The following is a 287,534-nucleotide window of genomic DNA, read 5'->3' as shown; positions in this document are numbered from 1 at the left end:
CCTAGAGCTATTCAACACAGCCAGTCCACGTGTTTCACTACTGCTGACTTCAAGAGCATTTTGGTTCTCAGACCAGACCGACTTTAAACATCCCTAGTGGTCAAGAAGTCAATCGTATGAGTGATTTCACCTGCATCTGGGTTTGGTAGACCTCTTCATTTGGACACAACTTGCTCCTCAAGCTGGGATGCCAAGCATGCACCAAGACGGGGAATTTACTAGTCACCAAAGGATCTACAATATTCTGACATTAACCCGCATATTGCTTGTCCTTTGCTGACACCGACTCCACTGTCGCATCAGCGCACATCTGTTTCTCCATGTCTGGCCATTCTCTTCCTATCGCCCTGTATTTAGAACCATCTCCCTGACACTTTCAGCCACTCCTCCACAGGAGTTTAAACATTTCAGACTGCAGTACTTGATAGATAGCAGCAGCAACCATCCACCTGCCAGAAATAAGTCTGCTGGAAAAAATAGAAGAATAATCAATTAACCAAAAATCTCAAAATATACTAGTTCACCAAGATCCAATCTTCTACATCTGCCAAGTCACACAGATGTTCACACTATGGGAGGCGCCATGGAGATTTACATCTACTAAGTACTACTTCCCCTGCTCCCTGGCACATTTGCAAGGTGGCACATTACTGATTGACACTAAGGGTCAAATGACCATCTTGCCACAGGTTGTGCTCAGATTTTATTTATTAAGTCTAAGACCACTTTCTTTTTCCATATTTAGTCTCATGGAAGATGAGAAACCTGAAAGCCCCAGCTAACAGCTAACTGCACCCCAGATTCATATCAGCATCTCGATTTCCCAAATGAAGACAATTACAGTCACATAACCATTTGACAACAGCAAAAACAGGCCACCAGAACCAAGACAGAGAAATACAGCTTGCTTTGCAAAAGCTATCGCAGCACTTCATTTTTACTCAAAATTGGGATTTATTGTGAACTTTGTGTTTTAAACCTGCAAGAAGAGTTCTTAAGCACCCCATAAATGGAAAAGGCACATTAACATATTCTGATGTCTGTTCCATGAAAAAAATATAAATAAAAATAGCTTTGTTCCTCACTGGCCTGTTTAGCATTTGTCAGGAAGGAAGGAAACAGTTTGCCTTAAAACTTGATTTGGAGAGGAAACACACTGAAAATGTCTGTATCAAGCTAATTGTTCATAAAGGTGTTTTCTAGGCATGTTAGTAACCTCAGCCCCATTCTTTACTCCACACACCAAGCACAGATTTCTATAAAAGAAGCTGTCAGAAAAGCGGTGTGATGCAAAAGAATAAGCAGCAGCCTAAAACTCAGAAGACCTAGATTTAAGGTCTAATTGGTGGTTGACTAATCCTGTTTGGTTATTTGTTTTGCTCAGTGTTCTTCAAGTGCAACATGAAGATCACAATACTTGCTTCCTTGGGAAATTGTTTTGAAGCCTACTGATAAAAAGTTCTAAATAATAATCAGGCACTACTAACAAGCATAATATTTAAGTCAGGTTAACAGTTCATCCATAGTTCTTCATAAGCATTAGGGCCTCCATTTTGCAAATACATTTTTTGACTTGTACTACTTCTGAGCTGTAGAGAAAAAAGGACCTTCTGATCGCTTCTCATTGCGATCAGGAGAACAAAGGAAGACAGCAGTGTCTTGCACTCCTTCAGGTCCTCCAGCTGCTACCACAGCCCCCATCTCTGAAATTGCAGACTTCTTTGGGCCTTTGAGAAGCTGACAGGATCACTGAAAAGCAGAAGCAAGCTTGGCCAGCAAGAACCAGAGCAAGATTTTCACATCCAGAAGTGTAACAGATTGGGCCCAAAGAGAACAGACATGCTGCAAATGCCATTTTCCAGCAGATGCACTAATCTGATTAGTCTGATGACCAATATATTAGAGATTTTCAGCCTCTCCTTTTGCCAGATGCTCATGAATTCAGCAAGATTTCAACATAGCACAGACAAAAAAGGTTACCACATAACATTCATTTTGGTGGCTTTCAGATCTGATATACATTTGGGTTTGGTTGTTTAGGGTTAGGGTCTGAGGGTTTCTTTACTTTTCTGCACAATACACCTCCAGATTCCTCATTAGGTTTCCGGAGCAATAAAGGAACTGACCCTCAGACAGCCTTTCTCAGTTTGTTTTACCAGATAGACTGGGACACAAGTTCAGTACTTAGCACTGTATAAACAGTCACGCTACCTGGCTGAGGAAGCCAGTTGGTTGATTTATTCATCATCTAGCTAGCACGACTAAACACCTGAGCTCAAGAGATACACCTGAGCACCCGAATACTACACTGATGAGCAGAAACACACAGAAGATACACTGAGCCTCAGTGTTTTGAATTAAGATGTTCCTGGTCCCCTCAGAAACAACATTAGTTAATGTTTGCACTCTCTGGATTTATTCTCTCTATTTTTCCACATTTTGGACAGTGGAAATTCTACCACTTTCATCTTCTATTACAGACCCCTTCTGACCAGTTTCAAGATCCTATGACTTCCTTGCATCATGATGTATTTCTGGGTAGCACTTCAAAAACAAATCAAGAAAAATTTAGCCAAGTTTGGGGGTTATTAAAAGTTCCTACTTAAAAATGTTAAGTTGGAGAGAAAACGTCCCCAACTGCATTTCCTCAGTCAGCACCTTCTTTTCCTATAACCAAGGCAATGAATACCCAAAATCTCACAACAGGAGGAGAATGGACACGTAGGACTGATAACTCTCATCAACTTACTGAAAGATACATCTGCTAAGTGCACCTTTATCAAACACAGAAACAGACCAAACCAAGACCTGCCACATTAAAAGCATAGAACCTTTCACACTGATAAATTCAACAAATATTTTGCTCTCAAAGAGTAATTATTTCATATTCAAACATCCTTATTAATCCTTCAAATGTACCTCCATTTTCCAAACAGATATCAGAATCATCTCTGTCAACTGAGTGGGTTAGTTAAATAAATATATATATTAAAATAAAAGCAGCATCAGGCAATAGAGCTGGAATAGAACATGTTGCCCAGGAAACTGGCTCCTAGCTTCAGCACCCACAGCACACATTTTCAGGTGGCAGCTGATATGCATTGACTTACCTGTTCCATGCAACACACTCTGCTTGATTTGGGTTGTTGTAGAGTTATCATGAAAGAGGGTAAAGCAAGTCTCTTTTTAGGCTTCCACAAGTATCTTTTCAGCACTCCACGGGTCTGTAACTGCATATAATTGCAGTAGTGTGATCAACACAAGGGGTTAGCACTATCCAATTCATTCTTGACAAAAGAAGGACAACGGAATGACTTGAGGTGATAAAACTCAGATCCAAGCTTCCAAAATAGTCTGATCAGTCATTTTTCATGCTGTCAGGCAACCCAGCAATTCATTTTTATCAGCCTAAGTACAACTTTTCAACACACTATAAAAGATATCTTTCCATTTTACTACTTTTATATGGAAGGCAAAATGTCAGTACAGACACCTAAAGACTGAAAGCAGAGTTTGGCTTAATATGCTCAAGATGCTTTTTGTCCTCCTAACTCTCCAAATCATTCACCTGTGCTGTGGCAGCAAGCAGTCAACATGTAGCATTCAGTATTATTGATTGGAGTGTAGAGTTCAGGTGTCAAGTTCCAACAACAAGGAATAACTCAAAAAATTCTTAGCGCCTGTACCTGTAGGAGACCGATTCTGGGATCTTCTGCCTTAATTTAAGACTGCAGAGCCTTTGGTCTTGGAGGCTGGAGATCTGGTTAGGAAAAAAGAGTTGTTGGAATGCTTTGCTTTCATGTTATCTCTATGGACTGCATAATCTTTACTGCAGTATCTTTAATGATGCTGCAAAAACCTAAAATTCAAAGTCTAACTTCAGGTTACAAAAATCTTAAAATAGATACAAGCAAGCAAGACAAACTACAATAACAGGCAAGCGATGTCTGTAAAAGTGCTGCAAGAGCAAGGATATCTTGCTCTTGTCTGGACACCCAGCTTGAGGGCAAGTCAGGTGCCCAAGGAGTGAAATGATCAAATACTTTAAAGGACTAAGACAATCTGCATGTTTAACCTTTAAGCATTCAGTTGAACACATTTGGTGTATTGTTTTATTAGCTGCCTTCAATGAAGTGTTCTTTTGCTCTTTCAGAAACAAAGAGTATTTTTCAGAGACCCATCTTCAGGCCATCAGTAATATTCTCAGACCACAAAAAAAACATAAGATGGATATTTAGCATTAAGATTCACCCACTGTAAAACTAAAACGGACTCACAAACCAACAGGGCATGTGGGTCACCCATCAATGCTTTTCCCCAGGTTTATCTGAGCTTAGCATGAATATGAGCAACGTAATGAATAAACCCTGCAACCTTTGGTAAAAGTATATATATTGTTTGAATCCAAGTTGCAAATATATATTCCAAAGCCTACAGCAAGTGCTGATCAAGCCAAATTTTTAAAATCCACAGGAATTTAAACAGATGCACTTAAAAGAAACAATCAGTTTTGAGGCCAAACATTTGAAAGAGATCTCACTATTTATCAAATAGAAGTTTGATATTGCAGGTTCTGTCTCATTAGAACCTTAAATTTAAACAATATCATAAAAGCTTCGGAATATTTAGGTAACTTTGATGAAGTACCAAAATAGAGAACTTCAAAAGATATTCAATACTGTCGTTTATCACAGGGCTCACTGATCATAGCTGAAAGATAATGCATCTCTTATTCCTGACAGTGTTTGAACAGTGCTGTGTTCGATTAGTCTAAACCACTTAAAATGATGATATGGATTTTTACAGGTCAGCATTGCAAATACTGTCATCTTTCTCCCCATGCTCTGTCACCTGACACAATACGTGTCATCATCTAGTGCAAAGTTCACACAAATCACGCACAGGAAAAATACAGGGTCAAAGATTTGCTTGCTGAAGTACACAGGTGCAAAAACCTGCTAGATCCCTCCCCTCCCCAAACAATGTATAGGGACCAGTGCAAACAAACCAGAAGTTTTATAGCAAAACTGACACATGTTGAACTAAGCTTACTTATTATTCACAATCAGGCTTCACAGATCTGTTTATCCTTCAAGATAGCCAGCTCAATATGGCACCTTTCCCATTTGCAATTAATACATCTGCAACTTTTTTCATGGTGTGGACCACATGCTCACGGACAGATCTCAAACTATGATCCTGTTTCTTTTCTATGGATTTTACAAGATTAAAAGCATTAAAAATTTCACAAAGATACTAAGTGTGCATAGACTAGTATCATTAGGGCTTTTTTAATGACTGATGCCTTTTTTTCCCCTCCCTCCCATGTTATAACTGTAGAATTAATTTCCTCTGAAACAAGTTACTGTTATTAATGGTATATTTCACTGTCTTGCAGTCCCACTGTCCAAGGCTCCTTCCAGGCTAATCCCTCCATTTCCTTATTTCATTTGATATCTTTGAGTTGTAAGACTGTCTGAAAATTTGATCACAAGTGATCAGGTTTCAAAAGAAGGACCTGAGACACAACAAGCTGGGCAGGGGGGGAGGTAAGAGAGAAAGGTAGGTTTTTCTTGCTTGTTTATTTAGATGTGCTTTTAGGTTTCTTGATTGTAAATGCCCCACACATTATGGAAGATTCTTAATTCATGTATATAAGCACCACTAAAACCCTTCACAGTACTTCAGGTTTGCCATGAAGGTAAAGACCATACTATTAAGCCCTTGAGGCATATTACAAACCACTGCTGGAGAACAAGGATACGGAAAAAAAGAAAAATGCATCCACATACAGAGGACTACAAAAGAACCACCTACAACAATTACAGCTTGCTATACTGGATCAGGCAACTGACCCAATCAGTCTTTTATTCCTTTTTCTATAGTGACCAGTACCAGCTGCTTTAGATGGAGGCACACAAAACCTCTTGCCATAAACAGAAATGGAATAACACGTCAGAGTGAAATTCATTCTTAGTTTCCATTAGGTAGATGGCAATTTATGCCTTAGACCAAAAGGATCACATCTCTCTCCCAAAGTGTCATGCATTCCCATGTTTTTACATTTCTTTGAATGCTACTGAATGAAAGATAATATGTATGATCCTTTTTAGGACCTCGACAGCTGTTGGGCTCAGTGTCATTTCACAGCAATGAGCATCTGGCTAAATGTGCTAATGGGGCTTAAGAGCTCAGTTACAATTGAGCATCCTATTAAAATACATTTCCAAATTCCACGGTCAAGTGTTCTAGCCCTTTTTCTTTACTATGGCTTAATACTCCAGGTTTCTTCAGACAGACAAGTGGATACAGTGGACTCTTCTGCAGCTTCAAGTATGCGGCTGTAGTAAAACCTGTAGTAGTAAAACAAGCACTGCATGATTCAGGTTTAACCTTTTTGCAAGAACAGATGTGGTATATTAAAGACTGACTTCTTCCTGCATGAAGCAGCAAAATTCAGAGCTCAGTGTTTCCATCCTAGCTACTTTGCTCAATGGAACCCACCCTTTAACTGTTCAAGAAGCACACACAGACAAGATTTATATCAAGATCGTTACTTGAACATAATTCTAAGTGTTCTCTCAGTTACTATAGATCTGTGTATTTGACAATAAGACCTAAGATAAGCTGTGCTTCAGTTCACTAATTGAGACATGACTTGCTAGCTCAGAAACCAATCAGTTTTCATTGCTAGAGTCATTCTAAGTACACAAAGCTTTATCACACCTCGTTAAATACCCTCTAATTTGGAATGCTTCACTGTCCTATAGCACCTGTCAACATCTAAAGAATGTACGTGGTGTGTGAACGGTAAGTACAATATTTTCAGCACCTCTCTACACTGACTGCTTTGTTCCTCACTGGGTATTATTAACCCATTCAACTCGCTGTACAATCTGCAGCCCCCCATTATTACTTTTCTAATAAAATAAAAAAAGTCACAAGAAAAAGAAAGGCTCCATTAATAGGTAGAGCTGGAAAGACAGGACACCCTTTGATTAACATGCACAGTACATCCTGCAAGGCTGAAGGGCTTAAACAAGCAGCACTTACCAAGAATTAGAATAATATTTCAACTCTGCATTAAAACTGCCAGAGTTCAGAGAATTTGACAATTTAATCACTGCAATAGTTCTAAAAACATTTTACTATAATAATACCATAACATAGTAACTCAGAAAGCTGTTTGAAGGGCTACGTTGCACAATGGCCCCTCCTGAAGTTAAAGGTGCTCTCCCCAAGCAACGATTCCAACTAGGCTTTAACGTAAGGACTTTTCATCCTGCTACAAAAGTAGTCTGCCTATATATTTCAGGCAGACAACACTAACTGCCCCTCCAAGCTCCCGATGACTCAGCAATCATCAGGAAGGCAAAGAGAAGGCAAATATCTTACAACTTGACCCAGTTATCATGAAAATAAATGAGCTTTTATGTTGGCTTCAGTACATGACGAAACAACCTCCTACTCACTACTTGAAAAATCTATTGTTTTCAAAACATACATTTAAATAAACCAAAAAACCCCGCAACGCATCAGACGCGTCCCACGTAGAACACCAGTAAAGTCAGGGGAGCCACACAAACGCTGGCTTGCAGAGTTGGTCAAGACTCTGACACCACCGGCACAGTGATGCACTACGTCAGCCTTCCGCCTCTGGAGGTCTGCGTTCAAATGCCAGTGAAGTTCTAATGGACGCTCAAAACAAGAGATAAGGCCATAAATCTCAAATAACCAGCCAGCTGGCATAGCCGCTAATCTCCATTTCGTATTGGTTAAATGCTTGGAAGATAAGGGCACTACTCAGGTCTGAAGCAAGGGTTACTGACGGCACTGTGTCAATGCTTCTGTGCAACTGCAATATGCCTGGCCCTGGCCACATACACTGGGGGAAGGGAGGAACTGAATCAGCAACATAAAAGACTAATTCACCCATAAATGAGTCACCCATAAAAGACTAATTAAAATTAAACATATTTTTAAATCTCTTCCAAATAACTTGCCTGAACTAGGGGTATCTCCCATTCCCTCTATAGGAGCCCCATTCACCAAAAAAAAAAAAAATTTTTTTTTTTTAAAACTCTTCTGGCCTTCACACTGAAAGGTATTTGTGTTTAAAAGAACAGGAACACATTGAGGTGCTATTCAAAATGGATAAAGTCTGCACTCCACTCTCTACCTTTTGAAAGTTATTTCCGATAGCCTTTGAAACATTACCTTTATTGGTGAGTCCCTCTTTGAGGGCCAATTAATCAGAAGGAAACTACTCTTTAAATAATTTGTCTTCAATAAACTGCCCATCTTGTCCAGCCTTGACCCTGTCTAGCTCTGCTGTGCTTACCTTTGCACAAACTGAAAATGGTACCTCAAGAGGGCAAAAGCTCTTGCTTGTTATTCTATTCACCATCACTTCCCTCCTGCCTTATTAATGCACACAGTCATCACAGGCTAGCTAACAGAGACTTTGCTCTTAAAGATATGTGGCATACTGCTGATGATTTAAAGATAACATATCACTTCCAGGAACCCCTTCCCTGCTCTGGCACTCATAGTGAAAGGGTCAGTGCCTGCATCAAGGAAAGACTGAATTAGCATCAAGTCCTGACAGCCGAAATAAAGACATCTGTGCAGCAGAATAAGCACTCTAAAGGGAAAAGTAAGGAAGCAGAGAAAAGAGATGAGAAGAAGGCTCTGTACAGGTAAACCCTAGGCAGGCTTATCCTCTTTTTTTCTTAAGTGCATAACAAGGTTCATGTTTTCAATCAGTGGTTCAAAATAACCTTGCTTTCGGACCTTCCCACAAAGTGGGTCATCTTGAATTTTACAAAGTATACACTCCATTCCTTTAGCAAGTTATGAAAGAAAACAGTGAAGAACGACAGACGCCTGTGAAAGCTCAATTCTGATACAGCCTTCCTGAAAGGGCAAGAAGTACAGACAGTTACTGAGAAGATGCATCTCTAGACACATTTTCCAAACTGCTGTGGACCTGCCTTATGGGAGTTTAATCAAGCCATGCTTCCCTAGCTTGCTAGGGGATATCAGGTGAGACAGGGCCAAAACCCTTCCTAGTTCAAGATAGTTACATTCCCTACCCCCCACTCTCCCCAGCGCCTGTTACTTTACAATACACAGGAGAGAGATTGTTTTGTATCATTCTTCTTAACAAGTTTACCTCAACTTATTTCCTCCTTACCACCTAGACATTTAAAAAGTTTAGTTACTTGTTCCAGTATTTTTCCAGATATTATTATTAAATTGACAATTCCACAGTTTTCTCATTTTTTTCCCCCCTCAAGACTGGAAAGTCAGCATAGTCTCTCTTCCAAAACTTCACTCATCTTCTTTCAAGATATCAAAGAAGAGATTGAGATTCTCCTTAGAGAATTTACTATGAACTTTATCAGGCCTAGTTTACTTGGAGGAAAAAAAACAAAAAAAACACTAATTATTTTTTTCCTCTTCCCTTTCCTTTTTTTAAGTTTGAGGTCTTACTAGAATGGTTTTAGCCATCCAATCACCGTTCACTAAATGGACTAAGACGGAATCAAAAAGTAAAAATCCATCAATGAAAAATCCAGCATCACTTGTAGATGGTATTAAGTAGAAGAGTAGCCGTCATCTTCCTTGTGATAGTAAAATACTTGCAGAATGCTTTTGTCCTTTAAGCCCTTGGTTAGCTGTACTTTCCAACAGCCTTTCTCATTACATCCTCATGGGCTTCTATAGTACACAAGTGCAGAAATAGTACCGTGCACACGTTTTCATGCATGTGGTTTCTTTTAAGTATGGTCTCAAAAACACCTCAGCTCACATTCTTCTTCTACCCTCAGAGGAACTGGATCTCACTCCCACTTTATGGGAACTTCGGTGTTGATTTCCTAATCACTGAGGAGCTCACAACCTAAATGCACTGGTCTTTAACTGTACCGCCTACCCTTCTTCCACACCGGGCCCTTAAATGGCAGGGGGACAGGCTGCTTGGTGAGTGATATTTTTGTTTGTTTTGAAGAACACCACAGTAGGTAAGAAAATCCCACCCAGGATGCTCTCAGCTGACAACAAGCCTTCAACCCAAGACAGGTGTTATTCATGTACTGCTTGTCCTGCCTGCCCTAAAAGCATTAACAAAACCAAGGGGGTAGGTAAGGCTTCAGCTAAGCATTCAACACTTCAGCATTCAGAAGCCTCCACCAGGCACTTCAGAAATACTAGCACAGAAGCTGGAAGTGGTGAGTTCACGCAAAGTGTTACATACCATGTGTGGCTGTGGTTTATTTGCAGTCCTGGAAGGGGGGGGACTGTTAAGCTGAATCCTTCCTATGCATTCCCACTTTAAAGTGTAGTGCAACCTCCCATCTCCCATCAAATAGCTACAGAGGGAAGCACATCTCTGCAGTCAGCACTGGCTGATTCCCACTCTGATCCTCAGCTGAACTTCTCAGTAACCAGAGTGCTGCAACATTCAGCCAGCTGGTTTAAACCAGACAAGCTTCTTTATGAACAGACAGTCTTCCCATTAAGATTCACATACTTTTACTGGAAAGATGATCCAGCATATACTCAAACTTTTAAAGCAGAACTATTTTTGCCAGTGAAGTTAAAGAAATGTAAATGTAAAGTTCTCCCATAAGCCCTCAGACATGAGTTTCTAGTAGTTTCATAGCTCTCATATTATAAGCCATGTTTTAGCTTGGCAAATTACCCCACAGAAAGGACTTTGTCAATAAATACAGCATGCTCTAATCACATACATACTCACATATCAGGCCTCAGTTCTCTTGCAGTCTGTAATGTCTGAACCCGATTTATGAGTCTGATGCAAATCCTATGGAATTCAACTGAAAGACTCCCATTGACATGGAAGTTTTAGACCCCTACACTTAAAATAATAAACCCCTGAAATAAATAGTAGATTAATTCACAGCGACAAGTAGAAATTCTATCAATCCTGTAGCCTTTGTTTATACAGCAGGTTACTCTTAAGAGTAAATAACACTGTATTAGGCTCTAAATGTCAGATGTGTATTGGGTGCCATCAGGAAAGCTCAATTTACACACAAAGTATTGTGCACTGCTACGAATGGCAAGCAAATTATTTTCATTTCAATTGTATGAGAAGTAACATGTAAGCAAGCCTACACAGACACGTGACATCATTTCACTATTTGAGCAGCAGGATAGGAGCTATTTCCACTGAAATTAACTCAGTAACATTATTACCGATTTTTGCTCTCTGAAGTCACATTGCAGTTTCCTCTTTTTACTCAAAGCAGTAGGCTCTTATTTTATTTTCCTTATAAGCAGCAACGCATTTATAGCGGAATTTTTCAAAATTTAAGCTGAGTCTCCATTTAAGACAACAAATACTTTTGCTCAAGAGACAGCATTGCATTTGTTCTGTACATGAGTCCTCGCACCTCCAGCAGCGCATACAGTGTTAGTCAGCACTTTTATTTCTAGTCATTAATAACCTCAGCAGGAAGCAAAAAGCACATCTGAAAGCCTTCTGATAGTTTCCTTTCACACAAAAGTCAAAGCCCAGAATCAAACAAAAGACTTCTAAAATAGAAAATTTACAATAAACTGCTTAGAATAAAAAAAACACTTAGATTGCAAATCCTGAACACACATTAATTTATATTTTTTGCACCCACATATTTGTGTCAGAGTTAAAGACTGTCATGTATTATTTGAGACTGCATAAGTGTTCACTGTAAAATGTTTTTACCACTGCTAGTTTCTACCTAATTTCAGCCATCTTCCTATCCCAAATAGCCCTGTGCTCATTAACCAGAACATTTTAAGAGGGATTCCAGCAAAAGATCATTAACTGCTACAACACACCTTGAATTTGGTTAGAGCCTTTAAAATGAAATATGTTTTCAACTAACAAGCACCAAGCCAAGCGGAGCTTTCAGACCCCACTTCTGGGACTCCACAGCTTGAGGGCGCCCGTTTCAGAAGAGACAACGGACCAAAGACAACTTCTCATGTCCCTCATGGGAGCTTAAAAGATGCACGAGGCCCAAACAACGAATGCATATACCATATCCTGTAATGCAGACTATAGCTACACACCGTATTTCTGAAACCATCACAACATTATATTGCTTAAGAGTTTGACTAAAGCCTGCAGAGATTCCTTCTCTGCTCCCTGTATATTTACATACAAAATTTTGGTATAGATAACTGCATATGACTGAATACATTGCTTCCCTGTGGTCATGCAAGTGCTAACAAGACCAGAACTCAGGGTAAATAGGAGCTATTAGTTATGGATGGAAGATTTTATTTCAACAGAAACAGCTGGGCTGTCTGCAAACATGCTTTCCAAGAAAGAAGAGCAATTTCAGGTGGACAGTATAGTACTTCTCAGAGCAAGGTCTGATACGCAGAGGAATACCTTCTCCTCTCAGACCTGATCTGGAGTCCACATAAGGCAGTGGAGGCCATTCCATCTCATCCAAAGGGAGATGGGCCAGGCCTCTACTGAGCCGGGTAAGTTCCAATTACATGATTAAAATATATTATTTCTACAGAAGAGTCAAAAGATGTTACTCTTCGCTATTTACCATTTATCAACACAAAAACTTCATTCTTGCTGGTCAAACAAATGACAGTCACAGAAGTACTGCTGTAACATTGGAAATGCCCTGCAAAATAATCAAATGGCCGCGCAATCAGCCTACTAGCTGAATATATTCTGAATTTTAAAGTAAACTAGGTTTTCACCAACATGACTTAGAACCCATCTATGGAACATAGACTTACTACTTGATTTGGGGATAAGATTCAAAAATAGCATCCTTTTACATTGCTCATCTGAGTTTAAGGCCAGGTTTCCACACCACTTTCTTACCTATGTTTGCACAATTTTAGCATTTCTTGCCGCAGATGCAAAATTGGCATTTTTGCTACAAGCTCAATGTACAGCTCCCAGTCTGTACTCAGTTGGCAGGTTCATGTATACAGGAACACACAAAACATGCCAATTAAGGTTTACAGATTACATTTGCAGTGATGGTAAATTATATTGGTCAGCGCTTCTAGCACTTTTGTGCAACTTCTTCCCTAAAAGGCCGGGGGGGGGGGGGGGAGGGAGGAGAGCAGCAGTTGAGCCTAGCTGCGAGGATGTGAAGACAAAGTCTTTTCCTCAAGTTTTTAAGGGTTATTCCTTACAGCAAAGCTCACAAGAGTTTAACACTTGACCAAAATGAGACAAAAAGTCAGACCAAAGCCAGAAGTCAACTCACAGCTAACATCTACCTCATGCTTATATCAAGTTACATAAACATGAGAGAGGCTTGACAACTTATCCGTGTGCAAATTCCTCTGCAAAAGTGATTAATACAAAGGGTGGGACAGGCGATGCTCTGATTCAAGTCAATAAACAGACTCCCAAATCACTGGCTCCCCTCTCCAGCTCCCTGTTATCTGAGTCACAACTGCAGCTATTTGAGATGCCCTGCACAAAGCGGGTCAGTCACCTCAGGTTTAAAGTAACAACTGCTGTCATCCCACTGTTAAAAACACAACAAAAAAGAACTATTTGGATTGAAAACACCAGAAAGCCCACCGTGCTGGGAGCAGAAAACCTGTATCCTTGTCTGTGAATGAGTTTGAAAAATGCATACTTAAGACCTTAAATCACCTTTCTACGTAACCAGTGAATACATTCGTGAACATCATGGGTAAAAGTAAGAAGTCTCTAGGAAGCGTGTTTCCATACTACATGCTACTTACAAGTCAGTGTTGTTCCCTTATTTTAACTGAACTGAAGGGAGAAAGAAATACAGCATTTAAAGGAAGTCTGGCAAGGTCAACTTTTAGAACTTACTTATTTGCATCTTCACATAGTTTTCATACATTCACCTTATTAATTACCTGTTTTAAAAATTAATTTGAAGTCTCCACACTTACCGCTTTGGGGTTTATCAGCCCTGTGGAATACGCACATGTCACTGAAAGTAATCTGGACTTGCACCTACAAAGCAGGTTATCTCAGCTGAAGGCATTCTGCAAGTTCTTCATCAAAGACAAATGGACTGATGCGAGACAGCAACATGATAAATGCTGAGGACAGCACCCGGCAGAGAGCTCACTGTCTCCATCTCACAAGCAGATCCAACAACAAGCAGTCAGTTCCAGCGATGGCAGAAAGACTTCTCGCAGCTGCTTATAAAATGGCAACACATGAACTCCATCCGAGACAAGTTACTATGGCAAAATCCTCACTTTCTACGTACAAAGAACTGAGAAATGAGTTTTCAGCTATAAATAAGATGCTGATTTCTTTTATGAAAAGATCTCAGAGCATGTAGAAGAAATGAGCAGACTACAGAAATTTTGCTAAGTCTACAAAAAGTTATTTCAACAACAGAAAGATGTTTATTCGAATTTTTTTTTTAATTATTTCATTTACTCTATTCCAATCCATATTCATTCCAATAATATTGGCATAACCACTTGTCTCCCAAAATACCAAGATACTTACATTGTGCCTTATCTTAGGAAAAAAAAAGTTAATTGCAATCAGTGGGGATATCAGCTCCTTAAAGCTAGGCATGTGTATTGGGTATCTTCCTAAAGGGCAGCAATAACAACAAATATCCCTTAGGATCTTCCTTAATTTTTAATTTGTTATAATTAAATACATGCAAAAATCAAGGCTTTGGAAAGCTTTAGGAGTATCAGATTCATTTATACTGAGCCTAGCTCTTCATCTGGCATCTTCTCCAGAGTTTATGGAAAAGCATATAAGAAGCTTTCCATCAAGAAAGAGGAAATGTTAAAATCTTCAAAGCTACAGACAGACTAGCTTAGAAAGGTGGAAATGAAATTGGAGACATTCACCTCCATTCTGCTGACTCAAATACAGACAGCATAAGAAACACACATAACTCCTCCCTATCTGATACCTGATGTAAACATAGGTCTACATAGGGACAGTTTATGTCTACCAACCACCGGGCAGAATCAAGTCCAAAAGTTGCTTCTTGATACCTTACACAAGCACTCAAGATGAACTTCTTCCTCCACTCTTTCATCAATCCCCCTAAAACCTGGCAGAAGGACAACTGGGTAAACCCCGATTATTTATCAAGTCAGTTAATACTAACATCAGACTTGTTACCTTTCATTTCACATAAAATACTATTCTTTTTCCAAAAGTGGTGATACAGAACTGAAACTACCTTAGGAATTTTGAAAAACGAGCTTTCACTAAATATATTGACCCACCATTCATTCCATTGTATATACTTCTGTGGTGAGGTGACAGGTCATCTGTTACTTGTCTCCTGAGGGGACCTTCTCTGCTGCCTCCACTGAGGTGTTTGAGATGCTCTGGGCTCCCTCCAAAATGTTGTTTGAGGTGCTCAGGGCTCGTACCCCTCACTTTGTGCAGATGTTCTGAGCTTCCGCTTGGTGTGCGCTTTTGAAGATGATCTGGGCTGCCACTGCTGTGCTTTTGATGCTCAGGGCTACTGCCAGGCCTGTGCTTTTGAAAGTGTTCAGGGCTACTACTCAAAACATGCTTTGGGAGAGTTTCTGGACTGCTGCTGCTGTGCTTTTGTTGCTCAGGTGCTTTGACAAGGGTTTTGTGATGTTCTGGACTTGGTCCTTTCAGGTGATGATCAGGACTGCCAGAACCCCTAGGCTTCTGGAGATGCTCAGGGCTGATGCTCCTGTGTTTCTGATGCTCAGGGCTTCCTTCACCCCTGGTTTTTTGAAGATGTTCTGGACTAGTACTCAGATGATGTTTATGATGGTCTGGACTGCCTGGACTTCCAGTGCTAGAAGTACTACTCCCATCACCAACATCTCTTATGGATGTGCTTGTTGCAGTTAACTGGCACAGGCTGATTTGGCTGTCAATAGAGCTCCGGCTGCCTGCTCCACCAGTCTTCTCCTCATCCAGCAACACACACAACTCTTTTAGCTCCAGCTTTTCTTTAACCACTTCTTCTTGCCTCACTTCCAATCCTTTCAGCTTCTGTAGGTAGGAGGCAACCTCTTTGTGCATAATGCTAGCACTGTGCCTGCCCAGTCTCTGCCACTCACGGGATGCTTTCTGGATGATGATAGGCAGAAAGGCAAGAAGGTAACAAAGGTCTCTCAGTTCCTGGTTATCTTCTTGCAGCTTCTGATTGATATCCTTTAAAAGGAAGATAAGCATGAGAGAAGAGTGTCCAAAAAACTTAACATTATGCTATTAGCATTGTACAAGTCAGTGAACAACATTGCTACAAACCATCAGCTAAGCACTCAAGTAAGGCATGAACAATTGTGTGTGTAGATCTGGCATATTATAACTGCATCATGTTTCATACTAGCAGAACACCTGTCCAGTACAAAACTGAATATGCAGAGCTAATTTGGAAAGGTTCAATGACTAACTTCCAATATGGTATGAAAATTTCAGGTGTTTAATTAATGCCCAAAGGAAAAACAAAAAAAACAAAAGCACAATGAGAAATCCAGATGATCATACTCTCTCATGATGTTCTCACTCCCTCAAAAACACTCACTTGTAAAGTTATTGCTGACTAAAACCAGAAAGTACATCAGAAATGGTAATCTCGCTCAGATAATTAACAACATTTATATTCTCTGTTCCCTAAAGCATATTCACATATAAAACAAACTTTTAGAGATTTAAAATATTTGGGGTTTGTTTGATTCTGCTTCAGATTTGCATAAAAGAATCTTGTCTGTTCTCACTTAATCAGAATTGGTTCAATCACTCTGAAATGAAATAATCTGCTTTAATAGATTTTTCACTTCTAACAAAACAAAGTAGTACATGTTCCCAGGGCCCTTCTCTAACTGAAGAACAGTAATGCTCTGAAGAAAAAACGTTCAGGCTCTTACTGTAGCAGAAGAATACAGCAAAGAAAACATTTTCAGTATTTCGTCATCCTACTTTTACTAAACTGGCTTGTAACCATATTTGTCTTCTCTGGTCTAAATGTTCTTCCCTTATGTCTGGTATTACAAGCTTAGCCTTATGGAAAGGCCATTTTAGCACAGTTTCCTAAAATAAAAAAGGAAGCTTTTGCAACTCTGCTGGGTGCGTGCCTGAGTGTGTGACCTTCCTCTCAAAATGACTTTGAACTTGACCAGTTTCAGCCCAGGTTTGACAAAGGAAAAGTCTCAATGAGGTCGCAAGGTAACCTGAAAAACCTATACAGGATAGGGATTCTTCAGATGACCCCATGGTGGAAAAAAGTTGAAGTGACAGCCCACAGTTTAGCAGTCAGAGTATCTAAGCAGGCAGCAGGCATCCACTCAAGCCAGGCACAGCTGTTCATCGTTACTCATGGACCTGTTCCTTCACATGGGACAAAGAAGCAAGTAGGTACCCACACACCACTGAAATCCATTGGAGCCCAGAGACCTTGTTCTCCCAAATCCCTTTTAAAAGAAGTTTCAGCCGAGACATCTGAACAAAAGGTGGAAGTTGAACATCACTTAGGAAGTTCAGAATTGAGAGAGGAAGTTGTCACTCCTTCCTACACATTTTGGTGTGCTTTGTTACTTACCTGGCAGATATATAAACCCATATAACATCACAACACCTTTGAACATAACCAGGAGAACGATATTGCTGCTGTAATTTAAATTGCATTTAAAATGTAAGCTCTGTTTTTACTAAGCTAATATCATTGATGGGTCTCTCTTACCCCCAGACACCTTCTATTGTCAAAGTGGAGGGAGGGAGGGAGGATTGCTGTACGCTGCAGAACAGGAAAGCTTGGATTATCAGAGACACTTGCTCAATAATTTAGTTGTCTAAAACCATTCTACAAGTCATGAACTCTCTTCTGTTGTACCCTCACATAACAATTCAAAAGGCCACACTGCACCTGGGTCTCTCCTCCTCTCCAACCTCACCTCAACTAAGGAATTTTACAAAAAGTGCCACGTGTCACAGCAACAAGACAGATAATGCTTTGTAGTCACGTCCACTTTAAAGTAGCTTTCAAGTTCTCCAGCACAGTCATACCTGGTACATCAGGGTAATTCTTTGGCAGTAGTTACGCTGTCTGCCCAATTCTCAGAAGCAGGGAAGGAAACATTAGGGACTACGCTTCCCACCTAGCAAGGGTTAAATTAAGAAGGCATCAATCATCACAGCCTTGGTCTGCCTCTCAGTGCAGTCTGTGGAAGTACACCATTGAAAGGGACTTCCTTAGAGATGCATCCTCAGATGTCCTTTCCAGACAAGGAAACTAGGGAATGATTCTCATCACTCCAAGGCAGAGCCTAGGAAGTCATCTTAAAAAACGTGACAGAAAACAGCATAGGCAAAACAAAGCCTTTTGAATCTCTACAGCTCCGCACATTGTATTCTTTCACATGTATTTCAGATAGAAACACTGAATCTTACCAGAAACCAACGAAGTCTACTGCAAAGGTGACAAGAATTAGATGTTCCCATCAGCCCAAAGCGCAGTGGGACACATTACAGAACAGCTGTGCTCCACAGACCGCGGAATAGTTTCTCACCGCTTTTAACCGGGCACTTCATTTCAAGCAGGCTCAAATCCTGTTCGCTTTTCACGCCATTCTCGGCGAGAACCGCCAGCACATTCACCTGACGAGGGCTCGGCAAAGCCACTCGCGGGAGATGCACTCGTGTGCCCGGCACCTACGTGCAGGGAAGTTTTCCGCGCAAGGACCCCGCACCGCGGGAAGGTCGCCAGCCCCCGCGCCCCCCACCTCGGCCCCGGGGCACCGTCGCAGCTCGGGGGCCGCCGGCCCACGCCCCACGCGTGCCGGCAGCTCCGCCGGGCGCAGCTTCGGCCCTGCTCCCCGGCACCGCTCCGTGCTCGCCGCTCCGGCACGGGCGGGCTCCCTTTCTCGCCGCCGCCATGCGCTGGGGACGCACCGGAGAAACTCGCCCCGCCGCCGCCCCGCCGCCCGCTACCTTCAAGCCGCGGATCTCGCCGAGGCGGAGCTGGAGGCGGCGGTTCACCTCGCGCATGAGGCTGCTGCGGTCCAGCATCGCGCTCCTCTGCTCGGCCCCGGCCCGGCGGAGGCTGCGGATCAGCTCCTCCTTGCTCCACGCGAGCAGCTCCTCGTCGGACACCTTGCACAAGTCCTCGGCCGCCGCCGCCGCCGCTTTCGACGTGGTGGCGGCCAAAGGGCCCGAGCCCGAGCCCGGCGGGCTCCTCCCGCCCCGGGCGCCCCGCGGAGGCAGCCCCGCAACACCGCCCCAGCCGAGGGCAAGGGGGCGAGCCCGGAGCGCCGCGGGCAGCTCTTCCCGGAGGGAGGGAGGGGGGGGGCCGCCCCGCTTCCAGCGAGGGCGGGCAGCGCTCCGCCCGCCTAGTTCGTGCCTCCTGTGCCGGTATAGGATTGGGGGGGGGGGGGGGATACGAAGGGAATCACCTCCGGCCCCAAGCAGCGGATCCTGGAAAAAGAGAGGAAGAGGAGAACAAAAGGGTGTGGAGGAAGCCGGGCTAGAGTCTGGGGAGCAAACTTCCCCCTTCCAAAGGGGAAAAAAAAACAAACAAAAAAAACAGGTCTTTCAACAAGTCAACGGTAGCAGCGCGCGTCTCGTCCTCCCTGCTCCTTAAGAGCTGCTCGTCCCTTGAAGCCGTGCTGTCTAACGAGGGCTGCTGTGGCAATCGATTTCTCTTCGGGTGGCAGATGAAGCCACGCAACAGATGAACGCAAAGTCCCGAGCCGAAGCCCCATCGTGCACGGACGGGCGGGCGGGCAGAAGCGGGAATCCGCGCAGGGAGACCGCAAGCGCTCCTCCGAAGCCGCCTCTTCCCGCCAGCTTCGTGCCCCCCGTGCGCGGGCAGCGGCCAGAGGAAGGGGCGCAGGCGGGGGCCGGCGCGGCCGCCCCGCGCCTTGGCATGTGCCCGCAGGGCGGCGGCGCGGCAGCAGCAGCCAGAGGCGCCGGCGGACGCTGCCGGCGCCGGGGAGCGGGCGCGGGGCGGCGCGCGGCTTTCGAGCGGGGCGCGCACCACGTGGGAGCCCGCGCGGCGCGGGGGGGGGGAGGGGGGGAGGGAGGGAGGGAGGCGGCGCCGGAGGGAGGGAGGCGGCGCCGGCGGCCGCGCGGCTCGCGAGCGCCCCCTGCCGCCCCCGCGCGGCACCTGCGGAGGCTGCTCGCCGCGGCGGCCCCGGGCGGGACACGCGGGCCGGGTACCCCGGAGCTGCCGCGCGAGGGGTGGGCACAGCCGTTTGCTTTCGCTTACCCTCTGCTGGTCCTCCCCCCCCCCCCCACCTCCCGAAGGGGCAGGGCAGCTCCATGGAAGCCCATAAAAAACGCCCACAGAAAGCCCAAAGGGAGAGATTTGCTTTTGTGCCCCCCCCCCAGCTCAAAGCACACCTAAACAGAGCATCAGCGCTCTCCTAAGGCCTACACAAGCCTCGCATTTCCCTCACGTGGTTTAAGTGACGCTTAAGTAAGCAATTTTATTTCTGGAAATAAATGTACAAACACATTCAACTTCACAGAACTTCTGGTACCTCTCACAGGGCGGCTTGCGAGTCGCATTTGATCGCCAAAAGCCAGCACCGCAGCAGCTTTCACCTCATCTTTCATTTACAATGGGAATATTTAAACTTTATAGACCTAATTCTTTCCAGACAAAACTAGATGCAGTCCCGTACTCCAACTCTTTACTCAAGCTGAAGGTAGCATACCATGAAAAAGTAATTAAGATTGGGATATTCATATTTCTTCTTTGAAAATATTTAGCAAGTGCGTTGTGGAAGGCTTACGTTTTCCAATTTGCGTAGAGATACAAAGGCTCTATATAAATCTGCCTTGCAGATGATTTGAGAATGAAATTAATCTATTCTTGTTGCTCATGAAAAAAGATGATACAATATATCTCAATGACAGAAGTCGATGAACAGAAATTATTAGGTAAATAATTGATTGAATGCCCATTTTTAAACCACCTAGTTCCCCCAAAACAATCCCCTGCAGACGGAGCAGGGTGCCATATTAACAGGCCCTTACCACCTTTAATTTTGCAATTTTATAATTACTTAGCATTAAGGAAGATTTCTGATTCTTAAGAGGAAAGTTTAAAGTTCTTAACATCTCCACTTTTCTCTTGTAAATCACATCGGTAAATCGTGAGGTTGTGGTGTGTCAGATCACAAGGAGGGCTGGCTCTGGGAGAAGGCAGCTGCACCTGGAGAACGTGCCCCTCATGCCCCACCATCATTGTCCCAGCAGACAACTTGGAAAAGTTTCCAAGAAATAGTATTTAACCTAAGTAGAGTGCAAGCCACTGCTTCAGAATTGCCAGCAAAACATTGCCATCCTCAGTCAATTCCCAGCAATTAGGAATGACACACATGATAACTTTTGGAATATATGGGGAGCAGAAAGGAAAGAGAACCAAACTGCTGTGCATTTTGTCACAACTGACGTAGGACAATTGCCAAGGGCAAGTGCTTCTGAAGATAAAAGGAAAGGCTGCAGTACAAACAATTACTTCTGACAAGGAAATATTAGAGGCCAAACAAAAATATGTTCTTCAGGGGACTAGTATTTTCCCTATTTGTAACATCACATAAATAATGCACACAAAGCAAGATCACTGCATAGGGAATTCTTGCAACTGCAGCATCATGTGATAGAGAAGTAGATCTAATCCAGAAATCTAATTTTCTAGGCTAACATAACAAACATTCATCAAAGATTTAAATATAAGATTTTAACCTCCTAATACCTGAAACCAGAGACAATTGGGTTCAATACTACAAAGCCTGAAGAACTGGAGATAAGATGCCTTTACATAAGACCCCAGAAGAGACTCTTGAAAAGCTATGATTAAAAAGAACGTACCTCAACTATTTTTTTTATCAGGTACTCAAACGCTACGGAAGTAGGCAGCTGTCAGATGTCTTAGGACTTTGTCCCAAAACTCACTGGCTTCAACAGGCAACTTTCCATTATTTGTGGGGAGCACTGGATCAAGTATTGCTCAATCACTTACCTGTCAGCTTTATTCCTGATCTCTTATTAGAAGCAGGCTACCATTTGTACACAGAAAATGACAGAAAAAAGTAGAAGATGGATATAGCTAATAAAAAAAAAAGCTCAAAAAACCCCCCTGAAATCACCTTTTTTTGCTCTTGTCAGCTGGCATCCCCTTACAGTTCCAGTACTCCAAATGGTAAGAACTTCCTTATATTACCAAAAATGCAAAATTGTTAAAGAGATTTTTGCAAGTCAGCCATGCACTAGAAAACCCCAACTGATTTAACTTTGATAAATGTCTTTTATAATAAGAGCAAATATACTCCCTTCGCCACTAGAATGCTTTTCTGTGGGAGTTTTAAGCAGGGAGTCTTATCAGCACTAAAAACAAAACGTTATAAAAATGCATGAAAGAGAGTCTCTAATGGCAAGCACACACGGGAAGATTTGCTGGCTCCCCAGTTATTGTTTTGGAAATAAAACAGATTCTGGAACCACACCATCCACAAATTTATACAAATTCAGAAAGTCCCGGGTCTTGGTTTGGGGGGGAAAGGGAGGTATTCTTGGACCAAATTGGAAAGCAAATTCCCCCAGACAATCTCCCAAGAGGATCAGATGTTGAAGCTCACCTCAGAAGCAGTTATTTCAGGGGGAAAAGAAAGAAGGAAAAGAAAGTCTGAATAGAAACGGTTATTCCTATATGTTCTTCTCAACCACAGGCAAGAATGAAGGACTAGTTGGGCAAGTTTCCTCACTCCTGAAGACATGAAAAGGCACAACCACAACCAGATACTATTAAAGAGATTATCGGTTTAAAGCCAGTACCCCTTCTTGAAACAGTGAGAGAAATGTGTCGGTCCCACACGGAAATTAGGAATCTCCCCATCTTTGTGCTACCATCTTCTTGCTTCTAGTCTTCCAGGGTCATAAATCACAGCTGAGCACCGTGACACATCTTTCTGTAGAAAAGCTGTCACGAGACCAGGCTGAATGTGTCCTATCCTGGTCTTAGACAAGATAATTTTGAGAGAGGAAAGCCATCATCTGCACCCATTCATGTAGGACACATAGGAAGATTTATCCATCAATCCACGTAGAGGACAAGCCAGTCTTATTTCTTTGTATGGACAGTGGCAGCTGTTCACTTCACTGGGATTCTGAGGATAGCAATTGCTCCCAAATCACTTTTCCTAAGTCTACATCTCAATAATCCAATTAAAATGTAAGAGAACTAATTAAAACTAGTGGATAATGATAGTAACAATAGCATTTTCTGTTTTCAAAGCACTTTTACAGGCATTAACTAATTAATGGATAAAGTGAGCTTAAAAAAAAAATCAGTGCAGGATCATAGCATACAATTAGAATTAACATTTTAATTACTCTCCTTTTATGACTACTTTATTTACAAAATTCTGCTTATTTCTTTGTATATGTGTGTAATAATTAAAAAGGATTCTGTATAACTTGTTACAAAGCAATTCTAGAGTTTTTGAACCTCCCTGTAAGTTCAATAAGAAATCATGCATCTGCTCTTTAATTCTCTCTTCATTTTTGCCTTTCGAGGTCAGTTCCAAAGACCCCTATTAATTTAATCTCTGCTTCATTTGCTTAGACTTTGCACATGCACAGGGGTCTCTATGCAGTAATTTCAATCCTAGAGCAACTAGGCTGTACCAGAAACAAAGCGAAGCTCCTCAGGAAAAGCCAGAGGAGCTCCTGTTAGACTGGGACTGAAGTGCTCACATGCAGACAAAACAACCAGATTTGGGAAATTCCAGGGGCCAAATCCCCATCGCTTCTTCCTGGGTGGCTATATCTCTCTGAACTCTTAGAGTGATTGCAGCTTTCATTGACTAACCTCAGAAATCACCATTTCTTGTACCACTGGTACTAAAACCCCAGCGGGGCAGAGCTCACCACAGGGTAACTGCTTCTGGACCTGCTTCTCAGGCAGTTTTTCATCCTGAGCCTTCTGTTGCTGCAGCTCCACAGCAACTTAAATGCAGCACGCATATATACCTGCACATGAGCCAAACACGGAAGTCTTCCATTAGAAGAAACTGAGGCTTCAAGAGGCAGCAAAACAAAGACATATTCTGGTAACTCATCTCTCCCTGATGCCACCCTTAATCTTACATTTTGAAATTACTTCCTTTCAACATCTATTATTTTGTGCCTAACAGACTGACCTTTTGGAGAAGGGAAAAGTTCCTTCTAGGTTTGCAGGCCACTGGTCTGCAGGAATGTTGGGCTGAATGCCTGGATACCTCAGTTTTGGGAGATTTTCCAACAGTTTTCAAAGATTTTCAGGTATTAAAAAAAGTAACCACAAAAGCCATAACAACCCCTACATGCTGCTTGTCATACACAGCTTACAATAAAAAGAAGTCTCCCCCAGCTGACAGGGTACATGCATTTGCTTTTTCTCCACAAAAATAATTTGAAGCAGAGTGCCTTGCTGCAATGAAACTTTGCCTGCTGATACTTTCCTACCACTCTCAATCTGCAGAGAGCCTGGGTTTGGCCTCCTGCTGTTTTGCACACCTGGTTAAGAAAAATTAGTTCATATTGCTGCATTTTTCCCACTACATGTGTGGGCTGGGACTCTCTGTGCTTTGCTGTTCTCTTTCTTTCTTTATGGATCAATGCAAATGGCCCGGGTAGAGTTTCTTGTAAGAATCTTTTTCTTCACACATCCCTACGTAATCGTCAAGCATTGCATTTCAATTTGTGAGTGTGCAGGAACACAAGCATTTATGCAGCCTGATACAGTTACCTCATTCAAATGACTTCCCTTTTCATGTCTTAATCCTTTATCTAACTGCAGAAGCCTCTGGGCAGCTGATATCCATTCCACAGTCTTTGTTGTATTAGTCACATTTTTCCAATCAATGAAATCAGTAGCACACTTACCATATTTTCCCTATTGCATAAATAAATATAAACCTAATACCTCGAGCACATAGGTTTACGTGACAGAGAAAGTGGAGTACACTAACGAAAACCAACAGAGATTTATGCAAGTCAGGCTGAATAAAGCTCTTACTAATAATTCAATCATCAGTCAGATTTGTCCACTTGAATTACTAAAATACCCACAAAGTTCTAGCTTGAATGTCTAGTGCTGATTTCAGCAGTGTCTTGGGACGATGTTTCGGCGCAGCTTTCGCCGGATTTCCCGTTACAGCAAGTACCTGCCGCGCGCAACAACCACTAGGGCGAGGCGGGGGGGGGAGGCGGAGGCGCGCGGCGACCGTTGGGGGGGGAGGGGGAGGCGCGCGGCGACCGTTAGGGCGACAACGAGGCAGAAGGGCCAGCGACTGTTGCGGCAGCCTGGGCGGGGAGCGCGCGGCGGCCGTTAGGGCGGGGCGCAGGGGCGGGGCGCGCGGCGGCGGCCGTTAAAGGGAGCGGGCTGCGGTGGGGGGTGGCTGTTGGGTGCTGTGATGGGGTGTGTGTGGTGGGGGTTGAGGGTTTTGGTGAGGTGTCCTGCCGAGAGACAGCGTCAGTCCTGGAGAAGGGCTGGTTCTCAGCCTTGTGGGGGGAGGCAGCTGTAGGCTGGTGCCCGGGTGCCAGAACCCAGACAGAGGCAAATTGCTGCTGCCCCGCAGTCGCCAGGGAGCGGGGAGGAGGCGGCGGTGGCACCAAAGCGGCCTTGCAGGGGCTGCAGCTGCTGGGGGTGAGTGGGGCTGTGTGGCAGCCAGCGGTGGGGCTGCCCGGCTGCCTGTGCCATGCGCTGGGGAAGCCTGTGGGGGTGAGAGTGGTGAGGTGACCCCTGAGCGTGCCTGGGTTTTAAAGCCATCTCGGGCTGTGTTGGTGTCCTCTTGGTAGCTTTGCCTCTGCACTTGTGGCTCTTCCCTCGGTTGAGAGGCATTTCTGCTGCAGCATAACGTCCACAGCCTGTTGCCCCCAGCAAAAAGGGAAGCAACCAAAGCCAAGGAGCCTTGATCAGGTGCTGCTGGTATCTACATAAGCAGCGGTGCCCTGGTGGAGTTGCTTGGCCTTTGAGGTGCATCCTTGCAGAGCTGCTTTTCCCTTTGGCTAGGTGTTAGGCTGCTTCTGGCTGTCTGGCCCTGGCTTGCTTAGAAGTGTGGCTGTGTGGCCTGTGTTGAGGAGGGAAAAGCCAAAGGAAGTGAGCTCCAAGGGCTCCATTGCCCCTGGGTGGTCATTGAGTGTGTCCCTTTGTGTTAAGCACCACAGGGTGGGACCTTCCTGCTGTGAATGGGCTGCAAAGGAGTTGCTGTAGGTGGGAGAGACAGCTGCTGAGCTTGTGCTAGCTGCAGGGGAATGGCAAGGTGGGTGTGGGCAGTGGGCTTAGGCAGGCAGGGTGCTGGTCTCCTGTGGTATGGAAATGTGCTTCTGGGGCAGGCTTTTTATGGTGCTTTCCTGGCAGCCTTGTGCTGCCTTGGAGAGCAGGTGGGAACTTGCCTGAATGTTCTCAGTGAGTAGTTAGCCCCGAGGCTGAAGGCAGCTGGTGTTGTGTGGCTGGCTGTTTGAGTGTGTGGCTTGTGTGGTATCAGTTGTGGCTGCTTTATGCTGGCCTGAATGTGCAGTTGTCCTTGAGGGCGGGCGGGCTCCTTCTCAGCAGTGCCTTGTGGTGGGAAGCTCTGCAGCCTCCTTGTGGGGTTTGTTTTATTCGAGATGCTTGTCTTCCTTGGGTGTGGATCACCTGCCTGGGAAGATGTGCAGGAGCTTTAGCTAAGACTGTTACCAGGACCGCATGCGTAATGATTCTGTCAATATGATAGTTAGTTCCAGGGAATAGAATGAATATGTATAATCCTTCTGGGAAATTCAGTGCATATGTATGTGAGAGAGCAATAGAAACTTTGGATGATGTGAGACATGGTGTGCACGTTGGGTGGAGCTATCCCCCGTGCATCCGGCACTGTAATAAAGAGAATGGCTGCTTCTTAATACTACATTGGTGTTAAGGAGCTTTTTCTCCCGATTTCAGTGGCAGCTTTGGCACCCCAGATGGGACCGTGCTTCTGAATCTCGACGCATCTGTGGGATTGCAGGACGTTCAGCCGGCACCGAGGGATTCTCGGGGAGAACCTCTGATCCCCGGACCAAAGAGCTCTGAGTAAGCCCCCTGGGAAGGTAAAGGCATTCCTTTCCTTAATAGGTCGGGTTGCCCGCTGGTCAGACGCAGGGAGCCTTGCAGAGTTGGGTTAAAAGGGTGGAAAAGGTGGGGTTGCCTGCCTGTAAGGTGTGGTGAAAGCCATGCAGGGAGGTCAGGTTGGGCTCTAGAGGTCCCTCAGGGGGAGGAAGGTCAAGTTATTTGTGCACAATTGTGTGTTTATGTGGTAATTTGACATTTGGAATGTTATTGGACTTTGTTTTGTGGATTTTGTGGTTATGGGTAACCAAGTGTTGAAAGAGGGGGGATTTTGAAGAATTCACCCCGGGAGGTATTTTAAAGCATTGGAAGGAGGCGGCAGGTCTGCTGGGAGGTACACTTTACAATATTCAATTAATTGTCCTTTGGTATCATCGGTGGCCAATGTGTACTTTAGACGATCAGGAAAAATGGCCTAAGAATGGAGGTGTGAACTACAATACCATATTACAATTAATGTTGTTTTGCTGGAGGGAGGGGAAATGGGATGAAGTAATGTATGTAGATTTGTTTTTCGCATTAAGAGACCACCCTGAATGGCAGAAAGATTGTGGGATAATTCCAAAGGATCCGATGATACTAGCACTAGAGAAGGAGGGAAAGGGTTGAAATTTGAAAAGCTGTTGTTCTGGAAAAAAGTGTTTAAAGTATAAACGGGAGGAGGAGGATTTGGAGCTGTTGGTCGCCCCCCGACAGAGGTGGGGGGGGGATGTCGAGGATGTTGTTGGGGAGGCTGAAGAGGCAGAAGGATTTAGCCTGATTGCAGGGAGAACAAGAGGATGCCAAGGGGAAGTGGGGGAGGTTTTACAGGCTGCCCTTCAGCAGGTGGTTGGAAATACCAGACCAGTAACAGTTCAAGTGCCTTTCTCTGTAATGGAGTTAAGGTCCTGGAAGGAAATAGCAGGGAACTATAGAGAAGATCCAGAGAGAGTGGCAGAAGTGTTTGAAACTCTAATTAGGACTCAGGATCCAGATTGGAATGATTTACAGGTAATATTAAACACCCTGCTAGATGATACTGAAAAGAAGATGGTATTAAACATATAGCTCGGCAACAGGCTGAAGGAGCACATGCTGGTGGGGATTTGCAGGGGATGCTAGATCAGAATTTTCCTGCTGCAGAGCCAGGGTGGGATCCTAACCAGCCAGGACCCTGGGGACTCTTAACAAGATATCAGAGATGGATAATGTTTGGCATAAGACATGCCATGCCAAAAGCAGTGAATTGGTCTAAGCTATATGAGGTCAAACAAGCACCAACTGAATCCCCATCTGCTTTTATGGAACGATTAGAAGTTACTGCCAGGAAATCTACCAACCTGGATCCTGAGAAACCAGAGGAAGCCCAGCAGTTAGCTTCAACTTTTATGGGACAATCAGCCCCAGACATAAGAAGAAAACTTCAAAAATTAGAGGGGGCAGATTTGAGAGATCTGGGGAAAATGTTAGAAGTGGCCTGGATAGCTTTTAATAATAGGGAAAAGGAAAAAGAAATGCGACATATTTGAAGGGAGTACCTAAGAGAAGGGAGATTGATTGCTGCTTTAAGCAGGGCTCCTGGAGGAGCCTATAGAGAAAGGGAAGGCCCAGGAGGGGGTTACCGAGGTGTGAAAGGGAGTAAGAGAAAGGGAACATGACCTCCTTTTGTGCAACCCCATCTAGCAGAAGATCAGTGTGCGCAATCTGCAAAGAAAGGGGGCATTGGCAAAGGGAGTGTCCTCAGGCTGGGAACTTAGCCCCAGCCCTGCAAGCCATTAAGCTAATGATATTAAAGGATGAATCGTGAAGGGGACCGGGGGAATCATCCACAGCCGAACCCCTGGTTACACTAAGGCTGGGAAATGAAGAAGTAGAATTTGTAGTTGCTCCAGGAGCCACTTACTCTGTACTTAATACTTGTAAAGGAAGCTTTAGCCATGAAAGTGTAAGCGTTGTTGGTGCTACAGGGAAAGGAGAGAATGGGCCCTTTTTGCAGCCCTTAAAATTTAAATTGGGAAACCAATGGGTGACTCATCAGTTTTTATATATGCCTGAATGTCGGATGCCCTTGATGGGTAGGGATTTATTGGATAAGTTGAACACACAGATAACCTTTAAGAATGGAGAGGTGCAGCCACTAATACCTGAATCAAAAGCTGTGGAAACAAGAATTTTTATGTTACAGAGCAGCACGCAGAAAGCGGAGGAGGAGATTGCTGCTGACGTAGAAGATGCAGTAGTACCCTTGGTATGGGCTAGTGGAATTCCAGGTCGGTCTAAAGTGGCGAAACCAGTGGAGGTGGTTCTAAAATCTGGGACTAAACCGGTAAGACAAAAGCAGTATCCTATTAAGTGGGAGGCTAGACAAGGGTTGGAAGAATTAATAACTAAATTTTTGAATTATGGGTTACTGATAGTGTGAATCGGAATATAACACCTCAGTATTATCAGTAAAGAAACAAAATGGCAAGGAATATAGGTTGGCTCAGGATTTAAGAGCCGTGAATCAGATTGTTCAAGATATTCACCCAGTAGCGGCTAAGCCATCTACCTTGCTGACCTCCCTGAAGGAGGACCATAAATGATTTACTGTACTTGATCTCAGGGATGCCTCTTTCTGCATACCTCTAGACAAAGGCAGTCGGCGATATTGGCCTTTGAATGGGAAAGCCCCACCACCAGATGCAAAACACAACTTACTTGGACGGTGTTACCTCAGGGGGTCTAACGGTTAAAGCGTCTAACCGATTTATTTTTCTTTTTTTTTTTTTAGTTTACAAAAGGAAGGGGTGCTAGGTGGTTTGGTAAGGGACAGAGCATGCCTGGGCCTGGTGCAGTGAGTGAAAGGAGCTGGATGCCAGGCCAGAAGTACCCCCACTGGCAATGGTTTTAGTTCTGGTTTGGGACTAGGACTCTAATGTGTTGCTGGGAGAAGAATGCCTCTGGGGCCACATTGCCCCCTGTGGGTAGGGAGCAGTTGACTTGGTCAGATCTGTGTTGGAGGTGGAAGCAGCTGGCAGGCAGAGGGTTCCCTTTTCCCAATGGTGGTTTCTTGGCCGAAGCCTTGTCTGCAGCAGCTTCTCTTTCCTTCCGTGGTCTGCTGTGCGCTTGCCTCCTCTTGAAGAGGATGTGCCTGTGCTCCTCAGCAAGTTCTGCCAGGGGCTTGGGACTGCTGTACATGTCTGATAATCTGTCTTTCAGCATTGTGGTGTTTGTGGTGGTGATCTGCAGGGATGAGCTGCTCTTGCTGGCTGGAGTATGGCTGCACTGACAAGGAGTTGGTGCCCACCTGAGGCTGGAGCAGGACTGCAGGTGTGCCAGGGTAATTCTGCTTCTATCTGGGTAACTTTTTTGAAGCTCAGCCTTGCTGCCCAGACTGACAAAGTAGATAGAGCTTAAAAGCTGCTCTTAAGATGCCTGGAAATAGGAGGTGAGCTCAGCTGAGAGTGAGCTGCTGGCTGCTCTGCAGGGACAGCTGGCCAGAAGGGAAGAGTTCTGGGAGGGCAGGTTATGTTTATGGTGGTGGCGGGATGAACGGAGCTGATGCTGTATGAAAGCAGGGAGAAGGCTGGGGGTTAGAGTGAGTAGAGGTGTGGCTTGTGTGTGCCCAAGCAAGCCTTGCTGCTGGTCAGGGGATCAGTGATGGCAGGAGTGGAGTGGAGGGCTGCTCCTTCTTGGGAGCTGAGGAAAGCCTTTGGAAGTGAAAGGGGGTGGCATGATGTTAAGAAGTTGGGCCGCTCTCCTTTTGCCAGGGGCAGATGGGGAGGGCTTTTGTCTGTGCTGTTGAGGTGGGGGCGGGTGTTGCCTGGTGGGGATTTGGGGGTAGTGCTGTCCATGCAAGGGAGTGTCCCAGCAAGGCCAGGGAGCCCAAGTAGTGCAGGTGGCTTGCCCAGAGGCAGATGCTTAAGGACAGGACGCGAGGCAATGGGCACAAACTGAAACACAGACACTTCCATCTGAACATGAGGAAAAACTTTTTCACTGTGAGGGTGACAGAGCACTGGAACGGGTTGCCCAGAGAGGTGGTGGAGTCTCCTTCTCTGGAGATATTCAAAACGCGCCTGGATGCGATCCTGTGCAATGTGCTCTAGGTGACCCTGCTTGAGCAGGGGGTTGGACTAGATGATCTCCAGAGGTCCCTTCCAACCTCAGTGATTCTGTGATACTGTGATTGTCAGCAGCTGATGAGCTGAGGCAGCTGCAGGTGTGACATGTGTTGCTGGGGTGCCTTGCCCCCAGGGCAGCCCTGGCATGTGGCATGCCCAGCTGAGAAGCCAAAGAGGTGGGGGAGAAGGAGTGCTGCTGGTGCTGCCCAGGATGCCAGGTGGCAGCTAGTGCCTGCAGGCAGGGCCCCTGGCCCCCAAGCAGATGTGCTTTGTGCCAGTAGGTTGCCTTTTACAAGAGGGGTTTCTCTAGAAAATGAGGAGCGCTCCTGTAACTTGGAGCTGCCAAATGGGTGGTAGAGGGGGGCGGAGGGGGAGGGAATGGACTAAAGTCCTTGAAGCCACCTCTTTGGCATATCTCCTCTGGGCAGAGTTGTGGAGACAAGGAGGGGTTTGGCAGCCTGTTGAGTGACACTGTTGTCAGAGCCTGGTGCTGCTGAGGGAGGAGGGTGTGTGTGTGTGTGTGGGGGGGGGGGGTGATAGCCCTGTTGTAAAGTACAGTTGCAGAGAGGGCTGCAAGGGTGGCTTGGTGGCTGGAGCAAAGGTGGGGGGTGGCAGGTGCTTTTGTGCCTGGAAAATGAAGGCTAGCAGGGCTGGTTGCTGTACTTGTACACAGGTCTTGGAGTTGAGGAAAGAAGAAGCCTTAAAAGGCTTCAGAAGCTTGGAGGCCTAGCCCCCTAGGTGGGAGGCAGGTGGTCCTTGGGGCATTAATGTGGAAGTGAAAAGCATGTGGAGCAGGTGGAGTGGCCTATGCCAGGGAGAAGTGGCAGTATGTATTGCCTGCTGGAGTCAAGTGAGTTGAGCATGTCCCAGTAAAGGGGATGGTTCCTTGGGGCCCCGCCTGTCAGGTGGAGGCAGGAGGAGAAAAGTGTTGGGAGCACCTTGAGCTTGAGAGCAGGGCTGCTGTGATTTTTGAGTGCTGGTGTTTGTTTGGGGAAAAGGTAGAAGAGCAGGCTAGAGGAGAGGGGAGAGCAGCCAGGGAGGGCAAGAAAGCAGCTTGGCAAGGAGCCCGTGCATGGAAGCCATTTAGTGCAAATGGGGCAGTGTGAGAGCAAGCTTGCTGCAGGCAGGCAGGCAGGCTAACATGTGCTGGGCTTGTTGTCCTGCTGTGTCAGCCTGTCTTGCCTGTTTGACCCCCCCAGCAGCTGAGGTGGGACAGCTGAAGGTAGTGTGCCCTAAAGGTGTGGGAGGGAGGGTGCTGAGGCCTGCCTGGGGCACTGGTGGAGAGTGGGGGTGTGGGGGCTGGTGGGGCAGGGCAGAGGAGTTGAGGACCCCCAGAGCATGTCAGGCTGAAGTTGCAGTGTGGCTTTGTGAGGGAGAGCCTGCCATGAGGTGGGAGCAGCCAGGGGAGCTGTAGGGGTGTGCCAAGGGGCTCGTGAAGGTCAGAGAGGACAGAGGGCTCCCAAGTGTGAGCCCAGTGTTTTGGGGAGCATGGCTTTTGTGTGCAGTTTTCCCAAGCTGCCTGGGCTGAATTGCTGTCAGGTGCCAAGTGCAGCAAGGGCTCTTTGGCTTCCCCCCTGCCCAGGTGTCAGTAGAGCTCAGCTCTAGTGGTCCAGTCTGTGCCCTTCTGCCCAAAGCTGCAGCTGCTTTGCCAAGTGGAGGGGCAGCGGATTCCTTGGAAGAGAAGAGGATGTTGTGGAGAGAAGTTTGGGGCTGGTTGTCTGGAACGATTCCGGCAGCTGGCTGTGTACTTGAGGCCTAGTGCAGGTTGCCAGTGCCCAGGGTTGTGGGTGTGGGAGCTGCCCACTTGAGCATGCTGTGCAGGGGAGCTGCTGTGTTTCCTGTGTGAGTGAGTGAGTGGTGTGTGTGCAGGTGTTGAGTGGAGAGCTGGAGGTGCCTTTTGTTTGGAGGAGCAAGTAGGGCTGGGTGTTTAGTGTCTGTAAAGCAGGAAAGAAGGAAGGAGGGTGGTAGGTGTGAGCATGGAGCAGTGGGATGGTCTGGCAGAGAGGTGTTGCCTGGGAGAGCAGAAATGAGTCCTTCTTTCGCAGGACTGCCTTTTGGTGCTTTGGGGGACGCGCCTGCCCCTGCGTGGGATGTGCTTCTCTCTTGGAAGGTTCCCTTTTGTGCTCTGCCTGGACCCTGACTCTTTGCCCCAGAGGGGGTTACCTGCTTTGGCCAAAGCCCTTGGGAGATGGTCCCGCACACTTCTTTGAGGGTGCTGCCCGGCAGCTTTTCCCTGGGGCTTGGCCACTTCTGGTCCGTGTTTGCCAAGAGAGGACTGCTCTGAAGAAGTTGGGGATATCTCAGAGGGTGGGGGCATGTGCCTCAGCTCTGCTTTTGAGGGCCAGGAGGGGCAGCACGCAGAGATGCAGTTTGTACTGATGGCAGGTGTTCCTTAGTAAAAGGCCTCAGCTTGCTGGGACCCAAAGCCTGAGAGTGCTGTGGCAGAGCGCGTGGGCCCTCAGTTGTGCCCTGCCTTCTCTTTGGTGGCAATGGCTTTGCTGTGTTGGTCGCTTCTGGGGGCGTTCTGTGCTTTGTCATACGCAGCGGTGGCCAAGCGGTGTCTGCAGGGCGCAGGATAATGGCAAGAGGGAAAGGTGCTCAGCAGAGCCAGGACTGCTGCAGCTTCCTGGTGTTGATGCAGTTTTGCAGAGTTGGAGCCCTTTGCAATCTCTGCAGTGAGAGGCAATTTATAATGCTGTGTGCCAAAGGTACCCTGAAAAGCCTCAGCTGTTTGAGCCCTGGGCAATCCTCTAGGCATGACAAGAGGCTTGCGGTTTCTCTTTTTTGGCAGTCCCCTCCTTGCTCTCGGGTCTTTGGAGGTGCAGCCTGGAGTCCTTGCAACCTCAGTGGTGTGCTGCAGGAATTGCCCAGGCTGGAGTGCAAGCTGTATTGCAGGCCCTTGACAAGGAGTGTTTTTGCTGCTGCTGCTGGACCAGCTCTGTGGAGGCAGTGTATTTCCCTTCAGTTTACCCCTTGGAATTGTTTCTCTTTGCTAGGAGGAAAGCCAAGGGCTGCACTAACTGTAGTGGGACCTCTGAGCCAGTAACTTGTGGGAACCCCCTGGCAGAGGTCAAAAATAGGATGTGGGTTTTTCCCTCTTGGGGGTGATAGCTGGAAGTGTTAGGGGAGTTGCTTCTGTGGAGAAGTAGGAGAGGAGTAGCTGCAAAAGCCCAGCTGAAGCAGGAGCAGGTGGGAAAATGTGTCTGGGCTTGTGGGGCCCTTCCACTCATCTACAAGGTGGTTGATCTGCAAGGCATGGTGGTAAGTGAGCTTTGCCAGGCCCTAGAGAGCGCAGCTGCAGGCAAGGCCAGCCTGAGGCACCTTTGCTGTGCCCCAGTGTGGTTTCCCACCAATGGCAGTAACAGGAGCTGGTGCCGTGCTGCTTTGCACTAGCCCTTTAGCCCTTCTGCGGTGGCTTGTCCCTGGGATTTTGGGAGCCGTGCAGGAAGTGGCCTAGGACGCTGGTGCTTCTGGAGGAGCTTAGAGTTGTTTGTGTGTGCTCATGAGGATGCTGCTAGCTTCTTTGCTCTCCTTCTCTAGGTTCCTGTGTGGCATCCCTCTGCGTGCTGTCCGAGAGCCTTCTGCATGCACTGTCATGTATCGGAGAGCAACAGCTTCCTGGGCTGGATTTCGATCAGAGCCATCAAGATGAAGCGTGCACATCGTCCTGCATGGTCAACTCTCCAGGTGAGTCCAACTGACCAAAGTCTATTCTCTTTATGGGTTGGTGTCCCTGCCAGGATCCTTGAATATGTACCTGCCTGGGATAAGGGCTCATTGGATGCACAAGCAATTTGCAGAGCACGTGGACATCTAATGTTGTCCCTACGAGGCCTCAGAAGAAGGCTGAGAACCACCTAGTCAGGGCTGCCTCCTGCCCCCAGGAGCAACGGATGCTGCAGCTTGCCCAGGAGCAGAGTGCAAGAACCTTGCAAGAGGAGCATGCTGCAGAGCTGGCCTTAACCCTAGATACCCCCCAGAGGTGGAGCAGCCCTGACCAGTCCTCGCTGGCCCTTGACTTGCCAGTGACTGAAAGAGAACTGCAGTTGCAGTGCAGTGGGGTGACATTTGGCAGCCTTGAGACTGCAGTGCCAGGGACTGTGGCTGCGATGGGCACGAGCGCTTGCAGAGTGGCCTGAAGAAGGCAGAGAGCAAGGGGAGGCCCCTCTGGGTGAGCATGTGCCTCTGTAGGACCTTAGCAGCCCCCGATGAGGTGTCCCAGCATGCATTGCAAGCAGCGGCGCCATGCCTCCCTTGGGCAGAGGTCAAGGACACAGGCAGCAGTGGGGAAAAGCAGGAGAGGACAAGGCAGTAAATTGGGGCCAGACGCTAAACCCGCAAAGGAGCAGGCAGATGCCACCACTGCCAATAATCACACAGCCTCTGAGCAGGCCAAATACCATAACCCGCGGTCACCTCAGGCCCTCTTTAAAGTGCCCCTCAGGTGGGTGAAGAATTCAGACCTTTGGTGGCACCCGTGCAAAGGGAACATATCCTCCCCCTCCACTGCCGCAAAGGCTGCCTGAGGACAGGATGCAAGCTCTCCGCAGACAGGTTTATGAGGCAGCTGCTGGAGAGCCAAATATGACCGTGAAGAAGGCAAGGTCACAGAGCATTTGAGTTGCCTGCTGGAGAGCAGGCTCTTCTCTGTGCTCCTGAAACTCCTTCAGGGAACGTTGGGGCTACGTTGCTTCGAATGAAGAGCTTCTCCTTTGAGCTGCTCCCCAGCTCAGCTACAAAAGGCTGCTGAGGCACCATGAGCAATTCCTCTCCCTTGCTGAGACAATGGTCCCCAAAAGCCCAGCTGAGTTGCCTTCCAATTCAGCAGGTACCTTTCCACTCCCCTTGATGGTTAAACTAGTCAAGCCCTACCCATCAGCTGCGCAGCCTGAGCCCAGGGGAGGAAGAAACCCCAGGACACTGGGACTTAGTCTCACTTCCTAACAGGCCCCTTCCCAGCAGCTCCGAGGGGTGAGAAGCTTGGCAAGGGAGCATGATGTCTGTGCAGTGGGGCAAAGGGAGCTGCATGCAGTTGTGAGAATGAGCCTCGGAGCAGTGACCTGGTCATTTGCTTAGGTAGATCTCTTGGTCCTCTGTATCCAGAAAGACGGCACAGCATCGGCGGCTGGCTTTTGCATCGGCGGCTGGCTTTTGCATCGGCGGCTGGCTTTTGCATCGGCGGCTGGCTTTTGCATCGGCGGCTGGCTTTTGCATCGGCGGCTGGCTTTTGCATCGGCGGCTGGCTTTTGCATCGGCGGCTGGCTTTTGCATCGGCGGCTGGCTTTTGCATCGGCGGCTGGCTTTTGCATCGGCGGCTGGCTTTTGCATCGGCGGCTGGCTTTTGCATCGGCGGCTGGCTTTTGCATCGGCGGCTGGCTTTTGCATCGGCGGCTGGCTTTTGCATCGGCGGCTGGCTTTTGCATCGGCGGCTGGCTTTTGCATCGGCGGCTGGCTTTTGCATCGGCGGCTGGCTTTTGCATCGGCGGCTGGCTTTTGCATCGGCGGCTGGCTTTTGCATCGGCGGCTGGCTTTTGCATCGGCGGCTGGCTTTTGCATCGGCGGCTGGCTTTTGCATCGGCGGCTGGCTTTTGCATCGGCGGCTGGCTTTTGCATCGGCGGCTGGCTTTTGCATCGGCGGCTGGCTTTTGCATCGGCGGCTGGCTTTTGCATCGGCGGCTGGCTTTTGCATCGGCGGCTGGCTTTTGCATCGGCGGCTGGCTTTTGCATCGGCGGCTGGCTTTTGCATCGGCGGCTGGCTTTTGCATCGGCGGCTGGCTTTTGCATCGGCGGCTGGCTTTTGCATCGGCGGCTGGCTTTTGCATCGGCGGCTGGCTTTTGCATCGGCGGCTGGCTTTTGCATCGGCGGCTGGCTTTTGCATCGGCGGCTGGCTTTTGCATCGGCGGCTGGCTTTTGCATCGGCGGCTGGCTTTTGCATCGGCGGCTGGCTTTTGCATCGGCGGCTGGCTTTTGCATCGGCGGCTGGCTTTTGCATCGGCGGCTGGCTTTTGCATCGGCGGCTGGCTTTTGCATCGGCGGCTGGCTTTTGCATCGGCGGCTGGCTTTTGCATCGGCGGCTGGCTTTTGCATCGGCGGCTGGCTTTTGCATCGGCGGCTGGCTTTTGCATCGGCGGCTGGCTTTTGCATCGGCGGCTGGCTTTTGCATCGGCGGCTGGCTTTTGCATCGGCGGCTGGCTTTTGCATCGGCGGCTGGCTTTTGCATCGGCGGCTGGCTTTTGCATCGGCGGCTGGCTTTTGCATCGGCGGCTGGCTTTTGCATCGGCGGCTGGCTTTTGCATCGGCGGCTGGCTTTTGCATCGGCGGCTGGCTTTTGCATCGGCGGCTGGCTTTTGCATCGGCGGCTGGCTTTTGCATCGGCGGCTGGCTTTTGCATCGGCGGCTGGCTTTTGCATCGGCGGCTGGCTTTTGCATCGGCGGCTGGCTTTTGCATCGGCGGCTGGCTTTTGCATCGGCGGCTGGCTTTTGCATCGGCGGCTGGCTTTTGCATCGGCGGCTGGCTTTTGCATCGGCGGCTGGCTTTTGCATCGGCGGCTGGCTTTTGCATCGGCGGCTGGCTTTTGCATCGGCGGCTGGCTTTTGCATCGGCGGCTGGCTTTTGCATCGGCGGCTGGCTTTTGCATCGGCGGCTGGCTTTTGCATCGGCGGCTGGCTTTTGCATCGGCGGCTGGCTTTTGCATCGGCGGCTGGCTTTTGCATCGGCGGCTGGCTTTTGCATCGGCGGCTGGCTTTTGCATCGGCGGCTGGCTTTTGCATCGGCGGCTGGCTTTTGCATCGGCGGCTGGCTTTTGCATCGGCGGCTGGCTTTTGCATCGGCGGCTGGCTTTTGCATCGGCGGCTGGCTTTTGCATCGGCGGCTGGCTTTTGCATCGGCGGCTGGCTTTTGCATCGGCGGCTGGCTTTTGCATCGGCGGCTGGCTTTTGCATCGGCGGCTGGCTTTTGCATCGGCGGCTGGCTTTTGCATCGGCGGCTGGCTTTTGCATCGGCGGCTGGCTTTTGCATCGGCGGCTGGCTTTTGCATCGGCGGCTGGCTTTTGCATCGGCGGCTGGCTTTTGCATCGGCGGCTGGCTTTTGCATCGGCGGCTGGCTTTTGCATCGGCGGCTGGCTTTTGCATCGGCGGCTGGCTTTTGCATCGGCGGCTGGCTTTTGCATCGGCGGCTGGCTTTTGCATCGGCGGCTGGCTTTTGCATCGGCGGCTGGCTTTTGCATCGGCGGCTGGCTTTTGCATCGGCGGCTGGCTTTTGCATCGGCGGCTGGCTTTTGCATCGGCGGCTGGCTTTTGCATCGGCGGCTGGCTTTTGCATCGGCGGCTGGCTTTTGCATCGGCGGCTGGCTTTTGCATCGGCGGCTGGCTTTTGCATCGGCGGCTGGCTTTTGCATCGGCGGCTGGCTTTTGCATCGGCGGCTGGCTTTTGCATCGGCGGCTGGCTTTTGCATCGGCGGCTGGCTTTTGCATCGGCGGCTGGCTTTTGCATCGGCGGCTGGCTTTTGCATCGGCGGCTGGCTTTTGCATCGGCGGCTGGCTTTTGCATCGGCGGCTGGCTTTTGCATCGGCGGCTGGCTTTTGCATCGGCGGCTGGCTTTTGCATCGGCGGCTGGCTTTTGCATCGGCGGCTGGCTTTTGCATCGGCGGCTGGCTTTTGCATCGGCGGCTGGCTTTTGCATCGGCGGCTGGCTTTTGCATCGGCGGCTGGCTTTTGCATCGGCGGCTGGCTTTTGCATCGGCGGCTGGCTTTTGCATCGGCGGCTGGCTTTTGCATCGGCGGCTGGCTTTTGCATCGGCGGCTGGCTTTTGCATCGGCGGCTGGCTTTTGCATCGGCGGCTGGCTTTTGCATCGGCGGCTGGCTTTTGCATCGGCGGCTGGCTTTTGCATCGGCGGCTGGCTTTTGCATCGGCGGCTGGCTTTTGCATCGGCGGCTGGCTTTTGCATCGGCGGCTGGCTTTTGCATCGGCGGCTGGCTTTTGCATCGGCGGCTGGCTTTTGCATCGGCGGCTGGCTTTTGCATCGGCGGCTGGCTTTTGCATCGGCGGCTGGCTTTTGCATCGGCGGCTGGCTTTTGCATCGGCGGCTGGCTTTTGCATCGGCGGCTGGCTTTTGCATCGGCGGCTGGCTTTTGCATCGGCGGCTGGCTTTTGCATCGGCGGCTGGCTTTTGCATCGGCGGCTGGCTTTTGCATCGGCGGCTGGCTTTTGCATCGGCGGCTGGCTTTTGCATCGGCGGCTGGCTTTTGCATCGGCGGCTGGCTTTTGCATCGGCGGCTGGCTTTTGCATCGGCGGCTGGCTTTTGCATCGGCGGCTGGCTTTTGCATCGGCGGCTGGCTTTTGCATCGGCGGCTGGCTTTTGCATCGGCGGCTGGCTTTTGCATCGGCGGCTGGCTTTTGCATCGGCGGCTGGCTTTTGCATCGGCGGCTGGCTTTTGCATCGGCGGCTGGCTTTTGCATCGGCGGCTGGCTTTTGCATCGGCGGCTGGCTTTTGCATCGGCGGCTGGCTTTTGCATCGGCGGCTGGCTTTTGCATCGGCGGCTGGCTTTTGCATCGGCGGCTGGCTTTTGCATCGGCGGCTGGCTTTTGCATCGGCGGCTGGCTTTTGCATCGGCGGCTGGCTTTTGCATCGGCGGCTGGCTTTTGCATCGGCGGCTGGCTTTTGCATCGGCGGCTGGCTTTTGCATCGGCGGCTGGCTTTTGCATCGGCGGCTGGCTTTTGCATCGGCGGCTGGCTTTTGCATCGGCGGCTGGCTTTTGCATCGGCGGCTGGCTTTTGCATCGGCGGCTGGCTTTTGCATCGGCGGCTGGCTTTTGCATCGGCGGCTGGCTTTTGCATCGGCGGCTGGCTTTTGCATCGGCGGCTGGCTTTTGCATCGGCGGCTGGCTTTTGCATCGGCGGCTGGCTTTTGCATCGGCGGCTGGCTTTTGCATCGGCGGCTGGCTTTTGCATCGGCGGCTGGCTTTTGCATCGGCGGCTGGCTTTTGCATCGGCGGCTGGCTTTTGCATCGGCGGCTGGCTTTTGCATCGGCGGCTGGCTTTTGCATCGGCGGCTGGCTTTTGCATCGGCGGCTGGCTTTTGCATCGGCGGCTGGCTTTTGCATCGGCGGCTGGCTTTTGCATCGGCGGCTGGCTTTTGCATCGGCGGCTGGCTTTTGCATCGGCGGCTGGCTTTTGCATCGGCGGCTGGCTTTTGCATCGGCGGCTGGCTTTTGCATCGGCGGCTGGCTTTTGCATCGGCGGCTGGCTTTTGCATCGGCGGCTGGCTTTTGCATCGGCGGCTGGCTTTTGCATCGGCGGCTGGCTTTTGCATCGGCGGCTGGCTTTTGCATCGGCGGCTGGCTTTTGCATCGGCGGCTGGCTTTTGCATCGGCGGCTGGCTTTTGCATCGGCGGCTGGCTTTTGCATCGGCGGCTGGCTTTTGCATCGGCGGCTGGCTTTTGCATCGGCGGCTGGCTTTTGCATCGGCGGCTGGCTTTTGCATCGGCGGCTGGCTTTTGCATCGGCGGCTGGCTTTTGCATCGGCGGCTGGCTTTTGCATCGGCGGCTGGCTTTTGCATCGGCGGCTGGCTTTTGCATCGGCGGCTGGCTTTTGCATCGGCGGCTGGCTTTTGCATCGGCGGCTGGCTTTTGCATCGGCGGCTGGCTTTTGCATCGGCGGCTGGCTTTTGCATCGGCGGCTGGCTTTTGCATCGGCGGCTGGCTTTTGCATCGGCGGCTGGCTTTTGCATCGGCGGCTGGCTTTTGCATCGGCGGCTGGCTTTTGCATCGGCGGCTGGCTTTTGCATCGGCGGCTGGCTTTTGCATCGGCGGCTGGCTTTTGCATCGGCGGCTGGCTTTTGCATCGGCGGCTGGCTTTTGCATCGGCGGCTGGCTTTTGCATCGGCGGCTGGCTTTTGCATCGGCGGCTGGCTTTTGCATCGGCGGCTGGCTTTTGCATCGGCGGCTGGCTTTTGCATCGGCGGCTGGCTTTTGCATCGGCGGCTGGCTTTTGCATCGGCGGCTGGCTTTTGCATCGGCGGCTGGCTTTTGCATCGGCGGCTGGCTTTTGCATCGGCGGCTGGCTTTTGCATCGGCGGCTGGCTTTTGCATCGGCGGCTGGCTTTTGCATCGGCGGCTGGCTTTTGCATCGGCGGCTGGCTTTTGCATCGGCGGCTGGCTTTTGCATCGGCGGCTGGCTTTTGCATCGGCGGCTGGCTTTTGCATCGGCGGCTGGCTTTTGCATCGGCGGCTGGCTTTTGCATCGGCGGCTGGCTTTTGCATCGGCGGCTGGCTTTTGCATCGGCGGCTGGCTTTTGCATCGGCGGCTGGCTTTTGCATCGGCGGCTGGCTTTTGCATCGGCGGCTGGCTTTTGCATCGGCGGCTGGCTTTTGCATCGGCGGCTGGCTTTTGCATCGGCGGCTGGCTTTTGCATCGGCGGCTGGCTTTTGCATCGGCGGCTGGCTTTTGCATCGGCGGCTGGCTTTTGCATCGGCGGCTGGCTTTTGCATCGGCGGCTGGCTTTTGCATCGGCGGCTGGCTTTTGCATCGGCGGCTGGCTTTTGCATCGGCGGCTGGCTTTTGCATCGGCGGCTGGCTTTTGCATCGGCGGCTGGCTTTTGCATCGGCGGCTGGCTTTTGCATCGGCGGCTGGCTTTTGCATCGGCGGCTGGCTTTTGCATCGGCGGCTGGCTTTTGCATCGGCGGCTGGCTTTTGCATCGGCGGCTGGCTTTTGCATCGGCGGCTGGCTTTTGCATCGGCGGCTGGCTTTTGCATCGGCGGCTGGCTTTTGCATCGGCGGCTGGCTTTTGCATCGGCGGCTGGCTTTTGCATCGGCGGCTGGCTTTTGCATCGGCGGCTGGCTTTTGCATCGGCGGCTGGCTTTTGCATCGGCGGCTGGCTTTTGCATCGGCGGCTGGCTTTTGCATCGGCGGCTGGCTTTTGCATCGGCGGCTGGCTTTTGCATCGGCGGCTGGCTTTTGCATCGGCGGCTGGCTTTTGCATCGGCGGCTGGCTTTTGCATCGGCGGCTGGCTTTTGCATCGGCGGCTGGCTTTTGCATCGGCGGCTGGCTTTTGCATCGGCGGCTGGCTTTTGCATCGGCGGCTGGCTTTTGCATCGGCGGCTGGCTTTTGCATCGGCGGCTGGCTTTTGCATCGGCGGCTGGCTTTTGCATCGGCGGCTGGCTTTTGCATCGGCGGCTGGCTTTTGCATCGGCGGCTGGCTTTTGCATCGGCGGCTGGCTTTTGCATCGGCGGCTGGCTTTTGCATCGGCGGCTGGCTTTTGCATCGGCGGCTGGCTTTTGCATCGGCGGCTGGCTTTTGCATCGGCGGCTGGCTTTTGCATCGGCGGCTGGCTTTTGCATCGGCGGCTGGCTTTTGCATCGGCGGCTGGCTTTTGCATCGGCGGCTGGCTTTTGCATCGGCGGCTGGCTTTTGCATCGGCGGCTGGCTTTTGCATCGGCGGCTGGCTTTTGCATCGGCGGCTGGCTTTTGCATCGGCGGCTGGCTTTTGCATCGGCGGCTGGCTTTTGCATCGGCGGCTGGCTTTTGCATCGGCGGCTGGCTTTTGCATCGGCGGCTGGCTTTTGCATCGGCGGCTGGCTTTTGCATCGGCGGCTGGCTTTTGCATCGGCGGCTGGCTTTTGCATCGGCGGCTGGCTTTTGCATCGGCGGCTGGCTTTTGCATCGGCGGCTGGCTTTTGCATCGGCGGCTGGCTTTTGCATCGGCGGCTGGCTTTTGCATCGGCGGCTGGCTTTTGCATCGGCGGCTGGCTTTTGCATCGGCGGCTGGCTTTTGCATCGGCGGCTGGCTTTTGCATCGGCGGCTGGCTTTTGCATCGGCGGCTGGCTTTTGCATCGGCGGCTGGCTTTTGCATCGGCGGCTGGCTTTTGCATCGGCGGCTGGCTTTTGCATCGGCGGCTGGCTTTTGCATCGGCGGCTGGCTTTTGCATCGGCGGCTGGCTTTTGCATCGGCGGCTGGCTTTTGCATCGGCGGCTGGCTTTTGCATCGGCGGCTGGCTTTTGCATCGGCGGCTGGCTTTTGCATCGGCGGCTGGCTTTTGCATCGGCGGCTGGCTTTTGCATCGGCGGCTGGCTTTTGCATCGGCGGCTGGCTTTTGCATCGGCGGCTGGCTTTTGCATCGGCGGCTGGCTTTTGCATCGGCGGCTGGCTTTTGCATCGGCGGCTGGCTTTTGCATCGGCGGCTGGCTTTTGCATCGGCGGCTGGCTTTTGCATCGGCGGCTGGCTTTTGCATCGGCGGCTGGCTTTTGCATCGGCGGCTGGCTTTTGCATCGGCGGCTGGCTTTTGCATCGGCGGCTGGCTTTTGCATCGGCGGCTGGCTTTTGCATCGGCGGCTGGCTTTTGCATCGGCGGCTGGCTTTTGCATCGGCGGCTGGCTTTTGCATCGGCGGCTGGCTTTTGCATCGGCGGCTGGCTTTTGCATCGGCGGCTGGCTTTTGCATCGGCGGCTGGCTTTTGCATCGGCGGCTGGCTTTTGCATCGGCGGCTGGCTTTTGCATCGGCGGCTGGCTTTTGCATCGGCGGCTGGCTTTTGCATCGGCGGCTGGCTTTTGCATCGGCGGCTGGCTTTTGCATCGGCGGCTGGCTTTTGCATCGGCGGCTGGCTTTTGCATCGGCGGCTGGCTTTTGCATCGGCGGCTGGCTTTTGCATCGGCGGCTGGCTTTTGCATCGGCGGCTGGCTTTTGCATCGGCGGCTGGCTTTTGCATCGGCGGCTGGCTTTTGCATCGGCGGCTGGCTTTTGCATCGGCGGCTGGCTTTTGCATCGGCGGCTGGCTTTTGCATCGGCGGCTGGCTTTTGCATCGGCGGCTGGCTTTTGCATCGGCGGCTGGCTTTTGCATCGGCGGCTGGCTTTTGCATCGGCGGCTGGCTTTTGCATCGGCGGCTGGCTTTTGCATCGGCGGCTGGCTTTTGCATCGGCGGCTGGCTTTTGCATCGGCGGCTGGCTTTTGCATCGGCGGCTGGCTTTTGCATCGGCGGCTGGCTTTTGCATCGGCGGCTGGCTTTTGCATCGGCGGCTGGCTTTTGCATCGGCGGCTGGCTTTTGCATCGGCGGCTGGCTTTTGCATCGGCGGCTGGCTTTTGCATCGGCGGCTGGCTTTTGCATCGGCGGCTGGCTTTTGCATCGGCGGCTGGCTTTTGCATCGGCGGCTGGCTTTTGCATCGGCGGCTGGCTTTTGCATCGGCGGCTGGCTTTTGCATCGGCGGCTGGCTTTTGCATCGGCGGCTGGCTTTTGCATCGGCGGCTGGCTTTTGCATCGGCGGCTGGCTTTTGCATCGGCGGCTGGCTTTTGCATCGGCGGCTGGCTTTTGCATCGGCGGCTGGCTTTTGCATCGGCGGCTGGCTTTTGCATCGGCGGCTGGCTTTTGCATCGGCGGCTGGCTTTTGCATCGGCGGCTGGCTTTTGCATCGGCGGCTGGCTTTTGCATCGGCGGCTGGCTTTTGCATCGGCGGCTGGCTTTTGCATCGGCGGCTGGCTTTTGCATCGGCGGCTGGCTTTTGCATCGGCGGCTGGCTTTTGCATCGGCGGCTGGCTTTTGCATCGGCGGCTGGCTTTTGCATCGGCGGCTGGCTTTTGCATCGGCGGCTGGCTTTTGCATCGGCGGCTGGCTTTTGCATCGGCGGCTGGCTTTTGCATCGGCGGCTGGCTTTTGCATCGGCGGCTGGCTTTTGCATCGGCGGCTGGCTTTTGCATCGGCGGCTGGCTTTTGCATCGGCGGCTGGCTTTTGCATCGGCGGCTGGCTTTTGCATCGGCGGCTGGCTTTTGCATCGGCGGCTGGCTTTTGCATCGGCGGCTGGCTTTTGCATCGGCGGCTGGCTTTTGCATCGGCGGCTGGCTTTTGCATCGGCGGCTGGCTTTTGCATCGGCGGCTGGCTTTTGCATCGGCGGCTGGCTTTTGCATCGGCGGCTGGCTTTTGCATCGGCGGCTGGCTTTTGCATCGGCGGCTGGCTTTTGCATCGGCGGCTGGCTTTTGCATCGGCGGCTGGCTTTTGCATCGGCGGCTGGCTTTTGCATCGGCGGCTGGCTTTTGCATCGGCGGCTGGCTTTTGCATCGGCGGCTGGCTTTTGCATCGGCGGCTGGCTTTTGCATCGGCGGCTGGCTTTTGCATCGGCGGCTGGCTTTTGCATCGGCGGCTGGCTTTTGCATCGGCGGCTGGCTTTTGCATCGGCGGCTGGCTTTTGCATCGGCGGCTGGCTTTTGCATCGGCGGCTGGCTTTTGCATCGGCGGCTGGCTTTTGCATCGGCGGCTGGCTTTTGCATCGGCGGCTGGCTTTTGCATCGGCGGCTGGCTTTTGCATCGGCGGCTGGCTTTTGCATCGGCGGCTGGCTTTTGCATCGGCGGCTGGCTTTTGCATCGGCGGCTGGCTTTTGCATCGGCGGCTGGCTTTTGCATCGGCGGCTGGCTTTTGCATCGGCGGCTGGCTTTTGCATCGGCGGCTGGCTTTTGCATCGGCGGCTGGCTTTTGCATCGGCGGCTGGCTTTTGCATCGGCGGCTGGCTTTTGCATCGGCGGCTGGCTTTTGCATCGGCGGCTGGCTTTTGCATCGGCGGCTGGCTTTTGCATCGGCGGCTGGCTTTTGCATCGGCGGCTGGCTTTTGCATCGGCGGCTGGCTTTTGCATCGGCGGCTGGCTTTTGCATCGGCGGCTGGCTTTTGCATCGGCGGCTGGCTTTTGCATCGGCGGCTGGCTTTTGCATCGGCGGCTGGCTTTTGCATCGGCGGCTGGCTTTTGCATCGGCGGCTGGCTTTTGCATCGGCGGCTGGCTTTTGCATCGGCGGCTGGCTTTTGCATCGGCGGCTGGCTTTTGCATCGGCGGCTGGCTTTTGCATCGGCGGCTGGCTTTTGCATCGGCGGCTGGCTTTTGCATCGGCGGCTGGCTTTTGCATCGGCGGCTGGCTTTTGCATCGGCGGCTGGCTTTTGCATCGGCGGCTGGCTTTTGCATCGGCGGCTGGCTTTTGCATCGGCGGCTGGCTTTTGCATCGGCGGCTGGCTTTTGCATCGGCGGCTGGCTTTTGCATCGGCGGCTGGCTTTTGCATCGGCGGCTGGCTTTTGCATCGGCGGCTGGCTTTTGCATCGGCGGCTGGCTTTTGCATCGGCGGCTGGCTTTTGCATCGGCGGCTGGCTTTTGCATCGGCGGCTGGCTTTTGCATCGGCGGCTGGCTTTTGCATCGGCGGCTGGCTTTTGCATCGGCGGCTGGCTTTTGCATCGGCGGCTGGCTTTTGCATCGGCGGCTGGCTTTTGCATCGGCGGCTGGCTTTTGCATCGGCGGCTGGCTTTTGCATCGGCGGCTGGCTTTTGCATCGGCGGCTGGCTTTTGCATCGGCGGCTGGCTTTTGCATCGGCGGCTGGCTTTTGCATCGGCGGCTGGCTTTTGCATCGGCGGCTGGCTTTTGCATCGGCGGCTGGCTTTTGCATCGGCGGCTGGCTTTTGCATCGGCGGCTGGCTTTTGCATCGGCGGCTGGCTTTTGCATCGGCGGCTGGCTTTTGCATCGGCGGCTGGCTTTTGCATCGGCGGCTGGCTTTTGCATCGGCGGCTGGCTTTTGCATCGGCGGCTGGCTTTTGCATCGGCGGCTGGCTTTTGCATCGGCGGCTGGCTTTTGCATCGGCGGCTGGCTTTTGCATCGGCGGCTGGCTTTTGCATCGGCGGCTGGCTTTTGCATCGGCGGCTGGCTTTTGCATCGGCGGCTGGCTTTTGCATCGGCGGCTGGCTTTTGCATCGGCGGCTGGCTTTTGCATCGGCGGCTGGCTTTTGCATCGGCGGCTGGCTTTTGCATCGGCGGCTGGCTTTTGCATCGGCGGCTGGCTTTTGCATCGGCGGCTGGCTTTTGCATCGGCGGCTGGCTTTTGCATCGGCGGCTGGCTTTTGCATCGGCGGCTGGCTTTTGCATCGGCGGCTGGCTTTTGCATCGGCGGCTGGCTTTTGCATCGGCGGCTGGCTTTTGCATCGGCGGCTGGCTTTTGCATCGGCGGCTGGCTTTTGCATCGGCGGCTGGCTTTTGCATCGGCGGCTGGCTTTTGCATCGGCGGCTGGCTTTTGCATCGGCGGCTGGCTTTTGCATCGGCGGCTGGCTTTTGCATCGGCGGCTGGCTTTTGCATCGGCGGCTGGCTTTTGCATCGGCGGCTGGCTTTTGCATCGGCGGCTGGCTTTTGCATCGGCGGCTGGCTTTTGCATCGGCGGCTGGCTTTTGCATCGGCGGCTGGCTTTTGCATCGGCGGCTGGCTTTTGCATCGGCGGCTGGCTTTTGCATCGGCGGCTGGCTTTTGCATCGGCGGCTGGCTTTTGCATCGGCGGCTGGCTTTTGCATCGGCGGCTGGCTTTTGCATCGGCGGCTGGCTTTTGCATCGGCGGCTGGCTTTTGCATCGGCGGCTGGCTTTTGCATCGGCGGCTGGCTTTTGCATCGGCGGCTGGCTTTTGCATCGGCGGCTGGCTTTTGCATCGGCGGCTGGCTTTTGCATCGGCGGCTGGCTTTTGCATCGGCGGCTGGCTTTTGCATCGGCGGCTGGCTTTTGCATCGGCGGCTGGCTTTTGCATCGGCGGCTGGCTTTTGCATCGGCGGCTGGCTTTTGCATCGGCGGCTGGCTTTTGCATCGGCGGCTGGCTTTTGCATCGGCGGCTGGCTTTTGCATCGGCGGCTGGCTTTTGCATCGGCGGCTGGCTTTTGCATCGGCGGCTGGCTTTTGCATCGGCGGCTGGCTTTTGCATCGGCGGCTGGCTTTTGCATCGGCGGCTGGCTTTTGCATCGGCGGCTGGCTTTTGCATCGGCGGCTGGCTTTTGCATCGGCGGCTGGCTTTTGCATCGGCGGCTGGCTTTTGCATCGGCGGCTGGCTTTTGCATCGGCGGCTGGCTTTTGCATCGGCGGCTGGCTTTTGCATCGGCGGCTGGCTTTTGCATCGGCGGCTGGCTTTTGCATCGGCGGCTGGCTTTTGCATCGGCGGCTGGCTTTTGCATCGGCGGCTGGCTTTTGCATCGGCGGCTGGCTTTTGCATCGGCGGCTGGCTTTTGCATCGGCGGCTGGCTTTTGCATCGGCGGCTGGCTTTTGCATCGGCGGCTGGCTTTTGCATCGGCGGCTGGCTTTTGCATCGGCGGCTGGCTTTTGCATCGGCGGCTGGCTTTTGCATCGGCGGCTGGCTTTTGCATCGGCGGCTGGCTTTTGCATCGGCGGCTGGCTTTTGCATCGGCGGCTGGCTTTTGCATCGGCGGCTGGCTTTTGCATCGGCGGCTGGCTTTTGCATCGGCGGCTGGCTTTTGCATCGGCGGCTGGCTTTTGCATCGGCGGCTGGCTTTTGCATCGGCGGCTGGCTTTTGCATCGGCGGCTGGCTTTTGCATCGGCGGCTGGCTTTTGCATCGGCGGCTGGCTTTTGCATCGGCGGCTGGCTTTTGCATCGGCGGCTGGCTTTTGCATCGGCGGCTGGCTTTTGCATCGGCGGCTGGCTTTTGCATCGGCGGCTGGCTTTTGCATCGGCGGCTGGCTTTTGCATCGGCGGCTGGCTTTTGCATCGGCGGCTGGCTTTTGCATCGGCGGCTGGCTTTTGCATCGGCGGCTGGCTTTTGCATCGGCGGCTGGCTTTTGCATCGGCGGCTGGCTTTTGCATCGGCGGCTGGCTTTTGCATCGGCGGCTGGCTTTTGCATCGGCGGCTGGCTTTTGCATCGGCGGCTGGCTTTTGCATCGGCGGCTGGCTTTTGCATCGGCGGCTGGCTTTTGCATCGGCGGCTGGCTTTTGCATCGGCGGCTGGCTTTTGCATCGGCGGCTGGCTTTTGCATCGGCGGCTGGCTTTTGCATCGGCGGCTGGCTTTTGCATCGGCGGCTGGCTTTTGCATCGGCGGCTGGCTTTTGCATCGGCGGCTGGCTTTTGCATCGGCGGCTGGCTTTTGCATCGGCGGCTGGCTTTTGCATCGGCGGCTGGCTTTTGCATCGGCGGCTGGCTTTTGCATCGGCGGCTGGCTTTTGCATCGGCGGCTGGCTTTTGCATCGGCGGCTGGCTTTTGCATCGGCGGCTGGCTTTTGCATCGGCGGCTGGCTTTTGCATCGGCGGCTGGCTTTTGCATCGGCGGCTGGCTTTTGCATCGGCGGCTGGCTTTTGCATCGGCGGCTGGCTTTTGCATCGGCGGCTGGCTTTTGCATCGGCGGCTGGCTTTTGCATCGGCGGCTGGCTTTTGCATCGGCGGCTGGCTTTTGCATCGGCGGCTGGCTTTTGCATCGGCGGCTCTGCCCCAATGCCCAGAGACAGCTCGGCGCCCCCCGTACTACCACAGGCCTGTGACGGTGCTGGGCCCCCCGCCAGCACGCCGGCTGCCCAGCAGGACACCAAGCCTGCAGCCAGGGCCGCCTCCCTCCACGCCGACCGGAACACGGAACTCGCTGCCACCCCGCGCAACGCTGACAATGGCTTCGGCAACAGGCACCATCTCCCCGGCAAGAGGGACAAGCGCCCCAGCCCCAGACGCCCCCACCCCGCCACTGGCACGCCAGCAAGCATGGCACGAGGGCCGCGCGCAGGCACAAGGCCCCGCTCATGAACCCGGACACTGCTCCCGCCTCACCACACCTCTATAGTCCTCTCCAGCACTCGAGATTTGCTCTGGCGGAGAAGTTGTCTTCAGCCCCTCCTCTTGTCCTGCGTGCCTAGTCCAGAAAACAATAGCTGGCTTTTGGCACTTCCTCTTTTTTACAAGCTGACACCTTGTCTCCTCAGACATTGGCACAAAAATCACCCTGCCCCTGACAAGGTTCACACACCATCAAGGAAGCACCCACAACTTCTCTTAGGCCCCTGCTGCTTTCTTGCATGCCTACTCCAGTCAAACAAGAACTGTAACGCTGAGCTTCAGTGTTTTGCCATGATGTTCGTCTTTCAAGTTAGGAACCTCTTGGAAATACGTATATACCTAGTCAGTCAGCAGAAAACAGTAACTAGCTCTAACCTAAAGTGAACTCTCCTCATTATAATGCTAAAAATCACACCACTAGGTTGAAGACCCCTAATTGTGGGCAGACATTCCCCACTAGTGAGAACTGCAGTGGAAGCAATATGCAAATAATTTAAGCAGTCATGTAATAGGGGCGGAACAAGAGGCAGCTTCTGGCTGAGAACAACTGTATAAATAGAAGGTTAGAGAAAGAAATACCTGCTGTGCTAGCTTTGTGGATTTACCACCTAGCAACCGATTTTGTGCAACTTCGAAATAAAATGATATCTCAACTCTCTGTGTAGATTGACTCATTGCACACCAGGTAACGAATCCCCAGTTTGGGACAACAGTTGTGTCAACAACACCTATTTCCTTCCCAGACAGTAGGTTCTCAAGGTTAGCACAGCTGAGAGAAGGAACTAGTTGCAGTAGAGCGAAGGGGCCCTTAGGATGCACCAAGTGGAGTCTCGCCTGGGCTTCCAACCCATGTGTCCAGCAGCCTCCCATCAGCACCGCCTCTGTGCACTTCCCAGGGCTCCTCATGCAGCTTGGAGTGCAAGTCCTTTAGTAAATCTACGCTGTTTAACCCCTCACCAACTCTGACTGTTTCTCTCAGCTAGCATCTGACCCTCTCTCGCCCGCCTTGCCGTCACCTTTGGCGTAGTGGGCAGGATACGGGTGTGGAGATGCCTCTTTGTGGGTGAGAGGAGAAGGGGGAGGCAGGGAGCTGCATTCCCAGGTAGCCCGCTACGGGTCCATGTGCACCCATGGCTCACAAGGTGGCCAGGTGGGTGTGGAGTCAGGAGAGAATTTGGGAGGAAAGGAGGGGGGGCACAAAGGAGACCCGTGTCAGACAAAGCATACCACCCTTTTGCAACGTGAGGAACAAACTAGCTGGGGAAGGCTGGAAAGTTTTATCCAGTTGCAGGGCGGAGGAGGGAGTGATATGAAGGTATCGTATTCTGCCCCTGACCGCAAAGGGTTGCATATCGAAAAATTTGCTGATCATGGACTAAGCATTGACCTATAGTGCCTCTAGCCTCAGTATCCCCGATTACCATATTAAAAACCATGCCCTTTGCTGCATAACGATATGTAAGTAAGGGGGGCATACCCCACAGGAATTGAGCAAATGGCAATGTAGCCAATGAAGTATGACTGCCGCGCTTCACATCTCCTCCTCAGTGACTATAAAAGAGAGTACAGCTCCCTAAAGTTTTGGGAAGGGAAGAAAACGGAACCCCCAAACTGTTCACTGGAGATTGCTGATGAGTGAGCCTCCTTCTTCCCTCCCTCAAACAGCGACGCCTCTTTGGTAAGATTTGTGCCTCTGACAATGTCAGATGTTACCTGGGGAAACCTATTATTATTGAAAGCACTTAATTCTTAGTTTGAGCTCAAAGAAAGAACATTTGTTGCAGCAAGTGCATTCATCACTGGCAATACGGAATCTGTTACATCTGTTGCTTTAATAAAATCTACAGCTTTGCAAAACTGTCTCAGGGAGAGTCCTTGAAGAAGGGGCTCTGGCAGGCCGACCTCAATTACCAAGCTAAGGAAGGGCCTTTCTTCCCTCCCTTCACGCCACACTGGGTCACCCGCGCAGCATGGCCGGAGGTAGAGAGTGAGCTGGGGGGATGCCCAGAGCAGCTAGTGGAACTGGTTTCCAAGCTCCAACTGCAAAAAGCAGGGCTGGCGGCACAAACCGCAGCAGGGGATCTGGGGTGGATCTTCCTGCCTGCGCCCCGCACCCTGGACAAGGTGTTGCTGACGCAGCACCAGCAAAATGGGCAGTTGGAAAGGGACCTCGAAGGTGCTAAGGAGGCTCTCCAACTGTCCCAAGAGGTTGTAACTGCAAGCGTGGATCAAGGCAAGAAGCTTGTCCCATTCTGGCTACCTACATTGCAAATTGCCCACAGCGACAGTGGGGACAGAGAGATGTCCATCCCCTGGTGCTGTGGGCACCAGTGCAAAAAGTGGGTTGGGATCCAGAAACTTGAGATGGCAATATGTGGGACTCCAACCACCTGCCTAGCTCAGAGTCACACCCAGAGCATGACAGCAAGGTAGTTGCCCAGCTAGTGGCAGAGCAGCAGCTCACCAGACTGAATGCAGCCCATCTGCAAGGAACCACAACTAGTTGTGATTTTAAAGCCTCAGAGGCACAGGAAATGCAGGGGTGACTTGCTGATTTCCTAGGAGGGGTGCAAGAGGATTCCCCAGAGTCTTGTCCTGGAGGTCCTGCCTTAGCTGCCTGCAATTGCTGGCAGTATCCCTGCTTGAGCCCTGTTTTGCTGACTGCATGGTCTCTGTAATTCTCCCCTTCCCCATCTTTCCCAGTTAAAAGCCCTGCGTACCAGGTTGGCCTGCCTGTTGGCAAAGAAGTGTGTGCCCCATTAGGTGAGGTGGATCCCACCTCTCCCAATCCATAGTTGGTCTTCAAACAGAGGCCTATGGTCATAGGAACCAAAACCCTGCTGCCAAAACCAGCAGCACAGCTGGTTGTTTACTTGCAGCATCACTCTTTCCAAGCTGCCCTTGGCAGTATTGTTGGTGCCCACATGGAAGAGCAGCAGGGGGCAATAGTCGGAGGGGTGGGACAAGCCCCGGCAGTCTTTGCTTGGCATCTCAGATTCGAGTGCCCAGCAGGCAGCAAACCTCTGCTGACAAGAGGTCAGGTCAGCAGATGGGTGCTTCTGTGCCCTGCAGCAGGGAGTCACCCACAACAATCACGCACCACTTCTTCCAGGGGTTCCTGCATGGCACAGGGTCCATGAGCTCAGTTGCTTCACTTGAAGCCATGCCCAGCCCCTCCTCAGCTTGGAGGGCACTGAACCTGTTCATCAGCTGCAAGTCTTCAGGAGGAGCAAGAGCCTTTCTCCTCACTTGAGGAGTGACCAGCTCCCAGCCTTCATCTTCTATGGAGTTATGACTTAGCATTGCCACGGCACAGAGCCCACATGCACCTCCACTGCTGTGGGGGGATGAGACTCCTGAAGCTGTAGGGTCTCTGAGAAGATCCTATCCATCTCTTGCTCATCTCCTCAGATGCTACGCAGCCTACTTACTTCCTCCTATAGCTCCTTGACCTGGCAACAGCACTCGTCAACAGCAGCACACCTTCTGCAGAAAAGATGACTGCCAGCCCCAGGCTCACAGAGAGGCCCCAGGCACTCCCTGCAGCCCAAGACCTGCAGGGCTGCATCCACTGTCAGCAGGTCTGTCTGGGTGGGTGGAAGCCTCCCCCATGGCAGAGGCAGCAACTCCAACAGCTCCTGGCGAACGCACGCTGCAGTGTGTCATAACCATAGCTGAGAAAGTGTATGCTACTGTGGTCAGAGACAAGGGCCCCTTCTTTGCACCCAGCTGCCACACAAACTGCTGCCTCAGCCCCACTGCCCCTGGGAGCTGGGGCTCTGGGCCTGGCACTTCTCTAGGCCTCTCCCTAGCCCTGACTAACAGGGTGCTTGACCCACCCAAATCAAGGGTCAGCTGGAGCAAAGGCCCCACCTCCCTCTCTTGCCCTCAGCAAGGGCAACCAACAGAGCTCCTTAGCAGCAGCAGCAGCTACAGCTGGCTAGAGCTTCCCAGGAGAAGTTCAGGCCTGCTGTAGCTGTCCTTACCTCGCTCTGCTTACCTGTCAGCAGCAAGCACCTTCTAGTTGCTCTGAGGGTCCCCACAACGCCCCCACAACTTCCAGCAAGGTTCGCAGAGGTTCTAAGCAGAGCCCAGACACTGCTGCATGAACTGCTGCATCTGTTCCCTGCCTCTGGGAGCGACGTGACCATCCTCAAGAGGCAGCATTGATAGAGTGAACAGGCTGCTTAAAGGCAAAATCTTGGGTAGTGCCAAGGAGAAGAGCAAGACCTACCTGGAGAATGGTCTGTGCCAACACAGCCCTTGCCATCAGCAAATGCTCTGTGATTTCCTGAGTAGGGAAAAGAGCAGCTGTGGCCGTTTTTTGTGGGCAAAGCAGCCAGCAGTTGTCTCAGGTGAAACATGGGTGGAATGATTTCAGAAGAGGCATGGCTGTTTTTGGCTTTGCCAGCATGCTGCCAAAGGGAATGCAGCATGTGCCTGTGTGGGGGGCTAGCCCACCTTTGGCAGAGCATCAAGAGAAAGGTGCGAGCAAGTGCCCGACTTGGGAAAGGAACTGGCACAAGCAGAAGTCCTGTATGCATCTTCCAGGCATCTAGTCCCTTCTGAAAGAGATGCTGCTGCTTTGGGGTCTCAGAAGGCAAGCTATCCCAAACATCATTCAAAAGCACCAAACCCAACACAGGCGCTGGCTCAGAGGTGTTGAGAGAGCTAGTAGCAGGTCATCTTCTACGCTGTAAGGTGTACTTAGAAGGGTAAGAGGAGGGCAGCCTTGAGGAATAGCCTTTCTAAAAGGCACCAGCAGCAACAGCAGCTCTGCAGGAAGTGGAAGGCACAGCTCCCTGCAGGCTTTGCTTTTGCCTGCCTCGGCTTGCTGGAAATGGCCTTGGCTTGACCAGCCTCAGGAAAGCAGCTTGGCAGCCTGCTGCTTCTCGGTGCCTGCTCTTTGGTGGCACCTTGCAAAGGCTCTTGTGCCACTGAGGGAGGTGATAGATACATCCGCAGCTGCATGCTGCAAGATGGCGAGCAGCTCCTGCTGCATTTGGGTGGCCAGCATAAAGTATGGAAAGGCCTGCCTGTGCTTGCAAGAGCAAAGCTGTCAGAAGAGCAGCCTGACTTCCTGACACCAACTCCCAAAGCACAGGTGGAGGAGGTGTTTCTTGGCTTGTTCTTTTTGCTCTGGATGAGTTGCCTTGTTAGGCACGCTGCTGCCTCTTCCCCAATGCAATAGGCAAACACAAAGAGGCACTCAGCTAGCATCGTTTCTTTAATACAGTGTGTCCTGCTTTGAAACAAGGTGACAAGACGCCTGTTTCTCCTGAGCAGTGGGAATGCCCGCAGCTGACGCCGGCGCGCTCGCCTCCACCGCCAAGACGCACGGCCTGGGGACACCGTCAGGAGCTCCTCGACACCATCGGGAGCTGCTCAGCACCATGCTCGGCCGCCGGACAAAGGAGAAGGAGGAGCAAGGCCATCAGTGGCTGATGCCAGTGCCAGCCCCCCAAGAAACAAGCCCCCTCACCCAAAGTGCCCGGCCCCAGGGGATGCCCTTTTTGCTGCCCTGGGGCACTCCATGGAGATGCCCAAGGCACCAGGCAGGACCACCCAAAAGGGTCCTCGGGTCTCTCCCACCCCCCCCCATCACCCCCAACCCTCCGGGGCCCACCACGCGGCTGCTTACGTCTGCCACAGCACAGGCCCCCTCCACACGCCAACGCCGGCGCGCTCGCCTGCGCCGCGTGGGCCCGGCATTTCCTCGGGAGGTGCTCAGCGCCGCGCTCGGCCACCGCACAAAGCAAAGCAAAGGAGGAGAGAAGTTGCCGTGAGGAAATGCCCACAGCTCCCTCTGCCCCAATGCCCAGGGACAGCTCAGCGCCCCCCGCACTACCGCAGGCCGATGACGGTGCTGGGCCCCCCGCCAGCACGCCGGCTGCCCAGCAGGACACCAAGCTAGCATCTGACCCTCTCTCGCCCGCCTTGCCGTCACCTTTGGCGTAGTGGGCAGGATACGGGTGTGGAGACGCCTCTTTGTGGGTGAGAGGAGAAGGGGGAGGCAGGGAGCTGCATTCCCAGGTAGCCCGCTACGGGTCCATGTGCACCCATGGCTCACAAGGTGGCCGGGTGGGTGTGGAGTCAGGAGAGAATTCGGGAGGAAAGGAGGGGGGGCACAAAGGAGACCCGTGTCAGACAAAGCATACCACCCTTTTGCAACGTGAGGAACAAACTAGCTGGGGAAGGCCGGAAAGTTTTATCCAGTTGCAGGGCGGAGGAGGGAGCGATAGGAAGATATCGTGGTCCGCCCTTGACCACAAAGGGTTGCATATCAAAAAATTTGCTGATCATGGACTAAGTGTTGACCTATAGTGCCTCTAGCCTCAGTATCCCCAATTACCATATTAAAAAACACACTCTCTGCTGCATAAAGATATTATTATTGAAAGCACTTAATTGCTAATTTGAGCTCAAAAGGAAGAAAATTTGCTGCAGCAAGTGCTTTTATCAGTGGCAATTCTGAACATGTTGTATCTGTTGCTTTAATAAAATCTACAGCTGTGTGAAGCTGACTCAGGGAAAGTCCTTGAAGAAGGGGCTCTGGCAGGCCGACCTCAATTACCAAGCTAAGGAAGGGCCTTTCTTCCCTCCCTTCACGCCACACTGGGTCACCCGCGCAGCATGGCCGGAGGTAGAGAGTGAGCTGGGGGGATGCCCAGAGCAGCTAGTGGAACTGGTTTCCAAGCTCCAACTGCAAAAAGCAGGGCTGGCGGCACAAACCGCAGCAGGGGATCTGGGGTGGATCTTCCTGCCTGCGCCCCGCACCCTGGACAAGGTGTTGCTGACGCAGCGCCAGCAGAATGGGCTGTTGGAAAGGGACCTCGAAGGTGCTAAGGAGGCTCGCCAACTGTCCCAAGAGGTTGCAGCTGCAAGCACGGATCAAGGCAAGAAGCTGGAGCCCCAATGTGCCATTCTGGCTACCTACATTGCAACTAGCCCACAGCGACAGTGGGGACGGAGAGATTTCCATCTGCTGACAGTGCGGGCACTGGTGCAAAAAGCAGGTTGGGATGCAGAAACTTGGGATGGCAATATGTGGGACTCCAACCACCTGCCTAGCTCAGAGTCACACCCAGAGCATGACAGCAAGGTAGCTGCCCGGCCAGTGGCAGAGCAGCAGCTCACCAGACTGAATGCAGCCCATCTGCAAGGAACCACAACTAGTTGTGATTTTAAAGCCTCAGAGGCACAGGATATGCAGGGGTGCTACAGGCAGCAGCACCGTGAAGGGTTATTAGAGTGGCTGTCAAGGCTGTGGGATGACGGGGTGGATGCGGTTGCTTTTACTAGAGGGGAACTCGATGGAATGGAGGCTCTGCCCCAGGATGCCATGCTGCGCAGCACCTCCATACCCTGCAGCAGCAAAACCAAAACGTTTCCCCCTTCCTAATGGAGGGGGTGCTGTGTGCAGCGCAGCTAACCTGGCTGACTGCCATCAGTGACAGGCTCACCAAGTGGACTACTGTGGCAGCAGGAATAAACCAGCTGCAGCAATCAGGAATGCTGTCCAGAATTCACTCCCCTGAGTTTACAGGACTGGATCAGATCCCCATGAGCAAAACCATCCGGACTAAGATGCTGCAAAGCACCACACAGACTCACAGAATGGTTGAGGTTGGAAGGGACCTCTGGAGATCATCTAGTGCAACCCCCTGCTCAAGCAGGGTCACCTAGAGCACGTTGCACAGGATGGCATCCAGGCGGCTTTTGAAAATCTCCAGAGAAGGAGACTCCACAACCTCTCTGGGCAACCTGTTGCAGGGCTCTGTCACCGTCACAGTGAAGAAGTTTTTTCTCATGTTCATAGGGAATTCCCTCTATTTCAGTTTGTGCCTGTTGCCTCGCGTCCTGTCGCTGGGCACCACTGACAAGAGTCTGGCCCCATCCTCTTGACACCCTCCCTTCAGCTATTTGTATACATTGATAAGATGCCCTCTCAGTCTTCTCTTCTCCAGGCTGAACAGGCCCAGCTCTCTCAGCCTTTCCTCATAGGGGAGATACTCCAGTCCCCTAATCATCTTTGTAGTCCTCTGCTGGACTCGCTTCAGTGGAACTAGACACAGTACTCCAGATGCGGCTTCACCAGGGCTGAGGAGAGGGGGGGGAGCATCACCTCCCTCTGCCTGCTGGCAACACTCTTCCTGATGCACCCAAGGATCCCATTGGCCTTCTTGGCCACAAGGGCACATTGCTGCCTCATGGTCAACTTCGTGTCCACCAGCACTCCCAGTCCTTCTCCACAGAGCAGAACCCTCTGAGCTCTGCCTTTCAGCCACGTCTCAATCCACCACACTCGCCACTCATCTAACGCACACTTCCTGAGCTTGCCAAAAAGGATGTAATGGGAGACAGCATCAAAAGCCTCCCTGAAGTCAAGGGAGACAACATCCACTGCTCTCCCCTCATCTACCCAGCCAGTCATCCCATCAGAGAAGGCTATCAGATTGGTTAGGCATGATTTCCCCTTGGTGAAGCCATGCTGACTACTCCTGAGCACTTTCTTGTCCTCCACATGCTTGGAGATGGCCTCCAGGATGAGCTGCTCCATCACCTTTCCAGGGATGGAGGTGAGGCTGACTAGCCTGTAGTTCCCTGGCTCCTCCTTCTTGCCCTTTTGGAAGACTGGGGTGACAGCAGCTTTCCGCCAGTCCTCAGGCACCTCTCCCGATCTCCATGCTCTTTCCAGGATGATGGAGAGTGACCTAGCAATGGTGTCCACCAGCTCCCTCAGCACTCGTGGGTGCATCCTATCAAGGCCCACAGACTTGTGGATGTCAGGTTTGCCTAAATGATCTCTAGCCTGACCCTCTTCCACCAAGGGCAAGTCTTCCTTTCTCCACACTTTCTGCCTGGGCTCCAGGGTCTGGGATTCCCGAGGGCTGGTCTTAGCAGTAAAGACTGAAGCAAAGAAGGCACTCAGCATCTCTGCCTTCTCTGTACCCTTTGTCACCAGGGCCCCTGCCCCAGGCAGCAGCAGGCCCACATTCTCCCTAGTCTTCCCTTTGGTACAGATGTATATAAGGAAGCCCTTCTTGCTGTCCTTGACATCCCTTGCCAGTTGCAGCTCCAAATGGGCCTTGGCCTTCCTAGTGCTCTCCCTGCACACTCCAACGACATCCCTGTACTGCTCCCCAGTGGCCTGTGCCTGCTTCCACCTTCCGGCCACTTCCTTCTTGTGGAGGAGTTTTGCCAGGAGCTCCTTGCTCATCCCTGCAGCTCTCCTGCCCCCTTTGCTCGACTTCCAGCTCCAGAGCAGTGCATCCCAATGAGCAGGGAGGAAGCGATCCTTGACTATTAACCAGCTCTCTTGGACCCCTCTTCCTCCTAGGGCCCCATCCCCCAAGGGATTCTTCCAGCAAGGTCCCTGAAGAGGCCAAAGTTTGCCCTGCCCAAGTCCAGGCTTGTGCTCCTACTTTTTGCCCTGCTTCCTCCTCACAGGAGCCTCAGCTCCACCATCTCATGGTCTCCGCAGCCAAGGAGGCCCCCAACTGTGGAGGGTCATGACAGGGTTAAACTGGTGGAAAGTTACAAGCAGCAAAGCGTATGGGAAAAGAGAAGCAAGTAACAAGGTACAAGGGAGGAAAGTTGCAAGTAGCAAGCTGTGGGAAAGGAGAAGCAAGTAGCAAAGTACAAGGCATGATCGCCGTGTGCGTGATCGGTGTAATGACTGGCTACCTGTGACATGATCAGCCTGATGATTGGCTTAGCAAAGTGTATCTGTAAAACTGCTGAAGCAGCTAACTTCTTAGAATAAATATGCTCAGAAACAAACAATAAATGTCTCAAGATGCACCACTTCTTGAGTCTGTGCCTTCATTTGCTACAAACGGCGCCCAAACAGGGACTCAGCTCGGCGTAAGAAGGCAACGCCGATCCGGTAGCGAAACCCAACTGAACCAGGACAACAAGACTGAACCAGGACAACAAGCCTGAACCAGGACTCCAAGCCTTACAAGGAGTGTGCACCCATCACCTCAACGAAGGTGAGCAGTCAGGAATCATGGGGGGAAGGTTATCCCTAGAACAGAAACAAAGCCTGGACGTTTTAAGATGGCTTCTGGACAGGAAGAATTGGTATGTTTCGGAGGGCAAGTTACTAACACTCCTGGACTGGATTACGAGAAATGTACCTGACTTCCCTGCAAATGGGACATGTCAACTTGATGAATGAGCGAAAGTAGGTCAGAGACTATACGAGGAAGTGGGGACTGGAGATGTCACAGTTTGTAAGCATTTGGCTACATGGGGGAACTGCTACCAGCTCGGACAAGAAGGAGTCTCAATAGGAGGCTCAGACAAACATACCCAAGGACACCGGTGCAGCTGGGACTGATACATCCTGAGAAAGTACAGATAAACCAGCAGAAGCCAGTTGGAGGCAAGATTAGGACTGAAACAGTTTTCCTCAAACAAGGAAGCAGGCCAAGTTGAGACCATGTATGGAAAAGTAGAGCAAAGTTCATGGCAAGACACTGAGTGACACCTCTTCTGACACCACTAGGGACCACCAGAGACCCCCACGGAAGACCCCCAGAGACTCAGACTTCATGCGTAATGATTATGTAAATGTAGTAATTAGTTCTAGGAAATAGAATGAATATGTATAATCATTCCTGGAAATTTAATGCATATGCATAGGATAGAGCAATATAAACTTTGGATGATGCGACACACGGTGTGCACGTTGGGTGGAGCTATCCCCCGTGTACCTGGCGCTGTAATAAAGAGAATGCCTGCTTCTTAATGCTGCATTGGTGTTAAGGAGTTTTTCTCCCAATTTTGGTGACAGTTTTGGCACCCCAGATGGGACTCTGCTTCTGAACCTCATCGGATCCGTGGGATCGCAGGACCTCCAGCCGGCACCGAGGGATTCTCGGGGAGAACCTCCGATACCTGGACCGAAGAGCTCTGAACAAGACCCCTGGGAAGGTAAAGGCATTCCTTTCTTGAAAAGGTCGGGTTAGAGTCCCAAATTGCTTGATTTGTGTGGCAATTTGACATTTGGAATGTTATTGGACTTTGTTTTGTGGATTTTGTGATTATGGGTAACCAAGCGTCAAAAGAGGGGGGGGATTTTGAAGAATTCACCCCTGGGATGTATTTTAAAGCATTGGAAAGAGGAGGCAGGTCCACCAGGAGGTACCCTTACCAGAGAACAATTAATTGAATACTGTAATCATCATAATCATGTTTACTTTAGAAGATCAGGAAAAATGGCCTAAGAATGGAAGTGTGAACTACAATACCATATTACAATTAATGTTGTTTTGCTGGAGGGAGGGGAAATGGGATGAAGTAATGTATGTAGATTTGTTTTTTGCATTAAGAAACCACCCTGAATGGCAGAAAGATTGTGGGATGATTCCAAAGGATCCAATGATACTAGCACTAGAGAAGGAGAGAAAGGGTCAAAAGTTGAAAAGGTGTTGTTCTGCTTGTAGTATCGGGAAGAGGTGTTTAAAGTCTAAACAGGAGGAGCAAGAGGATTTGGAGCTGCTGGTCACCCCCCAACAGAGGTGGGGGGGGGGATGTCGAGGATGTTGTTGGGGAGGCTGAAGAGGCAGAAGGATTTAGCCCAATTGCAGGGAGAACAAGAGGACGACAAGGGGAAGCGGGGGTGGTTTTACAGGCTGCCCTTCGGCAGGAGGTTGGAAATACCGGACCAGTAACAGCTAAACTGCCTTTCTGTATAATGGAGTTAAGGTCCTGGAAGGAAATATCAGGGAACTATAGAGAAGATCCAGAGAAAGTGGCAGAAGTGTTTGAAACTCTAATTAGGACTCAGGATCCAGATTGGAATGATTTGCAGGTATATTAGACACCCTGCTAGATGATACTGAAAAGAAGATGGTATTAAACACTGCTCGGAAGCAAGTGGAAGGAGCACTTGCTGGTGGGGATTTGCAGGGGATGCTAGATCAGAATTTTCCTGCTACAGACCCGGGGTGGGATCCTAACTGCCAGGACCCCGGGGACTTCTAACAGGATATCAGAAATGGATATTGTAACTGACTGAATCCCCATCTGCTTTTATGGAACGGTTAAAAGTTATTGCCAGAAAATATACCAACCTGGATCCTGAGAAACCAGAGGAAGCCCAGCAGATGATAGCTTCAAATTTTATGGGACAATCGGCCCCAGACATAAGAAGGAAACTTCAAAAATTAGAAGGGGCAGATTCGAGAGATCTGGGAAAAATGTTAGAAGTGGCCTGGATAGCTTTTAATAGGATGCAGTTTTACCAGTTGTATGGGCTAGCAGAATTCCAGGTTGGTCTAAATTGGCGAAACCAGTGAAGGTTGTTCTAAAATCTGGAGCTAAACCAGTAAGAGAAAAACAGTATCCTATTAAGTGGGAGGCCCATGTACCTTTGGGCTTCTGACATTGTTCCGTCCCGAAAAGTTGTTAATTAATGGAACTGCCCGTGTTCGGACAAAACGGTCCACCCACAGCTTTACATCAGACTGTAGTAGCGACATAGAATTGTGGGACCCAACTAAGCATATTTTGGGTAGCATTTTTGCAGGGATAGGGACTGCTCATGCTTTGTCACAACTTACCAAATTAGGATGCTGGCTTGCAAAAGAAGCAAATGCTACTAGTACTGCTTTGAACGCCCTATTAACAGACATAGATTCAGTTAGACACGCCACCTTACAAAATCAGGCTGCAATTGACTTTTTGCTATTGGCCCAAGGCCATGGCTGTCAGGATTTTGAGGGAATGTGCTGTATGAATCTGAGTGATCATTCTGAGTCAATACATACGAGCATTGCAAGATTGAAGGAGTTAACAAAACAGTTGCAAGAAGACGATGGGAAAAACGTATGGGGAATGTTTGATTGGTTGAATATGCTTGCTGTAGGACCTTGGTTAAAATGCATACTGATTCTAGTACTTATAATAAGTTTTGTATTTATTGCAATACTAATCTGTGTGCCATGCTGATTGAATTGCATACAAAGAATGATTGATCGAAGTATGAAGCAAGTCACGACGCTGCAAGTTCATACCGCCTTAGCCTTTCAATTATTAAAGGAAGGGGGAGATGTGGAGGGTCATAACAGGGTTAAACTGGTGGAAAGTTACAAGCAGCAAAGCGTATGGGAAAAGAGAAACAAGTAGCGAGGTACAAGGAGTTACAAGTAGCAAAGCGTATGGGAAAAGAGAAGCAAGTAGCAAAGTACAAGGCATGATCGTGCATGCGAGCGTGATAAGTGTACTGATTGGCTGCTGTGACATAATCTGCATGATGACTGGCTTAGCAAAGTGTATCTGTAGAACTGCTGAAGCAGCTAACTTTTTAGTATAAATACGCTCAGAAACAAATAAATGTCTCAAGATGCACCACCCCTTGAGTCTGTGTCTTCATTTGCTACAATCCCTGCACACTCCAACGACATCCCTGTACTGCTCCCCAGTGGCCTGTGCCTGCTTCCACCTTCCGGCCACTTCCTTCTTGTGGAGGAGTTTTGCCAGGAGCTCCTTGCTCATCCCTGCAGCTCTCCTGCCCCCTTTGCTCGACTTCCAGCTCAAGAGCAGTGCATCCCAATGAGCAGGGAGGAAGTCATCCTTGACTATTAACCAGCTCTCTTGGACCCCTCTTCCTCCTAGGGCCCCATCCCCCAAGGGATTCTTCCAGCAAGGTCCCTGAAGAGGCCAAAGTTTGCCCTGCCCAAGTCCAGGCTTGTGCTCCTACTTTTTGCCCTGCTTCCTCCTCACAGGAGCCTCAGCTCCACCATCTCATGGTCTCTGCAGCCAAGGCAGCCCCCAGCCTTCCCATCTCCAGCCAGCCCTTCCTTGTTTGGTGGTACAGAGGCCAGCAGCACACCTCTCCTCCTTGGCTCCTCCATCACCTGTGTCAGAAAGTTATCCTATCAGTGCTCTGCAGGAACCTCCTGGATTGCTTGTGCCTTGCTGTGTTGTTCCTCCAGCAGATACCAGGGTGGTTCAAGTCCCCCATGAGAACCAGGGCCTGGGACTGTGAGGCTACCTCCAGCTGTCTGTACAAGGCCTCATCTACTTCCTCTTCCCAATCAGGTGGCCTGTAGCAAACACCCACAACAGTGTCACCCATGTTAGTCTGCCCTTTAGTCCTCACCCAGAAGCTCTCAACACACTCAGCATCCACCCCTAGGCACAGCTCCATCCCTTCCAGTTGCTCTCTCACATAGAGGGCCTAGCTGTGTTGTCTTTACAGCAGATATCGGGGTGGTTGAAGTCCCCCATGAGAACCAGGGCCTGCGATCGTGAGGCTACTTCCAGTTGTCTGTACAAGGCCTCATCAACATCCTCTTCCTGATCAGGTGGCCTGTAGTAAGCACCCACAACAGTGTCACCCGTGCTAGCCTGCCCTTTAATCCTCACCCATAAGCTCTCGACTCGCTCTTCATCCACCCCTAGGCACAGCTCGATACATTCCAGTTACTCTCTCACATAAAGAGCAACTCCACCACCTCACTTTCCTGGCCTGTCTTTCCTAAAAAGTACGTAGCCATCCTTGGCAGCATTCCAGTCATGTGAGCTATCCCACCATGTCTCTGTAATGGCAATGAGATCACGGCACTGCGACTGCACACAGATCTCTGGTTCTTCCTGTTTCTTCCTCATGCTGTGTGCATTGGTGCACAGGCATTTCAGAGAGGTGATTGAGCATGCAGGTTTCCCAGGAGGGATGCAAGAGGATCCTCCATAGCCACATCCCATGCGCACTTCCCTGGCTGCGTTCCCCTGCTGGAAGCGTCCTGACTTCAGCTGTCTTTTGCCAACTACCCTGGCACTATAACTCTCCCCTTCCCCTGTCTTTCCTAGTTTAAAGCCCTCCTTACCAGGTTGGTCAGCCTGTTGGGAAAGACAAACATGCCCCTCTTAGTGAGGTGGATCCTATCTCTCGCCATCAGTTGTCAATCTTCAGACAGAGTCCCATGGTCGTAGAAACCAAAACCCTGTTGCCAACACCAGCGGCGCAGCCAGTCGTTAACTTGGAAAGTCCGTCTCCTCCTCCTCTAATCCATCCCCCTCACTGGCAGGATTGAGGAGAAGATGGCCTGGGCTCCCAGACCCTTGACCACCATCCCCACAGCTCTGAAATCCTGCTTGATGGTCTCCAGTTTGCCCTTGGTGTCATTAGCGCCCACATGGAAGAGCAGCAGTGGGCAATAGTCCGAAGGGTGGACAAGCCTTGGCAGTCTTTCCATGACATCTCTCACACGAGTCCCTGGCAGGCAACAAACCTCTCTAGACATGAGGTCAGGTCGGCAGATAGATGCCTCCGTCCCCTGCAGCAGGGACCCCACAACAACCACCTGCTGCTTCTTCTGGGCGTTCCTGCAAGGCACAGGGTCTGTTGTCCCCGGTACTTCCCTGGCAGCCATGCCCATCTCCTCCTCATCCTGGAGGGCACTAAACCTGTTCTTCAGCTGCAAGTCTTCGGGAGGAGTAGGAGCCTTTCTCCTCCCACGAGCAGTGACCAGCTTCCAGCCGCCTTCTACGGTGTTATGATGTACCGTTTCACACGGCACAGAGCCCTCCAGCAACTCCACTGCAGTGGGGGGTTGGGACTCCCGAAGCTGCACAGTCTCCGAGAATACCCTGTCTATCTCTTGCTCATCTTCTCAGATGCTGTGCAGCCTACTGACCTCATTTTTACTTCTCATTCCATATAGTAAAAATAAACTATTTGAGCTCATGAAATAGTTAGATAAGAATATGCAGTGTCTGAATAGATGTCTGCCTGTGCAGGATCTTGTCTCCAACAGTGGCCAGTAGCAGGTGTTTGAGGAGGGAGTGCAAGAGCGGCATAAGGAGCAGGGGGATGCTGGGCATCCTCCAAAAGCTCTGCAGTCTGCACTCCAGGCTCTTACTGACGCAGAGCATCTTTTACACATCTTCCACAAGCTTGGCTAATTCATAATTTTCACACGTAATCTGGCTTGCTTGATTTTATGGACATGTCACCTCAGAAGAGATCTGCTGGCCATGGAATTGTGATTTATGATGAGTATGCTTTATCTTGGGGGGGACTGTGGTGGAAGCAGTTGAGAAAATCCGTAGATTATGGAAACTAACCAAACCGCTAAACTGCACAGGGAAGTGTCCGTAGCCACTTAAGTAGCTGTTGGTTGTAGTGTCCCCAAAGCTTACTGCAGCCTGCTTCTCTGAAAAATGGGAAAGAGACGCAAAAGTGACAGCTATGTGCAACTTAGTTTCCTTCTTTCACTAACATTGAAAGCAGCTCTACTGAAAGCTGGCCAGTTCGTGTTAGCAGAGGGTTTTGTCCAGCCTGATTTGAAATGGGTATTCTGTGTGGTGCCGTGGATCATATGTCTCTTTCTCTGTAGAAATAAATCTATTCTTGTTGGAGGTCTCGTGTGCTAGTTTGCTGACCTTGGGATATGCCTGTTGTCAGAAACTTTGAAATTACAAAGCTGCATCTTGAAACCCCAAAGTGAACCACAGTTTGGTGGAATTCAGCTCCCTTGCTTGGTTGTTGTAATTTTTCCTTTCCCATGTTGGCAGATTGTGTTGGGTAGAAAAGGAACTCTGAAATGTGGAGAGTAGTCCTCTGCATACGTGCACATCGCTTTCATGCTCAGGGGATGATCATGTTAGTTTATAACAGTTCACTGTCTTACCAGATATCTGAAAACTGAAGCCTTGGGCTTTTTTCATCTATTTACTGAGATATGTATTGGTATCATAAGTCTGAGTTGCCAGTTTTCTACAAATGCTCAAATTTATGGTTTTTAGAAGTACTGTATTGTGAAATGATAGTTCTGTTCCATGAAGTGTTTTGTCCTTCTCCTTGCTTTGTGAATAGCTGACAAAACTTGAAAAACAACAACAAAGAAAAGAGAAGACCAGAACCTAGGTACCCTCTGAATCAAGTAGAGAAAGAAATGCCCCCCGTAACAAGGATGACCCCAGCGCAAGCAGCAGAGCAGAAGGAGATGTGTCTTCAGAGAGAGAGCCTTAGCTAATCCAAAGCAGGCCTCAGGTATGGCTCTTCCAGCCCTCTGTAAAGCTGTGTCCTACTGCTTGGCAGTCTCTAACAGCACCTGGAGACTGCAGAGAGTTACCTTGAAAGTACTACAAGGTGAAATTCTCATAATCCTGTTAGCTCTGTGAAGCCTGCAGGGCTGCTGGCGGGAAACCTCCTCTTCTGTGTGCAGCGGGTACCTGGAGTTTGCTCTGAAGTAGCCAGCTCCAGAAGATTACTGCTTTTGATTTTAGAGTATTTAAAGCAGTATCCAGGGTTTCTTTAAGCTTCTTAGCAGGACTTTTTCTCCTTTTTGTATTTACAACCATTAGTAAGTTTTGAAGCACATGCTACAGTGGGGATGGGAAGGCCTTTGCTGACACTGACTCAAAAATTTGCTTTCGGGGATCCGGGGGGAGAGCTCCAGTAGTGCCCAGTCCAAGGGGAAAGTGGGGGAGAAGGTGTGTTGACTAAGGGCTGCTGTTACACAAATTTTGGAGGAGGCTGCAGTAACTTAGATAAGTGTCTCTAACATAATTCCACTAGCCCTCAAAACTCAGTGTGATTTAAACTCAAAATATGAAAAGCAGACATCATTCTACCTAATTTTAGATATTAAACTTTCCCCTTCTTGCTTTTGATAATCAGTGGAGAAGAAATTCCCTCTGGATGTACTCATCTCTCTACTGACTAGAGAGTGAACTGCAGGTTACTGTGCTCCTAGCATAGCACATCAATGCAAGATGCATGAATCTGGGCAGAAAAGGATGATCATGTCAAAATTGGATTGTCATGTAATGCAACAACTGGAATCACGTGTGCTCCTGCTCTCTTATGCTTTGTGCTTCAGAGCAAGTAAGCCCTTCCTGTTTCAACTTTGGAGAAGAGTAGCCACATAGGGAAGGAGATGTTGTTAGAAAGTAAAGCAAAAAAGTACTACTTCTCAGCAGCTGTCAGCCTTGCTGCTGTGCTGCAGGAATGCAAGATGTCATTTGTCCCGTCCCCTCCCCAGCTGCTGTTTATCGGTTGTGTGTTGGGATAAGAACATTTTAGCAGACAGGCGTTCATATGCCTTCTGGAATACTTTGATGAGTCTCATCTTTTCAATAGTGTTTGAAAATCTGGTGACCTGAGGAATGTTATATACTGATAATTCAGCATTAATTTTCATGCTGTGACAATAAGTGAAGATACTTTTCTTTATGTAAGTTGAAGGAATCCTGTACTTTCTGTTCTGTTTGTAGTAATGTTCCTGTTTGTTTGCCTTCAACAGTTTCTTGTACAAAAGCTACACTGGATTCTTGAAGAGAGACCTAAAAGACATTCAGCTCAGCACCACTCTTCTAGGACTTTGGAAAAGAATGAAAAATGGGAAAGTGGAATGAAGACGATCGATAGAAACCGGTATCATTCTGTATTGAAACAACCAAAGCAATGTTATCAGATTCAGTTGTTAATGTGTAGCTTCAGTAGTAAAAAAGGACTTGTAACATTTGTGCGTGTGTATTTTCACAGGACTGCTGAATGAAGGATGACTGTAGACAGATTGTAGCAGAACAGTCTCTCTCAGTACATATGCTCCACTTCAGAAAGAAATCAGGGTTTTTCCTTAAAGTTAAACTTGAATTCTGAAAATTATTGAGCAAGCTTGTATTTGGATTCTTACAGTGTCCTGTGCCGCCCGTTTCCATGGCAGTGTGTATGTCTATGTATATTTTGGTATACTGTTCAGCTGCTATGTAACACCAAGTTAGGCAGTCCAGTCTTTCTGCATGGATTAAGATATTTAAAAAAAAAATGGCCGCCAGTCATTTATCATGTGAAACATGTGTCTTGTAAACTTTTTTAAAACCAGGAAAGACTTTATTAAAGAAATGATGCTAACTGAGTGCTTCTATGTGTTTGCCTGTTGCACTGGGGAAGAGGCAGCAGTGTGCCTAACAAGGCAACTCATCCAGAGCAAAAAGAACAAGCCAAGAAACACCTCCTCAGGCAACTCCTCCACCTCTCTAATGTGACTATGTGATGGTGCGTGAATGTTGTGAGGGGCATGGCGATTTTGTGCCAATGTCTGCGTGGGCATGGTGTGGGTTTGGGAGGAGCGAGTGGAAGCAGAGAGGGGCAGTTCTCTTGAGGCTGCACTTGGCATGCCGCTGCTATGGCAGGGGCCGAAGAGGACTTCTTGGCAAGGCCTTGTTGGCGGGGGAGCCGTTTCAGAAGCTCTTGCATGCTGTGCCCATCTCTGCGTGCTGCAGAGTTGAGAGTTGTGTTCTCATTAGCGCCTCATGCCCCTTTGTGCGGTGGGCAGAGCGAGCGTGGGCTTTGTCCCTGCAGCATGGGGGCGGATGGATGGGGGAGCTGCTGCCCTTGGGCAGAAGTGTCCTGGTGCAGAGTCCCCACGTAGCCCTTTTTCTTCTGCCAAGCTGAGCCTGCCCCTTGCCACTGCCTTTGGGCAAAGAGACAGAAAAAGGAGGGTGGCAACAGGGCAACGTGGGGCCAGAGCACTAGCGTTGGGTGTGGTGGTGATTTGGGGCACTTTGGGGTTTTTCGTCACTTTGGCAAGGCAGCAGCTTCTTCCCGCTTTGCTTTGCATGGCAGCTGAGTGCCTGCCTTCTTCCTTGTGGGGTGTCCTTGCATTACAAAGCCTTTGGGAGAGCAACTCTCGAGTGCTGGAAAGGAGTGGAGAGGTGGGGCTGAGGTAAGAGCAGTGTCCGGGTTTGTGAGCGGGGCCATGTGCCTGCGCGCGGCCCTTGTGCCATGCTTGTTGGCGTGCCAGTGGCGGGGTGGGTGCGTCTGGGGCCGGGGCGCTTGTCCCTCTTGCCGGGGAGATGGTGCCTGTTGCCGAGGCCATTGTCAGCGTTGCGTGGGGTGGCAGCGAGTTCCGTGTTCCGTGTTCTGGTCGGCGTGGAGGGAGGCTGCCCTGGCTGCAGGCTTGGTGTCCTGCTGGGCAGCCAGCGTGCTGGCGGGGGGCCCAGCACCGTCACCGGCCTGCGGTAGTGCGGGGGGCGCTGAGCTGTCTCTGGGCATTGGGGCAGAGGGAGCTGTGGGCATTTCCTCACGGCAACTTCTCTCCTCCTTTGCTTTGCTTTGTGCGGCGGCCGAGCGCGGCACTGAGCACCTCCCGAGGACATGCCGGGTCCACGCGGCGCAGGCGAGTGCGCTGGCGTTGGCGTGTGGAGGGGGCCTGTGCTGTGGCAGATGTAAGCAGCCGCGTGGTGGGCCCCGGAGGGTTGGGGGTGATGGGGGGGTGGGAGAGACCCGAGGACCCTTTTGGGTGGTCCTGCCTGGTGCCTCGGGGCTCTCAAAGGAGTCCTGCACACTGGTGCCAGGAGGGTCCTGCGGGGCGGTCGGGGTGCGGGGGGCTTGTTTCTGGGGGATCTGTGGCCCGGTGGCAGCCGCTGATGGCCTCGCTCCTCCTTTTCCTTTGCCCGCTGGCCGAGTGTGGCTGCAAGCAGCTCCCGAGAACATCCCGGGCACGTGTGGTGCCGTGCAGCGCAGAGGCGAGAACGGCAGCGTTGGTGTGCGGAGGGGGGCCTTCGCCGCAGCACAGGTACGTGGCCCCGTTGCTGGACACAGGGGGCAGGGGGTGCTGGGGAGTTTGGGGAGGGGTGGCAGGGCCCTTCTGGGTGCTCCCGCCTGGTGCCTTGGGCATCTCCATGGAGTGCCCCAGGGCAGCAAAAAGGGCATCCCCTGGGGCCGGGCACTTTGGGTGACGGGGGGCTTGTTTCTCGGGGGCTGGAGCCCATCAGCAGTCGCTGATGGTCTCCTTCCTGCTTTGCTTTGCATGCCGCACGAGCATGGCGGTGGCGCTCAGCTCCCGAGGGCATGCCGGGGCCATGCGGCTTGGTGGTGCGCAGGCGATGACAGCAGCCTTGGCGTGCGAAGGGGGCCTGTGCGGCATGTGAGGTCAGCGGCTGCGTGCCAGGCCAGTTGGGGGAGGTGTAGGTGTGCGGGAGGGCCAGGAGAGTCGCCAGGGCCCTTCTGGGTGCTCCCGCCTGGTGCCTTGGGCATCTCCATGGAGTGCCCCAGGGCAGCAAAAAGGGCATCCCCTGGGGCCGGGCACTTTGGGTGAGGGGGCTTGTTTCTTGGGGGGCTGGCACTGGCATCAGCCACTGATGGCCGCGCTCCTCCTTCTCCTTTGTCCGGCGGCCGAGCATGGTGCTGAGCAGCTCCCGATGGCGTCGAGGAGCTCCCGACGGTGTCCCCGGGCCGTGCGTCTTGGCGGTGGAGGCGAGCACGCTGGCGTCTGCTGCGGGCATTCCCACTGCTCAGGAGAAACAGGCGTCTTGTCACCTTGTTTCAAAGCAGGACACACTGTATTAAAGAAACGATGCTAGCTGAGTGCCTCTTTGTGTTTGCCTATTGCATTGGGGAAGAGGCAGCAGTGTGCCTAACAAGGCAACTCATCCAGAGCAAAAAGAACAAGCCAAGAAACACCTCCTCAGGCAACTCCTCCACCTCTCCTTTGGGACTTGGTGCATGCAGTGGCTTCTGCCTGCACCAGTTCCTTTCCCAACTCAGGCACTTGCTCGCACCTTTCTCTTGATGCTCTGCCAAAGGTGGGCTAGCCCCCACACAGGCACATGCTGCATTCCCTTTGGCAGCATGCTGGCAAAGCCAAAAACAGCCATGCCTCTTCTGAAATCATTCCACCCATTTTTGGCTTAAGACCACTGCTGGCTGCTTTGCCCACAGAAAACAGCCACAGCTGCTCTTTTCCCTACTCAGGAAATCACAGAGCATTTGCTGATGGCAAGGGCTGTGTTGGCACAGACCATTCTCCAGGTATGTCTTGCTCTTCTCCTTGGCACTAGCCCTCTGCTCTTGGCCACTGCCAAGTTTTTACCTCTTTGAGCAGCCCGTTCAGTCACTCTATCAATGCTGCCTCTTGAGGATGGTTGCGTCGCTCCCAGAGGCAGGGAACAGATGCAGCAGTGTCTGGGCTCTGCTTAGAACCTCTGCGAACCTTGCTGGAAGTTGTGGGGGCGTTGTGGGGACCCTCAGAGCAACTAGAAGGTGCTTGCTGCTGACAGATAAGAAGAGCGAGGTAAGGACAGCTACAGCAGGCCTGAACTTCTCCTGGGAAGCTCTAGCCAGCTGTAGCTGCTGCTGCTAAGGAGCTCTGTTGGTTGCCCTTGCTGAGGGCAAGAGAGGGAGGTGGGGACTTTGCTCCAGCTGACCCTTGATTTGGGTGGGTCAAGCACCCTGTTAGTCAGGGCTAGGGAGAGGCCTAGAGAAGTGCCAGGCCCAGAGCCCCAGCTCCCAGGGGCAGTGGGGCTGAGGCAGCAGTTTGTGTGGCAGCTGGGTGCAAAGAAGGGGCCCTTGTCTCTGACCACAGTAGCATACACTTTCTCAGCTATGGTTATGACACACTGCAGCGTGCGTTCGCCAGGAGCTGTTGGAGTTGCTGCCTCTGCCATGGGGGAGGCTTCCACCCACCCAGACAGACCTGCTGACAGTGGATGCAGCCCTGCAGGTCTTGGGCTGCAGGGAGTGCCTGGGGCCTCTCTGTGAGCCTGGGGCTGGCAGTCATCTTTTCTGCAGAAGGTGTGCTGTTGTTGACGAGTGCTGTTGCCAGGTCAAGGAGCTATGGGAGGAAGCAGGCATGCTGCGTAGCATCTGAGGAGATGAGCAAGAGATGGATAGGATCTTCTCAGAGACCCTACAGCTTCAAGAGTCTCATTCCCCCCCCCACCCCCACAACAGTGGAGGTGCATGTGGGCTCTGTGCCGTGGCAATGCCAAGTCATAACTCCATAGAAGATGAAGGCTGGGAACTGGTCACTCCTCAAGTGAGGAGAAAGGCTCTTGCTCCTCCTGAAGACTTGCAGCTGATGAACAGGTTCAGTGCCCTCCAAGCTGAGGAGGGGCTGGGCATGGCTTCAAGTGAAGCAACTGAGCTCATGGACCCTGTGCCATGCAGGAACCCCTGGAAGAAGTGGTGCGTGATTGTTGTGGGTGACTCCCTGCTGCAGGGCACAGAAGCACCCATCTGCTGACCTGACCTCTTGTCAGCAGAGGTTTGCTGCCTGCTGGGCACTCGAATCTGAGATGCCAAGCAAAGACTGCCGGGGCTTGTCCCACCCCTCCGACTATTGCCCCCTGCTGCTCTTCCATGTGGGCACCAACAATACTGCCAAGGGCAGCTTGGAAAGAGTGATGCTGCAAGTAAACAACCGGCTGTGCTGCTGGTGTTGGCAACAGGGTTTTGGTTCCTATGACCATAGGCCTCTGTTTGAAGACCGACTATGGATTGGGAGAGGTGGGATCCACCTCACCTAATGGGGCACACACTTCTTTGCCAACAGGCAGGCCAACCTGGTACGCAGGGCTTTTAACTGGGAAAGATGGGGAAGGGGAGAATTATAGAGACCATGCAGTCAGCAAAACAGGGCTCAAGCAGGGATACTGCCAGCAATTGCAGGCAGCTAAGGCAGGACCTCCAAGACAAGACAATGGGGAATCCTCTTGCACCCCTCCTGGGAAATCAGCAAGTCACCCCTGCATATCCCGTGCCTCTGAGGCTTTGAAATCGCAACTAGTTGTGGTTCCTTGCAGATGGGCTGCATTCAGTCTGGTGAGCTGCTGCTCTGCCACTGGCCGGGCAGCTACCTTGCTGTCATGCTCTGGGTGTGACTCTGAGCTAGGCAGGTGGTTGGAGTCCCACATATTGCCATCCCAAGTTTCTGCATCCCAACCTGCTTTTTGCACCAGTGCCCGCACTGTCAGCAGATGGAAATCTCTCCGTCCCCACTGTCGCTGTGGGCTAGTTGCAATGTAGGTAGCCAGAATGGCACATTGGGGCTCCAGCTTCTTGCCTTGATCCGTGCTTGCAGCTGCAACCTCTTGGGACAGTTGGCGAGCCTCCTTAGCACCTTCGAGGTCCCTTTCCAACAGCCCATTCTGCTGGCGCTGCGTCAGCAACACCTTGTCCAGGGTGCGGGGCGCAGGCAGGAAGATCCACCCCAGATCCCCTGCTGCGGTTTGTGCCGCCAGCCCTGCTTTTTGCAGTTGGAGCTTGGAAACCAGTTCCACTAGCTGCTCTGGGCATCCCCCCAGCTCACTCTCTACCTCCGGCCATGCTGCGCGGGTGACCCAGTGTGGCGTGAAGGGAGGGAAGAAAGGCCCTTCCTTAGCTTGGTAATTGAGGTTGGCCTGCCAGAGCCCCTTCTTCAAGGACTTTCCCTGAGTCAGCTTCACACAGCTGTAGATTTTATTAAAGCAACAGATACAACATGTTCAGAATTGCCACTGATAAAAGCACTTGCTGCAGCAAATTTTCTTCCTTTTGAGCTCAAACTAGCAATTAAGTGCTTTCAATAATAATATCTTTATGCAGCAGAGAGTGTGTTTTTTAATATGGTAATTGGGGATACTGAGGCTAGAGGCACTATAGGTCAACACTTAGTCCATGACCAGCAAATTTTTTGAATAGGCAACCCTTTGTGGTCAAGGGCGGACCACGATATCTTCCTATCGCTCCCTCCTCCGCCCTGCAACTGGATAAAACTTTCCGGCCTTCCCCAGCTCGTTTGTTCCTCATGTTGCAAAAGGGTGGTATGCTTTGTCTGCCACGGGTCTCCTTTGTGCCCCCCCTCCTTTCCTCCCAAATTCTCTCCCGACTCCACACCCACCCGGCCACCTTGTGAGCCATGGGTGCACATGGACCCATAGCGGGCTACCTGGGAATGCAGCTCCCTGCCTCCCCCTTCTCCTCTCACCCACAAAGAGGCATCTCCACACCCGTATCCTGCCCACTACGCCAAAGGTGACGGCAAGGCGGGCGAGAGAGGGTCAGATGCTAGCTGAGAGAAACAGTCAGAGTTGGTGAGGGGTTAAACAGCGTAGATTTACTAAAGGACTTGCACTCCAAGCTGCATGAGGAGCCCTGGGAAGTGCACAGAGGCGGTGCTGATGGGAGGCTGCTGGACGCATGGGTTGGAAGCCCAGGCGAGACTCCACTTGGTGCATCCTAAGGGCCCCTTCGCTCTACTGCAACTAGTTCCTTCTCTCAGCTGTGCTAACCTTGAGAACCTACTGTCTGGGAAGGAAATAGGTGTTGTTGACACAACTGTTGTCCCAAACTGGGGATTCGTTACCTGGTGTGCAATGAGTCAATCTACACAGAGAGTTGAGATATCATTTTATTTCGAAGTTGCACAAAATCGGTTGCTAGGTGGTAAATCCACAAAGCTAGCACAGCAGGTATTTCTTTCTCTAACCTTCTATTTATACAGTTGTTCTCAGCCAGAAGCTGCCTCTTGTTCCGCCCCTATTACATGACTGCTTAAATTATTTGCATATTGCTTCCACTGCAGTTCTCACTAGTGGGGAATGTCTGCCCACAATTAGGGGTCTTCAACCTAGTGGTGTGATTTTTAGCATTATAATGAGGAGAGTTCACTTTAGGTTAGAGCTAGTTACTGTTTTCTGCTGACTGACTAGGTATATACGTATTTCCAAGAGGTTCCTAACTTGAAAGACGAACATCATGGCAAAACACTGAAGCTCAGCGTTACAGTTCTTGTTTGACTGGAGTAGGCATGCAAGAAAGCAGCAGGGGCCTAAGAGAAGTTGTGGGTGCTTCCTTGATGGTGTGTGAACCTTGTCAGGGGCAGGGTGATTTTTGTGCCAATGTCTGAGGAGACAAGGTGTCAGCTTGTAAAAAAGAGGAAGTGCCAAAAGCCAGCTATTGTTTTCTGGACTAGGCACGCAGGACAAGAGGAGGGGCTGAAGACAACTTCTCCGCCAGAGCAAATCTCGAGTGCTGGAGAGGACTATAGAGGTGTGGTGAGGCGGGAGCAGTGTCCGGGTTCATGAGCGGGGCCTTGTGCCTGCGCGCGGCCCTCGTGCCATGCTTGCTGGCGTGCCAGTGGCGGGGTGGGGGCGTCTGGGGCTGGGGCGCTTGTCCCTCTTGCCGGGGAGATGGTGCCTGTTGCCGAAGCCATTGTCAGCGTTGCGCGGGGTGGCAGCGAGTTCCGTGTTCCGGTCGGCGTGGAGGGAGGCGGCCCTGGCTGCAGGCTTGGTGTCCTGCTGGGCAGCCGGCGTGCTGGCGGGGGGCCCAGCACCGTCACAGGCCTGTGGTAGTACGGGGGGCGCCGAGCTGTCTCTGGGCATTGGGGCAGAGCCGCCGATGCAAAAGCCAGCCGCCGATGCAAAAGCCAGCCGCCGATGCAAAAGCCAGCCGCCGATGCAAAAGCCAGCCGCCGATGCAAAAGCCAGCCGCCGATGCAAAAGCCAGCCGCCGATGCAAAAGCCAGCCGCCGATGCAAAAGCCAGCCGCCGATGCAAAAGCCAGCCGCCGATGCAAAAGCCAGCCGCCGATGCAAAAGCCAGCCGCCGATGCAAAAGCCAGCCGCCGATGCAAAAGCCAGCCGCCGATGCAAAAGCCAGCCGCCGATGCAAAAGCCAGCCGCCGATGCAAAAGCCAGCCGCCGATGCAAAAGCCAGCCGCCGATGCAAAAGCCAGCCGCCGATGCAAAAGCCAGCCGCCGATGCAAAAGCCAGCCGCCGATGCAAAAGCCAGCCGCCGATGCAAAAGCCAGCCGCCGATGCAAAAGCCAGCCGCCGATGCAAAAGCCAGCCGCCGATGCAAAAGCCAGCCGCCGATGCAAAAGCCAGCCGCCGATGCAAAAGCCAGCCGCCGATGCAAAAGCCAGCCGCCGATGCAAAAGCCAGCCGCCGATGCAAAAGCCAGCCGCCGATGCAAAAGCCAGCCGCCGATGCAAAAGCCAGCCGCCGATGCAAAAGCCAGCCGCCGATGCAAAAGCCAGCCGCCGATGCAAAAGCCAGCCGCCGATGCAAAAGCCAGCCGCCGATGCAAAAGCCAGCCGCCGATGCAAAAGCCAGCCGCCGATGCAAAAGCCAGCCGCCGATGCAAAAGCCAGCCGCCGATGCAAAAGCCAGCCGCCGATGCAAAAGCCAGCCGCCGATGCAAAAGCCAGCCGCCGATGCAAAAGCCAGCCGCCGATGCAAAAGCCAGCCGCCGATGCAAAAGCCAGCCGCCGATGCAAAAGCCAGCCGCCGATGCAAAAGCCAGCCGCCGATGCAAAAGCCAGCCGCCGATGCAAAAGCCAGCCGCCGATGCAAAAGCCAGCCGCCGATGCAAAAGCCAGCCGCCGATGCAAAAGCCAGCCGCCGATGCAAAAGCCAGCCGCCGATGCAAAAGCCAGCCGCCGATGCAAAAGCCAGCCGCCGATGCAAAAGCCAGCCGCCGATGCAAAAGCCAGCCGCCGATGCAAAAGCCAGCCGCCGATGCAAAAGCCAGCCGCCGATGCAAAAGCCAGCCGCCGATGCAAAAGCCAGCCGCCGATGCAAAAGCCAGCCGCCGATGCAAAAGCCAGCCGCCGATGCAAAAGCCAGCCGCCGATGCAAAAGCCAGCCGCCGATGCAAAAGCCAGCCGCCGATGCAAAAGCCAGCCGCCGATGCAAAAGCCAGCCGCCGATGCAAAAGCCAGCCGCCGATGCAAAAGCCAGCCGCCGATGCAAAAGCCAGCCGCCGATGCAAAAGCCAGCCGCCGATGCAAAAGCCAGCCGCCGATGCAAAAGCCAGCCGCCGATGCAAAAGCCAGCCGCCGATGCAAAAGCCAGCCGCCGATGCAAAAGCCAGCCGCCGATGCAAAAGCCAGCCGCCGATGCAAAAGCCAGCCGCCGATGCAAAAGCCAGCCGCCGATGCAAAAGCCAGCCGCCGATGCAAAAGCCAGCCGCCGATGCAAAAGCCAGCCGCCGATGCAAAAGCCAGCCGCCGATGCAAAAGCCAGCCGCCGATGCAAAAGCCAGCCGCCGATGCAAAAGCCAGCCGCCGATGCAAAAGCCAGCCGCCGATGCAAAAGCCAGCCGCCGATGCAAAAGCCAGCCGCCGATGCAAAAGCCAGCCGCCGATGCAAAAGCCAGCCGCCGATGCAAAAGCCAGCCGCCGATGCAAAAGCCAGCCGCCGATGCAAAAGCCAGCCGCCGATGCAAAAGCCAGCCGCCGATGCAAAAGCCAGCCGCCGATGCAAAAGCCAGCCGCCGATGCAAAAGCCAGCCGCCGATGCAAAAGCCAGCCGCCGATGCAAAAGCCAGCCGCCGATGCAAAAGCCAGCCGCCGATGCAAAAGCCAGCCGCCGATGCAAAAGCCAGCCGCCGATGCAAAAGCCAGCCGCCGATGCAAAAGCCAGCCGCCGATGCAAAAGCCAGCCGCCGATGCAAAAGCCAGCCGCCGATGCAAAAGCCAGCCGCCGATGCAAAAGCCAGCCGCCGATGCAAAAGCCAGCCGCCGATGCAAAAGCCAGCCGCCGATGCAAAAGCCAGCCGCCGATGCAAAAGCCAGCCGCCGATGCAAAAGCCAGCCGCCGATGCAAAAGCCAGCCGCCGATGCAAAAGCCAGCCGCCGATGCAAAAGCCAGCCGCCGATGCAAAAGCCAGCCGCCGATGCAAAAGCCAGCCGCCGATGCAAAAGCCAGCCGCCGATGCAAAAGCCAGCCGCCGATGCAAAAGCCAGCCGCCGATGCAAAAGCCAGCCGCCGATGCAAAAGCCAGCCGCCGATGCAAAAGCCAGCCGCCGATGCAAAAGCCAGCCGCCGATGCAAAAGCCAGCCGCCGATGCAAAAGCCAGCCGCCGATGCAAAAGCCAGCCGCCGATGCAAAAGCCAGCCGCCGATGCAAAAGCCAGCCGCCGATGCAAAAGCCAGCCGCCGATGCAAAAGCCAGCCGCCGATGCAAAAGCCAGCCGCCGATGCAAAAGCCAGCCGCCGATGCAAAAGCCAGCCGCCGATGCAAAAGCCAGCCGCCGATGCAAAAGCCAGCCGCCGATGCAAAAGCCAGCCGCCGATGCAAAAGCCAGCCGCCGATGCAAAAGCCAGCCGCCGATGCAAAAGCCAGCCGCCGATGCAAAAGCCAGCCGCCGATGCAAAAGCCAGCCGCCGATGCAAAAGCCAGCCGCCGATGCAAAAGCCAGCCGCCGATGCAAAAGCCAGCCGCCGATGCAAAAGCCAGCCGCCGATGCAAAAGCCAGCCGCCGATGCAAAAGCCAGCCGCCGATGCAAAAGCCAGCCGCCGATGCAAAAGCCAGCCGCCGATGCAAAAGCCAGCCGCCGATGCAAAAGCCAGCCGCCGATGCAAAAGCCAGCCGCCGATGCAAAAGCCAGCCGCCGATGCAAAAGCCAGCCGCCGATGCAAAAGCCAGCCGCCGATGCAAAAGCCAGCCGCCGATGCAAAAGCCAGCCGCCGATGCAAAAGCCAGCCGCCGATGCAAAAGCCAGCCGCCGATGCAAAAGCCAGCCGCCGATGCAAAAGCCAGCCGCCGATGCAAAAGCCAGCCGCCGATGCAAAAGCCAGCCGCCGATGCAAAAGCCAGCCGCCGATGCAAAAGCCAGCCGCCGATGCAAAAGCCAGCCGCCGATGCAAAAGCCAGCCGCCGATGCAAAAGCCAGCCGCCGATGCAAAAGCCAGCCGCCGATGCAAAAGCCAGCCGCCGATGCAAAAGCCAGCCGCCGATGCAAAAGCCAGCCGCCGATGCAAAAGCCAGCCGCCGATGCAAAAGCCAGCCGCCGATGCAAAAGCCAGCCGCCGATGCAAAAGCCAGCCGCCGATGCAAAAGCCAGCCGCCGATGCAAAAGCCAGCCGCCGATGCAAAAGCCAGCCGCCGATGCAAAAGCCAGCCGCCGATGCAAAAGCCAGCCGCCGATGCAAAAGCCAGCCGCCGATGCAAAAGCCAGCCGCCGATGCAAAAGCCAGCCGCCGATGCAAAAGCCAGCCGCCGATGCAAAAGCCAGCCGCCGATGCAAAAGCCAGCCGCCGATGCAAAAGCCAGCCGCCGATGCAAAAGCCAGCCGCCGATGCAAAAGCCAGCCGCCGATGCAAAAGCCAGCCGCCGATGCAAAAGCCAGCCGCCGATGCAAAAGCCAGCCGCCGATGCAAAAGCCAGCCGCCGATGCAAAAGCCAGCCGCCGATGCAAAAGCCAGCCGCCGATGCAAAAGCCAGCCGCCGATGCAAAAGCCAGCCGCCGATGCAAAAGCCAGCCGCCGATGCAAAAGCCAGCCGCCGATGCAAAAGCCAGCCGCCGATGCAAAAGCCAGCCGCCGATGCAAAAGCCAGCCGCCGATGCAAAAGCCAGCCGCCGATGCAAAAGCCAGCCGCCGATGCAAAAGCCAGCCGCCGATGCAAAAGCCAGCCGCCGATGCAAAAGCCAGCCGCCGATGCAAAAGCCAGCCGCCGATGCAAAAGCCAGCCGCCGATGCAAAAGCCAGCCGCCGATGCAAAAGCCAGCCGCCGATGCAAAAGCCAGCCGCCGATGCAAAAGCCAGCCGCCGATGCAAAAGCCAGCCGCCGATGCAAAAGCCAGCCGCCGATGCAAAAGCCAGCCGCCGATGCAAAAGCCAGCCGCCGATGCAAAAGCCAGCCGCCGATGCAAAAGCCAGCCGCCGATGCAAAAGCCAGCCGCCGATGCAAAAGCCAGCCGCCGATGCAAAAGCCAGCCGCCGATGCAAAAGCCAGCCGCCGATGCAAAAGCCAGCCGCCGATGCAAAAGCCAGCCGCCGATGCAAAAGCCAGCCGCCGATGCAAAAGCCAGCCGCCGATGCAAAAGCCAGCCGCCGATGCAAAAGCCAGCCGCCGATGCAAAAGCCAGCCGCCGATGCAAAAGCCAGCCGCCGATGCAAAAGCCAGCCGCCGATGCAAAAGCCAGCCGCCGATGCAAAAGCCAGCCGCCGATGCAAAAGCCAGCCGCCGATGCAAAAGCCAGCCGCCGATGCAAAAGCCAGCCGCCGATGCAAAAGCCAGCCGCCGATGCAAAAGCCAGCCGCCGATGCAAAAGCCAGCCGCCGATGCAAAAGCCAGCCGCCGATGCAAAAGCCAGCCGCCGATGCAAAAGCCAGCCGCCGATGCAAAAGCCAGCCGCCGATGCAAAAGCCAGCCGCCGATGCAAAAGCCAGCCGCCGATGCAAAAGCCAGCCGCCGATGCAAAAGCCAGCCGCCGATGCAAAAGCCAGCCGCCGATGCAAAAGCCAGCCGCCGATGCAAAAGCCAGCCGCCGATGCAAAAGCCAGCCGCCGATGCAAAAGCCAGCCGCCGATGCAAAAGCCAGCCGCCGATGCAAAAGCCAGCCGCCGATGCAAAAGCCAGCCGCCGATGCAAAAGCCAGCCGCCGATGCAAAAGCCAGCCGCCGATGCAAAAGCCAGCCGCCGATGCAAAAGCCAGCCGCCGATGCAAAAGCCAGCCGCCGATGCAAAAGCCAGCCGCCGATGCAAAAGCCAGCCGCCGATGCAAAAGCCAGCCGCCGATGCAAAAGCCAGCCGCCGATGCAAAAGCCAGCCGCCGATGCAAAAGCCAGCCGCCGATGCAAAAGCCAGCCGCCGATGCAAAAGCCAGCCGCCGATGCAAAAGCCAGCCGCCGATGCAAAAGCCAGCCGCCGATGCAAAAGCCAGCCGCCGATGCAAAAGCCAGCCGCCGATGCAAAAGCCAGCCGCCGATGCAAAAGCCAGCCGCCGATGCAAAAGCCAGCCGCCGATGCAAAAGCCAGCCGCCGATGCAAAAGCCAGCCGCCGATGCAAAAGCCAGCCGCCGATGCAAAAGCCAGCCGCCGATGCAAAAGCCAGCCGCCGATGCAAAAGCCAGCCGCCGATGCAAAAGCCAGCCGCCGATGCAAAAGCCAGCCGCCGATGCAAAAGCCAGCCGCCGATGCAAAAGCCAGCCGCCGATGCAAAAGCCAGCCGCCGATGCAAAAGCCAGCCGCCGATGCAAAAGCCAGCCGCCGATGCAAAAGCCAGCCGCCGATGCAAAAGCCAGCCGCCGATGCAAAAGCCAGCCGCCGATGCAAAAGCCAGCCGCCGATGCAAAAGCCAGCCGCCGATGCAAAAGCCAGCCGCCGATGCAAAAGCCAGCCGCCGATGCAAAAGCCAGCCGCCGATGCAAAAGCCAGCCGCCGATGCAAAAGCCAGCCGCCGATGCAAAAGCCAGCCGCCGATGCAAAAGCCAGCCGCCGATGCAAAAGCCAGCCGCCGATGCAAAAGCCAGCCGCCGATGCAAAAGCCAGCCGCCGATGCAAAAGCCAGCCGCCGATGCAAAAGCCAGCCGCCGATGCAAAAGCCAGCCGCCGATGCAAAAGCCAGCCGCCGATGCAAAAGCCAGCCGCCGATGCAAAAGCCAGCCGCCGATGCAAAAGCCAGCCGCCGATGCAAAAGCCAGCCGCCGATGCAAAAGCCAGCCGCCGATGCAAAAGCCAGCCGCCGATGCAAAAGCCAGCCGCCGATGCAAAAGCCAGCCGCCGATGCAAAAGCCAGCCGCCGATGCAAAAGCCAGCCGCCGATGCAAAAGCCAGCCGCCGATGCAAAAGCCAGCCGCCGATGCAAAAGCCAGCCGCCGATGCAAAAGCCAGCCGCCGATGCAAAAGCCAGCCGCCGATGCAAAAGCCAGCCGCCGATGCAAAAGCCAGCCGCCGATGCAAAAGCCAGCCGCCGATGCAAAAGCCAGCCGCCGATGCAAAAGCCAGCCGCCGATGCAAAAGCCAGCCGCCGATGCAAAAGCCAGCCGCCGATGCAAAAGCCAGCCGCCGATGCAAAAGCCAGCCGCCGATGCAAAAGCCAGCCGCCGATGCAAAAGCCAGCCGCCGATGCAAAAGCCAGCCGCCGATGCAAAAGCCAGCCGCCGATGCAAAAGCCAGCCGCCGATGCAAAAGCCAGCCGCCGATGCAAAAGCCAGCCGCCGATGCAAAAGCCAGCCGCCGATGCAAAAGCCAGCCGCCGATGCAAAAGCCAGCCGCCGATGCAAAAGCCAGCCGCCGATGCAAAAGCCAGCCGCCGATGCAAAAGCCAGCCGCCGATGCAAAAGCCAGCCGCCGATGCAAAAGCCAGCCGCCGATGCAAAAGCCAGCCGCCGATGCAAAAGCCAGCCGCCGATGCAAAAGCCAGCCGCCGATGCAAAAGCCAGCCGCCGATGCAAAAGCCAGCCGCCGATGCAAAAGCCAGCCGCCGATGCAAAAGCCAGCCGCCGATGCAAAAGCCAGCCGCCGATGCAAAAGCCAGCCGCCGATGCAAAAGCCAGCCGCCGATGCAAAAGCCAGCCGCCGATGCAAAAGCCAGCCGCCGATGCAAAAGCCAGCCGCCGATGCAAAAGCCAGCCGCCGATGCAAAAGCCAGCCGCCGATGCAAAAGCCAGCCGCCGATGCAAAAGCCAGCCGCCGATGCAAAAGCCAGCCGCCGATGCAAAAGCCAGCCGCCGATGCAAAAGCCAGCCGCCGATGCAAAAGCCAGCCGCCGATGCAAAAGCCAGCCGCCGATGCAAAAGCCAGCCGCCGATGCAAAAGCCAGCCGCCGATGCAAAAGCCAGCCGCCGATGCAAAAGCCAGCCGCCGATGCAAAAGCCAGCCGCCGATGCAAAAGCCAGCCGCCGATGCAAAAGCCAGCCGCCGATGCAAAAGCCAGCCGCCGATGCAAAAGCCAGCCGCCGATGCAAAAGCCAGCCGCCGATGCAAAAGCCAGCCGCCGATGCAAAAGCCAGCCGCCGATGCAAAAGCCAGCCGCCGATGCAAAAGCCAGCCGCCGATGCAAAAGCCAGCCGCCGATGCAAAAGCCAGCCGCCGATGCAAAAGCCAGCCGCCGATGCAAAAGCCAGCCGCCGATGCAAAAGCCAGCCGCCGATGCAAAAGCCAGCCGCCGATGCAAAAGCCAGCCGCCGATGCAAAAGCCAGCCGCCGATGCAAAAGCCAGCCGCCGATGCAAAAGCCAGCCGCCGATGCAAAAGCCAGCCGCCGATGCAAAAGCCAGCCGCCGATGCAAAAGCCAGCCGCCGATGCAAAAGCCAGCCGCCGATGCAAAAGCCAGCCGCCGATGCAAAAGCCAGCCGCCGATGCAAAAGCCAGCCGCCGATGCAAAAGCCAGCCGCCGATGCAAAAGCCAGCCGCCGATGCAAAAGCCAGCCGCCGATGCAAAAGCCAGCCGCCGATGCAAAAGCCAGCCGCCGATGCAAAAGCCAGCCGCCGATGCAAAAGCCAGCCGCCGATGCAAAAGCCAGCCGCCGATGCAAAAGCCAGCCGCCGATGCAAAAGCCAGCCGCCGATGCAAAAGCCAGCCGCCGATGCAAAAGCCAGCCGCCGATGCAAAAGCCAGCCGCCGATGCAAAAGCCAGCCGCCGATGCAAAAGCCAGCCGCCGATGCAAAAGCCAGCCGCCGATGCAAAAGCCAGCCGCCGATGCAAAAGCCAGCCGCCGATGCAAAAGCCAGCCGCCGATGCAAAAGCCAGCCGCCGATGCAAAAGCCAGCCGCCGATGCAAAAGCCAGCCGCCGATGCAAAAGCCAGCCGCCGATGCAAAAGCCAGCCGCCGATGCAAAAGCCAGCCGCCGATGCAAAAGCCAGCCGCCGATGCAAAAGCCAGCCGCCGATGCAAAAGCCAGCCGCCGATGCAAAAGCCAGCCGCCGATGCAAAAGCCAGCCGCCGATGCAAAAGCCAGCCGCCGATGCAAAAGCCAGCCGCCGATGCAAAAGCCAGCCGCCGATGCAAAAGCCAGCCGCCGATGCAAAAGCCAGCCGCCGATGCAAAAGCCAGCCGCCGATGCAAAAGCCAGCCGCCGATGCAAAAGCCAGCCGCCGATGCAAAAGCCAGCCGCCGATGCAAAAGCCAGCCGCCGATGCAAAAGCCAGCCGCCGATGCAAAAGCCAGCCGCCGATGCAAAAGCCAGCCGCCGATGCAAAAGCCAGCCGCCGATGCAAAAGCCAGCCGCCGATGCAAAAGCCAGCCGCCGATGCAAAAGCCAGCCGCCGATGCAAAAGCCAGCCGCCGATGCAAAAGCCAGCCGCCGATGCAAAAGCCAGCCGCCGATGCAAAAGCCAGCCGCCGATGCAAAAGCCAGCCGCCGATGCAAAAGCCAGCCGCCGATGCAAAAGCCAGCCGCCGATGCAAAAGCCAGCCGCCGATGCAAAAGCCAGCCGCCGATGCAAAAGCCAGCCGCCGATGCAAAAGCCAGCCGCCGATGCAAAAGCCAGCCGCCGATGCAAAAGCCAGCCGCCGATGCAAAAGCCAGCCGCCGATGCAAAAGCCAGCCGCCGATGCAAAAGCCAGCCGCCGATGCAAAAGCCAGCCGCCGATGCAAAAGCCAGCCGCCGATGCAAAAGCCAGCCGCCGATGCAAAAGCCAGCCGCCGATGCAAAAGCCAGCCGCCGATGCAAAAGCCAGCCGCCGATGCAAAAGCCAGCCGCCGATGCAAAAGCCAGCCGCCGATGCAAAAGCCAGCCGCCGATGCAAAAGCCAGCCGCCGATGCAAAAGCCAGCCGCCGATGCAAAAGCCAGCCGCCGATGCAAAAGCCAGCCGCCGATGCAAAAGCCAGCCGCCGATGCAAAAGCCAGCCGCCGATGCAAAAGCCAGCCGCCGATGCAAAAGCCAGCCGCCGATGCAAAAGCCAGCCGCCGATGCAAAAGCCAGCCGCCGATGCAAAAGCCAGCCGCCGATGCAAAAGCCAGCCGCCGATGCAAAAGCCAGCCGCCGATGCAAAAGCCAGCCGCCGATGCAAAAGCCAGCCGCCGATGCAAAAGCCAGCCGCCGATGCAAAAGCCAGCCGCCGATGCAAAAGCCAGCCGCCGATGCAAAAGCCAGCCGCCGATGCAAAAGCCAGCCGCCGATGCAAAAGCCAGCCGCCGATGCAAAAGCCAGCCGCCGATGCAAAAGCCAGCCGCCGATGCAAAAGCCAGCCGCCGATGCAAAAGCCAGCCGCCGATGCAAAAGCCAGCCGCCGATGCAAAAGCCAGCCGCCGATGCAAAAGCCAGCCGCCGATGCAAAAGCCAGCCGCCGATGCAAAAGCCAGCCGCCGATGCAAAAGCCAGCCGCCGATGCAAAAGCCAGCCGCCGATGCAAAAGCCAGCCGCCGATGCAAAAGCCAGCCGCCGATGCAAAAGCCAGCCGCCGATGCAAAAGCCAGCCGCCGATGCAAAAGCCAGCCGCCGATGCAAAAGCCAGCCGCCGATGCAAAAGCCAGCCGCCGATGCAAAAGCCAGCCGCCGATGCAAAAGCCAGCCGCCGATGCAAAAGCCAGCCGCCGATGCAAAAGCCAGCCGCCGATGCAAAAGCCAGCCGCCGATGCAAAAGCCAGCCGCCGATGCAAAAGCCAGCCGCCGATGCAAAAGCCAGCCGCCGATGCAAAAGCCAGCCGCCGATGCAAAAGCCAGCCGCCGATGCAAAAGCCAGCCGCCGATGCAAAAGCCAGCCGCCGATGCAAAAGCCAGCCGCCGATGCAAAAGCCAGCCGCCGATGCAAAAGCCAGCCGCCGATGCAAAAGCCAGCCGCCGATGCAAAAGCCAGCCGCCGATGCAAAAGCCAGCCGCCGATGCAAAAGCCAGCCGCCGATGCAAAAGCCAGCCGCCGATGCAAAAGCCAGCCGCCGATGCAAAAGCCAGCCGCCGATGCAAAAGCCAGCCGCCGATGCAAAAGCCAGCCGCCGATGCAAAAGCCAGCCGCCGATGCAAAAGCCAGCCGCCGATGCAAAAGCCAGCCGCCGATGCAAAAGCCAGCCGCCGATGCAAAAGCCAGCCGCCGATGCAAAAGCCAGCCGCCGATGCAAAAGCCAGCCGCCGATGCAAAAGCCAGCCGCCGATGCAAAAGCCAGCCGCCGATGCAAAAGCCAGCCGCCGATGCAAAAGCCAGCCGCCGATGCAAAAGCCAGCCGCCGATGCAAAAGCCAGCCGCCGATGCAAAAGCCAGCCGCCGATGCAAAAGCCAGCCGCCGATGCAAAAGCCAGCCGCCGATGCAAAAGCCAGCCGCCGATGCAAAAGCCAGCCGCCGATGCAAAAGCCAGCCGCCGATGCAAAAGCCAGCCGCCGATGCAAAAGCCAGCCGCCGATGCAAAAGCCAGCCGCCGATGCAAAAGCCAGCCGCCGATGCAAAAGCCAGCCGCCGATGCAAAAGCCAGCCGCCGATGCAAAAGCCAGCCGCCGATGCAAAAGCCAGCCGCCGATGCAAAAGCCAGCCGCCGATGCAAAAGCCAGCCGCCGATGCAAAAGCCAGCCGCCGATGCAAAAGCCAGCCGCCGATGCAAAAGCCAGCCGCCGATGCAAAAGCCAGCCGCCGATGCAAAAGCCAGCCGCCGATGCAAAAGCCAGCCGCCGATGCAAAAGCCAGCCGCCGATGCAAAAGCCAGCCGCCGATGCAAAAGCCAGCCGCCGATGCAAAAGCCAGCCGCCGATGCAAAAGCCAGCCGCCGATGCAAAAGCCAGCCGCCGATGCAAAAGCCAGCCGCCGATGCAAAAGCCAGCCGCCGATGCAAAAGCCAGCCGCCGATGCAAAAGCCAGCCGCCGATGCAAAAGCCAGCCGCCGATGCAAAAGCCAGCCGCCGATGCAAAAGCCAGCCGCCGATGCAAAAGCCAGCCGCCGATGCAAAAGCCAGCCGCCGATGCAAAAGCCAGCCGCCGATGCAAAAGCCAGCCGCCGATGCAAAAGCCAGCCGCCGATGCAAAAGCCAGCCGCCGATGCAAAAGCCAGCCGCCGATGCAAAAGCCAGCCGCCGATGCAAAAGCCAGCCGCCGATGCAAAAGCCAGCCGCCGATGCAAAAGCCAGCCGCCGATGCAAAAGCCAGCCGCCGATGCAAAAGCCAGCCGCCGATGCAAAAGCCAGCCGCCGATGCAAAAGCCAGCCGCCGATGCAAAAGCCAGCCGCCGATGCAAAAGCCAGCCGCCGATGCAAAAGCCAGCCGCCGATGCAAAAGCCAGCCGCCGATGCAAAAGCCAGCCGCCGATGCAAAAGCCAGCCGCCGATGCAAAAGCCAGCCGCCGATGCAAAAGCCAGCCGCCGATGCAAAAGCCAGCCGCCGATGCAAAAGCCAGCCGCCGATGCAAAAGCCAGCCGCCGATGCAAAAGCCAGCCGCCGATGCAAAAGCCAGCCGCCGATGCAAAAGCCAGCCGCCGATGCAAAAGCCAGCCGCCGATGCAAAAGCCAGCCGCCGATGCAAAAGCCAGCCGCCGATGCAAAAGCCAGCCGCCGATGCAAAAGCCAGCCGCCGATGCAAAAGCCAGCCGCCGATGCAAAAGCCAGCCGCCGATGCAAAAGCCAGCCGCCGATGCAAAAGCCAGCCGCCGATGCAAAAGCCAGCCGCCGATGCAAAAGCCAGCCGCCGATGCAAAAGCCAGCCGCCGATGCAAAAGCCAGCCGCCGATGCAAAAGCCAGCCGCCGATGCAAAAGCCAGCCGCCGATGCAAAAGCCAGCCGCCGATGCAAAAGCCAGCCGCCGATGCAAAAGCCAGCCGCCGATGCAAAAGCCAGCCGCCGATGCAAAAGCCAGCCGCCGATGCAAAAGCCAGCCGCCGATGCAAAAGCCAGCCGCCGATGCAAAAGCCAGCCGCCGATGCAAAAGCCAGCCGCCGATGCAAAAGCCAGCCGCCGATGCAAAAGCCAGCCGCCGATGCAAAAGCCAGCCGCCGATGCAAAAGCCAGCCGCCGATGCAAAAGCCAGCCGCCGATGCAAAAGCCAGCCGCCGATGCAAAAGCCAGCCGCCGATGCAAAAGCCAGCCGCCGATGCAAAAGCCAGCCGCCGATGCAAAAGCCAGCCGCCGATGCAAAAGCCAGCCGCCGATGCAAAAGCCAGCCGCCGATGCAAAAGCCAGCCGCCGATGCAAAAGCCAGCCGCCGATGCAAAAGCCAGCCGCCGATGCAAAAGCCAGCCGCCGATGCAAAAGCCAGCCGCCGATGCAAAAGCCAGCCGCCGATGCAAAAGCCAGCCGCCGATGCAAAAGCCAGCCGCCGATGCAAAAGCCAGCCGCCGATGCAAAAGCCAGCCGCCGATGCAAAAGCCAGCCGCCGATGCAAAAGCCAGCCGCCGATGCAAAAGCCAGCCGCCGATGCAAAAGCCAGCCGCCGATGCAAAAGCCAGCCGCCGATGCAAAAGCCAGCCGCCGATGCAAAAGCCAGCCGCCGATGCAAAAGCCAGCCGCCGATGCAAAAGCCAGCCGCCGATGCAAAAGCCAGCCGCCGATGCAAAAGCCAGCCGCCGATGCAAAAGCCAGCCGCCGATGCAAAAGCCAGCCGCCGATGCAAAAGCCAGCCGCCGATGCAAAAGCCAGCCGCCGATGCAAAAGCCAGCCGCCGATGCAAAAGCCAGCCGCCGATGCAAAAGCCAGCCGCCGATGCAAAAGCCAGCCGCCGATGCAAAAGCCAGCCGCCGATGCAAAAGCCAGCCGCCGATGCAAAAGCCAGCCGCCGATGCAAAAGCCAGCCGCCGATGCAAAAGCCAGCCGCCGATGCAAAAGCCAGCCGCCGATGCAAAAGCCAGCCGCCGATGCAAAAGCCAGCCGCCGATGCAAAAGCCAGCCGCCGATGCAAAAGCCAGCCGCCGATGCAAAAGCCAGCCGCCGATGCAAAAGCCAGCCGCCGATGCAAAAGCCAGCCGCCGATGCAAAAGCCAGCCGCCGATGCAAAAGCCAGCCGCCGATGCAAAAGCCAGCCGCCGATGCAAAAGCCAGCCGCCGATGCAAAAGCCAGCCGCCGATGCAAAAGCCAGCCGCCGATGCAAAAGCCAGCCGCCGATGCAAAAGCCAGCCGCCGATGCAAAAGCCAGCCGCCGATGCAAAAGCCAGCCGCCGATGCAAAAGCCAGCCGCCGATGCAAAAGCCAGCCGCCGATGCAAAAGCCAGCCGCCGATGCAAAAGCCAGCCGCCGATGCAAAAGCCAGCCGCCGATGCAAAAGCCAGCCGCCGATGCAAAAGCCAGCCGCCGATGCAAAAGCCAGCCGCCGATGCAAAAGCCAGCCGCCGATGCAAAAGCCAGCCGCCGATGCAAAAGCCAGCCGCCGATGCAAAAGCCAGCCGCCGATGCAAAAGCCAGCCGCCGATGCAAAAGCCAGCCGCCGATGCAAAAGCCAGCCGCCGATGCAAAAGCCAGCCGCCGATGCAAAAGCCAGCCGCCGATGCAAAAGCCAGCCGCCGATGCAAAAGCCAGCCGCCGATGCAAAAGCCAGCCGCCGATGCAAAAGCCAGCCGCCGATGCAAAAGCCAGCCGCCGATGCAAAAGCCAGCCGCCGATGCAAAAGCCAGCCGCCGATGCAAAAGCCAGCCGCCGATGCAAAAGCCAGCCGCCGATGCAAAAGCCAGCCGCCGATGCAAAAGCCAGCCGCCGATGCAAAAGCCAGCCGCCGATGCAAAAGCCAGCCGCCGATGCAAAAGCCAGCCGCCGATGCAAAAGCCAGCCGCCGATGCAAAAGCCAGCCGCCGATGCAAAAGCCAGCCGCCGATGCAAAAGCCAGCCGCCGATGCAAAAGCCAGCCGCCGATGCAAAAGCCAGCCGCCGATGCAAAAGCCAGCCGCCGATGCAAAAGCCAGCCGCCGATGCAAAAGCCAGCCGCCGATGCAAAAGCCAGCCGCCGATGCAAAAGCCAGCCGCCGATGCAAAAGCCAGCCGCCGATGCAAAAGCCAGCCGCCGATGCAAAAGCCAGCCGCCGATGCAAAAGCCAGCCGCCGATGCAAAAGCCAGCCGCCGATGCAAAAGCCAGCCGCCGATGCAAAAGCCAGCCGCCGATGCAAAAGCCAGCCGCCGATGCAAAAGCCAGCCGCCGATGCAAAAGCCAGCCGCCGATGCAAAAGCCAGCCGCCGATGCAAAAGCCAGCCGCCGATGCAAAAGCCAGCCGCCGATGCAAAAGCCAGCCGCCGATGCAAAAGCCAGCCGCCGATGCAAAAGCCAGCCGCCGATGCAAAAGCCAGCCGCCGATGCAAAAGCCAGCCGCCGATGCAAAAGCCAGCCGCCGATGCAAAAGCCAGCCGCCGATGCAAAAGCCAGCCGCCGATGCAAAAGCCAGCCGCCGATGCAAAAGCCAGCCGCCGATGCAAAAGCCAGCCGCCGATGCAAAAGCCAGCCGCCGATGCAAAAGCCAGCCGCCGATGCAAAAGCCAGCCGCCGATGCAAAAGCCAGCCGCCGATGCAAAAGCCAGCCGCCGATGCAAAAGCCAGCCGCCGATGCAAAAGCCAGCCGCCGATGCAAAAGCCAGCCGCCGATGCAAAAGCCAGCCGCCGATGCAAAAGCCAGCCGCCGATGCAAAAGCCAGCCGCCGATGCAAAAGCCAGCCGCCGATGCAAAAGCCAGCCGCCGATGCAAAAGCCAGCCGCCGATGCAAAAGCCAGCCGCCGATGCAAAAGCCAGCCGCCGATGCAAAAGCCAGCCGCCGATGCAAAAGCCAGCCGCCGATGCAAAAGCCAGCCGCCGATGCAAAAGCCAGCCGCCGATGCAAAAGCCAGCCGCCGATGCAAAAGCCAGCCGCCGATGCAAAAGCCAGCCGCCGATGCAAAAGCCAGCCGCCGATGCAAAAGCCAGCCGCCGATGCAAAAGCCAGCCGCCGATGCAAAAGCCAGCCGCCGATGCAAAAGCCAGCCGCCGATGCAAAAGCCAGCCGCCGATGCAAAAGCCAGCCGCCGATGCAAAAGCCAGCCGCCGATGCAAAAGCCAGCCGCCGATGCAAAAGCCAGCCGCCGATGCAAAAGCCAGCCGCCGATGCAAAAGCCAGCCGCCGATGCAAAAGCCAGCCGCCGATGCAAAAGCCAGCCGCCGATGCAAAAGCCAGCCGCCGATGCAAAAGCCAGCCGCCGATGCAAAAGCCAGCCGCCGATGCAAAAGCCAGCCGCCGATGCAAAAGCCAGCCGCCGATGCAAAAGCCAGCCGCCGATGCAAAAGCCAGCCGCCGATGCAAAAGCCAGCCGCCGATGCAAAAGCCAGCCGCCGATGCAAAAGCCAGCCGCCGATGCAAAAGCCAGCCGCCGATGCAAAAGCCAGCCGCCGATGCAAAAGCCAGCCGCCGATGCAAAAGCCAGCCGCCGATGCAAAAGCCAGCCGCCGATGCAAAAGCCAGCCGCCGATGCAAAAGCCAGCCGCCGATGCAAAAGCCAGCCGCCGATGCAAAAGCCAGCCGCCGATGCAAAAGCCAGCCGCCGATGCAAAAGCCAGCCGCCGATGCAAAAGCCAGCCGCCGATGCAAAAGCCAGCCGCCGATGCAAAAGCCAGCCGCCGATGCAAAAGCCAGCCGCCGATGCAAAAGCCAGCCGCCGATGCAAAAGCCAGCCGCCGATGCAAAAGCCAGCCGCCGATGCAAAAGCCAGCCGCCGATGCAAAAGCCAGCCGCCGATGCAAAAGCCAGCCGCCGATGCAAAAGCCAGCCGCCGATGCAAAAGCCAGCCGCCGATGCAAAAGCCAGCCGCCGATGCAAAAGCCAGCCGCCGATGCAAAAGCCAGCCGCCGATGCAAAAGCCAGCCGCCGATGCAAAAGCCAGCCGCCGATGCAAAAGCCAGCCGCCGATGCAAAAGCCAGCCGCCGATGCAAAAGCCAGCCGCCGATGCAAAAGCCAGCCGCCGATGCAAAAGCCAGCCGCCGATGCAAAAGCCAGCCGCCGATGCAAAAGCCAGCCGCCGATGCAAAAGCCAGCCGCCGATGCAAAAGCCAGCCGCCGATGCAAAAGCCAGCCGCCGATGCAAAAGCCAGCCGCCGATGCAAAAGCCAGCCGCCGATGCAAAAGCCAGCCGCCGATGCAAAAGCCAGCCGCCGATGCAAAAGCCAGCCGCCGATGCAAAAGCCAGCCGCCGATGCAAAAGCCAGCCGCCGATGCAAAAGCCAGCCGCCGATGCAAAAGCCAGCCGCCGATGCAAAAGCCAGCCGCCGATGCAAAAGCCAGCCGCCGATGCAAAAGCCAGCCGCCGATGCAAAAGCCAGCCGCCGATGCAAAAGCCAGCCGCCGATGCAAAAGCCAGCCGCCGATGCAAAAGCCAGCCGCCGATGCAAAAGCCAGCCGCCGATGCAAAAGCCAGCCGCCGATGCAAAAGCCAGCCGCCGATGCAAAAGCCAGCCGCCGATGCAAAAGCCAGCCGCCGATGCAAAAGCCAGCCGCCGATGCAAAAGCCAGCCGCCGATGCAAAAGCCAGCCGCCGATGCAAAAGCCAGCCGCCGATGCAAAAGCCAGCCGCCGATGCAAAAGCCAGCCGCCGATGCAAAAGCCAGCCGCCGATGCAAAAGCCAGCCGCCGATGCAAAAGCCAGCCGCCGATGCAAAAGCCAGCCGCCGATGCAAAAGCCAGCCGCCGATGCAAAAGCCAGCCGCCGATGCAAAAGCCAGCCGCCGATGCAAAAGCCAGCCGCCGATGCAAAAGCCAGCCGCCGATGCAAAAGCCAGCCGCCGATGCAAAAGCCAGCCGCCGATGCAAAAGCCAGCCGCCGATGCAAAAGCCAGCCGCCGATGCAAAAGCCAGCCGCCGATGCAAAAGCCAGCCGCCGATGCAAAAGCCAGCCGCCGATGCAAAAGCCAGCCGCCGATGCAAAAGCCAGCCGCCGATGCAAAAGCCAGCCGCCGATGCAAAAGCCAGCCGCCGATGCAAAAGCCAGCCGCCGATGCAAAAGCCAGCCGCCGATGCAAAAGCCAGCCGCCGATGCAAAAGCCAGCCGCCGATGCAAAAGCCAGCCGCCGATGCAAAAGCCAGCCGCCGATGCAAAAGCCAGCCGCCGATGCAAAAGCCAGCCGCCGATGCAAAAGCCAGCCGCCGATGCAAAAGCCAGCCGCCGATGCAAAAGCCAGCCGCCGATGCAAAAGCCAGCCGCCGATGCAAAAGCCAGCCGCCGATGCAAAAGCCAGCCGCCGATGCAAAAGCCAGCCGCCGATGCAAAAGCCAGCCGCCGATGCAAAAGCCAGCCGCCGATGCAAAAGCCAGCCGCCGATGCAAAAGCCAGCCGCCGATGCAAAAGCCAGCCGCCGATGCAAAAGCCAGCCGCCGATGCAAAAGCCAGCCGCCGATGCAAAAGCCAGCCGCCGATGCAAAAGCCAGCCGCCGATGCAAAAGCCAGCCGCCGATGCAAAAGCCAGCCGCCGATGCAAAAGCCAGCCGCCGATGCAAAAGCCAGCCGCCGATGCAAAAGCCAGCCGCCGATGCAAAAGCCAGCCGCCGATGCAAAAGCCAGCCGCCGATGCAAAAGCCAGCCGCCGATGCAAAAGCCAGCCGCCGATGCAAAAGCCAGCCGCCGATGCAAAAGCCAGCCGCCGATGCAAAAGCCAGCCGCCGATGCAAAAGCCAGCCGCCGATGCAAAAGCCAGCCGCCGATGCAAAAGCCAGCCGCCGATGCAAAAGCCAGCCGCCGATGCAAAAGCCAGCCGCCGATGCAAAAGCCAGCCGCCGATGCAAAAGCCAGCCGCCGATGCAAAAGCCAGCCGCCGATGCAAAAGCCAGCCGCCGATGCAAAAGCCAGCCGCCGATGCAAAAGCCAGCCGCCGATGCAAAAGCCAGCCGCCGATGCAAAAGCCAGCCGCCGATGCAAAAGCCAGCCGCCGATGCAAAAGCCAGCCGCCGATGCAAAAGCCAGCCGCCGATGCAAAAGCCAGCCGCCGATGCAAAAGCCAGCCGCCGATGCAAAAGCCAGCCGCCGATGCAAAAGCCAGCCGCCGATGCAAAAGCCAGCCGCCGATGCAAAAGCCAGCCGCCGATGCAAAAGCCAGCCGCCGATGCAAAAGCCAGCCGCCGATGCAAAAGCCAGCCGCCGATGCAAAAGCCAGCCGCCGATGCAAAAGCCAGCCGCCGATGCAAAAGCCAGCCGCCGATGCAAAAGCCAGCCGCCGATGCAAAAGCCAGCCGCCGATGCAAAAGCCAGCCGCCGATGCAAAAGCCAGCCGCCGATGCAAAAGCCAGCCGCCGATGCAAAAGCCAGCCGCCGATGCAAAAGCCAGCCGCCGATGCAAAAGCCAGCCGCCGATGCAAAAGCCAGCCGCCGATGCAAAAGCCAGCCGCCGATGCAAAAGCCAGCCGCCGATGCAAAAGCCAGCCGCCGATGCAAAAGCCAGCCGCCGATGCAAAAGCCAGCCGCCGATGCAAAAGCCAGCCGCCGATGCAAAAGCCAGCCGCCGATGCAAAAGCCAGCCGCCGATGCAAAAGCCAGCCGCCGATGCAAAAGCCAGCCGCCGATGCAAAAGCCAGCCGCCGATGCAAAAGCCAGCCGCCGATGCAAAAGCCAGCCGCCGATGCAAAAGCCAGCCGCCGATGCAAAAGCCAGCCGCCGATGCAAAAGCCAGCCGCCGATGCAAAAGCCAGCCGCCGATGCAAAAGCCAGCCGCCGATGCAAAAGCCAGCCGCCGATGCAAAAGCCAGCCGCCGATGCAAAAGCCAGCCGCCGATGCAAAAGCCAGCCGCCGATGCAAAAGCCAGCCGCCGATGCAAAAGCCAGCCGCCGATGCAAAAGCCAGCCGCCGATGCAAAAGCCAGCCGCCGATGCAAAAGCCAGCCGCCGATGCAAAAGCCAGCCGCCGATGCAAAAGCCAGCCGCCGATGCAAAAGCCAGCCGCCGATGCAAAAGCCAGCCGCCGATGCAAAAGCCAGCCGCCGATGCAAAAGCCAGCCGCCGATGCAAAAGCCAGCCGCCGATGCAAAAGCCAGCCGCCGATGCAAAAGCCAGCCGCCGATGCAAAAGCCAGCCGCCGATGCAAAAGCCAGCCGCCGATGCAAAAGCCAGCCGCCGATGCAAAAGCCAGCCGCCGATGCAAAAGCCAGCCGCCGATGCAAAAGCCAGCCGCCGATGCAAAAGCCAGCCGCCGATGCAAAAGCCAGCCGCCGATGCAAAAGCCAGCCGCCGATGCAAAAGCCAGCCGCCGATGCAAAAGCCAGCCGCCGATGCAAAAGCCAGCCGCCGATGCAAAAGCCAGCCGCCGATGCAAAAGCCAGCCGCCGATGCAAAAGCCAGCCGCCGATGCAAAAGCCAGCCGCCGATGCAAAAGCCAGCCGCCGATGCAAAAGCCAGCCGCCGATGCAAAAGCCAGCCGCCGATGCAAAAGCCAGCCGCCGATGCAAAAGCCAGCCGCCGATGCAAAAGCCAGCCGCCGATGCAAAAGCCAGCCGCCGATGCAAAAGCCAGCCGCCGATGCAAAAGCCAGCCGCCGATGCAAAAGCCAGCCGCCGATGCAAAAGCCAGCCGCCGATGCAAAAGCCAGCCGCCGATGCAAAAGCCAGCCGCCGATGCAAAAGCCAGCCGCCGATGCAAAAGCCAGCCGCCGATGCAAAAGCCAGCCGCCGATGCAAAAGCCAGCCGCCGATGCAAAAGCCAGCCGCCGATGCAAAAGCCAGCCGCCGATGCAAAAGCCAGCCGCCGATGCAAAAGCCAGCCGCCGATGCAAAAGCCAGCCGCCGATGCAAAAGCCAGCCGCCGATGCAAAAGCCAGCCGCCGATGCAAAAGCCAGCCGCCGATGCAAAAGCCAGCCGCCGATGCAAAAGCCAGCCGCCGATGCAAAAGCCAGCCGCCGATGCAAAAGCCAGCCGCCGATGCAAAAGCCAGCCGCCGATGCAAAAGCCAGCCGCCGATGCAAAAGCCAGCCGCCGATGCAAAAGCCAGCCGCCGATGCAAAAGCCAGCCGCCGATGCAAAAGCCAGCCGCCGATGCAAAAGCCAGCCGCCGATGCAAAAGCCAGCCGCCGATGCAAAAGCCAGCCGCCGATGCAAAAGCCAGCCGCCGATGCAAAAGCCAGCCGCCGATGCAAAAGCCAGCCGCCGATGCAAAAGCCAGCCGCCGATGCAAAAGCCAGCCGCCGATGCAAAAGCCAGCCGCCGATGCAAAAGCCAGCCGCCGATGCAAAAGCCAGCCGCCGATGCAAAAGCCAGCCGCCGATGCAAAAGCCAGCCGCCGATGCAAAAGCCAGCCGCCGATGCAAAAGCCAGCCGCCGATGCAAAAGCCAGCCGCCGATGCAAAAGCCAGCCGCCGATGCAAAAGCCAGCCGCCGATGCAAAAGCCAGCCGCCGATGCAAAAGCCAGCCGCCGATGCAAAAGCCAGCCGCCGATGCAAAAGCCAGCCGCCGATGCAAAAGCCAGCCGCCGATGCAAAAGCCAGCCGCCGATGCAAAAGCCAGCCGCCGATGCAAAAGCCAGCCGCCGATGCAAAAGCCAGCCGCCGATGCAAAAGCCAGCCGCCGATGCAAAAGCCAGCCGCCGATGCAAAAGCCAGCCGCCGATGCAAAAGCCAGCCGCCGATGCAAAAGCCAGCCGCCGATGCAAAAGCCAGCCGCCGATGCAAAAGCCAGCCGCCGATGCAAAAGCCAGCCGCCGATGCAAAAGCCAGCCGCCGATGCAAAAGCCAGCCGCCGATGCAAAAGCCAGCCGCCGATGCAAAAGCCAGCCGCCGATGCAAAAGCCAGCCGCCGATGCAAAAGCCAGCCGCCGATGCAAAAGCCAGCCGCCGATGCAAAAGCCAGCCGCCGATGCAAAAGCCAGCCGCCGATGCAAAAGCCAGCCGCCGATGCAAAAGCCAGCCGCCGATGCAAAAGCCAGCCGCCGATGCAAAAGCCAGCCGCCGATGCAAAAGCCAGCCGCCGATGCAAAAGCCAGCCGCCGATGCAAAAGCCAGCCGCCGATGCAAAAGCCAGCCGCCGATGCAAAAGCCAGCCGCCGATGCAAAAGCCAGCCGCCGATGCAAAAGCCAGCCGCCGATGCAAAAGCCAGCCGCCGATGCAAAAGCCAGCCGCCGATGCAAAAGCCAGCCGCCGATGCAAAAGCCAGCCGCCGATGCAAAAGCCAGCCGCCGATGCAAAAGCCAGCCGCCGATGCTGTGCCGTCTTTCTGGATACAGAGGACCAAGAGATCTACCTAAGCAAATGACCAGGTCACTGCTCCGAGGCTCATTCTCACAACTGCATGCAGCTCCCTTTGCCCCACTGCACAGACATCATGCTCCCTTGCCAAGCTTCTCACCCCTCGGAGCTGCTGGGAAGGGGCCTGTTAGGAAGTGAGACTAAGTCCCAGTGTCCTGGGGTTTCTTCCTCCCCTGGGCTCAGGCTGCGCAGCTGATGGGTAGGGCTTGACTAGTTTAACCATCAAGGGGAGTGGAAAGGTACCTGCTGAATTGGAAGGCAACTCAGCTGGGCTTTTGGGGACCATTGTCTCAGCAAGGGAGAGGAATTGCTCATGGTGCCTCAGCAGCCTTTTGTAGCTGAGCTGGGGAGCAGCTCAAAGGAGAAGCTCTTCATTCGAAGCAACGTAGCCCCAACGTTCCCTGAAGGAGTTTCAGGAGCACAGAGAAGAGCCTGCTCTCCAGCAGGCAACTCAAATGCTCTGTGACCTTGCCTTCTTCACGGTCATATTTGGCTCTCCAGCAGCTGCCTCATAAACCTGTCTGCGGAGAGCTTGCATCCTGTCCTCAGGCAGCCTTTGCGGCAGTGGAGGGGGAGGATATGTTCCCTTTGCACGGGTGCCACCAAAGGTCTGAATTCTTCACCCACCTGAGGGGCACTTTAAAGAGGGCCTGAGGTGACCGCGGGTTATGGTATTTGGCCTGCTCAGAGGCTGTGTGATTATTGGCAGTGGTGGCATCTGCCTGCTCCTTTGCGGGTTTAGCGTCTGGCCCCAATTTACTGCCTTGTCCTCTCCTGCTTTTCCCCACTGCTGCCTGTGTCCTTGACCTCTGCCCAAGGGAGGCATGGCGCCGCTGCTTGCAATGCATGCTGGGACACCTCATCGGGGGCTGCTAAGGTCCTACAGAGGCACATGCTCACCCAGAGGGGCCTCCCCTTGCTCTCTGCCTTCTTCAGGCCACTCTGCAAGCGCTCGTGCCCATCGCAGCCACAGTCCCTGGCACTGCAGTCTCAAGGCTGCCAAATGTCACCCCACTGCACTGCAACTGCAGTTCTCTTTCAGTCACTGGCAAGTCAAGGGCCAGCGAGGACTGGTCAGGGCTGCTCCACCTCTGGGGGGTATCTAGGGTTAAGGCCAGCTCTGCAGCATGCTCCTCTTGCAAGGTTCTTGCACTCTGCTCCTGGGCAAGCTGCAGCATCCGTTGCTCCTGGGGGCAGGAGGCAGCCCTGACTAGGTGGTTCTCAGCCTTCTTCTGAGGCCTCGTAGGGACAACATTAGATGTCCACGTGCTCTGCAAATTGCTTGTGCATCCAATGAGCCCTTATCCCAGGCAGGTACATATTCAAGGATCCTGGCAGGGACACCAACCCATAAAGAGAATAGACTTTGGTCAGTTGGACTCACCTGGAGAGTTGACCATGCAGGACGATGTGCACGCTTCATCTTGATGGCTCTGATCGAAATCCAGCCCAGGAAGCTGTTGCTCTCCGATACATGACAGTGCATGCAGAAGGCTCTCGGACAGCACGCAGAGGGATGCCACACAGGAACCTAGAGAAGGAGAGCAAAGAAGCTAGCAGCATCCTCATGAGCACACACAAACAACTCTAAGCTCCTCCAGAAGCACCAGCGTCCTAGGCCACTTCCTGCACGGCTCCCAAAATCCCAGGGACAAGCCACCGCAGAAGGGCTAAAGGGCTAGTGCAAAGCAGCACGGCACCAGCTCCTGTTACTGCCATTGGTGGGAAACCACACTGGGGCACAGCAAAGGTGCCTCAGGCTGGCCTTGCCTGCAGCTGCGCTCTCTAGGGCCTGGCAAAGCTCACTTACCACCATGCCTTGCAGATCAACCACCTTGTAGATGAGTGGAAGGGCCCCACAAGCCCAGACACATTTTCCCACCTGCTCCTGCTTCAGCTGGGCTTTTGCAGCTACTCCTCTCCTACTTCTCCACAGAAGCAACTCCCCTAACACTTCCAGCTATCACCCCCAAGAGGGAAAAACCCACATCCTATTTTTGACCTCTGCCAGGGGGTTCCCACAAGTTACTGGCTCAGAGGTCCCACTACAGTTAGTGCAGCCCTTGGCTTTCCTCCTAGCAAAGAGAAACAATTCCAAGGGGTAAACTGAAGGGAAATACACTGCCTCCACAGAGCTGGTCCAGCAGCAGCAGCAAAAACACTCCTTGTCAAGGGCCTGCAATACAGCTTGCACTCCAGCCTGGGCAATTCCTGCAGCACACCACTGAGGTTGCAAGGACTCCAGGCTGCACCTCCAAAGACCCGAGAGCAAGGAGGGGACTGCCAAAAAAGAGAAACCGCAAGCCTCTTGTCATGCCTAGAGGATTGCCCAGGGCTCAAACAGCTGAGGCTTTTCAGGGTACCTTTGGCACACAGCATTATAAATTGCCTCTCACTGCAGAGATTGCAAAGGGCTCCAACTCTGCAAAACTGCATCAACACCAGGAAGCTGCAGCAGTCCTGGCTCTGCTGAGCACCTTTCCCTCTTGCCATTATCCTGCGCCCTGCAGACACCGCTTGGCCACCGCTGCGTATGACAAAGCACAGAACGCCCCCAGAAGCGACCAACACAGCAAAGCCATTGCCACCAAAGAGAAGGCAGGGCACAACTGAGGGCCCACGCGCTCTGCCACAGCACTCTCAGGCTTTGGGTCCCAGCAAGCTGAGGCCTTTTACTAAGGAACACCTGCCATCAGTACAAACTGCATCTCTGCGTGCTGCCCCTCCTGGCCCTCAAAAGCAGAGCTGAGGCACATGCCCCCACCCTCTGAGATATCCCCAACTTCTTCAGAGCAGTCCTCTCTTGGCAAACACGGACCAGAAGTGGCCAAGCCCCAGGGAAAAGCTGCCGGGCAGCACCCTCAAAGAAGTGTGCGGGACCATCTCCCAAGGGCTTTGGCCAAAGCAGGTAACCCCCTCTGGGGCAAAGAGTCAGGGTCCAGGCAGAGCACAAAAGGGAACCTTCCAAGAGAGAAGCACATCCCACGCAGGGGCAGGCGCGTCCCCCAAAGCACCAAAAGGCAGTCCTGCGAAAGAAGGACTCATTTCTGCTCTCCCAGGCAACACCTCTCTGCCAGACCATCCCACTGCTCCATGCTCACACCTACCACCCTCCTTCCTTCTTTCCTGCTTTACAGACACTAAACACCCAGCCCTACTTGCTCCTCCAAACAAAAGGCACCTCCAGCTCTCCACTCAACACCTGCACACACACCACTCACTCACTCACTCACACAGGAAACACAGCAGCTCCCCTGCACAGCATGCTCAAGTGGGCAGCTCCCACACCCACAACCCTGGGCACTGGCAACCTGCACTAGGCCTCAAGTACACAGCCAGCTGCCGGAATCGTTCCAGACAACCAGCCCCAAACTTCTCTCCACAACATCCTCTTCTCTTCCAAGGAATCCGCTGCCCCTCCACTTGGCAAAGCAGCTGCAGCTTTGGGCAGAAGGGCACAGACTGGACCACTAGAGCTGAGCTCTACTGACACCTGGGCAGGGGGGAAGCCAAAGAGCCCTTGCTGCACTTGGCACCTGACAGCAATTCAGCCCAGGCAGCTTGGGAAAACTGCACACAAAAGCCATGCTCCCCAAAACACTGGGCTCACACTTGGGAGCCCTCTGTCCTCTCTGACCCTGGTGAGCCCCTTGGCACACCCCTACAGCTCCCCTGGCTGCTCCCACCTCATGGCAGGCTCTCCCTCACAAAGCCACACTGCAACTTCAGCCTGACATGCTCTGGGGGTCCTCAACTCCTCTGCCCTGCCCCACCAGCCCCCACACCCCCACTCTCCACCAGTGCCCCAGGCAGGCCTCAGCACCCTCCCTCCCACACCTTTAGGGCACACTACCTTCAGCTGTCCCACCTCAGCTGCTGGGGGGGTCAAACAGGCAAGACAGGCTGACACAGCAGGACAACAAGCCCAGCACATGTTAGCCTGCCTGCCTGCCTGCAGCAAGCTTGCTCTCACACTGCCCCATTTGCACTAAATGGCTTCCATGCACGGGCTCCTTGCCAAGCTGCTTTCTTGCCCTCCCTGGCTGCTCTCCCCTCTCCTCTAGCCTGCTCTTCTACCTTTTCCCCAAACAAACACCAGCACTCAAAAATCACAGCAGCCCTGCTCTCAAGCTCAAGGTGCTCCCAACACTTTTCTCCTCCTGCCTCCACCTGACAGGCGGGGCCCCAAGGAACCATCCCCTTTACTGAGACATGCTCAACTCACTTGACTCCAGCAGGCAATACATACTGCCACTTCTCCCTGGCATAGGCCACTCCACCTGCTCCACATGCTTTTCACTTCCACATTAATGCCCCAAGGACCACCTGCCTCCCACCTAGGGGGCTAGGCCTCCAAGCTTCTGAAGCCTTTTAAGGCTTCTTCTTTCCTCAACTCCAAGACCTGTGTACAAGTACAGCAACCAGCCCTGCTAGCCTTCATTTTCCAGGCACAAAAGCACCTGCCACCCCCCACCTTTGCTCCAGCCACCAAGCCACCCTTGCAGCCCTCTCTGCAACTGTACTTTACAACAGGGCTATCACCCCCCCCCCCCCCCACACACACACACACCCTCCTCCCTCAGCAGCACCAGGCTCTGACAACAGTGTCACTCAACAGGCTGCCAAACCCCTCCTTGTCTCCACAACTCTGCCCAGAGGAGATATGCCAAAGAGGTGGCTTCAAGGACTTTAGTCCATTCCCTCCCCCTCCGCCCCCCTCTACCACCCATTTGGCAGCTCCAAGTTACAGGAGCGCTCCTCATTTTCTAGAGAAACCCCTCTTGTAAAAGGCAACCTACTGGCACAAAGCACATCTGCTTGGGGGCCAGGGGCCCTGCCTGCAGGCACTAGCTGCCACCTGGCATCCTGGGCAGCACCAGCAGCACTCCTTCTCCCCCACCTCTTTGGCTTCTCAGCTGGGCATGCCACATGCCAGGGCTGCCCTGGGGGCAAGGCACCCCAGCAACACATGTCACACCTGCAGCTGCCTCAGCTCATCAGCTGCTGACAATCACAGTATCACAGAATCACTGAGGTTGGAAGGGACCTCTGGAGATCATCTAGTCCAACCCCCTGCTCAAGCAGGGTCACCTAGAGCACATTGCACAGGATCGCATCCAGGCGCGTTTTGAATATCTCCAGAGAAGGAGACTCCACCACCTCTCTGGGCAACCCGTTCCAGTGCTCTGTCACCCTCACAGTGAAAAAGTTTTTCCTCATGTTCAGATGGAAGTGTCTGTGTTTCAGTTTGTGCCCATTGCCTCGCGTCCTGTCCTTAAGCATCTGCCTCTGGGCAAGCCACCTGCACTACTTGGGCTCCCTGGCCTTGCTGGGACACTCCCTTGCATGGACAGCACTACCCCCAAATCCCCACCAGGCAACACCCGCCCCCACCTCAACAGCACAGACAAAAGCCCTCCCCATCTGCCCCTGGCAAAAGGAGAGCGGCCCAACTTCTTAACATCATGCCACCCCCTTTCACTTCCAAAGGCTTTCCTCAGCTCCCAAGAAGGAGCAGCCCTCCACTCCACTCCTGCCATCACTGATCCCCTGACCAGCAGCAAGGCTTGCTTGGGCACACACAAGCCACACCTCTACTCACTCTAACCCCCAGCCTTCTCCCTGCTTTCATACAGCATCAGCTCCGTTCATCCCGCCACCACCATAAACATAACCTGCCCTCCCAGAACTCTTCCCTTCTGGCCAGCTGTCCCTGCAGAGCAGCCAGCAGCTCACTCTCAGCTGAGCTCACCTCCTATTTCCAGGCATCTTAAGAGCAGCTTTTAAGCTCTATCTACTTTGTCAGTCTGGGCAGCAAGGCTGAGCTTCAAAAAAGTTACCCAGATAGAAGCAGAATTACCCTGGCACACCTGCAGTCCTGCTCCAGCCTCAGGTGGGCACCAACTCCTTGTCAGTGCAGCCATACTCCAGCCAGCAAGAGCAGCTCATCCCTGCAGATCACCACCACAAACACCACAATGCTGAAAGACAGATTATCAGACATGTACAGCAGTCCCAAGCCCCTGGCAGAACTTGCTGAGGAGCACAGGCACATCCTCTTCAAGAGGAGGCAAGCGCACAGCAGACCACGGAAGGAAAGAGAAGCTGCTGCAGACAAGGCTTCGGCCAAGAAACCACCATTGGGAAAAGGGAACCCTCTGCCTGCCAGCTGCTTCCACCTCCAACACAGATCTGACCAAGTCAACTGCTCCCTACCCACAGGGGGCAATGTGGCCCCAGAGGCATTCTTCTCCCAGCAACACATTAGAGTCCTAGTCCCAAACCAGAACTAAAACCATTGCCAGTGGGGGTACTTCTGGCCTGGCATCCAGCTCCTTTCACTCACTGCACCAGGCCCAGGCATGCTCTGTCCCTTACCAAACCACCTAGCACCCCTTCCTTTTGTAAACTAAAAAAAAAAAAAAAAGAAAAATAAATCGGTTAGACGCTTTAACCGTTAGACCCCCTGAGGTAACACCGTCCAAGTAAGTTGTGTTTTGCATCTGGTGGTGGGGCTTTCCCATTCAAAGGCCAATATCGCCGACTGCCTTTGTCTAGAGGTATGCAGAAAGAGGCATCCCTGAGATCAAGTACAGTAAATCATTTATGGTCCTCCTTCAGGGAGGTCAGCAAGGTAGATGGCTTAGCCGCTACTGGGTGAATATCTTGAACAATCTGATTCACGGCTCTTAAATCCTGAGCCAACCTATATTCCTTGCCATTTTGTTTCTTTACTGATAATACTGAGGTGTTATATTCCGATTCACACTATCAGTAACCCATAATTCAAAAATTTAGTTATTAATTCTTCCAACCCTTGTCTAGCCTCCCACTTAATAGGATACTGCTTTTGTCTTACCGGTTTAGTCCCAGATTTTAGAACCACCTCCACTGGTTTCGCCACTTTAGACCGACCTGGAATTCCACTAGCCCATACCAAGGGTACTACTGCATCTTCTACGTCAGCAGCAATCTCCTCCTCCGCTTTCTGCGTGCTGCTCTGTAACATAAAAATTCTTGTTTCCACAGCTTTTGATTCAGGTATTAGTGGCTGCACCTCTCCATTCTTAAAGGTTATCTGTGTGTTCAACTTATCCAATAAATCCCTACCCATCAAGGGCATCCGACATTCAGGCATATATAAAAACTGATGAGTCACCCATTGGTTTCCCAATTTAAATTTTAAGGGCTGCAAAAAGGGCCCATTCTCTCCTTTCCCTGTAGCACCAACAACGCTTACACTTTCATGGCTAAAGCTTCCTTTACAAGTATTAAGTACAGAGTAAGTGGCTCCTGGAGCAACTACAAATTCTACTTCTTCATTTCCCAGCCTTAGTGTAACCAGGGGTTCGGCTGTGGATGATTCCCCCGGTCCCCTTCACGATTCATCCTTTAATATCATTAGCTTAATGGCTTGCAGGGCTGGGGCTAAGTTCCCAGCCTGAGGACACTCCCTTTGCCAATGCCCCCTTTCTTTGCAGATTGCGCACACTGATCTTCTGCTAGATGGGGTTGCACAAAAGGAGGTCATGTTCCCTTCCCCTTACTCCCTTTCACACCTCGGTAACCCCCTCCTGGGCCTTCCCTTTCTCTATAGGCTCCTCCAGGAGCCCTGCTTAAAGCAGCAATCAATCTCCCTTCTCTTAGGTACTCCCTTCAAATATGTCGCATTTCTTTTTCCTTTTCCCTATTATTAAAAGCTATCCAGGCCACTTCTAACATTTTCCCCAGATCTCTCAAATCTGCCCCCTCTAATTTTTGAAGTTTTCTTCTTATGTCTGGGGCTGATTGTCCCATAAAAGTTGAAGCTAACTGCTGGGCTTCCTCTGGTTTCTCAGGATCCAGGTTGGTAGATTTCCTGGCAGTAACTTCTAATCGTTCCATAAAAGCAGATGGGGATTCAGTTGGTGCTTGTTTGACCTCATATAGCTTAGACCAATTCACTGCTTTTGGCATGGCATGTCTTATGCCAAACATTATCCATCTCTGATATCTTGTTAAGAGTCCCCAGGGTCCTGGCTGGTTAGGATCCCACCCTGGCTCTGCAGCAGGAAAATTCTGATCTAGCATCCCCTGCAAATCCCCACCAGCATGTGCTCCTTCAGCCTGTTGCCGAGCTATATGTTTAATACCATCTTCTTTTCAGTATCATCTAGCAGGGTGTTTAATATTACCTGTAAATCATTCCAATCTGGATCCTGAGTCCTAATTAGAGTTTCAAACACTTCTGCCACTCTCTCTGGATCTTCTCTATAGTTCCCTGCTATTTCCTTCCAGGACCTTAACTCCATTACAGAGAAAGGCACTTGAACTGTTACTGGTCTGGTATTTCCAACCACCTGCTGAAGGGCAGCCTGTAAAACCTCCCCCACTTCCCCTTGGCATCCTCTTGTTCTCCCTGCAATCAGGCTAAATCCTTCTGCCTCTTCAGCCTCCCCAACAACATCCTCGACATCCCCCCCCCACCTCTGTCGGGGGGCGACCAACAGCTCCAAATCCTCCTCCTCCCGTTTATACTTTAAACACTTTTTTCCAGAACAACAGCTTTTCAAATTTCAACCCTTTCCCTCCTTCTCTAGTGCTAGTATCATCGGATCCTTTGGAATTATCCCACAATCTTTCTGTCATTCAGGGTGGTCTCTTAATGCGAAAAACAAATCTACATACATTACTTCATCCCATTTCCCCTCCCTCCAGCAAAACAACATTAATTGTAATATGGTATTGTAGTTCACACCTCCATTCTTAGGCCATTTTTCCTGATCGTCTAAAGTACACATTGGCCACCGATGATACCAAAGGACAATTAATTGAATATTGTAAAGTGTACCTCCCAGCAGACCTGCCGCCTCCTTCCAATGCTTTAAAATACCTCCCGGGGTGAATTCTTCAAAATCCCCCCTCTTTCAACACTTGGTTACCCATAACCACAAAATCCACAAAACAAAGTCCAATAACATTCCAAATGTCAAATTACCACATAAACACACAATTGTGCACAAATAACTTGACCTTCCTCCCCCTGAGGGACCTCTAGAGCCCAACCTGACCTCCCTGCATGGCTTTCACCACACCTTACAGGCAGGCAACCCCACCTTTTCCACCCTTTTAACCCAACTCTGCAAGGCTCCCTGCGTCTGACCAGCGGGCAACCCGACCTATTAAGGAAAGGAATGCCTTTACCTTCCCAGGGGGCTTACTCAGAGCTCTTTGGTCCAGGGATCAGAGGTTCTCCCCGAGAATCCCTCGGTGCCGGCTGGACGTCCTGCAATCCCACAGATGCGTCGAGATTCAGAAGCACGGTCCCATCTGGGGTGCCAAAGCTGCCACTGAAATCGGGAGAAAAAGCTCCTTAACACCAATGTAGTATTAAGAAGCAGCCATTCTCTTTATTACAGTGCCGGATGCACGGGGGATAGCTCCACCCAACGTGCACACCATGTCTCACATCATCCAAAGTTTCTATTGCTCTCTCACATACATATGCACTGAATTTCCCAGAAGGATTATACATATTCATTCTATTCCCTGGAACTAACTATCATATTGACAGAATCATTACGCATGCGGTCCTGGTAACAGTCTTAGCTAAAGCTCCTGCACATCTTCCCAGGCAGGTGATCCACACCCAAGGAAGACAAGCATCTCGAATAAAACAAACCCCACAAGGAGGCTGCAGAGCTTCCCACCACAAGGCACTGCTGAGAAGGAGCCCGCCCGCCCTCAAGGACAACTGCACATTCAGGCCAGCATAAAGCAGCCACAACTGATACCACACAAGCCACACACTCAAACAGCCAGCCACACAACACCAGCTGCCTTCAGCCTCGGGGCTAGCTACTCACTGAGAACATTCAGGCAAGTTCCCACCTGCTCTCCAAGGCAGCACAAGGCTGCCAGGAAAGCACCATAAAAAGCCTGCCCCAGAAGCACATTTCCATACCACAGGAGACCAGCACCCTGCCTGCCTAAGCCCACTGCCCACACCCACCTTGCCATTCCCCTGCAGCTAGCACAAGCTCAGCAGCTGTCTCTCCCACCTACAGCAACTCCTTTGCAGCCCATTCACAGCAGGAAGGTCCCACCCTGTGGTGCTTAACACAAAGGGACACACTCAATGACCACCCAGGGGCAATGGAGCCCTTGGAGCTCACTTCCTTTGGCTTTTCCCTCCTCAACACAGGCCACACAGCCACACTTCTAAGCAAGCCAGGGCCAGACAGCCAGAAGCAGCCTAACACCTAGCCAAAGGGAAAAGCAGCTCTGCAAGGATGCACCTCAAAGGCCAAGCAACTCCACCAGGGCACCGCTGCTTATGTAGATACCAGCAGCACCTGATCAAGGCTCCTTGGCTTTGGTTGCTTCCCTTTTTGCTGGGGGCAACAGGCTGTGGACGTTATGCTGCAGCAGAAATGCCTCTCAACCGAGGGAAGAGCCACAAGTGCAGAGGCAAAGCTACCAAGAGGACACCAACACAGCCCGAGATGGCTTTAAAACCCAGGCACGCTCAGGGGTCACCTCACCACTCTCACCCCCACAGGCTTCCCCAGCGCATGGCACAGGCAGCCGGGCAGCCCCACCGCTGGCTGCCACACAGCCCCACTCACCCCCAGCAGCTGCAGCCCCTGCAAGGCCGCTTTGGTGCCACCGCCGCCTCCTCCCCGCTCCCTGGCGACTGCGGGGCAGCAGCAATTTGCCTCTGTCTGGGTTCTGGCACCCGGGCACCAGCCTACAGCTGCCTCCCCCCACAAGGCTGAGAACCAGCCCTTCTCCAGGACTGACGCTGTCTCTCGGCAGGACACCTCACCAAAACCCTCAACCCCCACCACACACACCCCATCACAGCACCCAACAGCCACCCCCCACCGCAGCCCGCTCCCTTTAACGGCCGCCGCCGCGCGCCCCGCCCCTGCGCCCCGCCCTAACGGCCGCCGCGCGCTCCCCGCCCAGGCTGCCGCAACAGTCGCTGGCCCTTCTGCCTCGTTGTCGCCCTAACGGTCGCCGCGCGCCTCCCCCTCCCCCCCCAACGGTCGCCGCGCGCCTCCGCCTCCCCCCCCCGCCTCGCCCTAGTGGTTGTTGCGCGCGGCAGGTACTTGCTGTAACGGGAAATCCGGCGAAAGCTGCGCCGAAACATCGTCCCAAGACACTGCTGAAATCAGCACTAGACATTCAAGCTAGAACTTTGTGGGTATTTTAGTAATTCAAGTGGACAAATCTGACTGATGATTGAATTATTAGTAAGAGCTTTATTCAGCCTGACTTGCATAAATCTCTGTTGGTTTTCGTTAGTGTACTCCACTTTCTCTGTCACGTAAACCTATGTGCTCGAGGTATTAGGTTTATATTTATTTATGCAATAGGGAAAATATGGTAAGTGTGCTACTGATTTCATTGATTGGAAAAATGTGACTAATACAACAAAGACTGTGGAATGGATATCAGCTGCCCAGAGGCTTCTGCAGTTAGATAAAGGATTAAGACATGAAAAGAGAAGTCATTTGAATGAGGTAACTGTATCAGGCTGCATAAATGCTTGTGTTCCTGCACACTCACAAATTGAAATGCAATGCTTGACGATTACGTAGGGATGTGTGAAGAAAAAGATTCTTACAAGAAACTCTACCCGGGCCATTTGCATTGATCCATAAAGAAAGAAAGAGAACAGCAAAGCACAGAGAGTCCCAGCCCACACATGTAGTGGGAAAAATGCAGCAATATGAACTAATTTTTCTTAACCAGGTGTGCAAAACAGCAGGAGGCCAAACCCAGGCTCTCTGCAGATTGAGAGTGGTAGGAAAGTATCAGCAGGCAAAGTTTCATTGCAGCAAGGCACTCTGCTTCAAATTATTTTTGTGGAGAAAAAGCAAATGCATGTACCCTGTCAGCTGGGGGAGACTTCTTTTTATTGTAAGCTGTGTATGACAAGCAGCATGTAGGGGTTGTTATGGCTTTTGTGGTTACTTTTTTTAATACCTGAAAATCTTTGAAAACTGTTGGAAAATCTCCCAAAACTGAGGTATCCAGGCATTCAGCCCAACATTCCTGCAGACCAGTGGCCTGCAAACCTAGAAGGAACTTTTCCCTTCTCCAAAAGGTCAGTCTGTTAGGCACAAAATAATAGATGTTGAAAGGAAGTAATTTCAAAATGTAAGATTAAGGGTGGCATCAGGGAGAGATGAGTTACCAGAATATGTCTTTGTTTTGCTGCCTCTTGAAGCCTCAGTTTCTTCTAATGGAAGACTTCCGTGTTTGGCTCATGTGCAGGTATATATGCGTGCTGCATTTAAGTTGCTGTGGAGCTGCAGCAACAGAAGGCTCAGGATGAAAAACTGCCTGAGAAGCAGGTCCAGAAGCAGTTACCCTGTGGTGAGCTCTGCCCCGCTGGGGTTTTAGTACCAGTGGTACAAGAAATGGTGATTTCTGAGGTTAGTCAATGAAAGCTGCAATCACTCTAAGAGTTCAGAGAGATATAGCCACCCAGGAAGAAGCGATGGGGATTTGGCCCCTGGAATTTCCCAAATCTGGTTGTTTTGTCTGCATGTGAGCACTTCAGTCCCAGTCTAACAGGAGCTCCTCTGGCTTTTCCTGAGGAGCTTCGCTTTGTTTCTGGTACAGCCTAGTTGCTCTAGGATTGAAATTACTGCATAGAGACCCCTGTGCATGTGCAAAGTCTAAGCAAATGAAGCAGAGATTAAATTAATAGGGGTCTTTGGAACTGACCTCGAAAGGCAAAAATGAAGAGAGAATTAAAGAGCAGATGCATGATTTCTTATTGAACTTACAGGGAGGTTCAAAAACTCTAGAATTGCTTTGTAACAAGTTATACAGAATCCTTTTTAATTATTACACACATATACAAAGAAATAAGCAGAATTTTGTAAATAAAGTAGTCATAGAAGGAGAGTAATTAAAATGTTAATTCTAATTGTATGCTATGATCCTGCACTGATTTTTTTTTTAAGCTCACTTTATCCATTAATTAGTTAATGCCTGTAAAAGTGCTTTGAAAACAGAAAATGCTATTGTTACTATCATTATCCACTAGTTTTAATTAGTTCTCTTACATTTTAATTGGATTATTGAGATGTAGACTTAGGAAAAGTGATTTGGGAGCAATTGCTATCCTCAGAATCCCAGTGAAGTGAACAGCTGCCACTGTCCATACAAAGAAATAAGACTGGCTTGTCCTCTACGTGGATTGATGGATAAATCTTCCTATGTGTCCTACATGAATGGGTGCAGATGATGGCTTTCCTCTCTCAAAATTATCTTGTCTAAGACCAGGATAGGACACATTCAGCCTGGTCTCGTGACAGCTTTTCTACAGAAAGATGTGTCACGGTGCTCAGCTGTGATTTATGACCCTGGAAGACTAGAAGCAAGAAGATGGTAGCACAAAGATGGGGAGATTCCTAATTTCCGTGTGGGACCGACACATTTCTCTCACTGTTTCAAGAAGGGGTACTGGCTTTAAACCGATAATCTCTTTAATAGTATCTGGTTGTGGTTGTGCCTTTTCATGTCTTCAGGAGTGAGGAAACTTGCCCAACTAGTCCTTCATTCTTGCCTGTGGTTGAGAAGAACATATAGGAATAACCGTTTCTATTCAGACTTTCTTTTCCTTCTTTCTTTTCCCCCTGAAATAACTGCTTCTGAGGTGAGCTTCAACATCTGATCCTCTTGGGAGATTGTCTGGGGGAATTTGCTTTCCAATTTGGTCCAAGAATACCTCCCTTTCCCCCCCAAACCAAGACCCGGGACTTTCTGAATTTGTATAAATTTGTGGATGGTGTGGTTCCAGAATCTGTTTTATTTCCAAAACAATAACTGGGGAGCCAGCAAATCTTCCCGTGTGTGCTTGCCATTAGAGACTCTCTTTCATGCATTTTTATAACGTTTTGTTTTTAGTGCTGATAAGACTCCCTGCTTAAAACTCCCACAGAAAAGCATTCTAGTGGCGAAGGGAGTATATTTGCTCTTATTATAAAAGACATTTATCAAAGTTAAATCAGTTGGGGTTTTCTAGTGCATGGCTGACTTGCAAAAATCTCTTTAACAATTTTGCATTTTTGGTAATATAAGGAAGTTCTTACCATTTGGAGTACTGGAACTGTAAGGGGATGCCAGCTGACAAGAGCAAAAAAAGGTGATTTCAGGGGGGTTTTTTGAGCTTTTTTTTTTATTAGCTATATCCATCTTCTACTTTTTTCTGTCATTTTCTGTGTACAAATGGTAGCCTGCTTCTAATAAGAGATCAGGAATAAAGCTGACAGGTAAGTGATTGAGCAATACTTGATCCAGTGCTCCCCACAAATAATGGAAAGTTGCCTGTTGAAGCCAGTGAGTTTTGGGACAAAGTCCTAAGACATCTGACAGCTGCCTACTTCCGTAGCGTTTGAGTACCTGATAAAAAAAATAGTTGAGGTACGTTCTTTTTAATCATAGCTTTTCAAGAGTCTCTTCTGGGGTCTTATGTAAAGGCATCTTATCTCCAGTTCTTCAGGCTTTGTAGTATTGAACCCAATTGTCTCTGGTTTCAGGTATTAGGAGGTTAAAATCTTATATTTAAATCTTTGATGAATGTTTGTTATGTTAGCCTAGAAAATTAGATTTCTGGATTAGATCTACTTCTCTATCACATGATGCTGCAGTTGCAAGAATTCCCTATGCAGTGATCTTGCTTTGTGTGCATTATTTATGTGATGTTACAAATAGGGAAAATACTAGTCCCCTGAAGAACATATTTTTGTTTGGCCTCTAATATTTCCTTGTCAGAAGTAATTGTTTGTACTGCAGCCTTTCCTTTTATCTTCAGAAGCACTTGCCCTTGGCAATTGTCCTACGTCAGTTGTGACAAAATGCACAGCAGTTTGGTTCTCTTTCCTTTCTGCTCCCCATATATTCCAAAAGTTATCATGTGTGTCATTCCTAATTGCTGGGAATTGACTGAGGATGGCAATGTTTTGCTGGCAATTCTGAAGCAGTGGCTTGCACTCTACTTAGGTTAAATACTATTTCTTGGAAACTTTTCCAAGTTGTCTGCTGGGACAATGATGGTGGGGCATGAGGGGCACGTTCTCCAGGTGCAGCTGCCTTCTCCCAGAGCCAGCCCTCCTTGTGATCTGACACACCACAACCTCACGATTTACCGATGTGATTTACAAGAGAAAAGTGGAGATGTTAAGAACTTTAAACTTTCCTCTTAAGAATCAGAAATCTTCCTTAATGCTAAGTAATTATAAAATTGCAAAATTAAAGGTGGTAAGGGCCTGTTAATATGGCACCCTGCTCCGTCTGCAGGGGATTGTTTTGGGGGAACTAGGTGGTTTAAAAATGGGCATTCAATCAATTATTTACCTAATAATTTCTGTTCATCGACTTCTGTCATTGAGATATATTGTATCATCTTTTTTCATGAGCAACAAGAATAGATTAATTTCATTCTCAAATCATCTGCAAGGCAGATTTATATAGAGCCTTTGTATCTCTACGCAAATTGGAAAACGTAAGCCTTCCACAACGCACTTGCTAAATATTTTCAAAGAAGAAATATGAATATCCCAATCTTAATTACTTTTTCATGGTATGCTACCTTCAGCTTGAGTAAAGAGTTGGAGTACGGGACTGCATCTAGTTTTGTCTGGAAAGAATTAGGTCTATAAAGTTTAAATATTCCCATTGTAAATGAAAGATGAGGTGAAAGCTGCTGCGGTGCTGGCTTTTGGCGATCAAATGCGACTCGCAAGCCGCCCTGTGAGAGGTACCAGAAGTTCTGTGAAGTTGAATGTGTTTGTACATTTATTTCCAGAAATAAAATTGCTTACTTAAGCGTCACTTAAACCACGTGAGGGAAATGCGAGGCTTGTGTAGGCCTTAGGAGAGCGCTGATGCTCTGTTTAGGTGTGCTTTGAGCTGGGGGGGGGGCACAAAAGCAAATCTCTCCCTTTGGGCTTTCTGTGGGCGTTTTTTATGGGCTTCCATGGAGCTGCCCTGCCCCTTCGGGAGGTGGGGGGGGGGGGAGGACCAGCAGAGGGTAAGCGAAAGCAAACGGCTGTGCCCACCCCTCGCGCGGCAGCTCCGGGGTACCCGGCCCGCGTGTCCCGCCCGGGGCCGCCGCGGCGAGCAGCCTCCGCAGGTGCCGCGCGGGGGCGGCAGGGGGCGCTCGCGAGCCGCGCGGCCGCCGGCGCCGCCTCCCTCCCTCCGGCGCCGCCTCCCTCCCTCCCTCCCCCCCCTCCCCCCCCCGCGCCGCGCGGGCTCCCACGTGGTGCGCGCCCCGCTCGAAAGCCGCGCGCCGCCCCGCGCCCGCTCCCCGGCGCCGGCAGCGTCCGCCGGCGCCTCTGGCTGCTGCCGCCGCGCCGCCGCCCTGCGGGCACATGCCAAGGCGCGGGGCGGCCGCGCCGGCCCCCGCCTGCGCCCCTTCCTCTGGCCGCTGCCCGCGCACGGGGGGCACGAAGCTGGCGGGAAGAGGCGGCTTCGGAGGAGCGCTTGCGGTCTCCCTGCGCGGATTCCCGCTTCTGCCCGCCCGCCCGTCCGTGCACGATGGGGCTTCGGCTCGGGACTTTGCGTTCATCTGTTGCGTGGCTTCATCTGCCACCCGAAGAGAAATCGATTGCCACAGCAGCCCTCGTTAGACAGCACGGCTTCAAGGGACGAGCAGCTCTTAAGGAGCAGGGAGGACGAGACGCGCGCTGCTACCGTTGACTTGTTGAAAGACCTGTTTTTTTTGTTTGTTTTTTTTTCCCCTTTGGAAGGGGGAAGTTTGCTCCCCAGACTCTAGCCCGGCTTCCTCCACACCCTTTTGTTCTCCTCTTCCTCTCTTTTTCCAGGATCCGCTGCTTGGGGCCGGAGGTGATTCCCTTCGTATCCCCCCCCCCCCCCCAATCCTATACCGGCACAGGAGGCACGAACTAGGCGGGCGGAGCGCTGCCCGCCCTCGCTGGAAGCGGGGCGGCCCCCCCCCTCCCTCCCTCCGGGAAGAGCTGCCCGCGGCGCTCCGGGCTCGCCCCCTTGCCCTCGGCTGGGGCGGTGTTGCGGGGCTGCCTCCGCGGGGCGCCCGGGGCGGGAGGAGCCCGCCGGGCTCGGGCTCGGGCCCTTTGGCCGCCACCACGTCGAAAGCGGCGGCGGCGGCGGCCGAGGACTTGTGCAAGGTGTCCGACGAGGAGCTGCTCGCGTGGAGCAAGGAGGAGCTGATCCGCAGCCTCCGCCGGGCCGGGGCCGAGCAGAGGAGCGCGATGCTGGACCGCAGCAGCCTCATGCGCGAGGTGAACCGCCGCCTCCAGCTCCGCCTCGGCGAGATCCGCGGCTTGAAGGTAGCGGGCGGCGGGGCGGCGGCGGGGCGAGTTTCTCCGGTGCGTCCCCAGCGCATGGCGGCGGCGAGAAAGGGAGCCCGCCCGTGCCGGAGCGGCGAGCACGGAGCGGTGCCGGGGAGCAGGGCCGAAGCTGCGCCCGGCGGAGCTGCCGGCACGCGTGGGGCGTGGGCCGGCGGCCCCCGAGCTGCGACGGTGCCCCGGGGCCGAGGTGGGGGGCGCGGGGGCTGGCGACCTTCCCGCGGTGCGGGGTCCTTGCGCGGAAAACTTCCCTGCACGTAGGTGCCGGGCACACGAGTGCATCTCCCGCGAGTGGCTTTGCCGAGCCCTCGTCAGGTGAATGTGCTGGCGGTTCTCGCCGAGAATGGCGTGAAAAGCGAACAGGATTTGAGCCTGCTTGAAATGAAGTGCCCGGTTAAAAGCGGTGAGAAACTATTCCGCGGTCTGTGGAGCACAGCTGTTCTGTAATGTGTCCCACTGCGCTTTGGGCTGATGGGAACATCTAATTCTTGTCACCTTTGCAGTAGACTTCGTTGGTTTCTGGTAAGATTCAGTGTTTCTATCTGAAATACATGTGAAAGAATACAATGTGCGGAGCTGTAGAGATTCAAAAGGCTTTGTTTTGCCTATGCTGTTTTCTGTCACGTTTTTTAAGATGACTTCCTAGGCTCTGCCTTGGAGTGATGAGAATCATTCCCTAGTTTCCTTGTCTGGAAAGGACATCTGAGGATGCATCTCTAAGGAAGTCCCTTTCAATGGTGTACTTCCACAGACTGCACTGAGAGGCAGACCAAGGCTGTGATGATTGATGCCTTCTTAATTTAACCCTTGCTAGGTGGGAAGCGTAGTCCCTAATGTTTCCTTCCCTGCTTCTGAGAATTGGGCAGACAGCGTAACTACTGCCAAAGAATTACCCTGATGTACCAGGTATGACTGTGCTGGAGAACTTGAAAGCTACTTTAAAGTGGACGTGACTACAAAGCATTATCTGTCTTGTTGCTGTGACACGTGGCACTTTTTGTAAAATTCCTTAGTTGAGGTGAGGTTGGAGAGGAGGAGAGACCCAGGTGCAGTGTGGCCTTTTGAATTGTTATGTGAGGGTACAACAGAAGAGAGTTCATGACTTGTAGAATGGTTTTAGACAACTAAATTATTGAGCAAGTGTCTCTGATAATCCAAGCTTTCCTGTTCTGCAGCGTACAGCAATCCTCCCTCCCTCCCTCCACTTTGACAATAGAAGGTGTCTGGGGGTAAGAGAGACCCATCAATGATATTAGCTTAGTAAAAACAGAGCTTACATTTTAAATGCAATTTAAATTACAGCAGCAATATCGTTCTCCTGGTTATGTTCAAAGGTGTTGTGATGTTATATGGGTTTATATATCTGCCAGGTAAGTAACAAAGCACACCAAAATGTGTAGGAAGGAGTGACAACTTCCTCTCTCAATTCTGAACTTCCTAAGTGATGTTCAACTTCCACCTTTTGTTCAGATGTCTCGGCTGAAACTTCTTTTAAAAGGGATTTGGGAGAACAAGGTCTCTGGGCTCCAATGGATTTCAGTGGTGTGTGGGTACCTACTTGCTTCTTTGTCCCATGTGAAGGAACAGGTCCATGAGTAACGATGAACAGCTGTGCCTGGCTTGAGTGGATGCCTGCTGCCTGCTTAGATACTCTGACTGCTAAACTGTGGGCTGTCACTTCAACTTTTTTCCACCATGGGGTCATCTGAAGAATCCCTATCCTGTATAGGTTTTTCAGGTTACCTTGCGACCTCATTGAGACTTTTCCTTTGTCAAACCTGGGCTGAAACTGGTCAAGTTCAAAGTCATTTTGAGAGGAAGGTCACACACTCAGGCACGCACCCAGCAGAGTTGCAAAAGCTTCCTTTTTTATTTTAGGAAACTGTGCTAAAATGGCCTTTCCATAAGGCTAAGCTTGTAATACCAGACATAAGGGAAGAACATTTAGACCAGAGAAGACAAATATGGTTACAAGCCAGTTTAGTAAAAGTAGGATGACGAAATACTGAAAATGTTTTCTTTGCTGTATTCTTCTGCTACAGTAAGAGCCTGAACGTTTTTTCTTCAGAGCATTACTGTTCTTCAGTTAGAGAAGGGCCCTGGGAACATGTACTACTTTGTTTTGTTAGAAGTGAAAAATCTATTAAAGCAGATTATTTCATTTCAGAGTGATTGAACCAATTCTGATTAAGTGAGAACAGACAAGATTCTTTTATGCAAATCTGAAGCAGAATCAAACAAACCCCAAATATTTTAAATCTCTAAAAGTTTGTTTTATATGTGAATATGCTTTAGGGAACAGAGAATATAAATGTTGTTAATTATCTGAGCGAGATTACCATTTCTGATGTACTTTCTGGTTTTAGTCAGCAATAACTTTACAAGTGAGTGTTTTTGAGGGAGTGAGAACATCATGAGAGAGTATGATCATCTGGATTTCTCATTGTGCTTTTGTTTTTTTTGTTTTTCCTTTGGGCATTAATTAAACACCTGAAATTTTCATACCATATTGGAAGTTAGTCATTGAACCTTTCCAAATTAGCTCTGCATATTCAGTTTTGTACTGGACAGGTGTTCTGCTAGTATGAAACATGATGCAGTTATAATATGCCAGATCTACACACACAATTGTTCATGCCTTACTTGAGTGCTTAGCTGATGGTTTGTAGCAATGTTGTTCACTGACTTGTACAATGCTAATAGCATAATGTTAAGTTTTTTGGACACTCTTCTCTCATGCTTATCTTCCTTTTAAAGGATATCAATCAGAAGCTGCAAGAAGATAACCAGGAACTGAGAGACCTTTGTTACCTTCTTGCCTTTCTGCCTATCATCATCCAGAAAGCATCCCGTGAGTGGCAGAGACTGGGCAGGCACAGTGCTAGCATTATGCACAAAGAGGTTGCCTCCTACCTACAGAAGCTGAAAGGATTGGAAGTGAGGCAAGAAGAAGTGGTTAAAGAAAAGCTGGAGCTAAAAGAGTTGTGTGTGTTGCTGGATGAGGAGAAGACTGGTGGAGCAGGCAGCCGGAGCTCTATTGACAGCCAAATCAGCCTGTGCCAGTTAACTGCAACAAGCACATCCATAAGAGATGTTGGTGATGGGAGTAGTACTTCTAGCACTGGAAGTCCAGGCAGTCCAGACCATCATAAACATCATCTGAGTACTAGTCCAGAACATCTTCAAAAAACCAGGGGTGAAGGAAGCCCTGAGCATCAGAAACACAGGAGCATCAGCCCTGAGCATCTCCAGAAGCCTAGGGGTTCTGGCAGTCCTGATCATCACCTGAAAGGACCAAGTCCAGAACATCACAAAACCCTTGTCAAAGCACCTGAGCAACAAAAGCACAGCAGCAGCAGTCCAGAAACTCTCCCAAAGCATGTTTTGAGTAGTAGCCCTGAACACTTTCAAAAGCACAGGCCTGGCAGTAGCCCTGAGCATCAAAAGCACAGCAGTGGCAGCCCAGATCATCTTCAAAAGCGCACACCAAGCGGAAGCTCAGAACATCTGCACAAAGTGAGGGGTACGAGCCCTGAGCACCTCAAACAACATTTTGGAGGGAGCCCAGAGCATCTCAAACACCTCAGTGGAGGCAGCAGAGAAGGTCCCCTCAGGAGACAAGTAACAGATGACCTGTCACCTCACCACAGAAGTATATACAATGGAATGAATGGTGGGTCAATATATTTAGTGAAAGCTCGTTTTTCAAAATTCCTAAGGTAGTTTCAGTTCTGTATCACCACTTTTGGAAAAAGAATAGTATTTTATGTGAAATGAAAGGTAACAAGTCTGATGTTAGTATTAACTGACTTGATAAATAATCGGGGTTTACCCAGTTGTCCTTCTGCCAGGTTTTAGGGGGATTGATGAAAGAGTGGAGGAAGAAGTTCATCTTGAGTGCTTGTGTAAGGTATCAAGAAGCAACTTTTGGACTTGATTCTGCCCGGTGGTTGGTAGACATAAACTGTCCCTATGTAGACCTATGTTTACATCAGGTATCAGATAGGGAGGAGTTATGTGTGTTTCTTATGCTGTCTGTATTTGAGTCAGCAGAATGGAGGTGAATGTCTCCAATTTCATTTCCACCTTTCTAAGCTAGTCTGTCTGTAGCTTTGAAGATTTTAACATTTCCTCTTTCTTGATGGAAAGCTTCTTATATGCTTTTCCATAAACTCTGGAGAAGATGCCAGATGAAGAGCTAGGCTCAGTATAAATGAATCTGATACTCCTAAAGCTTTCCAAAGCCTTGATTTTTGCATGTATTTAATTATAACAAATTAAAAATTAAGGAAGATCCTAAGGGATATTTGTTGTTATTGCTGCCCTTTAGGAAGATACCCAATACACATGCCTAGCTTTAAGGAGCTGATATCCCCACTGATTGCAATTAACTTTTTTTTTCCTAAGATAAGGCACAATGTAAGTATCTTGGTATTTTGGGAGACAAGTGGTTATGCCAATATTATTGGAATGAATATGGATTGGAATAGAGTAAATGAAATAATTAAAAAAAAAATTCGAATAAACATCTTTCTGTTGTTGAAATAACTTTTTGTAGACTTAGCAAAATTTCTGTAGTCTGCTCATTTCTTCTACATGCTCTGAGATCTTTTCATAAAAGAAATCAGCATCTTATTTATAGCTGAAAACTCATTTCTCAGTTCTTTGTACGTAGAAAGTGAGGATTTTGCCATAGTAACTTGTCTCGGATGGAGTTCATGTGTTGCCATTTTATAAGCAGCTGCGAGAAGTCTTTCTGCCATCGCTGGAACTGACTGCTTGTTGTTGGATCTGCTTGTGAGATGGAGACAGTGAGCTCTCTGCCGGGTGCTGTCCTCAGCATTTATCATGTTGCTGTCTCGCATCAGTCCATTTGTCTTTGATGAAGAACTTGCAGAATGCCTTCAGCTGAGATAACCTGCTTTGTAGGTGCAAGTCCAGATTACTTTCAGTGACATGTGCGTATTCCACAGGGCTGATAAACCCCAAAGCGGTAAGTGTGGAGACTTCAAATTAATTTTTAAAACAGGTAATTAATAAGGTGAATGTATGAAAACTATGTGAAGATGCAAATAAGTAAGTTCTAAAAGTTGACCTTGCCAGACTTCCTTTAAATGCTGTATTTCTTTCTCCCTTCAGTTCAGTTAAAATAAGGGAACAACACTGACTTGTAAGTAGCATGTAGTATGGAAACACGCTTCCTAGAGACTTCTTACTTTTACCCATGATGTTCACGAATGTATTCACTGGTTACGTAGAAAGGTGATTTAAGGTCTTAAGTATGCATTTTTCAAACTCATTCACAGACAAGGATACAGGTTTTCTGCTCCCAGCACGGTGGGCTTTCTGGTGTTTTCAATCCAAATAGTTCTTTTTTGTTGTGTTTTTAACAGTGGGATGACAGCAGTTGTTACTTTAAACCTGAGGTGACTGACCCGCTTTGTGCAGGGCATCTCAAATAGCTGCAGTTGTGACTCAGATAACAGGGAGCTGGAGAGGGGAGCCAGTGATTTGGGAGTCTGTTTATTGACTTGAATCAGAGCATCGCCTGTCCCACCCTTTGTGTTAATCACTTTTGCAGAGGAATTTGCACACGGATAAGTTGTCAAGCCTCTCTCATGTTTATGTAACTTGATATAAGCATGAGGTAGATGTTAGCTGTGAGTTGACTTCTGGCTTTGGTCTGACTTTTTGTCTCATTTTGGTCAAGTGTTAAACTCTTGTGAGCTTTGCTGTAAGGAATAACCCTTAAAAACTTGAGGAAAAGACTTTGTCTTCACATCCTCGCAGCTAGGCTCAACTGCTGCTCTCCTCCCTCCCCCCCCCCCCCCCCGGCCTTTTAGGGAAGAAGTTGCACAAAAGTGCTAGAAGCGCTGACCAATATAATTTACCATCACTGCAAATGTAATCTGTAAACCTTAATTGGCATGTTTTGTGTGTTCCTGTATACATGAACCTGCCAACTGAGTACAGACTGGGAGCTGTACATTGAGCTTGTAGCAAAAATGCCAATTTTGCATCTGCAGCAAGAAATGCTAAAATTGTGCAAACATAGGTAAGAAAGTGGTGTGGAAACCTGGCCTTAAACTCAGATGAGCAATGTAAAAGGATGCTATTTTTGAATCTTATCCCCAAATCAAGTAGTAAGTCTATGTTCCATAGATGGGTTCTAAGTCATGTTGGTGAAAACCTAGTTTACTTTAAAATTCAGAATATATTCAGCTAGTAGGCTGATTGCGCGGCCATTTGATTATTTTGCAGGGCATTTCCAATGTTACAGCAGTACTTCTGTGACTGTCATTTGTTTGACCAGCAAGAATGAAGTTTTTGTGTTGATAAATGGTAAATAGCGAAGAGTAACATCTTTTGACTCTTCTGTAGAAATAATATATTTTAATCATGTAATTGGAACTTACCCGGCTCAGTAGAGGCCTGGCCCATCTCCCTTTGGATGAGATGGAATGGCCTCCACTGCCTTATGTGGACTCCAGATCAGGTCTGAGAGGAGAAGGTATTCCTCTGCGTATCAGACCTTGCTCTGAGAAGTACTATACTGTCCACCTGAAATTGCTCTTCTTTCTTGGAAAGCATGTTTGCAGACAGCCCAGCTGTTTCTGTTGAAATAAAATCTTCCATCCATAACTAATAGCTCCTATTTACCCTGAGTTCTGGTCTTGTTAGCACTTGCATGACCACAGGGAAGCAATGTATTCAGTCATATGCAGTTATCTATACCAAAATTTTGTATGTAAATATACAGGGAGCAGAGAAGGAATCTCTGCAGGCTTTAGTCAAACTCTTAAGCAATATAATGTTGTGATGGTTTCAGAAATACGGTGTGTAGCTATAGTCTGCATTACAGGATATGGTATATGCATTCGTTGTTTGGGCCTCGTGCATCTTTTAAGCTCCCATGAGGGACATGAGAAGTTGTCTTTGGTCCGTTGTCTCTTCTGAAACGGGCGCCCTCAAGCTGTGGAGTCCCAGAAGTGGGGTCTGAAAGCTCCGCTTGGCTTGGTGCTTGTTAGTTGAAAACATATTTCATTTTAAAGGCTCTAACCAAATTCAAGGTGTGTTGTAGCAGTTAATGATCTTTTGCTGGAATCCCTCTTAAAATGTTCTGGTTAATGAGCACAGGGCTATTTGGGATAGGAAGATGGCTGAAATTAGGTAGAAACTAGCAGTGGTAAAAACATTTTACAGTGAACACTTATGCAGTCTCAAATAATACATGACAGTCTTTAACTCTGACACAAATATGTGGGTGCAAAAAATATAAATTAATGTGTGTTCAGGATTTGCAATCTAAGTGTTTTTTTTATTCTAAGCAGTTTATTGTAAATTTTCTATTTTAGAAGTCTTTTGTTTGATTCTGGGCTTTGACTTTTGTGTGAAAGGAAACTATCAGAAGGCTTTCAGATGTGCTTTTTGCTTCCTGCTGAGGTTATTAATGACTAGAAATAAAAGTGCTGACTAACACTGTATGCGCTGCTGGAGGTGCGAGGACTCATGTACAGAACAAATGCAATGCTGTCTCTTGAGCAAAAGTATTTGTTGTCTTAAATGGAGACTCAGCTTAAATTTTGAAAAATTCCGCTATAAATGCGTTGCTGCTTATAAGGAAAATAAAATAAGAGCCTACTGCTTTGAGTAAAAAGAGGAAACTGCAATGTGACTTCAGAGAGCAAAAATCGGTAATAATGTTACTGAGTTAATTTCAGTGGAAATAGCTCCTATCCTGCTGCTCAAATAGTGAAATGATGTCACGTGTCTGTGTAGGCTTGCTTACATGTTACTTCTCATACAATTGAAATGAAAATAATTTGCTTGCCATTCGTAGCAGTGCACAATACTTTGTGTGTAAATTGAGCTTTCCTGATGGCACCCAATACACATCTGACATTTAGAGCCTAATACAGTGTTATTTACTCTTAAGAGTAACCTGCTGTATAAACAAAGGCTACAGGATTGATAGAATTTCTACTTGTCGCTGTGAATTAATCTACTATTTATTTCAGGGGTTTATTATTTTAAGTGTAGGGGTCTAAAACTTCCATGTCAATGGGAGTCTTTCAGTTGAATTCCATAGGATTTGCATCAGACTCATAAATCGGGTTCAGACATTACAGACTGCAAGAGAACTGAGGCCTGATATGTGAGTATGTATGTGATTAGAGCATGCTGTATTTATTGACAAAGTCCTTTCTGTGGGGTAATTTGCCAAGCTAAAACATGGCTTATAATATGAGAGCTATGAAACTACTAGAAACTCATGTCTGAGGGCTTATGGGAGAACTTTACATTTACATTTCTTTAACTTCACTGGCAAAAATAGTTCTGCTTTAAAAGTTTGAGTATATGCTGGATCATCTTTCCAGTAAAAGTATGTGAATCTTAATGGGAAGACTGTCTGTTCATAAAGAAGCTTGTCTGGTTTAAACCAGCTGGCTGAATGTTGCAGCACTCTGGTTACTGAGAAGTTCAGCTGAGGATCAGAGTGGGAATCAGCCAGTGCTGACTGCAGAGATGTGCTTCCCTCTGTAGCTATTTGATGGGAGATGGGAGGTTGCACTACACTTTAAAGTGGGAATGCATAGGAAGGATTCAGCTTAACAGTCCCCCCCCTTCCAGGACTGCAAATAAACCACAGCCACACATGGTATGTAACACTTTGCGTGAACTCACCACTTCCAGCTTCTGTGCTAGTATTTCTGAAGTGCCTGGTGGAGGCTTCTGAATGCTGAAGTGTTGAATGCTTAGCTGAAGCCTTACCTACCCCCTTGGTTTTGTTAATGCTTTTAGGGCAGGCAGGACAAGCAGTACATGAATAACACCTGTCTTGGGTTGAAGGCTTGTTGTCAGCTGAGAGCATCCTGGGTGGGATTTTCTTACCTACTGTGGTGTTCTTCAAAACAAACAAAAATATCACTCACCAAGCAGCCTGTCCCCCTGCCATTTAAGGGCCCGGTGTGGAAGAAGGGTAGGCGGTACAGTTAAAGACCAGTGCATTTAGGTTGTGAGCTCCTCAGTGATTAGGAAATCAACACCGAAGTTCCCATAAAGTGGGAGTGAGATCCAGTTCCTCTGAGGGTAGAAGAAGAATGTGAGCTGAGGTGTTTTTGAGACCATACTTAAAAGAAACCACATGCATGAAAACGTGTGCACGGTACTATTTCTGCACTTGTGTACTGTAGAAGCCCATGAGGATGTAATGAGAAAGGCTGTTGGAAAGTACAGCTAACCAAGGGCTTAAAGGACAAAAGCATTCTGCAAGTATTTTACTATCACAAGGAAGATGACGGCTACTCTTCTACTTAATACCATCTACAAGTGATGCTGGATTTTTCATTGATGGATTTTTACTTTTTGATTCCGTCTTAGTCCATTTAGTGAACGGTGATTGGATGGCTAAAACCATTCTAGTAAGACCTCAAACTTAAAAAAAGGAAAGGGAAGAGGAAAAAAATAATTAGTGTTTTTTTTGTTTTTTTTCCTCCAAGTAAACTAGGCCTGATAAAGTTCATAGTAAATTCTCTAAGGAGAATCTCAATCTCTTCTTTGATATCTTGAAAGAAGATGAGTGAAGTTTTGGAAGAGAGACTATGCTGACTTTCCAGTCTTGAGGGGGGAAAAAAATGAGAAAACTGTGGAATTGTCAATTTAATAATAATATCTGGAAAAATACTGGAACAAGTAACTAAACTTTTTAAATGTCTAGGTGGTAAGGAGGAAATAAGTTGAGGTAAACTTGTTAAGAAGAATGATACAAAACAATCTCTCTCCTGTGTATTGTAAAGTAACAGGCGCTGGGGAGAGTGGGGGGTAGGGAATGTAACTATCTTGAACTAGGAAGGGTTTTGGCCCTGTCTCACCTGATATCCCCTAGCAAGCTAGGGAAGCATGGCTTGATTAAACTCCCATAAGGCAGGTCCACAGCAGTTTGGAAAATGTGTCTAGAGATGCATCTTCTCAGTAACTGTCTGTACTTCTTGCCCTTTCAGGAAGGCTGTATCAGAATTGAGCTTTCACAGGCGTCTGTCGTTCTTCACTGTTTTCTTTCATAACTTGCTAAAGGAATGGAGTGTATACTTTGTAAAATTCAAGATGACCCACTTTGTGGGAAGGTCCGAAAGCAAGGTTATTTTGAACCACTGATTGAAAACATGAACCTTGTTATGCACTTAAGAAAAAAAGAGGATAAGCCTGCCTAGGGTTTACCTGTACAGAGCCTTCTTCTCATCTCTTTTCTCTGCTTCCTTACTTTTCCCTTTAGAGTGCTTATTCTGCTGCACAGATGTCTTTATTTCGGCTGTCAGGACTTGATGCTAATTCAGTCTTTCCTTGATGCAGGCACTGACCCTTTCACTATGAGTGCCAGAGCAGGGAAGGGGTTCCTGGAAGTGATATGTTATCTTTAAATCATCAGCAGTATGCCACATATCTTTAAGAGCAAAGTCTCTGTTAGCTAGCCTGTGATGACTGTGTGCATTAATAAGGCAGGAGGGAAGTGATGGTGAATAGAATAACAAGCAAGAGCTTTTGCCCTCTTGAGGTACCATTTTCAGTTTGTGCAAAGGTAAGCACAGCAGAGCTAGACAGGGTCAAGGCTGGACAAGATGGGCAGTTTATTGAAGACAAATTATTTAAAGAGTAGTTTCCTTCTGATTAATTGGCCCTCAAAGAGGGACTCACCAATAAAGGTAATGTTTCAAAGGCTATCGGAAATAACTTTCAAAAGGTAGAGAGTGGAGTGCAGACTTTATCCATTTTGAATAGCACCTCAATGTGTTCCTGTTCTTTTAAACACAAATACCTTTCAGTGTGAAGGCCAGAAGAGTTTTAAAAAAAAAAATTTTTTTTTTTTTTGGTGAATGGGGCTCCTATAGAGGGAATGGGAGATACCCCTAGTTCAGGCAAGTTATTTGGAAGAGATTTAAAAATATGTTTAATTTTAATTAGTCTTTTATGGGTGACTCATTTATGGGTGAATTAGTCTTTTATGTTGCTGAATCAGTTCCTCCCTTCCCCCAGTGTATGTGGCCAGGGCCAGGCATATTGCAGTTGCACAGAAGCATTGACACAGTGCCGTCAGTAACCCTTGCTTCAGACCTGAGTAGTGCCCTTATCTTCCAAGCATTTAACCAATACGAAATGGAGATTAGCGGCTATGCCAGCTGGCTGGTTATTTGAGATTTATGGCCTTATCTCTTGTTTTGAGCGTCCATTAGAACTTCACTGGCATTTGAACGCAGACCTCCAGAGGCGGAAGGCTGACGTAGTGCATCACTGTGCCGGTGGTGTCAGAGTCTTGACCAACTCTGCAAGCCAGCGTTTGTGTGGCTCCCCTGACTTTACTGGTGTTCTACGTGGGACGCGTCTGATGCGTTGCGGGGTTTTTTGGTTTATTTAAATGTATGTTTTGAAAACAATAGATTTTTCAAGTAGTGAGTAGGAGGTTGTTTCGTCATGTACTGAAGCCAACATAAAAGCTCATTTATTTTCATGATAACTGGGTCAAGTTGTAAGATATTTGCCTTCTCTTTGCCTTCCTGATGATTGCTGAGTCATCGGGAGCTTGGAGGGGCAGTTAGTGTTGTCTGCCTGAAATATATAGGCAGACTACTTTTGTAGCAGGATGAAAAGTCCTTACGTTAAAGCCTAGTTGGAATCGTTGCTTGGGGAGAGCACCTTTAACTTCAGGAGGGGCCATTGTGCAATGTAGCCCTTCAAACAGCTTTCTGAGTTACTATGTTATGGTATTATTATAGTAAAATGTTTTTAGAACTATTGCAGTGATTAAATTGTCAAATTCTCTGGACTCTGGCAGTTTTAATGCAGAGTTGAAATATTATTCTAATTCTTGGTAAGTGCTGCTTGTTTAAGCCCTTCAGCCTTGCAGGATGTACTGTGCATGTTAATCAAAGGGTGTCCTGTCTTTCCAGCTCTACCTATTAATGGAGCCTTTCTTTTTCTTGTGACTTTTTTTATTTTATTAGAAAAGTAATAATGGGGGGCTGCAGATTGTACAGCGAGTTGAATGGGTTAATAATACCCAGTGAGGAACAAAGCAGTCAGTGTAGAGAGGTGCTGAAAATATTGTACTTACCGTTCACACACCACGTACATTCTTTAGATGTTGACAGGTGCTATAGGACAGTGAAGCATTCCAAATTAGAGGGTATTTAACGAGGTGTGATAAAGCTTTGTGTACTTAGAATGACTCTAGCAATGAAAACTGATTGGTTTCTGAGCTAGCAAGTCATGTCTCAATTAGTGAACTGAAGCACAGCTTATCTTAGGTCTTATTGTCAAATACACAGATCTATAGTAACTGAGAGAACACTTAGAATTATGTTCAAGTAACGATCTTGATATAAATCTTGTCTGTGTGTGCTTCTTGAACAGTTAAAGGGTGGGTTCCATTGAGCAAAGTAGCTAGGATGGAAACACTGAGCTCTGAATTTTGCTGCTTCATGCAGGAAGAAGTCAGTCTTTAATATACCACATCTGTTCTTGCAAAAAGGTTAAACCTGAATCATGCAGTGCTTGTTTTACTACTACAGGTTTTACTACAGCCGCATACTTGAAGCTGCAGAAGAGTCCACTGTATCCACTTGTCTGTCTGAAGAAACCTGGAGTATTAAGCCATAGTAAAGAAAAAGGGCTAGAACACTTGACCGTGGAATTTGGAAATGTATTTTAATAGGATGCTCAATTGTAACTGAGCTCTTAAGCCCCATTAGCACATTTAGCCAGATGCTCATTGCTGTGAAATGACACTGAGCCCAACAGCTGTCGAGGTCCTAAAAAGGATCATACATATTATCTTTCATTCAGTAGCATTCAAAGAAATGTAAAAACATGGGAATGCATGACACTTTGGGAGAGAGATGTGATCCTTTTGGTCTAAGGCATAAATTGCCATCTACCTAATGGAAACTAAGAATGAATTTCACTCTGACGTGTTATTCCATTTCTGTTTATGGCAAGAGGTTTTGTGTGCCTCCATCTAAAGCAGCTGGTACTGGTCACTATAGAAAAAGGAATAAAAGACTGATTGGGTCAGTTGCCTGATCCAGTATAGCAAGCTGTAATTGTTGTAGGTGGTTCTTTTGTAGTCCTCTGTATGTGGATGCATTTTTCTTTTTTTCCGTATCCTTGTTCTCCAGCAGTGGTTTGTAATATGCCTCAAGGGCTTAATAGTATGGTCTTTACCTTCATGGCAAACCTGAAGTACTGTGAAGGGTTTTAGTGGTGCTTATATACATGAATTAAGAATCTTCCATAATGTGTGGGGCATTTACAATCAAGAAACCTAAAAGCACATCTAAATAAACAAGCAAGAAAAACCTACCTTTCTCTCTTACCTCCCCCCCTGCCCAGCTTGTTGTGTCTCAGGTCCTTCTTTTGAAACCTGATCACTTGTGATCAAATTTTCAGACAGTCTTACAACTCAAAGATATCAAATGAAATAAGGAAATGGAGGGATTAGCCTGGAAGGAGCCTTGGACAGTGGGACTGCAAGACAGTGAGATATACCATTAATAACAGTAACTTGTTTCAGAGGAAATTAATTCTACAGTTATAACATGGGAGGGAGGGGAAAAAAAGGCATCAGTCATTAAAAAAGCCCTAATGATACTAGTCTATGCACACTTAGTATCTTTGTGAAATTTTTAATGCTTTTAATCTTGTAAAATCCATAGAAAAGAAACAGGATCATAGTTTGAGATCTGTCCGTGAGCATGTGGTCCACACCATGAAAAAAGTTGCAGATGTATTAATTGCAAATGGGAAAGGTGCCATATTGAGCTGGCTATCTTGAAGGATAAACAGATCTGTGAAGCCTGATTGTGAATAATAAGTAAGCTTAGTTCAACATGTGTCAGTTTTGCTATAAAACTTCTGGTTTGTTTGCACTGGTCCCTATACATTGTTTGGGGAGGGGAGGGATCTAGCAGGTTTTTGCACCTGTGTACTTCAGCAAGCAAATCTTTGACCCTGTATTTTTCCTGTGCGTGATTTGTGTGAACTTTGCACTAGATGATGACACGTATTGTGTCAGGTGACAGAGCATGGGGAGAAAGATGACAGTATTTGCAATGCTGACCTGTAAAAATCCATATCATCATTTTAAGTGGTTTAGACTAATCGAACACAGCACTGTTCAAACACTGTCAGGAATAAGAGATGCATTATCTTTCAGCTATGATCAGTGAGCCCTGTGATAAACGACAGTATTGAATATCTTTTGAAGTTCTCTATTTTGGTACTTCATCAAAGTTACCTAAATATTCCGAAGCTTTTATGATATTGTTTAAATTTAAGGTTCTAATGAGACAGAACCTGCAATATCAAACTTCTATTTGATAAATAGTGAGATCTCTTTCAAATGTTTGGCCTCAAAACTGATTGTTTCTTTTAAGTGCATCTGTTTAAATTCCTGTGGATTTTAAAAATTTGGCTTGATCAGCACTTGCTGTAGGCTTTGGAATATATATTTGCAACTTGGATTCAAACAATATATATACTTTTACCAAAGGTTGCAGGGTTTATTCATTACGTTGCTCATATTCATGCTAAGCTCAGATAAACCTGGGGAAAAGCATTGATGGGTGACCCACATGCCCTGTTGGTTTGTGAGTCCGTTTTAGTTTTACAGTGGGTGAATCTTAATGCTAAATATCCATCTTATGTTTTTTTTGTGGTCTGAGAATATTACTGATGGCCTGAAGATGGGTCTCTGAAAAATACTCTTTGTTTCTGAAAGAGCAAAAGAACACTTCATTGAAGGCAGCTAATAAAACAATACACCAAATGTGTTCAACTGAATGCTTAAAGGTTAAACATGCAGATTGTCTTAGTCCTTTAAAGTATTTGATCATTTCACTCCTTGGGCACCTGACTTGCCCTCAAGCTGGGTGTCCAGACAAGAGCAAGATATCCTTGCTCTTGCAGCACTTTTACAGACATCGCTTGCCTGTTATTGTAGTTTGTCTTGCTTGCTTGTATCTATTTTAAGATTTTTGTAACCTGAAGTTAGACTTTGAATTTTAGGTTTTTGCAGCATCATTAAAGATACTGCAGTAAAGATTATGCAGTCCATAGAGATAACATGAAAGCAAAGCATTCCAACAACTCTTTTTTCCTAACCAGATCTCCAGCCTCCAAGACCAAAGGCTCTGCAGTCTTAAATTAAGGCAGAAGATCCCAGAATCGGTCTCCTACAGGTACAGGCGCTAAGAATTTTTTGAGTTATTCCTTGTTGTTGGAACTTGACACCTGAACTCTACACTCCAATCAATAATACTGAATGCTACATGTTGACTGCTTGCTGCCACAGCACAGGTGAATGATTTGGAGAGTTAGGAGGACAAAAAGCATCTTGAGCATATTAAGCCAAACTCTGCTTTCAGTCTTTAGGTGTCTGTACTGACATTTTGCCTTCCATATAAAAGTAGTAAAATGGAAAGATATCTTTTATAGTGTGTTGAAAAGTTGTACTTAGGCTGATAAAAATGAATTGCTGGGTTGCCTGACAGCATGAAAAATGACTGATCAGACTATTTTGGAAGCTTGGATCTGAGTTTTATCACCTCAAGTCATTCCGTTGTCCTTCTTTTGTCAAGAATGAATTGGATAGTGCTAACCCCTTGTGTTGATCACACTACTGCAATTATATGCAGTTACAGACCCGTGGAGTGCTGAAAAGATACTTGTGGAAGCCTAAAAAGAGACTTGCTTTACCCTCTTTCATGATAACTCTACAACAACCCAAATCAAGCAGAGTGTGTTGCATGGAACAGATAAGTCAATGCATATCAGCTGCCACCTGAAAATGTGTGCTGTGGGTGCTGAAGCTAGGAGCCAGTTTCCTGGGCAACATGTTCTATTCCAGCTCTATTGCCTGATGCTGCTTTTATTTTAATATATATATTTATTTAACTAACCCACTCAGTTGACAGAGATGATTCTGATATCTGTTTGGAAAATGGAGGTACATTTGAAGGATTAATAAGGATGTTTGAATATGAAATAATTACTCTTTGAGAGCAAAATATTTGTTGAATTTATCAGTGTGAAAGGTTCTATGCTTTTAATGTGGCAGGTCTTGGTTTGGTCTGTTTCTGTGTTTGATAAAGGTGCACTTAGCAGATGTATCTTTCAGTAAGTTGATGAGAGTTATCAGTCCTACGTGTCCATTCTCCTCCTGTTGTGAGATTTTGGGTATTCATTGCCTTGGTTATAGGAAAAGAAGGTGCTGACTGAGGAAATGCAGTTGGGGACGTTTTCTCTCCAACTTAACATTTTTAAGTAGGAACTTTTAATAACCCCCAAACTTGGCTAAATTTTTCTTGATTTGTTTTTGAAGTGCTACCCAGAAATACATCATGATGCAAGGAAGTCATAGGATCTTGAAACTGGTCAGAAGGGGTCTGTAATAGAAGATGAAAGTGGTAGAATTTCCACTGTCCAAAATGTGGAAAAATAGAGAGAATAAATCCAGAGAGTGCAAACATTAACTAATGTTGTTTCTGAGGGGACCAGGAACATCTTAATTCAAAACACTGAGGCTCAGTGTATCTTCTGTGTGTTTCTGCTCATCAGTGTAGTATTCGGGTGCTCAGGTGTATCTCTTGAGCTCAGGTGTTTAGTCGTGCTAGCTAGATGATGAATAAATCAACCAACTGGCTTCCTCAGCCAGGTAGCGTGACTGTTTATACAGTGCTAAGTACTGAACTTGTGTCCCAGTCTATCTGGTAAAACAAACTGAGAAAGGCTGTCTGAGGGTCAGTTCCTTTATTGCTCCAGAAACCTAATGAGGAATCTGGAGGTGTATTGTGCAGAAAAGTAAAGAAACCCTCAGACCCTAACCCTAAACAACCAAACCCAAATGTATATCAGATCTGAAAGCCACCAAAATGAATGTTATGTGGTAACCTTTTTTGTCTGTGCTATGTTGAAATCTTGCTGAATTCATGAGCATCTGGCAAAAGGAGAGGCTGAAAATCTCTAATATATTGGTCATCAGACTAATCAGATTAGTGCATCTGCTGGAAAATGGCATTTGCAGCATGTCTGTTCTCTTTGGGCCCAATCTGTTACACTTCTGGATGTGAAAATCTTGCTCTGGTTCTTGCTGGCCAAGCTTGCTTCTGCTTTTCAGTGATCCTATCAGCTTCTCAAAGGCCCAAAGAAGTCTGCAATTTCAGAGATGGGGGCTGTGGTAGCAGCTGGAGGACCTGAAGGAGTGCAAGACACTGCTGTCTTCCTTTGTTCTCCTGATCGCAATGAGAAGCGATCAGAAGGTCCTTTTTTCTCTACAGCTCAGAAGTAGTACAGGTCAAAAAATGTATTTGCAAAATGGAGGCCCTAATGCTTATGAAGAACTATGGATGAACTGTTAACCTGACTTAAATATTATGCTTGTTAGTAGTGCCTGATTATTATTTAGAACTTTTTATCAGTAGGCTTCAAAACAATTTCCCAAGGAAGCAAGTATTGTGATCTTCATGTTGCACTTGAAGAACACTGAGCAAAACAAATAACCAAACAGGATTAGTCAACCACCAATTAGACCTTAAATCTAGGTCTTCTGAGTTTTAGGCTGCTGCTTATTCTTTTGCATCACACCGCTTTTCTGACAGCTTCTTTTATAGAAATCTGTGCTTGGTGTGTGGAGTAAAGAATGGGGCTGAGGTTACTAACATGCCTAGAAAACACCTTTATGAACAATTAGCTTGATACAGACATTTTCAGTGTGTTTCCTCTCCAAATCAAGTTTTAAGGCAAACTGTTTCCTTCCTTCCTGACAAATGCTAAACAGGCCAGTGAGGAACAAAGCTATTTTTATTTATATTTTTTTCATGGAACAGACATCAGAATATGTTAATGTGCCTTTTCCATTTATGGGGTGCTTAAGAACTCTTCTTGCAGGTTTAAAACACAAAGTTCACAATAAATCCCAATTTTGAGTAAAAATGAAGTGCTGCGATAGCTTTTGCAAAGCAAGCTGTATTTCTCTGTCTTGGTTCTGGTGGCCTGTTTTTGCTGTTGTCAAATGGTTATGTGACTGTAATTGTCTTCATTTGGGAAATCGAGATGCTGATATGAATCTGGGGTGCAGTTAGCTGTTAGCTGGGGCTTTCAGGTTTCTCATCTTCCATGAGACTAAATATGGAAAAAGAAAGTGGTCTTAGACTTAATAAATAAAATCTGAGCACAACCTGTGGCAAGATGGTCATTTGACCCTTAGTGTCAATCAGTAATGTGCCACCTTGCAAATGTGCCAGGGAGCAGGGGAAGTAGTACTTAGTAGATGTAAATCTCCATGGCGCCTCCCATAGTGTGAACATCTGTGTGACTTGGCAGATGTAGAAGATTGGATCTTGGTGAACTAGTATATTTTGAGATTTTTGGTTAATTGATTATTCTTCTATTTTTTCCAGCAGACTTATTTCTGGCAGGTGGATGGTTGCTGCTGCTATCTATCAAGTACTGCAGTCTGAAATGTTTAAACTCCTGTGGAGGAGTGGCTGAAAGTGTCAGGGAGATGGTTCTAAATACAGGGCGATAGGAAGAGAATGGCCAGACATGGAGAAACAGATGTGCGCTGATGCGACAGTGGAGTCGGTGTCAGCAAAGGACAAGCAATATGCGGGTTAATGTCAGAATATTGTAGATCCTTTGGTGACTAGTAAATTCCCCGTCTTGGTGCATGCTTGGCATCCCAGCTTGAGGAGCAAGTTGTGTCCAAATGAAGAGGTCTACCAAACCCAGATGCAGGTGAAATCACTCATACGATTGACTTCTTGACCACTAGGGATGTTTAAAGTCGGTCTGGTCTGAGAACCAAAATGCTCTTGAAGTCAGCAGTAGTGAAACACGTGGACTGGCTGTGTTGAATAGCTCTAGGAAGAGGATGCAAGCGAAGGAGAACCTCTCCTAAGCGTGCATTACAGTAACTAGCACGAGCGTTTCTCTTACAAGATTTTCATGGGATCCAGGAGAAAGTGTCAGACTGCAACTGCAGAAACCTCCCTGTTGGGTCATATCCAGGCCATTGTCAATTTTTAGCACTAAAGGAGATCACCTGAGGCAATAAGACTTCATCTGACTTGCCTTGAGAGGAAGGGATATTGATGATGAGGAAGCTTCCTCCAAAAGCTGGTGGAGGTGGGGAGGACATTTTTTTTTTTTTTATGTCCCTTCTTTCTTCATTCTTCCATAAAGTTGCTAAGGAGTAGTTTTCTAGTGTTCAGGGAAAAGATACTGGATGTGTTAGTCATAAAGAGCTGAGAAAGGCAAATTGTATGGTCTTTTTTCTCCTGCCCTAGGAGCGGGGCGTTATATGCAGAGACATAGTCGACCACTCTTAGGAAGACTTGTAAGCAGTGCATGCACCACTTTGCCTCCTTCAGAGACAGTCTCTCCAGATGGCTGTAAAGGGAGTTTATTTGGGGTGGTGGTTCCTCTTTTCTTTACTCTTTCTCCCTCCTTTCAAGCCTTCTGCTGTGCAGTTTCAGTTCATCAGGCAGCCACTAAAAGTTTCTATGATAAGCGATTAATGGCTCATTCTAATTGCTTATTTGCCTTCAGTATCAGTTTGGGCTTTTCAATTCTCCTTTGCAATTGGATTGCGATTGAAAACCATGCAAAAATTAATTTAATCAGTCTTTCAGACACTTCTACATTGCATCCTTCATAATTCTAGTTATCTTTTTGAACAATCAGAGTGTGTGTGTATATATATATACACACATACATACTTAATATTAGTTATTTATTTTGCAGTGAACACAGCAAGGAGTTTTGGTATTTGACAGCCTTGAAAGGTCAGCAAATACATTCACTACTGTTTGTTCTGGAATGTGCAAGAAATCTCATTTACCAAAGAATGCAGAATAACACATTAAATACTGTGAAGGAAAACTGAAAATGTTTTTGAGACTGAAGACCCTGGCATAGCTGACACAGTTTGTATTAGTTCTTCTAGAGGAACAGAATAACCAGAGTACTTTTGCACATTGCTAAACCATTATCGAACATGAGAGAGAATTAGCAAAAGTTTGTTAAACAAACTTCCTCTTTAGAAGTGGGCAAAAATATTTTTCTCAAGGAGTGGTATGGATCTAAAACTACTCCTCTTCCGCAGCAGTGGAAAAGCAAGGATGCTGCTTAATGTGGTGGTCTTGAAGTAATGTAGGGTATCAAGATATGGGCATGTGATAAGCATTACCTGTATTACCTGTCAATCTAGGAAATGCTCTAGGGCATACAACTAGTAAAAAAAAAAAAACTGGTGACAGGGCCTTGTGCTGCCCTGTGCCTTCCCAGGAGCTATGTTACAGAGGAGCCTGCAGCTTGAGTGCACGTAAGGATTGAATTGGACGGGTTTTGAAAGACAAGCTCCCAGAAAGTGCTTCCTTTAACATCTGAAGCCTTAAGCCTGTGCATTAAGGTTCAATAAAGAATTTTAGCATGTCTTTTAGGAGTATGCACGAATAGTATTAAACCAACATGTGAAACTCCTGTTGATGCTACTTAGAATAAATGCTTGCCTGTTCTAGACACTTGTATACTGTACTATAGAAATGCACGTGTGCACAGATGTGTGCTGTAGTCTTACTTCTGAAAACAAAGTGACTCACCGTGTTGTCACACTGGAGATACTGTTCTTGCTAATGAGACTGTTTAGGGTTTGATACTGCATTTGTTTATGCAGGTGACAGGCTTTATACACTTGCAGATTCCCACCATGTTCACAGCCTTCCAGGAGCAGTAGTTTTTGCATGGCACCATGCAAACAAGCTGGGCCTTAGAAATTTATTCCAGGGGAAGCGATAGCAATCCCTTTTTGCCCGCAATGTTCTGATGTGAAGGAAATCTAAACTTCTGTTTCAAGAAGTTCTACTCTTCTACCCTCTACTTTCAAAAGGATTGATAGCTGAAGGTTTCCTTGTTATTGAATATGCATGGTTTTTGTGAGCTGCAGATATCAGATTGATATCCCTCCCCCCTTTCCATTATCAGACAAGAAATAGGAGATGTTTTACAGCATCTGCCAGTCCTGATGTGGCTAGCCTCATGGCAGTACTGATTCTGACTGGCTCATAGTGGGCAGTCAGGACACTTTTGTAGCATCTTGACTCTATGTGGCGTTTGACGTCTCAAGCGCTTGAGGTGTCTGCTGTAAGTCTTGTCTTGTGATTGAGAATGAGAATGGAGAAATTATGCTAGAAGAGCAACTAAAAGTCTAACGCAAGATAAAAGCTTTACAGTGCTAGTACCTGTATTGGGCAGGGATAGTCTCTTGCTACATTCTATGTGCATAGTTTAGACTATCTACAGGTAGAATGGAAGCGAGGAATTATTTGGATTTTCAGTTTTGCTAGGTGCGTTTCTTCTCTTTTTGTGATTTGTTGCTGCAACAATAAATTCTTCAAATTAGTGTGTCAGCCATCTCTCCTCAAAGTGCAAAATGCATTACCCTAATGCTGTTGGGTTTGACAGAAGATTCAGCCAAGAAATATCTTGCCCATGAGAACAGGGAATTTTCATGAGTCCTGGCTTGGCAACCACATTTCATGTGTGGTTTTTTGGAGGCGTGTGTTTGTGTCCAGGAATAGACAAGAAAAGTCTAGCAAAATCAGATGGGTTTAGCAATATGGCAAAAGAGAGAGAGAGTCCAGCAGTACCTAAGGATATAATGAAGACTTTCAGTGGAAGATCCAGGTGGCTCTCACAGCACTGTTCTTTCAGCGTTGTAGAGCTGCTTAAAAGCATAGTGATGTGCATGTAAGCATAATCAGAATGATCTGTCGGGCCAGGGACAGTGCACATTGCTCTGAAGTAAAGAATAGCTTAGCAGATGCATAGGGTTGCAATCCTCATTTATTTCCCCCTTCCCCCTCCTCCCTCTCCCCTTGCAGTTATGAAGTGCATAGCTTTACACTGTTGGCTCTAAATCGTGGTCATTCACCAACAGCTCTAACATAATGTGCTAAAGTGATCCTGCTGACTTCTGCAAGCTTGTCTGTGTGTTCCTTATTTTAAGTACAAATGCAGTATTTGCTGATATGAGGGCTTGGTCTTGTTTTAAAGGGCAAAGCTGTGCAAAGTTTTTTCATTAAAGCTGGCACATGGTGCAGGGAATTTGTTGCAGACCTAAAGTTCAGACCGTGTTGATAGTAAACTTTAATTAACTTTGGGTTTGGAAACTGTGCTTTGGACACTGCAAAACAAACCTAACGTAGATCAAAGTCATAGAAAACGTTTTCCAGACCTGGTTTACAAGTTCTGTTCTGCAGCACAAACCCAGCTGTGAGAGTCCTGTCTGTCCTCGTAAAACACATCATCCTATGATTGCTGCCTTTCATGCAGCACTTAGTTAATGTTTTCTGTTTCAGTTTTGTTTCATCATCTCTCATATATTGTGTGCAGTGTAGTAGTAAATAGGCTTAATTTCTTTTGTGTATTGGAAAAAGTTTAGTGTATATGACTTTTATGTTTGTGTAGTACATCTCATTAGATAAACCTGGGTCACATCCAGATCTGATGTGATTCTTCTGCTTTCAACAGCACTATCCCTGTTCCCCTGAAGAGGGACTTTCCCCCTAGCCAATACTGAGGTTTGTTACTGCAAATCTGGCAGTGACTACAAAAGATAACAGGTTCTTCTAAAATGTTTCCTTTACCTGGATTTATTTTTGATAGCAGATGAGGTATTATTCAGAGGGAGGCAGGGATGTAGGAATTCCTCCTGGTTCATCTTATTATTCCATGTCTAGCAGCTGTTTTAATGGGTGCTGTCTGGCTAATATAGAGTCATCATTTGGTGGTATGAAGAACTCCACAGCGTTTCCTAAATGTGCCTATGCTTTAGCACTCAGGAAAAAAAAAATCGTGTAGATTATCTGAATGAGGGAAGAATATGATGATTCACATTGTGTTTCCTTACATGATAGCAGTTATGAATTTAGGGAACCACTTCATTCAAATTCAGTAAAAAGTGTTCAGTCAACTGCTCGAATGCCATGATAATAGGTATGACAGATGGGTAGACCTATCAAATTAATTAAATTAAAACTAACAAATTAATTTCAGTTACTAAGGTTGTGTCGTGTGTCACTTGATAATCATATAGTTGTACATTGCATAGATGTAAGGCGCCGCTGAACTAGCATGTTAAACTACCATCTACATATCATTTTAAACTTCTAATATCTTCCAGCAGAATCCTGATATGTTTTCCACTAGCCAGTTCTCCAAGTTTTTCTCTGGGCCTCAGGGAAGTTGTTTGTGTGTTACTTGCTCAGATTCTGGTCTTTAGAGTTGTCAGTTTAGGCTAGGCATTTTTTTTCTTTTTCTTTTTTCCTTTTTCCTTCTTCTCTCTTGTAGTGATAAATAGCAAACTCAAACATGAACTCCAGTTATAAAGGGGACACAATATTTAACAGTATCTCAGTGTGGCTTCCTCCTCCTGTTGGTCCCCCAGTGCTCTTCTATTTCTGCAGGATTGTAACCAGCTCTACTAGCGCTTTTCACTAGCAGTGAAAAACTGCTGAACTCATCACAAGTTGAAAAAAAGGAAAGGTTGTTATTGCTAAGAGAAAGAGGTTGTTTTTTTAGAAACAGAGCAATGAGTACTAGTTGGAACAAAAGCACTAAGCTCTTCCTACCTGTCTTTTTTCCGCCATCATTTCATATAGGTGGACTTGCAGCTCTCTGGATAATCGTACCCAGAAACAGAGCTGGGGGTGGGGAATAGCTGGATCTGTAATTTTTCATAAACTTCAGTCCTGTAAGATGTTTGGAGAGAGAGAGAGAGGAAGAAATGCAGCTTTCTGAAGTGGATGAAGTGTGTAGCGCTGGGTAGCGTTATCAAGGGATGTTGCTGTGAGGTTGTTTCCTAGTGTTTGGATTTTGGAGTCTGTATTTCAGGTGCTGGAGAGTAAACTCATGGATGAAAATGGTAGCAAAGGATTTGTTCAGAGCCAGAAAAGTATAAAAAATCAGTGGCAGATGAAGGTTCTCAGAAGTATATTACACATTATACAGGGTATTCAGAGTGTCCAGGGGATGGTATGAGGTATTTTCTGAAGACTTTAGTAACTTTGGGAATTGTAAGCACCTAATTTAGGTACCTAAGTTAGTCAAAGATGGACAATGTGAATATACTCGTAAAGGATGGATTCTAGCTTGGTCTGTCCTTCAGCTAAAGGGATTATGGAGCAGGAAGAAGAAAGAATTGTCCTTTTAGAGTCTTATTGACGTTATCTAGGCTTTGAATCCACACGTGCAGGAAGGGCTGAAATGAAATTGCCTGTTTGCTGCCTCATGGAGGGAGAGAAGCAGGTAGTGAGGGGTCTCTCGTCTTCATTTTCAAGCCAAAGGGTTCGAGGCAGTACATTGCAGGCAGCAGTTTGTTGCTGGTGTAAGTCAATGTTTCATTACCTTTCCAGCACTTGTGGAGCAAGGAGGAAGCAGGAGGGGAAATGATCCTTGGCAGAAGTTTGAATAATGATTTCTCCCCGTTTCTTCTGTTTTTAATGTGGGTAAGTTTCCTTTCCCATGCCTCGCTCGAAGCATTGTCGAATTCATAATTCGTACATGAAACGAATCCTGCAAACCAGGCAGTACTTAAATGAACAGGGTAGAATTTGAAAAATCTGAAGAAAAAAAAATCTTAAATGTTAAATGGTTTCCCCCAATAGACTGGAATCACCATAATGACTGAGCAGATTTTAATAAACCTTTCCAAAATAATGTCTTTTGGTTCTTACTTAGCATGAAAAAGTACTGGACTACATAATCTGAGGAAATGAAAAATGAGTAAAGGGAGGTGGCAGGATAAGAAAGGCTGTCTTAGTGTTAGCTCCCTGTAGTGAACAGTGTTGTGATACAACACCAGAATGGATCACAAATCTCATTGACAGTACGCCAATGAGAAGAAAGAAAATGCTTATGAAGAATGAGTGAGTTTGTGTGCATTTTTATTTATTGTAGAAATATCCTCTCACATTAGCATATTTTCATAAAGAAAATACAGCATCAACCATAAACTCTTTAAAAATAATGAATACTTCTTATTCCAAGCTTTGCCTTAGTAATGCACTACTAAGTAAATGTATGTCTTTTAGTTAAGGTCTGAAAACAATTTCCTACAATTCAGAAGACCAATTGAGGCTTTTTGGTAATTCATGATGAGTATTTTTTGTTGTTGCTTTGAAGATTATCAAGGAACTAACTAAATAATCTTTTGAAGGCTGTAGATGAGAAAGCTGTCTTGAGTAACTTGAAATCCATAGCCTTTAGTGTTATGACTCTTTTTGAGCGTAGCCTTGATTACCTTTAATTTTTCAGTTTGTCTAAATGTTACCTTTGGTTCCTGTTAACTTTATCAAAATTATTGTGGGAGTGAAAACTTTCATTGAAGATCAATGAGATGAGAAAGAGATTTTAGAACTGGACCAAATTAACATGAAATTCCCTTTCTGTTTTAAAAAGTTTAAGTTAAGAGAGCAGATGCTTTGTCTTCGAGAGACTGGAGAGTAAAACGGTGCAAGTGCCTGGGGACTGTGGTCACACTGCCAAGGTTTTTGGTGAAAAGCAAAAATGTTTATCGGAGAGGGTTTTTATGTTTCAGATTTCAGCACAGAGTGATATGTGCTCCTTCAGGAAAAGAGAGAGATGTGGGCTATATTCTCCCCCATCCCCTTCCTTCCATGTATTATAGATCCTTTTGTGCAAAACTCCAGGTATGATATGCCCTTCTGTCTGGAAAATTCTATATCCATGTTTCAAAAAGATAGGTCAAATGCAAGAGCATATGCAATGTAATAAAGTATAGATTATATTCTAGCTCTACAAATGAACTGTATGTTCAAGTATACAGGCTGTCTGGGATTTAACAAGAGATGTAAAGTAGAATTAATCCAAGAGTGTTGCCACCTGTTGCCAGGCTATCGCTGTACTGATGGCACGAAGTGACACCTCCTCTGTGCAGGAAGTTAATTTTATGAGCGTCTATGAGACAGCCTTTCTGTATGCCAGGCTCGATGTAATGCTTCTAGGAGAAAACTATACATGAGTGAGCACTCAAGCTGTTCTAACGCGGAATATGATTGCGTTTCTGGAGACTAATCTGTTGCTTCTTTCCTTTTGACTTTGCTTCGGTGACAGCCAAGGGCCGGCAGTGTTTGCTTGCTAAAGAGATAATGGTAGACTGATGAAAGAAGACAACTCTGCTCCCTGAGTGATGTGCAGATGTTAGTCACTGATCTCTTAAAAGTCACAATTACTGTGGGTGTAATTTTGGCCATGCTGTTTGGAGCTTTTTCCTCACAAGTAAAGGAATTGCATTAAATATTTCACTGTTTTTCAGGAAAATGGAATTAGATTGGGAAAGGTGTTGTTGTTGTTGATGCTTTGGAGAGAGAGAAATGCAGGATTTTACTGCCCTTGGATTACGCTCTGCTGGGCTACAGTTAGTTCTGTCATTACTTTAGATGAGATGAAAGTCAATGTGAAGACTCCCATGGACTCCTGTTTCTGAGCAGTGGTCCTGTGATTAGGAATATGAAGAAAGCCAAGTGATCAAGACTTACCAAGCAGCACAGAGTAAAAGGAAAGGCAAACAGAAATTTACAGTAGACACAAAGCTTCATATAAAACTCCATATAGCTGTAAAATATGTTTTTAAATTTATTAGAGACTTTTCTCTTTAAGGTTAGTTTTTCTTATTTTGTCAGATAGGCAAAAGCAACAGGTTTTCCTTGGCTATCTTTTGCTAGCTGGTCATTGTCAGTGTAACCAGTATCTGAGATCCCTGCACTGTGACCTGGCGTTCATCAGAGCAACGGACATGTTGTTGAAATGATAAGCCTAAAAGCTTGAGGGTAAATTAGCAGAACTTCCTGTAATCATTGAACTTTTCTTCACATCAGATGTTCTGGTCCTTATGTATTTTGAATAATAAGAGTATAGTATGCTTTTTCAGTAATCCCTTTTGCTACATATGTACAAAAAGAGAAATCCATACACATGCTCATCCCATGTAAGTACATATATATATGTGCGCACACACACACACACACACACACACACACACAGAGAAGGAGAGAAATCCATAGTAGAATCAAGAAAATACTGAACTGGATGAATTGTAGGGCTTGTTTTCTTGCCAGACAGCAGTGTTCTTTGAAGCACGAATAAGAATTAATGCTACCAAGGTCAACAATTAACCCCTGGACAATTGGAGTGGTGGAGGTTAGAAGGTGACATGGGTGGTTCCAAAGTGCTGCTTCCAGACTGTTCAACACCATTTTGGGTTTTGAGGAAAAGTGGAATGTTAGAAGGAGAGGAAAAAACTTATCTTACTGTTAAGAGCTGGTAGTACAGAATTGCCTTTTGATTTTATTTTCATGGGAATGTATGTTTCATACTTGATAGTGAACTTTTTCCCTAAACCTCTGTTTCCCATGATAGTTAGAAGTTTGAAAAATCAATGCGAAGGAAACAGCTGTGTGGGGTTGGAATAAAACCTTGACACACTAGGCCACAATTCATCCTTTAGAACATTAAACAGGGGATCGCACCAGAAAAGAATGGTCAGTAAAGCGTGGGGAGAAAGGACAGAGGAATTTGGAAACTGCTGAAGTTGCTTTCATTTCATTTTGGGCACGGGGGAAAAATCTGAATGAGAAGTTGATGGTAGAGGTTTTGATCTTGTCATTGAAATTGATAGAAATATTGCCATCGTTTCTAGAGGAAACGGATGTAGCCTCACTATTTAAGATTCAGTGCTTCTCCATTGGTATAGACTAATTCACTGACACTTAGAAAAGGTTAGGGTTGGGTTAGGTTAGGGTGTGCTCCTTGAACTGATTTGTTCGGTATGACTTTTGAGACAGAATCACAGAATAGCTGAGGTTAGAAGGGACCTCTGGAGATTGTCCAGTCCCCCCCCGCCGTGCTCAGAGCAGGGTCACCTAGAGCAGGCTGCCAAAGACCATGCCCACTTGCATTTTGATCATCTCCAAGAATGGAGACTCCACAACCTTTCTGAGCAAGCTCTTCCACCAACTGCCCTCACAGTAACTTCTTTTTCGTTATGCTTAAGTGGAGTTTCCTGTGTTTCAGTTTGTGCCCATTGCCTCTTATCCTGTCACTGGGCTCCACTGAGAGTCTGGCCCTGTCGTTTTTACTGCCTCCCATCAGGTATTTGTACACATTAATACACTCGTTGCCCTTCCCCCCACTCCCGAGCCTTCTCTTCTCCAGGCTGAACAGTCCCAGTTCTCTCAGCCCCTCCTCATAGGAGAGATGCTCCAGTCGCTTAATCATCTTTGCTGGACTCACTCCAGTATGTCCATGTCTCTCTTGTACCAGGGCACCCAGACCTAGACCCAGCACTCCAGGTGTGGTCTCAGCACTGCTGAGTAGAGGGGAAGGATCACCTCCCTGGACCTGCTGGCAATGATCTTCCTAGTGCAGCCCAGGAGGCTGTTGGCCGCCTTTGCTGTGAGGGCGCATTGCTGGGCCATGGTCAACTTGTTGTCCACCAACCAGGACGCTCAGGTCCTTCTCTGCAGAGCTGCTTTCCAGTCTGTTGGCCCCCAGCCTGTTTTGATACATGGGATTGTTGCTGCCCAAATACAGGACTTGGCATTTCCCTTTGCTGAACTTCATGAGGTTCCTCTCTGCACATTTCTCCAGCCTGTTGTGATCCCTCTAAGTGGCAGCCCAACCCTTCGGAGTATCAACCACTCCCACCAGTTCATGATGCCCTTTCATCAGGTATCAGGGTGGTTCAAATGCCCCATGTGTCCCAGGGCCTGCAAACATGAGGCTTCCTCCAGTTGTCTGAAGAAGGCCTCATCTACTTCTTCCTGATCTGGCAGTCTGTAGCAGACACCCACCCACAAAGACTTTTTGCAGACTCTGCAAGTTGTACCTCAGATTTGTTTAGGAAATGCAAATTCATGCTGTTTGCCTTCCTTTTCATGGACTAAATTTGACGTGACATCAACACATAGGCTGTCGCTGTTCTTCTGATGTAATCTGAGGGATGAAATAAAAGATAATTGCTTAAAATTTTGGTTAAACTTTAGGAAGTGACACTATCTCAGTTGGTGTGTGAGAAGGTGAGAGAAGAGGAGGAAGGTGCTGACTAGTTCAGTAGTTGAAATGGTTAAGTAATTTTCTAAAAACCCAGTAGGTACATGAAAATGAGAGAGTTTTTGATTTATTTGAATCTCTGAGGAATATAATGTGAAAGCCTCTTCAGGTTCTACTGCCTGGCCAGAGACTGCAGTGAGTTTAATAAAAGCCACAGCTAAATTTACCAGGATGAATTGCTGCTTCGTGCATGAAATAGATGCTCTAGTCTTGTGCTGGTGATTTGGTGATGTCTTGGTGATGACCTTTAAAACTGTGGAACCAACATGCAAAACTTTTAGTGGATTATTCACTTGATCATTTTTTGTACCCCCTGGACTCTTATATGATTGATAAATATCATTTAAGAAACCCTGAAAAATAAGATATGAGAGATTTAAAGAATTGTGCTTTTCACAACAATAATACTTCCCTTTTCCCTGAGAGATGTTTAAGAAGCTAGTCTAACAGCAGTTTATGCTGCAAAAGATGTTGGTAGCTCACTGTAATCCGGTTCCATATGAAATTCCTGGTGTTATTCTTTAAAGCTCTCATGGGGCTTGACTTAAATGATGAGCCTGTCGTCCCTCTCTCTGTGTGTGGTGCTTTGTTACCCACTGCGGTGTCTGGGCTCATCTCTTGGCAGGCCTTTGCTTGAAAGCCCAGGTGGGGAGAGAGAAGTCGCTGTATTTTTTTCAGGGCTAGATCACCTAAGGGATGCCCCGTTCCAGTGCCTAAGGGAGTCTTCAGCGCCAGCCTCTGTACCTAGGCTTCCCCTTTAACTTATGGTGAGAATAAAGCGTTTGGGAGTGGGATTAGCAAAGGCTAGGAAACTGAGCGGAGAAGCCAACAGGAGGCGGAGGGGAGAAGTACATCAGGGGCATCACCTCTTAAAGGTAATAGGTCAGCTGTGGTATGGATGTTAGCTCTCCCCTGGAGAGAAAATGCCTAATGACACAGAGATGAGGGATTTCTGTTGGTACAGAAGAGACTTGGGTTTGAGTCGGGCGCTGTGGAGATTTGAAAATACTTGTGCTGTTTCCGAAGTGGGTATCTTAAATGCAGATATATGCAGATATATGCAGATAATGTATATGTGAACATATACAGCCGGTTCCTGCTGAGAATCTCATTTTGGTAATCTTGACTAGATGGAATGAACTGTCAGTGTCCATTAGATCCTGGAGACAAGCAGTGCGTATTTGAGAGTCTTGCCAGAGTAAAGAGCAGCTCAGCTGGTGAATAGCTCAGCTGCATCAGGCTTTGCAGGAGCAGGGTGAGGGGTGTCTTATGTGCCTACTGGTGGAAACGCCAGTGTCTACAGGACTTTGGGAATCCGCAGAGTTAGGCCGCATATAGTAAAGACTTTGACAGTCTCACTAGCACCTAAATGCTGGACGTAAGTGACTACTTGCTCTTTCAGATTCTTAGTGGTTTTGGTTCTGACCCTATGGGGATCAGGTGATCCTACAGTTTTGCTTTGTTCAGAGATTGTTGCGTAATCCACACTTATACATAGGCTCTCATGCAGTTTCAGAATGGCAGAAGGTTCAGCAGTGTCTTAGCTAACTGAAGCAAAGACTCAGTGTAGAAAAGGAGAATTTAATTCCTAATAGGAAGTGTTCTTTAGTTCTTTAGAGCTTTAGTTTTGCCGCATTTAAGTGACAAGCATGTTAGAAATGTATATGTGCCTAGGTTTTTATTGAAGTATTGTTTTTTCTTTATTTACGTGTGTTCTGTATAGTGTCTTCAAAATGCAGTTTGTCCATATCTAACTAGCAGGTGGAATCTGAGAGCAGATCATCTGCTCACTTGGGCCTTCCCACGCTGCTGTACTTTAGCAAGCGAGGCTGTTCTTGGCATTTGTAAGCTAAGCGTGGTCAGTCTGGGTTATTGCTTGGATGTATAACCTCTGCAGAGGACACAGGTGTTCTAGGAAGTGATGGAAGAAAACATCATCTTTCCTTTGAGTCAGTCATAAATCCTGTTAGAGTAAAGTCTGAAAGATTAAGCTAAGATTCTTTCGACTTGTTGTTTAAAGTCCCAAAGACCAAGAGCAGTGACATTTTTCCAAGGCTCTCTGCTAACATAGCTGATGCATTTTGCTTCGCATGCATTTCTCCTGTTATTTTGGCTGAAAATATTACCGTTCACTTCTTGTCAGGAACTGTTGCATAATACTGTTGTGTGCTTCTGAACAAATACAGCCTTTTACGCCGATCTGCTTCAAGTCCTGAAGCAGACTCACTTTCTCTTCTCTCACAGTAGTAACTATTTATTCTCTTTATCAAAACCGTCTTTGGTCTTATATGATCTCTTTGCCCCTTTTTGTTCATTCCCAGTTCCCTGCCAGCCTTCAGTATTTATTTTTGGAAGTTCAAATAGATCTAATTATAAGCAAAAATACCTGCTGAGAGTGGAGATAGTCTGAGACTGTGTCTGGAAGAGATCATTGCCTTTGTGGGAAAAACTCTTCTTTGTCCTGTTGTTGGAAATGCTGTTTCCTCTCTGACTATGTGTCTTCAAAAAAAATCTGTGTTAAAGCATTTCAAAATATCTGAGCTGGATTTCTGCTTATCCTGGCTGGTGAAGTCAATATGTACCTGGTGACTATGCAATTGCCCCTACTCTGATTGCCTGAGAACCACCTGCTGCAGTGCCCTGTGACTCCCAGCTGTTCACAAGTGATCCTGCAAATTACAGGTTTCAGTCCCTGTAGTGCAACAAACCAGAGAATATTCTGCTGGGTAAGAAATGATCGTGATTATTCTTTACACATCTCCCTTTTTTTTCCAATGTCATCTTGTATTTATCAGAACGAACAGCATTTGGACTCTCATAGTTGCGTCTGGCTTGACTGTCTGATGAACAAGCGTAGTTATGAAAGAGACGGTTTCTTTAAGGGGCTGTTGGCATCCCAGTCTTCACCACTGGAAAAAGTTGTAAAAAAAAAAAATGAGTGAACGTTGATGGTGCAGTAAACATGGGTGTGTGTTAAAAGAGTAAGCTTAAGCTCAGTGTAGTCATAAAGCAATGATTTCAAATTATTGACTTCTGGAATGTGAAGTCATGAAACTTCAGTTTTGGAAAAATCTTTTTATATTAAAGAAATGCATCTTAGGTCACAAATAGTTTCCTTTGTCTTTCTCAACAGCCAGGCCTCTGTGGGCTCTTCACCAGCTCTCCGAAATGATCCTAATTTGGCAATATTAGTACTGGATTGTACTGTCTGGTCATAGTGGGGAAAAAAGTTGGCCAAAATCAAGATCCAGTTTCTGCTGTTCCCTCTGCTATAGCCTTCCTGCATTGCCTGTAGATGTTCTGCGTTACCTGTCAGGCTGCTCAAGGCACAAACTCTTTCAGGACCGCTCAACATTGGCTTTGTTGTCAATGGTAGAATATGTTCTACTGCCTGCTTTTGTAAATACTACTGCAGTTTCTCTTCTGTCACCATGGTGTACTCCTGACTTGCTTTACAATGTGAGTAATAATAATAATAAAAGGTTCTATTATTTATTTACAATTATGTATAGTAGTGAACATTTTGCTGAATCTAGTCATAGGTTTTAAGCCTATGGCCATTTACAGTACATTAGGGTTGCTAATGGAAGAGACACTAAGATTTGTTACTATGCTTTAGATAGGATCCTGTGATCACTCCAGCAAAGTCTAGTTAGAGGATAATCAAACTAGCACTCTTCTGCAGGAAGTGTTAGATGCAACAGATCTAACAGATGACAGGCTGGGCTTAATTTTTATTTGAAGACATGAAAGATGCAGTGCATTTCAGGGCTGGTAAAAGTGCTGCTTCTCTGGAAGTTTTAGCAAAGTTAAAATGGTTCTACAGGCCAAGCAGGTAGAAAAGTTTTTAAAAAAAAAAAAAAAAAAAAAAGCCGCCTCTGGCCAAGAACAGAATGTGCATCCAAAATGTTACTTTTTCAAATGTAAATAATTCTTATAATTCCAACTTCTAAAAAGCTGAAAGTGCTGTCAGACAGCATGGAATGAGAGAGCATCTCGAAACATAGGGGATAAAACCTTGGAATAGAAAACAGTGAAGGACTAATGGCTTGATCTTTTGTTGCCTGCTATACCAGAGAAAGGAGTGTTGACTGGGGCCATGTGTTGCATCATATGAAGTGCTGTATTGCCAAAAAGTACAGGCCTGCTTCCAGCCTCTGACTCTGGCAATTCAGACAACTTGAGTATTACACTTCTACTTGGTGGTCTCAGTTGAATGCTGAAAAAATTCTTTCCCTTAGATACTTGCAGAAGCTTTATGCTTGCATCCAAAGGCAGCATTTAGTTTTGATGCATACGTTAAGATATATTGCACTTTATGTCGAATGCGTACTTTGTACTATATGATTTGCTTTAGTGTTTCCTGGTTGAATAGACAAGGGAATGGCAAAAATGTGGTGGAGAAAGAAAGTACTTAGGATGTGGTGTTGTCAGAAATGGCGCATTCAGCAAAGTCACGTGAGAAGAAAGCAGCCCTAAAACTTTTCCCTAGGGAGCTAGAAGACGAAGCTCAGAATAATTGTGCCTTACCTGGTCTGGTCTGTGCTTTCACCCGGCCTGTGGAAAGTTATCACAGCTTTGTCTTTCCCTGGTTGTTACTAGATCATTTTTGAAAGCAACAGCAGAGATACAGAAAGCGATATTACTCAGCTGACTGTATCGAGATGTCTCAATATTTGGAAGCCATGATATGTCATGCTGATGAATGGTTCCATTCTCCCATTGCTACAGAGGACAGGGAGAAGAGTTCCAGAATATGTCAGGATAGTTCATTATCTTCAGAGAATGTACTGGCCTGAAAAGACTATGAATGTGGAAAACATATATGTGTGTGTGTATATATATATATTTTGTTGTTGTTTAATTTTATCTTATATGGTGTGCGCAGCCATTTACTTAGGGACAGTGCACTGAAAAATAGCAGCAGCATCACTTGAAGTAGTAGCTGAAGCAAACAGGAAAATGATGATATTCAGCCAAAAGTTTTGCTCACATTGTGTATTGTGGAAGGTTTTCTTTTGTGTTGAAATGCAAGGGAGTTATCACTGTAGTCTCTAGGTCATTTTACTAGTGACTGTGACTCGTGGATTCCAAATAAATTCAGATTGATGAGCTTCTCAATATTAATAAAGTACTTGCTAGAGTGGGATGAAGCTATGCGTTTTTTTGTTTGCTTTTTGCATATTCAAATTCTATTTGTTATTCCTCAAAGGGTAGGAAAATGAATTGAAATGAGTGTTTAACTTCTTTCTTAAGCATCGGGGTGAGAAAATGAGAAATAAAAGACAGGAAAATGTTGTAGCTCAAAACCTCAAATGACAAAACGAGGCAATGTTAAACTTTTTTGGGCTTTGAATTACATGGTCAGAACAATGCCACATTTGAGCATTTGCAGCCCTGGTTTAGGTGTAAGTACCTGTGAGGGATAGATTTCTGGCTGCAAATTGCCCCAGGCAGCATTCTGATCCTTCGGATTCGTGGAGTGCCTGAACCCTGTGGAATCTCTGCTCCTATTATGTGGAAGATACGCTGATGGTGATGGGTGGCAGCTAATGCTGAGGATGTACAGAGAAAGTGAGTGTGAGTTTTGAGAATTAGGTACCTGCTTCCCACTGACAAGCAGAGCCTAGGAGAGACCTTTTCCAATTTCCCTGTAACCAGGCAATCTTGTTGGTAGTGCTGCAGGCTAAGGCCTGTGGCAGGGCTGCAAGTGAATCGTGTTTTCCATGGAGCTGGTTGGGAGCTTTACCTACAAGCTTGTTCTTCCTCTTCTGCGATCTTGTTTTGCGTTTGTCAGAAGGCAGCAGGCATGGATGAGCTTCTTCCTGTGTGAACGCTGTTGATGCGCACGACAAAATTTAGCCCTAGTTCATTTGCAGAGCATATGTGATCTTGGCTTCCTTACAATCACTGATGATTTATTCCTGAACACGGATCGCTAGGCCCTGGATCCTTACAGTAGAAGGTCCATGCCTCCCACGTCCTTTGTTACTGACAGAGAAGAGCTTATTAGCATTCTTGAGATTAATGTTTCCTGATCATTCTCAGGAACAGAGCAGAGGACTGCATCACCCTGCTTGGTATGAGAGGAAAGGAAAGGTTAAATGTGAGGTGCCAGTTACAAGCTGCCTATTATACTCAAATATTGTACTAGTTGTGAGTTTTCATTGTAGAGAGAAGTGAACTGTCTGGAGGAATCAAGTAGCCTGGAAAATGGGCCTCTTCTGATTCAGTGATATCAGGGTGGAATCGTAAGAACACAGACTAGTTTAGGCTTGGTGGAACCTTTGGAGGTTTCTAGTCCAACCTCCTGCTGAAAGCAGGACCAGCTTAGCTCAGGGTGCTCAGGGCCTCGTGCAGTTGCGCTCCGAGTATCTCCAAGGGTGGAGATTGCATGCCTCTCTGGGTAACCTGGCCAAGCATTTGATCACCCTCGCTGTGAATTTTGTTTCCTAATAGCTCATCAGAATTTCCCTTGATGCACCTTGTGCTCGGAACCTTTTATTCTTTCCCTGTGCATCTGAGAAGAGTCTGACTCCATCTTCTCCATAACCACCTGTTAGGTAGTCATAGACAGCAGTAAGACCCCCTTTGCCTTCTCTTCTGCAGACTGAACAACCCCGCTTCCTTCATATGCCATGTGTTCCAGCCCCGTGACCATTCTGGTGGCCCTCCCCTGGATTCGCTCCAGTTTGTCAATGTCTGTCTTGTACTGGAAGTCCAAAACAAAGGAGGACCAAATCCATCAGTGTGGATGAAGTCGCATTGTCTCTACACCTGCTTAGGCTGACACGCAGTTTAGAGGAAGCATTGGTTCTTCTTGATCTAGAAAGAAAAAAAACTAGAGCTCTTGCAAAGAAAGCACCCCAAAACATTTGACTGATTAATATGAGTTAAGTAGGGCAATAGATTTGATGGGATATTTCTTTTCTTTCTTTCTTTCTTTTTTCCATTTTCTTAGAGAAACTGAAACAAAATCCTTTTCCAGATCTGAGATCTCCTAGGCAAGCAATGCCAGCAGGAATCATAAAAGCCTGAGAAGAGCAGGAGAATAAAGAAAAAGTGCAAGATCTAGTTGATGCTCAGTATTCCTTACACACAATGCAATGACTAGTTAAAATGATAAGAAGACTTATAGTCAAGCTTTAAGGAAATTGTAGTGTGATCAAGAAGAGGGGAGAAAACTGGGAAGCACTGGGAGCAGTGATGGTGATGTTTGTTTAGACAGAAGACATTAATAGCAGGTATTCTGAAAGTAAATAAGCACTGGCATTCTGCAACTGCTTAATAATCTACTCCTTGAAATTCCTACTGTGGCTGGTTTGAGTTATGCTAAACGTGCAGGACCTAGAAACACATCCTGTGTTGAAGTGTAGAAAGATCAGTGTTGTCTTCAGAAGTCAAATTTTCCTGCTGAGTACCCTCAGTCCGTGTGGATTAGTCAGGGAAAGGCGTTCAATCCCAGTAACTCAATAATTGCTGCAATGCCAGATGCTGACTGACACGGCCTGATACTGAGCTTTAGTGATGTTCTGAATGTCATGTCAGAAGGAATAGATCGCAAGGAAAGTGTCTGGGAATATGTTGCAGTGCAAATAGTCGTAGTGTTTGTAGTATTTTTGGAATCTTTTCTCTTGCCTAGGGAGTATCTTGATGAGATCAAGTAAGACTTGACTATGTTTAACATTTTGGAGAAAGAAGGCAATAATGATATTTTTCTTAAGGTCAGTTTTCATCTCAGAACCATTTCTTCATTTCTCCTTTTTCCAGTAAGAGGTGGGTCTGATTGCAGGAGATCATTTAATCCAATTTAGTAATAGCCAGAAAAGAGAGGCTTTTTGGTTACTTGTATTAATACATCTTTCTTGCTGTTTTCATTTTTTTCCCCTATTCTTCATGAAAGAGTTTTAAAAATGTAAAGACATTGTAGTGAGGAGGGAAGAAAATGATGAGCCATGATGTATCCAGAGCTAGATACAGCATTGAGGTAACTCTTCTGTCATTGCAGTGAATAGTATACCTCCCTTAACCTCAGGCTAAGCACAGACCGCTACAGAGCTGCTTTTTTTTTTTGGGGGGGGGGGGAATTCCATGTACCTAACATGGACTTGCTTGAATATGAACATGACTACAGGCATACCTCGGAGATACTGTGGGTTTGGTTCCAGACCGCTGCCATAAAGCGAATATCGCAGTATTTCTAATGCTTTTTTTAACCACTTCATTCTATTGCCATGGCACCTGGTATTCATGGCTGGCTCCAAACTCTTGCTTGTCTACCTCATCTGTAGAAGCCTATGCAAAAAGGTATTTGTACATGTAGACCAATTCAGTCATCTCTTAGCTGTTCTGCAAAACAGGGGAAGGCATGATGCAGACACTGTAGCAGGGTAAAACAGCAGGACCCATCTCTTAGTTAGAACTGCCTCTATGTTACTCTGCCTTTGATTTACACCTGAAAGTGTGTGTAGCACAGGTGGCTACCTGAACTTTCATGCCCTTGCTGTCAGGATGGTCCTTACTCTCATTTTGGACCATGTTAGGTCAAAGGAAAGGAGACTTGGTCAATGTGAATGTAAGGCATTTACCTCCTTTTCTTTAAGTTCCTCATTCTGCCTTCTGATCCTCGCTAGTAAGGCTGGCCTGGGGACTGGAAGAGCAGGTCTCCCACCTGGCACCTGCGTATGCTCCCTCCGGTCGCTGGTTCTTGCTGTACCAGTTCTGCGGACTGTCAGCAGGAACAACTGGTGTAATATCTACAAATTCCAACAGAGAAGACCCCACTACCACCAAAGTACTGACCTCGCAGGTGAGTGTGAAGTACTTGATTCCTCGCTGGCACTGGCTCTTAGTGACCGGTTGCCTTTTGGGACCTTGACTATAAAACTGCAAAGAGCAACTGAGGAGGAATACTACTCCTTGCCTGGATTCGACCAGTGTCTGTCACCTGGAGATCAGGTGTTTGTACTGTAAGTGCCCATGCAGAAAGTGCTGCTCTTTTGTTTGGGGCGCTTTAGTACAATACTGAACCCTCTGTTACCTCTGGTGAAAAACTTGACCTTTGTTGGAATTAATTTTTCTTAGTTCAGCTCTAAGCCCCTGCTGCATGCCGTTTCACTCTGCCTCTGGATAGCTCTTGCCATGTGTCTATGGGTTTCTGAACAAGAGGAATGAAAGGAGCGTGAAGCAGGTGATGAGATTAAATTGACTACAGAACAGGACTGGAACCGAAAATGTTAAACTGTTGCTCTGCCTCCAGTTGCCCTTTTACCAAATAAGAAAAACTGTCTTTAGATAAATGGTGGGCACATGAAAAGAGAATGACATGTGAAAGAGAACAAAGGGAACCTCTGCAGAATTCACAATGAAGGTGTGAGTACAGCAAGTAAAACCCAGTGGAAAAGTAGCAAATGAACAAAGATTGCCCCTGGAGGAAGTCTCAAATATTTGTCCTTCTGTCTCTTTTTAGAAAAAAGATTCAAATGCCTTTAGGAGTAAAAACACATTGTGGATAGTGTTTGCTTAATATGTGAGTCATGCCTGGAAAAATTCCACAGCAAAACAAACTTATTCATGATCAGCTTGCTTGAATATAATAAATTTTTCTGCAAAAATTTGATGCAAAGTCATCATATTGTATCAAGCAACATATTGAAAAACATTTCATCTTGGGATTTGTCTTGCTAGTGCTAGTTAACCCTCTTCCATTTTTAATGACATACATGATACTTTCATTGGTGGTGTGAATTGCTTGCTCATGGGGAAGCTGTGGATACCCCTGCTACCTAAAGCGTTATATGTTAATGTTGTTTTCTTTCTGTGAGAAGCTAGGGTTGACAGTGTTGGATCAATGACTCTAGCTAGCTAGTTACATGTTGGAGCTTGATGATAGGAGAAATGGTTAACACCAGATGCCATACACTAGACATGTTTAACAAGATGACTGATATGAATCATTTACACGTTTGCATTAATTTAAAATCTTGAAATTTGGTGCACTTGTTTCTTATAGGATATCAAGTGTGGGAAATGATTGCATCTTCAATGTTCTCATCACAGTTCAGTGATAGATCACTAAAAAGACCAAGGATACAACTTGTCTTCAGAGCGATAAATTCTGTATACAGTGAACTTAAACTACTGTAGTAGCTTAAGTGGGAGTTGTATTGTTCCAAGCCTGCATATCCTGTAAAGAGTGATGGAAACCTGTGCCTAAGAAAGGTATTATGCAGGCTAGGGAGAGAGGCTGGCGTTTATTTGGATTCTTGAGACTAAAGAGCACAAGGCCACTCTATGTGGCCTGAATATGACAGCCATACTGTCCAGCTAGGATAATTTTAACAGGGATGTGAAATAACTAAGATACTTTTCATAGCTCTAAAGTCATGGCATCATCAATACTGCTATTGAACCTGGGCATTGCAGCTGAATGAGGTCATATTCTCGTGTGGCATTGGTTAGAAGACGTGAAGGCGATGCTAGCTTGCATGGGACCTTGAATGTTATGGAGAATATGATAATACATGTATATTCTGTATAAGTCTTAAATAGTATGTCAAGTTCTGGTCATCTCTGTCTCATGGAAAAGATTCAGTGAAGGGCAATTGAGAAAAGATTTTTAATCTCTGAGGAGAGGAAGAAGAGAAAATAGATTGAAAATATGTAAAGCATGAATAACTGCAGAATACACTTTGGAGCTTTTTTCTGCTTCTCTCATAGAAAAGGTAAGAGATACTCCATGAAATTCAAAACCAGGAAATTCAAAATCAATGAAAGAAATCTACATCTGTTGTTTAAATATATAAATAAAATTACTACCCAAAGAAGTTGTCAATGCTTAAAATGTAGTTATATTTGAAAAAAGACTCAGACGTGGATATATAGGAATGTCCAGTGTCATCATAATTAAATGGAATAAACTTTGCTCTAGAATAACTGTATTTCAGGATTTTGTTTGCTCTGTCCAGTAAAGAACAAGATATGCTCCCTACGGACAGGGGCAAATTAACCTGCATGAGCCTGTGGTGGAGTGTTTGCCTGTTGCTCTGCAGCATCTTGATCCAATCACTGGTAGAGACTAGACTGACTTCAGCTCTTCAGTGTGATAATTCGTGTGTCCCTGAAACAGCAAGTTAGTTTGTCCACTTCAAGGCTGTATGTAGTCTTTTATTCTGGATCTTCACTTCATCCTGAAGTGCTATTCCACAAATTGTTTGTATTACCTGTTTTTTTTGAATCGATTACTGTCATGCACAGAAACTTGCTCACCTGGTGAGGAGCCCTAAGTGCAGAAGAGTCTGCCTGTATATGCAGTATAGAGCGAGCTGGTCTGGATCATTTGGTCTGCACACAAAGTGAGCTCATACTGAGCATGTTGTGACTGAAGACTGTGAGCATTAGGTACTGTGGCTTATTTTAGTGCTAGTGGATGGTTATAATTAAGGGAATTTGCAAGCAGAAATGTTGTTTAGGCTATATGTACAGAAATAACACCATATGGATTAAATCCTACAGATGTGCACATTTTTATATGAAAATGTGACTGAATAAAAATCAACATGAAACAAGGACAAGGGAGAAGCCCTCTAGCAGTATCTGCAAATGGGAGAAAGGCATTATTTACTTATTATGTGTTCAGCAGGATCAAACGGGACAAAAGTTGGAGGACCAAAAAGGAAGAAGGGCAGAGTGCAGTAGGTGTTTGGTTGGAGGTTTTAGTCCCTGCCCCCGCCAGTTCTGCACCCCAGCGATGCGGTGGTGTCGCATCTGGCATCTGCAAGGACAGCAGTAACAGCACTGGACAGTGCTACTGACCAGGGCTGAAGGGGTAGATTCAAACACTGCCAGCTCCTGCTCTCAAGACCATCCTCGTGCGTGGCCCAGAAGGGCATGGCAGATGCTAGAGCTGGAAGAGGAAGCAGTGTCACTTGTCAGCTGCCTTTGGACTCTTCATACTGAACGCAAGCTGGCTAGGAAAGAGGATAAGTGGTGAAGTATTGAAGGAGGCACCAATTTCTTATTTGGTGGCTGAGCAAAAGCCAGTACGATTTATGCTCCCGGGAGGTAGAGCAGGATTTAAGTTGCAAGCTCCCCTGCTTTACCACTGGGCCTGCTGCTGAATTCAGTAAGAACCAGTCTATATTTCCGTAGCTGTCTTGGCAGGACAACAGTGGAATAGAGGTTTCCCAAAGCTTTTTGCCCAGAGAGTATGCCGAGATGGAAGAATCCCTATTTTTCAGATGTCTAGTATACTCTTATTTTAAATTTCTTCTTAATATTTTTGGGACAAAATCTCCCCTCTGTCTCTCCTCTACAACCCCCTTTTTTTTTTTTTTTTTTTTTTTTTTTTTACAAAAGACAGGGTTTTCCTCCTAGGATTCTGCCTGGCACCAGATGGGAAAAGGTCAAAACTTCAATAGTAACTATTTTATCACCATTATGAGTCAAAGGGTGTGATAACATCAAATTACATCTTCTTGACCTATGTCATCTGCAGTCCTGGTACACGCTCTTTTTCTGATGGAGTCATAAATTATTCCAGGTCAAGCCTTGAGAGCAATATCCGAATCTGCTTACTGAATTAGTCAGATTTGTACTTTTTCACCTGCTGCGGCAAGTGTTCGTTGCTGCACTTCTGCTGCTTTGTTTTGGCCTTTCCTGCTCTCTTTTACTCAATAAGCCTTGTAGGTGTCAGCCAACGAGTTCTAAGGGGACAGATATTAGCTAGATTGTGGTGGCATCCCCAAAGCGTCTAGCACTGTCGAAACACAAAGGAATATTGTCTTTTCCACAAAGACGATAAACACTAGAAAAACAGTAAAAAAGGGATGCAGAGAGAGCTACACCGAGCAACTCTAACGATCAGTGTGATCATAAATACATAGTTCATTGTTCATGTATTTCTATGTAATTTTTACACTGTGTATGTATAACTAAACACAGTAAATTATCTTCCTCTTTCCATACACTGGCCCCCTCGCCCAGCTGTTTACCAGCTTTGGTTTATGACTTTAAGGTAAATAAAATGTATTTAAAAATTAAATAAAAATGGGACTAAGTAAAAGATTTTGCTCTGTAGTTTCCTGTAGACTGTGAGAATGGGTCAGTGAAGGAATTTAAATTCTTGGGTAGAAACGAGTGAAAGGTTCCTGTTTGCTCTCATTTGTCGTTTTGCTAGAAATGTAATAAACCCTAGGTACTAGAGTAGGATATTACTGTTTTCAGGTTGATAAAGTCTGCCTAGAAAGTACTGTTCAATTCCTTTAAATTAGAGACCTGCCAAGTTATAAACCAACCCAGTGGAACACAAGAAGTTCTTATGAGTTCTCTCTCTTTCATTTTGTGATGTGCAATATCCTGCCCTTTATTAAACCACCTTCAGGATGGACAGTGAGTATCAAGGATAAGCCTGTTACTGTTCCCAAAGGCCTGCTCAATCCCTCATTTCTTTGAATTCTTATTTTTCCTAAAACTAGTATCTCTCATCTGGAAATGATGTCATGCTGTCAGGCACCCACATACGCACAAAGAAAACCGTAGAAGATTCATGTGGAAGAGACTCTAGGAGGTCCCTTGGCTCATCTACCTGACTAAGGCAGAACCAACTCTATCTCAGCTATTCCTGGCAAATATTTCTCCAACCTTTTCTTCAGATCTCCAATGCTGAAGATCTTACAGTCTCCTCAGGCTGTCTATATCATTGCTTTGCTGTTACCCTTATAAAGGTCTGGTGAATGTCTAACCCAAATGTTACTTGCGGTGATTCTTTATGTGGACATACTTTTTGGGAACAAATGTTTCATGTATGGTTGTAGAGTTGCAGAAAATTTGAAGTATAGCCCTTGCCCTAAAAAAGAAGTCTAACTTCCATCAAACATATGGTTTAGTGATTACGGAAAATGGCATTTCAGACACAAATACGTATTTTTATTCACTAAGCAGGGTGTTACATTAGTGAGCATCCAATCATCAAATGTGTAACACCACCACTTTACATAACATTATTTTTCTCTTTTGGAAAACCAAAAGAGTCGAGGGAAATGCTGAATGCTTAGGTTTATTATGTGGTCTCCATAGTTAAGACAGGCATCCCAGTAACCCTAGCTGAAGTCGCACATCAGGTTGGTAAAAACTGAAGTAATCCACCTGAAGTGTTTTGTCTGTGGTCCTTTGCTGAACAAGAATTTATGGAGGCAGGGAATTCGGAAGGCAATTGGACAAATACATTTCAGTTCAAATATAGTTTCAATTTTCCAATTTTTTTTTCCAGACCCTAGAAATCTTCTTTTATGCTTTTTAAGCCTGGGGAAGAGTAAAGGCTCAGTAGTGACTGGTGTCTCTGAATCTTTCTGGCAAGTCTGATGAATTGAAGGCTGTATTCCTCCCATCTCTCTTCCCATTCCCAACTGCGAAAGCTGGGAGCTTAGTCACCCAAGGCTCCCTCTGTAGTTAATGGAGAGAGAAACAGGCAACTTCAGATGGCCAATGAACTGTGGAGTCAAGCTTAATAAATTGCAGATAATATTTTTTCTGCCAAATCAAGGCAGTTTTCTGAAAAATGTAATTAATAAAATACACTTTTTTAGGCAGTCTGCCATTTAAGTCATTCTAAGAGAAAATCACTTTCATTTAAAAGCTACTAAGTAAAAGGAAATAAGGAGTCAGTTGGAATGAGACATAGCTAGTCATTTGTAACCGTACAGCCCACGGGTTGATGAAACTAGCTTAAACTATGAATCGCTATGAAATAGTTTATGTTCCCAGTGTTTTAGTGCTTATTTATTTGGCTTAATTGTTTACTCCCTTAAGTTTATCAGGAAAGGGCTTAGTCATTCAACTCACAAAGCAATTTTGTTGCCATCTCCCAGTGTGGAAAGGATAATTTATCTTGTGGATGTCCTGAATGGTTTTCATTTGCTCGGACAGACAGGAAATAACCATTCCCACGCTTGCCTAATTGGTTAAAAATGTGTTTATTCGTTGGAAGGTGAAACCTTCCCTCCCCTAGTGCTGGGAAGTGATCACAGTGCAGATTAATTATAATATAGATATTGATACACACATTTATATATACACCTGCACATGCATGCGCACACCGAGTTAGCAAGCTGTATGTCAAATCATATGATGATGATTAATGTAAGTAGCTATTTGCTGACTTACATCCGCAGCCAGATGTGGTGATAGCTTCCCTGAGGTGATAATGGGTCTGCAGAGCTCAAGCCCTTTGCTGTTTTTGAGGGATAAGGTAAAAACCTTATTTCTTTGTGGCAAGAGAATTATAGTATATTTTCTGTCCATTAGCCCAGGTGTGTGAGATGAATTTGATCTAGCGACTTTGGCTCGGGAGAGTGAGCAGAGCCAGTGAAAAGAAGAGCAGTGGTTTGGAATAGATTCTAGGTCACAGGTTTTTTTATAATATATATATATATTTTTTGCTTCTAAAGATATAAATTTAGAAACTCATTAAAGTTTTGTCCTCATGGATTAGACACACTTAAAGCAACCCCTGGATTTTCTCTGAAAGAAGTGATAGAATTTGCTGCCAAGATTAAGGACAGACTATGGGTGTCAGCCAAAGCTCATGGAAGTCAGTGAGAAGCCTTCACTGACTTCTAAGGGCTTTGGATATGGTTTGAAGGGCTTTGAATTTTTCAGGAAAAGCAAGCTTCTGTTATCTGCTGGATAAGTAATAATTCATTGCTCCTTGCTAATATAAGCCATGGGCATTGATTTTTCTATAGGTTTATGTGTGATGGTTTATAAGACTCTAATTTTGATAAATGCTTTCTACTTGCAGATGCGAGTAATCTCTTACTGCAGTGTCTGTACAACTGCCATTTAGCATGTGGTTGTTATCAGAAGGTAATTTTTTTTAGAGCTTAGTTTGACTTAAACGTTTGTTGTTTTTTAAAGTAGAAGAAATATCTGTAACATTGCAAAAATGGAAAAAAAGCCCATATGTCTTTCAGATGGCCGAGAAATCTTTGAGACTATTGATTTAGGTTGTACCTTAAAAGGATGACCACTACTGTACCGTTTTGCCTGTTGAAGATCATCGTGCACACAAAATCCACTGATGTCTAAAAAATTGAATTGGTATTTGAAAGATCTTTCTGCAAATCTCTATTCCTTCCACCCCTTTCCTCTGAGACTACTTCAACTTTTTAGATAGGTTTTTCTCCGCTTCTGATTATCAGCTGCAACTCAAAACATAACCTGTAAGAGTCTCACAAAAGATTGATGTTCTTGAGATGTTGAAGTTCTCATTTAGGGCCTTGCTGCATTTGGGTATTTTGGAAGCATTTCAGGAAAAATCATAGATTCAAACCAGCCTTTTGTATCGTTCATGGGTAATTATGTCTTCACTACACTACAGAAGGTAAACAGAAGGAAACTGGTATTTCTGCTTTCTGAAAAATTTCCTTATGTTGTTCCTTAGGTATGTGGCACAGCACTGGTTTTGGGACATATATTTCACATTTGTCATCAAATACTCTGTACTTTTACTTGGAACCAGTGTGACTCAGCTAGGTTGTCTGCTCCCTTCATATACAGCCTTTTCTTTGAGCAAAAGTACTTGAAAATTTAGATCTTTCTAGAGCTACTGGGGAACAATATTGAAAATATTAACAGGAGATGTTTTTAACATAGCCCACTTGAAAAAGAACCTGCAAAGAGTGTTTCATGCAAAGCTCTTGTTTGTTTGTTTGTTTTAGTATAAATTGCAATAATGGAAAATGAAACAGACCTTCGTCCTATAAACTGTTCAATTTACATAATGAAAAATAGAAATCTTCAGTTCTGTTCTCCTATATAGCTTTACTAGACAACCTTTTTGTTTTTTCAGTGCCCAATATCACACAGAAAGTGTCTTACTCTTCTGGTGCAGAAGTTTCATTCATTCATTCATAGCCTTATTGGCAGCAGATTATGCGAGGTGGGAGTAGGCTATTAAGTCACCATCAGTTTATTTTGAGGCAGAATATTCATTGTCAGACTGTTCCCTGCCCTTGATGTTTCTCCTGGGTCTACATGATCTAGTGATGCAAATTCCTTCCTTTGTGAAAGAGAGGTGACTTGGACCCACGTGCCCACACTGCATGCATTCCTGTTGCATCGAATTGCATGGAAGGTCCAGCATATTTACATTCAGCAGTTAGTGTCAGATATTAATAATGTTGCTTACAGCTGTTACTATTGGTTTGTTATGGGTTCATTGGTGCACTAGGGCTAGGCTTCTGGTGATATATTACCCTAATTTTGGTCAGGAGTGAAATACTATAATCCTTGGTTCTGATGGCATTCATCTAAACCTGTCTGTCGCCTGACAGGGTGTTTATGCTGAAGGAGTGAAAGATTTGCAAGTCTGGGTTATGCAGTGTTTTGGCAGACTAGTGTGTTGGAACTTACAAAGTTTTGGCACTTTGCATGGAAAATTTGGCTGAAACTTTTCAGGAGTTCTGACTGGTTGAACCGCAGATACATTGATCATAGCTCCCAGGTAGGACAAGCAAATCCTATTCGTTCAGTTTCAATTGCAGATGCTGACGTCTGCTCTTTTTCATCTAGGCGGTGAAAGGGCTCAGGAGTATGACAGAGACTATTCTTCACTGGGATATGGCTTCTTGGATGTACCTAAACGCGCAGGTACTTAGGATCACGCTTAGGTGCGTGTGTTAGTGTTTGGATGGGAGATACTTCTGAAATGAATTGGGCATTTCTTGAGGAAATGGGGTTTTGTCCTGACGGGCTTTGGTCCTGTGAGCTGTGGTGCGCAGCCAAGGCTTTGTACTTGCTCTTCATGCCAACCTTGAGTTTACGTGCACGATCAGGTCCTGAGTAAAGGGAGCTCAGCATGACCAAAGGTAGCAATTTGGATCCTTATTTATTTAACAGAACTGCTGTTGTAAGTTGCCCTTAAGAAAACCCGGTGTTTGGGAAGAATGTCTGTAGCGTTAGGATATGGTACTTCCTCTTCTAAGTACAGAAAACTGTATACAGCCTCTCAGATTCTGTCATGTTGAAAGTCCAGGTATATGGCAGTTACTTCTTTAAACACACTAAACCGTTAGATTATTTGGTGAAGGTAAAAATTATTTGCTCTAAGTGCTTTACTATTCCTTACACTATCTGTTAAGAGTTTTAAAACCTAAATGTGATGCTATTTTAATGCAACATATTATTTATTTAATATTTCTGTTAATCTCCTCTTAATTATTCGTGTTACTTAAGTTTTATAAGTTACTGCTACAAGATATATCTCCTTTTGCTGTAAGAAACATTGTGCTGCCATGTATTATACTTCAGGTGTAGGTTAAGACTCAAACATCATGCATTATGTCCAGATTTAAGAAACAAAGAGAGTCATGAATCTCAGTTCTCTCTCTCTGCTCCTCTTGGCTTTCATGTCTGCTGTGGCTTTGAAGTGAAATACCTGCAAACTGCAAAATTATTTTCTGAGGTAAATTTAAAGAATTGTTTGAGCAATTTACATTTGTGTATACCCATTTTGTAAGCTTTTACATCTCCATGTAAGTTAGGATTTAAAAAAAATTCTGAGTGTTCCTCTAACTTTTCCGCTGAAGTCAAGAGAGACTTTTCCTGGTAACTTCAAGGAGAACGGAGCGGGCATTGGCTGCCTTTCAAAATCCGACCCGTAATTTATTAAACAATAAATCCATGTCAGCAACAGTGGATTTACAGCAGATGTCAGCATGTACAGTGTAAATACATTCACCGTATGCACATGTACAGTACTGTATGTACAGCACTACAACACTCGCAGTATAGATATGCCCACTACATTAATCATTGCGAAAGCGTGAGAGTTACCACTGGATTAGCTGGGACGTTGCTCGGCTGTTAGCCAAGGCCAGGCTGCCGAAGTGGGGCAGGTCGCAGGCGTCTCCTTAGGGAACTTGCCTTGGTGGCTGGTGGTTTACTCGCTGCCTGTGTATGGGGCCAGGCAGCATCGCAGCTCTGCTGGGACAGGCAGCGTGCAGACACATCGCCCGAGGCAGTCCCTTTTCCTGAAGTGGTTACATCGGGAATAAAGAAATGAAGATGACCTGGGATTTACTCAGAAAGGCAGGTTTCAAACTGGGGTCAGCATCCACGGTCCTGACGCCAGCGACAATTTAATGCCTCTGGTCTTGGTGCCAGCTGCCCTTTACTTGGGGGGGGCTGTGCTTGTTGACACAAACTAGAGAGCTCTTATGGTGTCTGAAGAAATTACTGATACGGTAGTTGGTGATGAAAACACAAATACGTGTATGTGTTTTATATTATACATATATTACATTTCTATTATATTTTATATTATATATATATAATGTGAAGTAAAAATCAAGTGGTTCCGCTTTTACTGTGCTGAATACAGGTGTTCTAATAGCAGGAAGGATCACAGAGAAATCCAGTGTATGTAATGCAACAGGATTGCGTAAATGTACTACTGTGTAAAATATTTATTGTTCTGTGTTAGTAGAGCTCGCATCTTAACAATTTTCTGTGTATTACGAGAGCCTGAGTCGGTGCATTTAGAAGAAAAGTGAATACTAGAAATGACGCTGGCACAGCTTCCTTCTGCCGGGGAGGTATTATTTGTCGGGGATATTTACTGGCGAGGGCTAGCGCCATTGAAGGGCGGAAGAAGAGACGTCTGTGGTCCGCACGTTGTTCCCCTCGGTCTGCAGTCTATGAAGTTAGTTGGGCGTCTCGGCACGGTGGCCCGAAACGACGGGAAGGCTGAGCCCCCGCTCGGCGCAGGGGGGCCCGGCCCGGGGGCTGCTGCCGGGAAGGGCAGAGGGGGAAGGTAGTCCTGCACCCGTCTGCTCGCAGCCTGCTCTGTCTCTTCTGAAATGCAGAAGTAGGTCTCTTCCCCGCCTTGCTTTTGAGGACCAGACTCTCAAGATGATAGCTTCGCTGTCCCTTTTGTGCTCTGTTTTTACCTTAGTCTCCAATTAATTTTTTGCATGGTCGACAAGCAAGGGAAAGACTATCCGCTCTGCCTCGGTCCCTTCCTCTCCCACCAAGCCTGAGGCTTGGCGTGTCGAACGTTTGCCTGAGGTGCCAGCTCCACTCGGAGCTCCTTTGCTCTGTCAAGCTGGAGCCATTTTAGGCAAGTCCAGAGGCGTAACAGGTTCCCTGGCGAATTTTACAGTTTAAAATGTGATGTGACCAAGGAGCTTGGAGATGGTGTTTAAGCAGATTTTTTTCAAGGTTAGAGTTTTTGATGTGGAAGTCCAAGTTCCACCTAAATGCCCTTATAAGCATGGAAATCTGTTTTAAATCTGACTTGCAAGCATAGGCACATCTGATTGGTAGAGGCACACTGTGATAAACACACATATTTCTGTTTTACGAAGCGTCACTTGGTCTTCCAAGCAAAAAATGTTGTTGTTAACAGAACCAAGATGATGTTTGCATTCTCATGAAATCGTCTTCTTCTGTTTTCTGGCCATCAGGAGAGCCTGCTGCTCCACACCGGCTTTCTGTCTGGCCTAGCATCCTGTCTCCAACAGTGGCCGTAAGTAAATGCCTAGGATCAAGGCAAACAGTGTTCTACTTTTCTCCCAATACCTCCAGCCTCCAAGTATTTTCATCTTGGAGGATTTTCTCTCTTATTGTGGCTTGTCTGCTTTGTTTATCCACTGTATTACAGTTTTTCTTCAAAGTTAGGAAACTCTAACCTTCTTTTAACATCAGTGAAGCAACTAGTATCTTCTGCACTGATGATTTATTGTTTAGAGTTAATCAAAAGGCGGTATGTAGATACCCAGTGGTCAATTTTTGCAGAGAACTATTATTAGTATATTTGGAATCAACATTTTTTAAAAATCCAGAAAAACAGAGTTTTAGTTCTTGAGTTGAAGCAGTTTTAATGGATTATTTTCCGAGCTTATGTCAGTACTAGAGGTATTACATCTTCTACCCTTACTTTACCTCAAATATAAAGGCATTAGATAATATCCCTTCCACCTGCCTTATTGCGCTTGGCGCCCAAGCTCTCTTGAACAAGTAGAAGTATAGGTTGAACCCTTGAGTTTTTCCTTTGTATGGGATTTTGATCTATCTGTTTCACGAGGAGCTAACAGCTGGGTAAAGGTCCTCATATTTTAGGAAGTTCTCCAGTGCTGTCCCACATTTGCCTGTACCTTGTAACCCCCCTTGTCTCTGTAACTTCCATTAGCTCCAGGGTGCCAGAAACGACCTGCTAGATCATGCCCATTTCATCAGTGTGGGCTCTCTTACTCCCCGCACATCTTCTGCACCGCTCGTCTTCTCTTTACCAGCCTGTTTAAGAGACTGTCGCATCAGCTGGCTGGAAGAAGATATTGGCATCCTGGTTAAACATTGTTCTGAGAAGGGAGGTTACAGGGAACGTGATTTTTGGAAAAAAAGTGTTTGTGTGAACCTATTTGGAGCTGGGAGAGCAGGATCAGGTGGACAGATGTCTGCTTAAGAGAGTGCATTACTTAGATGTCTGTCACATAGCAAAGGGTGGCAACTGTGAGTCTAACAACTCCATGTCCACATGCTGCTTACTGCGGGGATTTTGAGCTGCTGCCTCGAGTGCAGAGCTCACAAATCAGCATGACTGGGGAGTGCACCGGTTTCTAGAGGAGCAGGCCCTAGAGCAGCTTCTAGTAAACGAGGAGGTGAAGTGACAAGGACAGAGCTAACAAAAATTGGGATGTTGGAACAGAGTCTGAGTCAAGCTCTGCAGGGGAACTATGAGGGGAAGATGCTGCAGCTGTTCCAGTTCAGAAATGGTCATGGGGAATACTGTGGACTGAAGCCTGCAGGCTTTCCAAATCTTTTTGGTTACTTTGGATGTTTTAATGTTGTTAATAATTTGTTTTTCTCAATGTAATATTTGGGTTGTAATAGAGACAAGAGAAACAGAAGTTGGCTCTTTTATTATCCAATATATGCAATTTCACATACGCCACAGAAAAATGAACAGATTAGTTACCCTGTAAACTGCCAGAGCACGCTGCCTTGCAATCCCCAGCCCTGCATCACTTTTCTCCGTGGTTTATCATGACTATATGAGAAAAGTGGTGCCCAGAACATCCTGTTTCTTCTTCTTCGCTCAAATTTTATGATGGTAGACGTGATGGTACCTGTGCCAATGGTGACAGTTGTGTTTTCTGGTTATCCTTTTAAGACCTGAAAATTGTGGGGCTACTTAGAAAGCACCACTTTATTTGGAGGGGAAAAAAGGACCTTGCTTCTCCAAATGGGTAAACAGGAGACCTGCTTAGCATCCTGGCATCATGAGACTTGGTACAACCAACAGCAGTTGATCACAAACCGTCCTGTAAGGCCATTCAGTCCACAAGACCATCAGCTAGTGTCCTTTGCTTTGACTGAGATGCCCGCACCTGTGAGGAATATATGAGTGCAGTTTGGGAAGCTAGCATGCTCTGAGTAACCCATCATCTCAATCTCCAGTATTATTCCAGGCATAGTGCCTATTTGCGCTGTCCTAAGGGCGGCTCATTTTTAATAACTCCATGCAAGTCTAGTGTTGCGGTACTGACATTTTACTTGCTAGTACCAGCTGGTTAGTAGTCGACCCCTTGGTAAGGAGCCTGCTCGGAGCTGATAGCATCCTATTTCTGTATCTCCACAGCCTCCATCACCTCAGTGCCTGGGCAGTGCGAGGCTTTACGCTAGTTACCCCCATCTACGTGACCCCATTTACCAGAGGGAATTCGCAACGGCAGGATGCTGCGGGTGTCTCAACACTGCTGCGTTGCGGCCCAGCATGGCTGGCGTCTTTGCGTTGCAGTGCACCCTGCTGCCTTCCTCTCAAGAAGGGCTGAAATGTTACCGCCATCTCCACTGGAAGAGTGGAGCTGCAGTAAGGAGCAGCTCATCCTGCCATGCTGGATCCCTGCCTTGGCACCAGCCGGAGCAGATGAAAGTCAGGAACGCAGAGAGCCAGAAGTGCTGAAGGGTGGAGACCGGGGACGCTTTGGGGAGGGTAGGTGAGCTCTCCTGTGAGGTATGGGGAGTCTGTCCCTGGTGTGACTTGGACTGGGGGCACAGGGGTAGAACAGGAAGAGAAGGCGAGTGTGCAGCTCTGCAGTGTGAAAGCTTGTTTGTGAGAGGCTGCCGGCGTGCTGGGGACTCTCCCCCAGCTGTGCTCTGCAGCGTAGACAGAGGTGCCGCAGCGAGCGTGCGGGCTAGGAAGGCTGGTCTCCAAAGGGAGCCAGGCTCACGTGCACGTCCTCAGGGCTAACCCTGATGTGGAACAGAAAAGTCTTTTTTGGCTTTACTTGTCACTGGATCAATGCCTTTTTAATACTGGCCTTAAAAGGAGGAAAAAGAAAAAAAAAAACAGAAAAGAAGGGAATCTGTCTTTAGAAAGTTAGAATTTAATGTGACATCTTCAACCATTCTAAAAGAGCAGAGGATAATCTAGCTTAAAGAACATTATGAGGTATTTAATAGAGTGAGATCAGGCATAGACACACAAAAAATGGATAAAGCCAAGGCACAAATATGCCCTTGGCAGCAACATACGGGTCTGATACAGTTTGACATAAGCCCAAAATATCTACCAGCTTCAAGAGCGTGGATGTCAAAAGAAAAAGAGATCAGCTACATCAATATTGATGTTCTCTAATAACATGTTAGAATGATGGATTTGGAGAAAGAGCAGATTGTCACTGAATTTCGCTAAAAGCAAGATATTATTGTCGCTATAATAATTTGGAAAAGAATTTGAGTTTCATTCCTGAAATGAAGCACTGCACAATGATCGTATTTGCAATCATCTTAAGAGCATGGGAAGCTAAACTGTGGAAGTTCCTTTGGTGAAATTGCAAAGTTTTTTCCGTTTTTTTCCACTGGAAAGATCAAATGAATTTGAATATTATTTGTCACTGAAATAGGACTTAGACTGCACTAATGGTAAATTAATAGTCCTATAACTTAGTTCCTTGGTTTGCTCCTGGTCTTCTGATCATGTTTATTGCAGGTTTTCTTCACAAGCTCTTTTTTGGAGTGAACCGATTAGTTCTCTCTGAGACAAAACCCGGGGATATTTTATTCTGGGAACTGCTTTCTACAGCTGTTATAGACAAGACCATGTCACGTTTAACTTCCTTCGCCCTGCGTGATCTGACACTTTCCCAGCATGCGTTGTACACCTCCCACTCTGTCGTGTCATGTCCCACATACATACCATGCTGCATGCTTAAAAACACCGTTCCGGTAAGACGGGACATGTTCCTCACAATATTCCAGATGCTTTGCACTGAAGAAAACATGCAGGGATCTGTGGCTTAGAGCCCTAGGGGCAAACAAACTCGCTGAGCGTGGACTTGGGCAGGCTGCACTGGTGTGGACGAGAGCCACTGTGAACCCCTTGGCCTAAGAGTGGGTGACTTTAGCAGTGTGGATGTATCCCGAAGGAGCAATGTGTAAAGAAATATTTGGGAAAGAATATGAGAATGGGAGTTTTTTCCATCTTTAATAGATAGTGATATAATTTAGGAGCATTAATGTAGGAACATTAATTTATTCAGTATAAATCTGGTTGTGAGAATGGAAATTGTTCAAAATTGTTATTTCAGTAAAACTTCTGCTTAGCAAAGGAAGACTGGAAGGAGCACAAATAATGCAACCAAGAAGCCCGTAGTTGATGAAACTGGTAATTTGGCTACCACAGTGTCATGTCTCTGTGGTCAGATCTTGTTGAGATGTTGACCCAAATTAATTATCTGTTTTTATCTGCATTTGATCTCAACACAGTTAACAGTTTTGTGCTGTTACTCAGAATACAATACTAGAGCTTTTATAGTGTTAATACAAATACCCTTTTTTCCTTTTGTATTTTAGACAGAGGGAGCTCCCTTTAGAGCTGTATTTGGAAGTTTGTATATAAGCAGTCTACTAGTCAAATTTAAGATCTGGCAAGTAATGCAGGGCTTTTATGTGTACTTGCAGTTGTGTGAAAATTATAGCTATTAAATAAATCTACTTGGGAAGGATAAAACAGAAAAGGTTTTATGACTAATGACATCAGCTGAAAAATCCTGTTTGCTCAGGTTATTTTTCGGAGCAGTGATTGCCTGATATATTGTAGCATCTTATAAAATGCTTTAATGTCAGATAACAATAATGTTATGAAGAAATGCTATGTTTCTGTTCTCCTTGACTTTGGGAGACATTTGTTTTCAGGTCAGATACATATTCTTGTTGAAAATAAAGCATTGTGATCATCAGTTCGTTCTGCCTCAGTTTAAACTTGCTTAATTTTCATGTGAAAATTTGCCTGGAACAACAAGGAGAGCGACAACAGGTGACCATTTTCTGGCTGGCAGTTTAAGGTCTACTTTTTAGTTAGGGCTCTTTACTGGTCTCCAGGCTAGTTAAGAATAGATGGATTTTATAGTCCCTTCCATAAACACTTTTACGATGCAACTTTTTGGGGATGGTTTGCTGTCGACATCACTGATGACAGCGTTTCACTTTGTGTATTTTCAATTCCTCGTTCTCTTGTGTCCTTGACTGCCTTTTCCACTCTCCCTTTCCTCTAAGCTCATGCATAGCATCACAGTAGAAATACATTAACAGATACTGAAATATATATGCATCTAGCCTATACGTCAAGAATACTCACATAAATAAGGATTTGCTAGATCAGGCCTTTGGTAGCTGACCTAATTTTCAGTTTTCATCAGATTACAAAAGGAAATTTAAACAAATGTTTCACACTTTAAAAGGGTTAAAACGCCAGGAGATTTTAGACCAGATCCTCAGCTGGTGTAAACTGGCACTGTGAGGTTCTGAGCTGACAGTGGAGCTGTCTTTTTTGAGGCAGCAGACATCTCAGCGCTAGACTCCAACATATAAGTGAAGGAATAAAACTGAGAGGCAAACTTTGCCGAGAGCTATGCAGCATATACGGAACTAATAAATGGTAACACAGAAAATGCCTCGGAGTTAACGGGAATTCAAAAGGGAGCTTGCATGAACTAAGCTGGTGAGCCCGGTATGCTCTGAAGGGGTCGCCGGGGGTATATTATAGTGCTTTTGTAGCTGTGCTCGGGTTTGGCTCAGGCCTGTGGATCCGATTAGCTTGAGGCAATTGTGCCCCCATGTGCAAATCACATGGTGCCCAAGCTGACATAGCAGCAGAATTGTAACCAACAAATTGGGAGATTGCTAGTGCCGAAGAAAGCCCCTACTTCAGTCCCTCGGAAAAGGTGGTTGCACAAAAAACCATCTTCTGTAGAAAACAGCAGAGAGGAGAAAAGAAATGTGCTGGGAGCTATTGCCAACACTAATGGCCATACCAGTGAGGAAGCTTCTACAGCTCCTCGCAGAAGCGCTACTGCTGGGAAAGGAGCTGATTTGATGGGAGGGACCCTGTCGTCTATAGTTAATTGAATAAGCTGTTCATTTTCTAAGTGCTCATCCGAACCGGGCTTAGCAGCTCTCCAGAGATGCACCCATCACTAGCTATGAAAATCGTTATGCCGTAGAGCACACAGAACCTCAGATTACCTCTTTCCCTTTTGTTGTACAATGCTATTTTTAATGCAGTGCCTTGCTGTGCGGTAATCGTTCTTGACAAATTTCTGTCTGTTGTCCTCATGCTCTGTAAATTCGCATGCGCTATCCGTGCGTGCATATTTTAGCCTACTGCAGTCTCACAAGAGCAATAAGTGACACCTCATGTCCTGTCACTTTTATTTTATGGGCAGGCTGGCACGGTGATTCAGATATCAGAGGAGAAGGGTACACAAATTCATCTGATAATTTATATCAGAGAACTGCTCTGGTGTCAATGCAGCTTTGCAGCTTGATATCAACTGCCAGTACTGCCCTGACACCGATGGATTCCATACAGTTAGACATCAGAGATGCAGTTGTTTCTCTTTGTACACTAGTTACATGGTAGTGTGAGTACATATAAATTAATGGAATTGACATCTCAAAGAAAGTTTAATGGGTCGTTGAGTCAGGAGTAAACCCATGGTGGACTTCCACCTAAGTATGAGGAGGTCCTAGAGTCATAGCAGTGATTCTGTATTGAGAAGAGGTCTTTTCTCTTACAGTGACCAACTACTTTCTCAGGCATGTATTTTTTCTAGGTACAGTATTTTAATGGCAGAATTTCTGTGTGCCCCCCAAAATGCGTGATACAAGACCTCTCAGATGCTTCTAGCGATGGATCTTGGATCTACTCTTCTTACAGTAAATTCTTGGGAACGGAACAGACCGTGACTCATTTTCCAGGGGGAAATAAGACCATTGATTGAAACATTCAGATGCTCTTTCAATACTCATATCCACGGGAAATGTTATTCTCCATAATCAATCGATTTATCTTATGAAGGCCAGTGATGTTACTCGTGAGTAGGGTGGGTGGGATTTTGCTCTGCAGCCAAGCAGCTTTACGAGAGCATATGCTAGTACGGTGCTGCCCTAGCTTGCATGAGGAATAATAGTTGTAAGGATGCTGTGTCTCAGGCGGTTGTGCACTCTATCAACCAGACTCCAAGCTCTCTCAGGACCCTGGAGATGCACACAACTGATTCCCAGCACAGGCTAAAGCCAGGACAACGCATCTGATTCCCAGCACAGGCTATACCTTGTGCCTCCGTGCTGGCTAGCTGTGGTATTCCCTGCAGGCTAGATCACTGCTTGCATGGGAAGTCTGCATGTGCTGCACCAGCCCTCCGCTTACTGGTGTGGAGGGACCTCTTTGGCTGCCTCTGTCAGCAGAAGACAGTCTTCTCTTTCTGAGTTTTGAAGTGGTGACCCTGTAGAAGAATGCATTGCTCTTGTCCAAGCTCACAGAGCTTAGGGTATGGGATAGAAGAAATCAAGTCTGTGTTGCCTTTCTGTAAGATTTCCTTTGTCTGAGAAGGGACTATAAATATTGTTTTAAAGTGCAGTAGTTTAGAATCCAAAGTGACAAAGAACTGGATTAATTCTAGTACCAGCATTATTTGCAGTGCCCTTGAGAGGAACAGAGCTGCATGTTTAAGGGGATTTTAAGAGAAGAAGGCTGCTGCGAGCACAAGTCAGCATGTGGCACAGGCTCTGACACTAGTCTACACAAGCAGATCTCTGTGGATAATGAGAGTTTTTTTCTTTTTAATTTTAGAATCAACCTTGTCCTATGTTAGGCAGCTGGAGGCAAGAGGGAGACAGCTGGAGGAGGAAAACCGCGTGCTGCCCCAGGTGGGTGACTTCCTGTTGGTGGGAGCAGTCGTGGGTAGCTAGACAGTAACTCTTGAGTCTCAGTGCTTCAGATAAAGTCAGCATTTCTGTGATCTGGCTTTGCATTTGGGTGATCAAAGGCTCTCGCATCTTTTCTTTCTCTCTCTCATGGTTGAGTGGAACATTTCTACTGGTGTATTTAAGACTATGACAATACTTTCATTAATTTTTCTCCATTTTTCAAAGGTGTTGATACTTTGCTGAGAAAAATTCACTGGAAGCTGCTACTTATATTCTAATTCAAAATTCCTTTAACAGTTGAAAATTACAGTAAGCTGACCCTTTACATTCTGGTTTCATTCCAAGAGGTTCTTGTAATTAGAATATCAAATACTTTTTAGAGTTAACTGAAATATTTTGCTCTAAATGTGCAACGATTTTAAATAATAATAATTGGGTTATATGATTTTTAATATTTTGAGGAGTATAGCAGTACTTAAATGCAAGACTGAAATTAAATTGAATAAATAAATAAGCAAATATGAAATTAAAGGTTTTCCTAATATGTTTCTAAAAATGAAAAGTTTACAAGTTCATTAAGAATGAATCAAAGACACTTCTATTAAATTTCATTAAATAGTCCTTCAGAAAATCAGTAATGTCTCCAAGTGAAGTTGCCCACTGGAAAAAAAAAAGCATTTTGGTTAATTGAAGCACTAGTTTAAATGAAGTAATTGCTCTGAGAAACGAAAATGCTTTTCATTGAACTTAGTCAGAACACTGTCATTTGAATATAAAACCCAAGATAACAGTGAAATGTAGGAAGAAGTAAAATCCACTGACTCTGATTTATTCATTTATATAAGCCAAGATGCAAATCCTTTAGCTAGAAGCTATTTCCTTCCTTAAGCAGATTCTAAGCAAAGTTATTTTCTCAATCACAGTGTAACAATTAGAAAGGCCTCTATAGTCCTATCGCTTGCTTTGGTCTTGACTTGTTAGGTGACCTCGTGAATTTATTTAATTTCTCTGTACACTAATTTGTTAATCTGGAAAAGAAGAGCAAGAGGAGTGGTTAAATGTCTATCCAGAAACATTTATATGGTCTTGGATAAGAAAGAAAAAGTGAGATGCTCTCTGGTGAAGAATATTATTTTCTTGTCAAGGAAGGTATTCAGGGCAAATGCTAAAAAAAATAAGTTGCCTGAAAACTACCATTGTGATTTGCCTTAGGTCTGGAAGAGCACTAGGAGATAAATCATGCAGACCGTTCTTGGTGGGCAGCCTTTAGCAGTGACCATATATTTTATTTGTCCAGCTTTGGAGGTGTCCGGGTGGAGGCCCATTAAGCGGATTGCCCGATCGTGTCAAAGACTGGAACGCCCACGTTCTGAATGTTGAGTTCTTTGAAAATATTTTCGCTGGGGTGCCCAAACCAGAAATTGCTTGTGAGAACAGTGCCTCCCCCTGTAGCTATTGCAAAAGTAGTCCAAACAAAGTGTGCTGAATGTGGGACATTTAAGGGGGAAAACTAAGGCAGCAAGTCTGCAAATTGCTTTTCACTGATACACAGGTCTCAAGCCCCAGGTTTGTCATATGTTTGGTTTTGTTGGCACCAGGATCTACAGCAGAGTTCTGAAAAATATCCTAACGTCTCCGAATAGTTTATCGTAAGAAATAATGAGTGACATGGGTTCACATTTCCTGGCGTGCCTTCCTCACCTTTCCTGCTGAAGAAAGTCCTTGCTTATGGGAGAGGAGGGAAGGGAAGACACGAGGCTTATTCTGAGTTTGCACTTGGTTGCATTGGCGTTACGTGTGTACGAGTTTGTTCGGGGAGTTTGTTGTTCCTGTGGGTAACACCCTGAATGTGCTGTCAGTGCTGGTCAGGCCCCATCGGAAACACAAGGACACTGGATGGAAATGCACGAGCTCCTGGCACGGGTCTGATCCCGTTTAATGGGAGGAATGGGAGGTTGTTAGGCGTTGAGCCAAACGCAGTGCTTTTGACAAATCAGCTGAAAATATGTGACAAGCTACACGACAGACGAGGGGTTTTGGCGCAGCTATTACCTAGTCCCGGTGTTGTGCCTTAAAATCTCAGCAGTGCTTCAGCGCGAGTGCCTTCTGGGTTTTGTGTAGGCCTTCGTTATTTATCACTGGTTGGCATATAGCAGCACTGGGAGGGTTTGAAAGTTGCAGAGCTGCACTTGGTGTGAGAGAGGTGACGGCTCCCGCTCGTGGAAGTGACTCTTCTACTAGTTCTGTACTGAAGAGTCCCCCCTCGCTATCTAAGACACTTTTTTCTCTCCTCCTGCTGCACTTTTCCTCTTTCTCCCCTCTGCTTTCTCTCAGTATCTATCCTATTCCTCCTTTTCTGCTTATTTATCACTCATGAAAATATACCAGCACATCTGTTGACACCCTCTTCAGATAAATCACTCCTTTCGTTTACCACTTAGTTATGATTCTTTTCCAGCTTCTCTTGCTTTGCTTGTCTCCTTCCATACATATTATTTTTCTTTTCAAACCCCACCGACCTCTGATATAAAGGTTTTGTTAATATTTAGTGGCAAGAACATTTCCAGAGAAGATGGTCTTAAGTGCTGCCATCGCTGCTCAAATGGGATCTGAGTTCAGTTCACTCTGCTGTACCGACAGACTTCCTTGTCTGGGGAAAAGCAGCAGCAGCCCTGAGTCAATATTTTAGTCTGATCAGGTAACAGAAAAGGTATAAAAATGCCCGTGTTCACTCTAAGCCCGTTAGTGTCTCTTCCTGTGCTGCACAGTTGTGCTGGTGATGGTTTATAGCGTACTAGTGGGTTTAAGAGTTATGAGAAGCTCTAGATGGGCTGTAGGTTTGCTTTGTTGGTGCAGGCCATAATTAGCTGTTTTCTTCTTTTTCCCCCAGATAGCGTGGAACAAGATATGATCCAGACCCTTTCAGTTTCTGGCCACAGATAGGATTTTTGTGCAAGAAAGCAGATACTTTCCAGGATTTATGGTATGCAGCTGGGTCTTCTGTAGAGAATGCCAAACTGAGGACTCGGCTGAGTCCGAGAGGAGGGGTGTACACAGCTCGCACTGGTGCTTCTCAAACCCTGACGTGGGTAAGGGGGCTTGGCAGCAGCGTGTAGAGGCAAAAGAATTTGAGAGAGAACATTTCTGTTCTGCCGGATGCGTTTCAACCCAGAGGAGTTCCCGCCGGGTTCAGCACACAGCTGCACGTTTCCTGTGCTGGGGCTGCAGCGATGCTGGCGCAGGGACGGCTCTCTGCAGCAGAGGGGCAGGGGGCTGCTTATTCCGGCAGTGGCTGTCTGCTGCTGCCTTGCAATGTTCAGGGAACTACAGCTTCGCTGTGGCTCAGTTTTTGCCGTAATGTTCAAAGAAATGCGTGGTAGTGTGGCCAGCAGCCTAGCCAGACCAAAATTTGTGTATCGTAATGAAGATGCCTAGCAATGATCAAGAAAATATGTACGGATCAAACAGTGGATTCAGATCCCAATTACAGCTTCCTGGGCTGTGTTATGGTATCAGTTAGGTCAGTGAATAACTTCCGATAACTGAAAACAGGGGAGTTCTCCCAGACCTGATGTGGTGCAGAACTGCTAACCGTGTTTTACACTGGTGGAAGTGAGATCAGGATCTGGCACCCACATGTCAATTCACTGAAGACATTCCTCAGTTTTTTTAGGGATGCTATTTCAGGGCTGAGAAGCTAAGCTGAAATGTTACGGGAATGTGGACATCTGTCCTAATGACAATGAATGCATTTCAAAAAGATGTTCTTGGCAAGGCACCAGTTTAAATTACTTCAATTTTTATTTGTTTTATGGGAGGAGGGAGCAAGTGGCGCAGATGGAGAGCTGTGAGATATCTCCGCCTTCTAATTCTTTGTATTCGTAATTTGGTTATACCTTTTAATGAAAGAGAAAGGAAATATCGCCAGGACACTGCTTCCTGAGCAAGCAGAAAGAATCGGCCGCTGGGGCCAGAGGCTCCACGAGAGCGCTCAAGGAACGGAGTTTCCGACTTCCACGGCAACCCTGCCTCCGCTGGACCCAGTGGAGTTAACACGGCAACGTGCTAGTGCAGGGCTTGGCGAGCAAGTCGGCAAAAAGGGTCCCCAGGGGGATCTCTCATTTCCTCTCCGTTTTCTGCGTTAAGTTGCTTCCTTTCAGTTTCCTCTTTTGATCACTTATTGCTATTTGCTAATGTAACGTCTGGAGCAAAACCCACGCAGGACCAGATCTCTGCTCTGCCAGCTGCTGCTTGGATATTTAATGTAGGAGGCAGAGCCTGCCGCAAACAGCTTAAGCTCTGTAGTCACAACAGGATGGTTGAGAAGAAACACAAACCACGAGGAAACAGGCACCTAAAGTGCATCTCGTGTATTAAGCTGTGCCCGTTCCGCAAAGCCTTCCCTGGTCCCGCAGCCAGTCTGCTGTTCCTTCTTCCGCTTTCTCTGGGCCAGCTGGCAAGTGTCTAGTTTATCTGGAAGGCAGGATGGCAAAACGGGGACTGTCTTTTAACCCTCTGCTTAGTGGGTCCTTCAGTGCAGCAGAGAAAACCTGGAAATATTGATGTACAAGAATACACCGGCGTGTGTGTTATCGTTCTTCAGCATGTTCCTGGCAGGAGCCACCAGCTGTGCTTGGAGTGCCCTTAACAGACCAAGTCAGCATCAAGAAGCAAGCACAAGAAGTCAGACGTTCATGCGAGTTTTGTGCAAAATGACATTGCGGGTTTAGATCATGGCAGGTTTGGAAGCCAGGCTTGTGGCTAAACTTGGAGAGCCCTTGGAAGAGCCTGGCACCCAGGCGGCAAAGCACTGTATAGACGCAGGATTTTTCAGGAAACAGCTGCAGCGGCCAGCCCCCCCTTTTCCTCATCTGTGGCTGATCACAGAATTTTGCCCCCTTCCCGTGGATGTGGTGTGAGGCTTCATGCCTTCCAGGTCTGCCCTCACAATGTTCTGGGCCTCGCTGGGCCTGAGTTGAAGATTACCCACATGCTGTCACCGGCCTCAGAGTCTTTTTATGCCCAACTAAATGCACATCTTTCTCCAAAGGATTAGGATTTCTTTCCTCTCATATCAGGGTTAGATCTTAAGACGTGTCCGTGAGGTCTGATGCAGGCATCCATCTCTGAGCTGGCCATGTATGAGCCGGCATTGGTCCCAAAGCCATGAGGGAGCTTTAACGCAGGACTGAACCTGAACAATTCTGCTGTCACTCATGTGGGTTTTTCTGTCTCTGTTTCCTCATTCTTTCCCCAGCTTCCCTTTGCTAACCTTTATGTTCTTTTGCATCTTCTTTTGTTGCATCTCTTTTCTTTTTTGCATCCTTGCTAGCCTTTTCCAGTCCTGGTATGTCTAAGTGTGAAATGGCAGACATGACCCTTGGGCACACGCTAATTTATTTTTAAGCACTTGCGACACTTTCCATTTCCGCCTTGCTTTCTTCTCTTCTATTACATTATCACCTTTTATTTCATCCTATATTTCCAAATCTTTCAGAAATCCTTTTGCTGAGATTTATGCTCTTGATTTTCCCTCTGCATGGCCTGATTCTAGTTATAAATCTAATTAGAAGATGGTAACTGCTTGGTTAAACAGTATTTCACTCACTTTGTGAAATCTGTGCCATTCACAATCTAATATTGTTTTGTCTCCTCCTTTCCATGGCATGTAGAAGAATAGAGGAGACTTCTTCAACCAGAATGTAATTAAACTCGTTGAACAAGCCCATATTACCTAATCGTGTCATCAAATATTTGCTGAAAGAAAATCAGCAGCATCCACCAACCCAGTTCTTTCAAGTAATCTTATCCTCAGTTTAATAGTAATAGTTCATTAATGTAGTGACATCAATTAATCACAGCTGAGGTTCTGACCAGATTCTTTGTCTCAAGGTATCCTAAGTATAAAGTTTCTGCCTTGGTTTGTCTGGGCTTGCCCATATGGCAGGAACTTATTTGCTTGCCGTTACTAAGACACAAAATTCAAGAAAAACCTGGGATACAAAAGGAGTTTCCCGTTTAGAGGGAAGGACGTTTTTTTCCCCCAGAGTAATTTCCAAATGTCCTGAGTTAACTTGTACTCAAAATTTTCTACGAGAGTCCACTGAATTTGCCAAATTTTAAGTTGCGTTGATTTTTATAGGCATGTCCTATAAGATTCGGAGACACTAGAGCCCCGAGCCTTTTCCTCTTACAGCTTTATTAGCCGGCAAAAGAGGTTTATGAAGGGCCTGCTGAAAACGGCTGCTTCTGAAGGTGTGTAGCCAGCAGTAGTTTGGACCGTGCAGAAGACTGTGCATTTAATATGCCATGGAGATATGTGGATTTAGGCAGAAATGTGGAGAAGTACAAGTCTTTACTGAGGCCTCTGAGCACAGGAATTATGCTGAATAACAGCAGCATTTTTAAGTTGTATATTACAATTGACAGGAGTGTTTCCTAAAAAAAATTGTTGCTGATTTGTTTGGTGCCTGATTTATCCAGCAGAGCAACATACTGCAGTTTATTGCTTTCCGTTTTCCCTTTCTCCTGCCTGCTTGAAACAAGCTGACAAATGCAGCCTGTGTTTTCTTCGGAGCTAACGGGGAAATTGAGGGCTGAGGAAATAAGAAAACCGGTTTGAGAATCAAATAGTGCTTGAAGCGGCACGGCAGTTACCCAGCAGGAAGAATGCACTTCCCTAGTAAACCACTTGCCTCTGGGATAAAAGCTTCCTGAAGAACAAGGTCTTTTGCCTTTGCTGAGCTAGAACTGCCTCTGGTAAGTGTGCGGTGCGGTGCCTAGTGGGCAGGAAAGTTGTGTTTTCTCTGAAGCCTGCTCTGGAGGCGACTGCTGCTGTCCTTGGGGCAGTGATGTGCTGTGTGTCTTTCGCTTCCTGGCTATTCCTGCGTGGGATGGGGAGAGTGCTAGTCGGGCAGTAAGTGGCAAGCTTCCTTTGAAGGACGCTTGCAGGTCAACTGAATGTAATTTGAGTTACGCAGTGTGTTTTGCACTGCAGCGGTTTTCATTCATGACTGTCCTTATCATCTGTACGAATAGAAAAAACAATGTTTTCTACTGGCTCAAGTAACCAAAGGCTCCTGATGAGTTTTCTCCACCAAGGAGAATCCTGTTCTGCACAGAGGTCTCTGTTCTGTCTGGGAACAGTGCACAGTGCGGCGTTTGCCTCCGGCACTGGGCGAGAATGGCCTGAGTATCCCTAACACTTTGCAGCCAAGGAGAGGGAGATACTAAATTTCCATTCATCTGTTGCTTTGTTAAGTGGTATTATGGGCTTGAGGCAGGTTTCCTGTGCTTTCTGTTCACTAAAGAGTTGCTTATTGCCATTAGGTATTTTGTGGATTTACTTACAACAGAAGATGGATCTGCACATTTACTGATTGCACTTCTCTCTGTTATCTTTGCGACAAAATATGCAGGGAATATTACGTGTGTTCTGCCTCCTAAAGTCAATGTGCTTTCTGCAGCTGCATAATTTAGACACAGTATGCGTTTGACTCGGAGGAGCCAGTCTGCAAACCGTGCTGTAGCTTGGGCAGATGGGCTAGGCAGGGGCAATAGGGAAGTCTGACAGTGTAGGATGAAGGACAAAGTCAATTCTTTCTCTCATATTGACCGTGCGCAGTACCATTTACTCAAAATGGCTCAAGATGTTTAAGATCAATGCAGATTTCAGCACTGCTCTATGGAGCCATGACTTTATGACTGTTTGATTTGTTTCCATGTCCACAGCTTGGTTCCTGGATAATAGATGAGAAGATCTGTCCTAGACATGGGGACACGTGGGACGCCCATGTTGAGCGGCTGAAAACAAATGCACTGTGTGGTGTTAGAGAAGAGGAGAAAGGGAACAGGGAATTCTCCTCCCTTCCTCAAGTTCCTGCTCAGCATGTGGTTATAATCGATCAGCCTTGGTCTGGCAGTGGTGGAAAAGGGACTCAGCGGAGAGAAAAACAGGTCACGTTTTGGTGGAAGGATGAACATTGCCATACTCCCCGCTGGCAAGCAGCTCCTGGGACAGTGGGTCTGAAAAGCCCACTTTTCTAGTCTCTTGAGGCATCTTGTTTGCAGATACCACCACTTTGGAAAAATGTCTTTTCCTCTAGTTTTGCTTTACTGCGTCAGAAACTTGTCATGGAGTCAATAGGACCCAAGTATCTTTAGGCTCACAGGACTTGCCGAAGAAGAACAGACCCATGTTCAGACTGGTCCGGTCTTCTGTCTCCTCCGGTAGCTGGAATAAGCTTCCTCCAGAGAAGGCAGAAGCTGTACTGCATTTGCAGAGTGGCCTAACCTGAGGTCTAAATTGGTCTGAAACGCACTCAGAAGCAGATCTTCCATCTTTCTTCCTGTGTAGTTCATGCCCCTCTCAAATGACAGGTGCACCATGCAGAGGAGGATGGTGATGCAAAATTATCCTAGATTTCCCTCTTTAATCCAGATTAAGCATCTTAAAAATCTGTAATGTTTTGAAACATTAGCTAGTGCTCTTGTTTGCCATGGTTTTAAGGCAAACAGGCTTAACTTGGCGTACCTTTAAGTATTTTTAAGTAGGGTCAGATTTCCATAAGGTGTCTCAAACTGTGTACACCAAAATGGGGTTTCTTAGAATAACCATTTACTTTGGGAAAGGAAGGCCTATCCCAAAGTTCCCAAACACCCTTACAGTCTCTTCCCAGTGTTGCTATGTGACATCAGCCCAGTGGCACCAGCTCTGGCACTGTGACCCTGATTCATCCTTCCTAATTTTAGGTACAAGTCAGGAGCACAGTGTCTCCTGCAAAATCAGTAGAGAGAATTAGGCATTTCCTAGCTTAATCTCTCTCTTTGATGCCTCTCTCTTCAGCAGTGAAAGGAGGAACCTGCTTACCTGTATGTCCACTTTTACGCTGCCCCCAGGAGCCTGCGCTTTGGTAAGATAAATGCAGACTTGCTTGTACAAAGGAGAAAGCTGACTACCAGCTTTGGAAAGTGACTCTCAGGTCCAAGAGCGTGACTTTGTATGCTTACAGGACCCAAAGTAGAATGGGGGCTGTAAACCTCCGCAGAGCTTTGGGAAACGAAACAACCTTTCTGCCTGAAAATAGAGGTAAATCCAGATTCTGTTCTTAGGATGTGAAGCTAGCTAGGGGGGCTCATGAGAAGCCTCAAAGCCAGGAGGATGGGGTTTAAGGGCTGCAAAGCTTGTTTTAATTTTTAAGAAAAGTTTCCTTCTCTTCTAAAGGACAGGAGGAGGAGGGATAAGGAAGTCCACAGGGGAAATATTAATTTTCAGTCTTCTACTAGCATGTGTTGAGAACACTGTCTGCTTACAGCAATGAATGTTCACAACAAGCTTCTCATTCTCATGAAGGGAGACAGAAATGTGCTGCAGATGGCCCAGAAGTGGCTGTGGAAGAAAGCTGCCTAGAGGCAGCTGAACTCTGACAACAGCACAATTCGCAGGACTTTCAGATTGTCTCATATTCAGGAGACTTTATATGTGTCTGTACTAATTTTACGTGCCTTTTAATAGCACTGTTTGCATTATCCTGTTTGAAACTGGCCAAAATCGTTGCTGGCCCTTGAGCAGATAATAAACAGAATATACTGACTTATAAAAAAACAAGGCTGGCTGAGGGAACTTGTCCTAAACCAGAATTGCTCCAATCTGCTTTATTACTCCTTTTCCTTCCTCTTTCATTTCCTTTTCCAAAGTATAGCATTAAGTCTGCCTAGTGGCTAACAGGTCTATAAATCCTTCCCAAAGGAAAATAAGTCCTAACTCTCCCTCCGTACATCACAGCCAATTGATAATAGTTGTTGCTGTGGAGAAGTGTAGGATGATGCACTGCACGTTGCCTTAAACGTGCGCCAGTGTTGTCAGCCTGGTTAGGAGACACATTACTGTCCACTACTGTGGCTTACGTTCCTGCCACCCATTCCTTGACGGGACGGGGGCACTTGAAGATGAGTTTGTGTACTGAACGGGATTTAATATTCAGACTCAAGATATCTGTTCTGTGGGCTTAGCATATGCAGCATTCCCATTTTTGAATTGCTTTTAGGGTTTTTTTCGATATGTGAGGTTCAGTCCTGCAGTCGGGGTGCACACGTGGCTTAAGGAACCCTGGGATCAGGTCTGACATATTCAATAACGACAGCAGTTCTCTGTCCCTTGTGCTGTGGGTCATCATTTACCCCTTGGCACTGGTATGATCAGTGCAGCATCGCGTACAATGGATTGGGCATATTTTGATGAAGTCAGGCACAGATCTTGCTCTCTCTTCCTCGGTCCCTCTGCATTTCTCTTCTTGCCTCGCTCTCTCCTTCCCTCTCGTCTCTCACTAGCCTTGTTTCTCCTTTCTCTCTCCTTCACTCTTACTCTCTCTCTCTTTCTCTTGCTTTCTCTCTCTCCTGCTGTCTTTCTCTACCTCGCTTGCTCTCTTTTGCTTTTTTCTCTTCTTTCTCTCCTATCTGCCCGTCCTCCTCCCTCCTCCTGTCTTTCCCTCGGTTTGCCTCTCTCTCCTTCTCTCCTTCTCACCTTCATTCTCCTGGACTCTCTTTCTCTGCCCTTCTTTCCTTCTCTCCTTCTCCCGCTTGGTCTCTTTCCCCCTCTGCTTCTCTCTTCCTCTCCCCAGAATTCCTGCCCTCCTGAGAGATCTCGCGCTCACCTGAGTTCTCACGCTCGCCAGAGTCCGCACTCACCAAGGTTCTTGCACTCACCAGAGTACGCACTCACCAGAGTTCCCGCGATCCCCAGAGTTCTCGCGCTCGCGAGAGTTCGCGCTTGCCTGGTTTCTCGTGCTCGCCAGGGTTCACACTCCCCAGAGTTCCCGCCCTCCCGAGAGTTCTCGCGCTCGCCTGATTTCGCACTCACCAGGGTTCTCGCACTCACCAGAGTTCGCACTCACCAGAGTTCCCACGGTCGCCAGAGTTTGCGCTAACCTGAGTTCTCACGCTTGTCAGAGTTCGCATTCACCAGAGTTCCTGCACTCCCCAGAGTTCTCACACTCCCCAGGGTTCTCACGATCGCTAGAGTTCGCGCTTGCCAGAGTTCTTGCACTCACCACAGTTCCCGCGCTCCCCAGAGTTCCCGCACTCGCCAAAGTTGTCGCGCTCACCAGAGATCGCGCTTGCCAGAATTCCTGCGCTCCCCAGATTGCCCGCCCGAGAGATCTCGTGCTCCCCAGAGTTCTCACGCTCACCTGAGTTCTCGCGCTCGCCAGAGTTCGCACTCACCAGGGTTCTCATGCTTGCCAGAGTTTGTGCTTGCCAGAGTTCCTGTGCTCACCACAGTTCTCACGCTTGCCACAGTTGCCACGCGCCCCAGAATTCCCGCACTCACCAGAGTTCTCGCGCTCGCCAGAGTTCCCGCCCTCCCGAGAGATCTCATGCTCACCAGAGTTCGCACTTACCAGAGTTTGCGCTCACCAGAATTCCCGCGCTCGCCAGAGTTCACTCTCACCTGAGTTCTCGCACTCCCGAGAGTACGCGCTCCCCAGATTTCCTGCCCTCCCGAGAGATCTCGCACTCACCAGAGTTTGCGTTCACCAGAGTTCTCGCGTTTGCTAGATTTCCTGTGCTCGCCACAGTTCCTGCACTCACCAGAGTTTGCGCTCCCCAGAGTTCCCGCGCTCGCCAGAGTTTGCGCTCACCTGAGTTCTCGCGCTCACCTGAGTTCGCACTCACCAGGGTTCTCGCGCTTGTCAGAGTTCGCATTCGCCAGAGTTCTTGAGCTCACCAGAGATTGTGCTCACCAGAGTTCGCACTTGCCAGAGTTCCCGCGCTCGCCAAAGTTCCCGCGATCACCAGAGTTCGCACTCCCCAGAGTTAACGCTCAGCAGAGTTCCTGCGCTTGCCAGAGTTCGCGCTCACCTGAGTTCTCGTGCTCACCTGAGTTCTTGCGCTCTCCAGAGTTTGCACTCGCCAGGGTTCAAGCACTCGCCAGAGTTCACACTCGCCAGAGTTCCCGCGCTCCCCAGAATTCCCACGCTCGCCACAATTCTCGCGCTCGCCACAGTTCCCGCGCTCCCCAGAGTTCCCATGCTCGCCAAAGTTCTCGCGCTCCCCAGAGATCGCGCTCGCCAGAGTTCGCGCTTGCCAGAGTTCCCGCGCTCCCCAGAGTTCGCACTCCCCAGGGTTCTCACGCTCGCCAGAGTTCACGCTTTCCAGAGTTCTCGCACTCACCACAGTACCCCTCGCTCCCCAGAGTTCCCATCCTCGCCAGAGTTCTCGCGCTCGCCAGAGATCGCGCTTGCCAGAGTTCGCTATCCCCAGAGTTCGCGCTACCCAGAGTTCTTGCACTACCCAGAGTTCCCACTCACCAGAGTTCTCGCGCTCGCCAGATTTCCCGTCCTCGCCAGAGTTCGCACTCCCCAGAGTTCCTGCGCTCCCCAGATTTCTTGTGCTCACCAGAGTTCGCACTCACCAGAGTTCTTGCACTCCCCAGCGTTCTTGTGCTCACCAGAGTTTGCATTCACCAGAGTTCGCACACACCAGAGTTCCCACCCTCCCCAGAGTTCGCACTCGTCAGACTTCCCGCGCTCCCCAGAGTTCCCGCCCTCCTGAGAGATCTCGCGCTCACCAGAGTTCACACTCCCCAGAGTTCCCGCTCTCCCCAGAATTCCCGCCCTCCCGAGAGATCTCGCGCTCACCAGATTTCGCGCTCACCAGAGTTCCTGCACTCGCCACATTCCCTCGCTCGCCAGAGTTCCCTCGCACCCCAGAGTTCCCATGCTCACCACAGTTCCCGCGCTCGCCAGAGTTCCCACCCTCCCGAGAGATCTCGGGCTCGCCAGAGTTCGCACTCACCAGAGTTAACGCTCAGCAGAGTTCTTGCGCTCACCTGAGTTCTCGCGCTCGCTAGAGTTCGCCCTCGCCAGGGTTCACGCGCTTGCCAGAGTTCCTGCACTCCCCAGAGTTCCCACGCTCATCAGAGTTCGCATTTGCCAGAGTTCTCGCGCTTGCCAGAGTTCTCGCACTCCCCAGAGTTCGCGCTCGCCAGAGTTTGCACTCGCCAGAGTTCCCGCACTCGCCAGAGTTCCCGTGCTCGCCACAGTTCTCGTACTCGCCACAGTTCCTGCGCTCACCACAGTTCCCGCGCTCGCCACAGATCCCGTGCTCCCCAGAGTTCCCGTGCTCTCCAGAGTTCCCGTGCTCACAACAGTTCCCACGCTCACCAGAATTCGCGCTCCCCAGAGTTCTTGCACTCACTAGAGTTCGCACTCACCAGGGTTCTCGCGCTTGCCAGAGTTCCCGCGCTCCCCAAAGTTCCCGCGCTCACCTGAGTTCTCACGCTCGCCAGAGTTCGCACTCCCCAGAGTTCCCGCGCTCCCCAGAGTACGCACTCCCCAGATTTCGCGCTCCCCAGAGTTTGGGCTCGCCAGAGTTCACGCACTCGCCACAGTTCTCGTGCTCGCCAGAGTTCCCGCGCTCCCCAGAGTTCCCGCGCTCGCCAAAGTTGTCGTGCTCGCCAGAGATCGCGCTCGCCAGAGTTCGCACTCCCCAGAGTTCTTGCGCTCCCCAGAGTTCCCACTCACCAGAGTTCTCGTGCTCACCAGATTTCTTGCGCTCCCCAAAGTTCACACTCGCCAGAGTTCCCGCGCTCCCCAGATTTCTCGCGCTCACCGGAGTTCGCACTCACCAGAGTTCTCGCGCTCGCCAGAGTTCTCGTACTCCCCAGAGTATGCACTCCCCAGAGTTCGCGCTCACCAGAGTTCTTCCGCTCACCAGAGTTCGCGCTCACCAGAGTTCCCGCACTCACCAGAGTTCGCACTCACCAGAGTTCCCACACTCCCCAGAGTTCCCGCGGTCCCCAGAACTCTCACGCCCACCAGAATTCCCACGCTTGCCAGAGTTCCCGCACTCGCCAGAGTTCCTGCGCTCCCCAGAGTTCCTGCGCTCCCCAGAGTTCGCGCTCCCCAGAGTTCTCGCGCTCCCCAGAGTTCACTATCCCCAGAGTTCTTGTGCTCCCCAGAGTTCGCCCTCACCACAGTTCTCGCGCTCGCCAGATTTCCCGCACTCCCCAGAGTTCGCACTCGCCAGAGTTCCCCCACTCCCCAGAGTTCTCACGCTCACCAGAGTTCGCACTCACCAGAGTTCTCGCGCTTGTCAGAGTTAGCACTCACCAGGGTTCTCGCAAATGTCAGAGTTCTCATTCGCCAGAGTTCCCGCGCTCCCCAGAGTTCCTGCTCTCCCCAGAGTTCTCACGCTCAGTAGAGTTCGCACTCGCCAGGGTTCTCGCACTCGCCAGTGTTCCTACTCCCCAGAGTTCCCGTGATCCCCAGAATTCCCGCCCTCCCGAGAGATCTCGCGCTCGCCAGAGTTCCCACGCTCACCAGAGTTCTCGCTCTTGCCAGAGTTTGCGCTCGCCAGAGTTCTCGCGCTTTCCAGAGTTCCCGCGCTCCCGAGAGATCTCGCGCTCGCCAGAGTTCGCGCTCCCGAGAGATCTCGTGCTCACCAGAGTTCTTGCGCTCCCCAGAGTTCCTACCCTTCCCAGAGTTCGCACTTGCTGGAATTCCCACGCTCCCCAGAGTTCTTGCACTCGCCAGAGTTCGCACTCACCAGAGTTCTCGCGCTCGCCAGATTTCCCGCGCTCCCCAAAGTTCGCACGCGCCAGAGTTCCCGTGCTCCCCAGAGTTCTTGTGCTCACCAGAGTTCGCACTCGCCAGACTTCCCGCGCTCCCCAGAGTTCGCGCTCCCCAGAGTTCTTGCACTCACCAGAGTTCCCGCGCTCGCCAGAGTTCTCGCGCTCGCCAGAGTTCGCGCTTGCCAGAGTTCGCTATCCACAGAGTTCGCGCTCCCCAGAGTTCTTGTGCTCCCCAGAGTTCCCACTCACCAGAGTTCTCGCGCTCGCCAGATTTCCCGTCCTCGCCAGAGTTCCCGCGCTCCGCAGAGTTCGCGCTCACCACAGTTCCCGCACTCGCCACAGTTCCCGCACTCGCCAGAGATCGTACTCCCCAGATTTGCACTTGCCAGAGTTCTCGCGCTCCCCAGAGTTCGCACTCACCAGAGTTCCTGCACTCCCCAGAGTTCCCGTGCTCACCACAGTTCTTGCACTCCCCAGAGTTCACACTCCCCAGAGTTCCCGCGCTCCCCAGAGTCCCCGTGCTCACTCCACAGTGTTCTCACTCACCAGAGTGCTCGCTCTCCAGAGTTCATCCTCTCGCTCGAGTTCTTGCTCACCAGAGTTCGCGCGCTCGCCAGAGTTCAAGCTCACCGGAGCGCTCGCTCTATGTAGTGCTCACTTGCCTGAGAGCTCTCTCATGTGAGTGCTTACTCACCATACTGCTTGCTCACTGGAGTACTCATGCACCAGAGTGCTCAATCAGCAGAGTGCTCACTCGCCGGAATTCTCGCTTACCGGAGTGATCGATCACTGGAGTGCTCAGACACATGAGTGCTCACTCACCTGGGTGTTCACTCATGTGAGTGCTCGCTCAGAGTGTTCCCTCACTGGAGTTTCCACTCACTGGAGTGCTTGATCACCGGAGGGCTCACTCATGTTTGCGCTGTCACCAGAGTGCTCAAACACGTGAGTGCTCCCTAACCAGGGTGTTTGCTTCTGTGAGCGCTCGCTCACCGGAGCACTCGCTCCACAGGGTGCTTGCTCACCGCAGTGCTAACTCATGTGAGTGCTCACTCACCGGAGTGCTTGCTCCACAGGGTGCTCACTCACCGGAGTGCTCTGTCACCTCACTGTTCACTCAGAGTGCTCGCTCAACAGAGTGCTTGCTCATGTGAGCACTCACTCACCAGGGCGCTCGCTTACAGGAGTGCATGCTCTCTGTAGTGCTCAGTCCCTGGAGTTCATCTCATCAGAGTGCTCGCTCACTGGAGCGCTCAATTGTGTGAGCGCTTGCTCACCGGAGTGCTTGTTCACCAGAGTGCTCACTCTATGTAGTGCTCATTTGCCTGAGAGTTCACTCATGTGAATACTTCATCACCGGAGTGCTTACTCACTGTACTGCTTGCTCACTGGAGTGCTCACGTACCAGAGTGCTCGTTCACAGGAGTGTTGGCTCACTGGAGTGCACATTCATGTGAGTCCTTCCTCACCGGAGTGCTTGCTCCGAGTGCCTACTTACCAGAGTGTTCACTCAAAGGTGTGCTCACTTACAGGAGGGCTTGCTCACATGAGTGCTCGCTGAACACAGTCCTCGCTCCACAGGGTGCTCACTCACCAGAGTGCTCTGTCACCTCAGTGTTCACTCACCAGAGTGCTCGCTCAACAGAGTGCTCTCTCACCACAGTGCTCGCACACCAAAGCGCTCACTCATGTGATCGTTCACTCACCAGAGTGCTCGCTCATGTGAGTGATCCCTCTCCCGAGTGCTCAGTCACGTGAATTCTCGCTCACCAGGGTGTTCACTCACCAGAATGCTCGCTCACCAGAGTCTTCCCTCACTGCAGTGCTCTCTGGCTCCACAGAGTGCTCACTTGTGTCAGTGCTTGCTCACCAGAATATTCATTCACCAGAGTGCTCACTCACCAGAGTCCTTGCTCACTGCAGTGCTCATTCATGTGAGTGCTCACTCACCACAGTGTTCACTCACTGGAGTTTCCACTCACTGGAGTGCTTGATCACCAGAGTGCTCACTCATGTGTGTGCTCAATCACTGGACTGCTCGCGTGCCGGAGTGCTCGATCACTGGAGTGCTCACTCACATGAGTGTTCACTTAGCAGAGCGCTCGCTCACTGGATTTCTCACTCACCGGTGTGCACACTAACTGGAGTGCTAACTCATGTGAGCGCTTACCGGGGTGCTCGCTCACAGGGGTGAGTGCTCACTCACCAGAGGGCTCGCTAACCGGAGGGCTCTCTCGGTGGAAAGCTCACTCACCTGAGCGCTCGCTCACTGGAGCGCTCTTTTGGTGGAATGCTCGCTCACTGCAGTGATAGCTCATGTGATGGCTCACTCACAGGAGTGATCACTCACCAGAGTGCTCGCTTGCCAGACTACTCGCTCACAGGGTGCTCACTAGAGTGTTCATTCACCGTAGTGCTCATTAACCTGAGCACTCACTCACCGGAGTGCTCACTCTTGTGAGTGCTCACTCACTGGAGCGCTCGCTCGCCAGAGCGCTTATGCATGAGAGTGCTTGCTCACCAGAGTGCTTGCTCACTGGAGCGCTCTTTAATGCAAGTGCTCACTCACCAGAGGGATCGCTTGCTGGAGTGCTCACATTTGTGAATGTTCACTCACCGGGGGGCTCACTCAAGTAAGTGCTCGCTCACATGAGTGCTTTCTGGCTCACCAGAGTGCTCATTTGTGTGATTGCTCCCTCGCCGGAGCACTCCCTTGCTGTAGTGGTCCCTCATGTGAGTGCTCGCTCAGCAGAGTACTCACTGCAGTGTTCTCTTGCTGGAGTGCTCACTCACCGGGGCACTCACTCAGAGGAGTGCTCGCTCAGAGGAGCACACACTAATGTGAGTGGTCACTCAACAGAGGTCTCACTAACCGGACTACTCATTCACCAGAGTGCTCACTCACAAAAGTACTCATTCACGTGAGTGCTCTCTCGCCAGAGAGTCTACTTGTGAAAGTATTCACTCACTGGAGCGCCTGCTCACATGAGTGCCCGCTCACCAGAGAGCTCACAAATGTGAGTGCTCGCTCGCCAGAAAAACTCGCTCACCGGAGTGCTCACAAATGTGAGTGCTCAAACATGTGATTGCTGCACTCAGAGTGCTCGCTCCCTGGAGTGCTCAGTCGTGTGAGGTGCTCGCTCCCCAGAGTGTTCTGTCACCGGAATCCTCACTCCCCAGAGTCCTTGCTCCCTGGAGTCCTCACTTGTGTGAGTGCTCGCTCACCAGAGTGTTCACTCACCAGAGTGCTCGCTCACTGGAGTACTCACTCAAATGAGTCCTCGCTCACCGGAGCGCTCAATCGTTTGAGTGCTCGCTCACCAGAGTGCTCATTCATGTGAGTGCTCACTCACCAGATTGTTCGCACACTGAAGTTTCCACTTACCATAGTGCTTGATCACCGGAGTGCTCATTCACTGGAGTGCTCGCTCACTGGGCTGATCACCTGCCCGAGTGCTCTCTCACAGGAGTGCACGCCCGCCAGAGAGCTTGCTCGCCTGCTGGAGTCTTCACCCACCGGAGTGCTTGCTCAGCGGAGTCCTCGATAATCAGAGTGCCCCCTCACCAGAGTGCTCCCTCTTGTGATTGCTCACTCACCAGAGTGCTCACTTGCCTTTTGTGCTCACATGAGTGCTCGCTCATGTGTGCTCACGTGACTGCATGTTCTCTCATGTGAATGTTCACGAGTGCTCGCTCGTGTGAGTGCTTGCTCAACTGAGTGCATGATCATGTGAGTGCATTCTCACGTGAGTGCTCGTTCGCATATGTGCGTGGTTGTGTGAGCACTCACGCGAGCACGCACGAAAGGAGCGATGCACTTCACCCGTAAGAGGGAAGCAGCACTACATTTATTGCAGTAAGACAGCGACTTAACGTTGAACCTTTTCCGTAGGCACTGATAGCTCCTGCTCTCGACACGCGCGCACACCTTTCGCTCTGGGGCCAATGGTGCTCTTGGTAGGCACCGATGACTCTTGACGTTGACCATTTTTGACCTCGACGGGCCTTGGCAAGTATTGATTTCCACATGTTTTGTCAGGGCACGACATCCCTAGCTGTCACTCTCGGTACGCATCGCTCCCGCTCCATCTCAACAGGCACCAAGGCCTGTGGATTTCCAGACCCACTTCGAGGTATCGAGAGCACAACGGATCCTTGGTTCTTGGTAGCTGTCGCTATCCATCCTTGCCGATAGCCATCGATACCTCTCCATCTCAACAGGCATCTCTTGCATTCACCCTCACTCCCAGTTTCCTCTTGGCAGGCATCGAACCTGTTGACCTCAGGTCTCCTCAATATCGAGCACCATCGATACCTGTCCAATTCCACACCTATCGAGAGGGTTCGATAACAATATTGATATCAAATCCTATTGATAAGCACCAGTACCCCTTGCTCCACACGCGCATGCATACCTTGCTCTCCAAGGCCCATGCTGCTCTCCCGAGGTAATGACAACTATCGACATGGACCATTTTTGACATCGATGGGCCTTGACGAATATTCATTTCCAGGTGTACCTCTAGGGCACGATACCCTACCTTATCCTTCCCTCTCGGTACACATCGATACCTCTCCATCCCAACAGGCTTCAAGGACTCTCCATTTCCAGACCCACGTAGAGGCATCAATACCACTGTGCATTGACAGCTATCGATAAGTGTCTGTATCCATCCCTGCCGACAGCCATCGATACCTCTCCATCTCGACAGGCATCGATCGCTTTTGATCTTGCCCCCCCTTTCCTCTTGCCAGGCATCAAATGTATCAACATCGATCCCTCTCAATATTGAACATCATCGATGCCTGTCCAAAGCCACAGCTATAGAAAGCCATCGGTATCAAGAGTGAGTGTCAGAGGGGTATGATATGTCAGGGGGTTTAATAAATTGCAAGGGGCATAATAAATGGGGGGGGGCGCGATATCGATCAATACAGATATGAAACCCTATCGATAGGTACTGATACGTCTGCTTCCCCACACGCATGCTTACCTTTCGCTCTGTGGCCCATGCTGCTCTCCCTAGGCATCGACAACTATCGACATTGTTTTTGACATTGACAGGCCTCCACCAGTATTGATTTCCATACCGATCACTAGGGCACAGCTTCCAAGTATGTCCATCCCTCTCACTACACATCCATACCTCTCCATGTCAATAGGCATGGAGGCTTTTCGATTGCCATATGCATTTAGCAGCATCAAGAACACTGTGCATCTAGATGTATCGGTGACCGTCGGTATCGACACGTGCCCACAGCCACCCATACCTCTCATCTCAACAGGCAGCTATCGCTTTTGCGCTCGCCCCCATTTTGCTCTTGGGAGGCACTGAACGTATCAATATCGATCCCTCACAAGATCGAGCAGCATCGATGCCTGCCGAATTCCACACCTTTCGAAAGGGTTCGATGTAGATATCAAGAAGACATGGAGGGGGTGTGTGATATGTCAGGAGGGCCTGTAATAATGAGCAGGGAGGCATAAGAAGTGGCTGGGGGGCTTAATAAATGGCTGTGGGGGGCGTAATATGTCATAAAGGAGCGAAAGAGATGGCGGGGAGTGTAATATGTCAGCAGAGGGCATAATAACCGGCGGGGGGTGTAATAAGTGGCTGGGAGGGCATAATATCTCAGAAAGGGGCATAACACATGGCGGAGGAGCAAAATAATTTACAGGGGGCTTCATAAATAACAGGGGGGCAATATCAATCAATACGGAACCCTAGTGATAGGCACCAATACCTCTCTTTCCCTACTCGCACACATACCTTTTGGTCTAGAGCCCACGGTGCTTTCGGTAGCCACCGATGACTATTGACGTTGACTATTTTTGACATCAATAATAAGATATTAATAATAAGTGGAGGGGATGTGTGTTTTATCAGGAGGTGGTGTAATAATGAGCAGGGAGGCCTAAGAACTGGATGGGGAGGTTAATAAATGGTCGAGGGGGCGCAGTATGTCCTAAGGGGGCGTAACAGTTGGCGGGATGGTGTAATACGTCGGAAGGGGACATAAGAACCTGCAGAGGGGTGTAAGAAGTGCCCAGGGCAGGGGGTGATAAGTTGTGGGGGGGAGGGCGTAAGAAATGGAGGAGGGGTGCAATATGTCTGAAGGGGCCAAATAAGTGGTGGTGGGGGCCTAATATGTTAGAAGGGGTGGGGGTGTAATAAATGGCAGGGGGACATTATATGGCGGAAGGGAGTGTAATAAGTGGCGGGGGGGCGCATTATGTCGGAAGGCGGCATAATACCTGCCGGCGGTATAGATAAAGGCACAAGGTTGGTCCAGAGTACCAGGGTCTCGACCCTGCCACAGCCCCTAGGAAGTAGCCGAGACTCTGCAAGGGAGAGCGAGAGGGAGGGGGGGCTGTCACCATAAGCTGCCTGCAAAGCGAGAAACCAGCAGCGCTGGGAGACGCCACGGCCTGAACCCGCTTCCAGGGAAGCCCCACACGGGGCTTCTGACTTGTCCTTTCCACAGAGCAGCGCCACGAGGTCGCTCTCCTCTGCCCAGCGCCTCCGGGAAAGCCTTTCCCGGCACATCACCCCCCTCACAGGGGCCGGACATGGCCCCTGGGTGCGAGGGCAGGGCTCCTCGCACGCTCCCAAGACCCGTGAGGCAGCGTAGCCTCCCCTCCCAAGCCGCTCGCCCCAGTGCCTCGCTGCTCCCTCCTGGCCCTCCTGCCTTGCTGGTTTCTTCCAGCAAGAGCCCAGGAAGCCACAGGCCCCTCTTCCCCCTGTTCCTGCTCAAAGGGGCCACGGCTCCTCCCAGCACCCTCCCCGACGCCTTGCAGCGCATGCACAACCCCAGCTGCACCGTGCCCTGCACGACACCTCGCCGTGGTCACCCCAAAGGGCTCCTGGACTTCTCAATATTGTTGCAGGAGCCAGAGGAGCTGCTCCCAGGCGTGCTTGTGGTGCTCCTCCGCGTGCACGAGGACACCCATCATGGCACCCATCGCCCTGAGGACAGCCTGCTTGACCTGCTGCGGGACAGGGACACACCGTGTCGAGGGCTGAGGGAGAGCTCACCTCCCCCAGGCACCAGCCTGCCCTTCCTGCACAGGGGGCTTTCCCTTCCCCTTCATCCCTGGCGAAAAGGGCTCGCTCGCCAGCACGGACAGCGTTTCCTCCCCGCGCCCTGGAGCCCACCCTGCCAAAAGGCCCCAGGATTCGCATGCTTCCCGGCATGTTCCCAGCCCCGCGGCTCCCAGCTCAGAGCCGCTACGGGGAGCTGCTGTCCTGCTGCCAGCCAGCACCGCTCGCTGCGGCACGTGGCCTGCAGGCTCCCGGCTTGGGGCACTTGCACGGCCAGCCTGCTCCCTTGGGCTCCTCGCACAGCACCGCGCACAGCCCGACCGGCCCCCGCGGATGTGCCCACCGCTGCCCACGGCTGCAAAAGCAGCAACGCTCACCTCTTCCTCCTCACAGCCCCGCCAGTTCCTGCGCACGCAGCAGAAGAGGAGGTAAGTGGGAGCACAGAGCTGGGCTGCCTCCAGGCGAGGGAAGGCACATTGCTCCCATTCGCGGAAGTACGTGGTTATCCCTCTGCACCACTGCTCCACAACCGCAGCACCACAAGGGAAACAGGATCGCGCCAAAGCCTCTGACCCGCAGAAGACCTTGCATCAGCCCCCACGCCTGCTTGAAGCCAAGGCCAGGCTTGCCAGGGCTCAGGTTGCCAGGAGATCCGGCTTCAGGAACATGCTGGCCCACGGGCTGAGATGTCTGCATTGAAATGCTGCCTTCTTTCTCCCCTCTTCCACCCCAGCACCCCTTTCCCTCCGCACAGCCTCACTCCTCCACCACTGCCTGCTGCAGCCCCTGCCTCTTCCTTCCCAAGCGTTTGCCCCTCGGCCCAGGCCTGGAGGTTTGGGCAATTCTTTCTTGTGCTCTCCCTTAAAGCCCACAAACACAAAACCAGGCTGCCCTGCAGAAAAGGGAAGGGGGGGGGGGCAAAACTGGCCAGAGCTCAGCCGAAGACAGCTAAAATTTGCCAGGAGGCAAGTGGGGCAACGGAGGCAGCGAAGGCACCCAGGAGCTCCTCGGGCCAGCTGCACCGAGCGCCAGCCCGGCCTGCCCGCAGACACCTCTGGCGGCACCTGCTGCTCCTATGTGTTCAGGGCTGCCGGGCTCAGTTTGGGGCTGCCGAGGCCAAGGCCGGAGCTTGCCGCAGACTCAGCCCTGCCAACACCACCTCCCTTACAGCTGTGCAGCAGAGTCTCTCCCCTCCCGAAGCCACCAGCTGCAAGTAGCAGCTGCATCTAGTCCAGGCTGCTCTCACAGCAACAGGCAGCTCCCACCCAGCCCCCTGCGTTTCCCCAGGTCCCGGCCCTGAGCTCAGCAGCCCCCGACCTCCGCAGAGCCCAGCACGGCCGCGCTGCCAGAAGTGCTCACGGCACCAGGGGCTGCACGAGGTTAGTGGTAGGGGCTCTGGGGCTGACGACAGATGAAATAACTAGCTCTGTGGTGAGCGTGGAGGCTGTGGCCGGGGCAGCACTCATGCTGCAGCAAAGAGTTTTGTGGTTCTGGCACGACCGTGGCTCTGCTCAGCACCTGGGCACTGTTGGGCAGGACTCGCACAGTGCAAGCGGCTCCTTGCTGGCTGCAGACCCTCATGGGCTCGCTCTGCCTCTGTCTCCCCTGCTTGTCTCATCTCGCAGCAGGGCCCGCCCAGCAGCGGCACCCCACACAAAGTGCCCCAGCTTCAGCCCACCCCACAAAAGACCCCTCAGCGCTGGGCTCCTCACAGCGCCTGATCCCAGCCCCGCAGCCTGGGGCCCCAGGGAACAGGCCCTGCTCTGCCCACTTAGGCTGCCTGCGCTTGCACCGGCTCTTTACTACTTTCAAATGCCCGGCCCAGCACCAGCTGTTAAAGCAACTTGCCCAAAACCTCCACGCAGCCTAAACTAGACGCTGCTTTGGGGAAAACTCCCTTGTCCTTGCTTAGAGAGGCTGCCTTTATTCCGCGAGCTGATCCTGTGCGTTATCTACATGAGCCCTCATCCTTTTCACTACGCTTGCAACTTTTTCAGCCTTTCAACTTTCTCAACCCTTTTTCGACCTTTTCACTGAGAAGCCCCTAATGGAATCACACTATAGCAAGAGGACTCACTCTACGCAGAGAGCAAGAAGGGTTTGTACTTGGTTCCAACAGTCAAGAAACCTTTTCTTGAGCTCAAAAGCTGCACATCCACTGCAAAGTAGATTCATGTGGCCCCAAACTATGTTCAGTAAGTGCTGCTGTATCTGAGTGACTTTCCTTACTACCATCCCCACCCAGCTGTGTTTGCTTTAAGATTATCATTACCCCTGCAGCTAATTTGCTGCATCTATGATGTATAGGGAAGGCAGTTGAGTTATGGATAATTTGAAGGTCGTGCATCTTGCGGTGAATTTATTGTGGGGGTTTTTTTTAGTTTCAAGTTTTATATACCAGGCATGCACAGAATTTCCCTTTAGGCTCAAGCAGATACAAACAGCTCTGTCTCAGTTTTCACAGTGCCAAGCTCATACATTCCTCCTATGGCACAACCAAACCAAGAGCTGTCCTTTAGTTTAAAGCAGAAAATGGTAGGCTGAGGCAAAATTAAACACAGAGAGAGAGAGAGAGAGAAATGAATCACCCCCCCCTATTCAGAACCAGATGAGGAGGTTAAAAAATAAATAAATAAATAACCCAAAGCCTGGGAAAAAAACCCACCCACGGAAGATGTTTTGGTATTAACCCTGCTGGGGCAGCTGCTAACACAACTGCTTGCCAACCAAAGGGCATTAGCCCAACCAGCGTGTCAGCACAGTTGACCCAGGAAGGCTCGTGCATGCACAGCATGGCGCGCGCAGTGATTCCCTTTGCCTGTATTGACCTGACAGGGGGTTGGTAATTCTGCTTTGCCTCAACTGCCGCAAAAACAACAAAACCTTTCCGAAAGCCAGGCGGAGAGCTGATGGCATTGGAGCAGCTCAGTCTCAGGGGAGAAATCCAGCAATACCTGATCAAAAGAAAATTGGAAGCACAGGCTCAGTGTCGCTGCCCACATCCCCCCTTCAAAATGCGCCTTCCCCCTCACCCCTCTGGGCTGTGTCCATTCCTGCCCTCCCATGACACCCCCAGCCCCATCCCACCCACATCCATGCTGGGAGCTACCAGAAGACTGAAGATCCTCCCTGCTTGTCCCAAGCCACCCCCAGGCTCCAGAGGGTCGTCTGACAACAGCAGAGCCTGAGTGCCTGAGTCCGTGCATGCGTGCGTGAGAGCTTCCATGCATGCGCGCTCGCGTGAGTGTGTGAGTGCCCACTCACATGAGTGCGTTAGTCCTCGCGTGAGTGCTCACGTGAGTGTGTGAGCAAATGAGTGCCTGAGTGCTCGAATGTATGATTGCTCATGTGAGTGAGTGTTCACGTGAGTGAGCACATGAGTGCGTGCGTGAGTTCTCACGTGAGTTAGTGCTCACGTGATTGCTCGTTTGAGTGCTCGCGTGAGTTCATGAGTGCGTGCATGAGTGTGTGCATGAGTGCATGAGTGCTCACTGAAATGAGTGCTCACGTGAGCGCTCACGTGAATGAGTGCTCACAGGAGTGAGTGCGTGAGGGAGTGCGTGAGTTTTTGAGTGAGTGCGTGAATGCCTGAGTGCATGATTTTGTGACTCAGTGAGTGAGTGCTCACGTGAGTGCTCATGTGAGTGAGTGTGTGAGTGGTCGCCTGAGTGTGTGAGTGCTCACGTGAGAGAGTGCTCTAGTCTGTGCGTGAGTGATTGCTCGCGTGAGTGCATGAGTGCTTGCGTGAATGCCTGAGTGAGTTCGTGACTGCATGAATAAGTGCTTGCATGAGAGCTCACATGAGCGCTCATGTGAATGAGCACTCACATGAGTGAGGGCTCGCATGAGAGTGAGTGCATGAGTGACTGCGTGAGGGCTCGCGTGAGTGAGTGCTCACTTGAGTGTTCACTTGAGTGAGTGAGTGCTCGTGTGAGTGAGTGCTCACGTGAGAGAGGGCTCGCATCAGTGCTCGCGTAAGTGCGTGCGTGCTTGCTCGCGCGAGTGAGTGCTCGTGTGATTGCTCGCATGTGAGAGTGTTCGTGTGAGTGCATGCTCGTGTAAGTTCTTGCTCACTTCAGTGCTCGTGAGTGCATGCTCGCATGAGTGCGTGCTTGCGTGATGGCTCGCTCGCGTGAGTGCTCACATGAGTGCTTGCTTGCATGAGTGTGTGCTCACGTGAGTGCCTGCTCATGTGAGTCAGTGCTTATGTGAGTGCTCACATGAGTTGAGTGCATGAGTGCATGAGTCAGAGTGCGTGAGTGCTCGCGTGAGAGATTGCTGTTCTGAGAGTGCTCGCGTGAGAGAGTGCGTGAGTGCGCGAGTATGTTAGTGCGTGAGTGCTTGTGTGAGTGACTGAATGCGTGAGTGAGTGCTCGCAGGACTGAGTGCTTCCGTGAGTGCTCACCTGAGTGATTGCTTTCATGAGTGCTCGCGTGAGTGCGTGCTCGTCTAAGTGCTTGCTCGCGTGAGTGCTTGTGTGAGAGCATGCTCGTGTGAGTGCATGCTCGCATGAGTGCTCATGTGAGTACTTGTGTGAGTGCTCCCTCACGTGAGTTCTCATTCACAGGAGTGTGTACATCAGTGAGTGCATGAGTCAGTGAGTGTGTGCATGAGTGCTCGCGAGTGCGTGAGTTCCTGTGTGTGTGTGAATGCTCGTGTGAGAGTGTCCTCATGTGAGTGAGTGCTCACATGAGTGAGTGCTGGAGCAAGTGCTCACGTGAGTGTGTGCATGAGTGCGTGAGTGCTCGGATGAGTGAGTGCTCACGTGAGTGCTTGTGTGAGTAAGCACTCAGGCAAGCACGCACTCATGCGAGCAAACACTGATGTGAGTACGCACGCACTCATGCGAGCACTCACACACTCACTCATGTGAGCACTCACGCATTGCCTCACACGATCACTCACTCACGCAAGCACTCATGCGAGCACTCCCTCACGCACTCACCCAGGCAAGCACTCACGCCCGCGAGCACTCTCTCACCCATGCACTTTCTCACGTGAGCAAGCTCTCACGCACTCACTCACGCATTCACTCTTTCATGCGCTCGCTCACGCACTCGCGCACGCACTCACGCGCTCTGTCGCGCGAGCACTCATGCACGCCTAGCCTTTGCTCTGGGGCGGATGTCGCTCTCGGGAGGCGCCGCTGCCTATCGACGTTGACCGTCTTTGATAGCGACAGGCCTCCACGAGTCTTGATTTCCGTCCGCGTTGCTCGGGCACGACGTCCGTAGCTCGCCGTGCCCCTCGGTGTGCATCGCTCCCTCTGAGCTTCCAGAGGCCCCGAGGCCCGGCCCTTTCCATGCCTCCTCCTGGGGATCGATAGCGCTGGGTCTCCGTAGGTGTCAGGAGCTGAAGATATTCATGCCTGCAGTGAGTACACTTGTGCACGAGCACTCCGGTGAGGGAGCACTGATGTGAGCGAGCACTCTGGTGAGTGAGAACTCTGTGTGAGCACTCACACGTATGAGCACTCCAGTGAGCAAAAATTCCTTTGAGCGAACGCTCCAGTCAGTCAGCTCCAGCGATCAAGCACTCCGGCAATTGAGCACTCCGGGGAGCAGTTACAGGAGTGAGCACCTCGGTGATTGAACACTCTCATTAGTGAGCACTCAGGTGAGGGAGCACTCATACGAATAATCACCGTGGCGAGCGAGCAGTCCGGCGAGCAAGCACTCCGGTGAGCGAGCACACCGGTATGCTAGCACTCCTGTTACTGAGCACTCCAGTGAGTGAGCACTCACATGTATGAGCACTCCAGTGAGCAAGTACTCCGGTGAGTGAACACTGCAGGGAGAGAGCACTCCAGTGAGTGAGCACTCTGGTGAGCGAGTGCTCCATTGAGTGAGCCATATGGCGATGAAGCACTCCGGCAATGGAGCACTCTGGTAAGTGAGCACTCTGGGGAGTGAGCAGTTACACGAGTGAGCACTCCGGTGAGCAAGTACTCCAATAAGTGAACACTCTCATTAGCAAGCACTTGGGTGAGGGAGCACTCATACGAATGATCACCCTGGTGAGTGAGCACTCACGAGAGCGAGCAGTCTAGCGAGTGAGCTGTCTAGCGAGTGAGCTCTCCGGCAAGTGAACACTCCGCTGAGTGTGAATTCATGTGAGTGAACACTTTGGTGCATGAGCACTCCGGTGAGTGAACACTCACACAGTGAACACCCTGGTGAGCGAGCACGCTGGTGAGCGATCTCTCTGGTGAGCGAGCATACCGGCCAGTGAGCACTCTGGTGAGCGAGGACTCCAGTGAGTGAACACTGTTGAGAGAGCACTCCTGTAAGCAAGCACTCAGGTGAGGGAGCACTCTGCTGAGCGAACGGAGTAGTGAGCATCACTCCAGTGAGCAAGCACTCTGGTGAGGGAACACTCAATTGAGCAAGCACTCGGGTAAGTGAGCACTCCAGTGAGTGAGCCTCACATGAGTGGCCACAGCGGTGAACAAGCACTCCAGCGAGCGAGCACTCCGGCAAGCGAGGTCTCTTGCCAGCGAGCAGTCCGGTGAGTGAGCACACTAGCAAGCGGGCACTCTGGCGAGCGAGCACTCCAGTGAGCGCTTACTCCAGCGATCACTCTGGCGAGTGAGCACTCTGGGGAGTGAGTACTCATTCAAGTGAGCAGTCTGTTGAATGAGCACTCTAGTGAGTGAGAACTCCGGTGAGGCAGCACTCTTCAGAGCGGGCAGTCCAGTGAGTGAGCACACTGGTGATCGAGTAATCCAGTGAGGGAGCACTCTGGTGAGTGAGCACTCTGCTGAGTCAGCACTCACATGAGAGAGCATGCCGGTTAATGAGCACTCATGTGAACGAGCACTCCAGGGAGTTGAGCACTCCGGTGATCGAGCAGTCCATTGAGCGAGCACTCTAGTGAGAGAGCGCTTTGGTGAGTGAGCCCTGCGGCGAGAGATCACTCCGGTGAGGCAGCACTCCTGTGAGTGGACATTCTGGTGAGGGAGCACTCTGGTGAGTGAACACTGTTGAGAGAGCACTTCTGTAAGCAAGCACTCAGGTGAGGAATCACTCCGGTGAGCGAGCACTCCAGTGAGCGAGCAGTCTGGTGAGGGAGCACTCCGGCAAGCAAGAAACCCTTTGAGTGAGCACTGCTGTGAGTGAGCACTCTGGTGAGCGAACACTCAAGTGAGCGAGCACTCCAGTGAGGAAGTTTTCCGGTGAGCGAGTATTCCGGGGAGCAACAACTCAGGTGAGGGATGACTCTGCTGAGGAATCACTCCAGTGAGTGAACAATCCAGTGAGCAAGTACTCCTGTGAGGGAGCACTCCAGTGACTGAGCACTCTGGTGAGTGAACACCCTGGTGAGTGAGCACTCATGCATGTGAGTACGCTGGTGAGCGAGCACTCCAGTGAGTGATCAGTCCGGTGAATGAGCATTCTTTTGAGCAAGCACTTTGGTGAGTGATGACTCCGGTGAGTGAGCATTCACATGAGTGAGAACTCTGGTTAGTAAGCACTCTGGTGAGTGATGGCTCCAGTGAGCGAGCACTGTGGTGAGTGAGCACTCAAATGAGTGAACTCCCTGGTGAGGGAGCACTGCGGTGAGTGAGGACTGCTGTGAGCCAGCCCTCCGCTGAGAGAGCCCTCCGCTGAGAGAGCACTCCGGCATGTGAGCACTCCAATGAGCCAGCACTCATTCAAGTGAGCACTCCAGTTAGCGAGCACTCCAGTTAGCAAGCACTCTTCTGAGAGAGCACTATTGTGAGAGAGCACTATTGTGAGCAAGCACTCTGGTGAGTGAGCACTCCAGTGAGCAAGCACTCCGGTGAGCGAGGACTCCAGTGAGCGATTACTCCAGTGACCACTCTTGCGAGCGAGCTCTCTGGTGAGCGAGCCTCACATGAGTTACCATGGCAGTGAATGAGCACTCCAGTGAGCAAGCACCCTGGCAAGCGGGCACTCTGGCGAGCGAGCACTCCGGTGAGTGATTACTCCAGTGAGCATTCTTGTGAGTGAGCACTCTGGTGAGCAAGCACTCTGGTGAGCCAGCACTCCAGTGATTGAGCAGTCACATGAGTGAGCCCTCCAGTGAGTGAGCAATCACGTGAATCAATACTCCGGTGAGCATTACGGTGAGTGAGCACTCGTGAGTGAGCACTCATACAAAAGAGTACTCCAGTGAGCAAGCACTCCAGTGAGTGAACACTCTAGGGAGTGAGTGCACACTCCCCAGAGTGCACATTCCCCAGAGTGTGCAGTGACAGAAGTGCCCACTCCCCAGAGTGCCCACTCCCGGGATAGCCCATTCACGTGAGTGCACACTCAGCAGAGCACCCGCTCACGGGAGCGCCCAGTCATGACAGAGAACACTCCCCAGAGTGCCCACTCCCCAGAGTGCTCACTCCCCGGAGCACCCACTCACTGGAGCGCCCACGCACCAGAGCCCCCACTCACTGGAGCGCCCAGTCATGGCAGAGAACACTCCCCAGAGTGCCTACTCCCCAGAGTGCCCACTCACGGGAGTGCACATTCTCTGGAGTACCCACTCACTAGAGTGCATGCTCCCCGGAGTGCTTGCTCCCCGGAGTACCCACCCTCCGGAGCATGCACTCACTGGAGCACCCATGCACCAGAGCACCCACTCACCGGAGCGCCTAATCATGGCAGAGAACACTCCCCGGAGTGCCCACTCCCCAGAGCGCCCTCTCACGGGAGCGCCCACTCACGGGGGTTCTCACGGGGGTGCAAACTAACAGAAGTGCATGCTCCCCATAGTGTGCACTCACAGGAGTGCACCCTTGCCTGAGTCCTCCCTCACCTGAGTGCTTGTTCACATGCGTGCTCACTTGCATGAGTGCTTGCTCACCTGAGTGCTTGCTTGCATGCATGAGTGGGTGAGTGTGAGTGTTTGTGTGAGTGCTCACTCACGTGAGTGCTTGATCACATAGGTGAGTGTTCATGTGAGTGCTTGCTCAAGTGAGTGCTCACTCACATAGGTGAGTGCTCAAGTGAGTGCTCACTCGCATGAGTGCTCACTCATGTTCTCACTCATGTGAGTGCTTGCTCACGTGAGTGCTCGCTCGTGTAGGTGAGTGCTCACGTAGGTGAGTGCATGCTCACATGAGTATGTGCTCACATGAGTACTCGCTCGTGTGAGTGCATGCTTGCCTGAGTGAGACTCCTTCGGAGAGGAGCCTAGGCGTGGCTGAATCCTGTCCTAGTCTCAGACTTGCTCAACGGTTTATGTCTAAGGGATTAGGTGTGCAGTTAGACAGAGATATAACTCGGCAAAGTTCGCAGGGGTTCAGCACGCTATTAATCACTTCCCGAGGATCTGGGGCGGGTAAGGAATCTCTCAGCCTCGAGGAGTGACCGTGAGAGGTGTCCCTGCTCAAGAGGAGGTTCTGCAGTGCAGCCCGCTGCCGTGCAGGAGAGCTCCATGGGCTCTGGGCTGCCCCCTATTTATGGGGGGGGATGATTGACTCACAGTCGTATTTGCATGCTAGATGGGCCTTAATTGGTGCACGCTCAACTAGCCCCTACATAGGTGCTGCTTACAGGGAGGTCAGGTTGAGGGGGAGAGAGCACATCAGTGGGGGGGGGGGGGGGAAGGAGCACACTGTCACGTCATCGAGGCCTGTCGAATTCCACACCTGTCGATTGGCTTCGATATTAATATTGAAGACCATCGATAGGCACCGATACGTCCCGTTGCCGACACGCGCGCATACCTTTCGGTCTGTGGCCGATGTTGCTCTTGGTAGGCACCGATGACTCGCGACATTGACCGTTTTTGACCTCGACGGGTCTCGGTGACTATTAATTTCCACACTTATCGCCAGGGCATGACATCCCTAGCTCTCCGTCACTCTCGGTACGCATTGCTCCCGCTCCATCTCGACAGGCATCGAGGCCTGTCCATTTCCAGAGTCGCTTCGAGGCATCGAAAGCACAACAGATCCTTGGTTCTTGGTAGCTGTCACTATCGATCCTTGCCGATAGCCATCGATACCTCTCCATCTCCACAGGCATCTATGGCTTTTGCTCTCTGCCCTGTTTCGCTCTCGGTAGGCGTCGACCATATCGACACAGATCCCTCTGAAAATGGAGCAGCATCGATGCCTGTCAAATTCCACACCTATCCATAGGGTTCGATGTGGATGTCAATAATAAGTGGAGGTGGCACGAGATATGTCGGAAGGTGGCCTAACACGTGGGGGTGTTGCGGTAACAAGTGGCAGGGGGGTGCAAAAAGTGGTGGTGGGGGGGGGCGATATCGATCGATAAAGATATGAAACCCTGTCGACAGGTACCAATGCCTCTGCTTCCCCACACCCGTGCATACCTTCCGCTCTGCGGCCCGTGCTGCTCTCCCTACGCACAGACGACTATCGACATGGACCGTTTTTGACATTGACGGGCCTTGGCGAATATTCTTTTCCAGACGTACCGCTAGGGCCCGACATCCCTACCTATCCTTCCCTCTCGGGACGCATCGATACCTCTCCATCTCGACAGGCATCGATCGCTTTTGCTCTCGCCCCCCTTTTCCTCTTGCCAGGCATCGAAGGTGTCGACATCGCTCCCTCTCAATAGCAAGCAGCATCGATGCCCCTCCAATGCCAGACCTACCAAAAGGCATCGAGATGGATATCAAGAACGAGTGGCCGGGGGGGGGGGGCAGGGTATGTCAGCAGGGCATTTAATGATTTGAAAGGGTCGTCATAAGTGGCCGGGGGGAGGGGGTGTAATAAATGGTGGGATGGGCGCTCGCAGCCCCCCCAGGGCAGGGGCCCCCAGTGCTGCCCTCCCCGGCTGGGCCCTGCCGCCGCCCCGGGGCCCCCCGTCCTGTCCCGTCCTGTCCCGTCCCGTAGCGCCAGGCACCAGGGCCAGCCCGAGCCCCCCGGGGCAGCCGGAGCCAGGCCTGGAGCCGGGCAGGGTCACCCCGGGCCGGGACCTGCCCAGGGACCCCCAGCGCCCCCAGCCCAGGCCCCCCGTGCGAGTGGGCACCGCCGTGCTGCCCCCGAGCCCTCCTCGAGCAGTGCGGGTTTGACAGGCGCCGGTGACAGGGCAGCGCCGCGGCGGCTCCCGGCCGCTTGGGCCGTTTCCCAGGGAAAAGCGGCCCCAGCCCCGGTGTTAGCAGGGGCCTCAGACAAGGAGTCTCAAGAGGGGGAGGGAAAGGGGGGGGGGGGGCTGCTGCCAGGAGCTTCAGACGAGAATGCACCCAAGGACACAGTTCTCGCAGCTGTGACTGATGCAGCCTCAAGGAGCACAGCGAAACCAGCAGAACCCAGTTGAGACCAAGGCCAGGAACAAGGCAGCCGTCTCAAGCAAAGAAACGAGCCAAGCCGAGACCAATACGGCGAAGGAGCTCAGCGTTCCTGGAAAAGGCACCTCGTCAGCAACCACCAGAGACCCCCATCGAAGCCCCCCGGAGACTCAGACCGCCTGCGTAATGGCTATGTAAATGTGATAATTCCTTCCAGGAAATAGAATGAATATGTATAATCATTCCGGGAAATTTGATGCCTACGGATGTAACAGAGCAACAGAAACTTTGGCTAATGCAACACACGGCATGCACGTTGGGCGGAGCGGAGCGACCCCCCCCCCCCCCCCCGCGCATCCGGCGCTGTGATACGGAGAACGCCTGCTGCTTAGTGCGACACTCGTGTTGAGGAGTTTTGCTCCCGATTTCGGTGACACCGGCGCCGCCAGAAACGGCGCCCGCAGGGGCCGCGGCCGCCACGTGCCGCGCCGGGCAGAGCCGCACCGCGCCGGTCACGCGGGGCACGAGCGGCCCCTTTGCGCCCTGCGGCGCCGCCACGCGGGACCCCGCGCACGGCGGCGCTTGGGGCAGATCCGCCGCGGCCCCGGGCGCCCCGCGAAGCCCCGCGCGGCTCCGTCCCGGCGGGGTTGGGGGGGGGGGCGGGGGGCGACGATGCCCCGCGCCGCAGCCCGTCACCGGGCTGCAGCCAACACGGAGCGACCCGCCCCGGCCCGCGCCCGCCCCTGCGCCGCCCCAGCCGCCCTCAGGCGGCCCCGGCCCCCGCGCCGCCCGCGGCAGGCAGAGCCGAGCCGAGCCGAGCCGAGCCGAGCCGAGCCGAGCCGAGCCGAGCCGAGCCGAGCCGAGCGCGGGGTCCCCGCGCCGCCGCCGCCGCCGGGGCCGGCGCGGCTGCAGCCCGGGACGGGGATGGCGGGCGCGGGCGCGGGCGGCGCAGCGCAGCGCCGGGGCCGAGGCCGGGACAGGGCCGGGGCCGGACACGGGCAGCCCGGGCCCGCGGCGGGGCAGCGGCACCCGCCGGTCGCCCCCGCGCTGCCGGGACGTCGCCCAGCGCGCGCGGCCCGGCCGAGAACGGCGCGCTCGTGACACGCGTGGCGACGGGGGCGGGGCGGGGAGGGAGAGGGGCGGGGTGGGGAGGGAGAGGGGCGGGGCCTGGGGGCGGGGCCAGGGGAGCGGGAGGCGGGGGGCCGGGAGGGAGCGCGGCTGGGGGCGGGGGCGGAGCCAGGGGAGCGGGGAGCGGGGGGCGGGGCGGGGCGGGGCGGGGGCGGGCCCGGGGGCGGGGCGGGCGGCAGGGCGCGTGCGCGGGCTGCGGCGGGCGGCGCGCTCAGTTCGGTGCCTCGCGGCTGGCGGCCGCTCGCTGCCTCTGTGGCTCCGTCACGGCGCGGGCGCTCGGGGCCGGGCGGGCGGCGGCGGCGGCCCCAGGTGAGGAGCGGGGGGGGCTCGGCCGCGGGGCCGGGCGGGGGCAGCCGGGGCCGGGGCTGCGAGCGCGGCTGGGGCTGCCGGGCTGCGGCGGCCGGAGCCGGGCCCTGCTTCCTCCCGCGGCGCCGCCCGGCCTGGCCCGGCACGGCCCGCGCAGCGCAGCTGCTCCCGCTGCGGCCGCGGCTCGTGTCCCGCCGCGCCGGGCCGGGGGCTAAAGCGCGAAGGGCCGGAGCCCGGCGCCCCCCCCGCCCGCCCGGGCTGCCCCGCACCCGGAGCCGGGGCCTCCGCTGCCCTCCGCTCCGCTGCCCTCCGCTGCCCTCGCTGCGGGGCCGCCCCGGCGCAGCTACCGAGCAGGGCCCAGAGCCGCCCGGGGCCGCCCGGGCTGGGGCTGCTGCGCCGGGCCCCGCACACGGCCGGGGCAGGGGCGGGCGGGGGCGACACGGGCCGAGTGCGGGGCTGCGGGGCCGGACACGGGCTGGGGGAGCCCGGCTGCTCCCGGGGCTGGAAGCACGGCCTCATTCCCGGGGGTTTGGGCTCCGGAGCAGCGGCCGCAGGGGGCTTTGGGGGCTGGAGGAGGGAGGCGAGGTCGCTGCTTCCAGCTCTGCCGGGAGGGGCCGAATGCTGCGTTTTGGGGGTCCCAGGCTCTGCGTTCAAGCAGGTGCCCAAGGCCTGTGTTTCTGAGCTCAGCAGCAGGGCTGAAGCCCTGGGTTTGGGGTCAGAAACAGGCTTCGGGGGCTGTTTTGGGGGGTGGAGAGGGAGGTTCAGGCCTGCCTTTAGGGGCCTGAAACAGGGGCTTTTAGTTGGCTGTTCTGTGGTTGCAAACAGCAACTAAGGCCTGTGTTTTGGGGGCCTGAAAGGGAGGCTGAGGTGGCTGTTTTTAATCCTCAAAGCGGAGACCAAGTCGTATGTTGTCAGGTCCAGAAACAGAGACTAAGGAGTCGCATGTTTCTGGGACTTGGCAACGGAGGCAAGGTCAGCTGTTTTGGGCACTAAAAACAGAGGCCAGTGCTGTGTTTTGGGGCCACAGAGGGCAGCTTAGTCCCTGTTTTCAAGCACAAGAACAGGTGAATGAGTCCTGCATTTTGGGGGTCCAAAAGAGAGGCTAAGTCCTGTGTTTTGGGGGCTGCAAATGGAGGCTCACTTGGCTGTTCCTGTGGCTGAAAACACAGACTAAGTCCTGCGTTTTGGGGACTTGGAAACAGAGGCAAGTTTGGCTGTTTCCAGCCCCAAAGGGGAGGCTGAGGGGGCCCTTTTTGGGGTGGGGGGAGGCGGTGGGATGGGGGGGAGGGAGGGTGCGTGGACCCTCCCCGAAGGGGGGGGTCCATCCGCGAGTGCCCCGAGGGCAGGGAGGCTGGCATGCACCAGGCCGAACCTCGCGTCTGGGATAGATAGTTTCTGGCGCAAAAGTGGTTTTGGGGAGGAGGAAACACCAGGAGACACCATCTTCCAGGGCCAATATTTATTCAACATTCATCCAAGACTTTCACCACTAATTAACCAATTAGCTTAGAAGTGTTGAATCAGTCCTGACCAGGGAGTCACTATCGATTCAATATTCACAAGCCAAATGCTCAATTAGTTTGAGGAGTCAACAGTGAGTGGACATATAGAAACCAATTAGTCAACATTCACACAAGACTTTCAGTACTAAATAAACAATTAGCTTAGAGGTTTTGAAGCAACATGAACTAACTAGTCACTAGGGATTCCATATGTGTAAGGTCATTAGTCATCCCTGAGTCAATGTCCCTGAGCTCATTACTCAGCCTTCACTGAATATTCATAAGGGAATTAGCCAACACTGATCCAATATCCATCAGCTAAGGCTTCAACACTGATGCAACATTCAGTGATGCCACCAAGCTCTGACCTGTGATAGCAACTGATTTATGGCCCTGTCAGTAATGAAACAGTAATGAAACAGTAAGCTATTGGATCAGTCTGAGCTCATTAGTCCAGACTGATGCCATGTGCACAAGATGCCACCAAGCTCTGAGCTGTGATAGCAACTGATTTATGGCCCTGTCAATAACGAATCAATAACTAACCAATTAGCTATTGGATCAGTCTGAGCTCATCAGTCCAGACTGATGCCATGTGCACAAGCTCATCACCCCGCACCAGCTGTTGTGCCTGAGCAGCGGCTATGTTGTGCCTGCGGCTCCGTCCGGCGCTCGCTCCTGGCAGTGGCTCCAGCGCTCCGTCCCGCTCCCGGCGGCAGCTCCGTCTCTCCGTCCAGTTCCTGCTCCCAGCGGCAGCGGCTCCATCCAGCTCCCGCTTGGCGCTGTCCATCCGTCCATCCATCCGTCCGTCCGTGCGTGGCAGCCCTGCGGCTCGCGGCCCCCGCGGGAGGGCAGAGGCGTCCCGGGAGCGCTCGCGGCCCCACAGGGCTCCGCACCGGGCCCAGCCCGGGGCTCTCCCGAGGGTGCCCGCTGCTGCCCTCCCCTGCCCGGCCCCGCCGCCGTCCGCCTGCGGGTGTCACGAGGGCCGGGGCCGCCCCCCCGCGACTCCCCCCGACCCGGCGCTCCCGGCGGCTGCGGGGCCGGGCCGGGCCTCCGCCCCCCGCTGCCCCGCGGACAAGCCCGGGCCGCCCGCTGCGACCCCCCCCCCGGGGGGGGGCCCAGGTGCCTCCCGGCAGAGCCGGAGCCCGTCCCGCCTCCCCGCTACCTGCTGCTGCTCCTCTTCCTGCTCCTCCTGCTGCTTCTGCCGCCGCCGGTTCCGGTTCCGGTAGCGCCCCGCCCCGCCCGGCCCGGCGCGGGGCCGCCGCGCACCTGCCGCCCCTCAGCGCCGCTCGCCCGCGCACGGCGGCGCCGCCTGGCGGCCGCGGGGGCGCTGCAGGGCCCGGGCAGCCCCCGCGCGGCGGCGCCCCGGGGCCCCGCGACCGGCGACAGCGGCAGCGGCGGGGCCCGGAGCCGCGGGGAGAAGAGCGAGAGGGAAAAAGAAAGGAAGGAGACAGAAAGAGAGAGGGAGAGAGAGGGGGCAGAAAGGGAGGGAGGAGAGAAGGAAAGAAAGAGGGAAACAAGGAGAAAAAAAGGAAAGAGAGAGAGAAAGGGAAAGCGGAATAAGGAGGGAGAGAGGAAGAGAAAGACGGAAGAGAAAGAAAGAAAAAGACAGAAAAAAGAAACAAAGGAGAAGGAAAGAAAGGATGAGAGAGAGAGGGAGAAAGAAAAAGAGACAAGGAAGACAGAAAAGGTGATAAACAGTGAAAGGGACAAAGAGAGATGGATAAAAGAAAAATAAGGAGGGAAAGGGAAAGAAAGAACAGGAGAGGCAGAGATAGAGAAAAGGAGAGAAGGAAAGACAGGGAGAGAGAAAGAACAAGACAGAGAAAGGGAAAGCATGAGAAAGAAGAGAGGGAGGAAGCCAGAGCGAGAGAGAGAGAGAGAGAGAGAGAGAGAGAGAGAGGGAAAGAAAGAACAAAGAGGGAAACAGAACCAGAGAGAGAAAGAAAGGGAAAGGGGAATAAAGAGGGAGAGAAAGAGAGAAAAAGAAGAAGGGAGAAAAGAGAAACAAAGAATGAGAAAGAGAGAGAAGGAGAGGGAGAAGGAAAGATGGAGAGCGAGCGAGAAAAGACAGGAGAGAAGGAAACAGGGAAGAAAGAGGGAGAAAGGGGGAGAGAAGGAGGAAGAGAGGCAGCGAAAAAGACCAAGACAGAGAGAGATGCAAAGCATGATAAAAAGGAGAGGGAGGGGGGAAGAGAGAGGGAAGGGAGAGGGAGGGAGAACAAGAGAGAGAGAGGGAAAGAGAGAAAGACAAAAGGTGGGAGGAGGATGGGCAGATGGGAGAGAAAGAAGAGGAAAAAAGCAAAAGAGAGCAAGTGAGGGAGAGAAAGACAGCGGGAGAGAGAAAGCAAGAGAAAAAGAGAAAGTAAGAGTGAAGGAGAGAGAAAAAGGAGAAACAAGGCTAGTGAGAGAAGAGAGGGAAGGAGAGAGCGAGGCAAGAAGAGAAATGCAGAGGGACCGAGGAAGAGAGAGCAAGAGAAAGAGAAGACAGAGCAAGAGACAGAGGGAGAAGGAGACGAGATAAAGGGAGGGAGGGAGCGAGGGAGAGAATAACAGAAAAGGAGAGAGAGAAGAGAGAGGGGCAGGTAGAGGGAGAAATATAGGCTGGGGGAGAGAAAGGACCAGAGAAAGAGGAAGGTGAGAGAAGGCGAGAGAGAGAAAAGAAAAGTATGAGTGAGAGAGAAAGAGAAGAGAGCAAAGGAGGGAGAGAGAGGGAGGGAGAAGGAGCGAGAGAAAAAAGGGAGAGGAAGAAGAGAGGAGGCAGAGAGAGAGAGAAAGAGAGGAGGAAAGAAAGAGCAAGAGAATGAGAGATGGGGAGGGAAAGAGAAAGAGGGAAAGAGAGAAGAGCAGGAAGGAGAAAAAGGGAGGGAAGGAAGAAAGAAGGAAAGAGCAAGAGCAAGAAAGGGAGAGAAGGAAAAGGGAAAAAAGAGAAAGGTGCAGAGAGAGAAAGAGAAAGCGAGAGGGAGGGAAAGCGAGGGAGAGGAGAGAGAAAGGGCGTGCGAGAGAAGGGCAGAAAGAGGGAGAGGCACTGAGGAAAAGGGGGAAAAGAGAGGGAGGGACAGGGAGAGAGAAAAAGAGGGAAAGAGGGAGGAAGAGAAGAGTGAGAAAGGAAAAGAAAGCGAGAAAGAAAGAAAAGAAAGAAAAAGAAAGGGGAAGAAAGAAAGAGAAAGAAAGAAAGAAAGGAGGGAAGGAAGCCTGAGAGAGAGAAGGAGCGAGAAGGAGCTAGATGGTGAGAGAGAGCAAGAAAGCAAGCGAGAGGGAGAGAAAGAGAAAAGAGGAAGAGCAAGGGAAAAAAGAGAGAGCAAAGGCAAAAAGGGAAAGAGTGAAAGAAAATTGTGAGGGAAGGAGGGAGGGAGAAAGAGGGAAAAAGAGAGCAAGAGAAAAGAAAGTCGAGGAGAGAAAAAGAGCAAGAGAGAAAGGAATGGCGAAAGAAAACAGAGAGGGAGTAGGAGGGAGATCAATACAGATAGAGGGAGAAGAGGGGGGGGAGAGAGAGACAGCAGGAGGGAGGAAGGGAGAGAATGAGAGTGAAAAAGAAAGAATGAAGGAGAAAGAAAAGGAGGAGGGGAGAAAGGAAGGGGAAGGGAGGGAGAGAAAGGGAGAGAGTGAGAAAGAAAGACGACAGGGAAAGAGAAGCAGAGAAAGAGAGGGAGAAAGAGAAAGGGGAAGTGGGATAAAGAGGGAGGGAGGGGAGAGAGAAAAGGAAAGAGGGAAGGAAGAGGGAGGAAGGGTGGGAGAAACAGAGAAAGAAAGAGAAAGAAAGAAAACCCGAGCAAGAAAGGGAGAGAGAGGGAGGGAAAGAGGGAAAGAAAGAACAAGGCAGGGCAAGAGAGGAGGAAGGGCGAGGGAGAGAGAACAAGAGAGAAAGAGGCAAAGAGAGAAAGCAGGAAAGAGAAAGAGGGAAGGAAAGGAAAAGACAGAGGGAAAGAGGGGGGAAGGGAGGAAAAAGGGGGGAAAGAATAGTAAAGAGAAAGAGGGAGAGAAAGAGGAGGGTGAGAGGAAGAGAGAAACAGAGAGGGAAAGAGACCAAGCAGGAGAAGGAGAGAAGGAAAGAAGGGCAGAGAAAGAGAGTCCAGGAGAATGAAGGTGAGAAGGAGAGAGAGAGAAGGAGAGAGAGAGAAGGAGAGAGAGAGAAGGAGAGAGAGAGAAGGAGAGAGAGAGAAGGAGAGAGAGAGAAGGAGAGAGAGAGAAGGAGAGAGAGAGAAGGAGAGAGAGAGAAGGAGAGAGAAGGAGAGAGAGAGAAGGAGAGAGAGAGAAGGAGAGAGAGAGAAGGAGAGAGAGAGAAGGAGAGAGAGAGAAGGAGAGAGAGAGAAGGAGAGAGAGAGAAGGAGAGAGAGAGAAGGAGAGAGAGAGAAGGAGAGAGAGAAGGAGAGAGAGAAGGAGAGAGAGAAGGAGAGAGAGAAGGAGAGAGAGAAGGAGAGAGAGAAGGAGAGAGAGAAGGAGAGAGAGAAGGAGAGAAGGAGAGAGAGGCAAACCGAGGGAAAGACAGGAGGAGGGAGGAGGACGGGCAGATAGGAGAGAAAGAGGAGAAAAAAGCAAAAGAGAGCAAGCGAGGTAGAGAAAGACAGCAGGAGAGAGAGAAAGCAAGAGAAAGAGAGAGAGAGTAAGAGTGAAGGAGAGAGAAAGGAGAAACAAGGCTAGTGAGAGACGAGAGGGAAGGAGAGAGCGAGGCAAGAAGAGAAACGCAGAGGGACCGAGGAAGAGAGAGCAAGATCTGTGCCTGACTTCATCAAAATATGCCCAATCCATTGTACGCGATGCTGCACTGATCATACCAGTGCCAAGGGGTAAATGATGACCCACAGCACAAGGGACAGAGAACTGCTGTCGTTATTGAATATGTCAGACCTGATCCCAGGGTTCCTTAAGCCACGTGTGCACCCCGACTGCAGGACTGAACCTCACATATCGAAAAAAACCCTAAAAGCAATTCAAAAATGGGAATGCTGCATATGCTAAGCCCACAGAACAGATATCTTGAGTCTGAATATTAAATCCCGTTCAGTACACAAACTCATCTTCAAGTGCCCCCGTCCCGTCAAGGAATGGGTGGCAGGAACGTAAGCCACAGTAGTGGACAGTAATGTGTCTCCTAACCAGGCTGACAACACTGGCGCACGTTTAAGGCAACATGCAGTGCATCATCCTACACTTCTCCACAGCAACAACTATTATCAATTGGCTGTGATGTACGGAGGGAGAGTTAGGACTTATTTTCCTTTGGGAAGGATTTATAGACCTGTTAGCCACTAGGCAGACTTAATGCTATACTTTGGAAAAGGAAATGAAAGAGGAAGGAAAAGGAGTAATAAAGCAGATTGGAGCAATTCTGGTTTAGGACAAGTTCCCTCAGCCAGCCTTGTTTTTTTATAAGTCAGTATATTCTGTTTATTATCTGCTCAAGGGCCAGCAACGATTTTGGCCAGTTTCAAACAGGATAATGCAAACAGTGCTATTAAAAGGCACGTAAAATTAGTACAGACACATATAAAGTCTCCTGAATATGAGACAATCTGAAAGTCCTGCGAATTGTGCTGTTGTCAGAGTTCAGCTGCCTCTAGGCAGCTTTCTTCCACAGCCACTTCTGGGCCATCTGCAGCACATTTCTGTCTCCCTTCATGAGAATGAGAAGCTTGTTGTGAACATTCATTGCTGTAAGCAGACAGTGTTCTCAACACATGCTAGTAGAAGACTGAAAATTAATATTTCCCCTGTGGACTTCCTTATCCCTCCTCCTCCTGTCCTTTAGAAGAGAAGGAAACTTTTCTTAAAAATTAAAACAAGCTTTGCAGCCCTTAAACCCCATCCTCCTGGCTTTGAGGCTTCTCATGAGCCCCCCTAGCTAGCTTCACATCCTAAGAACAGAATCTGGATTTACCTCTATTTTCAGGCAGAAAGGTTGTTTCGTTTCCCAAAGCTCTGCGGAGGTTTACAGCCCCCATTCTACTTTGGGTCCTGTAAGCATACAAAGTCACGCTCTTGGACCTGAGAGTCACTTTCCAAAGCTGGTAGTCAGCTTTCTCCTTTGTACAAGCAAGTCTGCATTTATCTTACCAAAGCGCAGGCTCCTGGGGGCAGCGTAAAAGTGGACATACAGGTAAGCAGGTTCCTCCTTTCACTGCTGAAGAGAGAGGCATCAAAGAGAGAGATTAAGCTAGGAAATGCCTAATTCTCTCTACTGATTTTGCAGGAGACACTGTGCTCCTGACTTGTACCTAAAATTAGGAAGGATGAATCAGGGTCACAGTGCCAGAGCTGGTGCCACTGGGCTGATGTCACATAGCAACACTGGGAAGAGACTGTAAGGGTGTTTGGGAACTTTGGGATAGGCCTTCCTTTCCCAAAGTAAATGGTTATTCTAAGAAACCCCATTTTGGTGTACACAGTTTGAGACACCTTATGGAAATCTGACCCTACTTAAAAATACTTAAAGGTACGCCAAGTTAAGCCTGTTTGCCTTAAAACCATGGCAAACAAGAGCACTAGCTAATGTTTCAAAACATTACAGATTTTTAAGATGCTTAATCTGGATTAAAGAGGGAAATCTAGGATAATTTTGCATCACCATCCTCCTCTGCATGGTGCACCTGTCATTTGAGAGGGGCATGAACTACACAGGAAGAAAGATGGAAGATCTGCTTCTGAGTGCGTTTCAGACCAATTTAGACCTCAGGTTAGGCCACTCTGCAAATGCAGTACAGCTTCTGCCTTCTCTGGAGGAAGCTTATTCCAGCTACCGGAGGAGACAGAAGACCGGACCAGTCTGAACATGGGTCTGTTCTTCTTCGGCAAGTCCTGTGAGCCTAAAGATACTTGGAGGCAAACACCGCACTGTGCACTGTTCCCAGACAGAACAGAGACCTCTGTGCAGAACAGGATTCTCTTTGGTGGAGAAAACTCATCAGGAGCCTTTGGTTACTTGAGCCAGTAGAAAACACTGTTTTTTCTATTCGTATAGATGATAAGGACAGTCATGAATGAAAACCGCTGCAGTGCAAAACACACTGCATAACTCAAATTACATTCAGTTTACCTGCAAGCGTCCTTCAAAGGAAGCTTGCCACTTACTGCCCGACTAGCACTCTCCCCATCCCACGCAGGAATAGCCAGGAAGCAAAAGACACACAGTACATCACTGCCCCAAGGACAGCAGCAGTCGCCTCCAGGGCAGGCTTCAGAGAAAACACAACTTTCCTGCCCACTAGGCACCGCACTGCACACTTACCAGAGGCAGTTCTAGCTCAGCAAATGCAAAAGACCTTGTTCTTCAGGAAGCTTTTATCCCAGAGGCAAGTGGTTTACTAGGGAAGTGCATTCTTCCTGCTGGGTAACTGCCGTGCCACTTCAAGCACTATTTGATTCTCAAACCGTTTTTCTTATTTCCTCAGCCCTCAATTTCCCCGTTAGCTCCGAAGAAAACACAGGCTGTATTTGTCAGCTTGTTTCAAGCAGGCAGGAGAAAGGGAAAACGGAAAGCAATAAACTGCAGTATGTTGCTCTGCTGGATAAATCATGCACCAAACAAATCAGCAACAATTTTTTTTAGGAAACACTCCTGTCAATTATAATATACAACTTAAAAATGCTGCTGTTACTCATCATAATTCCTCTGCTCAAAGGCCTCAGCAAAAACTTGTACTTCTCCACATTTCTGCCTAAATCCACATATCTTCATGGTATATTAAATGCACAGTCTTTCTGCACGGCCCAAGCTACTGCTGGCTACACACCTTCAGAAGCAGCCGTTTTCAGCAGGCCCTTCATAAACCTCCTTTGCTGGCTAATAAACCTGTAAGAGGAAAAGGCTCGGGGCTCTAGTGTCTCCGAATCTTATAGGACGTGCATATAAAAATCAACACAACTTAAAATTTGGCAAATTCAGTGGACTCTAGTAGAAAATTTTGAGTACAAGTTAACTCAGGACATTTGGAAATTACTCTGGGGAAAAAAAAACGTCCTTCCCTCTAACCTGGAAACTCCTTTTGTATCCCAGGTTTTTCATGAATTTTGTGTCTTAGTAATGGCAAGCAAATAAGTTCTTGCCATATGGGCAAGCCCATACAAACCAAGGCGGAAATTTTATACTTAGGATACCTTGAGACAAAGAATCTGGTCAGAACCTCAGCTGTTATAAATTGATTTTCTTGATTATTGCTAGGTATCTTCACTACAATACACAAATTTTGTTCTGGCTAGACTGCTGGCCACACTACCACGCATTTCTTTGAACATTAAGGCAAAAACTGAGCCACAGCGAAGCTGTAGTTCCCTGAACATTGCAAGGCAGCAGCAGACAGCCACTGCCGGAATAAGCAGCCCCCTGCCCCTCTGCTGCAGAGAGCCGTCCCTGCGCCAGCATCGCTGCAGCCCCAGCACAGGAAACGTGCAGCTGTGTGCTGAACCCGGTGGGAACTCCTCTGGGTTGAAACGCATCCGGCAGAACAGAAATGTTCTCTCTCAAATTCTTTTGCCTCTACACGCTGCTGTCAAGCCCCCTTACCCACGTCAGGGTTTGAGAAGCACCAGTGCAAGCTGTGTACACCCCTCGTCTCGGACTCAGCCGAGTCCTCAGTTTGGCATTCTCTACAGAAGACCCAGCTGCATACCATAAATCCTGGAAAGTATCTGCTTTCTTGCACAAAAATCCTATCTGTGGCCAGAAACTGAAAGGGTCTGGATCATATCTTGTTCCACGCTATCTGGGGGAAAAAGAAGAAAACAGCTAATTACGGCCTGCACCAACAAAACAAACCTACAGCCCATCTATAGCTTCTCATAACTCTTAAACCCACTAGTACGCTATAAACCATCACAACTGTGCAGCACAGGAAGAGACACTAACGGGCTTAAGTGAATACGTGCATTTTTATACCTTTTCTGTTACCTGATCAGACTAAAATATTGACTCAGTGCTGGTGCTGCTTTTCCCCAGACAAGGAAGTCTGTCGGTACAGCAGAGTGAACTGAACTCAGATTCCATTTGAGCAGTGATGGCAGCACTTAATACCATCTCCTCTGGAAATGTTCTTGCCACTAAATATTAATAAAAACTTTATATTAGAGGTCGGTGGGGCTTGAAAAGAAAAATAATATGTATGGAAGGAGACAAGCAAAGCAAAAGAAACTGGGAAAGAATCATAACTAAGTGGTAAATGAAAGGAGTGATTTATCTGAAGAGGGTGTCAACAAACGTGCTGGTATATTTTCATGAGTGATAAATAAGCAGAAAAGGAGGAATAGGATAGATACTGAGAGAAAGCAGAGGGGAGAAAGAGGAGAAGTGCAGCAGGAGGAGAGAAAAAAGTGCCTTAGATAGCGAGGGGGCACTCTTCAGGACAGAACTAGTAGAAGAGTCACTTCCACGAGTGGGAGCCGTCACCTCTCTCACACCAAGTGCAGCTCTGCAACTTTCAAACCCTCCCAGTGCTGCTATATGCCAACCAGTGATAAATAACGAAGGCCTACACAAAACCCAGAAGGCACTCGCGCTGAAGCACTGCTGAGATTTTAAGGCACAACACTGGGACTAGGTAATAGCTGCGCCAAAACCCCTCGTCTGTCGTGTAGCTTGTCACATATTTTCAGCTGATTTGTCAAAAGCACTGCGTTTGGCTTAACGCCTAACAACCTCCCGTTCCTCCCATTAAACGGAATCAGACCCGTGCCAGGAGCTCGTGCATTTCCATCCAGTGTCCTCGTGTTTCCGACGGGGCCTGACCAGCACTGACAGCACATTCAGGGCGTTACCCACAGGAACAACAAACTCCCCGAACAAACTCGTACAAACGTAACGCCAATGTAACCAAGTGCAAACTCAGAATAAGCCTCATGTCTTCCCTTCCCTCCTCTCCCATAAGCAGTGACTTTCTTCAGCAGGAAAGGTGAGGAAGGCACGCCAGGAAATGTGAACCCATGTCACTCATTATTTCTTATGATAAACTATTCAGAGACGTTAGGATATTTTTCAGAACTCTGCTGTAGATCCTGGTGCCAACAAAACCAAACATATGGCAAACCTGGGACTTGAGACCTGTGTATCAATGAAAAGCAATTTGCAGACTTGCTGCCTTAGTTTTCCCCCTTAAATGTCCCACATTCAGCATACTTTGTTTGGATTACTTTTGCAAAAGCTACAGGGGGAGGCACTGTTTTCACAAGCAATTTCTGGTTTTGGCACCCCAGCGAAAATATTTTCAAAGAACTCAACATTGAGAACGTGGGCGTTCCAGTCTTTGACACGATCGGGCAATCCGCTTAATGGGCCTCCACCCGGACACCTCCAAAGCTGGACAAATAGAACATATGGTCACTGCTAAAGGTTGCCCACAAAGAACGGTCTGCATGATTTATCTCCCAGTGCTCTTCCAGACCTAAGACAAATCACAACGGTAGTTTTCAGGCAACTTTTTTTTAGCATTTGCCCTGAATACCTTCCTTGACAAGAAAATAATATTCTTCACCAGAGAGCATCTCACTTTTTCTTTCCCGTTCAAGACCATATAAATGGTACTGCATAGACATTTAACCATTCCCATTGCTCTTCTTTTCCAGACTAACAAATTAGGGTACAGAGAAATTAAATAAATTCATGAGGTCACCTAACAAGTCAAGACCAAAGCAAGAGATAGGACTACAGAGGCCTTTCTAATTGTTACACTGCGATTGAGAAAAATAACTTTGCTTAAAATCTGCTTAAGGAAGGAAATAGCTTCTAGCTAAAGGATTTGCATCTTGGCTTATATAAATGAATAAATCAGAGTCAGTGGCTTTTACTTCTTCCTACATTTCACTGTTATCTTGGGTTTTATATTCAAATGACAGTGTTCTGACTAAGTTCAATGAAAAGCATTTTCGTTCTTCAGAACAATTACTTCATTTAAACTAGTGCTTCAGCTAACCAAAATGCTTTTTTTTTTTTCCAGTGGGCAACTTCACTTGGAGACATTACTGATTTTCTGAAGGACTATTTAATGAAATTTAATAGAAGTGTCTTTGATTCATTCTTAATCAATTTGTAAACTTTTCATTTTTAGAAACATATTAGGAAAACCTTTAATTTCATATTTGCTTATTTATTTATTCAATTTAATTTCAGTCTTGCATTTAAGTACTGCTATACTCCTCAAAATATTAAAAATCATATAACCCAATTATTATTATTTAAAACCGTTGCATATTTAGAGCAAAATATTTCAGTTAACTCTAAAAAGTATTTGATATTCTAATTACAAGAACCTCTTGGAATGAAACCAGAATGTAAAGGGTCAGCTTACTGTAATTTTCAACTGTTAAATGAATTTTGAATTAGAATATAAGTAGCAGCTTCCAGTGAACTTTTCTCAGCAAAGTATCAACACCTGCAAAGGAGAAAAATTAATGAAAGTATTGTCATAGTCTTAAATACACCAGTAGAAATGTTCCACTCAATCACGAGAGAGAGAAACAAAAGATGCGAGAGCCTTTGATCACCCAAATGCAAAGCCAGATCACAGAAATGCTGACTTTATCTGAAGCACTGAGACTCAAGAGTTACTGTCTAGCTACCCACGACTGCTCCCACCAACAGGAAGTCACCCACCTGGGGTGGCACGCGGTTTTCCTCCTCCAGCTGTCTCACTCTTGCCTCCAGCTGCCTAACATAGGACAAGGTTGATTCTAAAATTAAAAAGAAAAAAACTCTCATTATCCACATAGATCTGCTTGTGTATACTAGTGTCAGAGCCTGTGCCACATGCTGACTTGTGCTCGCAGCAGCCTTCTTCTCTTAAAATTCCCTTGAACATGCAGCTCTGTTCCTCTCAAGGGCACTGCAAATAATGCTGGTACTAGAATTAATCCAGTTCTTTGTCACTTTTGATTCTAAACTACTGCACTTTAAAACAATATTTATAGTCCCTTCTCAGACAAAGGAAATCTTACAGAAAGGCAACACAGACTTGATTTCTTCTATCCCATACCCTAAGCTCTGTGAGCTTGGACAAGAGCAATGCATTCTTCTACAGGGTCACCACTTCAAAACTCAGAAAGAGAAGACTGTCTTCTGCTGACAGATGCAGCCAAAGAGGTCCCTCCACACCAGTAAGCGGAGGGCTGGTGCAGCACATGCAGACTTCCCATGCAAGCAGTGATCTAGCCTGCAGGGAATACCACAGCTAGCCAGCACGGAGGCACTAGTTGCTTCACTGATGTTAAAAGAAGGTTAGAGTTTCCTAACTTTGAAGAAAAACTGCAATACAGTGGATAAACAAAGCAGACAAGCCACAATAAGAGAGAAAGTCCTCCAAGATGAAAATACTTGGAGGCTGGAGGTATTGGGAGAAAAGTAGAACACTGTTTGCCTTGATCCTAGGCATTTACTTACGGCCACTGTTGGAGACAGGATGCTAGGCCAGACAGAAAGCCGGTGTGGAGCAGCAGGCTGTCCTGATGGCCGGAAAACAGAAGAACACGATTTCATGAGAATGCAAACATCATCTTGGTTCTGTTAACAACAACATTTTTTGCTTGGAAGACCAAGTGACGCTTCGTAAAACAGAAATATGTGCGTTTATCACAGTGTGCCTCTACCACTTAGATGTGCCTATGCTTGCAGGTCAGATTTAAAACAGATTTCCATGCTTATAAGGGCATTTAGGTGGAACTTGGACTTCCACATCAAAAACTCTAATCTTGAAAAAAATCTGCTTAAACACCATCTCCAAGCTCCTTGGTCACATCACATTTTAAACTGTAAAATTCGCCAGGGAACCTGTTACGCCTCTGGACTTGCCTAAAATGGCTCCAGCTTGACAGAGCAAAGGAGCTCCGAGTGGAGCTGGCACCTCAGGCAAACGTTCGACACGCCAAGCCTCAGGCTTGGTGAGAGAGGAAGGGACCGAGGCAGAGCGGATAGTCTTTCCCTTGCTTGTCGACCATGCAAAAAATTAATTGGAGACTAAGGTAAAAACAGAGCACAAAAGGGACAGCGAAGCTATCATCTTGAGAGTCTGGTCCTCAAAAGCAAGGCGGGGAAGAGACCTACTTCTGCATTTCAGAAGAGACAGAGCAGGCTGCGAGCAGACGGGTGCAGGACTACCTTCCCCCTCTGCCCTTCCCGGCAGCAGCCCCCGGGCCGGGCCCCCCTGCGCCGAGCGGGGGCTCAGCCTTCCCGTCGTTTCGGGCCACCGTGCCGAGACGCCCAACTAACTTCATAGACTGCAGACCGAGGGGAACAACGTGCGGACCACAGACGTCTCTTCTTCCGCCCTTCAATGGCGCTAGCCCTCGCCAGTAAATATCCCTGGCAAATAATACCTCCCCGGCAGAAGGAAGCTGTGCCAGCGTCATTTCTAGTATTCACTTTTCTTCTAAATGCACCGACTCAGGCTCTCGTAATACACAGAAAATTGTTAAGATGCGAGCTCTACTAACACAGAACAATAAATATTTTACACAGTAGTACATTTACGCAATCCTGTTGCATTACATACACTGGATTTCTCTGTGATCCTTCCTGCTATTAGAACACCTGTATTCAGCACAGTAAAAGCGGAACCACTTGATTTTTACTTCACATTATATATATATAATATAAAATATAATAGAAATGTAATATATATATAATATAAAACACATGCACGTATTTGTGTTTTCATCACCAACTACCGTATCAGTAATTTCTTCAGACACCATAAGAGGCGCTCTAGTTTGTGTCAACAAGCACAGCCCCCCCCAAGTAAAGGGCAGCTGGCACCAAGACCAGAGGCATTAAATTGTCGCTGGCGTCAGGACCACGGCTGCTGACCCCAGTTTGAAACCTGCCTTTCTGAGTAAATCCTAGGTCATCTTCATTTCTTTATTCCAGATGTAACCACTTCAGGAAAAGGGACTGCCTCGGGCGATGTGTCTGCACGCTGCCTGTCCCAGCAGAGCTGCGATGCTGCCTGGCCCCATACACAGGCAGCGAGTAAACCAGCAGCCACCAAGGCAAGTTCCCTAAGGAGACGCCTGCGACCTGCCCCACTTCGGCAGCCTGGCCTTGGCTAACAGCCGAGCAACGTCCCAGCTAATCCAGTGGTAACTCTCACGCTTTCGCAATGATTAATGTAGTGGGCATATCTATACTGCGAGTGTTGTAGTGCTGTACATACAGTACTGTACATGTGCATACGGTGAATGTATTTACACTGTACATGCTGACATCTGCTGTAAATCCACTGTTGCTGACATGGATTTATTGTTTAATAAATTACGGGTCGGATTTTGAAAGGCAGCCAATGCCCGCTCTGTTCTCCTTGAAGTTACCAGGAAAAGTCTCTCTTGACTTCAGCGGAAAAGTTAGAGGAACACTCAGAATTTTTTTTAAATCCTAACTTACATGGAGATGTAAAAGCTTACAAAATGAGTATACACAAATGTAAATTGCTCAAACAATTCTTTAAATTTACCTCAGAAAATAATTTTGCAGTTTGCAGGTATTTCACTTCAAAGCCATAGCAGACATGAAAGTCAAGAGGAGCAGAGAGAGAGAACTGAGATTCATGACTCTCTTTGTTTCTTAAATCTGGACATAATGCATAATGTTTGAGTCTTAACCTAGACCTGAAGTATAACACATGGCAGCACAATGTTTCTTACAGCAAAAGGAGCTATATCTTGTAGCAGTAACTTATAAAACTTAAGTAACACGAATAATTAAGAGGAGATTAACAGAAATATTAAATAAATAATATGTTGCATTAAAATAGCATCACATTTAGGTTTTAAAACTCTTAACAGATAGTGTAAGGAATAGTAAATCACTTAGAGCAAATAATTTTTACCTTCACCAAATAATCTAACAGTTTAGTGTGTTTAAAGAAGTAACTACCATACACCCGGACTTTCAACATGACAGAATCTGAGAGGCTGTATATAGTTTTCTGTGCTTAGAAGAGGAAGTACCATATCCTAATGCTACAGACATTCTTCCCAAACATTGGGTTTTCTTAAGGGCAACTTACAACAGCAGTTTTGTTAAATAAATAAGGATCCAAATTGCTACCTTTGGTCATGCTGAGCTCCCTTTACTCAGGACCTGATCGTGCACGTAAACTCAAGGTGGGCATGAAGAGCAAGTACAAAGCCTTGGCTGCGCACCACAGCTCACAGGACCAAAGCCCATCAGGACAAAAACCCATTTCCTCAAGAAATGCCCAATTCATTTCAGAAGTATCTCCCATCCAAACACTAACACACGCACCTAAGCATGATCCTAAGTACCTGCGCATTTAGGTACATCCAAGAAGCCATATCCCAGTGAAGAATAGTCTCTGTCATACTCCTGAGCCCTTTCACCGCCTAGATGAAAAAGAGCAGACGTCAGCATCTGCAATTGAAACTGAACGAATAGGATTTGCTTGCCCTTGAGGCAAAGGTAATAGTTATAAGAATCTAGCAATTAATTATTACTAAAATGACTTCTTGCATGAGCCTCTGCAAAGGTATTAGTTAAATGAGGGGCGTTTAAATTAGAGTGAGACACTTGCAGATTCATAGTTATTTGGATGCGATAGCTCTCAGTAAATGCTGTCTGTTGTAAATCATGACAACGGAATATATTGCAAAACATGCTAAGGAACAGACGACATCTGAAACCAGCAACAGTTTCAAATCGCACACGGTGGACAGATGTCTCTGTATTTCAGCGGTCACCTTGTCAAATTATTCTTCGGACCATAATACTGAGCTCTCAATAGGCAGAGCATCTCCTATCTGTAAGCGCATTCATTTTATCAATCATCTGGTTTGTGGCATTTGTGGCATCTTCCATTACCACCCATCATGAGACACGCCATCCTTCAAACATTGTTACATTGTCAGCACTTTTGTACAAGACGACTTTTTAACGTATTTTTCTTTGCTTTCCCTATAAAGAATTAAAGATGAGGAAGGTGAGAAAAACATTCCACTTACCATATCTTTTCATAAAGCTCTGATCAACTGCTTCTCGTGTAACTTCTAAAATGTGCCTTTTATTATTAATTCAGTGGATCAGAGAGCTCCTGTAAGACCTTCAGAGACTCTCTAGAACTATGTGCAGTTTACAAGCTTTAAGCACGTGTAGTATTAGACAGCTGCAACGGTTTATTCGGTTTGGGGCATTCATTTTTTCCCCACGTATGCAAAACGGTCACCTCCAAGATCACAGTGCCTCTCACCTACCGCCCACAAAAACTGCACGCTAACCATCTTTATGTGACTTTTTGCTTAAAGAGAAATGCTGCAGCATCTATGCCACAGGTAGATTTTAACAATCACAGTCACGTTTGTATTCTCTCCAAACGCTCCAGCTCTTCCACTCCCTTGACATCTCCATTCTCCCAAAGATGAAGTCACGTCAGCACTGTTAACTGATCGGTAGGAACTAAGTTTGTCATGGACAAGATCTGGCCTGGCAGGCGTGATGGTATACGAAAGAGTAAAAAACAGGAGACTGCCTTTTCTGGCTGGATCTTACATTTGGCACTACCACAACCCAAGAAATTCTGTTTCCTCCCAGCACCCAAGTCCATCTACAGAGCTATGGGACATGCTGAAGGGGTGATAGCCTAAGTACGTGCCTTTGAGGGACTCTTCGAGGAAATCCGTCTGCTGGCATTCGTCCCTAGGCAACTATGGAGCGGCTCCATCTCTTTTGTGGAACAATCATAACCGAGCCAAAACTGCTCTGGTTTCACGTCACCGGAGATTGGAATCTGCTCGGAAGGTACAGCTGAAACATACCCCAAACAACTGGTCTGACCACTACTCTGGAGTTCTAATAACAGTTGTTTAAAAGAGCATCAAATGCATAGCGGATTTTCAAAGCAAACTATGGCCACCAGGAGCTGGATTTAGAAGCCCTACCTTTACAGAAAGATCAGTGGTTGTCTCATGATACCTTCAAAGTCAGATCTCAACTGAGATCTTCATGGTGAAAAGCCTTGAAAGCAATGGTATTTCCAATATGCTATTCTATCACCCTCCCTTACTTCTCTCCTACACAAAAATAAATTGAGAAAGACACTTTGGGGGATATCATAGGATCTAAAGAACAGATAATGGAACAGTGAACCTTTCACTGCCAGGACACCAGAGACTTCACACAGCACATTTCACCTGAGAGTGATTTTTTTTAATGTTTCCGTCCTACACCTCTAGAAATAGAGCTTTAAGAATATGATTTTCACATTCCCTCGGCTTAGGTGTTACTCTAAAGAGAGACTGCTAAAGAAAGCTCGATTACCTGGGACAAGATAAAAAAAGACTTAAAAAAATAAAAAAAAGGTTTCAGGGCAAGTAAGTTAAATGCAGAGTGTACACGTATTTGAGAGACACGTTTATTCCATACAGTTGTATTTTTTGCTGTATTTTTCTCTTTACACAATTCTGTTTAAAATTAATAGGCAGATGGTCAAAATATTTTAACTGTGCACCTATCTCTAATTTTCAGTGTCTGAGTGCTCTCTGATTGAGAATCTTTCTTGAGCAATTTTTTGCCATTTTAGCAAATACCCAAATAGGAGCAAACTGAAGAGCAAAACAAGCTGATTGCCAATTTTTTTCCAAGTAAAAAGCACAGCCTGTGGCTTTACCTACCTAACGGGGTCAGGATTTTCCAGCCCAGCGAGTGTTCAGAGAGCTGGTGCTGGTAGAATCCGTGCCCTGGTCTGGCAACAGTTCACCAGGCAGCACCCCCACGTCCAGAGACCTGGTGCTTTCCATGAAAGCCTTGTCCTACCTGTGAGCTATGATCAATGTATCTGGGGTTCAACCAGTCGGAACTCCTGAAAAGTTTCAGCCAAATTTTTCATGCAAAGTGCCAAAACTTTCTAAGTTCCAACACACTAGTCTGCCAAAACACTGCATAATCCAGACTTGCAAATCTTTCACTCTTTCAGCATAAACACCCTGTCAGGCGACAGACAGGTTTAGATGAATGCCATCAGAACCAAGGATTATAGTATTTCACTCCTGACCAAAATTAGGGTAATATATCACCAGAAACCTAGCCCTAGTGCACCAATGAACCCATAACAAACCAACAGTAATAGCTGTAAGCAACATTATTAATATCTGACACTAACTGCTGAATGTAAATATGCTGGACCTTCCATGCAATTTGATGCAACAGGAATGCATGCAGTGTGGGCACGTGGGTCCAAGTCACCTCTCTTTCACAAAGGAAGGAATTTGCATCACTAGATCGTGTAGACCCAGGAGAAATATCGAGGGCAGGGAACAGTCTGACAATGAATATTCTGCCTCAAAATAAACTGATGGTGACTTAATAGCCTACTCCCACCTCGCATAATCTGCTGCCAATAAGGCTATGAATGAATGAATGAAACTTCTGCACCAGAAGAGTAAGACACTTTCTGTGTGATATTGGGCACTGAAAAAACAAAGTTTGTCTAGTAAAGCTATATAGGAGAACAGAACTGAAGATTTCTATTTTCATTATGTAAATTGAACAGTTTATAGGACAAAGGTCTGTTTCATTTTCCATTATTGCAATTTATACTAAAACAAACAAACAAACAAGAGCTTTGCATGAAACACTCTTTGCAGGTTCTTTTTCAAGTGGGCTATGTTAAAAACATCTCCTGTTAATATTTTCAATATTGTTACCCAGTAGCTCTAGAAAGATCTAAATTTTCAAGTACTTTTGCTCAAAGAAAAGGCTGTATATGAAGGGAGCAGACAACCTAGCTGAGTCACACTGGTTCCAAGTAAAAGTACAGAGTATTTGATGACAAATGTGAAATATATGTCCCAAAACCAGTGCTGTGCCACATACCTAAGGAACAACATAAGGAAATTTTTCAGAAAGCAGAAATACCAGTTTCCTTCTGTTTACCTTCTGTAGCGTAGTGAAGACATAATTACCCATGAACGATACAAAAGGCTGGTTTGAATCTATGATTTTTCCTGAAATGCTTCCAAAATACCCAAATGCAGCAAGGCCCTAAATGAGAACTTCAACATCTCAAGAACATCAATCTTTTGTGAGACTCTTACAGGTTATGTTTTGAGTTGCAGCTGATAATCAGAAGCGGAGAAAAACCTATCTAAAAAGTTGAAGTAGTCTCAGAGGAAAGGGGTGGAAGGAATAGAGATTTGCAGAAAGATCTTTCAAATACCAATTCAATTTTTTAGACATCAGTGGATTTTGTGTGCACGATGATCTTCAACAGGCAAAACGGTACAGTAGTGGTCATCCTTTTAAGGTACAACCTAAATCAATAGTCTCAAAGATTTCTCGGCCATCTGAAATACATACGGGCTTTTTTTCCATTTTTGCAATTTTACAGATATTTCTTCTACTTTAAAAAACAACAAACGTTTAAATCAAATTAAGCTCTAAAAAAAAATTACCTTCTGATAACAACCACATGCTAAATGGCAGTTGTACAGGCACTGCAGTAAGAGATTACTCACATCTGCAAGTAGAAAGCATTTATCAAAATTAGAGTCTTATAAACCATCACACATAAACCTATAGAAAAATCAATGCCCATGGCTTATATTAGCAAGGAGCAATGAATTATTACTTATCCAGCAGATAACAGAAGCTTGCTTTTCCTGTAAAAATTCAAAGCCCTTCAAACCATACCCAAAGCCCTTAGAAGTCAGTGAAGGCTTCTCACTGACTTCCATGAGCTTTGGCTGACACCCATAGTCTGTCCTTAATCTTGGCAGCAAATTCTATCACTTCTTTCAGAGAAAATCCAGTGGTTGTTTTAAGTGTGTCTAATCCATGAGGACAAAACTTTAATGAGTTTCTAAATTTATATCTTTAGAAGAAAAATATATATACAGATATTATAAAAAAAACTGTGACCTAGAATCTATTCCAAACCACTGCTCTTCTTTTCACTGGCTCTGCTCACTCTCCTGAGCCAAAGTCTCTAGATCAAATTCATCTCACACACCTGGGCTAATGGACAGAAAATATACTATAATTCTCTCGCCACAAAGAAATAAGGTTTTTACCTTATCCCTCAAAAACAGCAAAGGGCTTGAGCTCTGCAGACCCATTATCACCTCAGGGAAGCTATCACCACATCTGGCTGCGGATGTAAGTCAGCAAATAGCTACTTACATTAATCATCATCATATGATTTGACATACAGCTTGCTAACTCGGTGTGTGCATGCATGTGCAGGTGTATATATAAATGTGTCTATTAATATCTATACTATAATTAATCTGCACTGTGATCACTTCCCAGCACTAGGGGAGGGAAGGTTTCACCTTCCAACGAATAAACACATTTTTAACCAATTAGGCAAGCATGGGAATGGTTATTTCCTGTCTGTCCGAGCAAATGAAAACCATTCAGGACATCCACAAGATAAATTATCCTTTCCACACTGGGAGATGGCAACAAAATTGCTTTGTGAGTTGAATGACTAAGCCCTTTCCTGATAAACTTAAGGGAGTAAACAATTAAGCCAAATAAATAAGCACTAAAACACTGGGAACATAAACTATTTCACAGCAATTAATAGTTTAAGCTAGTTTCATCAGCCCATGGGCTGTATGGTTACAAATGACTAGCTATGTCTCATTCCAACTGACTCCTTATTTCCTTTTACTTAGTAGCTTTTAAATGAAAGCGATTTTCTCTTAGAATGACTTAAATGGGAGAATGCTTTAAAAAGTGTATTTTATTAATTACATTTTTCAGAAAACTGCCTTGATTTGGCAGAAAAAATATTATCTGCAATTTATTAAGCTTGACTCTACAGTTCATTGGCCATCTGAAGTTGCCTGTTTCTCTCTCCATTAACTACAGAGGGAGCCTTGGGTGACTAAGCTCCCAGCTTTCGCAGTTGGGAGTGTGAAGATAGATGGGAGGAATACAGCCTTCAGTTCATCAGACTTGCCAGAAAGATTCAGAGACACCAGTCACTACTGAGCCTTTACTCTTCCCCAGGCTTAAAAAGCACAAAAGAAGATTTCTAGGGTCTGGAAAAAAAATTGGAAAATTGAAACTATATTTGAACTGAAATGTATTTGTCCAATTGCCTTCTGAATTCCCCGCCTCCATAAATTCTTGTTCAGCAACGGACCACAGACAAAACATTTCAGGTGGATTACTTTAGTTTTTACCAACCTGATGTGTGACTTCAGCTAGGGTTACTGGGATACCTGTCTTAACTATGGAGACCACATAATAAACCTAAGCGTTCAGCATTCCCCTCGACTCTTTTGGTTTTCCAACAGAGAAAAATAATGTTATGTAAAGTGGTGGTGGTACACATTTGATGATTGGATGCTCACTAATGTATAACACCCTGCTTAGTGAATAAAAATATGTATTTGTGTTGGACATGCCGTTTTCTGTAATCACTAAACCATATGTTTGATGTCCATCCTTAAGGTGGTTTAATAAAGGGCAGGATATTGCACATCATAAAATGAAAGAGAGAGAACTCATAAGAACTTCTTGTGTTCCACTGGGTTGGTTTATAACTTGGCAGGTCTCTAATTTAAAGGAATTGAACAGTACTTTCTAGGCAGACTTTATCAACCTGAAAACAGTAATATCCTACTCTAGTACCTAGGGTTTATTACATTTCTAGCAAAACGACAAATGAGAGCAAACAGGAACCTTTCACTCGTTTCTACCCAAGAATTTAAATTCCTTCACTGACCCATTCTCACAGTCTACAGGGAACTACATAGCAAAGTCTTTTACTTAGTCCCATTTTTATTTAATTTTTAAATACATTTTATTTACCTTAAAGTGAATAAACCAAAGCTGGTAAACAGCTGGGCGAGGGGGCCAATGTATGGAGAGAAGAAGATAATTTACTGTGTTTAGTTATACATACACAAAGTAAAAACTACATAAAAATATGTGAACAATGAACTATATATTTATGATCACACTGATCGTTAGAGTTGCTTGGTGTAGCTCTCTCTGCATCCCTTTTTTACTGTTTTTCTAGTGTTTATCATCTTTGTGGAAAAGACAACATTCCTTTGTGTTTCGACAGTGCTGGACACTTTGGGGATGCCACCACAATCTAGCTAATATCTGTCCCCTTAGAACTCGTTGGCTGACACCTACAAGGCTTATTGAGTAAAAGAGAGCACGAAAGGCCAAAACAAAGCAGAAGTGCAGCAACGAACACTTGCTGCAGCAGATGAAAAAGTACAAACCTGACTAATTTCGTCTTCTGTGTTCGTAAGCAGATTTGGATATTGCTCTCAAGGCTTGACCTGGAATAACTTATGACTCCATCAGAAAAAGAGCGTGTACCAGGACTGCAGATGACAACATCAAATTACATCTTCTTGACCTATCACACCCTTTGACTCATAATGGTGATAAAATAGTTACTATTGAAGTTTTGACCTTTTCCCATCTGGTGCCAGGCAGAATCCTAGAAGGAAAACCCTGTCTTTTGTTAAAAAAAAAAAAAAAAAATTACATATATGGGGTTGTAGAGGAGATAGAGGGGAGATTTTGTCTCATAAAAATATTAAGAAGAAAGTTAAAATAAGAGTATACCAGACATCTGAAAAATAGGGATTTTTCCATCTCGGCATACTCTCTGGGCAAAACGCTTTGGGAAACCTCTATTCCACTGTTGTCCTGCCAAGACAGCTACGGAAATATAGACTGGTTCTTACTGAATTCAGTAGCAGGCCCAGTGGTAAAGCAGGGGAGCTTGCAACTTAAATCCTGCTCTATCTCCTGGCAGCATACATCGTACTGGCTTTTGCTCAGCCACCAAATAAGAAATTGGTGCCTCCTTCAATACTTCACCACTTATCCTCTTTCCTAGCCAGCTTGCGTTCGGTACAAAGAGTCCAAAGGCAGCTGACAAGTGACACTGCTTCCTCTTCCAGCTCTAGCATCTGCCATGCCCTTCTGGGCTGTGCACCAGGATGGTCTTGAGAGCAGGAGCTGGCAGTGTTTGAATCTACCCCTTCAGCCCTGGTCAGTAGCACTGTCCAGTGCTGTTACTGCTGTCCTTGCAGATGCCAGATGCAACACCACCACATCGCTGGGGTGCAGAACTGGCGGGGGCAGGGACTAAAACCTCCAACCAAACACCTACTGCACTCTGCCCTTCTTCCTGTTTGGTCCTCCAACTTTTGTCCCGTTTGATCCTGCTGAATACATAATAAGTAAATAATGCCTTTCTCCCATTTGCAGATACTGCTAGAGGGCTTCTCCCTTGTCCTTGTTTCATGTTGATTTTTATTCAATCTCTTTCATAACTCTTCAGTCACATTTTCATATAAAAATGTGCACATCTGTAGGATTTAATCCATATGGTGTTATTTCTGTACATATAGCCTAAACAACATTTCTGCTTGCAAATTCCCTTAATTATAACCATCCACTAGCACTAAAATAAGCCACAGTACCTAATGCTCACAGTCTTCAGTCACAACATGCTCAGTATGAGCTCACTTTGTGTGCAGACCAAATGATCCAGACCAGCTCGCTCTATACTGCATATACAGGCAGACTCTTCTGCACTTAGGGCTCCTCACCAGGTGAGCAAGTTTCTGTGCATGACAGTAATCGATTCAAAAAAAACAGGTAATACAAACAATTTGTGGAATAGCACTTCAGGATGAAGTGAAGATCCAGAATAAAAGACTACATACAGCCTTGAAGTGGACAAACTAACTTGCTGTTTCAGGGACACACGAATTATCACACTGAAGAGCTGAAGTCAGTCTAGCTCTACCAGTGATTGGATCAAGATGCTGCAGAGCAACAGGCAAACACTCCACCACAGGCTCATGCAGGTTAATTTGCCCCCGTCAGTAGGGAGCATATCTTGTTCTTTACTGGACAGAAGCAAACAAAATCCTGAAATACAGTTATTCTAGAGCAAAGTTTATTCCATTTAATTATGACGACACCGGACATTCCTAATATCCACGTCTGAGTCTTTTTTCAAATATAACTACATTTTAAGCATTGACAACTTCTTTGGGTAGTAATTTTATTTATATATTTAAACAACAGATGTAGATTTTTTTCATTGATTTTGAATTTCCTGGTTTTGAATTTCATGGAGTATCTCTTATCTTTTCTATGAGAGAAGTAGAAAAAAAGCTCCAAAGTGTATTCTGCAGTTATTCATGCTTTACATATTTTCAATCTATTTTCTCTTCTTCCTCTCCTCAAAGATTAAAAATCTTTTCTCAATTGCCCTTCGCTGAATCTTTTTTATGAGACTGAGATGACCAGAACTTGACATACTATTTAAGATAAGACTTATACAGAATACACATGTATTATCATATTCTCCATAGCATTCAAGGTCCCATGCAAGCTAGCATCGCCTTCATGTTTTCTAACCAATGCCACACGAGAATATGACCTCATTCAGCTGGAATGCCCAGGTTCAATAGCAGTATTGATGATGCCATGACTTTAGAGCTATGAAAAGTATCTTAGTTATTTCACATCCCTGTTAAAATTATCCTACCTGGACAGTATGGCTGTCATATTCAGGCCACATAGAGTGGCCTTGAGCTCTTTAGTCTCAAGAATCCAAATAAACGCCAGCCTCTCTCCCTAGCCTGCATAATACCTTTCTTAGGCACAGGTTTCCATCACTCTTTACAGGATATGCAGGCTTGGAACAATACAACTCCCATTTAAGCTACTACAGTAGTTTAAGTTCACCACCGTATACAGAATTTATCGCTCTGAAGACAAGTTGTATCCTTGGTCTTTTTAGTGATCTATCACTGAACTGTGATGAAAACATTAAAGATGCAATCATTTCCCACACTTGATATCCTATAAGAAACAAGTGCACCGAATTTCAAGATTTTAAATTAATGCAAACGTGTAAATGATTCATATCAGTCATCTTGTTAAACATGTCTAGTGTATGGCATCTGGTGTTAACCATTTCTCCTATCATCAAGCTCCAACATGTAACTAGCTAGCTAGAGTCATTGATCCAACACTGTCAACCCTAGCTTCTCACAGAAAGAAAACAACATTAACATATAACGCTTTAGGTAACAGGGGTATCCACAGCTTCCCCATGAGCAAGCAATTCACACCACCAATGAAAGTATCATGTATGTCATTAAAAACGGAAGAGGGTTAACTAGAGCTAGCAAGACAAATCCCAAGATGAAATGTTTTTCAGTATGTTGCTTGATACAATATGATGACTTTGCATCAAATTTTTGTGGACAAGTTTATTATATTCAAGCAAGCTGATCGTGAATAAATTTGTTTTGCTGTGGAATTTTTCCAGGCATGACTCACGTATTAAGCAAACACTATCCACAATGTGTTTTTACTCCTAAAGGCATTTGAATCTTTTTTCTAAAAAGAGACAGAAGGACAAATATTTGAGACTTCCTCCAGGGGCAATCTTTGTTCATTTGCTACTTTTCCACTGGGTTTTACTTGCTGTACTCACACCTTCATTGTGAATTCTGCAGAGGTTCCCTTTGTTCTCTTTCACATGTCATTCTCTTTTCATGTGCCCACCATTTATCTAAAGACAGTTTTTCTTATTTGGTAAAAGGGCAACTGGAGGCAGAGCAACAGTTTAACATTTTTGGTTCCAGTCCTGTTCGGTAGTCAATTTAATCTCATCACCTGCTTCACGCTCCTTTCATTCCTCTTGTTCAGAAACCCATAGACACATGGTAAGAGCTATCCAGAGGCAGAGTGAAACGGCATGCAGCAGGGGCTTAGAGCTGAACTAAGAAAAATTAATTCCAACAAAGGTAAAGTTTTTCACCAGAGGTAACAGAGGGTTCAGTATTGTACTAAAGCGCCCCAAACAAAAGAGCAGCACTTTCTGCATGGGCACTTACAGTACAAACACCTGATCTCCAGGTGACAGACACTGGTCGAATCCAGGCAAGGAGTAGTATTCCTCCTCAGGTGCTCTTTGCAGTTTTATAGTCAAGGTCCCAAAAGGCAACCGGTCACTAAGAGCCAGTGCCAGCGAGGAATCAAGTACTTCACACTCACCTGCGAGGTCAGTACTTTGGTGGTAGTGGAGTCTTCTCTGTTGGAATTTGTAGATATTACACCAGTTGTTCCTGCTGACAGTCCGCAGAACTGGCACAGCAAGAACCAGCGACCGGAGGGAGCATACGCAGGTGCCAGGTGGGAGACCTGCTCTTCCAGTCCCCAGGCCAGCCTTACTAGCGAGGATCAGAAGGCAGAATGAGGAACTTAAAGAAAAGGAGATAAATGCCTTACATTCACATTGACCAGGTCTCCTTTCCTTTGACCTAACATGGTCCAAAATGAGAGTAAGGACCATCCTGACAGCAAGGGCATGAAAGTTCAGGTAGCCACCTGTGCTACACACACTTTCAGGTGTAAATCAAAGGCAGAGTAACATAGAGGCAGTTCTAACTAAGAGATGGGTCCTGCTGTTTTACCCTACTACAATGTCTGCATCGTGCCTTCCCCTGTTTTGAAGGGAACAGATAACTTCCCGTCAGGATACCTAGGAAGGCTGAGCTACATCCATACGTGCAGAGCTCTAAGCCCTCCTGCCAGCCCGGCTGCCACTGCACCCCGGAGGGCTCAGTCGCCGAGCCAGCTCACACCAGCGGCATTGCACAGCCCTCCTAGTCAGTCTTCTGCTGCAGTAACCATCAGAAGCTCCACAGGACAAGGACGGGGGCCCTGCTGAATCAGAAAACAGTTCTATCTTGCCAGTACCTTCTCCTCTAGGTAACTGCAGATTTTGGCTGCCTGCAGACCACCTGGGAGAAGGTAAGCTGTGTTTCTGTGCTGTATAGCACAAAACAGCTTTCACAGAGACAGTACTTTCCTGCTCAGATGTCCCCTCAGTTGAGAGAGGTTTCTAGCAACCCACCTATCCCATTATCTGTAAAATGTTGGATGTTCTATTTTAACCCAACAGAGATGCTTCTTGCCTTGTCTAAAGTTTTCCTTTATCATTCCTAGGAGATGCTGGAAAGCCTGCTGTCTTCTAGTGAGCTTTAGTTTTAAACCTTTAAGGCACAATACTGAAAGTTAATGGTGTTAAATTACAAGGCGAATAAAAATAGCAGCTGATAAAAATCCCTGTAAAAGTGAAATACAGCTTACTCTTCTTGCAACTTCATATGCAGCTTACATTTCTTCATAAAGCCTCAGAAAAGGCCAGGAGACAGACCATTTATCAGGAACCATCAAGCTAGATTTTCAAGTCAGGCTAAAAAGATCCCAAGGGAGCTGTTCGCTTATAACTAAAATTACCCATGAAGTAGGGTTTGGAGCTTAATTTCCTTACCTTTGAACCCCAAAGCAGAATGTTCAAAATCAGAAAACTCTGTTCACAATTTAATTCACCTTATTTTTAAAGTCCTTCTGCAGCATCGATCAGCTTGCATTTGCTATCAGGCCTTCGTTGTGCATCAGACTATAAAATACACACGTGGCCCTTTGCAGGCTGTCAGCTCATTAAGGAGAGAGCGTTAAAAGCTACAGCACTGTTGGGACACCCTCCAAACTATACGTTTGGACGTGTCATTAAGCATTCGCAGAACAGCCAAGAGATGACTGAATTGGTCTACATGTACAAATACCTTTTTGCATAGGCTTCTACAGATGAGGTAGACGAGCAAGAGTTTGGAGCCAGCCATGAATACCAGGTGCCATGGCAATAGAATGAAGTGGTTAAAAAAGCATTAGAAATTTAATAAATCAGTTCCAGTCCTGAAACATATCACTCAATACAGGCGTACCTCGTTTTATTGTGCTTTGCAGATTTTTTTTTTTTTAAACACGAACTGAATGTTTGCAGCAACCCTGTGTCAAGCAAGTCTATCGGCACCATTCTTCCAACAGCATATGCTCACTTCGTGTCTCTGTGTCACACTTTTTTTTTTTAAGACATAATGCTATTGCACACTTAATAGACTACAGTATAGTGTAAACATAACTTTTATATGCACTGGAAAACCAAAAAATTCATGTGACTTGCCTTATTGCGATATTCGCTTTATGGCGGTGGTCTGGAACCAAACCCACAGTATCTCCGAGGTATGCCTGTAGTCATGTTCATATTCAAGCAAGTCCATGTTAGGTACATGGAATTCCCCCCCCCCCCAAAAAAAAAAAGCAGCTCTGTAGCGGTCTGTGCTTAGCCTGAGGTTAAGGGAGGTATACTGTTCACTGCAATGACAGAAGAGTTACCTCAATGCTGTATCTAGCTCTGGATACATAATGGCTCATCATTTTCTTCCCTCCTCACTACAATGTCTTTACATTTTTAAAACTCTTTCATGAAGAATAGGGAAAAAATGAAAACAGCAAGAAAGATGTATTAATAAGTAACCAAAAAGCCTCTCTTTTCTGGCTATTACTAAATTGGATTAAATGATCTCCTGCAATCAGAGCCACCTCTTACTGGAAAAAGGAGAAATGAAGAAATGGTTCTGAGATGAGAATTGACCTTAAGAAAAATATCATTATTGCCTTCTTTCTCCAAAAATGTTAAACATAGTCAAGTCTTACTTGATCTCATCAAGATACTCCCTAGGCAAGAGAAAAGATTCCAAAAATACTACAAACACTACAACTATTTGCACTGCAACATATTCCCAGACACTTTCCTTGCGATCTACTCCTTCTGACATGACATTCAGAACATCACTAAAGCTCAGTATCAGGCCGTGTCAGTCAGCATCTGGCATTGCAGCAATTATTGAGTTACTGGGATTGAACGCCTTTCCCTGACTAATCCACACGGACTGAGGGTACTCAGCAGGAGAATTTGACTTCTGAAGACAACACTGATCTTTCTACACCTCAGCACAGGATGTGTTTCTAGGTCCTGCACGTTTAGCATAACTCAAACCAGCCACAGTAGGAATTTCAAGGAGTAGATTATTAAAGCACTGGCATTCTGCAACTGCTATTTACTTTCAGAATACCTGCTATTAATGTCTTCTGTCTAAACAAACATCACCATCACTGCTCCCAGTGCTTCCCAGTTTTCTCCCCTCTTCTTGATCACACTACAATTTCCTTAAAGCTTGACTATAAGTCTTCTCATCATTTTAACCAGTCATTGCATTGTGTGTAAGGAATACTGAGCATCAACTAGATCTTGCACTTTTTCTTTATTCTCCTGCTCTTCTCAGGCTTTTATGATTCCTGCTGACATTGCTTGCCTAGGAAATCTCAGATCTGGAAAAGGATTTTGTTTCGGTTTCTCTAAGAAAATGAAAAAAAAGAAAGAAAGAAAGAAAAAAGAAATATCCCATCAAATCTATTGCCTTACTTAACTCATTAATCAGTCAAATGCATTGGGGTGCTTTCTTTGCAAGAGCTCTGATTTTTTTTCTTTCTAGATTAAGAAGAACCAATGCTTCCTCTAAACTGCGTGTCAGCCTAAGCAGGTGTAGAGACAATGCGACTTCATCCACACTAATGGATTTGGTCCTCCTTTGTTTTGGACTTCCAATACAAGACAGACATTGACAAACTGGAGTGAATCCAGGGGAGGGCCACCAGAATGGTCGGGGGCTGGAACACATGGCATATGAAGGAAGCGGGGTTGTTCAGTCTGCAGAAGAGAAGGAGAAGGGGGTCTTACTGCTGTCTATGACTACCTAACAGGTGGTTACGGAGCAGATGGAGTCAGACTCTTCTCAGATGCACAGGGAAAGAATAAAAGGTTCCGAGCACAAGGTGCATCAAGGGAAATTCTGATGAGCTATTAGGAAACAAAATTCACAGTGAGGGTGATCAAATGCTTGGCCAGGTTACCCAGACAGGCATGCAATCTCCACCCTTGGAGATACTCGGAATGCAACTGCACGAGGCCCTGAGCACCCTGATCTAGGCTGGTCCTGCTTTCAGCAGGAGGTTGGACTAGAAACCTCCAAAGGTTCCACCAAGCCTAAATTAGTCTGTGTTTTTACGATTCCACCCTGATATCACTGAATCAGAAGAGGCCCATTTTCCAGGCTACTTGATTCCTCCAGATAGTTCACTTCTCAACGAAAATTCACAACTAGTACAATATTTGAGTATAATAGGCAGCTTGTAACTGGCATCTCACATTTAACCTTTCCTTTCCTCTCATACCAAGCAGGGTGATGCAGTCCTCTGCTCTGTTCCTGAGAATGATCAGGAAACATTAATCTCAAGAATGCTAATAAGCTCTTTTCTGTCAGTAAGAAAGAACATGGGAGGCATGGACTGTCTACTGTAAGGATCCAGGGCCTAGCGATCCGTGTTCAGGAATAAATCATCAGTGATTGTAAGGAAGCCAAGATCACATATGCTCTGCAAATGAACTAGGGCTAAATTTTGTCGTGCGCATCAACAGCGTTCACACAGGAAGAAGCTCATCCATGCCTGCTGCCTTCTGACAAACGCAAAACAAGATCGCAGAAGAGGAAGAACAAGCTTGTAGGTAAAGCTCCCAACCAGCTCCATGGAAAACACGATTCACTTGCAGCCCTGCCACAGGCCTTAGCCTGCAGCACTACCAACAAGATTGCCTGGTTACAGGGAAATTGGAAAAGGTCTCTCCTAGGCTCTGCTTGTCAGTGGGAAGCAGGTACCTAATTCTCAAAACTCACACTCACTTTCTCTGTACATCCTCAGCATTAGCTGCCGCCCATCACCATCAGCATATCTTCCACATAATAGGAGCAGAGATTCCACAGGGTTCAGGCACTCCATGAATCCGAAGGATAAGAATGCTGCCTGGGGCAATTTGCAGCCAGAAATCTATCCCTCACAGGTACTTACACCTAAACCAGGGCTGCAAATGCTCAAATGTGGCATTGTTCTGATCATGTAATTCAAAGCCCCAAAAAGTTTAACATTGCCTCGTTTTGTCATTTGAGGGTTTGAGCTACAACATTCTCCTGTCTTTTATTTCTCATTTTCTCACCCCGATGCTTAAGAAAGAAGTTAAACACTCATTTCAATTCATTTTCCTACCCTTAGAGGAATAACAAATAGAATTTGAATATGCAAAAAGCAAACAAAATACCCCATAGCTTCATCCCACTCTAGCAAGTACTTTATTAATATTGAGAAGCTCATCAATCTGAATTTATTTGGAATCCACGAGTCACAGTCACTAGTAAAATGACCTAGAGACTACAGTGATAACTCCCTTGCATTTCAACACAAAAGAAAACCTTCCACAATACACAATGTGAGCAAAACTTTTGGCTGAATATCATCATTTTCCTGTTTGCTTCAGCTACTACTTCAAGTGATGCTGTTGCTATTTTTCAGTGCACTGTCCCTAAGTAAATGGCTGCTCACACCATATAAGATAAAATTAAACAACAACAAAATATATATATATACACACACATATATATGTTTTCCACATTCATAGTCTTTTCAGGCCAGTACATTCTCTGAAGATAATGAACTACCCTGACATATTCTGGAACTCTTCTCCCTGTCCGCTGTAGCAATGGGAGAATGGAACCATTCATCAGCATGACATATCATGGCTTCCAAATATTGAGACATCTCGATACAGTCAGCTGAGTAATATCGCTTTCCGTATCTCTGCTGTTGCTTTCAAAAATGATCTAGTAACAACCAGGGAAAGACAAAGCTGTGATAGCTTTCCACAGGCCAGGTGAAAGCACAGACCAGACCAGGTAAGGCACAATTATTCTGAGCTTCGTCTTTTAGCTCCCTAGGGAAAAGTTTTAGGGCTGCTTTCCTCTCACATGACTTTGCTGAATGCGCCATTTCTGACAACAACACATCCTAAGTACTTTCTTTCTCCACCACATTTTTGCCATTCCCTTGTCTATTCAACCAGGAAACACTAAAGCAAATCATATAGTACAAAGTACGCATTCGACATAAAGTGCAATATATCTTAACGTATGCATCAAAACTAAATGCTGCCTTTGGATGCAAGCATAAAGCTTCTGCAAGTATCTAAGGGAAAGAATTTTTTCAGGATTCAACTGAGATCACCAAGTACAAGTGTAATACTCAAGTTGTCTGAATTGCCAGAGTCAGAGGCTGGAAGCAGGCCTGTACTTTTTGGCAATACAGCACTTCATATGATGCAACACATGGCTCCAGTCAACACTCCTTTCTCTGGTACAGCAGGCAACAAAAGATCAAGCCATTAGTCCTTCACTGTTTTCTATTCCAAGGTTTTATCCCCTATGTTTTGAGATGCTCTCTCATTCCATGCTGTCTGACAGCACTTTTAGCTTTTTAGAAGTTGGAATTATAAGAATTATTTACATTTGAAAAAGTAACATTTTGGATGCACATTCTGTTCTTGGCCAGAAGCGGCTTTTTTTTTTTTTTTTTAAAACTTTTCTACCTGCTTGGCCTGTAGAACCATTTTAACTTTGCTAAAACTTCCAGAGAAGCAGCACTTTTACCAGCACTGAAATGCACTGCATCTTTCATGTCTTCAAATAAAAATTAAGCCCAGCCTGTCATCTGTTAGATCTGTTGCATCTAACACGTCCTGCAGAAGAGTGCTAGTTTGATTATCCTCTAACTAGACTTTGCTGGAGTGATCACAGGATCCTATCTAAAGCATAGTAACAAATCTTAGTGTCTCTTCCATTAGCAACCCTAATGTACTATAAATGGCCATAGGCTTAAAACCTATGACTAGATTCAGCAAAATGTTCACTACTATACATAATTGTAAATAAATAATAGAACCTTTTATTATTATTATTACTCACATTGTAAAGCAAGTCAGGAGTACACCATGGAGACAGAAGAGAAACTTATTTACAAAAGCAGGCAGTAGAACATATTCTACCACTGACAACAAAGCCAATGTTGAGCGGTCCTGAAAGAGTTTGTGCCTTGAGCAGCCTGACAGGTAATGCAGAACATCTACAGGCAATGCAGGAAGGCTATAGCAGAGGGAACAGCAGAAACTGGATCTTGATTTTGGCCAACTTTTTTCCCCACTATGACCAGACAGTACAATCCAGTACTAACATCGCCAAATTAGGATCATTTCGGAGAGCTGGCGAAGAACCCACAGAGGTCTGGCTGTTGAGAAAGACAAAGGAAACTATGTGACCTAAGATGCATTTCTTTAATAAAAAAAGATTTTTCCAAAACTGAAGTTTCATGACTTCACATTCCAGAAGTCAATAATTTGAAATCATTGTTTTATGACTACACTGAGCTTAAGCTTAGTCTTTTAACACACACCCATGTTTACTGCACCATCAACATTCACTCATTTTTTTACAACTTTTTCCAGTGGTGAAGACTGGGATGCCAACAGCCCCTTAAAGAAACCGTCTCTTTCATAACTACGCTTGTTCATCAGACAGTCAAGCCAGATGTAACTATGAGAGTCCAAATGCTGTTCATTCTGATAAATACAAGATGACATTGAAAAAAAGGGAGATGCGTAAAGAATAATCATAATCATTTTTTACCCGGCAGAATATTCTCTGGTTTGCAGGGCACTGCAGTGGGTGGTTCTCAGGTAATCAGAGTAGGGAGAATTGCATAGTCACCAGGTACATATTGACTTTACCAGCCAGGATAAGCAGAAATCCAGCTCAGATATTTTGAAATGCTTTAACACAGATTTTTTTTGAAGATATATAGTCAGAGAGGAAACAGCATTTCCAACAACAGGACAAGAAGAGTTTTTCCCACAAAGGCAATGATCTCTTCCAGACAGTCGCAGACTATTTCCATTCTCAGCAGGTATTTTTGCTTATAATTAGATCTATTTGAACTTCCAAAAAGAAAATACTGAAGGCTGGCAGGGAACCTGGAATGAACAAAAAGGGGCAAAGAGATCATATAAGACAAAAGACGGTTTTGATAAAGAGAATAAATAGTTACTACTATGAGAGAAGAGAAAGTGAGTCTGCTTCAGGACTTGAAGCAGATCGGCGTAAAAGGCTGTATTTGTTCAGAAGCACACAACAGTATTATGCAACAGTTCCTGACAAGAAGTGAACGGTAATATTTTCAGCCAAAATAACAGGAGAAATGCATGCGAAGCAAAATGCATCAGCTATGTTAGCAGAGAGCCTTGGAAAAATGTCACTGCTCTTGGTCTTTGGGACTTTAAACAACAAGTCGAAAGAATCTTAGCTTAATCTTTCAGACTTTACTCTAACAGGATTTATGACCGACTCAAAGGAAAGATGATGTTTTCTTCCATCACTTCCTAGAACACCTGTGTCCTCTGCAGAGGTTATACATCCAAGCAATAACCCAGGCTGACCACGCTTAGCTTACAAATGCCAAGAACAGCCTCGCTTGCTAAAGTACAGCAGCGTGGGAAGGCCCAAGTGAGCAGATGATCTGCTCTCAGATTCCACCTGCTATTTAGATACGGACAAACTGCATTTTGAAGACGCTATACAGAACACACGTAAATAAAGAAAAAACAATACTTCAATAAAAACCTAGGCACATATACATTTCTAACATGCTTGTCGCTTAAATGGGGCAAAACTAAAGCTCTAAAGAACTAAAGAACACTTCCTATTAGGAATTAGATTCTCCTTTTCTACACTGAGTCTTTGCTTTAGTTAGCTAAGACACTGCTGAACCTTCTGCCATTCTGAAACTGCATGAGAGCCTATGTATAAGTGTGGATTATGCAATAACCTCTGAACAAAGCAAAATTGTAGGATCACCTGATCCCTATAGGGTCAGAACCAAAACCACTAAGAATCTGAAAGAGCAAGTAGTCACTTATGTCCAGCATTTAGGTGCTAGTGAGACTGTCAAAGTCTTTACTATACGTTGCCTAACTCTGTGGATTCCCAAAGTCCTGTAGACACTGGCGTTTCCACCAGTAGGCACATAAAACACCCCTCACCTTGCTCCTGCAAAGCCTGATGCAGCTGAGCTATTCACCAGCTGAGCTGCTCTTTACTCTGGCAAGACTCTCAAATACGCACTGCTCGTCTCCAGCATCTAATGGACACTGACAGTTCATTCCATCTAGTCAAGATTACCAAAATGAGATTTTCAGCAGGAACCGGCTGTATATGTTCACATAACGCTGCATTTAAGATACCCACTTAGGAAACAGCACAAGTATTTTCAAATCTCCACAGCGCCCGACTCAAACCCAAGTCTCTTCTGTACCAACAGAAATCCCTCATCTCTGTGTCATTAGGCATTTTCTCTCCAGGGGAGAGTTAACATCCATACCACAGCTGACCTATTACCTTTAAGAGGTGATGCCCCTGATGTACTTCTCCCCTCCGCCTCCTGTTGGCTTCTCCGCTCAGTTTCCTAGCATTTACTAATCCCACTCCCAAACGCTTTATTCTCACCATAAGTTAAAGGGGAAGCCTAGGTACAGAGGTTGGCGCTGAAGACTCCCTTAGGCACTGGAACGGGGCATCCCTTAGTTGATCTAGCCCTGAAAAAAAATAGAGTGACTTCTCTCTCCCCACCTGGGCTTTCAAACAAAGGCCTGTCAAGAGATTAGCCCAGACACTGCAGTGGGTAACAAAGCACCGCACACAAAGAGAGGGACGACAGGCTCATCATTTAAGTCAAGCCCCATGAGAGCTTTAAAGAATAACACCAGGAATTTCACATGGAACCGGATTACAGTGAGCTACAAACATCTTTTGCAGCATAAACTGCTGTTAGACTAGCTTCTTAAGCATCTCCTGGGGAAAAAGGAAGTATTATTGTTGTGAAAAGCACAATTCTTTAAATCTCTCATATCTTATTTTTGAGGGTTTCTTAAATGATATTTATCAATCATATAAGAGTCCAGGGGGTACCAAAAAGCGATCAAGTGAATAATCCACTAAAAATTTTGCATGCTGGTCCCACAGTTTTAAAGGTAAGACATCACCAAATCACCAGCACAAGACTAGAGCATCTATTTCATGCATGAAGCAGCAATTTATCCTGGTAAATTTAGCTGTGGCTTTTATTAAACTCACTGCAGTCTCTGGCCAGGCAGTAGAACCTGAAGAGGCTTTCACATTATATTCCTCGGAGATTCAAATAAATCGAAAACTCTCTCATTTTCATGTACCTACTGGGTTTTTAGAAAATTACTTAACCATTTCAACTACTGAACTAGTCAGCACCTTCCTCCTCTTCTCTCACCTTCTCACATACCAACTGAGATCGTGTCACTTCCTAAACTTTAACCAAAATTTTAAGCAATTATCTTTGATTTCATCCCTCAGATTACATCAGAAGAACAGCAATAGCCTATGTGTTGATGTCATGTCATATTTATTCTATGAAAAGGAAGGCAAACAGCATGAATTTGCATTTCCTAAACAAATTTGAGGTACAACTTGCAGAGTCTGCAAAAAGTCTTTGTGGGTGGGTGTCTGCTACAGACTGCCAGATCAGGAAGAAGTAGATGAGGCCTTCTTCAGACAACTGGAGGAAGCCTCATGTTTGCAGGCCCTGGTACACATGGGGCACTTGAACCACCCCGATACCTGATGAAAGGGCATCATGAACTGGTAGGAGTGGTTGATACTCCAAAGGGTTGGGCTGCCACTTAGAGGGATCACAACAGGCTGGAGAAATGTGCAGAGAGGAACCTCATGAAGTTCAACAAAGGGAAATGCCAAGTCCTGTATTTGGGCAGCAACAATCCCATGTATCAAAACAGGCTGGGGGCCAACAGACTGGAAAGCAGCTCTGCAGAGAAGGACCTGAGCATCAACAAGTTGACCATGGCCCAGCAATGTGCCCTCACAGCAAAGGCGGCCAACAGCCTCCTGGGCTGCACTAGGAAGATCATTGCCAGCAGGTCCAGGGAGGTGATCCTTCCCCTCTACTCAGCAGTGGGGAGACCACACCTGGAGTGCTGGGTCTAGGTCTGGGTGCCCTGCTACAAGAGAGACATGGACATACTGGAGTGAGTCCAGCAAAGATGATTAAGCGACTGGAGCATCTCTCATATGAGGAGGGGCTGAGAGAACTGGGACTGTTCAGCCTGGAGAAGAGAAGGCTCGAGGGTGGGGGGGGAAGGGCAACAAGTGTATTAATGTGTACAAATACCTGATGGGAGGCAGTAAAAACGACAGGGCCAGACTCTCAGTGGAGCCCAGTGACAGGATAAGAGGCAATGGGCACAAACTGAAACACAGGAAACTCCACTCAAGCATAACAAAAAAGAATTTACTGTGAGGGCAGCTGGTGGAAGAGCTTGACACAACCTTAGTAACTGAAATTAATTTGTTAGTTTTAATTTAATTTGATAGGTCTACCCGTCTGTCACACCTATTATCATGGCATTCGAGCAGTTGACTGAACACTTTTTACTGAATTTGAAATGAAGCAACAAGTGGTTCCCTAAATTCATAACTGCTACCATGTAAGGAAACACAATGTGAATCATCATATTCTTCCCTCATTCAGATAATCTACACGATTTTTTTTTCCCCCTGAGTGTTAAAGCATAGGCACATTTAGGAAACACTGTGGGGTTCTTCATACCACCAAATGATGACTCTATATTAGCCAGACAGCACCCATTAAAACAGCTGCTAGACATGGAATAATAAGATGAACCAGGAGCAATTCCTACATCCCTGCCTCCCTCTGAATAATACCTCATCTGCTATCAAAAATAAATCCAGGTAAAGGAAACATTTTAGAAGAACCTATTATCTTTTTTAGTCACTGCCAGATTTGCAGTAACAAACCTCAGTATTGGCTAGGGGGAAAGTCCCTCTTCAGGGGAACAGGGATAGTGCTGTTGAAAGCAGAAGAATCACATCAGATCTGGATGTGACCCCAAGTTTATCTAACGAGATGTATTACACAAACGTAAAAGTCATATACACTAAACTTTTTCCAATACACAAAAGAAATTAAACCTATTTACTACTACACTGCACACAATATATAGGAGATGATGAAATAAGACTGAAACAGAAAACATTAACTAAGTGCTGCATGAAAGGCAGCAATCATAGGATGATGTGTTTTACGAGGACAGACAGGACTCCCACAGCTGGGTTTGTGTTGCAGAACAGAACTTGTAAACTAGTTCTGGAAAACATTTTCTATGACTTTGATCTACGTTAGGTTTGTTTTGCAGTGTCCAAAGCACAGTTTCCAAACCCAAATTTAATTAAACTTTACTATCAACACGGTCTGAACTTTAGGTCTGCAACAAATTCCCTGCACCATGTGATTTCTTGTAATGAAAAAAAAGCTTTGCACAGCTTTGCCCTTTAAAACAAGACCAAGCCCTCATATCAGCAAATACTGCATTTGTACTTAAAATAAGGAACACACAGACAAGCCTGCAGAAGTCAGCAGGATCACTTTAGCACATTATGTTAGAGCTGTTGGTAAATGACCACGATTTAGAGCCAACAGTGTAAAGCTATGCACTTCATAACTGCAAGGGGAGAGGGAGGAGGGGGAAGGGGGAAATAAATGAGGATTGCAACCCTATGCATCTGCTAAGCTATTTTTTACTTCAGAGCAATGCGCATTGTCCCTGGCCCGACAGATCATTCTGATTATGCTTACATGCACATCACTATGCTTTTAAGCAGCTCTACAATGCTGAAGGAACAGTGCTGTGAGAGCCATCTGGATCTTCCACTGAAAATCTTCATTATATCCTTAGGTACTGCTGGACTCTCTCTCTCTTTTGCCATATTGCTAAACCCATCTGATTTTGCTAGACTTTTCTTGTCTATTCCTAGACACAAACACACGCCTCCAAAAAACCACACATGAAATTTGGTTGCCAAGCAAGGACTCATGAAAATTCCCTGTTCTCATGGGCAAGATGTTTCTTGGCTGAATCTTCTGTCAAACCCAACAGCATTAGGGTAATGCATTTTGCACTTTGAGGAGAGATGGCTGACACACTAATTTGAAGAATTTATTGTTGCAGCAACAAATCACAAAAAGAGAAGAAACTTACCTAGCAAAACTGAAAATCCAAATAATTCCTCGCTTCCATTCTACCTGTAGATAGTCTAAACTATGCACATAGAATGTAGCAAGAGACTATCCCTGCCCAATACAGGTACTAGCACTGTAAAGCTTTTATCTTGTGTTAGACTTTTAGTTGCTCTTCTAGCATAATTTCTCCATTCTCAATCATAAGACGAGACTTACAGCAGACGCCTCAAGCGCTTGAGACGTCAAACGCCACATAGAGTCAAGATGTTACAAAAGTGTCCTGACTGCCCACTATGAGCCAGTCAGAATCAGTACTGCCATGAGGCTAGCCACATTAGGACTGGCAGATGCTGTAAAACATCTCCTAATTTTTGTCTGATAATGGAAAGGGGGGAGGGATATCAATCTGATATCTGCAGCTCACAAAAACCATGCATATTCAATAACAAGGAAACCTTCAGCTATCAATCCTTTTGAAAGTAGAGGGTAGAAGAGTAGAACTTCTTGAAACAGAAGTTTAGATTTCCTTCACATCAGAACATTGCGGGCAAAAAGGGATTGCTATCGCTTCCCCTGGAATAAATTTCCAAGGCCCAGCTTGTTTGCATGGTGCCATGCAAAAACTACTGCTCCTGGAAGGCTGTGAACATGGTGGGAATCTGCAAGTGTATAAAGCCTGTCACCTGCATAAACAAATGCAGTATCAAACCCTAAACAGTCTCATTAGCAAGAACAGTATCTCCAGTGTGACAACACGGTGAGTCATTTTGTTTTCAGAAGTAAGATTACAGCACACATCTGTGCACACGTGCATTTCTATAGTACAGTATACAAGTGTCTAGAACAGGCAAGCATTTATTCTAAGTAGCATCAACAGGAGTTTCACATGTTGGTTTAATACTATTCGTGCATACTCCTAAAAGACATGCTAAAATTCTTTATTGAACCTTAATGCACAGGCTTAAGGCTTCAGATGTTAAAGGAAGCATTTTCTGGGAGCTTGTCTTTCAAAGCCTGTCCAATTCAATCCTTACGTGCACTCAAGCTGCAGGCTCCTCTGTAACATAGCTCCTGGGAAGGCACAGGGCAGCACAAGGCCCTGTCATCAGTTTTTTACTAGTTGCATGCCCTAGAGCATTTCCTAGATTGACAGGTAATACGGGTAATGCTTATCACATGCCCATATCTTGATACCCTACATTACTTCAAGACCACCACATTAAGCAGCATCCTTGCTTTTCCACTGCTGTGGAAGAGGAGTAGTTTTAGATCCATACCACTCCTTGAGAAAAATATTTTTGCCCACTTCTAAAGAGGAAGTTTGTTTAACAAACTTTTGCTAATTCTCTCTCATGTTCGATAATGGTTTAGCAATGTGCAAAAGTACTCTGGTTATTCTGTTCCTCTAGAAGAACTAATACAAACTGTGTCAGCTATGCCAGGGTCTTCAGTCTCAAAAACATTTTCAGTTTTCCTTCACAGTATTTAATGTGTTATTCTGCATTCTTTGGTAAATGAGATTTCTTGCACATTCCAGAATAAACAGTAGTGAAGGTATTTGCTGACCTTTTAAGGCTGTCAAACACCAAAACTCCTTGCTGTGTTCACTGCAAAGTAAATAACTAATATTAAGTATGTATGTGTGTATATATATACACACACACACACTCTGATATGTTCAAAAAGATAACTAGAATTACGCAGGATGCAATGTAGAAGTGTCTGAAAGACTGATTAAATTAATTTTTGCATGGTTTTCAATCGCAATCCAATTGCAAAGGAGAATTGAAAAGCCCAAACTGATACTGAAGGCAAATAAGTAATTAGAATGAGCCATTAATTGCTCATCATAGAAACTTTTAGTGGCTGCCTGATGAACTGAAACTGCACAGCAGAAGGCTTGAAAGGAGGGAGAAAGAGTAAAGAAAAGAGGAACCACCACCCCAAATAAACTCCCTTTACAGCCATCTGGAGAGACTGTCTCTGAAGGAGGCAAAGTGGTGCATGCACTGCTTACAAGTCTTCCTAAGAGTGGTCTGACTATGTCTCTGCATATAACATCCCGCTCCCAGGGCAGGAGAAAAAAGACCATACAATTTGCCTTTCTCAGCTCTTTATGACTAACACATCCAGTATCTTTTCCATGAACACTAGAAAACTACTCCTTAGCAACTTTATGGAAGAATGAAGAAAGAAGGGACATAAAAAAAAAAAAAATGTCCTCCCCACCTCCACCACCTTTTGGAGGAAGCTTCCTCATCATCAATATCCCTTCTTCTCAAGGCAAGTCAGATGAAGTCTTATTGCCTCAGGTGATCTCCTTTAGTGCTAAAAATTGACAATGGCCTGGATATGACCCAACAGTGAGGTTTCTGCAGTTGAAGTGACACTTTCTCCTGGATCCCATGAAAATCTTGTAAGAGAAACGCTCGTGCTAGTTACTGTAATGCACGCTTAGGAGAGGTTCTCCTTCGCTTGCATCCTCTTCCTAGAGCTATTCAACACAGCCAGTCCACGTGTTTCACTACTGCTGACTTCAAGAGCATTTTGGTTCTCAGACCAGACCGACTTTAAACATCCCTAGTGGTCAAGAAGTCAATCGTATGAGTGATTTCACCTGCATCTGGGTTTGGTAGACCTCTTCATTTGGACACAACTTGCTCCTCAAGCTGGGATGCCAAGCATGCACCAAGACGGGGAATTTACTAGTCACCAAAGGATCTACAATATTCTGACATTAACCCGCATATTGCTTGTCCTTTGCTGACACCGACTCCACTGTCGCATCAGCGCACATCTGTTTCTCCATGTCTGGCCATTCTCTTCCTATCGCCCTGTATTTAGAACCATCTCCCTGACACTTTCAGCCACTCCTCCACAGGAGTTTAAACATTTCAGACTGCAGTACTTGATAGATAGCAGCAGCAACCATCCACCTGCCAGAAATAAGTCTGCTGGAAAAAATAGAAGAATAATCAATTAACCAAAAATCTCAAAATATACTAGTTCACCAAGATCCAATCTTCTACATCTGCCAAGTCACACAGATGTTCACACTATGGGAGGCGCCATGGAGATTTACATCTAAGTACTACTTCCCCTGCTCCCTGGCACATTTGCAAGGTGGCACATTACTGATTGACACTAAGGGTCAAATGACCATCTTGCCACAGGTTGTGCTCAGATTTTATTTATTTATTTAAGTCTAAGACCACTTTCTTTTTCCATATTTAATCTCATGGAAGATGAGAAACCTGAAAGCCCCAGCTAATAGCTAACTGCACCCCAGATTCATATCAGCATCTTGATTTCCCAAATGAAGACAATTACAGTTACATGACCATTTCACAACAGCAAAAACGGGCCACCAGAACCAAGACAGAGAAATACAGCTTGCTTTGCAAAAGCTATCACAGCACTTCATTTTTACTCAAAGTTTGGATTTATTGTGAACTTTGTTTTAAACCTGCAAGAAGAGTTCTTAAGCACCCCATAAATGGAAAAGGCACATTAACATATCCTGATGTCTGTTCCATGAAAAATATATAAATAAAAATAGCTTTGTTCCTCACTGGCCTGGTTAGCATAATTCAGGAAGGAAGGAAACAGTTTGCCTTAAAACTTGATTTGGAGAGGAAACTCATTGAAAATGTTTGTATCAAGCTAATTGTTCATAAAGGTGTTTTCTAGGCATGTTAGTAACCTCAGCCCCATTCTTTACTCCACACACAAAACACAGATTTCTATAAAAGAAGCTGTTAGAAAAGCGGTGTGATGCAAAAGAATAAGCAGCAGCCTAAAACTCAGAAGACCTAGATTTAAGGTCTAATTGGTGGTTGACTAATCCTGTTTTGTTAACAAGCATAATATTTAAGTCAGGTTAACAGTTCATCCATAGTTCTTCATAAGCATTAGGGCCTCCATTTTGCAAATACATTTTTTGACCTGTACTACTTCTGAGCTGTAGAGAAAAAAGGACCTTCTGATCGCTTCTCATTGCGATCAGGAGAACAAAGGAAGACAGCACTGTCTTGCACTCCTTCAGGTCCTCCAGCTGCTACCACAGCCCCCATCTCTGAAATTGCAGACTTCTTTGGGCCTTTGAGAAGCCGATAGGATCACTGAAAAGCAGAAGCAAGCTTGGCCAGCAAGAACCAGAGCAAGATTTTCACATCCAGAAGTGTAACAGATTGGGCCCAAAGAGAACAGACATACTGCAAATGCCATTTTCCAGCAGATGCACTAAGCTGATTAGTCTGATGACCAATATATTGGAGATTTTCAGCCTCTCCTTTTGCCAGATGTTCACGAATTCAGCAAGATTTCAACATAGCACAGAAAAAAGGTTACCACATAACATTCATTTTGGTGGCTTTCAGATCCGATATACATTTGGGTTTGGTTGTTTAGGGTTAGGGTCCGAGGGTTTCTTTACTTTTCTGCACAATACACCTCCAGATTCCTCATTAGGTTTCTGGAGCAATAAAGGAACTGACCCTCAGACAGCCTTTCCCAGTTTGTTTTACCAGATAGACTGGGACACAAGTTCAGTACTTAGCACTGTATAAACAGTCACGCTACCCGGCTGAGGAAGCCAGTTGGTTGATTTATTCATCATCTAGCTAGCACGACTAAACACCTGAGCTCAAGAGATACACCTGAGCACCTGAATACTACACTGATGAGCAGAAACACACAGAAGATACACTGAGCCTCAGTGTTTTGAATTAAGATGTTCCTGGTCCCCTCGGAAACAACATTAACTAATGTTTGCACTCTCTGGATTTATTCTCTCTATTTTTCCACATTTTGGACAGTGGAAATTCTACCACTTTCATCTTCTACTACAGACCCCTTCTGACCAGTTTCAAGATCCTATGACTTCCTTGCATCATGATGTATTTCTGGGTAGCACTTCAAAAACAAATCAAGAAAAATTTAGCCAAGTTTGGGGCTTATTAAAAGTACCTACTTAAAAATGTTAAGTTGGAGAGAAAACGTCCCCTGACTGCATTTCCTCAGTCAGCACCTTCTTTTCCTATAACCAAGGCAATGAATACCCAAAATCTCACAACAGGAGGAGAATGGACATGTAGGACTGATAACTCTCATCAACTTACTGAAAGATACATCTGCTAAGTGCACCTTTATCAAACACAGAAACAGACCAAACCAAGACCTGCCACATTAAAAGCATAGAACCTTTCACACTGATAAATTCAACAAATATTTTGCTCTCAAAGAGTAATTATTTCATATTCAAACATCCTTATTAATCCTTCAAATGTACCTCCATTTTCCAAACAGATATCAGAATCATCTCTGTCAACTGAGTGGGTTAGTTAAATAACTATATATATTAAAATAAAAACAGCATCAGGCAATAGAGCTGGAATAGAACATGTTGCCCAGGAAACTGGCTCCTAGCTTCAGCACCCACAGCACACATTTTCAGGTGGCAGCTGATATGCATTGACTTACCTGTTCCATGCAACACACTTTGCTTGATTTGGGTGGTTGTAGAGTTATCATGAAAGAGGGTAAAGCAAGTCCCTTTTTAGGCTTCCACAAGTATCTTTTCAGCACTCCACGGGTCTGTAACTGAATATAATTGCAACAGTATGATCAACACAAGGAGTTAGCACTATCCAATTCATTCTTGACAAAAGAAGGATGATGGAATGACTTGAGGTGATAAAACTCAGATCCAAGCTTCCAAAATAGTCTGATCAGTCATTTTTCATGCTGTCAGGCAACCCAGCAAGTCATTTTTATCAGCCTAAGTACAACTCTTCAGCACATTATAAAAGATATCCTTCCATTTTACTACTTTCATATGGAAGGCAAAATGTCAGTACAGACACCTAAAGACTGAAAGCAGAGTTTGGCTTAATATGCTCAAGATGCTTTTTGTCCTCCTAACTCTCCAAATCATTCACCTGTGCTGTGGCAGCAAGCAGTCAACATGTAGCATTCAGTATTATTGATTGGAGTGTAGAGTTCAGGTGTCAAGTTCCAACAACAAGGAATAACTCAAAAAATTCTTAGCGCCTGTACCTGTAGGAGACCGATTCTGGGATCTTCTGCCTTAATTTAAGACTGCAGAGCCTTTGGTCTTGGAGGTTGGAGATCTGGTTAGGAGAAAAGAGTTGTTGGAATGCTTTGCTTTCATGTTATCTCTATGGACTGCATAATCTTTACTGCAGTATCTTTAATGATGCCGCAAAAATCTAAAATTCAAAGTCTAACTTCAGGTTACAAAAATCTTAAAATAGATACAAGCAAGACAAACTACAATAACAGGCAAGCGATGTCTGTAAGAGTGCTGCAAGAGCAAGGATATCTTGCTCTTGTCTGGGCACCCAGCTTGAGGGCAAATCAGGTGCCCAAGGAGTGAAATGATCAAATACTTTAAAGGACTAAGACAATCTGCATGTTTAACCTTTAAGCATTCAGTTGAACACATTTGGTGTATTGTTTTATTAGCTGCCTTCAATGAAGTGTTCTTTTGCTCTTTCAGAAACAAAGAGTATTTTTCAGAGACCCATCTTCAGGCCATCAGTAATATTCTCAGACCACAAAAAAAACATAAGATGGATATTTAGCATTAAGATTCACCCACTGTAAAACTAAAACGGACTCACAAACCAACAGGGCATGTGGGTCACCCATCAATGCTTTTCCCCAGGTTTATCTGAGCTTAGCATGAATATGAGCAACGTAATGAATAAACCCTGCAACCTTTGGTAAAAGTATGTATATTTTTTGAAGCCAAGTTGCAAATATATATTCCAAAGCCTACAGCAAGCGCTGATCAAGCCAAATTTTTAAAATCCACAGGAATTTAAACAGATGCACTTAAAAGAAACAATCAGTTTTGAGGCCAAACATTTGAAAGAGATCTCACTATTTATCAAATAGAAGTTTGATATTGCAGGTTCTGTCTCACTAGAACCTTAAATTTAAACAATATCACAAAAGCTTCGGAATATTTAGGTAACTTTGATGAAGTACCAAAATAGAGAACTTCAAAAGATATTCGATACTGTCGTTTATCACAGGGCTCACTGATCATAGCTGAAAGATAATGCATCTCTTATTCCTGACAGTGTTTGAACAGTGCTGTGTTCGATTAGTCTAAACCACTTAAAATTATGATATGGATTTTTACAGGTCAGCATTACAAATACTGTCATCTTTCTCCCCATGCTCTGTCACCTGACACAATATGTGTAATCATCTAGTGCAAAGTTCACACAAATCATGCACAGGAAAAATACAGGGTCAAAGATTTGCTTGCTGAAGTACACAGGTACAAAAAACTGCTAGATCCCTCCCCTCCCCAAACAATGTATAGGGAGGAACCAGTGCAAATAAACCAGAAGTTTTAGAGCAAAACTGACACATGTTGAACTAAGCTTATTTATTATTCACAATCAGGCTTCACAGATCTGTTTATCCTTCAAGATAGCCTAGCTCAATATGGCACCTTTCCCATTTGCAATTAATACATCTGCAACTTTTTTCATGGTGTGGACCACATGCTCACGGACAGATCTCAAAACTATGATCCTGTTTCTTTTCTATGGATTTTACAAGATTAAAAGCATTAAAAATTTCACAAAGATACTAAGTGTGCATAGACTAGTATCATTAGGGCTTTTTTAATGACTGATGTCTTTTTTTCCCCTCCCTCCCATGTTATAACTGTAGAATTAATTTCCTCTGAAACAAGTTACTGTTATTAATGGTATATCTCACTGTCTTGCAGTCCCACTGTCCAAGGCTCCTTCCAGGCTAATCCCTCCATTTCCTTATTTCATTTGATATCTTTGAGCTGTAAGACTGTCTGAAAATTTGATCACAAGTGATCAGATTTCAAAAGAAGGACCTGAGACACAACAAGCTGGGCAGGGGGGGATGAAGAGGTAAGAGAGAAAGGTAGGTTTTTCTTGCTTGTTTATTTAGATGTGCTTTTAGGTTTCTTGATTGTAAATGCCCCACACATTATGGAAGATTCTTAATTCATGTATATAAGCACCACTAAAACCCTTCACAGTACTTCAGGTTTGCCATGAAGGTAAAGACCATACTATTAAGCCCTTGAGGCATATTACAAACCACTGCTGGAGAACAAGGATACGGAAAAAAAGAAAAATGCATCCACATACAGAGGACTACAAAAGAACCACCTACAGCAATTACAGCTTGCTATACTGGATCAGGCAATTGACCCAATCAGTCTTTTATTCCTTTTTCTATAGTGACCAGTACCAGCTGCTTTAGATGGAGGCGCACAAAACCTCTTGCCATAAACAGAAATGGAATAACACGTCAGAGTGAAATTCATTCTTAGTTTCCATTAGGTAGATGGCAATTTATGCCTTAGACCAAAAGGATCACATCTCTCTTCCAAAGTGTCATGCATTTCCATGTTTTTACATTTCTTTGAATGCTACTGAATGAAAGATAATATGTATGATCCTTTTTAGGACCTCGACAGCTGTTGGGCTCAGTGTCATTTCACAGCAATGAGCATCTGGCTGAATGTGCTAATGGGGCTTAAGAGCTCAGTTACAATTGAGCATCCTATTAAAATACATTTCCAAATTCCATGGTCAAGTGTTCTAGCCCTTTTTCTTTACTAAGGCTTAATACTCCAGGTTTCTTCAGACAGACAAGTGGATACAGTGGACTCTTCTGCAGCTTCAAGTATGCGGCTGTAGTAAAACCTGTAGTAGTAAAACAAGCACTGCATGATTCAGGTTTAACCTTTTTGCAAGAACAGATGTGGTATATTAAAGATTGACTTCTTCCTGCGTGAAGCAGCAAAATTCAGAGCTCAGTGTTTCCATCCTAGCTACTTTGCTCAATGGAACCCACCCTTTAACTGTTCAAGAAGCACACACACAGACAAGATTTATATCAAGATCGTTACTTGAACATAATTCTAAGTGTTCTCTCAGTTACTATAGATCTGTGTATTTGACAATAAGACCTAAGATAAGCTGTGCTTCAGTTCACTAATTGAGACATGACTTGCTAGCTCAGAAACCAATCAGTTTTCATTGCTAGAGTCATTCTAAGTACACAAAGCTTTATTACTCCTCGTTAAATACCCTCTAATTTGGAATGCTTCACTGTCCTATAGCACCTGTCAACATCTAAAGAATGTACGTGGTGTGTGAACGGTAAGTACAATATTTTCAGCACCACTCTACACTGACTGCTTTGTTCCTCACTGGGTATTATTAACCCATTCAACTCGCTGCACAATCTGCAGCCCCACATTATTACTTTTCTAATAAAATAAAAACCTCACAAGAAAAAGAAAGGCTCCATTAATAGATAGAGCTGGAAAGACAGGACACCCTTTGATTAACATGCACAGTACATCCTGCAAGGCTGAAGTGCTTAAACAAGCAGCACTTACCAAGAATTAGAATAATATTTCAACTCTGCATTAAAACTGCCAGAGTCCAGAGAATTTGACAATTTAATCACTGCAATAGTTCTAAAAACATTTTACTATAATAATACCATAACATAGTAACTCAGAAAGCTGTTTGAAGGGCTACGTTGCACAATGGCCCCTCCTGAAGTTAAAGGTGCTCTCCCCAAGCAACGATTCCAACTAGGCTTTAACGTAAGGACTTTTCATCCTGCTACAAAAGTAGTCTGCCTATATATTTCAGGCAGACAACACTAACTGCCCCTCCAAGCTCCCGATGACTCAGCAATCATCAGGAAGGCAAAGAGAAGGCAAATATCTTACAACTTGACCCAGTTATCATGAAAATAAATGAGCTTTTATGTTGGCTTCAGTACATGACGAAACAACCTCCTACTCACTACTTGAAAAATCTATTGTTTTCAAAACATACATTTAAATAAACCAAAAAACCCCGCAACGCATCAGACGCGTCCCACGTAGAACACCAGTAAAGTCAGGGGAGCCACACAAACGCTGGCTTGCAGAGTTGGTCAAGACTCTGACACCACCGGCACAGTGATGCACTACGTCAGCCTTCCGCCTCTGGAGGTCTGCGTTCAAATGCCAGTGAAGTTCTAATGGACGCTCAAAACAAGAGATAAGGCCATAAATCTCAAATAACCAGCCAGCTGGCATAGCCGCTAATCTCCATTTCGTATTGGTTAAATGCTTGGAAGATAAGGGCACTACTCAGGTCTGAAGCAAGGGTTACTGACGGCACTGTGTCAATGCTTCTGTGCAACTGCAATATGCCTGGCCCTGGCCACATACACTGGGGGAAGGGAGGAACTGAATCAGCAACATAAAAGACTAATTCACCCATAAATGAGTCACCCATAAAAGACTAATTAAAATTAAACATATTTTTAAATCTCTTCCAAATAACTTGCCTGAACTAGGGGTATCTCCCATTCCCTCTATAGGAGCCCCATTCACCAAAAAAAAAAAAAATTTTTTTTTTTAAAACTCTTCTGGCCTTCACACTGAAAGGTATTTGTGTTTAAAAGAACAGGAACACATTGAGGTGCTATTCAAAATGGATAAAGTCTGCACTCCACTCTCTACCTTTTGAAAGTTATTTCCGATAGCCTTTGAAACATTACCTTTATTGGTGAGTCCCTCTTTGAGGGCCAATTAATCAGAAGGAAACTACTCTTTAAATAATTTGTCTTCAATAAACTGCCCATCTTGTCCAGCCTTGACCCTGTCTAGCTCTGCTGTGCTTACCTTTGCACAAACTGAAAATGGTACCTCAAGAGGGCAAAAGCTCTTGCTTGTTATTCTATTCACCATCACTTCCCTCCTGCCTTATTAATGCACACAGTCATCACAGGCTAGCTAACAGAGACTTTGTTCTTAAAGATATGTGGCATACTGGTGATGATTTAAAGATAACATATCACTTCCAGGAACCCCTTCCCTGCTCTGGCACTCATAGTGAAAGGGTCACTGCCTGCATCAAGGAAAGACTGAATTAGCATCAAGTCCTGACAGCCAAAATAAAGACATCTGTGCAGCAGAATAAGCACTCTAAAGGGAAAAGTAAGGAAGCAGAGAAAAGAGATGAGAAGGCGGCTCTGTACAGGTAAACCCTAGGCAGGCTTATCCTCTTTTTTTTTTTTTTTTAAGTGCATAACAAGGTTCATGTTTTTAATCAATCAGTGATTCAAAATAACCTCCACATCTGTATCTGCAGAACAGCTACCTAACCAAACATCCCCCAGCCTCTAATGGAGCAATAACTATTCCTACCTAAATGTAGGATTTGGCATTCATCCTTATTACATTCCATTGCATTGTTAAGACTAGTTGTCAAGATGCTATCACTGAAATTGCTTTCGGACCTTCCCACAAAGTGTGTCATCTTGAATTTTACAAAGTATACACTCCATTCCTTTAGCAAGTTATGAAAGAAAACAGTGAAGAACGACAGACGCCTGTGAAAGCTCAATTCTGATCTTGCCCTTTCAGAAAGGCTGTAAGTACAGACAATTACTGAGAAGATGCATCTCTAGACACATTTTCCAAACTGCTGTGGACCTACCTTATAGGAGTTTAATCAAGCCATGCTTCCCTAGCTTGCTAGGGGATATCAGGTGAGACAGGGCCAAAACCCTTCCTAGTTCAAGATAGTTACATTTACTATCCCCCACTCTCCCCAGCGCCTATTACTTTACAATACATAGGAGAGAGATTGTTTCATATCATTCTTCTTAACAAGTTTACCTCAACTTATTTCCTCCTTACCACCTAGACATTTAAAAAGTTTAGTTACTTGTTCCAGTATTTTTCCAGATATTATTATTAAATTGACAATTCCACAGTTTTCTCATTTTTTTCCCCCCTCAAGACTGGAAAGTCAGCATAGTCTCTCTTCCAAAACTTCACTCATCTTCTTTCAAGATATCAAAGAAGAGATTGAGATTCTCCTTAGAGAATTTACTATGAACTTTATCAGGCCTAGTTTACTTGGAGGGGAAAAAAAACAAAAAAACCCACTAATTATTTTTCTCCTCTTTCCTTTCCTTTTTTAAGTTTGAGGTCTTACTAGAATGGTTTTAGCCATCCGATCACAGTTCACTAAATGGACTAAGATGGAAGCAAAAAGTAAAAATCCATCAATGAAAAAATCCAGCATCACTTGTAGATGGTATTAAGTAGAAGAGTAGCCGTCATCCTCCTTGTGATAGTAAAATACTTGCAGAATGCTTTTGTCCTTTAAGCCCTTGGTTAGCTGTACTTTCCAACAGCCTTTCTCATTACATCCTCATGGGCTTCTACAGTACACAAGTGTAGAAATAGTACCGTGCACACATTTTCATGCATGTGGTTTCTTTTAAGTATGGTCTCAAAAACACCTCAGCTCACATTCTTCTTCTACCCTCAGAGGAACTGGATCTCACTCCCACTTTATGGGAACTTCGGTGTTGATTTCCTAATCACTGAGGAGCTCACAACCTAAATGCACTGGTCTTTAACTGTACCACCTACCCTTCTTCCACACCGGGCCCTTAAATGGCAGGGGGACAGGCTGCTTGGTGAGTGATATTTTTGTTTGTTTTGAAGAACACCACAGTAGGTAAGAAAATCCCACCCAGAATGCTCTCAGCTGACAACAAGCCTTCAACCCAAGACAGGTGTTATTCATTTACTGCTTGTCCTGCCTGCCCTAAAAGCATTAACAAAACCAAGGGGGTAGGTAAGGCTTCAGCTAAGCATTCAACACTTCAGCATTCAGAAGCCTCCACCAGGCACTTCAGAAATACTAGCACAGAAGCTGGAAGTGGTGAGTTCACGCAAAGTGTTACATACCATGTGTGGCTGTGGTTTATTTGCAGTCCTGGAAGGGGGGGGACTGTTAAGCTGAATCCTTCCTATGCATTCCCACTTTAAAGTGTAGTGCAACCTCCTATCTCCCACCAAATAGCTACAGAGGGAAGCACATCTCTGCAGTCAGCACTGGCTGATTCCCACTCTGATCCTCAGCTGAACTTCTCAGGAACCAGAGTGCTGCAACATTCAGCCAGCTGGTTTAAACCAGACAAGCTTCTTTATAAACACAGTCTTCCCATTAAGATTCACATACTTTTACTGGAAAGATGATCCAGCATATACTCAAACTTTTAAAGCAGAACTATTTTTGCCAGTGAAGTTAAAGAAATGTAAGTGTAAAGTTCTCCTGTAAGCCCTCAGACATGAGTTTCTAGTAGTTTCATAGCTCTCATATTATAAGCCATGTTTTAGCTTGGCAAATTACCCCACAGAAATGACTTTGTCAATAAATACAGCATGCTCTAACCACACACATACTCACATATCAGGCCTCAGTTCTCTTGCAGTCTGTAATGCCTGAACCCGATTTATGAGTCTGATGCAAATCCTATGGAATTCAACTGAAAGACTCCCATTGACATGGAAGTTTTAGACCTCTACACTTAAAATAATAAACCCCTGAAATAAATAGTAGATTAATTCACAGCAACAACTAGAAATTCTATCGACCCTGTAGCCTTTGTTTATACAGCAGGTTACTCTTAAGAGTAAATAACACTGTATTAGGCTCTAAATGTCAGATGTGTATTGGGTGCCATCAGGAAAGCTCAATTTACACACAAAGTATGGTGCACTGCTACGAATGGCAAGCAAATTATTTTCATTTCAATTGTATGAGAAGTAACATGTAAGCAAGCCTACACAGACACGTGACATCATTTCACTATTTGAGCAGCAGGATAGGAGCTATTTCCACTGAAATTAACTCAGTCACATTATTACCGATTTTTGCTCTCTGAAGTCACATTGCAGTTTCCTCTTTTTACTCAAAGCAGTAGGTTCTTATTTTATTTTCCTTATAAGCAGCAACACATTTATAGCAGAATTTTTCAAAATTTAAGCTGAGTCTCCATTTAAGCCAACAAATACTTTTGCTCAAGAGAGACAGCATTGCATTTGTTCTGTACATGAGTCTTCGCACCTCCAGCAGCGCTTACAGTGTTAGTCAGCACTTTTATTTCTAGTCATTAATAACCTCAGCAGGAAGCAAAAAGCACATCTGAAAGCCTTCTGATAGTTTCCTTTCACACAAAAGTCAAAGCCCAGAATAAAACAAAAGACTTCTAAAATAGAAAATTTACAATAAACTGCTTAGAATAAAAAAAACTTAGATTGCAAATCCTGAACACATATTAATTTATATTTTTGCACCCACATATTTGTGTCAGAGTTAAAGACTGTCATGTATTATTTGAGACTGCATAAGTGTTCACTGTAAGATGTTTTTACCACTGCTGTTTTCCACCTAATTTCAGCCATCTTCCTATCCCAAATAGTCCTGTGCTCATTAACCAGAACATTTTAAGAGGGATTCCAGCAAAAGATCATTAACTGCTACAACACACCTCGTATTTGGTTAGAGCCTTTAAAATGAAATGTTTTCAACTAACAAGCACCAAGCCAAGCGGAGCTTTCAGACCCCACTTCTGGGACTCCACAGCTTGAGGGCGCCCGTTTCAGAAGAGACAACGGACCAAAGACAACCTCTCATGTCCCTCATGGGAGCTTAAAGGATGCATGAGGCCCAAACAACGAATGCATGTACCATATCCTGTAACGCGGACTATAGCTACACACCGTATTTCTGAAACCATCATAACATTATATTGCTTAAGAGTTTGACTAAAGCCTGCAGAGATTCCACCTCTGTTCCCTGTACATTTACATACAAAATTTTGGTATAGATAACTGCATATGACTGAATACATTGCTTCCCTGTGGTCATGCAAGTGCTAACAAGACCAGAACTCAGGGTAAATAGGAGCTATTAGTTATGGATGGAAGATTTTATTTCAACAGAAACAGCTGGGCTGTCTGCAAACATGCTTTCCAAGAAAGAAGAGCAATTTCAGGTGGACAGTATAGTACTTCTCAGAGCAAGGTCTGATATGCAGAGGAATACCTTCTCCTCTCAGACCTGATTTGGAGTCCACATAAGGCAATGGAGGCCATTCCATCTCATCCAAAGGGAGATGGGCCAGGCCTCTACTGAGCCGGGTAAGTTCCAATTACATGATTAAAATATATTATTTCTACAGAAGAGTCAAAAGATGTTACTCTTCGCTATTTACCATTTATCAACACAAAAACTTCATTCTTGCTGGTCAAACAAATGACAGTCACAGAAGTACTGCTGTAACATTGGAAATGCCCTGCAAAATAATCAAATGGCCGTGCAATCAGCCTACTAGCTGAATATATTCTGAATTTTAAAGTAAACTAGGTTTTCACCAACATGATATAATAGACTTACTACTTGATTTGGGGATAGGAATCAAAAATAGCATCCTTTTACATTGCTCATCTGAGTTTAAGGCCAGGTTTCCACACCACTTTCTTACCTATGTTTGTACAATTTTAGCATTTCTTGCTGCAGATGCAAAATTGGCATTTTTGTTACAAGCTCAGCGTACAGCTCCCAGTCTGTACTCAGTTGGCAGGTTCATGTATACAGGAACACATAAAACATGCCAATTAAGGTTTACAGATTACATTTGCAGTGATGGTAAATTATATCGGTCAGCACTTCTAGCACTTTTGTGTAACTTCTTCCCTAAAAGGCCGGGGGGGGGGGCGGGGGGCGAGGTAGGAGAGCAGCAGTTGAGCCTAGCTGTGAGGATGCGAAGACAAAGTCTTTTCCTCAAGTTTTTAAGGGTTATTCCTTACAGCAAAGCTCACAAGAGTTTAACATTTGACCAAAATGAGACAAAAAGTCAGACCAAAGCCAGAAGTCAACTCACAGCTAACATCTACCTCATGCTTATGTCAAATTACATAAACATAAGAGAGGCTTGACAACTTATCCGTGTGCAAATTCCTCTGCAAAAGTGATTAATACAAAGGGTGGGACAGGCGATGCTCTGATTCAAGTCAATAAACAGACTCCCAAATCACTGGCTCCCCTCTCCAGCTCCCTGTTATCTGAGTCACAACTGCAGCTATTTGAGATGCCCTGCACAAAGCGGGTCAGTCACCTCAGGTTTAAAGTAACAACTGCTGTCATCCCACTGTTAAAAACACAACAAAAAAGAACCATTTGGATTGAAAATACCAGAAAGCCCACCGTGCTGGGAGCAGAAAACCTGTATCCTTGTCTGTGAATGAGTTTGAAAAATGCATACTTAAGACCTTAAATCACCTTTCTACATAACCAGTGAATACATTCATGAACATCATGGGTAAAAGTAAGAAGTCTCTAGGAAGTGTGTTTCCATACTACATGCTACTTACAAGTCAGTGTTGTTTGCTTATTCTAACTGAACTGAAGGGAGAAAGAAATACAGCATTTAAAGGAAGTTTTGCAAGGTCAACTTTTAGAACTTACTTATTTGCATCTTCACATAGTTTTCATACATTCGCCTTATTAATTACCTGTTTTAAAAATTAATTTGAAGTCTCCACACTTACCGCTTTGGGGGTTATCAGCCCTATGGAATACACACATGTCACTGAAAGTAATCTGGACTTACACCTACAAAGCAGGTTATCTCAGCTGAAGGCATTCTGCAAGTTCTTCATCAAAGATGAACGGACTGATGCAAGACAGCAACATGATAAATGCTGAGGACAGCACCCGGCAGAGAGCTCACTGTCTCCATCTCACAAGCAGATCCAACAACAAGCAGTCAGTTCCAATGATGGCAGAAAGACTTCTCGCAGCTGCTTATAAAATGGCAACACATGAACTCCATCCGAGACAATTTACTATGGCAAAATCCTCACTTTCTTCTGAGCTCTGTTTCAAATCTACGTACAAAGAACTGAGAAATGAGTTTTCAGCTATAAATAAGATGCTGACTTCTTTTATGAAAAGATCTCAGAGCATGTAGAAGAAAAGAGCAGACTACAGAAATTTTGCTAAGTCTACAAAAAGTTATTTCAACAACAGAAGATGTTTATTTGAATTTTGTTTTTAATTATTTCATTTACTCTATTCCAATCCATATTCATTTCAATAATATTGGCATAACCACTTGTCTCCCAAAATACCAAGATACTTAAATTGTGCCTATCTTAAAAAAAAAGTTAATTGCAATCAGTGGGGATATCAGCTCCTTAAAGCTAGGCATGTTTATTGGGTATCTTCCTAAAGGGCAGCAATAACAACAAATATCCCTTAGGATCTTCCTTAATTTTTAATTTGTTATAATTAAATACATGCAAAAATCAAGGCTTTGGAAAGCTTTAGGAGTATCAGATTCATTTATATTGAGCCTAGCTCTTCATCTGGCATCTTCTCCAGAGTTGTATGCTTTTCCATAAAGAAGCTTTCCATCAATAAAGAGGAAATGCTAAAATCTTCAAAGCTATAGACAGACTAACTTAGAAAGGCAGAAATGAAACTGGAGACATTCACCTCCATTCTGCTGACTCAAATACAGACAGCATAAGAAACACACATAACTCCTCCCTATCTGATACCTGAGGTAAACATAGGTCTACATAGGGACAGTTTATGTCTACCAACCACCGGGCAGAATCAAGTCCAAAAGTTGTTTCTTGATACCTTACACAAGCACTCAAGATGAACTTCTTCCTCCACTCTTTCATCAATCCCCCTAAAACCTGGCAGAAGGACAACTGGGTAAACCCCGATTATTTATCAAGTCAGTTAATACTAACATCAGACTTGTTACCTTTCATTTCACATAAAATACTATTCTTTTTCCAAAAGTGTTGACACAGAACTGAAACTGCCTTAGGAATTTTGAAAAATGAGCTCTCACTAAATATATTGACCCACCATTCATTCCATTGTATATACTTCTGTGGTGAGGTGACAGCTCATCTGCTACTTGTCTCCTGAGGGGACCTTCTCTGCTGCCTCCACTGAGGTGTTTGAGATGCTCTGGGCTCCCTCCAAAATGTTGTTTGAGGTGCTCAGAGCTCATACCCCTCACTTTGTGCAGATGTTCTGTGCTTCCGCTTGGTGTGCGCTTTTGAAGATGATCTGGGCTGCCACTGCTGTGCTTTTGATGCTCAGGGCTACTGCCAGGCCTGTGCTTTTGAAAGTGTTCAGGGCTACTACTCAAAACATGCTTTGGGAGAGTTTCTGGACTGCTGCTGCTGTGCTTTTGTTGCTCAGGTGCTTTGACAAGGGTTTTGTGATGTTCTGGACTTGGTCTTTTCAGGTGATGATCAGGACTGCCAGAACCCCTAGGCTTCTGGAGATGCTCTGGGCTGATGCTCCTGTGTTTCTGATGCTCAGGGCTTCCTTCACCCCTGGTTTTTTGAAGATGTTCCGGACTAGTACTCGGATGATGTTTATGATGGTTTGCACTGTCTGGACTTCCAGTGCTAGAAGTACTACTCCCATCACCAACATCTCTTATGGATGTACTTGTTGCAGTTAAGTGGCACAGGCTGATTCAGCTGTCAATAGAGCTCCGGCTGCCTGCTCCACCAGTCTTCTCCTCATCCAGCAACACACACAACTCTTTTAGCTCCAGCTTTTCTTTAACCACTTCTTCTTGCCTCACTTCCAATTCTTTCAGCTTCTGTAGGTAGGAGGCAACCTCTTTGTGCATAATGCTAGCACTGTGCCTGCCCAGTCTCTGCCACTCACGGGATGCTTTCTGGATGATGATAGGCAGAAAGGCAAGAAGGTAACAAAGGTCTCTCAGTTCCTGGTTATCTTCTTGCAGCTTCTGATTGATATCCTTTAAAAGAAAGATAAGCATGAGAGAAGAGTGTCCAAAACATTATACCATTAGCACTGTACAAGTCAGTGAACAGCACTGCTACAAACCATCAGCTAAGCACTCAAGTAAGGCATAAACAATTGTGTGTGTAGATCTGGCATATTATAACTGCATCATGTTTCATACTAACAGAACACCTGTCCAGTACAAAACTGAATATGCAGAGCTAATTTGGAAAGGTTCAATGACTAACTTCCAATATGGTATGAAAATTTCAGGTGTTTAATTAATGCTCAAAGGAAAAACAAAAAAACCAAAAACACAATGAGAAATCCAGATGATCATACTCTCTCATGATGTTCTCACTCCCTCAAAAACACTCACTTGTAAAGTTATTGCTGACTAAAACCAGAAAGTACATCAGAAATGGTAATCTTGCTCAGATAATTAACAACATTTATATTCTCTATTCCCTAAAGCATATTCACATATAAAATGAACTTTTTAGAGATTTAAAATATTTGGGGTTTGTTTGATTTTGCTTCAGATTTGCATAAAAGAATCTTGTCTGTTCTCACTTAATCAGAATTGGTTCAATCACTCTGAAAATGAAATAATCTGCTTTAATAGATTTTTCACTTCTAACAAAACAAAGCAGTACATGTTCCCAGTGCCCTTCTCTAACTGAAGAACAGTAATGCTCTGAAGAAAAAAACGTTCAGGCTCTTACTGTAGCAGAAGAATACAGCAAAGAAAACATTTTCAGTATTTCGCCATCCTACTTTTACTAAACTGGCTTGTAACCATATTTGTCTTCTCTGGTCTAAATATTCTTCCCTTATGTCTGGTATTACAAGCTTAGCCTTATGGAAAGGCCATTTTAGCACAGTTTCTTAAAATAAAAAAGGAAGCTTTTGCAACTCTGCTGGGTGCGTGCCTGAGTGTGTGACCTTCCTCTCAAAATGACTTTGAACTTGACCAGTTTCAACCCAGGTTTGACAAAGGAAAAGTCTCAATGAGGTCGCAAGGTAACCTGAAAAACCTATACAGGATAGGGATTCTTCAGATGACCCCATGGTGGAAAAAAGTTGAAGTGACAGCCCACAGTTTATCAGTCAGAGTATCTAAGCAGGCAGCAGCCATCCACTCAAGCCAGGCACAGCTGTTCATCGTTACTCATGGACTTGTTCCTTCACATGGGACAAAGAAGCAAGTAGGTACCCACATACCACTGAAATCCATTGGAGCCCAGAGACCTTGCTCTCCCAAATTCCTTTTAAAAGTTTCAGCTGAGACATCTGAACAAAAGGTGGAAGCTGAACATCACTTAGGAAGTTCAGAATTGAGAGAGGAAGTTGTCACTCCTTCCTACACATTTTGGCATGCTTTGTTACTTATCTGGCAGATATATAAACCCATATAACATCACAACACCTTTGAACATAACCAGGAGAACGATATTGCTGCTGTAATTTAAATTGCATTTAAAATGTAAGCTCTGTTTTCACTAAGCTAATATCATTGATGGGTCTCTCTTACCCCCAGACACCTTCTATTGTCAAAGTGGAGGGAGGGAGGGAGGATTGCTGTACGCTGCAGAACAGGAAAGCTTGGATTATCAGAGACACTTGCTCAATAATTTAGTTGTCTAAAACCATTCTACAAGTCATGAACTCTCTTCTGTTGTACCCTCACATAACAATTCAAAAGGCCACACTGCACCTGGGTCTCTCCTCCTCTCCAACCTCACCTCAACTAAGGAATTGTACAAAAAGTGCCACGTGTCACAGCAACAAGACAGATAATGCTTTGTAGTCACGTCCACTTTAAAGTAACTTTCAAGTTCTCCAACACAGTTATACGTGGTACATCAGGGTAATTCTCTGGCAGTAGTTACGCTGTCTTCTCAATTCTCAGAAGCAGGGAAGGAAACATTAGGGACTACGCTTCCCACCTAGCAAGAGTTAAATTAAGAAGGCATAAGTCATCACAGACTTGGTCTGCCTCTCAGTGCAGTCTGTGGAAGTACACCATTGAAAGGGACTTCCTTAGAGATGCATCCTCAGATGTCCTTTCCAGACAAGGAAACTAGAGAATGATTCTCATCACTCCAAGGCAGAGCCTAGTAAGTCATCTTAAAAAAACATGACAAAAAACAGCATAGGCAAAACAAAGCCTTTTGAATCTCTACAGCTCCGCACATTGTATTCTTTCACATGTATTTCAGATAGAAACACTGAATCTTACCAGAAACCAACGAAGTCTACTGCAAAGGTGACAAGAATTAGATGTTCCCATCAGCCCAAAGCGCAGTGGGACACATTACAGAACAGCTGTGCTCCACAGACCGCGGAACAGTTTCTCACCGCTTTTAACCGGGCACTTCATTTCAAGCAGGCTCAAATCCTATTCGCTTTTCACGCCATTCTCGGCAAGAACCGCCAGCACATTCACCTGACGAGGGCTGGGCGACGCCACTCGCGGGACATGCAGTCGTGTGCCCGGCACCTACGTGCAGGAAAGTTTTCCGCGCAAGGACCCCGCGCCGCGGGAAGGTCGCCAGCCCCCGCGCCCCCCACCTCGGCCCCGGGGCACCGTCGCAGCTCGGGGCCGCCGGCCCACGCCCCACGCGTGCCGGCAGCTCCGCCGGGCGCAGCTTCGGCCCTGCTCCCCGGCACCGCTCCGTGCCCGCCGCTCCGGCACGGGCGGGCTCCCTTTCTCGCCGCCGCCATGCGCTGGGGACGCACCGGAGAAACTCGCCCCCCCGCCCCGCCCCGCCGCCCGCTACCTTCAAGCCGCGGATCTCGCCGAGGCGGAGCTGGAGGCGGCGGTTCACCTCGCGCATGAGGCTGCTGCGGTCCAGCATCGCGCTCCTCTGCTCGGCCCTGGCCCGGCGGAGGCTGCGGATCAGCTCCTCCTTGCTCCACGCGAGCAGCTCCTCGTCGGACACCTTGCACAAGTCCTCGGCCGCCGCCGCCGCCGCTTTCGACGTGGTGGCGGCCAAAGGGCCCGAGCCCGAGCCCGGCGGGCTCCTCCCGCCCCGGGCGCCCCGCGGAGGCAGCCCCGCAACACCGCCCCAGCCGAGGCGGGGGGAAGGGCAAGGGGGCGAGCCCGGAGCGCCGCGGGCAGCTCTTCCCGGAGGGAGGGAGGGGGGGGGCCGCCCCGCTTCCAGCGAGGGCGGGCAGCGCTCCGCCCGCCTAGTTCGTGCCTCCTGTACCGGTATAGGATTGGGGGGGGGGGGGGATACGAAGGGAATCACCTCCGGCCCCAAGCAGCGGATCCTGGAAAAAGAGAGGAAGAGGAGAAGGAAAGGGTGTGGAGGAAGCCGGGCTAGAGTCTGGGGAGCAAACTTCCCCCTTCCAAAGGAGGAAAAAAAAAACAAAAAACACAGGTCTTTCAACAAGTCAACGGTAGCAGCGTGCGTCTCGTCCTCCCTGCTTCTTAAGAGCTGCTCATCCCTTGAAGCCGTGCTGTCTAACGAGGGCTGCTGTGGCAATCGATTTCTCTTCGGGTGGCAGATGAAGCCACGCAACAGATGAACGCAAAGTCCCGAGCCGAAGCCCCATCGTGCACGGGTGGACGGGCGGGCAGAAGCGGGAATCCGCGCAGGGAGACCGCAAGCGCTCCTCCGAAGCCGCCTCTTCCCGCCAGCTTCGTGCCCCCGTGCGCGGGCGGCGGCCAGGGGAAGGGGCGCAGGCGGGGACCGGCGCGGCCGCCCCACGCCTTGGCATGTGCCCGCAGGGCGGCGGCGCGGTGGCAGCAGCGAGGGGCGCCAGCGGACGCTGCCGGCACCAGGGAGCAGGCATGGGGCGGCGCGCGGCTTTTGAGCGGGGCGCGCAGCACGTGGGAGCCCGCGCGGCGCGGGGGAGGGAGGGAGGGAGGGAGGCGGGGAGACGGGGGGGAGGGAGGCGGCGCCGGCGGCCGCGCGGCACCTGCGGAGGCTGCTCGCCGCGGCGGCCCCAGGCGGGACACGCGGGCCGGGTACCCCGGAGCTGCCGCGCGAGGGGTGGGCACAGCCGTTTGCTTTCGCTTACCCTCTGCTGGTCCTTCCCCCCCCCCCCCACCTCCCGAAGGGGCAGGGCAGCTTCATGGAAGCCCATAAAAAACGCCCACAGAAAGCCCAAAGGGAGAGATTTGCTTTTGTGCCCCCCCACCTAGCTCAAAGCACACCTAAACAGAGCATCAGCGCTCTCCTAAGGCCTACACAAGCCTCACATTTCCCTCACGTGGTTTAAGTGATGCTTAAGTAAGCAATTTTATTTCTGGAAATAAATGTACAAACACATTCAACTTCACAGAACTTCTGATACCTCTCACAGGGCGGCTTGCGAGTCACATTTGATCGCCAAAAGCCAGCACCGCAGCAGCTTTCACCTCATCTTTCATTTACAATGGGAATATTTAAACTTTATAGACCTAATTCTTTCCAGACAAAACTAGATGCAGTTCTGTACTCCAACTCTTTACTCAAGCTGAAGGTAGCATATCTTGCTTTGCCTTTCTAGGTAAGTTCCAAAGACCCCTATTAATTTAATCTCTGCTTCATTTGCTTAGACTTTGCACATGCACAGGGGTCTCTATGCAGTAATTTCAATCCTAGAGCAACTAGGCTGTACCAGAAACAAAGCGAAGCTCCTCAGGAAAAGCCAGAGGAGCTCCTGTTAGACTGGGACTGAAGTGCTCACATGCAGACAAAACAACCAGATTTGGGAAATTCCAGGGGCCAAATCCCCATCGCTTCTTCCTGGGTGGCTATATCTCTCTGAACTCTTAGAGTGATTGCAGCTTTCATTGACTAACCTCAGAAATCACCATTTCTTGTACCACTGGTACTAAAACCCCAGCGGGGCAGAGCTCACCACAGGGTAACTGCTTCTGGACCTGCTTCTCAGGCAGTTTTTCATCCTGAGCCTTCTGTTGCTGCAGCTCCACAGCAACTTAAATGCAGCACGCATATATACCTGCACATGAGCCAAACACGGAAGTCTTCCATTAGAAGAAACTGAGGCTTCAAGAGGCAGCAAAACAAAGACATATTCTGGTAACTCATCTCTCCCTGATGCCAACCTTAATCTTACATTTTGAAATTACTTCCTTTCAACATCTATTATTTTGTGCCTAACAGACTGACCTTTTGGAGAAGGGAAAAGTTCCTTCTAGGTTTGCAGGCCACTGGTCTGCAGGAATGTTGGGCTGAATGCCTGGATACCTCAGTTTTGGGAGATTTTCCAACAGTTTTCAAAGATTTTCAGGTATTAAAAAAAGTAACCACAAAAGCCATAACAACCCATACACGCTACTTGTCATACACAGCTTACAATAAAAAGAAGTCTCCCGCAGCTGACAGGGTACATGCATTTGCTTTTTCTCCACAAAAATAATTTGAAGCAGAGTGCCTTGCTGCAATGAAACTTTGCCTGCTGATACTTTCCTACCACTCTCAATCTGCAGAGTCTGGGTTTGGCCTCCTGCTGTTTTGCACACCTGGTTAAGAAAAATTAGTTCATATTGCTGCATTTTTCCCACTACATGTGTGGGCTGGGACTCTCTGTGCTTTGCTGTTCTCTTTCTTTCTTTATGGATCAATGCAAATGGCCCGGGTAGAGTTTCTTGTAAGAATCTTTTTCTTCACACATCCCTACGTAATCGTCAAGCATTGCATTTCAATTTGTGAGTGTGCAGGAACACAAGCATTTATGCAGCCTGATACAGTTACCTCATTCAAATGACTTCCCTTTTCATGTCTTAATCCTTTATCTAACTGCAGAAGCCTCTGGGCAGCTGATATCCATTCCATAGTCTTTGTTGTACTAGTCACATTTTTCCAATCAATGAAATCAGTAGCACACTTACCATATTTTCCCTATTGCATAAATAAATATAAACCTAATACCTCGAGCACATAGGTTTACGTGACAGAGAAAGTGGAGTACACTAACGAAAACCAACAGAGATTTATGCAAGTCAGGCTGAATAAAGCTCTTACTAATAATTCAATCATCAGTCAGATTTGTCCACTTGAATTACTAAAATACCCACAAAGTTCTAGCTTGAATGTCTAGTGCTGATTTCAGCAGTGTCTTGGGACGATGTTTTGGCGCAGCTTTCGCCGGATTTCCCGTTACAGCAAGTACCTGCCGCGCGCAACAACCACTAGGGCGAGGCGGGGGGGGGGAGGGGGAGGCGCACGGCGACCGTTGGGGGGGGAGGGGGAGGCGCGCGGCGACCGTTAGGGCGACAACGAGGCAGAAGGGCCGGCGACTGTTGCGGCAGCCTGGGCGGGGAGCGCGCGGCGGCCGTTAGGGCGGGGCGCAGGGGCGGGGCGCGCGGCGGCGGCCGTTAAAGGGAGCGGGCTGCGGTGGGGGGGTGGCTGTTGGGTGCTGTGATGGGGTGTGTGTGTGGTGGGGGTTGAGGGTTTTGGTGAGGTGTCCTGCCAAGAGACAGCGTCAGTCCTGGAGAAGGGCTGGTTCTCAGCCTTGTGGGGGGAGGCAGCTGTAGGCTGGTGCCCGGGTGCCAGAACTCAGACAGAGGCAAATTGCTGCTGCCCCGCAGTCCCCGGGGAGCGGGGAGGAGGTGGTGGTGGCACCAAAGAGGCCTTGCAGGGGCTGCAGCTGCTGGGGGTGAGTGGGGCTGTGTGGCAGCCAGCGGTGGGGCTGCCCGGCTGCCTGTGCCATGCGCTGGGGAAGCCTGTGGGGGTGAGAGTGGTGAGGTGACCCCTGAGCGTGCCTGGGTTTTAAAGCCATCTCGGGCTGTGTTGGTGTCCTCTTGGTAGCTTTGCCTCTGCACTTGTGGCTCTTCCCTCAGTTGAGAGGCATTTCTGCTGCAGCATAATGTCTGCAGCCTGTTGCCCCCCAGACGCTCCCCTGGAAGTGCCCTTGTTTGTGTTTCCAAAGCCCTGAAAGTGCTTCCTAGTGCAGCCTGTCCCAGTGCAGGCAAGGAGGCTAGTGCAGTGCAGCCTGGGGGTTCCCTAGTGAAGGCAAGCAGCTGTGTGCAGCAGCTCTTTGGTCATGCCCTGCTTCAGCTGTGCTCAGGGCACCTCTGAAGTGTGTGTTTTAAATGCTAGCAATGTGTGGGAGTGCCTTCTTGAAGGCCAGTGGCCTCTTAAAGCAGACTCTAGCACTTGTGTGGGTGGTGTGAATTTGCCTTGCAGTAAAGCTGTGGCTTGTTGCAAGCTGGTGGGTCTGGGTCTGCTCTCACAGTGGAGAGTAGAAGGATTTGTAGACTTGGGTGGCAGTTGCTTCCTGAGGCTGCCTTCCGAGTCCCTTAAGGAGTGGTGTTTATCCTGGGGAGTTACAGGCGAGGTGTGACTTTCAGGCGTTGGGTCAGTTGTGAAAGCGTCTCTGAAAGGAGACCCCAGTCAGTCCTGACTGCTTGTCGTCAGCTTCAGAAGTATAAATGAGAAAGCAAAAAGGGAAGCAACCAAAGCCAAGGAGCCTTGATCAGGTGCTGCTGGTATCCACATAAGCAGCGGTGCCCTGGTGGAGTTGCTTGGCCTTTGAGGTGCATCCCTGCAGAGCTGCTTTTCCCTTTGGCTAGGTGTTAGGCTGCTTCTGGCTGTCTGGCCCTGGCTTGCTTAGAAGTGTGGCCGTGTGGCCTGTGTTCAGGAGGGAAAAGCCAAAGGAAGTGAGCTCCAAGGGCTCCATTGCCCCTGGGTGGTCATTGAGTGTGTCCCTTTGTGTTAAGCACCACAGGGTGGGACCTTCCTGCTGTGAATGGGCTGCAAAGGAGTTGCTGTAGGTGGGAGAGACAGCTGCTGAGCTTGTGCTAGCTGCAGGGGAATGGCAAGGTGGGTGTGGGCAGTGGGCTTAGGCAGACAGGGTGCTGGTGTCCTGTGGTGTGGAAATGTGCTTCTGGGGCAGGCTTTTTATGGTGCTTTCCTGGCAGCCTTGTGCTGCCTTGGAGAGCAGGTGGGAACTTGCCTGAATGTTCTCAGTGAGTAGTTAGCCCCGAGGCTGAAGGCAGCTGGTGTTGTGTGGCTGGCTGTTTAAGTGTGTGGCTTGTGTGGTATCAGTTGTGGCTGCTTTATGCTGGCCTGAATGTGCAGTTGTCCTTGAGCGCGGGCGGGCTCCTTCTCAGCAGTGCCTTGTGGTGGGAAGCTCTGCAGCCTCCTTGTGGGGTTTGTTTTATTCGAGATGCTTGTCTTCCTTGGGTGTGGATCACCTGCCTGGGAAGATGTGCAGGAGCTTTAGCTAAGACTGTTACCAGGACCGCATGCGTAATGATTCTGTCAATATGATAGTTCCAGGGAATAGAATGAATATGTATAATCATTCTGGGAAATTCAGTACATATGTGAGAGAGCAATAGAAACTTTGGATGATGTGAGACATGGTGTGCACGTTGGGTGGAGCTATCCCCCGTGCATCCGGCGCTGTAATAAAGAGAATGCCTGCTTCTTAATACTACATTGGTGTTAAGGAGTTTTTCCTCCCGATTTCGGTGACAGCTTTGGCACCCCAGATGGGACCGTGCTTCTGAATCTCAACGCATCTGTGGGATTGCAGGACCTCCAGCCAGCACCGAGGGATTCTCAGGGAGAACCTCTGATCTCCAGACCAAAGAGCTCTGAGTAAGCCCCCTGGGAAGGTAAAGGCATTCCTTTCCTTAACAGGTCAGGTTGCCCACTGGTCAGATGCAGGGAGCCTTGCAGAGCTGGGTTAGAAGGGTGGAAAAGGTGGGGTCGCCCGCCTGTAAGGTGTGGCGAAAGCCATGCAGGGAGGTCAGGTTGGGCTCTGGAGGTCCCTCAGGGGGAGGAAGGTCAAGTTATTTGTGCACAATTGTGTGTTTATGTGGCAGTTTGACATTTGGAATGTTATTGGACTTTGTTTTGTGGATTTTGTGGTTATGGGTAACCAAGTGTTGAAAGAGGGGGGGATTTGGAAGAATTCACCCCTGGGAGGTATTTTGAAGCATTGGAGAGAGGCAGCAGGTCCGCCGGGAGGTACACTTACCAAGAGAACAATTAATTGAATACTGTAATCATCGTAATCATGTATAGTTTAGAAGATCAGGAAAAATGGCCTAAGAATGGAAGTGTGAACTACAATACCATATTACAATTAATGTTGTTTTGCTGGAGGGAGGGGAAATGGGATGAAGTAATGTATGTAGATTTGTTCTTCGCACTAAGAGACCACCCTGTGTGGCAGAAAGATTGTGGGATGATTCCAAGGGATCCGATGATACTAGCACTAGAGAAGGAGGGAAAGGGTCAAAAGTTGAAAAGGTGTTGTTCTGCTTGTAGTATTGGAAAAAGGTGTTTAAAGTATGAACAGGAGGAGGAAGAAGATTTGGAGTTGATGGTTGTTCCCCAACAGAGGTTGGGGGAGGATATTGAGGCTATGTGTGGGGCTGAAGGGGCAGAAGGATTTAGCCCGATTGAGAGGAGAACAAGAGGATGACAAGGGGAAGCGGGGGGCGGGTGGTTTACAGGCTTCCCTTCTGCAGGTGGTTGGAAATAATGGACCAGTAACAGTTAAAGTACCTTTCTGTATAATGGAGTTAAGGTCCTGGAAGGAAATAGCAGGGAACTATAGAGAGGATCCAGAGAGAGTGGCAGAAGTGTTTGAAACTCTAATTAGGACTCAGGATCCAGATTGGAATGATTTACAGGTAATATAAGACACCCTGCTAGATGATACTGAAAAGAAGATGGTATTAAACACTGCTCGGAAGCAAGTGGAAGGAGCACTTGCTGGTGGGGATTTGCAGGGGATGCTAGATCAGAATTTTCCTGCTGCAGAGCCAGGGTGGGATCCTAACCTGCCAGGACCCCGGGAACTCTTAACAAGAGATGGATAATGTTTGGCATAAGACACGCCCTGCCAAAAGCAGTTAATTGGTCTAAGCTATATGAGGTCAAACAAGAACCAACTGAATCCCCATCTGCTTTTGTGGAATGATTAAAGGCTACTGCCAGGAAATCTACCAACCTGGATCCTGAGAAACCAGAGGAAGCCCAGCAGTTAGCTTCAACTTTTATGGGACAATTGGCCCCAGACATAAGAAGGAAACTTCAAAAATTAGAGGGGGCAGATTGGAGAGATCTGGGGAAAATGTTAGAAGTGGCCTGGACGGCTTTTAATAATAGGGAAAAGGAAAAAGAAATGCGACATATTCGAAGGGAGTACCTAAGAGAAGGGAGATTGATTGCTGCTTTAAGCAGGGCTCCTGGAGGAGCCTATAGAGAAAGGGAAGGCCCAGGAGGGGGTTACCGAGGTGTGAAAGGGAGTAAGAGAAAGGGAACATGACCTCCTTTTGTGCAACCTCATCTAGCAGATCAGTGTGCGCAATCTGCAAAGAAAGGGGGCACTGGCAAAGGGAATGTCCTCAGGCTGGGAACTTAGCCCCAGCCCTGCAAGCCATTAAGCTAATGACCTTAAAGGATGAATCGTGAAGGGGAGCTGGGGAATCATCCGCAGCCGAACCCCTGGTTACACTAAGGCTGGGAAATGAAGAAGTAGAATTTGTAGTTGCTACAGGAGCCACTTACTCTGTACTTAATACTTGTAAAGGAAGCTTTAGCCATGAAAGTGTAAGCATTGTTGGTGCTACAGGGAAAGGAGAGAATGGGCCCTTTTTGCAGCCCTTAAATTTTAAATTGGGAAACCAATGGGTGACTCATCAGTTTTTATATATGCCTGAATGTCCGATGCCCTTGATGGGTAGGGATTTATTGGATAAGTTGAACACGCAGATAACCTTTAAGAATGGAGAGGTGCAGCCACTAATACCTGAATCAAAAGCTGTGGAAACGAGAATTTTTATGTTACAGAGCAGCACGCAGAAAGCGGAGGAGGAGATTGCTGCTGACGTAGAAGATGCAGTAGTACCCTTGGTATGGGCTAGTGGAATTCCAGGTCGGTCTAAACTGGCGAAACCAGGAGGTTGTTCTAAAATCCGTGACTAAACCGGTAAGACAAAAGCAGTATCCTATTAAGTGGGAGGCTAGAAAGGGGTTGGAAGAATTAATAAGTAAACTTTTGAATTATGGGTTACTGATAGTGTGAATCGGAATATAACACCTCAGTATTATCAGTAAAGAAACAAAATGGCAAGGAATATAGGTTGGCTCAGGATTTAAGAGCCGTGAATCAGATTGTTCAAGATATTCACCCAGTAGCGGCTAAGCCATCTACCTTGCTGACCTCCCTGAAGGAGGACCATAAATGGTTTACTGTACTTGATCTCGGGGATGCCTTTTTCTGCATACCTCTAGACCAAGACAGTCAGGCAATATTGGCCTTTGAATGGGAAAGCCCCACCACCGGATGCAAAACACAACTTACTTGGACGGTGTTCCCTCAGGGGTTCAAAACCAGTGCAACAATATTTGGCAAGCAATTGGCCAAGGAGCTGGAATCATGGAAAAGGGAAAACCTGGAAGGAACAATACTGCAGTATGTAGATGACATTTTGTTGTCATCTGCGGAGACTAGGGGAGAGTGTCTACAGATGAGCATAAGCCTGTTGAATTTTCTAGGACAAAGAGGCCATTGTGTAACAAAAAGTAAGGCTCAGGTAGGGAAAAAGACTGTGACTGATTTAGGTCTCGAGATTTCACAAGGACAACGGAGACCGGGAGCTGACAGAAAAGAAGCGCTCTGCCAAACTGCAGAACCAAGAACTGCACGAGAGCTGAGGGCATTCTTGGGTATGGCCGGATGGTGCAGACTGTGGATTCCCAGCTATGGGCTATTAGTAAAACCCCTTTATGAAATTTTGAAGGGGTCAAACAAGAGCTACCTACTATGGACCCCTGAATGCCAAATAGCTTTTAAAGACTTAAAAAAGGCTCTGTCAGCACCTGCATTGGGACTGCCCAATTTGTCTAAACCCTTTGAGCTATTTGTACATGAACGACAACATCTTGCCCTGGGCGTGCTGACTCAGAAACTGGGAACGTGGAGAAGAGCTGTGGGCTATTTCTGCAGACAATTGGGCAGTGTGAGTAAAGGATGGCCAGGGTGTTTGCGTGCTGTAGCCGCAACTGTTCTTTTGATCCAAGAAGCTGGAAAATCCACAATAGGACAAAGAATCATAGTGTATGTTCCACATCTGGGAACAAGAGGGGGGACATTGGCTGTCTCCAAGCCGTGTGCTCAGATATCAAGTTATCCTGTTGGAACAGGGTGATGTGGAACTCAAAACCACCGCAGCAATCAACCCGGCGATGTTTTTGAACTCAGAAGTAAGGGACCCCGAGCCCTTGCACCATGATTGTCTGCAAAGCATTGAACACGTATATTCAAGCGGACAGGATCTGAGAGATGAACTGCTAACTAATCCTGATTTGGAACTGTTTACAGATGGTAGCAGCTTTGTACAAGATGGGAAATGGGTGGCCGGATACGCAGTGGTCACAGCTACATGGGTAATAGAGGCTGGGTCCCTAGCCATTAACGTGTCAGCCCAGAAGGCGGAATTGATAGCATTGAGACAAGCCTTGAAGATAGCTGAAGGGAAAAAGGTAAATATAAGGACTGACTCAAAGTATGCATTTGGGGTAGTCCGTGCACATGGGGCTACCTGGAAGGAGAGAGGATTGCTGACTGCTCAAGGATCACCTATTAAATACAAGGAAGAAATTTTCCGACTTGTAGAGAATATTCAAAAACCTGGGGAAGTGGCAATAATGCGTTGCAAGGCACACCAATTTGGACAAGCCACAGTAAATGTGGGTAATCGATTAGCCGATAAAACCGCTAGAGGTGGCCGAATGAGGCATCCTTGTATTGGTACCAGTAAAAGAGGTGAAGCTGCCAATTCTGAAACCTAATTACAGTGAGGCAGATCAACAATTAGCATCACTGTTAAAAGCACCCCCAAAGGGAGAGGGTTGGTTAATAACGCCTACAAAACAGGTCATTGTTCCACCGCAGATAATGACCGAAATTGTAAAAAAGAGACACGAAGAAACACACTGGGGTAGTGAGGCTCTGATTTCTAGTCTTCAAAACTCGATTATATGTGTAGGAATGAGTGGAATAGTAAAGTCTGTGATGGCAAAGTGCCCTGTTTGTTTAAAAATTAATCCTATGAACAGGAGAAGACTGCCCCTGGGGACCACTAAGCCCGGAAGTTCCCCCGGCGATTATTGGCAAATTGATTTCTCTGAATTACCAAGGCAAGACAGTTCTAGATATCTCCTGGTATTAGCTGACACCTTCTCGGGATGGCCGGAAGCTTTTTTCCCTGTTGCACCAATAAAGCTAGGCAAGTAACTGAAATATTGCTCAAAGACATAATACCAAGATTTGGGGTACCAATAGGAGTGTCCTCTGATGGGGGCCCACATTTTGTGGCAGATAGTCCAACAGCTAAGTAAAATTCTTGGTATCAAGTGGGATTTACATACCCCGCGGAGGCCTCAGTCGAGTGGGAAGGTAGAAAGAATGAATCAAACTTGAAAGCAACAGATTAGTAAGATATGTCCAGAAACTTCTTTAAGATGGCCCCAGACCCTTCCACTGGCTCTTTTAAGAATCAGAATACAGCCAAGGTCTAGGAGTAAGATTAGTCCTTATGAGGTATTATATGGGGAAACCATACCAAGCGCCGCTGATTCCAGGGGAGATCCCTGTAAAAGGAAAAACAGATTAAAGTTCTATCTGATTTCTTTAGGGGAAGTCCTTGCAGCTCTCTGATGGCATATTATTTTGACAGGACTGCTCGTGTTGGACACTCCTGTCCATCAGTATCAACCGAGAGATTTCGTATACATTAAAAAGGTGGAACTCCAAACCTTTACAAGAGGTGGAAAGGACCTTTCCGGGTACTCCTACCTACTTGCACTGCACTCAAGGTGGAAGGGATCAAAGCTTGGGTTCATTACACTTGAGTTAAGCCAGGACCTGGGAGTGAGTGTTGCTGAATTATTGGTAACTTTTGCTTGTTTTTGCAGTTAAAGCGTCTAATTGTTAAAGCGTCTAATTGTTAAAGCGTCTAATTGTTAAAGCGTCTAATTGTTAAAGCGTCTAATTGTTAAAGCGTCTAATTGTTAAAGCGTCTAATTGTTAAAGCGTCTAATTGTTAAAGCGTCTAATTGTTAAAGCGTCTAATTGTTAAAGCGTCTAATTGTTAAAGCGTCTAATTGTTAAAGCGTCTAATTGTTAAAGCGTCTAATTGTTAAAGCGTCTAATTGTTAAAGCGTCTAATTGTTAAAGCGTCTAATTGTTAAAGCGTCTAATTGTTAAAGCGTCTAATTGTTAAAGCGTCTAATTGTTAAAGCGTCTAATTGTTAAAGCGTCTAATTGTTAAAGCGTCTAATTGTTAAAGCGTCTAATTGTTAAAGCGTCTAATTGTTAAAGCGTCTAATTGTTAAAGCGTCTAATTGTTAAAGCGTCTAATTGTTAAAGCGTCTAATTGTTAAAGCGTCTAATTGTTAAAGCGTCTAATTGTTAAAGCGTCTAATTGTTAAAGCGTCTAATTGTTAAAGCGTCTAATTGTTAAAGCGTCTAATTGTTAAAGCGTCTAATTGTTAAAGCGTCTAATTGTTAAAGCGTCTAATTGTTAAAGCGTCTAATTGTTAAAGCGTCTAATTGTTAAAGCGTCTAATTGTTAAAGCGTCTAATTGTTAAAGCGTCTAATTGTTAAAGCGTCTAATTGTTAAAGCGTCTAATTGTTAAAGCGTCTAATTGTTAAAGCGTCTAATTGTTAAAGCGTCTAATTGTTAAAGCGTCTAATTGTTAAAGCGTCTAATTGTTAAAGCGTCTAATTGTTAAAGCGTCTAATTGTTAAAGCGTCTAATTGTTAAAGCGTCTAATTGTTAAAGCGTCTAATTGTTAAAGCGTCTAATTGTTAAAGCGTCTAATTGTTAAAGCGTCTAATTGTTAAAGCGTCTAATTGTTAAAGCGTCTAATTGTTAAAGCGTCTAATTGTTAAAGCGTCTAATTGTTAAAGCGTCTAATTGTTAAAGCGTCTAATTGTTAAAGCGTCTAATTGTTAAAGCGTCTAATTGTTAAAGCGTCTAATTGTTAAAGCGTCTAATTGTTAAAGCGTCTAATTGTTAAAGCGTCTAATTGTTAAAGCGTCTAATTGTTAAAGCGTCTAATTGTTAAAGCGTCTAATTGTTAAAGCGTCTAATTGTTAAAGCGTCTAATTGTTAAAGCGTCTAATTGTTAAAGCGTCTAATTGTTAAAGCGTCTAATTGTTAAAGCGTCTAATTGTTAAAGCGTCTAATTGTTAAAGCGTCTAATTGTTAAAGCGTCTAATTGTTAAAGCGTCTAATTGTTAAAGCGTCTAATTGTTAAAGCGTCTAATTGTTAAAGCGTCTAATTGTTAAAGCGTCTAATTGTTAAAGCGTCTAATTGTTAAAGCGTCTAATTGTTAAAGCGTCTAATTGTTAAAGCGTCTAATTGTTAAAGCGTCTAATTGTTAAAGCGTCTAATTGTTAAAGCGTCTAATTGTTAAAGCGTCTAATTGTTAAAGCGTCTAATTGTTAAAGCGTCTAATTGTTAAAGCGTCTAATTGTTAAAGCGTCTAATTGTTAAAGCGTCTAATTGTTAAAGCGTCTAATTGTTAAAGCGTCTAATTGTTAAAGCGTCTAATTGTTAAAGCGTCTAATTGTTAAAGCGTCTAATTGTTAAAGCGTCTAATTGTTAAAGCGTCTAATTGTTAAAGCGTCTAATTGTTAAAGCGTCTAATTGTTAAAGCGTCTAATTGTTAAAGCGTCTAATTGTTAAAGCGTCTAATTGTTAAAGCGTCTAATTGTTAAAGCGTCTAATTGTTAAAGCGTCTAATTGTTAAAGCGTCTAATTGTTAAAGCGTCTAATTGTTAAAGCGTCTAATTGTTAAAGCGTCTAATTGTTAAAGCGTCTAATTGTTAAAGCGTCTAATTGTTAAAGCGTCTAATTGTTAAAGCGTCTAATTGTTAAAGCGTCTAATTGTTAAAGCGTCTAATTGTTAAAGCGTCTAATTGTTAAAGCGTCTAATTGTTAAAGCGTCTAATTGTTAAAGCGTCTAATTGTTAAAGCGTCTAATTGTTAAAGCGTCTAATTGTTAAAGCGTCTAATTGTTAAAGCGTCTAATTGTTAAAGCGTCTAATTGTTAAAGCGTCTAATTGTTAAAGCGTCTAATTGTTAAAGCGTCTAATTGTTAAAGCGTCTAATTGTTAAAGCGTCTAATTGTTAAAGCGTCTAATTGTTAAAGCGTCTAATTGTTAAAGCGTCTAATTGTTAAAGCGTCTAATTGTTAAAGCGTCTAATTGTTAAAGCGTCTAATTGTTAAAGCGTCTAATTGTTAAAGCGTCTAATTGTTAAAGCGTCTAATTGTTAAAGCGTCTAATTGTTAAAGCGTCTAATTGTTAAAGCGTCTAATTGTTAAAGCGTCTAATTGTTAAAGCGTCTAATTGTTAAAGCGTCTAATTGTTAAAGCGTCTAATTGTTAAAGCGTCTAATTGTTAAAGCGTCTAATTGTTAAAGCGTCTAATTGTTAAAGCGTCTAATTGTTAAAGCGTCTAATTGTTAAAGCGTCTAATTGTTAAAGCGTCTAATTGTTAAAGCGTCTAATTGTTAAAGCGTCTAATTGTTAAAGCGTCTAATTGTTAAAGCGTCTAATTGTTAAAGCGTCTAATTGTTAAAGCGTCTAATTGTTAAAGCGTCTAATTGTTAAAGCGTCTAATTGTTAAAGCGTCTAATTGTTAAAGCGTCTAATTGTTAAAGCGTCTAATTGTTAAAGCGTCTAATTGTTAAAGCGTCTAATTGTTAAAGCGTCTAATTGTTAAAGCGTCTAATTGTTAAAGCGTCTAATTGTTAAAGCGTCTAATTGTTAAAGCGTCTAATTGTTAAAGCGTCTAATTGTTAAAGCGTCTAATTGTTAAAGCGTCTAATTGTTAAAGCGTCTAATTGTTAAAGCGTCTAATTGTTAAAGCGTCTAATTGTTAAAGCGTCTAATTGTTAAAGCGTCTAATTGTTAAAGCGTCTAATTGTTAAAGCGTCTAATTGTTAAAGCGTCTAATTGTTAAAGCGTCTAATTGTTAAAGCGTCTAATTGTTAAAGCGTCTAATTGTTAAAGCGTCTAATTGTTAAAGCGTCTAATTGTTAAAGCGTCTAATTGTTAAAGCGTCTAATTGTTAAAGCGTCTAATTGTTAAAGCGTCTAATTGTTAAAGCGTCTAATTGTTAAAGCGTCTAATTGTTAAAGCGTCTAATTGTTAAAGCGTCTAATTGTTAAAGCGTCTAATTGTTAAAGCGTCTAATTGTTAAAGCGTCTAATTGTTAAAGCGTCTAATTGTTAAAGCGTCTAATTGTTAAAGCGTCTAATTGTTAAAGCGTCTAATTGTTAAAGCGTCTAATTGTTAAAGCGTCTAATTGTTAAAGCGTCTAATTGTTAAAGCGTCTAATTGTTAAAGCGTCTAATTGTTAAAGCGTCTAATTGTTAAAGCGTCTAATTGTTAAAGCGTCTAATTGTTAAAGCGTCTAATTGTTAAAGCGTCTAATTGTTAAAGCGTCTAATTGTTAAAGCGTCTAATTGTTAAAGCGTCTAATTGTTAAAGCGTCTAATTGTTAAAGCGTCTAATTGTTAAAGCGTCTAATTGTTAAAGCGTCTAATTGTTAAAGCGTCTAATTGTTAAAGCGTCTAATTGTTAAAGCGTCTAATTGTTAAAGCGTCTAATTGTTAAAGCGTCTAATTGTTAAAGCGTCTAATTGTTAAAGCGTCTAATTGTTAAAGCGTCTAATTGTTAAAGCGTCTAATTGTTAAAGCGTCTAATTGTTAAAGCGTCTAATTGTTAAAGCGTCTAATTGTTAAAGCGTCTAATTGTTAAAGCGTCTAATTGTTAAAGCGTCTAATTGTTAAAGCGTCTAATTGTTAAAGCGTCTAATTGTTAAAGCGTCTAATTGTTAAAGCGTCTAATTGTTAAAGCGTCTAATTGTTAAAGCGTCTAATTGTTAAAGCGTCTAATTGTTAAAGCGTCTAATTGTTAAAGCGTCTAATTGTTAAAGCGTCTAATTGTTAAAGCGTCTAATTGTTAAAGCGTCTAATTGTTAAAGCGTCTAATTGTTAAAGCGTCTAATTGTTAAAGCGTCTAATTGTTAAAGCGTCTAATTGTTAAAGCGTCTAATTGTTAAAGCGTCTAATTGTTAAAGCGTCTAATTGTTAAAGCGTCTAATTGTTAAAGCGTCTAATTGTTAAAGCGTCTAATTGTTAAAGCGTCTAATTGTTAAAGCGTCTAATTGTTAAAGCGTCTAATTGTTAAAGCGTCTAATTGTTAAAGCGTCTAATTGTTAAAGCGTCTAATTGTTAAAGCGTCTAATTGTTAAAGCGTCTAATTGTTAAAGCGTCTAATTGTTAAAGCGTCTAATTGTTAAAGCGTCTAATTGTTAAAGCGTCTAATTGTTAAAGCGTCTAATTGTTAAAGCGTCTAATTGTTAAAGCGTCTAATTGTTAAAGCGTCTAATTGTTAAAGCGTCTAATTGTTAAAGCGTCTAATTGTTAAAGCGTCTAATTGTTAAAGCGTCTAATTGTTAAAGCGTCTAATTGTTAAAGCGTCTAATTGTTAAAGCGTCTAATTGTTAAAGCGTCTAATTGTTAAAGCGTCTAATTGTTAAAGCGTCTAATTGTTAAAGCGTCTAATTGTTAAAGCGTCTAATTGTTAAAGCGTCTAATTGTTAAAGCGTCTAATTGTTAAAGCGTCTAATTGTTAAAGCGTCTAATTGTTAAAGCGTCTAATTGTTAAAGCGTCTAATTGTTAAAGCGTCTAATTGTTAAAGCGTCTAATTGTTAAAGCGTCTAATTGTTAAAGCGTCTAATTGTTAAAGCGTCTAATTGTTAAAGCGTCTAATTGTTAAAGCGTCTAATTGTTAAAGCGTCTAATTGTTAAAGCGTCTAATTGTTAAAGCGTCTAATTGTTAAAGCGTCTAATTGTTAAAGCGTCTAATTGTTAAAGCGTCTAATTGTTAAAGCGTCTAATTGTTAAAGCGTCTAATTGTTAAAGCGTCTAATTGTTAAAGCGTCTAATTGTTAAAGCGTCTAATTGTTAAAGCGTCTAATTGTTAAAGCGTCTAATTGTTAAAGCGTCTAATTGTTAAAGCGTCTAATTGTTAAAGCGTCTAATTGTTAAAGCGTCTAATTGTTAAAGCGTCTAATTGTTAAAGCGTCTAATTGTTAAAGCGTCTAATTGTTAAAGCGTCTAATTGTTAAAGCGTCTAATTGTTAAAGCGTCTAATTGTTAAAGCGTCTAATTGTTAAAGCGTCTAATTGTTAAAGCGTCTAATTGTTAAAGCGTCTAATTGTTAAAGCGTCTAATTGTTAAAGCGTCTAATTGTTAAAGCGTCTAATTGTTAAAGCGTCTAATTGTTAAAGCGTCTAATTGTTAAAGCGTCTAATTGTTAAAGCGTCTAATTGTTAAAGCGTCTAATTGTTAAAGCGTCTAATTGTTAAAGCGTCTAATTGTTAAAGCGTCTAATTGTTAAAGCGTCTAATTGTTAAAGCGTCTAATTGTTAAAGCGTCTAATTGTTAAAGCGTCTAATTGTTAAAGCGTCTAATTGTTAAAGCGTCTAATTGTTAAAGCGTCTAATTGTTAAAGCGTCTAATTGTTAAAGCGTCTAATTGTTAAAGCGTCTAATTGTTAAAGCGTCTAATTGTTAAAGCGTCTAATTGTTAAAGCGTCTAATTGTTAAAGCGTCTAATTGTTAAAGCGTCTAATTGTTAAAGCGTCTAATTGTTAAAGCGTCTAATTGTTAAAGCGTCTAATTGTTAAAGCGTCTAATTGTTAAAGCGTCTAATTGTTAAAGCGTCTAATTGTTAAAGCGTCTAATTGTTAAAGCGTCTAATTGTTAAAGCGTCTAATTGTTAAAGCGTCTAATTGTTAAAGCGTCTAATTGTTAAAGCGTCTAATTGTTAAAGCGTCTAATTGTTAAAGCGTCTAATTGTTAAAGCGTCTAATTGTTAAAGCGTCTAATTGTTAAAGCGTCTAATTGTTAAAGCGTCTAATTGTTAAAGCGTCTAATTGTTAAAGCGTCTAATTGTTAAAGCGTCTAATTGTTAAAGCGTCTAATTGTTAAAGCGTCTAATTGTTAAAGCGTCTAATTGTTAAAGCGTCTAATTGTTAAAGCGTCTAATTGTTAAAGCGTCTAATTGTTAAAGCGTCTAATTGTTAAAGCGTCTAATTGTTAAAGCGTCTAATTGTTAAAGCGTCTAATTGTTAAAGCGTCTAATTGTTAAAGCGTCTAATTGTTAAAGCGTCTAATTGTTAAAGCGTCTAATTGTTAAAGCGTCTAATTGTTAAAGCGTCTAATTGTTAAAGCGTCTAATTGTTAAAGCGTCTAATTGTTAAAGCGTCTAATTGTTAAAGCGTCTAATTGTTAAAGCGTCTAATTGTTAAAGCGTCTAATTGTTAAAGCGTCTAATTGTTAAAGCGTCTAATTGTTAAAGCGTCTAATTGTTAAAGCGTCTAATTGTTAAAGCGTCTAATTGTTAAAGCGTCTAATTGTTAAAGCGTCTAATTGTTAAAGCGTCTAATTGTTAAAGCGTCTAATTGTTAAAGCGTCTAATTGTTAAAGCGTCTAATTGTTAAAGCGTCTAATTGTTAAAGCGTCTAATTGTTAAAGCGTCTAATTGTTAAAGCGTCTAATTGTTAAAGCGTCTAATTGTTAAAGCGTCTAATTGTTAAAGCGTCTAATTGTTAAAGCGTCTAATTGTTAAAGCGTCTAATTGTTAAAGCGTCTAATTGTTAAAGCGTCTAATTGTTAAAGCGTCTAATTGTTAAAGCGTCTAATTGTTAAAGCGTCTAATTGTTAAAGCGTCTAATTGTTAAAGCGTCTAATTGTTAAAGCGTCTAATTGTTAAAGCGTCTAATTGTTAAAGCGTCTAATTGTTAAAGCGTCTAATTGTTAAAGCGTCTAATTGTTAAAGCGTCTAATTGTTAAAGCGTCTAATTGTTAAAGCGTCTAATTGTTAAAGCGTCTAATTGTTAAAGCGTCTAATTGTTAAAGCGTCTAATTGTTAAAGCGTCTAATTGTTAAAGCGTCTAATTGTTAAAGCGTCTAATTGTTAAAGCGTCTAATTGTTAAAGCGTCTAATTGTTAAAGCGTCTAATTGTTAAAGCGTCTAATTGTTAAAGCGTCTAATTGTTAAAGCGTCTAATTGTTAAAGCGTCTAATTGTTAAAGCGTCTAATTGTTAAAGCGTCTAATTGTTAAAGCGTCTAATTGTTAAAGCGTCTAATTGTTAAAGCGTCTAATTGTTAAAGCGTCTAATTGTTAAAGCGTCTAATTGTTAAAGCGTCTAATTGTTAAAGCGTCTAATTGTTAAAGCGTCTAATTGTTAAAGCGTCTAATTGTTAAAGCGTCTAATTGTTAAAGCGTCTAATTGTTAAAGCGTCTAATTGTTAAAGCGTCTAATTGTTAAAGCGTCTAATTGTTAAAGCGTCTAACCGTTAAAGCGTCTAACCGTTAAAGCGTCTAACCGTTAAAGCGTCTAACCGTTAAAGCGTCTAACCGTTAAAGCGTCTAACCGTTAAAGCGTCTAACCGTTAAAGCGTCTAACCGTTAAAGCGTCTAACCGTTAAAGCGTCTAACCGTTAAAGCGTCTAACCGTTAAAGCGTCTAACCGTTAAAGCGTCTAACCGTTAAAGCGTCTAACCGTTAAAGCGTCTAACCGTTAAAGCGTCTAACCGTTAAAGCGTCTAACCGTTAAAGCGTCTAACCGTTAAAGCGTCTAACCGTTAAAGCGTCTAACCGTTAAAGCGTCTAACCGTTAAAGCGTCTAACCGTTAAAGCGTCTAACCGTTAAAGCGTCTAACCGTTAAAGCGTCTAACCGTTAAAGCGTCTAACCGTTAAAGCGTCTAACCGTTAAAGCGTCTAACCGTTAAAGCGTCTAACCGTTAAAGCGTCTAACCATGTTTTTTTTTCTTTTTTTAGGTTACAAAAGGAAGGGGTGCTAGGTGGTTTCGTAAGGGACAGAGCATGCCTGGGCCTGGTGCAGTGAGTGAAAGGAGCTGGATGCCAGGCCAGAAGTACCCCCACTGGCAATGGTTTTAGTTCTGGTTTGGGCCTAGGACTCTAATGTGTCGCTGGGAGAAGAATGCCTCTGGGGCCACATTGCCCCCTGTGGGTAGGGAGCACTTGACTTGGTCAGATCTGTGTTGGAGGTGGAAGCAGCTGGCAGGCAGAGGGTTCCCTTTTCCCAGTGGTGGTTTCTTGGCCGAAGCCAAGAAACTGCAGCAGCTTCTCTTTCCTTCCGTGGTCTGCTGTGCGCTTGCCTCC

This window comes from Apteryx mantelli, unplaced genomic scaffold, assembly GCF_036417845.1.
Source record: "Apteryx mantelli isolate bAptMan1 unplaced genomic scaffold, bAptMan1.hap1 HAP1_SCAFFOLD_48, whole genome shotgun sequence".
NCBI lineage: Eukaryota > Metazoa > Chordata > Aves > Apterygiformes > Apterygidae > Apteryx > Apteryx mantelli.
This window is presented reverse-complemented; position numbering follows the sequence as displayed.